Raw genomic sequence first — 234,886 nt, forward strand, 5'->3', positions numbered from 1 at the left:
GGATAGTGTAACCTATACACTCAGGCCCACCACGATCCTACACCAGGATAGGGTTTATCAGGTATCTGTGGCTTTGGTACCTGGTGCCCCGTATGACCTGATTCTAGGTCAGGATTGGGCAGGATTGAAGGAGTGTCTGAGTACGAGACAGGGGTTTGTCAATACTCGGTCCCAGGGTTTACCCACAGGAAGCACGGAAGCAGAACTGGGGAAGGTGTTCCCTTTTCAAGAGGGAGTAGTGGAGCGGCCCTCTCAAAAACAGGCAAGGGCCTCAAGGGCGCAGAATAAAAGACAGAGGCAGCAACGTACTCAGGCCTTGCAAAAGGTGGGGCAGACGCAGGAGTTCCCAGGGCTGCCGCAAGAAATAGTGGATACCTTTCCCACATTTCTCAGGGAACAACGCGCTGACCCATCGTTACAAGATCTATGGCATATGGCTACCGAGTCACCCGCGGGGAAAACTGGGTTTAGAATGAAAAGGGGCCTTCTGTATAAGATTGAATCTTGCCCAGGACGGTTAGGGGAGAGGAATGAGCAATTGGTGGTACCAAAGGGGTTCAGAAAGATCGTATTGCAGCTGGCCCACGATTCTCCCTTAGCGGGCCACAAGGGAGTGCTTGCAACACAGGCCCAAATCTTGGGCCGGTTCTTCTGGCCGGGATTAAGACAGGAGGTTGAAACCTTTTGTAAGTCTTGCCCGGTTTGTCAACAATTAACAATGGATAAGCCTCCTCGGGCGCCCTTAATTCCAATTCCGGTGGTGGATGAACCCCTCAAAAGATTAGCCATGGACATTGTAGGCCCTTTAGAAAGAACGGTAAGGGGGTATAACTTCATTTTTGTGGTCATGGACGTGGCCACAAGATTTCCCTGGGCTTTTCCTCTACGGAAAGCAACCTCAAAAGCTCTGATGAAGGAGTTAATGGGTTTATTTTGTAGCGTGGGTTTCCCTAGGGAGGTACTGTCGGATCGGGGGAGCAACTTCCTGTCTAGGGAAATGGAAGGATTTTGGAGGGAGCTCGGGATAAGGCATATTAAAACCTCGGCTTATCACCCACAAGCCAATGGCCTAGTAGAGCGTTTTAACCAAACTCTCAAACATATGTTGAAGAGGGGGCTAAAAGGGAATATGAGGGACTGGGACTTGTTTATCCCCTATGTCTTATTCGCTGCTAAGGAAAGAGTCCAGGATTCTTTAGGGGTCAGTCCCTACGAAATGTTGTATGGACGCGCTCCCAGAGGGCTTCTGGACATAGTAAAGGAGGGCTGGGACCCCCCGAATGAGGCTGAACTGGATGTGTTATCCCATTTGACTCAACTTAAACAGAGGTTAGCTCAAGTTGCTGGACTGGGGCGGGAAAATTTAGAGTTTGCGCAAAAGAAACAAAAGACATATTATGATAGGAACACTAAAGATCGCCAGTTGGAGGTCGGTGATCGGGTACTGATCCTGGTACCATCCGACCCCCATAAGTTTCTGGCTCAATGGAAAGGACCCGCCACTGTAGTAGAGAAGACAGGTCCAGTGAGTTATAGGGTCAAAGACGGGAAAAATCACATCCAGTCTTATCACATTAACTTGCTCAAGCCCTGGAAGGATAGGGAAACCTTGGCCTTAGTCGCACAAAGGTGCCAGGAGGATGATCTGGGCCCTCAGGTAGCAGACTTGGGACAAACTGAAAAAGTAAATATAGGGGAAGAACTATCAGAGTCACAAGTTCAACAAGTACAGGCTCTTATTAAAAGATTCACGGACGTATTTTCATCCGTCCCAGGCCGTACCAGAGGGGTGACCCATGACATTGTTACAGCTCCTGGCAAGGTGGTCAGGGTGCGGCCCTATCGTCTCTCAGAAGAGAAGAAAAAGTTAGTTAATACGCTAGTGCAAGAAATGTTGTCTCTGGGGGTCATCGAACCCTCGCAAAGTCCCTGGTGCAGCCCCATAGTTATAGTTCCGAAGGCTGATGGCTCTCCTCGGTTCTGCATTGACTTCCGTCAAGTTAATGAAGTATCGCAATTTGATGCCTTTCCTATGCCCCGGGTGGACGAGCTGCTAGACCGTTTAGGTCAGGCCCAATACCTCACGACCATTGACCTTACTAAGGGTTATTGGCAAATCCCTTTGACCACCAGTGCTAAACCTAAAACGGCCTTTAGTACTCCCTATGGGTTGTACCAGTTTACCCGCATGCCATTCGGCTTACATGGGGCAGCTGCTACTTGCCAGAGGGCAGTAAACGAGGTTTTGAGGGGACATCACACCTACGCAGAGGCCTACCTGGATGACATCGTCATCTATTCCTCCTCATGGCAACAACATCTCGAACATGTTACTGCCGTATTGCAGGCCTTAAGGAGCGCCGGGTTTACTGTAAACCCCAAAAAGTGTTTTCTGGGGCAGAGGGAGGTCAAGTACTTAGGGTACACGGTGGGTAGAGGACAGGTCAAACCTTTGGTGGACAAGGTCCAGTGCATCCAAAATTATCCGCAGCCTATCACAAAAAAACATATGCGAGGGTTTTTAGGCTTGCTAGGATATTATAGAAGATTTATACCGAACTTTGCCACTAGAGCCAACTCGCTCACAAACATGCTAAAGAAGGATGTCCCAGATTCCTTACAATGGGGGCCCGAGGGGTTAAAAGCTTTTCAGGACCTGAAGGATAGTTTGTGTAAGCAGCCGGTTCTTACCGCCATGGATTACAACAAACCTTTGATCCTTCAGACGGATGCGTCTAGTTGTGGATTAGGGGCCATCCTTAGCCAGGAAAGCCACGGCATAGAACATCCTGTCTTGTATTTGAGTAGGAAACTCCATCCCAATGAAAGAAATTATGCAGTGGTTGAATTGGAGTGTTTGGCCGCGAAATGGGCCATGCAAACACTCGACCATTACTTAGGGGAACGTCCTTTCACGTTAGTCACTGACCACGCTGCCCTTAAGTGGTTAGGTACTATGCGTAATAACAATGCCCGCCTTACTAGATGGTACCTAGCCCTCCAAACTTTTAGATTTACTGTAGTTCACCGCCCGGGACGGCTGAACACTAATGTGGACATACTTTCCCGTATCCCGGAGAAGGCTACTCCTACTGATACTTCTGGGGATAGCGGCCATTTAAGGGTGGGGGTATGTGACCAGCCGGGCCTTCTGCCAGTACAGGTCCCAGTCAGAACAGAAAGCAACAAGGTGAAACAGAAAACCCGGGGAGGAGTTGGGAAGGAACAGGTTGGGTCTGAGCTGAATAACCTTATTGACCACCGGGGGAGCTCAAGAGGCCCTTGGAACACTGCCAGGGCTGACACAGCAGGGCGGGGTCCCAAGGGATATAAACCTGTCCCAGACAGCAGGAAAGGAAGCCAACTAGGGAGGAAGTTAAAGCCTTGCCTTCCTAGAAACCCTGATGAGCTGAACAGGGACAACAGACCTCAGGCCATGGAAGTAGAGGATTTTGAGCAGTCAAGAGAATGGGCTCAATTGGAAGAACCCATGGATTGTCAAGATGCCTGTGTTACTGGAGAGGATAGCTTCCCTGAGCCCATGCAGGTTAATTGGACTTTGAGACACAATCAGTGAGTGGTTTTTTTTCTCTTTTTTGCTGTTTTTGGAAGCTGTGTTTTACTTTGAATGCTGATTGTGTTTGTATGAAAGCTGAGAGAGAGATAGAGGGAGAGGTTTTGCATTCAACTGGGTGGGAATGTGAAAGCCTGATTTGAAGGCTAGCAATTTTTGGCAAAACCTAATTCTCTCTCTCCTTTTACCTGGCAGTCCTAATTAAGGTCTGTCAGAGGCTTTCTTTATTTTGCCAAGGACTAACAAAATTGAATGAACTCAAATAGTGAACTGTACTCTTATGGACTGATTGCAGTAACTGCTTATCTGCAGTTAGCTTAAGCTCTGTTTTGAAGCTAAGGTCTCCAAGAGGAGGTGAGACTGAAGAATCAGTAAAGCACAAAGTGTAAAGTTAATTGTATCCACTGCAGTTGACTTGGTTTTTTTGGGAAGTTTTCCTTTTTGTATTATGTTTTCTTTTGAATGCTGAATAAGGAATATGAACTGATATTCGTGGACTGTTTAAGGCATTACTTACCTGCTATGGAAACAGTGAGTAAACTGAACCATTTATATTAACTGATTGAGTGCTGTGACTTTTTTGGTGTTTTTTTTTTTGATTTTGAATCCAGTCCTGCAGGGTGACTCCAGGCCGGGTCACACGCAAGCTTATGTTTTGGTGTAGTCATCAGGATTTCTATGAACCCCTATCCAGGGTTGTACTGATGGCCACAATATGCACGAGATACTTGCATAAAATGGAGGTAGAGCACGCAAAACTCTCTCATGCATGTTCGTTCTGGAATCGCATTGTGGCTGGGTGTGTCCCGAGGGCTGGCTTAAGAATCCTGCTCTACAGTGATGAACCAACTATTAAATACCCAATCAAGTACCTCTCATAACAATCCACTATCTTCATTCCTGAAGAAGGTTGGAGCAAATAGGAGATATATAAAAAGCAATATATAACAATAAAATATGTAGCTGTATAAACTACAATCGACTCCGCTTAAGTGTAAGGCCTCGGGACTGGATCGCCATGTGCCATTTTTTAGTCAGGCGGTTGTTTAGCCAGTATCAGCAGCTACCTGGGGTGATGGCAACAGCAAGCAGTGCTGAGAGGAAGGTGCTGGTGAGTGCATGGCGCTAGTGTAGGTCTCCCGTCTAGGACGTCTCGCGATGCTTGACATTCCGGGGAGGGGGGTGAGGGATAGTAAATGCGGTGCAATAAATATAGAGAACCCGTGATTGCATTTAACCGGAGTGAATGTAATGTGAAAGAATAGAGGTGGGACCTATGACATCAGTGCACATAAGCAGATTGTGAAGGGGAAGGGAGATCGAGTCATCCCCCTTCACTGCACCGGAGGGCAGATCATGTTCGGCGGTTAGCCCCGCCCCCAGCAGCCGTTTCTTCACCTGGCCTCCCTTCCAGCCCTCTTAAGGACTCAGCAGACCAAGCCATCTCCAGCCGCAGCACAGTGAAGGGGAAGGAAGATCGAGTCATCCCCCTTCACTGCACCAGAGGGCAGATCGTATTAGGTGGTTAGCCCCACCCCCAGCAGCCGTTTCTTCACCTGACCTGCCTTCCAGCCCTCTTAAGGGCTCAGCAGACCAAGCCATCTCCAGCCGCAGCACAGTGAAGGCGAAGGGAGCTTGAGTCGTTCCCCTTCACTGCATATCACACATCACTACTACACATAACCTTCAACATAGCCTTCAACATTCCAGGCTGCCCCCTCCCCTTCCCACTACATCCCCAACCCTCCTCACAACACTATACTTCACCATCCCCATCATCACAGGCCAAGGCAAACATGGTGACCTAGCCTCTCAATACAAAAACAACTATACCAGAAACCCTGCCAACCTCATCCCCATCCTACCCTCCCCACCAGCCCCCACCAGCAATACACTCAAATTTGCACTCATCAATGCAAGATCAGTTAACAACAAGACCTTCCTCCTCCATGACCTCATCTGTGACAACACGTGGGATGCCCTCATGGTCATCGAAACCTGGCTCCAAGACAACGATGGGATAGCACTAGGCGAATTGTATCCTCCAGGCTACCAGGCCCTAAGCCTGCTCATGCATCAATGGGAAAGGAGGTGGAGTGGCCATCATCGTCAAAACCTCCACCACACCAAGCTCTATGAACGTTCCCACTCTAGAGGCCTTAGCCTTCACTATGGGCCACAAACACAAAATCACCCTCATCCTACTCTACAGAGCCCCCCACTCCACAGCAGAAGCCCTAGAGTTCCTCCTCGAATTCATCACCGAGCTATCCATCTCCCACAAACATGTGACTATCCTAGGAGACTTCAACTTCCCAGATTACCCCAATACCTCAGGAATGAGTGACAGCTTCCTCTCCTCCCTCACCGATCTGGGATTTCACCAAGCTATAACTACCCCCACACACTCAGCAGGCAACACCTTAGACTTAATCTTCACCAATAGGGACCTGACTGTAGAGCCCCAACAAACAACCTGCACCACTACATCTGTTCCATGGTCAGACCATCACCTCACTGAGTTCCAACTCCTGCTCGAAACTACCCCAGCCCCCTAAAAGGCCCTATCCCACCCATCCACCATCGAATCCCTAACTCAGTCAACCCTATAGTCATGACCGTAGGCATTCGCAATCTAAACAAAACCTACACCCAACATCCCCACTCCATCAACCTAGCAGCCTCCACCCGGCACTCCAACATCCAGTCCCTCTATAACAGCCTCGCTCAGACGAAAACAACACGAATAACCACCAACAAAACATCTGCTCCCTGGTACACCATCGACCTCCGATCCATAAAAAGATCACTGAGGAAAGCAGAAAGAAACTGGATCAAACACCCAAATTCAGAATCCAAACCTCACTGGGAAAAAACATCTACCACCTACAAAGTCGCCATCCTAGAAGCAAAGAAAGCCTACTGCTCTCACTTCCTACAGAAAGTCCCAGCCAGATCCAAACAACTGTTTGCCCTTACTAACCAACTCTTCACAAACGCCCAAAGAAAAAACCCCACAACAACCCAACTGAACTTGATAGTGAGACTCTCTCGGACTTCTTCCAGTCCAAGGTACAAACCATCTGCAATAAACTTGACACCGCCACCAGCACCAAACCCCCCCCCCCCAACCCAACCCCAATATTCCATCCTCTGCCACTCTATCCCAACTTCACATGGCCACCCATGCTGAGGTTTTCGAAACCCTGAAAAAACTCAAGCCCTCCGGCACCATCCTCAACCCCTGCCCATCCAGTCTACTACTATCCACAGAAGACACCATGGTGGAATCTATCTTCCTCATCATAAATTCCTCCCTCTCCATGGGGACAGTACCACTCAGCTGGAAGTCGGCTATTATCAAACCCACACTCAAAAATCCCACCCTCGACCCCAATGAAACCAGCAACTAACGGCGAGTCTCCAACCTCACATTTGTCTCCAAAATTCTAGAACGAATAGTGCTTTGCTGATTACATCCCTTCATAGAAGAATAAGCTGCCTTGTTCCCCGCACAATCTGGCTTGCGAACAGGCCACAGTACAAAGTCAGTACTCATGGATATCATAGATGACAGCTGGTCGATACTCGACAAAGGCAATAATGCCTTACTGGTCCTATTTGACCTCAGCGCTGCCTTTGATATTGTCGACCACCATCTCCTCTTATCCAGACTCTGTGACCTTGGAATCAAGGACTCTGCCCTCCAATGATTCACTTCCTTCCTTCACCAAAGAACCAAAACAGTCCTACTAGGGCTACACAAATCTGACCCCAAACCTATCAAATACGGTGTTCCCCAAGGCGCCCTTCTAACCCCCCTCCTATTTAACCTCTACATCAGACCTGTTATCGATATAGCCCAGAAATACAACATTAAAATCCACTCCTATGCCGATGATATCCAGCTACTCCTTCCACTAGACGAAAACCGATCATCTCAAATCACCAACCTCCAAATCTGCCTTTCCGACATGAAAACCATGTCCTCCCCTGAAGGCCTACACCCCACCCCTGAAGGCTAGCCCATCCCCCCTGAAGGCCTGCACCCCCCCCTGAAGGCCTGCATGTCCCCCCCAGAAGGCCTGTACCCCCCCCCCCCCGGAAGACTGCACTACCTCCGAAGGCATGTACCACCCCCCCCCCTCCGGAAGGACTGTACCACCCCGGAAGGCATGTACCACCCCACCCCACCCCCGGAAGTTCAATTTACCTAAATTCAGCACCCTGACGTCAAATAAGGGGCGGGACAGCGGCAGAGAGAAGACAACTCGGATGACGTAAGGCAGCTTGCAAAGATCGCTAGAGCCAGCGATCTTATGCAGGTTGCTGAATTTAGGTAAATTGATGCGGGGAAGCCACTTCCCGACTGACCCTCCCCACTTGCCCTCTAAAGCAGGAGCGGCAGGCCAGCAAGAGGCAGCACTGCCGCTCCTGCTTTAGGGGCGAGGGTCAGTCAATGAATCAGGAGGCCGATTTTTTGGCGTGGTAAATCGATTCGAATTGATTCACCCGAAGTGAATCGGTGAATCGATTCAAATCGTGAATCGGGCAGCACTACTGCACAGGGCTGAAGTCTAGGCTTGAATCAGGCTATATTCCAAGCCACGCCCACACCATCATAGGTATATAGTGATGAACAGCACGCACAGAGTTGCTGCTGTGCTTTATGCTTGTCCCCCCCCCTCCCCTCAACTTTTCACCAAAGGAACAGAAGAAAGAACTATAACAGCACAGCTCCTCCCCTCTTTGTTCCTGAAACTTGGGACTCCATGATGTCTACAAGCAATGAGGAGAAGAAGAAAGAGGAGGGAGTCACAAGACAAGCTGTGTATGATTTTCAGGCAGTAAAGGGGTGAACTTTGTAGTGAGGCAAAGAGCAGTTGAGAGCTGATAAACATAGTGACCAGGAAAAAATAAATGCATACAGGATGAGCACAAAGGATCTCTAATTAGAAAATCAATCATAGTCAAGCCTGCAAGGACTACCAGATGTCTTTCAGCAGCTCTCCTCCCTCCCTCCCTCTCCCTTACCTTTGTGGCCAAGTCAAAATGATCAACCAACAATAAAATTTTAAAAAACACAAAGCACACTGTACGTAGAGAAAATGTTAATTATCATTTATATTCCGCGGGTTTTCAAAGAGGTCGGCAGATGATTTTATGCAATTTCACCTCAGTAACAACTATACAAAAATAAACAAATATACCCCCTCCCTTTTTACTAAACTGCGATAACGTTTTTTAGCGCAAGGAGCTACGATGAATGCCCTGCGCTGCTCGTGATGCTCATAGGCTCCCTGCGCTAAAAACTGCTATTGCGGTTTAGTAAAAGGGGGCTATAGTGCAAAATATAGACAGCAAATATAAATTCTCAAAACGGACACATTTTGATCACTAAATGGAAATAAAATCATTTTTCCTACCTTTGTTGTCTGGTGATTTCATGAGTCTCTGGTTGCACTTCTTCTGACTGTGCATCCAATATTTCTTCCCTTCTTTCAGCCTCCTGTATGCTTCCTCTCCTCCAGACCTCATTCCCTCTCCCAACTTTTTCTTTCTTTCACCCTGCCCCCTTCCTTCTTTCTTTCTCCGTGCCCCCTTTCTTTCTTTGTCTGTCTTTCTCTCTCCATGCCTCCTCTTTCTGTCTCCCTGCCCCCCCTTTCTTTCTTTCTCCCTGCCCTCCCCAAGCCACTGCCATTGGGGACAGGCCGCCACCGGGGAACAGGCTGCCACTGCCGCAGCCATCGGGGAACAGGTCGCCACTGAATTCTGAGCTCTCCCTGCTTCCCTTCCCTATAAAGGGGACGCTGAAGCGCTGGGCCGATCAACTTTCCCCACCCGACGTCAATTCTAACGTTGGAGAGGAAGTTCCGGGCCAGCCAGGCAGTGATTGGCTGGCCCAGAATTGACGTCGAGTGGCGAAGGTTGGTCGGCCCAGCGCTTCAGCGTCCTCTTTACGGGGAAGGGAAGCAGGTTGGGCACCCCTGCTCTAGCTAGCTGAGCCACAAGCCACACTCAAGTGGCTAAAGAGCCACATGCGGCTTGCGAGCTGCAGTTTGCCGACCGCAGACCTAAAGGCAGTATCAGGCAGACTTCTATGGTCTATTGCCCGGAAATATTAAAGAAAAGGCAATTTAATCATGAATGTATAATGAGTGTGACTATTGGGCAGACTGGATGGACCGTTCAGGTCTTTATCTGCTGTCATTTACTATGTTACTATGGAGGCAATAACAAGAATGTTGAAGAAGGTGAAAAAGAGAACCAGTTTAAACATGGAGAAGGCATGAATTGGGTTGAATATTGGAGAACAAGGGGCTGAATGCTGAGAGGGGAAAGAAGAGGAAGTTAGAGATTTGCATGGGTGGTAGGGAGTGGATGAATGATGGGGGAGGAAGAATAATGCACAAAGGAGTGAAAGCTGGGGGGGAATTAGAGGCCAAATGGTAACGAGGAATGAATGAATGAATGCTGGGGGAGGTGGAATCTGGAGAAGTGACAAGGAGGAGGCACATGCTGGAAGGTACAAAGTGAGAATGGCTAGAACACTACGTGGAAAAGGGCAAAAATTTTGCGGCATCCACCTCCCTAAGTTGATAACCCTAATATAGAACATAAAGTTGGTGAAGAACCTCACAAGCTAAGACTCTGAAGTCCCAGAGTATTTTCATTTCTCTTTACGACTATCTGTTTTAAAAACCACCCCCCCATCAAATGTCTAAAGCAGCAGACATATACGATAACTGTGATTAAATACAGCAGGTATGCTTACCAGTCAAATCTGAAAATGCTTCTCTTTTGCTGGTACAATGAACGTTCTAGGTCCACCCTGCTCTGCACTTCAGCATTAAACTTTGTACAAAGCTGAAATGATGTAAAAGAAAAAGAAAAAAAAAAAAGTCAACATAAATTGTGTGCCTCGGTTTTTGGGCAATTGTTTCCATCCAAAAGTATCCCAAGAAACTGAAGTGTCTCCAAGTCTTAAAAAAAAAAAAAAAAAAAAGCTTGTGTCAGATTTTGTGCAAAGTATCTATGTAACATGCAGCATCCTTACCACTAATTTATCAAAACAGAAAGGACTGTGAAATGCACTGTGACAAAGATGGTCTAACTCAGTTTCAGGTGCCTGCAAAACGATGTGACCAGCTGTAAAAAGAAAAAAAAATTTATTTGAAATGTTCTCCCACTAGTTTTTGAATATTGCCAGTTCTCGTATCAAATGTGTGTCCATCTCTTCTTTTTCTTAGGAACTGACCTACTTGTCCTCTGTAGACAGCCGAGGGATACTGCTGGCAAATGAAGACAGATTACATTGGAGGAAGATCACAAAAATGAGCCTTCTGCATTACAGCTGATGTTGGGTCCTGTGATAGTGTTATCCGGGTGAATATGGGGATAGAGTTGGCATCTGTGTTTTGGCAGGGTCTTATAGTCCCTGAGTGGGCGCCACTATTGAACAGTTTGCAGCTTCTTGGTATCTGTTTGTGGCTAAGGGGCTGTTGGTATGCCAAGATAAGGTATGCCATCCAAGGTTTGTGAGAAAGTGGCAATGTTCAGAATGGGTTGCAGATCTCTGAAAATACATTTTAGTGATTTCAGCTGATAGTTGTAGGTGACAACCAGAGATATTCTATTTTCCTTTTTTGGGATGGTCTTGTAGGTCTGCTTTTGCACTTCAGCGAGTGGGTAGTGTAATCTTAAAAATGTCTGTCGTTTCTTCAGATAGAAGTCTTGGAGGGGTCAGAACAATTTCAATTGTACCCAGTTATGTAAGTAAGAGTAGGTGCTCCCCGGCCCCCATTCCACACTTGCACTCTCCCTCCCTTCCTGTACCTCTTAATCTTCCCCAGCACGAGTGGCTTCTGCAGAATGCTCCTTGCGCCAGAATTGGATTTCCCTCCAATGTCACTTCCTGGCCCCGTGACCCGGAAGTGATTCCGAGGGGAACCAGGCTAGCATGAGCAACAGGCAGAAGTTGCTCACGCTAGCAAAGATAATACAGAAGTATGGGTTGGGGGGGAGGGATGGCACAAAAATGGCAAGGCAGGGTGGAGAGGTTCCAGAGCCCCCCAACGACTTGACACCCAGGGCTGTTTGCACCCCCCTTACTACGCCACTGGTTGTACCACAAACCCTTCAGCCATTACGGAACTGGCACTAAGTACGCTCCTTTGCGGCACAGAAAAATTGGCGTTTTAGTCTTAGGAAATCTTATAACATAATAGGTCCTCCGATCCTTTATCCATTCCCTTCTATTTAACAATGCAGTTTGTGTCTATAGATTGCGGCTTCATCACGCTATAAGAAAGATAAACAGGAAACAGATTCTAATGATCTTTGATTTACAAGATTTTCAATTGTCCATATATATATATATATATATATATATATATATATATACAGTATATATATATATATATTTGAAACACATTTCAGATTAAAACCAACTTTTCTTAACATCTGGCATAATGCAAGAGTTCCTGATAGCATATTCTGCTTTTAACACGTCGGATATTGGCTTTTATTAACTGACAGACTTGATGTCAGGAAAAGATTACTCAGAAAAGCCAAAATGAATAAATTTTGGCTGGATGGTTATAAAAACGAATACTGAACAAAAAGGATGACAGACATGAGCCCTGCGATACCTCACAATTTACAGCTCTTAATGATGACAGCCTATTTCCACTTCACTCAAAAGGATGTTCCCGAGAAAAAAGAAATAATGAAGTTGCACCTCTAACCCCTCATACCCAGTTGAACTCAACTTAATAATAGCTCATGAGCCACTATGTCAAATGCTCAAGTTTAAATCAAGCATTATCATCAACAATACTTATCCTATCTGTCCCAATAACACTATACAGTATTCAAAACTAACACATACACTTAATATACACCAAAAAAATGTGTTTTTAAGGAACTATTCGTAGGCTGTGCAGCCTTGCAAAAGGGGCAGCCGAGGGGGAACAAGATAGATGTTTACAAAAAAATGAGTGGAGTATAACAGGTACTGTATATACTTGAATATAAACCAAGATTTTGGTCCCCCCAAAAACAGGGGTATTTGGGTCAGCGCCCACCTGGACCTGTTGTAGGCCTCCACTGAGCCTGCCATAAGATCTGGTGGTCCAGCAGTGGACCGGGACAGGAGGGATCTCTCCTGTCTCAGCTGACTCTAAGAACTCTCACCTCCTTCCCGCCTCCCCAATTAGTAAAAATTGTGCCTTTAAAATTCCTGGTGGTCCAGCGGTAAACCAGGGCAGAGGCATATGAAGATCGCTCCTGCCCTGGTTCACTGATGGACCACCAGGGATTTTAAAGGTATTTTTTTTTTAAATTAATTGGGGAGGCAGTTGTTAGAGTCTTCTGGGACCGAAGGCAGGAGGGATCTCTCCTGTCCCAGCCCACTGCTGAACCATTAGAGCTTATGGCAGGCCTGTAAGGCATCAAGAGAGGGGGAAGGACAGGGTGCAGAGCATGGAAGGGCACTTCAATATAAAGCCCCCCTCCCCCCTTCAGTTTATATTCGTCAATCTTTTTCCTTCCTTCTTTTTTTGGGGGGGAAGGTTACCTCGGTTTGAGCATACACAGTAATTGCAAATTGATTGGTTTACTCTTTTAAAGTATACAAAAACTAGGGGGCACTCCATGAAGTTGCCCAGTAATAATTTTAACACTAATAGAATAGGTATAGACCAGTGGTCTCAAACTCGCAGCCTGGGGGCCACATGTGGTCCACCAGGTACTATTTTGAGGCCCTCGGTATGTTTATCATAAACACAAAAGTAAAATAAAACAGTTTCTTGATCATGTGTCTCTTTAGCTATAAATTGCAATATTATTATTAAGATTTAGCCAAAAGGAAATAGCATGAAGTTGAATTTGGAGGGTAAGATGTTAGTCTCTCATGTTAAGATTAGGGCAACAATGCTGTCTGTAGCAGGTACCAAGTTTTGGAATCCGCTGCCTAGTATTCTGCGATTTTGTGATAGGAGATTGAACTTTAAGAAAATGTTAAAAACACAATTATTTGTTAATGCCTTCATGTGCTAATGCTATTTGCTGCTGAAGCCTTACTGTCCAGTTTTTATGGGATTTGTATTTCTATTTTGTTGGATGAATTTGAAAAAAAGGTTTTAATAATGCGACTGTTAATGTTTTAGTGTTTGTTCTGTCGAAACGTGTTTTAGCATTTTTAATATGTATGTGTGTAATTTTGTAAACTGCATAGTCTTTATGCGGTATATAAATTTTTTAATAAATAAATAAGAGTTTTACCTCATGCAAAGTTGTCATTTCTTTAATAAGACATTTTTCTGAGGCCCTCCAAGTACCTACAAATCCAAAATGTGGCCTGCAAATGTTTGAGTTTGAGACCACTGGTATAGAGTTACCTGTCTGCAGCTTTCTTCCTTTTTAACAGGTGGGCCATAGGGAAAGATACCACTGCACATGCTCAGATACCCCATACTGCTACTTGAGAGAGGTTGGACAAACAGAAGGGGTAGAGCAGACAGGAAAGAGGTGTGGGGGGGGCGGGGAGGGGAAGGACAAGACGGGAGAAATGAAATAGTAAAAATAGAAAATGAATGGAAACCAAGGAAAAGGATGAAAGAATCAGAAGAAAAGTGAGGGAAAGAGATGAGAAATGAAGAACGGGTTAACAGTATATGAGTAAAGGGCAGAATGTATGTATGTGTCAGAGCTAGAAGGCGAGTTGTGTGGGGAAAAAGAATATATGCAAAAGAACGGAAGAATGTGTTAAATACTGACAGGAAGTTGCAACAAATGCAGAGCATGACTTTTAGAAGGTTTTTTGAGTTTAGCTTTTGTCATCGTATTTCTCATGCATACTAATTTATTCTGTATGTGTTGAGGGTCTTATCGTGTGTGGGTGGGTTATTCAAGGTGTAGTTTCTCGATAACGATCTATAGCAGTCTGACCTGATCTACTTTACAAACAGAAGAGGAATTGGCATATCGTCTCCAATATTGCCTTTTCATTGGCTTGCAGAAGGTTCCAAGAGATGGACCTCTGGGCAACCACTTCCAAGGATGGCCTTCTACCTGCATGTGTGTTTGCATGCCATGACTGTTTTTCTTGCAGAAGAGCACTAGTGATATAACTACTGGACTAGTCAAAAAATGCATTAAGTTAGCCTTCATAGTTTATTAAAATTTGATAAAACACTTAACATAACATTTCAAAGCGTTGTACAATAAAAATCAAAAATCAAATAAACAAAAAACTGTACAAAAACAGACTTACTTGGAGAGGAAGGTAAGGCAAAAAGGATAGAGGGGGAAAAATTACAGTTCTTAAAAAAAATAAAAACAGAGGAAAGAAATGAAAGGAAAGGATTGGGAGATAATTAAAATTTGTAAAAGGTAAGAATAGATTAAAAATGCATGAGATACATCAATCGTATGTATGCTTCCTAAAAAAGAAAGCATTTTAAGCTACTCTTAAATTTATCTAGACTTAGTTCTGCCCTTAAATATAAAGTGAGTTCCAGATAGAAGGTGCCGTTACCGAAAAAATGTATTCCACAGCGAGTGCCAATTATTTTTAATGAAAGAACATTAAGAGTGTATTGAAATGAGGACCTTAAAGATCTGGGCGGGGGATCATATGGAATAAGAATTCTGTCTATAAATCCTGGAGCATTGGTCTGTCGGGTCTTAAAAGTAAGAAGGGCGATTTTATAAGTGATCCGATGATGAATGAGCAACCAGTGAGCATGCTTCATCAAAGGAGTGACAGTTCAACGGGTAAAACCAAAATATGAGAAGATAAATACAGGCAGTCCCCGGGTTAAGAACGAGTTACATTTTTAAAGCTGTTCTTCAGTCGGATTTGTATGTAACTCAGAACTTGTAGATTATAAGATTCGTGCTGATTACCTCCGCTCCCAGTTGACAAAAGGGCCAACTGTCCCTACCAAAGTTCTCTCTAAGGTACAGCAAGCAGAACCACACATTCTTCTTAATGTGGCCATGCATCATTCCTAAATCTGCTGCAGGAGAAGTGTAGGGTCTAGGTTAGAGAATGACACGGTGGCGGTTTACCCGCGGCCACCGCATTTTAGCCGCGGGTCACCCGCCGAAAACGGGGAAGAAAACTAGCAGTCGCTGCGGCGACGGGGACAAGGCCATTCACCGCCCGCGGGGCGGTGAATGGTCTTGTCCCCGCAGTGAGGCATGAAGGATCGCGTGGTCCCCGCAGCTCACACCCGCCTGCCCAATCGATTCTAGTGTTTAGCCAGCTCTCTCCCTTCTCCTCACCTTAGTTTGTAGATTTTCTTTTTCGGCGACCCGCACGCTATCAGAGAGCCGCGCACCCGCTGCTGCTCAGTTTCAATCTTCTGCTCTGACGCAACCGGAAACAGGAAGTTGCAGCAGAGCAGAAGATTGAACACTGAGCAGCCGCGCGTGCGCGGCTCTTTGGGAAAGCGTGCAGGTCGCCGAAAAAGAAAACCTATAAACTAAGGTGAGGAGAAGGGAGAGAGCTGGCTAAACACTAGGATCGATTGGGCAGGCAGGTAGTGGCTGCGGGGACCGTGCGATCGCTAGTGTTCCCGGCTCAAATTGGAAGGAGGGAGTGAAAGGGAAAAGGATTCTGGGCCAAGGGGATGAAGTCGGAAAGAAAAAACCCACAGCAGGAAAGAAAGGGAAGGACTGGCAGGTGAGCCAGATGCTAGAAGCAGGGGGGGGGGGGAAGAAAGAGGGAAAAAAGCTAGATGGGGTTGAAAAGAAGAGACATACTGGTATGGAAGAGGAAGATAGGGGAAATCTGGACACAGGAAGGTAACAGAAAGAGGGGAAATTATGTGCATGGGGCATAGGGACAGAGACATAAAGGGGACATGCCATGGGGATGGTATATGGACACAGGGGGGGCAATGACAGATACATAGGGGAGATATTAGAAATGGAGAAAATAGGAGCACAGAAGTGAGATGGTTTGTGGGGATGGGACAGGGACCGAGCTTGCAGGCTCCAGTGGCTTGCACAAATTACATTGTAACGTGCCATGAAAATAAGAGGAAGGAAGGTAGATAGGCCACGCAAGAGGAGCTGAAGGGTAGTAGAAAGGAACAGATGGTAAAGGAGGGAGGGAAGGGTGGTGGTGGAAAGGAATAGAACAGACATTGAAGGAGGGTGGAGAGGAACAGACCCCCAAGGGAAATGTGGAAGACAGAGTGGGAAGAAGACAGATGCCAGACTATGCGGGAGCGGAGGGAAGAAGATGGGTGCAAGACCAAGTGGGGGGGGGGGGGTTAAGGGAGAGGCACAGTAACAGCAAATGGAAGACGCAGAGAGAAGACACACAGTGGATGGAAGGAATTCAATGAGAAGATGTGGAAAGCAGAAACCAGACAACAAAGGTAGAAAAAAAAAATTATATTTATTTATTTATTTTTTGCTTTAGGATAAAATAGTATATTAGTTGTGTTGATAAAAATTTATAAACAAAGCCCTGCCAGCTGAACATCTCTTTCTCTAGTTCAGCAGCAGGAACTTTGATTTATAAGAAAGGAATAAGCTAAATATTACAGTACTAAGGCTTATATGGATGCAGCGGTGAATGGGATGGCAGTGGTGGTGACGGGGCGGTGAAAGGGGTGACGGTGACGGGGCGGTGAAGGGAACAGCGGTGACGGGGCGGTGCAGAGGATGGTGGGGCGGTGACGGGGACAGATTTTTTCCCCGTGTCATTCTCTAGTCTAGGTCACTGGAAATACTGCTCAGTGAAATCAAATGAAGCCTCAACTACGTTCTTAAGTATAACTTGTACTTAAATCGGGTGTCTGTACATTGAAATAAGGCTTCTGCCATCAAAAATATGCTTAGACTTACATATTTCTATCAAACATTATGGTTGTACCATCAAAAATCTTTTTAAAAAGCATATTAAAAAAACAAATTTAAGAGAAAAGTGAGAAATTGAGAGCCACAGGCTGGGAGAGACCTAAACTAGTTTAAGTTTTATGATAATCATTTGCATAGACTGCCCATTTGATCTGGTGACTGAAAACCATTATATCATCCCCTAGGATCCAGGTAATGGAAACCAAGGCCTGCAACACACATGGTTTGGAAGAAAGTAAGATATGACGTCCACTTGGCTTAACCTTTTGGTGGTGATTCAGAGGAAGTGTAACTTTTTTTTTTTTTTTAGAATCACTGAAGAGACAGTTAACATTTCACTATTAAAATCTTTTCCAATTTTAAAAAGGCAATGCTACATGAAAGACCATAATTGGGACCAGCACTCATCATTTAGAAAGTCATATGTTTTCTAGATTTTCATTTGCCGAACTGGCAAAGATTTTCAGTAGCATACCTCCCTCTAGAGGACAGAGGAACCATTTGCCATCATTCCACAAATGGTCACACAAAATGTTAACTTAAGAGAAATCACATAACGGCAGAAAGAAACTATTTTATTTGTAGATGCTCAATGCTGATTCCACAAAAACGTGAAACAAGAGTGAGAAGTAGGCTGGCACGCAAGACCAGAACAACAGAATAGTTTGGACACATCTACTGCCTCCAAACTATCGGATTTTATGTAGCAGACTTTGCTGCATAACTGTTCATCTTGATCAGTTTACTCCAGGGAGACTGTATATAAATGGGTTAGGAATGCCAGGGCATTTCAGTGAAACTAGTAGAAGAGACCATCACAAAAATGCCAAAATGAAAAACCACAGTGAAACGGAAAGCAGTGAAAACAGAGGTTTATTTGGATGCAGGTGAAATTACATGGTGCTGGTGGTTGGTGAAGCTGGGCGGTGATAACTTTAAGGTAAAGAGGTGAGCGGTTTGCCAAAGGGACTCTTCTAACAGTCTGGTTGTAAGATGTAGGCTATGAAAGCCAGTGTCCTTGTGGCCCAATCTCTGTAAGTCAGAACACTTGCACATTGATGACAGGAGGGAAGGGAATAAAGAATGACACGGGGACAAATTTTTTCTACGTACCCAAGGTAACTCATTTTCTCGTCCCATCCCGGATGCCCTGCACAATGTGCTCCCCAACCACAGAGACTGGCATCAGTAATCAGAATCACTCAGGAGGAAATGTGTAGAGGAACTCCTCGAGCCAGTGACTGAGGCTCCAACCACCAGTCCAAACTATGTCTTGACTCTGCTGTCCAGGGTACATGCATCAGTAGCGCATCCCTTGGCGGTCACCAGCGGGATAGGAGCACATCCTGGAGCTACCAAACCTATAGTCGCTACCACCGACCCCAGTATGTGCACATAATGCCAAGCTGTGGGAGACGGCTTGTTCTGATCTGTTGTGAGTTTTGTTCCGCGGGCTTCATACAGAAACATTTTTGTTCTCCTTTGTATTGAACGGAATCCCTGTATTGAACGGAATCCCCAGAAATTCCATGAACTATGTTGGCTACAGGTGGCCCTTCTGAAAGTTGACCACCCAGCCCAGGTTTTGCAAAAGCCGAACTATACAGTGGATCTGGATGGAGCACTTATCAGCCAATTGTCCAGAAATGAACGCACCTGAATCACTGACTTGTGGAGGTATGCTGCTGCTACCAACATCACCTTGGTAAAGGTGCATGCCACCGTGGCCAACCCAAATGGCAGGGATGAGAACTGGAAGTGCTGCTCCAGAACATTGAACTGTAAGAACTTCCTGTGATCCAGAAAAATGGAAATATCCAGATAGGCCTCTGTCAAATCCAGAGAGGCGAGAAACTTCCCCTAGCGCCACTGAAGAAATGACCAAACACACCGTCTCCATTCAGAAACAGGGTATCTTGAGGGTCACATGGACCAAATTGAGATCCAGAAATGGCCTCCACTCTTCCGAGTCTCTTTTGGGTACTATGAAGTATATGGAGTACACTTCTCCCCCCCCCCCCCCCAAATCTGCAGGTTTCGAACTTGTGACTTGGTTATTTGCGAGTTTCTAAACTCTGACCCATCCCTGCCTCCCAGACCTCTCCACACTGTACCTGGTGGCCTAGCGGTGAAGCGGGGCAGGAGCGACCTTCCTATGCTCCTGTCCCGGGCAGAGTCGTTAACAAAAATGGCTGCTGCAACTTCCCACTGTGGCCTCGTGAGACCACGGAAACTCATGTGACATGCTTGCACTGGGAGTTGCCTAGACTGAAACTGCAGCCAGAGAAATGGAAGAGCTACTGCTTCAAACAAGCCTGCAAACTGGACAACTTGATTCTACCAACCGCCTCTCCGACCCACCAACCATCCAGAGTCCTCAACCCTCATCAGAAGTAGTGTGCGTAGATGAGAGGAAGCGCAGTCAGCTCCGATCCTGGAAGAAACCGCCACAGAGCCACTCAGCCGGCGCTCAAGCTCAACTGTGGAGAGAACCAGGGGTGAGCCTTGCTCCTAAGGGAACAGTTCGTGAGCTACCGAACTGTTAGAGCAGGCTGGCAAGCGGGTGCACTACAAAAAGGCCTGCCCCCCTTGGCTACAGAGTCTGTACAGGCCACAAAGGATCACAAGACTCCAGGGTAAAGCTTTTTCCTACCTTAGCCCATCTTCTGATACCTTACACACAGGCTGTGAAAGTGTATGCTGGAGGGCTGCTCCTGTCTTCCCTTGTCTCTGCTCTGCAGATTTATCTAACCTGACTGAACCATGCTCTTCCTGCTGAGCCCTTTACTTAAAGTGACATTGTGAGGGAATGAGCTTTAGGAGAATCTGTAGTGTTCTATAACTCCATCACAGGGTACTTACCTGTAAATTAGGGGTGATCTGGGACCAGTGACCCTGACTTCAGTGCAGGGAAAAATAGTTGAAACAATTATAGAAAAGTAACATAACAGAACACATAGACAAACATGGTATGATGGGACGGAGTCAGCATGGGTTCAGCTGGGGAGGGTCTTGCCTCGTTAATTTGCTATATTTCTTTGAAGGTGTGAATAAACATGCGGATAAAGGAGAGCTGGTTGACGTAAGCAGGAGCAGACACAGTTTGCTGGAGTCTATGGGGCTTGGCTTTGGGAGATCTTCCATGACCAGCCTGCTCTCCTGACTTCAGAGATTAGATGATTGTCGCTCTACATCAGCGGTCTCAAACTCAAACCCTTTGAAGGGCCACATTTTGGATTTGTAGGTACTTGGAGAGCCTCAGAAAAAATAGTTAATGTCTTATTAAAGAAATGATAATTTTGCATGAGGGTAAAACTCTTTATAGTTTATAAATCTTTCCTTTTGGCTAAGAGACATATGATCAAGAAACTGTTTTATTTCACTTTTGTGATTATGATAAACATACTAAGGGCCTCAAAATAGTACCTGGCCGCAAGTTTGAGACCACTGCTCTACATGGACCTAACTAAGTTTTTATTTTTTCTCATTGACTGGAATTATATTTTATTTTGAGCTTATTATATTTTGTTAATTTATGTTGAATCTTTGCATTATTCTTGCATTAGGAACTGTAAGAACTTCCTGTGATCCAGAAAAATGGAAATATCCAGATAGGCCTCTGTCAAATCCAGAGAGGCGAGAAACTTCCCCTAGCGCCACTGAAGAAATGACCAAACACACCGTCTCCATTCAGAAACAGGATATCTTGAGGGTCACATGGACCAAATTGAGATCCAGAAATGGCCTCCACTCTTCCGAGTCTCTTTTGGGTTCTATGAAGTATATGGAGTACACTTCTCCCCCCCCCCCCCAAATCTGCAGGTTTCGAACTTGTGTGTTAATCTATTATACCTTTTCCCTCTCAGATATTTCACTTTTCAACCTGTTTGGTGTTTTAGTTATCTTTCATTCAATATATAGTTTATACCATTACTTCTTAGGCACTTTAGCTATATTGTAATCGCAATTTGGGGACAGATAGGGAAATTCTATGTGCCTTATTACTTCATACAAATGTTTTTATTTATTACTATTGTTAAAATGTTTTTGTTTTATTTAGATTTTTGTAACCACATCAAACCAAAAGGCATTTTGTGGTATAAAAATAAAGTCAGTTTTTTAAAAAAATATCTTTTATTTATAATTTTTCAACAACATTTACAAAATCATAAACTTCTTGTGAAAGAAATACAGCAGAAATAAAGTTAAATATAAAATTATTGAAAATGAGAAGTAGAATAATTGTATATCCTTCTTTAGACCACGATAATGATAAGGGGGGTTAAGGCTAGAGAGCTGCACGGGAACGGGGATGACGGGAATCCCGCGGGACCCGCAGGGATACCGCGGGTTCCCCCTTTGGGTCACGGGGATCCCGTGGGGACGCCCCCTAGGGTCGCGGGGATCCCATGGGGACGCCCCCTAGGGTCGCGGGGATCCCGTGGGGACGCCTCCGAGGGTCGCGGGGTTCCTGCGGGGTTGGATCGCAGTACACTGCATTTGAGCCGCGAGGGTAGTCTCCTCCTCCTTACCTGCACTGTCGCAGCACACAGTCGAACGGAAGTCTTCCCGATGTCAGCGCTGACGTTGGAGGGAGGGCTTAAGCAAAGCCCTCCCTTCCTCCGACGTCAGCGCTGACATCGGGAAGACTTCCGGTCGGCTGTGAGCGGCAGGGCAGGTAGGAAGAAGGCAATGGCGAACGAAAGAGGGGGGGAGGGGGCGGTCCGCCCCGAAGAATGTGCACAGCCGGTCAGGTCCCCCGATCGACCGACAACAGGCCCGGCCGACAAACCTCCCTGCCCTGTAGCCGCGAATCTAAATTACCTCTTACAGCAGCTTCAATACTCCAGCTGCTGTAAGAAGGTAATTTAGATTCGCGGCTACAAGACAGGGAGATTTGTCCGACCGGGCCTGTTCTGTTGTCGGTCGGGTGCGGAAACGCCACAAAGGTAAGGGGCAGGGAGGGAGGAAAGGTGGAGTGGAGAAGAAAAGACGCTTAAGGGGGGAGAAGGCCGCTGAAAGCTCTGGGGAAGACAAAGGAGTGGAGAAGGACGCTGAAAGGACATGGGGTAAACGGGAGGAGGGGGGGAAGGATGCTGAAAGCACATGTTGAAGGCAGAGGGGGGTGAAGGACCCTGAAAGCACTGGGGAAGACAAAGGGGTGGAGAATGCCACTGAAAGGACATGGGGAAAACAGGGGTGGAGAAGGCCACTGAAAGGAAATGGGGAAAACAGGGGGGGAGAAGGCCGATGAAAGGATATGGGGAAGACAGAGGGGGGAGAAGGCTGCTGAAAGGACATGGGGAAGACAGAGGGGGGGAGAAGGACGCTGAAAGGACATGGGGAAGGCAGAGGGGGGAGAAGGATGCTGCCTGACAGAACATGGGGAAGATGGTGGGGGAGAAGGACACTGGAAGGAAATGGGGAAGAGGGAATGGGGAGAAGACCCTGGCAGGGAAGAAGACAGAGGTGCCAGACTATGGGGGGAGTGGAAGGAAAAAGATGGGTGCCAGACCAATTTGGGAGGGGGGAGAAAGGGAGAGGCACAGTAACAGAGCAAATGGAAGACACAGAGAGAAGAGAGGCAGTGGATGGAAGGAATTCAATGAGAATATGAAGAAAGCAGAAACCAGGCAACAAAGGTAGGAAAAAAATTCTTTTTTTTTTTTTTTTGCTTAAGGATAAAGTAGCATATTAGTTGTGTTAATAAAAATTTATAAACATTAGAGGCTCTGGTAGAAACCCGTTTACAAAGTATGTATTCTTCCCAATTAATATTTCCAAATTAATAAAGTCTTTTTGCTTATTTTTAAATGGGTTTCTACCAGAGCCTTTAATTCAGTAGCATAATTAAATGAAATAACTATTTCTGTAGTTTATAGGGACGTAGGGGATTCCTCGCGGGGACGTAGGGGATTCCTCGCGGGGACGGGCGGGGATGGAGGGATTCCTCGAGGGGACGGGTGGGGACGGAGGGATTCCTCGCGGGGACGGGTGGGGACGGGTGGGAGTCCTCACGGGGACGGGTGGGGACGGGTGGGACTTTGGCGGGGACGGGTGGGGACGGGTGGGATTTCTGTCCCCGCGCAACTCTCTAGTTAAGGCCAGAATATAGAAGAAGTACATTTTTTTGATCAGAAAGGAAAATTATTAAAGGTAAGGCTATAACTCAAGTTTGCTATCTTTATTTCACTATGTCTACTTGAAGCTATCTTTTTCAGCTCCAGAAAGGATTTTAACTGGGCTGGAAGAAAAAATACATATTTAGTTTGTGCAGACTTCACAATACACTTACAAGGGTAAGCTAATAGGAAAGATGCTCCCAAATATATTACTTCCTGTCTCAAAGACAGGAACTGTTTCCTGGATGATCTTAGTTACATCTAAGTATGCCCATATTCTCTTGCCATTAAATAAATTTTTTGAAAACTTAAAGTATAGCTTCATAAATGAGTCCAAATCCTGCTGAAAGACAAAATATATCAATAATGTTGTTCTCACTGTTGACTCATAGATAGATTCCTCAAGGATAGCAGATATATTTTTCAGGTCAATCTGTGAAAATTGTATATTTTCCCCTTCCATAATCTACTGGGATCTTTTTGCTCAAGGTGGGAGATAATAAATTTTATTTAGTTGAGGTATAAATTCTGAGGAATAACTCAAAACTTCCACCACATATTTTTTTGAAGATATCATAAGAAGAAACCCCAGGGGACTTAGGAAAGTTTAAGATTCTCAAATTCAACCGACGGTTCAAATTTTCTATATTTTCTTTCTTCCAGTGCAATAGCGCACTATCCTTTATCCACCCGCTTCTAAAGGAGTTACATTGGCTTCCGATTGAGAGCAGGGTGAAATTCAAAATTCTATTGCTGACGCACACAGCTGTTCACCTCTCAGCACCGCAATACCTAGCGGCCAGACTAAATAACCATACGCCTCCGCGTGCTCTGCGCTCGAGCCAAGAGTCCTTACTACAAATACCTTCCTTCAAAGACATCAAATACAAAAGCACCAGGGCAAGAATGTTCTCAGAAATGGCACCAACATGGTGGAATGCCCTACCGAAGGAATAGCAATGTTACTTACCGTAACAGTTGTTATCCAGGGACAGCAGGCAGCTATTCTCACTAGTGGGTGATGTCATCCGACAGAGCCCCGATACGGACATCTTGAAAGCATGTCTTGCTTGAAGAAACTTAGAAGTTTCGAGATGCCCGCACCGCGCATGCGCCAGTGCCTTCCCGCCCGATGTACCGGGCGTGTCTCCTCAGTTCAGGTAGCTAGCCTGAGAAGCCAACCCAGGGGAGGTGGGTGGGACGTGAGAATAGCTGCCTGCTGTCCCTGGATAACAACTGTTATGGTAAGTAACATTGCTTTATCCCAGGACAAGCAGGCAGGTATTCTCACTAGTGGGTGACCTCCAAGCTAACCCCAATGGGATGGTGGGAGAGTTGGCAATTTTAAGAGAACAAATTTTGTAACACTGTTTGGCCAAACTGTCCATCCCGTCTGGAAAAAGTATCCAGACAATAATGAGAGGTGAATGTATGAACCGAGGACCAAGTGGCAGCCTTACAAATCTCCTCAATCGGTGTCGATCTGAGGAAGGCTACAGAGGCTGCCATTGCTCTGACCTTATGGGCTGTCGAGACCACCTTTTTCCCCCAAAAAGGAGGAAAAATGGGTGACTCGAATATGTTGGGCAGCTTAATATTCAAATGTCTTGCCCCGACAGGCTCTGCATCCAGCCCCCTTCCTTCCTCCCCTCTCCTGTTAGGCTCTACGACAAAACACCCTTCCATCCTCCCATCCCCTGTCAGGCTCTGCGCCCAAAACCCTTCCATCGTCCCCTCCCCTGTCAGGCTCTGCACCCAGTATCCTTCCATCCTCCCCTCCCCTGTCAGGCTCTGCACCCTCCCTCCCAGGCTATGCCCCCACCTCCTTCCCTGACCTAGCCTCATACGGTACCTCATCTTGGAAATCCACGGTGGATGTGCAGCGGGCAGGAACGAACTTTCTAAGTTCCTGCCCTGCTGTTAACCAGCTGCCGCGAGTTCCTTTGGCCACTGAGCGACACGAGCAGGAGCGCGATTTGGCGCTGCTGCTCAGTACTAAGGCATCCTTACTGGCTCCCACGAATTCTCGTGTCGCTCGTGTCATTCAGTGGCCAAAAGAACTCGCAGCAGCCGGTTAGCAGCAGGGCAGGAACTTGGAAAGTTTGCTCCTGCCTGCTACACCTTCACCGCGGATTGCCAAGATGAGATGCCATATGAGGTTAGAGCAGGGAGGGATGCGGGGGCAGAGCCTGGCGGTGGTGGCCTTAAAAAAAATTCTGGGAGGGGGCATTGATCCGAATATAAAAATCTGAGGTCCATGCCTCTTGTAGTTAGTTTCTGGCTCTGACAGACCTCGGTGATAATTTAGTGCTGACGGATCCTCCTAATACTTTTCCCTCCCTATGCTGAGACGGATCCATCAGCACTAAATTGTCACTGTGGTCTGTCAGAGCTAGAAACTAACTACAAGAGGCATGGACCTCAGATTTTTAAGGACCTGCAGGTTTAGATGCGCAAGGTCCGTCAGGTCCGCGTTTTACCCCTTCCCTCTGGCCAACTCATCCATCCATCCATTCACTTTTGGTCATTAAGGGGGAAATTCTATAAGAGGCACCACTGGCTTCAATTATGAACTTTAACAAGCTCAAAATTGAAAAAAAATATAACAATTAATTGGGTAATAGGCACCTATTTTCTTAGGTGTAGGTCTACAAAAGACAGGCACCTATCACATGATGCCTAATGATGTCTAACTCCAAAGTAGGTATGTTTAGATGGTGGAGAAGGACAGGTGCTGCTAGGTGCAATTCTCTAATGGACTTAAGGGCCTATAATGTAGGTGTTTTAAACCCTAACCTACATTACAGGTGCCTAAGTTAGGCACGAATCTGTAATAAGCACCCAAGTGTGATTGACAAGAGACAGGCACATATGTTTTTAGATGTCATTACATAATATCCCTCTAAATGTCTATCTGCTCTTAGCCAGGGGGTGGGCAATGGAAAACTACCTGCTATTAGTCTAAAATGTGGTACCCCCATAAGTTGTTTGTGACTTGGTACTTGCATACAGGGGAGTTGACAACCTTTACATGGGTCTTATGCCAACTCCAAATATTACATTTCAGGCCTAATACCAACACCTCTACTATCGTTTGAAGTTTCCAGCATGAATTTATGGTCCTGGAGATGTATTGGAGGAGGTGGGGACAGAGTGTTGACAACTGCATTCTATAATAATACGCATTTATATTCCACACTATCCCAGTTGAGTTCAATGTGGTTACAGATAAAGAAGCTAGAACAGTCTTCTAGGCCAGTGGTCGGCAAACTGTGGCTCGCGAGCCGCATGCAGCTCTTTAGCCACTTGACTGCAGCTCATGCCCAACCTGCTTTCCTTCCTCTTTGCCCTCCCACAAGCTGCTATTGCCGCCGAGTTCTCCCTGCTTCCTCTCTGAAGCGCAGGGCCGAAAAACTCTCGCCACCCAACATCAATTCTGACGTCAGAGAGGAGGTTCTGGGCCAGCCAATCGTTGCCTGGCTGGCCCAGAACTTCCTCTCCGATGTTAGAATTGACGTCAGGTGGCGAGAGTTGGTCGGCCCTGCACTTCAGCGGGGAAGCAGGGAGAGCTCAGTCACAACTCGGCGGCGTCCTGTTCTTCGATGGCAGCAGTGGCAGCCTACAGGCACTTGTTCAGGAAACAAACAAAATCAAGGAATGCACATTTCCCAGTCATATTGAGGGTAACTTTTATAAAGAGGAGCTTTATTTTAAGTCAACTTTATATAAAGACAAATAGTTGCCTATGTGTGTTTATACTAGTGCAGGGAGGGAGGGAGGGAGAAAGAAAGGGGGCATGGAGAAAGAAAGAAATGGAGCACAGAGAGAAAGATAGACATAAAGAAATAAAGAGGGCATGGCGAAAGAAAGAAAGAAAAAAAGGGGGCATGGAGAGAGAAAGAAAGAAGGGGGCAGGGTGAAAGAAAAAAAAAGTTGGGGGAAGGAATGAGGTCTAGAGGAGAGGACGCATACAGGAGGCTGAAAGAAGGGAAGAAATATTGGAAGCACAGTCAGAAGAAGTGCAACCAGAGACTCATGAAATTACCAGACAACAAAAGTAGGAGAAATGATTTTATTTTCAATTTAGTGATCAAAATATGTTCATTTTGAGAATTTATATCTGCTGCCTATATTTTGCACTATGGCCCCATTTTACTAAACCGCATTATCAGTTTTTAGCGCAGGAAGCCTATGACCATCAAGAGCAACACAGGGCATTCATCGTAGCTCCCTGCGCTAAAAACCTTTAAGAACATAAGCCGTACCTCTGCTGGGTCAGACTGAGGTCCATCATGCCCAGCAGTCCGCTCACGTGGCGGCCCATCAGGTCCAGGACCTGTATACTAACCCTCTATCTATACCCTTCTATCCCCTTTTCCTTCAGAAAATTGTCCAATCCCTTCTTGAACTCCAATACCATCCGCTCACGCGGCGGCCCAACAGGTCCAGGCCCTGTGTAGTAATCCTCTATCTATACCCTTCTATCCCATTTTCCAGCAGGAAATTGTCCAATCATTTCTTGAACCCCAGTACCGTACTCTGCCCTATTAGGTCCTCTGGAAGCGCATTCCAGGTGTCCACCACACTTTGGGTAAAGAAGAACTTCCTAGCATTCGTTTTGAATCTGTCCCCTTTCAACTTTTCTGAATGCCCTCTTGTTATTTTATTATTCGAAAGTTTGAAGAATCTGTCCCTCTCCACTCTCTCTATGCCCTTCATGATCTTATAAGTCTCTATCATATCCCCTCTAAGTCTCCTCTTCTCCAGCGTAAAAAGCCCTAGTTTCTCTAATCTTTCAGCGTATGAAAGGTTTTCCATACCTTTTATCAAACGCGTCGCTCTCTTCTGAACCCTCTCAAGTATCGCCATATCCTTCTTTAGGTATGGCGACCAATATTGGACGCAGTACTCCAGATGTGGGCGCACCATTGCCTGATACAATGGCAGGATAACTTCTTTCGTTCTGCTTGTAATACCCTTCTTGATTATTCCTAGCATTCTATTTGCTTTCTTAGCAGCCGCTGTGCATTGTGCCAATGGCTTCATTGTCATGTCGACTATTACCCCCAAGTCCCTTTCTTGGGAACTCTCACTCAATAACAGCCCTCCCATTGTGTAGCTGTACCTCGGGTTTCTGTTTCCTACGTGTAAGACTTTGCATTTCTCTACATTGAACTTCATCTGCCATCTCGCTGCCGTAGGTCACTTTGTAAATCTTCGCAGTCCTCTTTAGTCCTAGCCCCATTGAATAGCTTGGTGTCATCTGCAAATTTTATTACTTCGCTCTTCGTCCCCGTTTCTAGATCATTTATAAATACATTGAATAGCAGCGGTCCAAGCACCGACCCCTGCAGAACACCACTCGTGACCTTCCTCCAGTCTGAGTAGTGGCCCTTCTCTCCTACCCTCTGCTTTCTGCCCGCCAACCAATTCCTGATCCATCTGTGTACGTCTCTTTCCACCCCATGGTTCTTTATCGCGGTTTAGTAAAAAGGGAGGGGGTATATTTGTCTATTTTTGTATAGTTGTTACTGAGGTGACATTGCATAAAGTCATCTGCCTTGACCTCTTTGAAAACCCGCGGAATAAAAATGATAATTAACATTTTCTCTGCGTACAGTGTGCTTTGTGGTTTTTAAAAATTTTATTGTTGGTAGATCATTTTGACTTGGCCACGAAGGTAAGGGGGAGGGGAGCTGCTTAAAGACATCTAGTAATCCTTGCAGGCTTGACTGTGCAGGGAATTATTTTTGTAAAATCATGTTTTGTTATGTGACTGGCATTATTTAGACTTTAATTTCTATGAATGAATAGAATGGAAATGGTATAAAATTGCTTGCTTGTTTTTATGTGCGTGTGCTGAAGGGAAGTGGAGAGAGAGTGGGCTGAGGACATTGAGATGAAATGGGGAAGATAGAGTGGGGAGAAGACGCTGATTTATAAATTGACAATTGTACAGAATATTGTTACTTTTTATACTTTAATATAATAAGTCCAGTATAAAACTATTCGAGGCTTGTGTGGATGGGATCAGATGGTTTACGGGGACGGGGACCGAGCTCACGGGAACGGAGACAAATTTTTTCCCTGTGTCATTCTCTAGGCTCTGCCATGAATCAATTTCGACTACATGCGGGTGATTGGGGTCTCAGTCGTGTTGACGTAGCCGTCTTTATGCAAGCAGGCGCGGGGTATGGCTCTCAAAAAAAGTCTTAATCGTTGTACTGCTGATTTGGCTCTTTTGACTAATTAGTTTGCCTACCACTGTTCTAGGCATTACAACACAATAACTACAGTATATTTAACAAAAGGTTTTAAATAGTGTATCGTCATTGTTTTCCTCAAAGCCCTAAAGCTGTATACCTTCCAGATGTTTAATGCGAGATCATTCCACCATTTAGTTGACTGATAAGTGACTAAGCCATTGAACACAGTTTTATACTTTAGGTTTTTCTTAGACTAAGATATTGTAGAAGCAGCGGAAGTCGGCCTAGAGGTATAGTATACCATTTCTATGAGTAAGACGCACCAGATTGGATATACTGTACATTCTGACAATAATCCACACAAGAATAGATAAATCATCGTACATAATTTAAAAATAATCTGAGATCTCACTGAAAGCGAGTGCATGTTTTTCAGCAGTGGGGCTAGCTGGTTCATAATGTGATTGTCCCCAAAAATCAAATGGCTCGAGATGTTCTGTAACGTTCACTTTGAAGACCGGGGACTGGCGCTTTTATGCCGGCCTATACAGAAAAAAAAAAAAATCTAAACCCTTGTTGCAAATTTCATTTGCAGGTTCTCTACGCAATAGCCCACTTGCAAAAGGCTCAAAAATCCTGAAATGTCTTACGAAGCGCTAGCGAATGGATTCACAGCCTGGATCAACGTGCGTCTCTTTGAGATAGACCGCCAGTTCAGTGACATATTCGTGGAGCTATTTCTGGACACTAATTTGAAGCTTCTGCTTGAAAGTAAGTGAACAGCTGGAGCGGAGGGACTGACTATGATTCTTGTGGTCTCATTAGAAAAACAAGACATTGTTGTTTCTTCCCCCTAAAGATCAAGTGTGGAAGAAATTTAAGGGGTCTCTTTACTTTAGAGCGTTAAACCTGTAATGTGCGGTTAGAGACTGATTCTATAAATGGTGCCTAAATCGGCTGGTGCCAGTCACGCTTGGGTGCTGTTTACAGAATCATGGGTAGCGGCGCCTGTGTAAAAACGTAGCAGCCTGAAATGTAGGCCAGGGTTTGAAAGGCCGACATTTCAAGTGTTTGGAGAGTTATGCTTAGAGGCACCTAACTCACGCTCTGCCATAGAAACGCTCACTTAGAATCAGATAGATGCCTATCGCTCAATTAAATTTTTTTAACCAATTATTGAGGCTATTAAGGGTAGGTTTACCAGACATCTGGATATACCCGGATATGCCTTCTTTTTAGAGGATATGTATGGGCATCTGGACAGCTTTTCAAATCCCAGCACTTTGGGTTTAGGGCATCTGCGCATGCGTGGATGCAGCCCGGTGATGTCAAGCACATGCATGTGAAATCATCGTGTCACACCTGTGCATGTTAAGCTTCGGTATCCACAGTTCTGGAAGCAGCACGTCCGTGATTGGCACGCAGCAGGTTTTCAAACAGTCCGATTGTCAAATCACGACGCTCACAATTGTATAATCGCATAGATATCGAGACAATCTCGATGAGTCATATAGTCCTTGTATCCCATAATAACTCACCAACTTATCTGAAAGGACAGGGTGCTCTTCTTTTCTCTCAAGCCAACGGTTCAAAAGAGCTCTGCTTCGGAGGCAATGATGATGTTGACTGGAGGTCTGGGATACTTAGCACTAAACCAGTGGTCTCAAACTCGCTGCCCGGGGGCCACATGCAGCCTACCAAGCAGGGCCGCCATCAGAAATTTCTGGGCCCCTTACTGAGCAATCCTATTGGGCCCCCCACGCACCCCTTTCCCCCCCATCTTCTTCCATGGTGCCGCACTCTTTGACCAAAAGATTTGTAAGCCTGCAACCACGTCAAGTTAGACTCTTTCAGCAGGGCCCTAACCTAACCTAAACTAATCTATACCTATCTATTCTAAACTAACATATGTCTAATACTGAACTAATAACAAACTAACAAACATCTGCATAATAAATAACTAATAAATAATAGTGCTAGTAGCTATAATTCACTTTTGAATGTAAAATCTCAGTTAAGGATTTATTTTGACCTTTGTAGGCCAGAAGTAGATCACAATTGCACAATATTTTTTGTAACAAGTATTAAATGTGTTTTTATAAATACTGTAAGCTTAATAAATATATCAGAAAAAACTACACATCTGAACACATATCTAAACATACACATCTGAGAGCATATCTGAACATACACATCTGACTGTATATGTGAGCGCATATCTAAACATACACATCTGAGCGCATATCTGAACATACACATCTGTATGATCCCATCCTCCTCAGCTTGCCTATAGCTGCATCATGCATGTTAAAAATGTACGATATGTTGATATGTGCACCTTCCTTCCTTCCCATCCATCCTCCTCAGCCTGTCCTTACACATTGTCACAAACCCTCCGCAGCGTAGGGCTGTCGTGTGACAAACACCGGGATTCTGGCGTGTCCCCTCTAACCAGGGGTACCTTCAGGACTTTTCAGGTAGCACTAGGCAACTGCCTTGGCTGGGGAGAAACAAGGCAAGTAAAGGGTTTCCAAAATATCACCAGTCAAACCAAGTTTTTAAGAAAACATAGGATGTTTATTCTGAACCAGAGGTCAAAAAGATGCAGCATAAAACAAAAATCACTTTTGCATTTCATTCAAAAATAAAGTCAATTGTAAAATAAAGATATCACAAAACAGCAATCTCCTGTAGTTGGTTATTCCTGAGATCATGGGCTCTGACTCAGGATTGCTTTACCCTGGTGTTCACTCATAATTCAAACTTTCTCTCAGTATTAATATCAGAGGCATGTAACAGCAGATTTCAGCAGCCAAATAAAGTTTGAAATAAACCTTTGCTGTAAATCCAAATTAAACCAAACTCTTTAGGCAATATAACTACAGCACACTCTTGCAACAGTTCAGCTTTTCCCTCAGCTCCCTCATGCAGGCAAAACACACAGCTGAGAGAGATAAGCTAATTAGCTCCTCAGGAACGGGAGCCACGGCAGGATTTTCCAAAGTTCAAATCACCAACTTAAAGGTTCTATCTTGAGCTTCTTGTTCCCAAACTTGACTCTAAACCAATCCAATAGTTTAGGATTCAGGTAAGTATTATTCTTAAACTAAAAAAAATACTCATAAAGCCCAAACCTCTCTCACATTCTTCAGGCTTGGTTTGCACAGCAGAAAAAACATAGGCAAAAGGGAAAAAAAAACCACAAACCACTAATGGTTTCCCAGTTACTCACATTCTTCATTCAGTTTCCATACATTCTGTCTGGCTCTCTAACATAGGGCCAGCTACTTGTACCTCCATGCTTTCCACATGATCTGGAATCTGGAAGTTTGAAGTGGGAAGGATTTCTTCCAAATCCTGCATGGGCCAATCTGGCACGGTTGTCTCTCCTGCTCTGCTCCACAGCTCCTCACCTGCCTTAGGCTGTGGGAGTGACTCACCCTGGTCACTCGCTCCTCCTCCTGCTGCTTGTCTCAGCCTGCTTTTAAACAGCTCAGAGCCAATCCCCTTCAGCCTGTAGCGGGGGATGGGCTTTGGCTCTAAAGCAGCTTTTCTCTGCCTGGGTTTATCTAATGCAGCTATATTCCTTGTGGCTTCTCTAACTGCCCTAAAGCCCGGAGGCTGCTGTTGCCAGTCTGCCTGCCTCTGCTCCAGATCACTACTGCTCTGATCATAGGGGCAAGGGAGGTCAGCCTCAAGTTGAGCGCCAGAATCAATCTGATCAGCTCTTCTGCACCCGATCCTATTAGGGACCGAACTAGTACTGGTGCTGGGTTTGTCACAACATCCACAGCTGCATGTTAATGATGATGTATATGTTATGATGATAAATAATTGCATATGAGCACATCATTAACATGCAGCTATGGATGAATATATAATGATGTTATGAGTGTGCACCTCTTCCTTCCCATCCTCCTCAGCATGTCACATACAGCATGTTACATTACACAGACTTTGTGTAATGTAACATGCTGGTTTCTGCTTTCCTCATGTTCTCATTTAATTCCTTCCATCCACTGTATCTCTTCTTTCTGCGTCTTCCATTTGCTCTGTTACTGTGTCTCTCCCTTTCTCCCCCCTCCCAAATTGGTCTGGCATCCATCTTCTTCCCTCCGCTCCCCCCATAGTCTGGCATCTCTGTCTTCTTCCCTGCCAGTGTCTTCTCCCCACTCTCTCTTCCCCATTTCCTTTCAGTGTCCTTCTCCCCCCCCATCTTCCCCATGTCCTGTCAGCATCCTTCTCCCCCCTCTGTCTTCCACATTTGCTTTCAGTGTCCTTCTCCCCCCTGTCTTCCCCATGTCCTTTCAGCGTCCTTCTCCCCCCCTCTGTCTTCCCCATGTGCTTTCAGCGTCCTTCTCCACCCCTTTGTCTTCCCCATGTCCTTTCAGGGTCCTTCCCCCCCCCCCTCTGTCTTCCCCATGTGCTTTCAGCGTCCTTCTCCATCCCTTTGTCTTCCCCAGTGCTTTCAGCGGCCTTCTCCCCCCTCAGTTTTACCCATTTCCCTTAAGCGTCTTTTCTTCTCCACTCCACCTTTCCTCCCTTTCTCCCTCCCTGCCCCTTACCTTTGTGGCGCTTCCCCACCCAACCGACAACAGAACAGGCCTGGTTGGACAAACCTCCCTGCCCTGTAGCCGCGAACCTAAATTACCTTCTTACAGCAGCTGCTGTAAGAAGGTAATTTAGATTCGCTGCTACAGGACAGGGAGGTTTGTCGGCCGGGCCTGTTGTCGGTCGGTCGGGGTAAGCGCCACAAGGCTAAGGGGACCTGACCGGCTGTGCACACCCCCCCATGGCTGCACCGGGGCGGACCGCCCCCCCCCCTTGTTACACGACTGCCTTTTGCCTACCTCCCCTGCCGCAAGCAGCCGACCGGAAGTCTTCCCGATGTCAGCGCTGACATCGGAGGAAGGGAGGGCTTTGCTTAAGCCCTCCCTCTGACGTCAGCGCTGACATCGGGAAGACTTCCGTTCGGCTGTGTGCTGCAGCAGGGCAGGTAAGGAGAAGGAGAGGAGACTATGCTTGCGACCCTGGGGGAGCCCGGGCCCCCTGTCAGCTCCGGGCCCCTGAATGCAGGACTGGTAGTACTGCCCTGATGGCGGCCCTGCTGCCAGGTACTATTTTGAGGCCCTCGATATGTTTATCATAATCACAAAAGTAAAATAAAACAGTTTCTTGATCACCTGTCTCTTTAGGTATAAATGACAATATTATTATTAAGATGTAGCCAAAAGGAAAGATTTATAAACTATAAAGAGTTTTACCTCATGCAAAATTGTAATTTCTTTAATAAGACATTAACTATTTTTTTCTGAGGCCCTCCAAGTACCTACAGATCCAAAATGTGACCCTGCAAAGGGTTTGAGTGTGCGACCACTGGCTTAACTGTACCCATGACATCCTGTTTGTCTTTGGGAAGCAGAGCTGAGATTGTGATGTCATAATGCCTCATTCCACCAATAAGAGCCAACATCATCAGTGATGTCACAATGGCTTGATTGCCCTGTTCTCCCCTCTGCCCTCCAACCCATCCAGCAGATTAACCGTTCCCCTTAACTCAGTGGTCTCAAACTCGTGGCCAGGTACTATTTTGAGGCCCTCGGTATGTTTATCATAATCACAAAAGTAAAATAAAACAGTTTCTTCATCATATGTCTCTTTAGCTATAAGTGACAATATTATTAAGATTTATAAACTATAAACAGTTTTACCTCCTGCAAAACTGTCAATTCTTTAATAAGACATTAACTATTTTTTTCCTGAGGCTCTCCAAGTACCTACAAATCCAAAATGTGGCCCTGCAAAGGGTTTGAGCCCCACCCACTTTAGTAAAAGAGCCCCTTAAACTTCTGTTAAAATAGAATCCACATTCCTCTTGTGTGCCAATACTTCAAAGTAAACTGAAAATAAATTCTGTCAGAATCATGCCATGGGCTGAATCAATAAACCAATTGCACAGGCAGCCGTAACCTGAAAAAATAGAATGGTCAAAATTTATCTGCCCTCCTTTGTTTTCTCTGCACCAATCCCACAAATATGTAATTGTAATGGCAACTCAGATAACTAACAGTTTCGCTTTATGGTTTTTCTTTCTTTATTTCAAAGTTCCACTTCTCTTTTGACCCGACCTTTGTGTCGATGCCCCACAGTACTTGAGTAATCACTCTTTAAGAGCATACGTACAAAACTGCAATGCTTATGCACTAAAGCCTGATGGGCACCGCCAGAAAACAAAGCAAGAATAAAACTGGGCTGCTTCTTTGTGGGACAAAAAAACTCACCCCCTTCTTTACAAAGCCACGCTAGCGTTTTTAGCGCTGGTCGAGGTGATAACAGCTCGGACGCTCATTGGAATTGTGTGAACGTCGGAATGGGCTAGGGTTGCCAGATTTCCTCTTAAAAAAAAAAAAATCAGAGGACATCTGGCCTCACCCAATTCTGCCCCAGCCCAGCCTCATTCTACCTCCATCTCCACCCCCCCCAGGCCCGCCCCCAGCTGAACCTCCTGTCTCCTTCCCCAAGTCTGGAGGGCCTCTGGGCATGTATGGATGTCGACGTGATGATGTCACACACATGCATGCGTGCATATGATGTCATCATGTCAACGACTGTACATGTGCAGAGGGCCTCCAGACGTGGCTCCGAGCATGAGGATTTCCAAAACCTGGAAAACCTCCTGGGCTCCCAGACAATCCTCTATAAAGAGGACATGTCCGGGTTTTCCAGGATGTCTGGTAACCCTAGAATGGATAGGAGTAACTAGGAATTGCACCTGCTCTAACTATACCTCTAGACCAGGGATCTCAAAGTCCCTCCTTGAGGGCCAGAATCCAGTCGGGTTTTCAGGATTTCCCCAATGAATATGCATTGAAGGCAGTGCATGCACATAGATCTCATGCATATTCTTTGGGGAAATCCTGAAAACCCGACTGGAATATGACCCTCAAGGAGGGATTTTGAGACCCCTGCTCTAGACCAACAGGGATTGTAAGATAGACCCGGAGGGAGGGTGGTTTACTGATGGGCGTAAGGCACTCAGAGGAGGGGGGTTTTGAGAGGATAAGCAACTCCTATTTGGAGGGGAGGGAAGAAGCGAGACAAATGGAACAAAGCACACATTTTCAGTTTCCATCAAAAGCACATGGTTATTTTCAGCCGAAACCGAAAACCAGGCAGAAAAAGGATTTTGCGACCAAGAGATATTCAAAATCCGATTCATTCTTTGTCATCTAGACCAGTAGTTCCCAACCCTGTCCTGGAAGACCATCAGCCCAATCGGGTTTTGAGGCTAGCCTTAATGAATATGCATGAGAGAGATTTGAATATAATGGAAGTGGCAGGCATGCAAATCTGCTCCATGCATATTCATTAGGGCTATCCTGAAAACCCGATTGGCCTGGTGGTCCTCCAGGACAGGGTTGGGAACCACTGATCTAGACTAATAACATTTTCAATTTTGTTCTCGAGAATAAAATGCTACCTGTCTTTTCAAGGTGAAAGAATAAACTGCCTTAATAAGGAGATGCTGGATTTATAATATTGCTTTATGTTTTGTCATGGTAATTAAAGGTTACAAAGAAAAAAAAAAAGAGCACTGGAAAGGGAATTATCTTTCCTTATTTATTTCTTATTCATTTTTGAAGTTGTTTTAGAAACTCTCTTGTAGGCAAAAAATTAACCCTCCCCCCCTTACAAAACTATAGTGAGGTTTTTAGCGCCAGCTGCTGCAGTAACAGCTCCGATGCTCATAGAATTCATATGAGCATCAGAGCTTTTACCGCCATCAGCGGCGCTAAAAAACACGCTTTTGCAAAAGGGGGAGGGAGGCGTAATTTTATTTATGACATCATTCAGGGACCCTTTTCGAAAGCTGCACTAAAAATTGTTATCCCCAGCGAGGGTCTTTCCCGTGCTTTGAAGTCACTTTTAACAAGGCAGTAAAATGATCCCATTTTTCATATCTACTATAAGTGGTCATACATTAATTTCAAATATCCACCAAAAAAGCACTCAAACTGTCTAATCAATTGAAGGATGCAATGAGGGAAAAAAAACCCTCAGCAACTCCTCAAAAATTGAACCTCCCAACATATTCTAATGGCTTAACAGAGGGAGAGTAACATCAAAGGTCAAAAAAGACTCACTCCATGCAATCTACTCAAAACAAACAAAAAAACAAAGATTTTTTTAATTATTATTTAACTTTTCCCTATGAAATGAAATTCAAGGGAACAAAGAGCACCACAGTCCCCCAATGTCTCCAAAAGAAGCGGCAGAAATCAGCCAGACTGCGCTCAGTGTTTTCCAAGCGCAATATCCAGGTGCGCTCAAATAACTTTATTCCCTGTTAGCATATGGCCATTAGCACATGAGCACTTAGGCCTGGATTCTAAAAGCGGGCCCGTAATTGGCAGGTGCCAGAAAAAAAACGGCACCGGTCACCTGCCACTCAGATTGTGGTGATGTTTTCAGAATCACAGCCTGCGTTTAAGGTAGGTGCCGGAAACATAGGCCAGGGTTCTAAAGGCCTACATTTTCCGCACCTGCCTTCGATGTAGAATCACGCTTAGCAGTGCCATATGTCGACCCTGCCCTAAACCACGCCTCTTATGACATTCAGTACCACTAGGTGTCTGCGTAGATGCGATTCTGATTTTTTCTTTAAATTTGTTTTTGTTTTTCAACAGTGTGGTCAATTACCATTGCCAATTAAAACAATTAACTTGATAACAGTGATCATAACATGATCAGATTTGATATAATCCCTGGAATAAGTTCACACAGGGAATGTGTGGTGCAGTGGTTAAAGGTACAGTCTCAGCACCCTGGGGTTGTGGGTTCAAACCCACGCTACTCCTTGTGACCCTGGACAAGTCACTTAATCCCCACCATTGTCCCCGTTCATTAGATAGATTGTGAGTCCACCAGGACAGATTGGGAAAAATGCTTGAGTACCTGAATAAAATTCATGTAAAACTATTCTGAACTCCCTTGGGAGAACGGTATAGAAAATTTAATAAGTGCAATACCACAGCATTTAACTTTTAAAAAGGAGACTATGATAACATGAGAAGAATGGTAAAAATTAAACTTAGAGGAGCAGCTTCAAAGGTCAAAAATTTATGCCAGAAAGGTTTGGATAATTTCCTTAAAAAGAAGTCCATAGGCCATTATTGAGATGGCTTGGAGAAATCCATTGCTTATTCCTAGGATAAGCAGCATAAAATCTGTTTTAGTACTTTGGATCTAGCTAGGTATTTGGGACCTGGGTTGGCCACTGTTGGAAAAAGCATACTGGGATAAATGGACCATTGGTCTGACCCAGTATGGCTATTCTTATGTTCTCATGTAAGTCAAATATAAGACAATCAAACCATTTTGACATTACTAATGAGTTTGGCTCTTAGGCACTGGTGGACTGAGGCATTATGACATCATAATCTGAGTTCTGGAATGTTGCTACTCTGAGTTTCTGCCTGGTACTTGGGACCTGGGTAGGCCACTGCTGGAAACAGGATAATGAGCTTGATGGACCTTCGATCTATCCCAGTATGGCAATTCTTATGTTCTTAACCTAGGCGCCGGTAGAGTGCCTATCAGCACCTTCTTAATGGCACTGTTTTTAGAATCCCTAGATTCTATTTTATAGGCAGTAAGGACTCACATGCTGATTGGTTAGCATGCAGTGATGTAGCTGCATTTCTAGTGCAGAGCCCTCCAATTTTCTGCCCAGATATGCCCCAGTGCTAAAAAATGAATTCAATTTTTTAGTGCAAGGATAGGGTACGTTGATCCCAAAACTACCATGGGATGCCTGAGTGCAACCTGAGGTAATGCTTTTTTATCTATTTTATGGAGTTCCTTAATTTGTTTGTTTTATATAATGTACATCATCTAGAAATACATTTGTAGTACAGACCGTATAAAAAGTCCTGATAAACAATAAGCAATATACATACATTAGTGCATTTAGCAGCACAGTGAAAGGACTCCTCAGTTTTCTTATGCAGGAAATTGGATTAGTTTAGTTAACCATATGTTTAAAAATTGATATACTAGAGGCTGTTTAAAAGTTCTCAGTCCAAGCAGCAAAGCTGGGGCAGGCTCCATCAAGGGCTATTCACTTAGTCCAGCGATTTTCCACTTTTTTCCAGTCCATATTTTTCCAACAGAACGAAAAAGAAAATGGAAAATCGCTGGACTAAGGCCTGGATTTGCTAAATACAGTAGTGCTACTTTTTTAGGTGCCGCTCCTAAAATCAGAATACATGCTTCCAGTGTCATATTGTATCCCCTTTAAATACGAGGGTCATTTCATAAATAATGCACACTATTTTTTTTCCCATGTACATGTTGTTGTTTTTTTTTAAGTATTTCTTTACAGTCCTTCAATAGAGTCTCCCTGCTTTGCAATGACCGAGTCCCAACATCCGGGAAGCTTCATTATTCCATCCAAGACACTTGTTCACTTGCTGAATGGCTTGGGTACTGGCGGAAGAAAGCTCTTCCAGAGATGCAAAATGATGTCCACGCATAGGTTGTTTCAACTTTGGAAAAAGATCGAAGTCTAGTGGACTCATGTCTGGACTGTAGGGAGCATGAGGTAACACCTCCCAGCTGTGTTTGCGTAGTTTTTCAATGATGAGTGGAGAGCTCCATCTTCTCCATGACCAAAAAAATTTTTACGAGTTCAATCAAAAGTCAAACACATGATGATTTTTTCTTATGATCAGGAAGGCATCATCTCAGACAAAGTTCCATGTGAAAGAAGTGTCACAGCAATGTATTATGATTTTTTTTGCAAAAAATGCACTAAACCTGACCTCAGTTGCTCTTGGCTGGGCCACTCATTCTTCACGATAACGCTCGCCTGCACATAGAGAATGTCATCATTGATAAACTACGCGAATATGTCTGGGAGGTGTTACCTCATGCTCCCTACAGTCCGTCCAGTTTCATAGTCATACGCGTGCGAGACAAACGCGCGCCAACATTTCAGAGCGGACAACTGACCCCCCCCCCCCCCCCCAGTTTACTTAATAGTGTTGGTACTGCCGTTGGGGGTGGTTTTGGGAGGTTGTAATCCACCCCCCCTGTTATACAGAAAACTTAACTTTTCCAAAAAAATAGGTAAAAAGTTAAGTTTTCTGTATAATGTGGGGTGGGGTGTTACACCCCCACACCCCCCCAACACGGCAGTGCGAACACTAATAAGTAAACTGGGGGCGGGTTCCCCCACACTCCCTGTCAGAACCCTTTAAAAGAAGCTTTTAGAACGGCACGCTCACGTCTTGCACTCACTTGTCCGCTCTGAAATGTCGGTGCGCGTTTGTCTCGCGCGCTTTTGTCCCATCAACGTCCAGCCATGAGTCCACCAGACTTCGACCTTTTTCCAAAGTTGAAACAACCTATACGTGGACATCGTTTTGCATCTCTGGAAGAGCTTTCTTCCACCATTAGCCGAGCTCTTCAGCAACTGAACAAAAACGGTATCTTGGATGAAATAATGTAGCTTCCCGGATATTGGGACTCGGTCATTGCAAAGCAGGGAGACTATATTGAAGGACTCTAAAGAAATACTTGAATTAAAAAAAAAAACATGTAAATTAAAAAAAAAAAATAGTGTGCATTATTTATGAAATGACCCTCATATAATATCCTTTCTCACCAGATTCTATCGAGTGGTCTTCCCTCATTATAATGCAGTTTTCTGGTCCCATACTTACCTCAAACAACCCTACGCTCGTCACAACAGCAGTTATTAGTCATTAGACAACTTTTCCTGGATTTCCATAGGAATTCTTCATTCTGTGTTATGACTCCTACTCTCTGGAATTCTTTGCCTTTGTTCAGAGAAATCATTTGTCACCTTCAAGGTACGATTAAAGGCATACGACTTCTCTTTGGCCTTTAGCTCGTAACTTGCTTCCTCCTGATGGCTACTTTTTTGTGTGTGGGGAGAATTAAATACTTTGTTCATCCCTTTCCCCAACCTTTTCATTTTTGTTGTAATCCCTGATTCCCTCTTTTCCCATGTTCTCAATTGTTTTTCTTTACATTTTATCTTCTTTTTGTTCTTACCTTATTTAATTTGGATTTTTATTTTAACTTTTTATTGTAAACCGCTCAGATTTGCCTTCTGGTTTTATATTTGTGGTGTATTAAATAAATTGAATGTGAACTTGCCCAACCTCAGTATAAATGCCATTGAAATGAGGTTTTTAACTGAGTTTTAAGGTACCTACCGGTGCCAGAACCATGTCTCTGTAGGCGCGTTAGGCCGTCTAACACCACTGTGGGCGTGGCTAACACCAGAAGTGGTATTAGGTGGCCTATAGTACCTATGGAGGCACGATTCACAAGGTAGGTAGGCTCCCAAAATGCAGGCCAGGAAAACTCTGGCCCACATTTCCAGTGCCTACCTTTGCCCGAGGCGTGATTTTGTACCTGACACTGTCACCTGACTGACAATGCAATTGGCGGCTACTTTTAAAGCAGCCACCGGCAGCAGTGCCGGTTGCAAAATCCGGGTCTAAGGCCCTCTCTTACTAAGGTGCGCTAACCGATTAGCATGCGCTAATCAATTTAGTACGCACGAAAAACATTCTTGTTCCAGGACGCCTTTGGATAACAACTGTCCTTTTAAGGACAAAATTAAAGTAAACTGTTACTTTTTACCCTAACCTATTGTACTTTCCTTTTATGTTGCACTTTTCTATAATGATTGTATTTCTTCCCCACTTTCCTATTTTTGAAGTAGGTCCAAACGTTTTATCTGTGCTTTATTATGACACATGGATTTTATCCAGTATCCCTTGTTTTTATGTTTTTACATTTTAATATGTTTTTATGTAATTTTATATTGTACACCGCTTAGAAACCTGATTAAGCGGTTTCAAAAACCTTTTAATAAACTTGAAACTTGAAACTTGAATGCGTGCATGTTAGTCTATGGACATGTTAGCGTTTAGCGTGCATTGGAAGCTTCGGTCCATCAGAGCTTACTTCGATATCTCATCATTTCGAATTCTGGTACAATCCCTTATACTGAGTCAACTCGGTTATTGTAACGTCGCCTACTTGGCAATCCCCCAGAAGAATATGCGGCGATTGCAACTGGTACAAAATGCAGCGGTTAGGCTACTTTGTGGTTTGAAGAAGTTTGATCACGTAACACCTTCCTATCAACTTCCTACACTGGCTGCCGATGGAGACACGTGTGAAATTCAAGTTTGGTTGTTTTTGCTTCAAGGTACTTTATGGCTTAGCCCCTAAATATATAACAGACCTTTTCTCTTTCTCAACCAACAGACATAGGTGAAGCTCACACCCAAACTTTGTTTCTCCACCGGTCAGAGGTTGTAAATTTAAAAGTCATCACCAACATCTTTTCTCACATCAAGCAGCTCTGTGGGGTAAAGACCTAGAACAATTACCGTATTTTCTCGCATATAACGCGCGCGTTATACGTGGTTTTTACGTACCGCGCACACCCTTGCGCGCTATACGCGTGAGTGCGTTGTACAAAAATTTTTTTACATAGTTCCCCCCACGTCTGATTCACACCCCCCCCTGCAGGACCGCTCGCACCCCCACCCCGAAGGACCGCTCGCACGCACCCGCACCCCCACCCCGAAGGACCGCTCGCACGCACTCCCACCCGCACCCACACCCCCACCCTGAAGGACCGCTCGCACCCCCACAGCCTCCCGACCCCCCCCCATCATGTAGAAGCTCCTACCGGTGTCCTGCTGCTTCCTCTTGGCAGTCCCGACACGATCCCAGCCAACCGCGGGACCCCCGACACGATCGGGGCAAGAGGGAGCTCAAGCCCTCTTGCCCCCCTGACTCCCCGACACGATCGGGGCAAAAGGGAGCCCAAGCCCTCTTTCCCCGCCAACTCCCCAACTCCCCGACAATATCGGGCCAGGAGGGAGCCCAAGTCCTCCTGGCCCTGGTGACCCCCCCCCCCCCCGCTAGTTGTTCGGGCCAGGAGGGAGCCCAAACCCTCCTGGCCACGGTGACCCCCCTACCCCCACCCCGCACTACATTACGGGCAGGAGGGATCCCAGGCCCTCCTGCCCTCGACGCAAATCCCCCTCCCCCCAACGACCGCCCCCCCCAAGAACCTCCGACCGCCCCCCCAGCTGACATGCGACCCCCCTGGCCGACCCCCATGACCCCCCCACCCCCCTTCCCCGTACCTTTGTATAGTTGGCCGGACAGACGCGAGCCAAACCCGCCTGTCCGGCAGGCAGCCAACGACGGAATGAGGGCGGATTGGCCCATCCATCCCAAAGCTCCACCTACTGGTGGGGCCTAAGGTGCCTGGGCCAATCAGAATAGGCCCGGGAGCCTTAGGTCCCACCTGGGGGCGGGGCCTGAGGCACATGGGCTCAACCCGACCATGTGCCTGGGGGGGGTGAATCGGACGTCAGGGGGGGCATCAGGCTTTCAGGGTGGGGACAGGACTTCAAGGGGGAGAGGAGAGTCGGGCTGGCGAAAGGAGAGTCGGGGTGGCCAGAGGAGAGTCGGGGCGGGCGATAGGAGAGTCAGGCGGTGACGGGAGAGTTGGGCAGCATGCGCGGTATACGGGTGTGCGCGGTATATAAAAATTTCTGTACATAAATTTGTGTTTTTTGCGCGCTATTCCCGTGTGCGCGTTTTACACGGGTGCGCGTTATCTATGTGAAAATATGGTACTCGTGCCTACTACCTATAGGGAATTCATGAAACGTCTAAAAACACATCTGTTCCTGAAATACTTAGGAAACCAACCTATACAATCCTAGCCCTCAACAAATGATCTCTAGAACTGTCAATCACCAAGTCTATACTTTGTTGATTCCACTCTATCTGTAACATCTTTAATCATTGTAAACCGCATAGAACTTCAAGGTCCTGCGGTATATAAAAAATTGTTGTTATTATTATTATTAATTCGATTAGCGCGCTCTAATTAGTCAGCACACTTTAGTATAAGAGGGGATAAGTGTATAGCCCTCAATGGAGACTGCCTACCCCAACTTGGCGAAGGAGCAGAAATGGAGCTGGACATTATCCAGCCAATGCTGACATTCAGTCCTGGAGCCTGGATAACCATCTGGACCAGGTGGGGCTGCACATATAGCAGTCCTAATTTGCCCGAACAATAAGAGCCAGCCTCATCAGTGATGTCACAATGGCTTGATTGTCCTGTACTCCCCTCTGCCCTCCAACCCAGCCAGCAGATTGACCGTTCTCCTTAACTGTATCCACGGCATCCTGTTTGTCTGTCTTGATCGTTTAGATGGTAAGCTCACATGAGCAGGGACTGTCTCCTTTATGACTCTGTACAGAGCTGCGTGCATCTGGTAGCGCTATAGAAATAATTAATAGTAGTAGTAGTAAACTCATAGCATATGAAGCAATAAATCTTATTGGGCAAACTGGAAGGCCCATTCCGGTCTTTATCTGCCATCATCTACTATGTTACTATGTAGAATAGAGGTCTGAATGTTGCTGCTACTCGAATAAGAAGTGCTGGCTAGCCAAGAGTTGGGTATTCAATGCTGGTACTACACTGAATATCCCAGTATCAAAAGCCTGCGTCATTGCTATGTCTGAATATCGGGGGATAATGAAACGCTTGTTTTCTAAAGCTTTATTATTACAAGAACACAGTGAAAATCATTTATGATACTTGCAGGGGATGTTAACATCAGAAAAAAATGATGCTTATTTCTGAAACTCAAAGGGTCCGGCTGAGAAAACGCTGAGTTTGCCGATTCAAAGGAAGTGAACCCATGTTGCAGGAGACAAGCATGAGGGAAGAGCGAGCACAGAGCTGAATAAATGTTTTTCTGGCTTCCAATCATGAGATCCAGTGTGCTGTCTCCTTCCAGTAATTACTCTCCACCTATCTGACAATATTTCATTGTCTGGCAGCTTCTGCTTTAAAATCTCAAGGACTGCCACTTGATCCTTGAAAAAATAATGCAAAAATAAATACTTTAAACTTGCCGAGGAGGTATGTGTTTGTGGTAGTCTTGTCAGCTTCATGTAAGCTTGCAATATGAATTGTTGGGGTTTTTGGTTTGGTTTTTTTGGTCCTTGTATCTAGAGATGTGTGGTATGAAAACAGTGAAACATGTCTTTTCAGAGTGTACAAACAAGCAGAGCAGTGAGGCACATATTTTAAAAAAAATTGGAAATCAAACAGGCTTATACTGTTAAAACATTTTTTAATAGCTCCAACAAAATAAGGGCCCCTTTTATTAAACTGCATGGGCTTCGGTGCATTTGCCCCATTCCTGTAAGCTCTGTCTTAACCGCACAAGTCTCGAACTCTTATGATTTTAAAGTGTTTGAGGTTTGCGCAGATGAGAACAGAGCTTAGGCATTGGTGGAGTGAGGCATTATGACATCACAATCTGAGCTCTAGAATGTTGCTACTTAGGATTTTAAAGTGTTTGAGGTTTGTGTAGATGAGGACAGAGCTTGCAGGATTGGGGCTGGGATGGGAAAATGAGTTCCCACGGGGATGGGGAAAAATTTGTCCCCATGTCATTCTCTACTTGGGAGAACAGTATAGAAAATTGAGTAAATAAATAGTGTGAAGAATTTCAGCCTCTGATATCCAGAGCTGGTATTGTGACAGCATAATGCCTTATTCCACCAATAAGAGCCAACCTCATCAGTGATGTCACAATAGCTTGATTGTCTTTTACTTGGCTCACTTTTACTACATTTTGATTTCTAGAATGGTGCAATGTAGAAAATGACACAGAAACAAAATTTTCCCTGTCTTGTCCCCGTGAGTTTTGTCACTGTCCCTGTCCCTTTCCTGCAAGCTCTGCCTTAATAGTACAAGCCTCGGACACTTATGATTTTAAAGTGTTTGAGGCTTGTGCAGATGAGGACAGAGCTTGTAGGAGCTGGGCAGGGACAGGAAAAGAACTTATGGGGATGGGACAGAAAAATGAGTTCCCACATGGACGGGGAAAAAATTTTTCCCTGTGTCATTCTCTAATGCCTATGTCAGGACAGGAGTCTCATAAGGCTGTTTGATTCCCGTTTTTCTTTTTCTTTTTTTTTTTGTATATGTTCCTCACTACTCTGACTTTCTGGAGATTTCATGAGGATCCTAATTTTCTTCTTGGGCCTTTTTACTGAAAGTACAAAACATTTGTGGGTCCTTTCACTAAGTTGGAGTAGAAAGTGGACTCAGTGTGCCCTTTTGAGGATTTTTCCTGGGTGCCAAGGTCGTTGTTACTTCAGCCAAAAAACAATCAATTTTCCTTATTAATGTTCTTAAAAAAAATTACCACAGGAGCACTTACCAACATGCATTTTGTAGACATAAGACCATAAGAGTTATACTGGGACAGACTGAAGGTTCATTAAGCCCAGTATCCTGTTTCCAACAGTGGCCAACCCAGATCCCAAGTACCTAGCTAGATCCCAAGTAGTACAACAGATTTTATGCTACTTATCCTAGGAATAAGCAATGGATTTCCACAAGCCATCTCAATAATGGCCTATGGACTTCTCCTTTAGGAAATTAGCCGAACCTTTTATTTTTTAAACCCTGCTAAGCTAAATGCTTTCACTGGCATCAAATTCCAGAGTTTAATTACACAATGAGTGGAGAAATATTTTCTCTTGTTTGTTTTAAATCTATTAATTAGTGATTTTATTGCATGCCCACTAGTCCTAGTATTTTTGGAAAGAGTAAACAAATGATTCAAATCTGTCCTTTCCACTCCATTCATTATTTTATGGACCTCTATCACATCACCCCTGAGCCGTCTCTTCTTCAATTTGAAGAACCTTAGCTGCTTTAGCCTTTCCCATCATTTTTGTTGCCCTTCTCTGTACCTTTTCTAATTCCACTATATCTTTTTGAGATATGGTAACCAGAACTGCACACAGTATTTGAGATGTGGCCATACCATAGAGCAGTGGTCTCAAACTTGCGGCCCGGGGGGGGCCACAAGCGGCCCACCAGGTACTATTTTGCGGCCCGCGGTCTGTACTAGTGCTGCCCGCTCTTTGCAGTGTCCTCTGGTTCCCCCCCTGGCCTCCAGCTCTTACCTTCAGATAATTACTGCAGCATGCAGAGAAGATTGCCAGTGCTGTAGCGATCCTTGCAGGCTGCCGTCATCCTCAGCATCACGTTCCCTCTGCCGCGATCCTGCCCCTGATGTCAGAGGAGGGGCGGGACCGCGGCAGAGGGAATGTGCTGCGGAGGCCGATGGCAGCCTGCAAGGAATGTTACAGCACCGGCGATCCTCTCTGCAGGCATGTTAATTAGCTGAAACTAAGACCGGGAGGCCAGGGGAGAAGCTGGAGGATGCTGCAAAGAAGGGGGGAACATGCAAGCCTTTGGTGGGGGGGGGGGGGGAAGATTTATAAACTATAAAGAGATTTACCTCATGCAAAATTGTCATTTCTATAATAAGACATTAACTTTTTTTTCTGCGGCCCTCCATGTACCTACAAATCCAACTGTGGCCCTGCAAAGGGTTTGAGTTTGAGACCACTGCCATAGAGTTATACAAAGACATTATAACATTTTAATCTTTGTTTGCCATTCCTTTCCTGAATTCTTAATATTCTAATGCTTTTTTAGCTATTGCCACACATTGAGCTGAGGGTTTCAATGTATCCTCAATGATGACATTTACATCTTTTTCCTGGGCAGTGACTCCTAATAATAATAATAACAGTTTATATACCGCAGGACCGTGAAGTTCTATGCGGTTTTCAATGATTAGAAATGTTACAGATTAAGTGAATAAACAAAGTTATGGAACCCTGCATCATGCAGCTATAGTTCAGGTTCCTCCTTCCCATATGCATCACTTTGCACTTGCTCACATTAAATGCCATCTGCCATTTTGATGCCCAGTCTCCCAGTCTCACAAAGTCCTCTTGCAATTTTTCACAATCCTTTTGAGATTTAACAACTTTGTGTCATCAACAAACTTAATTATCTCACTAGTTATTCCCACTTCTAGATCATTGATAAATATGTTAAAAAGCAGTTGTCCTAGCACAGACCCCCTCCTGGGAAACCCCAATATTTACTCTTTTTCATTGAGAATATTGACCATTTAACCTTATCTCTGTTTTCTAAATTTTAACCCAGCGTCTCTCAAACTTTCTTGAGACAGCACACTAAAGGTAGTGGCCACAGCTCGAAGCACCCGGAAGTGTGCAGATGTCATTGTGATGACATCACATGCATGTGTGACATCATCACATCGATGTCTGCACATGCGCAGAAGCCATCCAGACGGGCCTTGAGGGGACCAGTAAGGGGGGGGGGGGCGAGTAGGGAAGAGGGCCGGAGAGAAGGAGAGGCACCGGCTGATTGCCTACAACAGCATTTCTCAACTACTTCAAGCTAAGCACCCCCTAAGTCTAACAAATATCAACTAAGTACCCCAACCACAGACCTCCCAAGCTCTGCCCTAGGCCCACCCAAGCTCTGCCCCAGATCCCACCCCCTTTACTAATTGAAATGCAATTTTTTCCATTCATTTTTCATGTACACACAATATACACAGCAGATATAAATTCTCAGAATTGACACATTTCAATCACTATATTGAAAATAAAATCATTTCCCCTACCTTTGTTGTCTGGTGACTTAATTTTTCTGTGCTTTTAACTATGTTTCCAGTGCCTTCTTATCCATTTACTGTTTTTCTCTCCTTCTTCACTTTCTGCCTTCCATCCATCTTTGGCGTTAACTTAACATTCAGTTTTTCCATTTTTCTGCTTTCTTCTCAAAATCTACTTTTCCATGTTTTACCTTCCCTTCCTCTCTCTCCCCATTTCCATGGTCTGACATCTCTCTCCTTCACTTCTCCCCTCCCGCCCCCCCCCCCCCCCATTAGACCAAATTCTCTCTCCTTTTCTCCCAGTGGTTCAACATCTCTCTCCTTCCTTTCCCCTTTTTCAGATTTTTAAAATATCCACAATGAATTGTCATTTACATAAATATACTTGCCATGCTTGGTCTAAGAAGAAAAAAAAAATTTGGCTGAAATCTCAAGTATCTAATATTGGAATCACTGCTTCGTACATGGTTGTCAATGGATAAAACAGACATCCCTTTTGTTGGTTGGCAATTCCTTATCAAGTCAATATCTACATTACAATTAAAAAAAATACATGATTCAATCAAATACTATTTTAGCCATCAAGTTCTTGATTTTGTGAAAGATTTCTGCATTTACATTCTCTTGGTTAGGCTTAACGGGAGAAACGCTACAGAAAATGAAGAGCCTTGATGAACTGACTGAAATGCAAATCTACCATCAAGTGAAATGGTTTGTGGAAGAAGTCAAAAAACATGAGATCATTGCCAAATTTACCAAAATCGACTACTGGAGCGTTGCTCAGAGAAGATTGGACAAAGTATGTATATACCAATTGTACGGATTTGTAGTTAGAGTTCCAGCTGTTTCTGTATTGATGAATCGAATGATCATCTTATGACTTGTGATTCAGTGTCTGATGCATCCCTAGGTACTTAACTTGCTGTGGAATTTGATTGTTCACGATATCTGCTTCACTTGGGAGCGATACGTCCAGTTGCTTCATGCCGAGAACAAAGTGGTCTGCTCTGTCCCTTTGAAGGTACGTGTCTGGTTTCTGCTGCTGTCATATAGGAGAATGGATAAAATCTTCAGGAGGGGGGTGGGGGGGGGAAGGGCTGCCCCAAACGCTGTCTTGGTGGGTTCACCAGCATCTCTCCTCCTTTCCACCCCCCTCCCCCATCCTTCCCCACTGTGCCCATAATTCTTTACCGGCGCAAGCAGCAACTACAACCTAGTGCTCACATCGGCTTCGGTGCACCCTCTGAAATCACTTCCTGGTCGTGGGACCAGGAAGTGACGTCAGAGGGAGAGCCAAGGCCTGCACGGGCAGCAGGTTGAAGATGATGCTCACACTGGCAAAGCTAAAGAGGTATGGGCGGAGAAGAGGGTGGGGGCGCTATCGTCCTGAGTGCCTCTCACCACTGCCTTCATGCACCCTGGCCAACAGTACCCCCCTCTCAGACAAGCATCAGGCCAATTTCAGTAGCAGTCTAAAGGGATTATATATGTCTCCCTCACATCCTCCCTCCTCCTTGCAAATTTCCAGCTGACCTCCTACCCCTCTACTAATATCTCCTTAATGACTCTGTCAATTAACCTACCCCAAACTGCATCTTCCCTATCTCAATTCTCCTCCCTTCCTTCTATCTCTCACCAATGCCTCTACTATGTAACCGACCCTAAATTGTAACTTCCTGGAAATGTCCAGCTATCTTCTACTGTAATCTGCTTAGAACTGCAAGGTACAGGCGGAATAGAAGTCACTAATGTAATTTATCACAATCCTGATAACTAACCTTCCTATGTGGTTTATGAAATTATATCCTTAAAACATACGTAAACATAATCTCCCTGATATTCAGCTTTATTTAATTGGCTAGGAATGGCTCCTGATTGGTGAAATAACGGTTGACAGATAGCCGATTATCTCTGCCGAATATTCACAATTAGCAGCTAGCTAGTGTCAACATTTAACTTGCCGGAGTTGGCATTTGTTTGGAGTAGTGGCCGCTGTGGGTTCTTTAGACCTGGATATTCAATGCTGGCTTTTGAACGGCAGCCGGTGCCGAATATTCGAGCGTAACACAGGTGTCGTTACCTTTCCAGGAAGTGATCACACTCTGGCCTAGGGTTACCCGACGTCTGGATTTCCCCGGACATGTCTGCCTTTTGAGGCACTTTGGGTTTTGAAAAGCTTTCCTTCGTGTGGGAGGGCATCTGCACATGCATGACAGAGTGGAACCGTGGCACGAGGAGGGAGATGGGTGGGACAGGGCAGGCCTGGGGGGGTCAGAATTTTCCAGATGGGAAATCTGGTATCCCTATTTTGACCAGCACTTGGCTAGGTAACCATTTAAAATTAGGATAGCGTATTTTTGTCTTTTTAACTTTATTGAGGCAGTAACCTGGCTAGCGATCTAATATCATCATTTACGGGTATCTCCCATCTCCATCCAGATTCCATTCCCAGCTCTAGATAGTACCCAGGTGGTCTGGCCAGATTTTCAGTGTTGCTGTCCGAATAAACACTGATGAAAATCTGTATATGACCTAGTGAATGGAACTTATCCAGGTTTAGTGCATAAATGGGACCACGTAAAAAATCTGTCCTATTTTAATGCCACTTAAGTGGCCACTTAAGTGCTGAATGTTGACTTGTAGGACCTTCACCTCCCTGGACATGTCTTGCTAAATATTGACCTGAATGTTTTTGCCTGTAATATGTTGAGAAATAAAAGTATACCCGACACACAGGGGATGCTTAATAGTGAAACGTATCACCAATGACAATGTGATGCAATGTAACAAGCAATAATACTCCTCAATAGTTACCAACTTAAATACAATGTAGCATGTTTATAAGTGCTCAGAAAAAAAGGTTTTTGAGAGACCAGACTTAGGGCAAAGCTCCAGCAGCAGAAAATCTCTTCTTTTTTCATTCACAGCACATAACACGGCTTCTCATTCGATAAATTTTTAGTGGCTTGCTATTTGGATCAGGCATAAGTGATTTTAAAGGGAAAAAAAAAAAAAACCCTTATCTGCGCTGGAGCAAGGCAAAACTTTAGTGGGTCTTGACGCGTTTCACATCCTGCTGCTTCAGAAAACCTGAGCGGATTGAGGGAGCTGGAGGATGCGCACAGTGGAGTCCCGGGTCATGGAAGAGGCAAATGAAATCCCTCCCCGTAAACAACTAGGGCCACGAACTCTGAACTGCTAGTTCGTGGGGGAGTACGGTACAGGCAAAAACATTCAGGCCAATATTTAACAAGACATATCAAGGGAGGTGAAGGTCCTACAAGTCAACATTCAGCACTTAAGTGGCCACTTAAGTGGCATTAAAATAGGACAGGTTTTTTATGTGGTCCCATTTATGCACTAAACCTGGCTTAAGGGCTGAACGTCAGCGCTTAAGCAGCCAGGTGCTGACACTACCCCAAACATAGCTGGCTTTGAGGTAGGCACTAACCTAAATCCAGGTGCCCTCCAATGCCTAACGACGTCTACCTGAAAAGTAGGCCTGCTTAGGAGCAGAGAATAGGCGTGGTTGACTTAGGCGCTGCTAGGCATTGGTAAATTAGGCAAGGTAAAACTTGGCCTAATATATCGGTGTCTACCTCTAGGATGCCTAGCGATGCCGCTAGGCGTGATTCCATAAGTGGTGTTTAATGGCTGATTGGCAATCGCACAGAGTGGCTCCATGCCGTTTATAGAATCTGCTCCCGCCTTTTCTTGATTTTGACTGGTATAGGGGTTCAAATGATCACATCTAATTGGAAATACCATGATAGGATTAATTTCAGTTTTTGGTGGGCAACTGTATGTTCAACATATAAATATGAAAAGATTATGGCAGAATGTTTAGGTATTAGTAAGTTTTTTTAATGGGGTATGGGGTCCATTAACTAATTTTATTATGTTATAATTAAATTATGATTCTCTTTTGTTTTTGTTAGATTCCTATACACATCCAGGGAGGCTTGGAGGGTGGGGGGGGGGGGGGTTGAATATTTATTGGAAGAGTATAATTATATAGATAGTATAATACGGTATATAATATCATACTATTGTTTATAACAAGGATAAGAAGGGGCGGAAATTGTTTAAGGTAATAATTGTGATGATAATAATGTATTTTCATATGGTTTTTCTGATTCTTTCAATTGTATACATTGTGAAAGTTTGAATTGTCAATAAAGATTTACAAAAAAAAAAATAGAATCTGGCCCCCTGTATTCAGTGGAGTTTTTTTTTTTTTTTTTTTTTTATATTTAAAAAAAACAAACAAACTGCAAATATGTGAATTAATACGTTGCCTAGATTCAAAGCACCTAGTAACTTATTGAAAAATCTGGGACACAGGCAGTTTGAGGGGAGAGAGAGAGAGAGAGAGAGAATGAAGGAAGCAAAGGGAGAGGACATGAAATCCCCGCAAATCACTCATGCCTAAAACTGAGACAGAGCAGCTGAATAATATTATTCTTCCATTCGTACAATGCGTATATTTGTAATAGAACTGTACGAAGGGATTTTAAAATGCTGGTTATTCATGCTAATACACTGTCACAGCCACCTGCCTCCTCTGCAGTCTGCACATTGGTACAATCCAGTAGCCCTCATTGCAGGATAGAATGGAAGAAAACAGAAAATTCCCTCTCATTTAGCATCAAGGAAAAATGTTTCTCATTTTTATATCTGCTACACCAGCCCGATATGTCTCTGTTTTTTAACCATTAAACAGTAATGCATAAAGAAAAAAAAAAAAAAGAACAAAGACTTTTAACCAGGTAACTGAATCTCACTGTTTAATTATCTGAGCAAGAAATGTGGAACAAATCTGCTGATTTGTACTTAAGCAAGAAAAACCACTTGAAGGAGAGGCTTATGTGGTCCCTTGAGCTACAATAATAAGCAACATAATTATATTGGTTCAATAGATTTTATCCCACAAGGAAATAAACATGTATTAGTTCACTATGGAGAACTATACGTAGATGGCATATTACTACAGTATAAACACCACACATCTGGATCTCCTTTTGAGGAGATGTCCGGGGGTCCGCACGGCTTTTCAAAACCCGGGGCAGAGCTGGGGGGCTAGGGTGGGACTGGGTCCTAACAGGGCGGGGATGGGTAGAACTGGGTGGGCCTGCTGGCGGATTTAAGGGGTCCGGATTTTCCAAATGGAAAATCTGGTAATATACCCAAAAGCAAATTTAAACAATACGGTGAACAAGATCTGAACATTCATTGGCTAGGTAGAACGGTGAAGTCTCTGGGGAGATGCATCCATTAATATGCTCTAAATTGATTTAACTCACATTAATCAATGCTATGCCGATTAATTGCATAACAAAATTCCATTAAAATGGAGGCATGAACTGAACAGAGGAAAAAAAAACCCCCTATCGGATTAAACCAAATGAAAAAAAGAAAACAAACAAATTAATGAGTTTTGGCTCTTGTACATCATTCATTCTAATCTCTAATCAGAAATGTTGTATGCATTCTTCCAAGGCCAGCTCAGAACATTATGGCATCCCAGTCCCACTTCTGTTTTGATGTCGCCATACCCCACCCCTCCAAATTAGCTCCTCCCTCCCTCCTCTGATACTACTGTCCTAGGGTTACCAGAGGTCCTGGAAAACCTGGACATGTCCCCTTTTTAGGACGGGCTTTCCAAAACCCATAACTTGTCCAGGTTTTGGAAAGTCCCGAGCTCTGGGTGCGTCTGGAGGGTCTTCAGCAAGCGTGCGCGGATGACTTTACACACATCTGCGCATGCTGGAGGTCCTCCAGACATGGCCTGGAGGCCAGGAAAAAAAAAGAGACAAGGCTTTTGGGGGGTGGGGCTGGAAGCGGAATGGGGCAGGGCTGGGGGGCAGAATGGGACGGGACCATGCATCTGGATTTGTTCATCATTAAATATGGTAACCCTTTACTGTCCAGTCCAACAGGATGTGATTTCATAAGCCAACTGCCGCGAGGAGGGAAGACCAGCGTCAGTATCAAGCAGCAGTATCAGGAGGGAGGAGGGAAGTGCTGCACTTACCTCCTCCCTCCTTTGACACAGACATAGAAACATGATAATAATAATAATAATAATAATAACAACTTTATTCTTTTATACCACCATACCCAGAAGTTCTAGGCGGTTTACACTAAGAAGAGCTGGACATTCAGCAAAATAGAATCATACAGTAAAAATGCAATTACAAACAATTAGAACTCTAATTAAGTAATAAATTTGTCGAACAAAGTGGTCTTAATTAACTTCTGAAAAGGACAATAAGACATAGCTTGGTAAATACATTTACCTAACCAAGATTGCAGTTTGCCTGCTTGAAATGCTAAAGTCCTATCTAAGAAGGTCTTATATCTTCTACACCCATTAATTTTTGGATAGGCAAATAGGTGAGAACTTCTCGTTTCCCTTGATGGTCTATACAACACAAAGTGAGGAAGAAGATAAGCTGGAGACAATCCCGATATCAGCTTAAAGCAGATGCAAGAAAATCTGAATAATACTCTTGCCTCCAACAGCAGCCAATGCAGTAAACGATAGTATGGACTAATGTGGTCATTCTTTTTTAAACCAAAAATCAATCGGACAGCCGTTTTTTGAATTATCAATTTCCTTAAAAATTTGTGGGGAGCTCCAAAGTAAATGATGTTACAGTAATCCAAAATTGATAAAATTAGTGCCTGCACCAATAATCTAAACAGCCCATCTAGTCTTCCCATCCACAGTAACCATTATCTCTTTCTCTCTCAGAGATCCCACGTGTCTATCCCAGGCCCTCTTGAATTCAGACACAGTCTCTGTTTCCACCCCTCTTCTGGGAGACTGTTCCACCCTTTCCGTAAAAAAGTATTTCCTTAGATTACTCTTGATCCTATCACCTCTTAACTTCATTCTATGCCCTCTCATTCCAGAGTTTCCTATTAAATGAAAGAGACTCAACTCATGCGTATTTACATTACGTAGGTATTTAAACTTCTCTATCATATCTTCTCTCTCCTGCCTTTCCTCCAAAATATATAGATTGAGATCTTTAAGTAGGTCCCCATACGCCTCATGACGAAGACCACACACCATTTTAGTAGCCTTCTTCTGGACAGACTACATCCTGTTTATCTTTTTCAAGGTGCGGCCTCCAGAATTGTATACAATATTCTAAATGAGTCTTATACAGGGGCATCAATACCTCCTTTTTCCTACTGGCCATACCTCTCCCTATGTAACCTAGCATCCTTCTAGCTTTCGCCATTGTCCTACCACCTTTATAGCGACTGACCTATGAATCCACATCCTGTCAGGACTGAGAAGTAGTGTTGAAGGAGGGAGGATGAGGAGAGTGCTCAAGCCGCATCTCGTAGCTTACCTTATGGGCTGGTGATGTCGCTGCCTTGGATGTATGATGACCTTTAGCGCTGGCATCCTGGGACAAACTGAAGGTTCATCAAGCCCAGTATCCTGTTTCCAACAGTGGCCAACCCAGGCCTCAGTACTTGGCAGAAACCCAAAGAGCAGCAATATTCCAGAGCTGTGATGTCATAATACCTCATTCCACCAATACCTAAGAGCCAACCTCATCAGTGATGTCACAATGGCTTGATTGTCCTATACTTAAGAACATAAGAATTGCCATCAAGACCAGTATCCTGTTTCTAACAGTGGTCAACCCAGGTCCAACAGGTTTCCTGAGGGGAGTGCAGGGGAAGAGAAGTAGCCTTAGCTAAGTGTTTCTCTGAGGTGGGTAACTCGAAGCAGTCAAGTCAGCCTCCACGAATTAATAATATGTGGACAGAAGACTACCAAGTTTGAAGAGAACCTTACAATGTATTCCTTTTTTTTTTTTTTTTAACTTTATTTAGTTTTTAATGCCAACAAAAAGTGCAATACAATTTATATACAAATAATAATAATCAACCAAGAACTTATAATCAATCAGTATCTATACAAAAGATAAAAATTCCCTCCCCCATCCATCATTACCATCAGGAATAATACCAAAACAAAAGATATACCCCCCTCCCACTTCCACCCCTCCCCCCGGATGTGTTGGTAAAAAATGCATTCCTAAAATATTTGAACTTGGTGTGTATCCAGAAGGGACTTCAGACGGCATTAGTTGCCATAGTGTTTGGGGCTGGCTAGGAGCCAGCCCTATGAAGAATATTAATTGGGACCTATAATGCATGACAGAAAGAGAGAGCGAGAGAGGGAGAGAGATTCTATTTAAAAGGACTAAGCCTGTGAAGTAACAGCTGACTACAGCCTTTTTGAATACATAAATAAAGTACTTCTGACTTTTACCTGCAACCTGTATGTGTGTGTGTGAACATAAGAACATAAGAATTGCCATACTGGGACAGACCAAAGGTCCATCAAGCCCAGTGTCCTGTTTCCAACAGTAGCCAACCCAGGTCCCCAGCGCCAAGCTAGATCCCAAGTAGCAAAACAGAGTTTATGCTTCTCTTAGGCTTCCGCGGCTGGCATTGTGATTGTAGCAGGTTTTTGGGTCTTGCCGCATCTCTGTCGGACTAAGCGGTGGATTTCCCCAAGCCATCCCAATAATGACCTTTGGGCTTCTCTTGTAGAAAATTATCCTAACCTTTTTTAAGATCCCGCTAGGATAACTGATTTCACCACAGATTCACAGGAAATTCTCACTTGCAAAACTGGGTCATATTTATGTAGCTGGTCCCTTAGAGCAGTGTTTTTCAACCTTTTTTTGGGCAAAGGCACACTTGTTTCATGAAAAAAATCACGAGGCACACCACCATTAGAAAATGTTAAAAAATTTAACTCTGTGCCTATATTGACTATATATAAAGTAATTCTCTTGAATAGGAATCAAATAAACACAAAGAAAGTATTTTATAATGCTGCCACCGCCAACAACACCGTTGGTGGCGGTGGCACTCAAGTGGCTAAAGAGCCGCAGTTTTCCGGCCTAGGGACAACACTGGAGGGTGGCCAGCTGTGCACCCCCTTGGGACGTAAACCCGGGGTGGGGCAGACCGCCCCCCCCCCACCCTGGTATGCCACTATCTGTACCTCACTCCCTCCCTATGACCAAAAATTCTCCTTTCTTCTATTCCCCGTGTACACAACCATCTCTTTCCCTCCCTTCCTCTCTCCAAAGTCCACGCCTTCTGTGTCCAAACACTCATTCCCTCCCCCACCTCAGCATCTCTTTCCCTCCCTTCCTCTCTCCCAAGTCCATTTATTCTGTGTCCAAAAACGCATTCCCTCCCCCACCTCAGCATCTCTTTCCCTCCCTTCCTCTGTCCCAAGTCCATTTCTTGTGTCCAAAAACGCATTCCCTCCCCCACCTCAGCATCTCTTTCCCTCCCTTCCTCTCTCCCAAGTCCATGCCTTCTGTGTCCAAAAACCCATTCCCTCCCCCACCTCAGCATCTCTTTCCCTCCCTTCCTCTCTCCCAAGTTCATGCCTTGTGTCCAAAACGCACTCCCTCCCCCCTTTTGTGTTCCGTGTTTGCCTCCCAGCCCATCTTTGCAACTTTCTCAGCAAAACGAAGCTCAAGCCGCGAGGCTTGTCTTCTGCTTCCTGTCTGCCCTGCCGCACACAAATAGCCGAACGGAAGTATTCTCCGACGTCAGCACTGACGTCGGAGGGCAGGCTTTGCTTAAGCCCTCCCTCCGACGTCAGCGCTGACATCGGGGAACGCTTGCGATCGGCTATATGTTAGCTGCAGGGCAGGCAGGAACAGAAGACGAGCCTCGCGGCTCGAGATGTATTGAACTCCGCGGGTCCCCCGTCCAGCTCTCTCCTGTCCACGTGGGGCGGACCGCCCCTCTCCCTAGACTGGTGGTACTGCCCTGATGGCGGCCCTGACCGTACGGCACACCAGGCAACATCTCGCGGCACACTAGTGTGCCGCGGAACAGCGGTTGAAAAACACTGCCTTAGAGAATTCGATGAGCTCTGAAGAGGACGGAGGAAGAGCGCTCTTCTCACATCCTGCTGTAGGTCTTGAGGAGTAGGCGGAAGAAACTTTTTTCAAGGTCCTGGTTCATGGAGGATGACTCAGTGCCTCACTGCTCTTCAGCTTCTGCTTTGAGGCACTTAGTCACTCCAAGGTGAGGTTACTTTCTATTCCAGATAACTATGGTTAAAAATGCAAATTACTGGGTCAATCAGTGGATGGAGCAGTTCGTCTGTTATTTTCACAGAAAAAATGAAAAACAATAAAATGATATATTCTCTTCCTCTGCTTTTGAGATGCTTGAGACATTTGTCTTCCTCTCTTATTTCTATAATAGGACGTCTCACGGTAGCTCTCCATGGCTTGGTATGCTTCTCTGTCCCTGGAATGATGCTACGAGGGGGCGCTGAAAAGTTCTCAGCCCAACCAACCAAATTCCTAAATTCTGTGCATTATTTTGCCATTGCAGCTGAAAAAGTGTTCTCTTATTTCATTAAGTGCCAATTTGCAGAAACAAAATTCTCTGTTTTGACATTGTTTCAGATCATTGATTGAACCATACCCACGTCATTCTCTTCTTGGTTGGGCTGAGAACTTTCAGCACCCCCTTGTAATGTGAAGACTTTCAGTCTCTGGTAACCAAAGCTGAGATTGTGATGTCATAATGCCTCATTCCACCAATAGGAGCCAGCCTCTTCAGTGATGTCACAATGACTTGATTGTCCTATATTTGGCTCACTTTTATGACATACAAGGGGGTGCTGAAAAGTTCTCAGTCCAACCCACCAGCTTCCTATATTCTGAGCGGTATTTTGCCACTGTAGCTGAAAAGAGTGCAATCTTATTTCGTTAAATGCCAGTTTGCAGAAACAAAATTCTATGTTTTTGACGTCGTTTCAGATCATTGAGTAAACCATACCCACGTCATTCTCTTCTTGGTTGGGCCGAGAACTTTTCAGCAGCCCCTCGTAAGTATCTATTGACAACGGTGGTGTTTCTGAACTCAAGGGGACTCCTTTTTAGAAATCTGTTCAACAGGCTTTCTAGCAAGCATGCCAAGACTCCTGTCCCCACACATTTCAACTGATCCTAGGCCTCATCAGCTGGAACGCTTTTGGCTATGAATCTCTTCCCTAGCTGCTCACAGGCCTCCAGCTCTAATCCCCCTCAACTTGTATCATATGAAAGAAAGAAAGTGACGCACAGAACTTCTCTCAGTTTGGAAAGTCACTCATTTTAGTTTTAGCTCAAGATCAGTTTGATACTTTAGGGTAGTGATTCCCAACCCTGTTCTGGAGGACCCCCAGGCCAGTCAGGTTTTCAGGATACATACATAGTAACATAGTAGATGACAGCAGATAAAGACCCTTCAGTCTGCCCAATCTGATTCAATTTAAATTTTTAAATTTTTTTCTTAGCTATTTCTGGTCAAGAATCCAAAGCTCTACCCGGTACTGTGCTTGGGTTCCAACTGCCAAAATCTTCGTTAAAACCTACTCCAGCCCATCTACACCCTCCAAGCCACTGTAGCCCTCCCTAGCCCATCCCCCATACACAAGTGCAAGTCTGCCAAGTAATATTATTTTCTGATTCTAGATCCTCTGTGTTCATCCCACGCTTCTTTGAACTCAGTCACCATTTTCCTCTCCACCACCTTTCTCGGGAGCGCATTCCAGGCATCCACCACCCTCTCTGTAAAGTAGAATTTCTTAACATTGCTCTTGAATCTACCACACCTCAACCTCAAATTATGTCCTCTGGTTTTACCATTTTCCTTTCTCTGGAAAAGATTTTGTTCTACGTTAATACCCTTCAAGTATTTGAATGTCTGAATCATATCTCCCCTGTCCCTCCTTTCCTCTAGGGTATACATATTCAGGGTTTCCAGTCTCTCCTCATACGTCTTCTGGCGCAAGCATCCTATCATTTTCGTCGCCCTCCTCTGGACTGCTTCAAGTCTTCTTATGTCCTTCGCCAGATACGGTCTCCAAAACTGACCACAATACTCCAAGTGGTCCAATACTCCAATACTTGTCAACTCACCAATGACCTGTACAGGGGCATCAACACCTTCTTCCTTCTACTGGCTACGCCTCTCTTTATACAGCCCAGCATCCTTCTGGCAGCAGCCACTGCCTTGTCACACTGTTTTTGCGGCTTTAGATCTTCGGACAGTATCACCCCAAGGTCCCTCTCCCCGTCCGTGCATATCAGCTTCTCACCTCCCAGCATATAGGGTTCCTTCTGATTATTAATCCCCAAATGCATTAGCCCTAATGAATAGGCATGAGAGAGATCTGCATATAATGGAGGTGCCAGGCATGCGAATCTGCTCCAGGCATATTCATTAGGGCTGTCCTGAAAACCCGACTGGCCTGGGAACCACTGCTTTAGGGTCAAAATATTCCCCAATGCCTGAAAATCCTGGCTACTGAGCTCTTGACCTACTTGGAGGCATAAAAGAGGTGGAAGACCACTTTCCTTCCAAAACTCTCCTATTTGTTAACTCCACAACCTTCTCAACTCTACCCTTGTCAACTCCAGGGAACCTAAGTGTGGGCTCTTTTGTGATTGAGTTTGACATCCCTGCTTTAAGGGCAATTCCATAACAAGACTTCTTAAAGTTTGCTTTATTGAATTCCTTTGGCATTCTTAGAGATCGAAGATCCTTTTTGCTTTCTTAGTTGATATGTGTGTTGTATACGTACTGCACCATCACTGATAGTCAGGATAAGCATCATTTGAATGTCAGCGATGGAGACCTTTCATGATTAATCATATCATGATTTGTGTGTTTTGACAGTGGACTCCCAAAGTTCCACCTGCAGATAAGAAGCAGCCAATGCCAGAATCAACTTTAAACCTCATAGCCATTTTGGAAGACTTGTCCAGAAAATCAAAGTCATCCATCATAAACATGGAGGCTCCAGCGGAAGTGGATTTTGAGCCGTATCCAGGTGCAGTATCTCTCATGACTTTCCCTCTACAAATATCACAAAATAAGAACAACAAAAAAGCCAGAGAAATGATAGGTTTAGTGCTTTAGAACTATAGAGAATATTTTACCATGATACCTTATTGTCACTTGAAGAGAGAGAATTTTTATTATGATTCTCAACTTCATAAATACTAGTTCTGAAATGCACTCGTACATTGAATTTCATATTTTTATATTCCTCCTTCTCCTTTTAATTTTAGTTTATTGGAAACCAGATTTGGGATTCTCCAGAAGACAACAGGGGAAAATGCAGTCATAAAAGATTAGCATAAGAACATATGAATAGCCTTACTGGGTCAAACCAATGGTCCATCAATTCTCATGGTGGCCAATCCAGGTCCCTAGTACCTGGCCAAAACCCAAGAGTAGCAACAATCCACGTTACCGATCCAAAACAAGCAGTGGTTTTCCCCATGTCTTTCTCAATAACAGACTATGGACTTTTCCTCCAGGAACTTGTCCAAACCTTTCTTAAAACCAGCTATGCTATTCACTCTTACCACAACCTCTGGCAAAACATTCCAGAGCTTAACTATTCTCTGAGTGAAAAAATATTTCTTCCTAGTGGTTTTAAAAGTATTTCCCTGTAACTTTATCGAGTGTCCCCTAATCTTTGTAATTTTTGAGTGAAAAATCGATCCACTTGTACCCATTCTACTCCACTCAGGATTTTGTAGACATCAATCATATCTCCCCTCAGCCTTCTCTTTTCCAAGCTGAAGAGCCCTAACCATTTTAGTCTTTCCTCATACGAGAGGAGCTCCATCCTCTTATCATCTTGGTAGCTCTTCTTTGAAACTTTTCTAGTGCCGCTATATCTTTCTTGAGATAAAGAGACCAGAATTGAACGTAATACTCCTGGTGAGGTTGCACCATGGAACTATACAGGGGCATTATAACATTCTTAGTCTTGTTAACCATCCCTTTTTTAATAATTCCTAGCATCTCCAAAGATGGTACTTCACACAAACCCTACCACAGTCTTTTTCTTGTACAAATTCTTCCCCTCACTCACCCACTCTTCTACAATGGTGATAGCAATCCAGCACTAGAGCAGTCTATATTATAGACATATTGGTCAATATTTTTGTTTTAAACACTGACCGTTGTGGGCAAAATTAGACTCTGACTGAAAATTAAGGGCTCCTTTTACTAAGCTTTGATAGCATTTTTAGCGCGCGCTAAACCTGCTACACAGCTAGAACTAATGCCAGCTCAATGCTGGCGTTAGCGTCTAGCATGCGGCAATTTTGTGTGTGCTAAAACCGCTATCGCAGCTTAGTAAAAGGAGCCCTAATATGTGATATTACCTCACTTTTTTTATGCTGATTCCAGAACCGGTCTTAGTTTTCTTCTATTGCGTACAGGTTTTTTCCCCACAATTATACTTCAAAGATTTATTGTTGTGCCAGTAGGTAATGCGTATTGTAAGAGGGAAATTTCTCAATACAGACCTGAAGAATACACGGCGACTACAATTAGTGCAAAATACAGCGATCAGACTGATCCTCGGGTTGAAGAAGTTCGACCATGTTACACCTTCCTACCGACTTCTGCATTGGCTGCCGATGGAGGCACGTGTGAAGTTCAAGTTTGGTTGTCTCTATTTCAAGGTACTATTCGGTTTAGGTCCTAAGACCTTTTCTCTTTCTCAGCCAACAGACATAAGAGAAGTTCACACTCAAATTTTGTCTCCCCTCCGGCTAGAGGATGTAAATTCAAAAGACATCATCAACATCTCTCTCACACTAGGAGGCATTATGGGGTAAAGATCTAGAACAATTGCTTACGTCTACTACTTATGGGGAATTTAGGAAACGCCTAAAACATATCTGTTCCTAAAGTACTTAGGCAACTAGCCTCATCCCACAATAACTGATCCCTAGAGCTGTTAACCTAGTTTCTAACTTTGTTAAATCCACTCAATTTGTAGCATCTTTCAATCAATGTTAACTGGCAGAACATTGTTAAATGTTTTCAATCTGTAACATCTTCTAATTATTGTAAACCGCATAGAACTTCACGGTCCTGCGGTATATAAACTGTTATATTATTATTATTATTATTAAGCGTTTAGGCTGGCACAACTGTTGTGCTAGTCGTTATTGTGTGACCTTGGAAGTGTTTATCTCAGACGCTTGCATTACCAGTGCTGTTCTCGTTTTATTTCTCTGTTGTGATTGCAGGTCCTACGATGTCTACACCAGGGGTGTCAAAGTCCCTCCTCGAGGGCTGCAATCCAGTCGGGTTTTCAGGATTTCCTCAATGAATATGCATGAGATCTATCAGCATACAATGGAAGCAGTGCATGCAAATAGATCTCATGCATATTCATTGGGGAAATCCTGAAAACCCGACTGGATTGCGGCCCTTGAGGAGGGACTTTGACACCCCTGGTCAACATGCAAGTGTGTGAACAATCCAAATGTTTTCTGTTACATTTGTGGAAATTATACAGTGCTTAAGCAAAGAACGGATATAACAGACTTTGTGAAAAAGCTTACTATGCTTATTTTAAGGTGAAACTTGGTGACCAGGATAAGGCATGGGCGCCAAAGAAAGTTTACCGCTATTGTGTTGAGAGGTTAAGATTGTGGACAAAAGGAAAGAAAACGTGCATGCCATTTGCAATCCCTATGGTGTGGAGGGAGCCTATAGCACACCTTAATGACTGTTACTTCTGTTTAGTTAATGTTCAGGGGTGCAATTCAAAAAATAACCAAATTGTGTATCCAAGCATTCCTTCAGCCATTAGGCCAGTTCCACATGGAGAAGACCTGCATGCTCCTCTTCCTCCAGCTGTTTTAGAGAACCTGGCAGAACATGATGGTATAAGTCAGGGCTGCCCAAGTCCATTCCTCGAGATCTACTGGCAGGCCAGGTTTTCAGGATATCCACAATGAACAAGCATGAGAGAGATTTGCCTGCACTGCCTTCATGGTATGCAAATCTCTCTCATGAATATTCATTGTGGATATCCTGAAAACCTGGCCTGCCAGTAGATCTCGAGGACCGGACTTGGGCAGCCCTGTTGTAAGTGAACTTGATGCAATCACCAAAGATGATACTGATGATGTCTACTAGCCTGAATACGATTTTACTCCACAACGGTTCTCTCAGAGTGAAAATGATCTAGTACGTGATTTGAATTTGTCTACGGAATCTGCAGAACTACTTGGTTCTCGGCTTAAAAGTAAGAATCTTCTGGAACCAGGAACACATTACTCATGGTACAGACACAGAGAAAAAAAACAACTAGTTCCTTTATTCTCACAGAACGATTCCTTGGTTTACTGCAATAACATAAACAAGTTAATGCACTTCTATGGCACTAAACATGATCCTACTCAGTAGAGACTTTTTATAGACTCATCAAAGAGGAGCCTCAAAGGCGTGTTACTGCATAATGGGAATGTGTATGGGTCCATTCCTGTGGCCCATTCAGTTCAAATGAAAGAGACATTCGAGAACATGAAGCTACTTTTAACAAGTATCCAGAATGAGGAACACAAATGGCTTATTTGCGGTGACTTCAAAGCTATAAGAATACTATTAGGACAAGCTGGGTTCACAAAAATGCCTTGTTTTCTATGTGAATTGGACAGTCGGGCAAAGCAAAGACATTGGAGTGTGAGAGTGTGGCCAGAGCGGCAAACTTTTGTGCCTGGAACTAAAAACATCTTGCATGAACCGCTTGTAGACCCCCCAAAAGTCCTGCTTCTACTACTATGCATCAAATTGGGCTTGATGAAGCAGTATTGTAAGGGCTCTACCACAGGATGGGACCTGCTTAAAGTACCTTTCTAAGAAATTACATTTCATCACACAAGAAAAATTGAAAGCTGGAATTTTTGTTGGTCCTCAAATAAAGAAACTGATGAAAGATGAAGATTTTGATAAAACAATGAATGAGAGAGGAAAAGACGCATGGACCGCCTTCTGATCTGTTACTGAAAACTTTCTAGGGAATAACGAAGATCCTAATTACTGGGCCATTGTTGAAACAATGTTGGAAAATTTCAAGAAGTTGTTTTGTAACATGAGTATAAAAGTTCACTTTCTACATTCCCATATCGACTACTTTCTGGAAAATCTGAGACATTATAGTGAAGAGCAAGGTGAACGTTTTCACCAAGATATTGAGGAGGTACCAGGGGAGATGGAATGAAACTACGATGGCCAACTACTGTTGGATGTTGAAGAGGGACAGTCAAGACCTGCAAGGAAGTCAAAGAGGAGAAAGTTTGAAAATTAATGGAACACTGTTGGCTTTTTGTTTTGATATAGGGTAGTCAAGAAATAAATTAGGGCAGTTCTTTACAGTATTTTTCAAATGCATTTGTAATAAAAATTGACCTTGTGTGAAATGGTGCTTGAATACATTTGTGCTTACAGTAGTTAAAATCGTGAAAACATAACTTATTTTGGGTAAAAACCTGACGTGATAGGCAAAAATGGAAGTCATTTCTAGAATCAGCATAAAAAATTGATCCAAGAACAACTACGTTTAAGAAATCTGTTTAAGAAAGTTTTAAAATGCAGACTAGTGTATTCAATGCCAGGTCTGATCTGGGCACCCGCATTGAATATCCAGGGTCAGGATGGCATGTGCTGGTTGCCAGATCTTATGCAGGTCCCAGCCAGTGTTCGGCAGGGACCCAGATATTTATGTGAGTCCCAGCTGATTCAGCCAAGACCTGCAAAAGGAGAAGCAGGTGTCCTCAGCCCTTCTGAGCCCCTCCTCCCGTCTGATCTTCATCCTCCCTCCTTCCCCCACCCAAGACAAAAAGAGCACCCGTTAAACCCCCCCAACCCCCTGTGTCTACTCTTGATTGCCTTTGTGATCTAGTGGGTCCTACGGGCAAGAGCAATGCTCACTCGCCTCTGTCCTTCATGGCTCTGGCTTCAAAATGGCTGCCACAACCTCTAGCCGCAGCATCGCACTACTAGCAAGTACCACAAGACTTCTGCTGGAAGTTGTGGTGGCCATTTTGAGGTCAAAGCACCTCTTACTCTTGCTATGCCACTGAGTTTGTGAATCTATTATATACTACCTGGATATCTGGTCAGAGATGTCTTCGGGCTCATTTCTGAAATGCCAGATAATACAATGTATTGGAATCTTGTGAGAAGGAAATGAACTAAAAAAATCCATAGTTATAACTATTAGTATTATTGTTTCACTGGTCATTAGGCAAGGCATAATCATTTCATCTATCATGAACTGCAGAAAGGAATATGCACAGTATTATATATATATATATATGACATGCACAATTTCCAGGATATGCCATGTGTCTATCCAGCTGGGTTTGCAAGCGGTTAGGAGAAGATGCAAGAAGGAATTCAGGAATTAATTATAGGGAGCAGCGGGGGCTATGATGTTCTCAGTATAAATCTTGAAGATAAGCGTCTTAAGAAATACACGTTACACCACTTGCAGGATTAATGGCGTACTCCTATAAACTGATGTGGTAAATGTTTCAGATCAAAAATTAAACATCATGAATCGATACGGAGCACTACGTATTGCCTGTAAAGAGATCTCATTAATCTCTAATTGTTACTGTTTATTTTAATGATAGTTTGAAGGGAAAGCACGAGGTCAACCGGGGTCTCTGGCAACGCGCCAGGAATGAAACCGGGCTGATCTGAAAGTCCTTATTTACCAACATGCTTAATTAATCTATGAAGAAATGCTCGCTGCTTGCCACAGACTTGCACAGCAGAACTCTCTAAAGGAAAATTCTCTAAAATGTAGTTTTCGGACCCTGCTGTTCCAATGTCATTATCAAAACTGTTGTCTGTATGCACGCAAGAAGTGCAATACTGGCTTTGACCAATATCCTGTTTCCATAAGAAGCCAATCCAGATAACAAATACAGTGAAACATGCCCCAAAGTAGAAATATTTCATGCGTCTTACCTCCAGGGAAAAGAGGTGGCTTTCCCTAGGCCCACCTTAATAATAGTTTGTGGATTTAACCTCCAAGAACGTGTCCAAACCTTTCTTAAACATAGCTACATTCAGGGGACCAAATTCATGAAAAGGCGCTAAGAGCATTAGGGAGCACAATCAGTTAGTGAACGCAATCACGTTAACGTGTTAAACACTAAAGATGCCCATTATATACCTATGGGTGTCTTTAGTGGTTAGCCCGCGCTAATGCATGATAAATTCTCCCCTAACTGTTTTTACCAGTTTATTTGGTTCAGTATAACTATATGTTCAAATACCATATGTTCAAATACTTGAAGGGTATTAACGTAGAACAAAATCTTTTCCAGAGAAAGAAAAATGGTAAAACCAAAGGACATAATTTGAGGTTGAGGGGTGGTAGATTCAGGGGCAATGTTAGGAAATTCTACTTTACAGAGAGGATGGTGGATGCCTGGAATGTGCTCCTGAGAGAGGTGGTGGAGAGGAAAACGGTGACTGAGTTCAAAGAAACGTGGGATGAACGCAGAGGATCTAGAATCAGAAAATAATATTAAAAATTGAACTAAGGCCAGTACTGGGCAGACTTGCACGGTTTGTATATGGCCTTTGGGGAGGGATGGGCTGGAGAGGGCTTCAATGGCTGGGAGGGTTTAGATGGGCTGGAGTTGGTTATGACAGAGATTTCAGCAGTTGGAACCCAAGCACAGTACCGGGTAGAGCTTTGGATTCTTGCCCAGAAATAGCTAAGAAGAAAAAAATAAAAAAAATTTAAATTGAATCAGGTTGGGCAGACTGGATGGACCATTCGGGTCTTTATCTGCCGTCATCTACTATGTTACTATGTTATGTTGCTATGTTGAGTGAAAAAAAATATATACAAGGGAGTGCTGAAAAGTTCTCAGCCCAACCAAGAAGAGAATGATGTGACAGAGTTGAAAAATAAAACAAACAAACCCCCCCCCCCCCCAGCATGGGATGAATACAGAGGATCTCTAATTAGAAAATAATGGTATATATTGAAAAGCTAAGGCCAGTACTGGGCAGTCTTGCATGGTCTGTGTCCCGTAAATGGCCATTCGGTTGAGGATGGGCTAGGGAGGGTTTGACGGTTGGGATGGTTTAGATGGGCTGGAGTGCGCTTTGACAGAGACTCCAGTAGAAAGAACCTAAGCATAGCACAAAGCTTTAGGTTTCTGGCCCAGAAATATCTAAGAAAAAGGACAATTTAAATTAAATCACTAATATATAGAGAATTTACAGTTGCGCAGACTGGACGGACCATTTAGGTCTTTATCTGCTATCATTTGCTATGCACTATATGGTTCAGTAATCTGAAATAATGTCAAAAACAGAGAATTTTGTTTCTGAAAATTGGCACTTAATGAAATAAGATCACACTCTTTTCAGCTACAGTTGGTTGGTTGGGCTGAGAACTTTTCAGCACCCCCTCGTATGTAATAATAATAATTTTAATAATAATAATAATGTTATTTTTTGTATACCGCTATACCAAAAAAGGTTAAAAGCGGTTCACAGCAAGATAAAAATACAATCAATAAAATTGAAATGACATAAACTAAACTAAACTAAACCTTAGGTTTGTATACCGCATCATCTCAACATTCGCAGAGCTCAACACGGTTAACAAGAATTAGGGTGGAAAGGAACTCCAGTGGAGGGAAAGAAGAAGAAGAAATTTAGAGGACTAGAGTAAACAGAGAGGGAGGAAGAGTTACATTTTTGAGAATAACCAGGTTTTCAGATCTTTACGGAAGAGTTGGAGGGAGCTCAGATTCCTAAGAGGGGAGGTAAGGTTGTTCCAGAGCTCAGTGATTCTAAAAGGGAGGGAGGAACTTAGTTTTCCTAAAAGGGAAACACCTTTTAGAGAGGGAAAGGAAAATTTCAGTTTTTGGGTGGATCTGGTGGAATTGGGGTGAGAGGAGTTCCAAAAAAGAGGAATAAAGGGGAGTAGGATGCCGTGTGGGATCTTGAAAGTAAGGCAGGCACATTTGAAGTGGACTCTGGAGATTATCGGAAGCCAGTGGAGCTTGGACAAAAGCGGTGAGACGTGGTCGAATTTGCTTTTTGCGAAGATAAGCTTAGCAGCGGCATTCTGAATCCGCTGGAGTCTTTGAAGGTTTTTCTTTGTTAGGTTTAGGTAGATAGAGTTGCAATAGTCCAGTCTGGAAAGGATGGTGGATTGGACAAGGACGGCAAAGTGTTTTTGATGGAAACAGGTTCTCACTTTCCTCAGCATGTGAAGGCTGAAGAAACATTTTTTTATTAGGGAGTTGAGGTGATCATTGAAGGAAAGTGTAGAGTCAATGATGACTCCCAGAATTTTACTTGAGTATTCAAGATGCAGAGTGGGGCCAGAGGATAGAGGGATGGAGGTGGGCAGTTGGTCCAATTTTGGGTCGAGCCAGAGAAGTTTTGTTTTGGATTCGTTCAGTTTCATCTGCACAGTGTGGGCCCAGTATTGAAGGTTCAATATACATGAGGATATGTTCGCAGAGAGATTGGTGAGGTTCCGGTCGGTCTCAAGAAGGACAAAGATGTCATCAGCTTAAGTGTAAAGAGTTTCAAGGGGGGAGAGATGGAGGAGTTTGAGGGAGGACATATAAATGTCCTCCCTCATATAAATTCTTCATAGTCTCGCCACACGCACAGAACACGACAATATCATTACACATTAACAATCTAAAGTACCCCATTCAACCAACGATGAAGATTCTAGGAGTAATACTAGACCAAGGACTAACCATGAAGGACCACATAAACTCCTTAATCAAAAGAGGGTTTTTCACTCTCTGGAAACTTAAGTCCATTAAGGCGTACTTCCACACTTCAGCTTTTAGAATTCTAGTACAATCCCTAATACTAAATCACTTGGACTACTGCAACATCACTCATCTGACAATCCCCCAGAAGCAAATGCAAAGACTACAACTGATACAAAATGCAGCAGTCAGGATGATCTTCGGGCTGAAGAAGTCCGATCACATAACCCCTTCCTACCGACTCCTACACTGGCTACCGATGGAGGCGCGCACGAAGTTCAAGCTAGGATGTCTCTGCTTCAAGGTACTAAATGGTCTAGCCCCAAAATACATAACAGATCTCTTCTCATTCCCAACCAACAGACATGAAAGAAAAACACACATGAAATTTGTCTCCCCACCGGCTGGAGGGTGCAAATATAAGAGACACCATCAACAACTGCTATCATATCAAGCTGCCATATGGGGTAAAGACCTAGAAAAACTAATTGCGCACACAAACAACTATGAAGAATTCAGAAAACACCTAAAAACTTACCTATTCTTGAAATACCTAGGTAACGAACCGGAACATCAACCCCCCTCATAACATCACCACACACCTGAACTTGCAACTGTTAACCCCAAACCCCCTAATCACTAAACATGAACACTATACAAACTTACAGAATATTTCTACTTCTGTCTAAACAACTTGGCGCTTCCTGGCCTTGCAACACACAAACTGACGTTAACATTACTAACATCAGATGTACAATGCTATACTCTTTAAGTAGTTGTACGAGAGATACACTGCTATACTCTCTAATTCGCTGTATGAAAAACTTCTCTTGATTGTATTTACAGTTTCTTTATTGTAAACCGCTATACTCTCTAATTCGCTGTATGTAAAACTTCTCTTGATTGTATTTACAGTTTAGTTTATTGTAAACCGCCTAGAAGTCGCAAGATTACAGGCGGGATATAAGAATAAAGTTATTATTATTATTATTATTATTAAATGTTGAAAAGGATAGGAGATAGAGGTGAGCCTTGTGGGACTCCACAGATCGGTTACAGGGAGGAAGAAATGCCCTTCATGTTGACTGTGTAGGAGCGAGAGTGTAAGAACTTCGAGAACCAGTCAAGAACTATGGAGTTAATGCCTATCTCGGTGAGTTGGTAAAGTAGGATATCATGATGGACGACATCAAAAGCTGCAGAGAGGTCGAATTGAAGAAGGATGGCGAACTTGTTGCGAGAATGGAGATGTTGAACTTTTGAGATTAAGGAGGTCAGAAGGGATTCGGTGCTGAAGTTGGGACGGAAGCCGTATTGGTAGGGTAGCAGAATGGTGAATTTTTCAAGGTAGGAAGATAGTTGAGTGGATAAGATGGATTCTAGCATCTTGGTAAGGAGAGGAATGTAGCTGGATGGTGTAGAAGGGTGTAGATCAGGTTTTTTCAGTAGTGGGGTGAAGAAGATATGGCCCATTTCTGGGGAGAATAGGCCCGAATGGAGGGCGGAGTTTATGAGAATGGTAAGAGATGAGATGGCCTGAGGGGGAGTGTTCTCATAAAGGTAGGCAGGGAATGGATCTAAGGTACAATTGCAGGATTTCAGTTTGAGGCAGAGATTATGGACCAGGGATTCAGAGACAAGTTCAAAGGAAGACCAGGATCTGTCAGCTGGGATAGGGTAGGAGTCTGTAAGGATAGGGTTGGGGTCGATTGGAATCAGAGATTTGTAGGAGATTGCAGGAGGGAAGGAGCGCCTCAAGGTTGAGACCTTATCGCTGAAAAATTTTGCCAGAAACTTGGCTGAGGGGGAGGAGGGGAGGATGGAGGCATTTTTGGAGGTTAAGGAACACCAGATGTTAAATAATGTTCTACTCTGGTTGTTGGATTTGGAGATTATGTCACCATAGAAGTTTTTCCTTGCTTTTTTTAGAACAGTATTGTAGAATTTAATATTGACCCTCCAGCAGTGTCTGTCTATAGGGGATTTAGATTTTTTCCATTTTTGTTCCAGAGCTCGGCATTTCTGTTTCAGTTCTCTGTGGTATGGGAGGTACCAAGGGGATTGAGGTCGTAGGGAGAAGTTTTGATCACCCCATCTTAGAAAACCTATGGCAAAATGATAAAGGAGATGAAATGGCTTCCTGATAAAGACTTAATTGATTAGAGCTCTTCTGCTTAGAGAAGAGATGATTGAGACAAGATATAATAACAGTTTATAAAATCATGAGTGGGTGGAATGAGTATTATAGAATGGTGCTCAAATGTAGTACTAAGATGAAAGGACAATTCTTAAAGCAACTGGTAATAGATTAGTATATTTAAGCACGGAATCTTTTTGCCGTAGAATGTAATCAAAGATAATAATTTTCAATTGGGATGTGTGATATCTAAGAAGATCACTTAACATAGTAACATAGTAGATGACGGCAGAAAAAGACCCGAATGGTCCATCCAGTCTGCCCAACCTGATTCAATTTAAATTTTTTTCTTCTTAGCTATTTCTGGGCAAGAATCCAAAGCTCTACCCAGTACTGTGCTTGGGTTCCAACTGCCGAAAACTCCATCAAAACCTATTCCAGCCCATCTATACCCTCCCAGCCATTGAAGCCCTCTCCAGCCCATCCTCCCCCAAACTGTCATATACAGACCATGCAAGTTTGCCCAGTACTGGCCTTAGTTCAATATTTAATATTATTTTCTGATTCTAGATCCTCCGTGTTCATCCCACGCTTCTTTGAACTCAGTCACTTGAGTTCATTGTAATAATTTTCAATTGGGACTAACAAGGATAATAAGAACATAAGAATAGCCATACTGGTCCATCTAGCCCAGTAGCCTGTCTTCATAGTGGCCAATCCAGGTCACAAGTACCTGGCAGAAACCCACATAGTAGCAATATTCCAGAACTCCAAAATTCCATGCATAATCTCAAAGAGTAACAAGGTTCCGGAATCTCAAATAGTAAGAACATTCCATGCTACCGATCCAGGGCAAGCAGTGGCTTCCCCCCATGTTTGTGTCAAAAGCAGACTATGGCTTTTTCCTCCAGGAACTTGTCTAAACCTTTTTAAATAAAAAATAAAAAAAAACAGGTACGCTAATCGTACTTACCACATCTTCTGGCAATGTGTTCCAGAGCTTAGCTATTCTCTGAGTGACAAAATATTTCCTTCTATTGGTATTAAAAGTATCTCCCTGTAACTTCATTGTGCATCCCCTAGTTCATATGAAAAAACAATTTTGGACAAGCTTTCGGAGGATGAGTCTATTAACAGTTATTAGCCAAGTAAACTTGCTTCTGGGAGTGAGCAACTTGGAAATGATCTGCGAGCCAGTTCCAAGAGATCCATATTGACAGCTGTCAGATACAGGATGCTTGGCTTGATCCACCATGGGTTTTGAACCAGCGTGAGACTTCACATGCTCTCATTGACCAGAAACAGACTCCAAAGAGTTCCAAAATATTTAGCTGATAATAATAACAGAATTTATTGAGTCTTATACTCTCAACTATACATTTCACCAAGCACTTTTCATCAGCTCCGTGATGTGGTATCAATTACTTAAAAGGATATTTCCAGCTCTTCTGCCCCTGATTAGGCACTTTCAGAAGCTCTTATTCCCAGGAAGCTCCTTCAGTATCTCACTGTATCTCTCTTTCACAGGCTGCTGCGGTGAAAGCTCCTACGCTCATAGAATTCCTACGAGCATCGGAGCTTTTATCTCAGTGACTTGAAATAAAAAGCCCTAACACAGCTTGATAAAAGGGGGCCTGTATGATTTATACAAAGTACCATCTATTAAAAGGCCTGACTATGCCTTTTGGGGAAATTTCAGGAGACCAGAGACTGGGGAAAATGTTCCAAAGCCTGTCTGCAGACAATGCCTTCTTAGGTTGAGACAGACTTTGGGAGGGGGGGGCCCTCTATAGCATTGGGGCCTAGAAAAATCACCTTATTTGGCACTCCCTAATCAAATGCCAGCCCTGTTTCTAAGCACACACTCTTTTGTAGAAATGGTGGTAGTGGGGGGGAGGTTAGTTATTCAGCCGGTCACATAAACACGATCGAGAAATGGGCAAATGAGGTTTAATGTGGATAACTGTAAGGTGATGCATGTCGGTAACAAAAATCTTATACAGTACATGAATACAGGATGTCCGGTGTGGTACTTGGAGAGATCCCCAGGAAAGAGACTTGGGAGTACTGGTCGACAAGTCAATGAAGCTGTCCGCACAATGTGCGGCGGCTGCGAAAAGAGTGAACAGAATGCTAGGAATGATTAAGAAGGGGATCACGAACAGATCGGAGAAGGTTATCATGGTACACCATCACCTGGAATACTGCGTCCAACACTGGTCACCGTACATGAAGGACACAGTACTTCTCGAAAGGGTCCAGAGAAGAGCGACTAAAATGGTTAAAGGGCTGGAGGAGTTGCCGTACAGCGAGAGATTAGAGAAACTGGGCCTCTTCTCCCTTGAAAAGAGGAGACTGAGAGGGGACATGATCGAAACATTCAAGATAATGAAGGAAATAGACTTAGTAGATAAAGACAGGTTGTTCACCTCTCCAAGGTAGGGAGAACGAGAGGACACTCTCTAAAGTTGAAAGGGGATAGATTCCGTACAAATGTAAGGAAGTTCTTCTTCACCCAGAGACAGGTGGAAAACTGGAACGCTCTTCTGGAGTCTGTCATAGGGGAAAACACCCTCCAGGGATTCAAGACAAAGTTAGACAAGTTCCTGCTGAACCAGAACATACGCAGGTAAGGTAGTCTCAGTTAGGGCACTGGTCTTTGACCTAAGGGCCGCCGCGTGAGTGGACTGCTGGGCACGATGGACCACTGGTCTGACCCAACAGCTGCAATTCTTATGTTCTTATGGTGGTAGCGAGTGTTTTTTTAAACCACTGCTAGCATTATTCCCAGATGTTCAATGACAGGTCATGTCTGGACACCGGCTTTGAATATCTGGGTTTATTATGAGGCCATCTATCTCTTTTGTGGTGAAGTACAATATTCAGAACTGAAGGCCCAGATTCTCAAAACGTCACCCATTAGCTAGGTGACGGTAGGCGCCCTGCCACTACCTAACTTAGGGCTCTTTTTACAAAGCCGCTTTAGTGGCTGCTGCTGCGGTAATCACTACAATGCCCATAGGGATTTAATAGGTGCCAGAGCGCTCGCTGCATGGCAGCTGCTACTGCAGACTTGAAGGTGGCTTAATTGGTTTAATCGGCGCAGTAATTGACTGCGCCGATTAAAAACCAATTAAAAAGCTGTTAAAAAATGAAGGTGCCTAACAATGCCTCCAAAAGCAGAGCCATCGACATGTGTACGGAGGTGTCTTTCAGTGCTTAAGGCCACTGTAGGTGTGGTTAATGCCGGAAATGGCCTTAGGCGCCATTAGGCGCCTGCTTAGATGTGACTCATGGGAAGTTAGGCGCCAGAAATGTAAGCCTTTAAAACCCTGGCCTACATTTCCAGCGTCTACCTTTCACATAGCCGCAATTTTCAAAATGGTGCCGTCGCGTGATGCGACATGCGACCAGTGCTTTTGAAGGTGGGCTGCCGATAATGGTGCTGTTTACAGAACCTGGCCCTAAGTGACAAAGTGTAAAGTTAGGACTGAGTTTTATGTGCTCCGATTTGGCAACTTAACTTAGGCCCTCTTTTAGTAAGCTGCTGTATGTTTTCCATAGCATTATCCTTTGTTAACCGCATTGAACTCATGGCTATGAGGTTTAGAAGGTTCATAGACAAAATCGCGCGAGACAATGGCGCGCAGACAACTGAGCGCAAGGTTGATGGCGCGCCGAAGAAAAGCACTATTTTAAAGGGTTCCGATGGAGGGTGTTGGGGGGGAACCCCCCTATTTTACTTAACAGACATCGCACTGGCGTTGTGGGGGGTTGTAACCCCCCTCATTATACTTGAAACCAAACTTTTTGCCTGTTTTTTAGGGAAAAAGTTCAGTTTTAAGTATAATGTGGGGGGTTACAACCCCCCAAACCCCCCACAACGCCAGCGCAATGTCTGTTAAGTAAAGTGGGGGGGTTCCTCCCCCACCCCCCATCAGAGCCCTTTAAAATAGTGCTTTTCTTCGGCGCGCCGTCAACCTTGCGCTCAGTTGTCTGCGCTCAGTTGTCGGCGCACCGTTGTCTCGCGCGATTTAGTCCCGTCACCGGTCTAGAAATCTGCTATTATGTTATGTTATGTTTCTACCATGGCCAGGGGTGCGAAATGCTTCGACGCTCATAGCAATTCTACGAGCGTCAGGACAGTGTCGTAGAATTTATTTAAAAATGCATTACAACCGTCCAACAACTCTGAGTGGGTCACAGTCCTACATCCATAATTAAAACAATGTCACGAACGATGTGTTCGATTTCAAAAATGAATAAAGAATTATTAAAAAAAAAAAAAACAACAAACTTACAAAAAGACATAAAAGCAAATCATTACATAAACTATAACAAACAATACTATTCTTCATCAAACATACACAAAAGAAGAAAAAAGATTCACCTAAAATAATCCCTACCCAATCATTTCCCAAAACATTTCTGTAAAAGCAAAGTTATAACCAATTTCCTGAACTGAAGTAAACTGGTAATGCTCTGGGCCGCAGTAGAAACGTCTACCGCGGCTTAGTAAAATAGGGGGGTGGTTTAGACCAGTGGTTCCCAACCCTGTCCTGGAGGACCACCAGGCCAATCGGGTTTTCAAGCTAGCCCTAATAAATATGGATGAGAGAGATTTGCATATGATGGAAGTGACAGGCATGCAAATCTGCTCCATGAATATTCATTAGGGCTATCCTGAAAACCCGATTGGCTTGGTGGTCCTCCAGGACAGGGTTGCGAACCACTGGTTTAGACAGTTAAGGTGGGGAAGCTAAAAAGGTGCTAAGTGCAATTGTGTGCACTAACATAGTATGTGTTAACCTGCTTAACACCCTTTGTTGAATCTTTCCTAAGTACTGAATATCGGCACTTAACAACACAAGTGCTGACTCTGTCCGCGGACCATCCACAAAATAACCAGCTTTCCCTTTAGCAATCTGTGGTAACGGTTCCATGGCATTAACTGTTTAAGTGCCCCTGAATATCAGCAGAGGGATCTGCGCTAGCGATTTAACAAGCAAACAGCTGTTTCTGGCTGGTTAAATCATTTTAAATATCGACTCTGGGAAGTATAAAGGAAGTGTTGAGACAGACATGGGATGGCAGCATGGACTGCTGCTACTCTTTGGGTTTTTGCCAGGTACTTGTGACTTGGATTGGCCTCCGCGAAGACGGGATACTGAGCTAGATGGACCATTAGTCTGACGCAGTATGGCTATTCTTATGTTCTTATGTGAGCCAAGTATAGGACAGTCAAGCCATTATTACATCACTACTGAGGTTGGCTCTTAGGCATTGGTGGAATGAGGCATTATGACATCACAATCTCTGCTCTGAGATGCTGCTACTATTTGGATTTTTGCTGTGACTTGGATTGGCCTCCGCGAAGACGGGATACTGGGCTAAATGGACCATCAGTCTGACCCAGTAAGGCTATTATGTTCTTATTCCAGAAGAACTATTTTTCCTATTTCATAGAAATGACATGGGGGGGGGGGGGGAGGAGGGAAATTCATCAACAGGCACTAAGCAATTTAGTGCATGCGCACCACGTTAGTGCGTGCTAATGATCAGCGGGCACTCAATGCTAAGACTTCCATTATGGCCCCCTTTTACAAAGGCAATTATTGCGGCAGGACAGAGTAATCGCTCCGATGTCTATTGGGACTGAATGGGCGTCGGATCATTTGCTGTGCGGCAGCCACTACCATGCCTTTGTAAAAGGGGTGATATATTCCTTAGCAACCGCTGAAGAATTCCTCCCTAGGACGAACTATTCCCACTAATTTCCAACATGTCTGTTGATCTTTTTGTATCACAGAACACTGAAAATTTACTTCTTGCCATCTGAAAACTTTTATGCAGAAAAGTCTTCTGGATTTTGTGTTCTGGCAAATTAAGAGATACTAGTGGAATAAATTATATATGCTTTTAGTCTAATACATGAATGTCCAGGATTTTTTTTTACAATTTTTTTTTTTTAAAGGAAAAAGGGTTTAAGAAAACCACAGATGCACTCGCTAATGCTGGCTAATGGAATTACCCCTTTCATTCCAAAACATTTCTCCAGCTCCCAAATTTGATTGTCTCATAATTAATTAATTGTGCAGCTACTGTAGTCCATTAAGGGAGGTTATAGTTGTCTGAACGAGTAAGACCTTGACCTTCGTTTGACTCCTAAAATTTTATGATCAATCACAAAGGAATTCCCAGGTAATTGATAGAGGAAGAATGGAAGGAAGAGATGAAAAAGAGGATACATTCATGAGGTCAGTGGCAGAGAAATATTAAAGAATTTCTATACAACGGATGTGCACAGGGAAAACTTTTTCAGCTTTTTTGCCATTTTCAGATTGTTTTACCCTTTGGGGTATTCTATAAATTGGTGCCTTAATCTAGGTCAGTGTTTCCCCAACTCTGTCCTGGAGTACCCCCTTGCCAATCAGGCTTTCAGGATTATCGACAATGAATATGCATGGAAAAGATTTGCATACAATGGAGCCAATGTATGCAGAGACCAATCTCATGCCTATCCATTGTGGATATCTTGAAAACCTGACTGGTAAAGGGGTACTCCAGGACCGACTAGAGCAAGGGTAGGCAATTCCGGTCCTCGAGAGCCAGAGCCAGGTCAGGTTTTCAGGATATCCATAATAAACATGCATGAGATAGATTTGCATCTCAAAGAGGCAGTGCATACAAATCCATCTCATACCTATTCATGGTGGAGATCCTGAAAACCCAACCTGGCTCCAGCTCTCGAGGACCGGAATTGCCTACCCCTGGACTAGAGAAACACTGATCTGAGTGATCTAGTGCCTAACTCGAAAAACACAATTCTATAAAAAGTAGGTGCCTGGTCCAAAGTGCTTACCTAAAAGTAGGCGTGGTTAGGGGTGGAATCACGGGAGTATTTTCTAGTTAGGCGCCTCTTTGTGAATTAAGCCCCGGTATTTAGGTGAAGAAAATCCTGGCATAAATTGGGAGTGCCTAAAGTTAGGATGCCTAGTGATGCCTAAGCCCACCTAGGTGGCCCACCTAGGTGCGTGATTCTATACAGTGCACTTAACTTTAATAGAGTCATGTTTAGTGCTGTACTAGTCGGTGCTAATTTTATAGGAATGTAATTTTATATGAAATGGGCTCTTACAGCCTAATTCTATGAGGTGCTAAAATTTGTCCACAGAAATTTAGACTGAGGAACTTTGGTGGAACAAATAATCATATAAGAATTTATTATTTATTATTTAAGAATTAACTAAGGAGGTGTAATTAAAGAACCAGCAAGTGGAAATATTTATTTAACTGGTGCCACTATTTGTTTTGGAGATAAATATGACACAGTGAGTTGATGCATTAGGAGCCAATAAAACCTTTGTTGCGAAAAACTTCCATGTTTTCATAGGTCATGAGAAGGCAAAAGAATATAACACGAAGATCCCGAAGCAAGGCCGGCTTTTCTACCCTCCCCCCAAAAAATGCATACTTGACCAGATCAATGAATTATTACAGGTAAAGTGGGAGTTTTTATGCTTATCATTAAAAATAGAGGGTTTGATACTAATATGATTTTAACCAGGCTCAGTTAAATCATACTAGCTGGCCATAGAACAGATATTCAGAGGCAATTAACCAGATCCTACCACAGAAAATCTGCTTTGACTGCTATGTGGTACTATCTTGGTGCCTTTTACTGAATTCTGCCCACTGTAGGGCTCATTGTCAAAACAGAAGGCTGTTAACTCCTATTAGAGCAGGGGTAGGGAACTCCAGTCCTCGAGAGCCATATTCCAGTCGGGTTTTCAGGATTTCCCCAATGAATATGCATGAGATCTATGTGCATGCACTGCTTTCAATGCATATTCATTGGGGAAATCCTGAAAACCAGACTGTTTAAGAGTGGGCACTCCAGAGCTGACAAGAGAAACAATACTCTACAGCAGTGGTTCTCAACCCTGTCCTGGAGGAACACCAGGCCAATTGGGTTTTCAGGCTAGCCCTAATGAATATGCATGAAGCAAATTTGCATGCCTATCACTTCCATCATATGCAAATCTCTCTCATGCATATTCATTAGGGCTAGCCTGAAAACCCGATTGGCCTGGTGTTCCTCCAGGACAGGGTTGGGAATCACTGCTCTACAGCAGGGGTAGGGAACTCCGGTCCTCGAGAGCCGCATTCCAGTTGGGTTTTCAGGATTTCCCCAATGAATATGCATGAGATCTATGTGCATGCACTGCTTTCAATGCATATTCATTGGGGAAATCCTGCAAACCCGACTGGAATACGGCTCTCGAGGACCGGAGTTCTCTACCCCTGTATTAGAGAATAGCACAGGGACAAATTTTTCCCTGTTCCCGCGCTGCCTAACTTACCCCCTCTTTTACTAGGGCACGCTAGCCGAATCAGCGTGTGCTAAATATTAGCATGCACTAAACGCTAACGCGTCCATAGAATATAATGGACGCATTAGCATTTAGCGTGCGCTAAAACGGTCACCGCACCTTAGTAAAAGGACCCCTTAAATTGAAAATGCCATTAAAAAAAGAGCATTTTACAATGAAAAATGTAGATACTTAATGGGCCTTAAAAAAATGGAACCTGCATCGCACCTATGGAGGCACTTTACGATGCCTAACTCCACTGTACGCATGGCTAACGCTGGGAACGGTGTTAGGCGTCGTAAGTTTATTATTAGTTTAAGTTTATTAGGATTTTATATACCGCCTATCAAGGTTTTCTAAGCGGTTTTACAATCAGGTACTCAAGCATTTTCGTAAAGCACCTCCATAGGCACGATTCCCATAAAAGGTAAGCCTACATTTCCGGTGCCTACCTTTTACGAAGCCGTGATTCTATACACGGCACCGTCGCGTGATTGACAAGCGATCGGCGGCCATTTTGTAGGTGGCTGCTGACAACGGCACCATTTATAGAATCTGGGCCTCTGTGCTTAGCGTGTAACTCAAACAATGCTCTATGTGCCAACATCAAAATCTTGAATTTGATTCTAAATTCCATTGATAACCAATGGAATTTCAAACATAAAGGAGTCACATGATTCTAGATATGGACACGGCCTAACAACCGAATTGCAGCATTTTGTACTGTTTGAAAGTGTTTCAATTGCCCTGCTGCATATACCAAATTGCCATAATCCAATTTAGATAAAACAAAAGCATGAATTAGAGTATGTAACGATTTCTTATCCAAAATATCTCGAATATCTCTAGTGGTCTTAATGCCCCAAATCCTTTCGCAACTACAGATGAGACCTGCTCTTCAAAATTCAAATGACAATCAATTATAATTCTCAAATACTTAAAACTATCTACCATCTTTGTATGATAGTGATCTATTGAAAAATCTAATTGTACCTCTTCAAATGTTTACTGGCAGAAAGCATCATCTCCCATCTGCCGCTTACACCAGCCTCAGCTCTCCTAATATCACTTCCTGGTCCCGCGACTAGGAAGCGCCATTGGAAGGAAAGCAGCAGGAAGGAGGTGCTGATGGCTGCTGGTAAAAATTTGAAGAGGTGGGTGGCTGGAAAGGAGAAGTGTTGGCGCCCCCGCCAAGATGGCGCCCAGCACGGTTCAGTCCCAACCACCCCCCTTGCTATGTCACTCTCTGCATCCAAATTTGGGTGACCTATACAGGCTCCGGGGGATACTGCTACTGAACATAATTTAAATGTAGAGCAGGGGTGTCAAAGTCCCTCCTCGAGGGCCGCAATCCAGTTGAGTTTTCAGGATTTCCCCAATGAATATGCATGAGATCTATTAGCATACAATGAAACCAGTGCGTGCAAATAGATCTCATGCATATTCATTGGGGAAATCCTGAAAACCCAACTGGATTGCGGCCCTCGAGAAGGGACTTTGACACCCCTGATGTTGAGGTAAAAAAAAGATGCTGACCCAGGGTGTAAATACTGACCTGTTTATTTTCTCATGCATTTGGTGATCTTTAATCAGTGTGGCAAAAAATGTTGATTCCTGATATGAAGCAAAATGCATCAAGAAAATATTTACCACAAGCCGATGCAAGATTGAAAAAAAATAAAAATAAAAATCTCAGTTTTAATTACAAACAAACTCATTAAAAAAGCTGTCTTATCCTAAATAAACTCTTCAGGAAAGATTTAGCAAAAGAGCCATTAAAGCATAATTAGAAGCCAACCCTAATTTTTCTTCCCTTGTTTAGTTATTCTTGCATTGATGTCTTCACAGCAGACTGGATGCGTCACATGCATCGAAGGAAGGCATGCATTCTGCCTAATTGTATGCAGGCCACTTAAACAGACTGATCTATGCTGCAGTTACAAACTGTATTTAAGCCTAAAGCAGTTTTTGCAAATCTTTCATCCAAAGCCAGTATTGAGGGCAAAATGTATAGGAACCAGATAATGTGAACCACTTGGTATTTAACCTCAGTGGTCAGTGTTAATGCAATACGCCTGCCACTGGGTTTAAAATGGAACCAGATATTGGAACCTGAATATCAGTTTCAGCACTTTCTTTGAAGTTCTTTCTGGTTAGCAGTCATATTCAGACCATTAATCTGATAACCATAAGAGCATAAGAATAGCCTTACTGGGTCAGACCAATGGTCCATCAAGTCCAGTAGCCCGTTCTCACGGTGGCCAATCCAGGTCACTAGTACCTGGCCAAAACCCAAGGAGTAGCAACATTCCATTCAGAATCCTAAAGAATAGCAAGATTCTAGAACCCTAAAGAGTAACAAAAGATTCCGGAACCCCAAAGAGTAGCAACATTCCATTCAGAATTCTAATGATTCTAGAATCCCAAAGAGTAACAAAGGTTCCAGAGCCTCAAAGAGTAGCAACATTCCATGATACCGATCCAGGGCAAGCAGTGGCTTCCCCCATGTCTCAATAATGGACTATGGACTTTTCCTCCAGGAATTTGTCCAAACCTTTCTTTAAACCAGCTATGCTATCCGCTCTAACCACAACCTCTGGCAACGCGTTCCAGAGCTTAACTATTCTCTGAGTAAACAATGTGACAAACCTAGCTCTCCTACTAGCTTCATCACAGGATTGACTAGGAAGAACAGTAAACCCCTATGCAGGAGAGCTGGCCAGGTTGGCTCTGCTGAGTATAGTAGCGCTGACCTCCCTTGCACCAGTAATGATGAGCTAGACAGAGACTGTCAGGGAGAGCTCTAACCAGCTATAGTTCACTCTACCAAGCCTGCTTCTAGTTCACCTAAAACCTCAGGAGCAAGGAGACTACATTTCCCAGAAAGGCAGAGAACCAGCAGGAAGCTGACACATGAGCAGTCACAACTGCAATTTGGAGCTTTCTTCCTTCCCCCCTCTTCAGAGCAGGGAGGGGTGGCTTGGTGCCAGTTAAAATGAGGCAGCTCAGAACCAGAGAGGAGGAGGAGCAAAGAGGCTGGGAACAAGAGCTTCAGACTCAGAGGCAGCAGGGCTTGTCTCCCCATCTGAATGCTGACAAGCTGGGAAAAGATTGAGAAATGGTGGACATTTCAGAGGTGCCTGATCCCACAATTGAGAGGCAGCTGGGAACCCATGGACATTGGTGTGCCAATTATTCCTGATGGGAGATTGGAAGCAATGGACACAAGCTAAAAAATGTTGGAAATGTTTTGCTATATTTGATTCTTACCTGTTTCCTGAAAGTTTTGGGACTAAGTTTGTTTTTGTGTTCAGAATTGTTCAAGCTTCCCAGAGCTAGGCTTTGAAGAAGCCATGCACATAATATGGTGCTTGGACTGCCTAACATTTGCAAACTACACAGCAGTTTAGTTTTTCTCCTCTCTACACAGCTGGAAGCTAATTAGCTGTAGATAAGCTACTACAGGGAACGTCAGCCACAGAGGAGCTCCGTTTATATAAATTCCCTAGCTGCAGGCAAGTCTGTGTAAGAGCTTTAAGTTTAGCCATTTCCTTTTTTGGTTTTTGAAAAGTTTTATTTTTCATGCGGCAAGTATCTTGTGTGCTTCTCTCTCCTGCTCCTTCACAGGAAGAGAGCATTGCTAAAATTATCTTAACCATTTAAGGCTGGTGAAGAGGACTGAGTTAGAAACATTAAAGTCCAGCCACAATTCTGGTATGTGGTTTTTTTTCTGTTTTGAAATAAGAATCAGGCTATTGTTTGTGAAGCCAGTGTAGCCAGGTTGGCCCAATGTTTTATGTTTTGGTTCCTGAACAAATGTATTGAAAAGTACTGCATCTTGCTGTTAACACCAGAGCAGCCTGACCAAGGGTCAGGAATAAAAGTACATCTTTTATTTTGGACATTTCTGGCTGTGTGTGGTGTTCCTTGCCTAGTTCACTGTGGTCATTTATCTGACGTTTTCCACCCTAGGCCGGTGCCTAGGGAGCCTGAAGGATTCCTTAGTTGGAAGGAACATGCTGGGAGCAGTATAAGTTGCTGTGACCCAGGCTCGCTGTGTTTATCAGGAGCCTGGGTTGCGACAACAAATATTTCCTCCTATTGGTTTTAAAAGTATTTCCCTGTAACTTCGAGTGTCCCCTGGTCTTTGTAATTTTTGACGGAGTGAAAAATTGATCCACTTGTACCCGTTCAACTTCTGCAAGTTACAGAGAATATTTTTATCTTATAAACGGGTTCTTGCAGATGCTCATGTAAGCATCTAAACCAATTGTGCCATGCGCGAGGATCAAATGCAATCAAGTTAATTAATGACGAACTCGGAAGTGGTTATTTTATAGATGAGGAAACTTTGCAGCGATTGCATGCTTTTTATCAAACACAATGAAAATTATGAAACACAGCCGTCATCTGTGCCGTTAATATTGTTCTTTTGTGTCACTTTGTGAAGGAAAATTCTGTCTCTTAACTGAATTGTCTTTTCTTGCATCCAACAAGGATTGTCAGCCACCTGATGGAGTTCATAGCTTCAGTCAAATGTGATTTACAGAGGGTTGATGAAGCTCCCAGTGGAAACATTTGGTTATACAAGATGACAAATGCCATGTCTTCATTTTCCACACATCCTTCCCTGTATCTATGACCCTTAGCCCTGCCTCCAGACTGCCTAGTTCAGCCCATCCCCGCCCTAATCCTGCCCCAAAGCCCACCCTCACTGCCTCCTCTTGTCGGGCAGGAAGTCCGTGCATGCATGGCCGTCATACGATGATGGTCATTGCATGAAGGCCGCGCATGTGTGCCCGACACAGCTTTTCAAAACCCGGAGAAAGTGCTGGGTTTTGAAAAGCCATCCGGACCCCTGGTAACCCTATGTGCACTGTTGTGTCTACATGTGTTTTATCCTGAATTTTGGACAACACCAAGATCAAAAAAATATGACCACGTTACACCACTTTTACAGGCTGCACATTGGCTACCAATTACACATAGAATAACTTTGAAAATCATATTGCTTACCTTTAAAATTCAACAATCATACGCGCCGATATTTTTGGATCGACTTTTGATACTGTACTCTCCATTTAGGGCTCTCAGATCAATACAACAAAATTTACTAACTATTCCTTCTCTAAAAATAATAGGGACCAGGAGATCTACCATTTTCTCAGTCATAGCTCCTCAGCTGTGCAACAACTTACCACTGTACCTACGTAATGAACCATCCTTAGAAAAATTCAAGCGCTCCTTTAAAAGCTTTCTGTATAAGGATGTCTATGTATACATAGACAGCTTAACCTCCCAAATATAAAATCTTCAGATTCTAATGGATTTTATGTGATCCCATCCTATATGTTCCTCCCCAAATATTTCTTTTTATTTTTTTTTAATTAAAGACTGTAGTCCATCCTATTTACCCTTTTTGTATTAGTTTGTATCAGTTTGTATTAGAACTTATATGATTTGTATGTAATGTCATATTTTGTCCACCCTTTTTTTAATTTTTTATGCATTGAAAAATTGTTATACGCATTGAAATATATGATACTGCGTAGATAACAAATCTTATTAAACTTGAAACTCATATCTTGCTTAACTGTACATAGAACTTGCCTCGAGTTTAGTTACCCATCTGCTTATCCTAGGGGTTACTAGATGTCTGGTAAAACCAGGACATGTCCTCTTTTTAGAGGACTGTCTAGGTGCCCAGATGGCCTTTCCAAAACCCGGCAGTTTGTCCGGGTTTTGGAAAGCCCCGACGAACTCCGGCCACATATGGAGTTCAAAGAAGCGTAGGAGTTCAAAGAAGCGTGGGATGAACACAGAGGATTTAGAATCAGAAAATAATATTAAATATTGAACTAAGGCCAGTACTGGGCAGATTTGCACGGTCTGTGTCTGTATATGGCCGTTTGGTGGAGGATGGGCTGGGGAGGGCTTCAGTGGCTGGGAGGGTGTAGATGGGCTGGAGTAAGTCTTAACAGAGATTTCGGCAGTTGGAACCCAAGCACAGTACATGGTAAAGCTTTGGATTCTTGCCCAGAAATAGTTAAGAAGAAAAAATTTAAAAATTTAAATTGAATCAGGTTGGGCAGACTGGATGGACCATTCGGGTCTTTATCTGCCATCATCTACTATGTTACTATGTTACTATGCCTCTGAGCTTGCACGGAAGATGTCGCACACATCGGCGTGTGCTCCAGGAGCTCGTCGCAGAAGAGAGGAAGCTTGCTGGGGGATGGGCTTGGAGCAGAACTGGGCGAGGCCAGAGGCGGAACAGGGCGGGGCTGAAGGCAGAATGAGGTGGGGCTACGTGTCAGGGGTTTTCCTTTCTAAAATATGGTAACCCTAGACAAAGTACAACATACAGTAGAAATGTCTGTGATTTTGGTTCTACTCTTATTTTCATATGCTTAAAAATGAATATTTGAAAAGAGTATGCAGAAAGGCAAATGAAATAAAAAATTTTAAAAAAGTCGATGGAAGGATAAACGCCAGCATCGCGATCTTTTTTTAAAGATGAACACTCCCCTAATTTGCATGAGGCTTCTGTGTAGAAAGTTTTTCTGCAGAAAATAGCTGAATTTTTTTTGTTTGTTGATTAATTCTTTATTGATTTTCAAATTTTGAGAGCGCAATACAACTATATTAAACATGAGCATTATACATAACGCACTTAAAATACACAAAATTAATCCATTACCAATCCTTTTCTCCCTCCCTTCCTCACATAACTATTACACTGCATATGCATATATTATTGCAATATTATATATAAATACCTTTAGCAATCCCAAATACCTTCCCCTCCCCTCACCCCCCCCCCCACCCCGGATGTGTAAGGAATCTATAAAAAGGGAGATACCTGACATTCATTGCAATTCAACATATGCAGTCAATAGGCTCCACACCTTATTGAATGTCATACTAGACCCCAAACACTCCACATTTATTCTCTCATATTTATACGTGGAACAAATATTTGCCCACCAAAATGTGTAATTCAATCTGTAGTAACTCTTCCAGTTACGTGTAATCATCTGGATGGTTATTCCGGTCATAATCAAGAAAAGCCGGCTTTTATATCTATCTAAAGAAGGCTTAATATGCAATATTGTACCACAAATTATGGCTTCGTAGGTTAACGAGATTGATGACTCAAGAATAATATTTATTTGTCCCCAAATTGACTTCTAGAAATTAAGTATCAATGGACAATAGCTGAATATTTAATCTAGGCGCATCTTATTTCCTCCCGTGACTTAACCACTCCCCTGGGAGCATCTCTTCTATACATGGCTAACAAGGTACATCTTTATAACCACATTGAGAAAGGGTAAAATTTGTGATGGTTTTATGCATTTGAAAATTGTCCTTCCTATGAGTTTCATTCCAGAGAATGCACCAAAGCCCATAGGAATTGAATGGGCTTCAGTGCATGTGCTGTGGTAGACTCACTCCCCCCTCTTTGTAAATGGAACCCTAAATGAGCACATGTTTGTTCTAGAAAAAAAATAAAATAAAACGTGTCAACGCTGTTTTCCTGTGTTCCTGTTACAGATGACCTCCGCAGGTCAGAAACATCTTGTCAAACGTTTGGAGGATCTTTGGAATAGCCATGTGATGTGCAATCTGCTCAATGCTTTCCTCCCTGGTTGTTTCACTACAGAAATCATTTTAAATGATAGGTAGTATACATTTTGTATCGATTTAATATGTAGGGCCGTTCTAATACAGTACGATCTTGATGATCTGATCTTTGCCAAACCTACCGTCTGGCCTATTCGACAACCAGTGGCATAGTAAGGGTGAGCAGCGTCCATGGTCCCAAAGGTGATGTCAGAGAGAGCGCCGATGCCGACACGGGCAGCAACCTTATGCCGGAAAAGTAAAAAAAGGTACGGGGAAGGCAAGGGGCTTGTGCACGTGGCAAGGAGAGGAGCGGGGGGATTGCGCCTGTCAGAGAGGAGGAGGGGTATCGCACCCTTAGGAAGACTGCCCCGAAACCCCTTACTATGCCACTGTTGACAACCCTCCCCCCTCCCCAGGACAACATCCCGTTGTCATTAAGAAGTGCACAAGTTCTCTTCCTGGTTTTTTGCTTCACATGCTGCAAGGAAGCCATGTTTTTGAGTGGAAACCATTTTTTCCCCCATTATGCGGAGCAATTTTGGGATGCCTGTTCTGTATAAGGTATGTTTTCCATGCATTTTTAAAGGGGTAACTATTGTTTTCTGTATTATCCAACTTTCCACTTATCTGACAATGGGTTGGCCTCATTCACATCAGCTAATCGAGACTGTACTGTGGTTTAATGGTTGTGTAATATTTATCATAATGATTCATAAATGTTTTTGTGTAGGTGGGCTACAAGTTTAGCTATTAAGACCCTTGACAATCTCCTGCACATATCTTCATCTTTCTCCGTTGATGATCTTCATGAGGTAGGTACTAGATACCTTAGAAGGATGAAAAGTGTATTTGTAATTTTTAAAAAAATGTACATAAAAAGCATATTAAATTAGTCCAATAAAACAGGTATCGTCTTATTTTCATTTTCACATTTAGTTTTATTTCTACATCTACTAATGAACCCTCCCCCCTTTTATAAAACTGCGCAAGTGGTTTTTAGCACTGGCCAGCACGCTGAATGCTCTGTGCTGCTCCGACGCTCATAGGAACTCTACGAGCGTCAGAGCAGTGCAGAGTATTCAGTTCGCTGGTCAGCACTAAAAACCTCTTCCACGTTTATGTAAAAAGGGTGTGTGGGTGTGTAAATGAAACATGATGGCAGATAAAGGCCAAATGGCCCATCCGCAGCATCCACTATCTCCTCCTCTCCCTATTGGCTAAGGCTCTTAACATTTGCATCTCCTCTTCCTATAGGCTAAGGCTCTTTACACCTGCATTGTGATGTCATAGAACTTTATGGTTATAGAAACATAGTAACATGATGGCAGATAAAGGCCAAATGGCCCTCCGCAGCATCCACTATCTCCTTCTCTCCCTTTTGGCTAAGGCTCTTTACACCTGCATTGTGATGTCATAGAGCTTTATGCTCTTAAAGCCACCCATCTTGTACATACTATTAGTGCAGTAACCAGTTAGTATGCTGTACTGTAGCTGTTCTAACTGGTTGGCTCAGGATTGCCCACTCTCCACACTCTCGCACACCTCTCAAAGATTTTTTTTTTTTTCATGCGCAGTAAGCGCTCACATATGGCAGTTACCACAGGATGCCTGAGCATATCCCGTGGTACATCTAATGAGGCTTAGTAAAAGGGCCCCTATGTTACTTTAGCTACAGATTTCCAAAGAAATTGGCAGATTTTAACATGGCTGTTTCTGTCTGTTGTATATTTGGTAGGCTAATCTTCAAGCAGTTTGTGCTTATATGTGTTCCATATGCATGGCCGGCTATAAGTACAGGCAGAGCAAAGCAGTTGTTAATTCTGTGGTGAGTATTATTGGAATCTAATCTAATCTAATCTTCATTTTATATACTGAATCTACTCCCTAAGGAGCTCGACTCGGTTTGCAGTTCGTTAAAAAATGAAACATAACAAGTAAAAACTGTGGGATAAAAACAGAAATTGGTTAGATTAGATGGATGGAAAAAGTTAGAAAAAAGTATATTGAATTGCTTAAAATTACTATTCGACAGCTAAAATCAAATTGACTATTGTGAAAACAACCAGGTTTTTAAAACATTTTTGAAATTGAAATAATTGATCTACCAGTCTTAGAGATGTCCCAAATAAGGAATAAAGGTCGTTAAATAAAAATGTCAACATTCAGATATACAGAGAACATATAATTACTCAGATGATCTCAAGACATGTTTTCGATAGAGCGTCTAAGTCTGAGTTTGGATGTCTTGGGAAAGATGTCCAGAAATCCATTAGAGAAAATGTTCATTCTCAAAACAACAAGATGTCAATCTTTTTTTTTTAATGACCTATCTAGATGTTTTGGCCCTTAATATGTCTATCTTTCTTGGCCATTCTCTAATATAAAGACATCCACATGAAAAACGCACAAAAGCCAGTTTTTCAGATGTGTTAGCAGCCGGCATTCTTAGCAAACTGTTTACAAAGAACTGAATACATCAAAGGGGCACTCTAGGGGGTACTGCAGTGAATGTCACATTTCAAAGTCACTATAACCTGCTTATATTGTATGGTGAGCCCTCCAAAACTCACCTAAAACTTACCGTATCCACCTGTACACCACAATAGTCCTTATGCCTGCAGGTGTCATCTTTATGTAGGTACAGCAGGTTTTGTGTGGGTTATAGTGACATGTGTACCTGGGACTTTTAAATGTGAAATATACTGTAGTATCCCCCTATGAGTACGCTGCTGCTCTTCTCTGCTGGGCTCAGTTGTCTCGGTCTGAAGCTGTAAGAGAGGGTGCTGAAAAGTTCTCTCAGCCCAGCTAAAAAGAGAATGAGGTGGATATGGTTCAGTCAATGATCTGAAACAATGTCAAAACATTGCTTCTGCAAATTGGCCTTTAATGAAATAACACTCTTTTCAGCTACAGTGGCAAAATAACACTCAGAATTTAGGAAATTGGTTGGTCGGGCTGAGAAATTTTCAGCACCCCCCTCATATGTATTAAAAGAGAGCAAAGTATAGGACAATCAACCCATTGTGACATCACTGATAAGGTTGGCTCTTATTGGTGGAATGAGGCATTATGACATCGCAGTTTCGGCTCTGGTTACCAGAGACTGAAAGTCTTCACACTTTGAAGGGGGGGGGTGCTGAAAAGTTCTCAGCCCAACCAAGAAGAGAATGATGTGGATGTGGTTCAATCAATGATCTGAAACAATATCAAAACATAGAATTTTGTTTCTGCAAATTGGCACTTAAGAAAATACGAGAAAGCTCTTTTCAGCTACAGTGGCAAAATAATGCTCAGAACTTTTCAGCATCCCCTCTTAATACAGGCTATAATGAACTGGGAGTTTTTTCACATCTTTGAATGATGGGAGGGGGGTCAGTGACCATTGGGGGAGTAAGGAGGGGTCATACCCTCCAGTGGTCTTGTTCGTCAACATTTTGGAAACTAATTATTCTACTTTTTCCAAATTATATTTCTTTGGTTCTGTCCTTTTGTATTACTCTATTCATAATGTTAACAGAGTTGAGCTCCAAATTGGTTAATGACCTGGTCTATAAAACTAAGTTTTAGTTTAGTTTGGGCACCTTTTCAACATTTAGATGCTTTTAAAACATGTCTAGCTCCAAACGTCTAAAAAAAAGTCCTGGATGTTTTGTTAAAGATTTGATTATGCCTGCAGAATGTCTAAGATCTAAGCCCATCCAAAACATGCCTCTAACATGCCCCCTTAAGATTTAGACGCACTGGAGACAAAATGACCAGGAAGACGTCTAGAAAGTCTGTTTTGAGAATGCCCACATGGAAGCTTTGACTAGTAAGAAGCCAAGGGCATCTATCTTTAAGAAACAGGGCCCTATAGGCGCATATGTGTCTTTATATAATTGCTGAAATCGGGGCTATAAATAATCTTGTGTATATTTATATCTGCTCAGGAGCAGGTGGCAATGCACATATGAAAAATATGCACAAACTCATTTATTTCATAAAGGCTGTGCCTCTGATTCTATAAAAGACATATGAAATTAGGTTCCTAGATCGGCGAGCTTAGCGGATCTAGGCGCCTAACTTCATTTTTTCAATGGGTTTAATTGGTGCCGTTAATTGAAAGCACCATTAAAAAAAAAATTAAAAATCCATTAAAAATATTAGGGGTCCTTTTACTAAGGTGTGCTAGCCGATTTAGTACGCTCTAAATGCTAATGCGTCCATAGAATATAATGGACGCATTAGCATTTAGTGAGCGCTAAATTGGCTAGCACACCTTAGTAGAAGAGGGGCTTGATTAACCAGTAGGCGCCTACCACTTTCAGGTAGACGTATTCTCCAAGGCTCTTACCAGCAAGCAGGCAGGGTTAGGATCAGATTCAGGGTGAAATTGGGGTGGATTTTGAGTATGGTTTGTCTTAGGTGCCCTCATTTAGACCAAGAAAACCCTGGCTAGATGAGAGTGCACCTAAGGTTTCAGTAAGACTGCTTAGGCTTCACCAGGCGTGATTCTAGAAATGGTGTCTAGCGGATCTAATCTAATACACAGTTTATTACCATATTTCCCCATATATAGGCCGCGGCCTATACATGGGTTTTACAAACCCGTGTATGGGGCGCAGCCTAGTTATATGGGGCGGCCTATATAAAACTTTTAAATCATCCCCCTACCCCTGGTACCTTTTTAGGAAGTCTCTTCGCTGGCGCGTGGCTTGGATCTCCAACAGTGCAGGGCAGCCATGATCTCTTCGCTTGCTGAGTGGCTGAGATCAGTTCTCGCGAGTCCTGCGAGAGCTGATGTCGGCCATTCAGTGGGCGGTGCGGGGGCAGGCCAGATGCTGAAGAGATCAGGGCTGCCCTGCACCGCTGGAGACCCGAGCAGCGCGCCAGCGAGGTGGCTTCCTAAAAAGGTACCGGGGTAGGGGGGATGAATGTAAAAGACAAGAGAGGTACCGGAAGATAAGCCGCGGCTAAAACCATGGGGCGGCTTATCTTCCAGTTTTTAAACATAGGCCGCCCTTTTCCGCGGCCTATCCATAGGTGTGGCCTATATGCGGGGAAATACGGTAATCACACCATATGCAAAAGATTCAAGGTGATTTATATTCAAAGAGGCTGTAAAATCTACGGGAGAATACAAAAGCAATCAATAATTAAAGCAATCAATAAGTTTGAGTAGTTTTAAGAAAATGTTGAAGAGACATCTCTTCTGTAAGATGAAATATGGGTCCTGATTTATAGTTTTTGGACGCGAAGCACTGGAAGCTTCTCTGTAATTTTAGGAGGCTTTCCATTATCACTATTACGTTTTATTGATGTTCGATCTGTTGTACTATATGTGATTCTGTTTGTGTATGTACTCTATTGTAAATAAAATACAAATAATTAAAATATCATCATACCATGAATATTACAACAAATCATATAAAAAAGTTTTCAGATTTTTACAAAACCTTAAGTAACTGATATCGGTCGGTCCTAATATGAACAGGTAGATTATTCCATATTGTAATGGCAGCGTAAACCAAAGAGGAGTTGAGCTGTCGTTTGTACCGCACTCCTCTAATCTGTGGAAAATGTAGTAAGAAAGTACCCCATAATCTGGTGAAAGAATAATGCAAATGGGAAAAAAGCAAAATCAGATGATCTGAAACGTCAGTCTGTAATACACGAAGAACTTTGCAAGCTGATTTAAACTTAATTCGCCTCTCGACCGATAGCCAATGAAGATTTGTATACGCTAATCCAACACTTTCATATCTTTTTAGACCAAAAATTAATCTAACTGCAGTATTCTGGAGCAACTTCAAGTTTTTGATCAGTTTTGATAAGTTCAAATATAAAGAATGTGACTCTGCAGTGCTGTGTGTGTCTGGTAGCGCTAGAGAAATAATAATAGTAAAAAAAAAAAGTAACACTAAGGGGTCCTTTTTATTAAGGCATGCTAACCGATTTAGCATGCATTAAATGCTAAGGTGTCCATAGAATATAATGGACCCCTAACATCTGAACCAGCAGGTAAGGCTAGTCTCAGTTAGGGCACTAGCCTTTGACCTAAGGGATCACCGCAGGAGCGGACTGCTGGGCACGATGGACCACTGGTTTGACCCAGCAGCGGCAATTCTTATGTTCTTAAAAGGATGTTCAAAAACGCACCACTTCACAAGCCTAAGTTTCCTCATAATATATAAAATCTTCTTCCATAAATTAGAAATTCGATTTTCAAATGTAAGAGAAGAGTCTAAGGGATCCTTTTATCAAGGCGTGGTAGGGGGGTTTAACGCGCGGAATACCGCGCGTTAAACGGCCTGCCGCACTAGTCGCTAACGCCTCCATTGACGAGACATTGGTTTTTTGGCTTGCCGCGGGGGTTAGCGCGTGATGAAATGTCCGATGCGCTAACCCACGTAGCGCGCCTTGATAAAAGGAGCCCTAAAAGAATATCCAAAACTTTAGACATTTTATCGACTCGCATAGAAACAAGACGGCAGATAAAGGCCAAATGGCCCATCTAGTCTGCCCATCCGCAGTAACCATTATCTCTTTCTCTCTCTGAGAGATCCCACGTGTCTATCCCAGGCCCTCTTGAATTCAGACACAGTCTCCTTCTCCACCACCTCTTCTGGGAGACTGTTCCACGCATCTACCACCCTTTCTGTAAAAAAGTATTTCCTTAGATTACTCCAGAGCTTATCACCTCTTAACTTCATCCTATGCCCTCTCATTGCAGAGCTTCCTTTCAAATGAAAGAGACTCAAATGAAAGTATGACCCCCCCCCCATCCCGCTGGGCTCCATTACCAACTGCTTGAACTGTTCTCCTTGTAGAGAATCCAGAATCTCCCTACTTCTAGGGATACTCCAATTAACATCCGGCATGTTAAAATCACCTATTAGCAAGACTTCCCTTTTCTTACATATTTTCTAAATGTCTACTATTAAATCTCTATCTACTTCTTCCATCTGTGAAGGAGGTCTGTATATCCCACAATGTAAATATATTCACTATTCCCTCTTTCCAAATTGATCGACAGTGCCTCTTCCTTGCCCTGAAGATCCAGCAATTGTGTGGCTTTAATATGATCTTTAACATATAATGCTACTCCCTCTCCCTTTCTTCCTACCCTGTCTTTCCTGAACAGATTATAGCCCGGTATAACTACATCCCAGTCATGGTTCTCTGTGAACTACATCTCAGTGATCGCCACTATATCCAACTCCTCTTCTTCCATCACAGCTTCTAGATCCAGAATCTTGTTTACCATACTTCGAGCATTAGTATATACTGCTTTCCAGACATTTTCCCTTTTCACATCCCACGGTAGTACCTTAAGGTAGCTTAAGAAATGAAGGAACAGGAGATAGCGAATTATGAAACCAAAGAACCATCGGATGATTGACAATTGCACTCAATGGCACCTAGAAAATTAGGTGCCATTTATAGAATCTGGCCCTGTGTACAAATCACAACTGCTTACACCTGTGGCATAATCAAGGGTGGGGCTCAGGTCCTCCAGGCTCAGCCCCCCCTCTTTAATGTGGTAGCCATTACATGGCTGCTAGGGGTGCTCAAGCCCTGCCAACCAAAGACTTTCCTTGCCGGAGCCCAGTCTGTGATGTCTGAGCAGCAGGAAGTCAGCAAGGTGCTATGGAGGCTGATGCAGCATTCCACGCAAGCTTAGTTCACATATGTGAAACGAGTGTGCACGGAAGTGCTGGCATCAGAGGTCAGAGCAGCTTGTCGACTTCTGCTGTTCAGGAAGAATAGGTTGGACTCCTGCCGTGAAACTGTTCAACTGGAGCGGCTTAAGCATCCCCGCCAGTAAAGCTATGATTTCTTTTGGGGGGTGGGAAGGGGATGGTGATAGCAGCAACAATGAGGGAGGGGGCAGAGGGCTATGGAGGAGATGCTTGGTACCTCCAGTCCATCCCCCAGGTCAACTTCTGGCTATGCCCCTGGCCTACACTATACCCCAAATCCACCCCAAGCCCTCCTACAGTGGAGCCACTTAAGCACAAAACAAAAATCAGAAAATAAGGTGATACTTTTTTTAGTGAACTAACACCACAATATCTGACTAGTTCTCAGAGGTCAAAACATTTTTTCTTAGGTCAGGACACTTTGAGCAAAAGATGACAAAATACCAGAAAATATAATTGTAATGTTGAAATTTGGCAAGATCATGGAACAGGAAGATATTTTTCTTTTAACATGTCAGTGGGCCTATATAAATACAGGGGAGACATAAGAAATATTCTGCTGTCATTTGCTGTCATTTTTCATAGAAAAAGCTGAATCTAGAGATTCAGTTGACAACATATCATCTTGAAGAATTTTCAGCTGAAAAATTAGGCCTACAAGAATTTGTGGAACAAATGAATTTGAAGGCGAAGAGACAAGAACTGGAAAATGGTAAGAATGCTAAATTCAATAGGGGCTTTGGAAAAATTAAAGATCAGCTCTTGCTCTGCAAGAGTGTCCTTTAGTTTGGCAGATTTTTGGAGACTGTCACCTAGAAACATGATGGCAGATAAAGGCCAAATGGCCCATCTAGTCTGCCCATCCACAGTAACCATGATCTCTTTCTCTGAGAGATCCCATATGCCTATCCCAGGCCCTTTTGAATTCAGACACAGTCTCTGTCTCCACCACCTCTTCCAGGAGACTATTCCACGTATCTACCACCCTTTCCGTAAAAGAGTATTTCCTCAGATTACTCTGGAGCCCATCACCTCTTAATTTCATCCTATGCCCTCTCATTGCAGAGTTTCCTTTCAAATGAAAGAGACTCAACTCATGCTCATTTATATTACGTAGGTATTTACACGTCTCTATCATATCTCCCCTTTCCTGCCTTTCCTCCAAACTATACAGATTGAGATCTTTAAATCTGTCAGAGCATTTACATGAAACAGATGCAGGTATATATCCCTGAAGGTTTAGCATTCATATCACATCATCCCTCAAACTCTGTGCAGATCACCGAAAGTTAGGCACACAATTTTGGGCATGGATCATAGATAAGTCCAGCTTTGGATGTTTCCCGCATGGCATCTAAAGTAGGGGATGGAGAAACGTCCATTTTTAGAACCGCTGAACATCCACATTTTTTCAAAAATCGCCTGCTTAGACATCTTTAGGAAATCCAACCTTAGAAAACCTAACAGTTTTAGCCATCTTCGACCACTGAAAACATCCAAATCCAGACCATTTGGATGTGGGAGGGGCCAGCATTGTAATGGACTGGCCACCATAGTCATGTCAACAGAGCAGTGGGGCACCTTGGAGGGCACAGCTGTGAACTTCACATAAAGGGTGCCAAAGGTAAATCTCATCATAACCCTCTTATAATTTATGGTGAGACCTCCAAAACTCCTCCCAAACTTACTATACCCACTTGTCTACCACCCCAATAGTCTTTATGGCAGCAAGTGTCACCTATATGGCAGTATAGTAAGGTTTTGGTGGGTTCACACTTTCTACCATAAATGTAGTGGTTAGAATGGCTTATGTGCCTGGGTCCTCCTCTCTACAGCTCACTAGCACCCACTAGACTACTTAAGACACTTGTGTGCTGCTCTACTAGGCTTTCCCATACCAGGTGCTACTGTTCTAGAGACAGGTATGCACTGTTTCTTTCAGATTTTGGGGGGATGGGAGGGGGGTCTGTGACCATTGGGGGAGTGTGGGAGTGGTCATCTGGTCAGTTCGGGTACCTTTTGGCAGTTAGACACTTTGAAAACAGGTCTAGCTCAGAACATCTAAGTTCCGTCCAGGACATCTTGGGAAACATTTGATTATTGCCTCAAGATGTCTAAATCTAAGTCTAAGATGTCTGAATCTATTCAAAGCCCACCCAGAACACCCCTCCATCCATTTTAGTTCCAGATGCACAAATCTCACAAGATGTCCAGAAAACTGGTTTCAAAAATTGACACTCGGACGTCCCAGATATCTACGTGACGATTTATGCCGCTTTTTGGACATCTTTATTTTTTGAAAATGAACCCAGCTCCAAAGAGGGCATGGCCAAATGAGGAGTATGGGTGGGTCATGGGCATTCCTAGGATTTAGGCATGGAATTATAGAAAACTTCCATTTCTGTGCAGATATTTATACCAGCCTTTGGCAGGTGTAAATGCTCAAAGGGGGAATTTCTATAAATGGCGCCTAGGCTAGGTGCCTAGTAAAGCCTACATGAAATCCGTGTGCAACCTAATTGCTTTAATTAGCTTAACTGGTGTAATAATTGATCACACCATTAAAAAAACAATTTAATAATAATAAAAAAAAAGATGAAGGTTGCATGCGTAATTCTGCGTGACATCTGGCAATTCTTAAGTCGAGGCACCTACTGGTATCTTAACACCTACCTAAAAAGTAGGCATGGTTAGGGATGGAGAATAGGCATGGTTGACTTAGACATTGCTAGATGTCTGTTTTAGGTGTCAGTATATTAGGCCAGGAAAACCCTGGCCTAATATACCGGCACCTACCACTTGGAAGCCTAGCGATGCCTAAACCCGCCTGGGCACCACTAGGCATGATTCCATAAATGGTGCCTACTGGTTGATTGACAACCACGCTGACTGGTGTCTACAAGTTAGACGCTGTTAAGCACCATTTATAGACCTAAGCTAATATTCTAGAAAGACAATTTCTCACTGAACTGCCTTTATAGAATTCATACTTAGCCTAAATGGGCTCCATTTACTCAATCTACCCCCATTCGTTTAACATCTTTTTTTTTTTTTTTTTTAATTCTTTATTTATTAATTGTTATGAACAAATAACAAATACAGGAAAAAATAAACAAGTACAGGAATTTAAAAATAAAAATAGATAATAAATTTTAAGTCCACATTATTAGGGCTGGCTGTTCCTGATTCATCCTTTAAACAAGCAATAATTAAACATAATCAGTATAATCAACTTAAATACACTCTAGAGTCAAGCAAAATAATAATTCCATTTATCATTCCATCTCAACCTCTATATTAGTAACAGGTAAAATGTCCAACTTAGGTTTATCTATAAGAAAATTTTCTAAATGAGTTGGATCTAAAAAAATATATTTGGTATCTTTATATACCACCAAACATTTACAGGGAAATTTAAGAAAAAATGAAGCACCTACACTCAAGGTTTTATCCTTAAGTTGTAGGAATTGCTTCCTCCTGTATTGGGTCTGCTTAGAGACATCTGGAAAAACATTTATCTGTTGACCACAGAACATTGCAGTTTTATTCAGGAAATACAATTTAAGAATTTCTTGTTTTTCCACCTCAGTTTTAAATGTGACTAATAATGTTGCTCTTTTGGCTATATAGTCTTTAGATGACTCCAAAAATTGGGAAATATTCAAACTGTCAGGAGACACTAATTGATCTTTCCCCCCTTCTTCTGAAACCTTTATTATGCTACTGGATAAATAGTAAAGATTATCTGGACAAAACTTTTCTAAACCAGTATAGGATAGTACATCTTTTAAATACATTTTAAGTAATTCTAAGGGAGAAAGAAAATGAGATAAAGGAAAATTCAAGAATCTGAGGTTCCTAGATCTCAAAGCATTCTCCATTTTCTCCAACTGTAAATGTAATAAAGTATTATCTTTTACTTGAGATATCATACAAGATTGCAATACAGGCACAGTTGATTCAATTTTTTCTAATTTTTTTCCCATATTTACCAATTGAGTATCATGTTCAGCCACTTTATGTGTTATTTCTGAAGAAAATTTACATAATTGCACTACTGTGCTCTGTAGTGAACTTTCAATTCTATTAACAACCGTCCAGACATCTTGCAAAGTAATTGGTTTATTGCCCACCTCAGGCCTTTGAATAGGACCGGTAGGCATTGAAACAGGAGAAATCATAAAAGACTGTTCCCCTAAAGAATCATTTTTAGAGTCCAACTCTAAAGGTAATGAGGAGGCTAAGTCCAGTCCAGACTGGGAAATGGAGTCAGCCTTCTCCGATAATGCAATTAAAGGTTGAGGCGTGGGTTCGCCAGATGAGATAGAGGCATATTGGCAAGAAACATCAGTCTTACCTTCAGATATCGCTTGTAAAGCTAAAAGATGACGATCCATAGGTCCGTAGATATTAGAAGGTGATGAAGAAATAATCTTGGCTTTTCGTTTCCCCATTGTTCTTGCCAATTACTCCTTGCTCCTCCTGGCTACGAAGGGGCTCCAAAGGGGCGTGTCCGGCCCCTTTGACCACGCCCCTTCAGCCATGCGACCGTGGGCACGCGGCCATGGGCCGCATTCCGCGGCTCACCCGGTCTTTATCCCGAGGAGAGAGGACCTCTCCTCGATCGGCAGCTGTCTGTGGTGGGCTGCAGGGGTGCCTGACTGGAGAGTGGAATCTCCAGCAGGAGTCAGTCAGCCCTCTAGATCCACGGCTCATCTGGTCTTTATCCCGAGGAGAGAGGACCTCTCCTCGATCGGCAGCTGTCTGTGGTGGGCTGCAGGGGTGCCTGACTGGAGAGTGGAATCTCCAGCAGGAGTCAGTCAGCCCTCTAGATCCGCGGCTCACCCGGTCTTTATCCCGAGGAGAGAGGACCTCTCCTTGATCGGCAGCTGTCTGTGGTGGGCTGCAGGGGTGCCTGACTGGAGAGTGGAATCTCCAGCAGGAGTCAGTCAGCCCTCTAACATCTTATATCAAAAGGTATTTGGAAGTAACCCTATGCAATGATGGTGTTAAAATATTTGTTAATTTTAAAGCATTTGCTCCATTTTCTTTGTAAAGTCTGCGTCATTGATATAGGACACCACAGATGGTAGGGTGGCCGCAAAAAGGTGAACGTGAAACAGTAGAAATCTGCTTTATAGGTGAGGGTCTGTTGTAGAGAAAATGTGGAAACACTGTTCTCTATGCCCTCAATCGACCGCTTCACTCGCAAGAAGAAAAGCGATTAGGCACGCCCTCAGAACGCCACCGTGAGAACACCCCAAAAAAAGATCTTACTCGCACTACCTAATGTGCCTCTGTAATAAGCTACCTGCCCACATAAGATTATTAGAAGGTCTACTGAACTTCAGGAAGGCAATAAAAACTCACCTCGTTCCCTGACCCTCTATGAGAGTTTGACAATCATATTCCCCCGAACCTTCTGACAAAGTGCCCTGGCCCTCCACTGTCTTGAGCCTCAATCGCTCAGCTGATGGCAAGGGATCCCTCAGCAAAGATAGGTGACGGAGCTGCCTTTCTTTGCCATCAGGCTAAGGCACCACTCTCTAACCAGCGCCAGTGACATGGGCGCCAGTTCGGGAACCGGGGTGGGGGTGTTAGATGTCTGTTTGTTAGGACAGACACGATTCTGCATAGGATGCCAGTACCCGATTCCCAGCCACTTCTTAGGTGGCCGCCGAGACCGACATCCTATAGAGAATCAGGCCCTCTATGTCTAACACAGGTCCAATTTATTTTATCCTGCCTACAACTAAGTGGTTTACAATGTTCAAAAGCATATGTTCCTCTTTTATAATCATTGTTTTTCCTTCTAGAGCTATCGTGGTTGAAAAGTAACTATGACCTGGAATTCTGTGAAAGATGGGTCATGCATGCGTACATGGTTCGAGAGAACTTAACGAGAATCATATTAAAGAAAAAAAGAGATCGCTTTGAAATTGTTAGAGTTCCAAGGTAGAGTGACTCTTCTTGTTGTCTTCCTCTTCCACCTTCCCCAGCTAGTGCAACATTAGATTCTACAGACCCAGAACTACAAGAGATCTTCAATAAGTTTCCACACTTTTATTTATTAAACATTGAAATGAAAATACGTCTCAAAACCCACCTAAATTGGCACTTGGATGACCTAAAAGACAGATCGTCCAAGTGCCGATAATCGAAACAGGCTTTAGACGTATCTAGAGGCATCGTGGGCCTTTTGACTGCTGCTGTGTGCCCAGAGCAAAAAGGGCATTTTTCAAGGAGTGGTTAGGGCGGGAGGTGGGCTGGATGTGGGCCGAACAATCTTAATCGTCCTGCAGCGATAATCGAAAGTTTGACGAGACTGCCTAGACAGAACTTATGTTGTGATATAGGCAATCTAAAAATAGGTATCAGTGCCCAGAAAGTATCCAAAGTGACCAGATAATCACTACAGGGACAAAGTACAGACCCCACACACTCCCCAAGCAATCACTGACCCCCCCCCCACATACACACACACAGTGCCATAAAAATCGGAATAAAAACGTACATACCTGCCTTCAACACCTGGCATAGGAAAATTCCAAACTCAACTTTCCTGAATGGTGGAATCATTTGAGTATAATTAGAAAATACGAGGAAATAATAGCCATCTATATAATAAAACCGTAGGCGGCGCATGCGCAGTCTTATCGGCGTGCTTCCATGATCCGTATGTCCGTGGCCGCCAAGACTGCAGCATGCCCCGCGCTTACTACGGCCCCACGCGCAGCTCAGTTCGGCACGGCGGTTTCCCCAGATAGGGAACTCAATCCCGCCTCATGGTCCTGCCGCCGCTCACGAATTCCCCCCCCCCAATCCTCCTGCAACAGCCGCTACCGCTCCTGTTCAAAGCGGCCTGCTGAGGTTCGCGGCCGCTGTAACGAACCTCGCAGGCCGCTCTCCACATGGTAGCACGTTCCCTCTGACGCAATCGCGTCAGAGGGAACATGCTACCGAGTTGGAGAGCGGCCTGCGAGGTTCGTTACAGCGGCCGCGAACCTCAGCAGGCCGCTTTGAACAGGAGCGGTTGTGGGAGGGGGGGGAGTTTTAACAGGAGGAGTCGCCGAAAAAAAACCTTCAGCCGCAGCAGGCCAGCACACGGGAAGGGAAGGGGGAGGGGCCGAACGGAGCAGGGCAGCTCAAGGTAAGAAGGGAATGGGGGGTGGGGGAAAATGTTTCTACTACTCAGCAGGGACCTGGAGGGGAAGGGAAAACCGCTGCTGCTTCTGCAAAGGAAAGTGGTGGTAGGGGAGAGAAGGGAATGGGGGGTGGGTGGGGGAAAATGCTGCTACTACTTCTCAGAGATCTGGAGGGGAAGGGAAATATCACAGCTGCTTCTGCAAAATAAAGTGGGGGGGGGAGAGAAGGGAATGGGGGGTGGGGGAAAATGCTGCTACTGCTTCAGCAAGGACCTGGAGGGAAAGAGAAATACCGCTGCTGCTTCTGCAAAGGAAAGTGGGGGGGGGGGAGAGAAGGGAATGGGGGGTGGGGGGGGGGAAATGCTGCTACTACTTCACAGGGATCTGGAGGGGAAGGGAAATAGCACTGCTGCTTCTGCAAAGGAAAGTGGGGGGGGGGGGGGGGAGACACAGAAAGAAATACAGACAGACAAAGGAGGCTAGGGAGAGAGACAGACAGAAATAAAGACAGACAGGGGACCAGAGAGACACAGAAATAAAGACAGACAGGCAAAGGGTGCCAGGGAGAGAGAGAAAAAAATTGCAGGAGGGAGAAAGACAGAAAGAAAGGAAGAAAGAAACAGGAGCAGGGAGAGAGACATAAAGAAAGAAAGACAGACAGCCATATATTCTAGCACCCGTTAAGAAAGCCTAGTACAGCTGCACCGTGTTGGCTTAAGTAGTCTGGTGGGTGGGCTAGTGAACCATAGAGAGAAGGACCCAGGCCCATAAACCACTCTAACCACTGCATTTATGGTGGAACATGTGTACCCCCTAAACCCTATTGTACTGCCATATGGGTGCCACCTGAAGCCATAAGGGCTATTGGGATTGTAGACAGGTAGGTATAGTAGGTTTTGGGGGTCTCACCATGACCTGCAAGGGAGTTGTAGTGAGATAATTATGTAGCACCATTTTTTTGTGAAGTTCACAGCAGTGCCCTGTAAGGTGCCTCACTACTCTGTTGCCATGTCGGAGTGGCCAGTCCATCACTTTGCAAGTGCCTACTTGGCCTATTGGTTAATCCTGCCCTGTTTGTGATACATTTCTCCCAGCGTCCTACTAACTTCTTAATGCCATCAGCAAAGAATGTTTTTGGTTGAGCCTGTCGAAATATGAAAGTGCGGAAACTTTTTTAAAAAATCTTTATTAAATTTTCAAACTACAATTATGCATGCAAATAACAAACATTATTCATTTTAAAGACTTTGGGCCTGATATTTAGCTGGTGGCAATTAGCGCTTTGTTGACTGCCGCCGGTGTTAAACCTGGAGATTCATGGCCGGGCCTTGTCCAGAAACCGTCATTGAATTTTGGGTCTCCAGAGCCAGCTAAAGCATAGCTACTTAAGAATGACATTCAGTACATAACCGGCTGTGGGTTACTGCATAAAAGATAGGACTGGCTTTTATGCAATCCTATTTATGTGTTTACCCCGACTGGTTAAGTGCTGAATATCACACTTAAGCAGGAATGCCCTCAAATAGCTGGTTTTCAGTTCAGTGACGCTATGAGGGGGTGCTGAAAAATTCTCAGCCCAGCCAAGAAGAGAATGACGTGGATAGGGTTCAATCAATGATCTGGCACTTAACAAAATAAAATAACACTCTTTTCAGCTACAGTGGCAAAATAATGCTCAGAATTTAGGAAGTTGGTTGATGAGCCAAGTATAGGACAATCAAGCCATTGTGACATCACTGATGAGGTTGCCTCTTATTGGTGGAATGAGGCATTATGACATCACAGTCTCAGCTCTGGTTACCAGACACTGAAACTCTTCACACTACAAGGGGATGTTGAAAGTTCTCAGCCCAACCAAGAAGAGAATGACGTGGATAGGGTTCAATCAATGATCTGGCACTTAACAAAATAAGATAACACTCTTTTCAGCTAAAGTGGCAAAATAATGCTCAGAATTTAGAAGTTGGTTGGATGGGCTGAGAACTTTTCAGCACCCCCTTGTAAATTTAAAGTGTCATATTTTGCCCAATAAATGAAAATTGATCAGATATTGAATGCTATTCTTATTTTCCTTTTTTAAAATTTCTCATACAGAAGCATGGCTCTTCGTGATTTCTGCTTATCCATGGGAATCAACCTGCTTCTTACGAAAGGAAATGGATTTTACCAAACAAATATCAAGGAGTCCTTATTGCATACTCGAAAAATAGTCCTTCTAAAGAAAGAGACAGGGGAATTCTTTGATGACTTTTCAGGCGTGCCGTCTAATGGTATAGTGCTTTTTAATTTTTAACATAATTGAATTCTTATATACCACAAATACCACTGGAGAGTGGATCGCTGCCATGAATCACACGTGCTATAACATTAATTAAAATAAAATTAATAAACAATCATGCAACATCAATTGGCCAAAATATACTTCTGAAACAAAAAGGTATTTTAAACTCTTCTAAATAAGCGATAACTTATAATAATAATAACTATTTGTATACCGCAATACCACAAGCAGTTCAGAGCGGTTTACAGAGGAAGAGACTGTACATATACAGCAATGTTACAGAAAATATTGTCAAGTACATTGGTAACAAACTTCGATTACATTAGTAAGCCGAGAGAGGATAGGTATATCCGGAAATATGTCAGAGATATAGCTGGTAATTCAGTGATATAACAAGGTGGGATGGAGTCAGAAAAATTTATCAAAGAGATAGGTTTTAATTGATTAGACCAAGGGCTCCTTTTACGAAGCCGTATATTACTATGAAGATTGAAACGCTAGTGGATAATTACATTACAATATAGGGAAATGTTTATGTTAATCATGTCCCTATATTTTAATATAGGGACATAGTAATATTTTTATGAGGGTAACTCCAAAATATCTTACCGAAGATGTAGTATTTATACTATCTCCGTTATTTTCTTCATTTTTAATAATTATCACCCAGATCCTCAGCGATACCATCTTAGACTCAAATAACTCTCACTGTCAAAGGATTCATGCGTCGACTCGTCATTGGAGCTATACTTTTCATGTTTACTTTATGTTAACGTATTATGTACTTAAAGAGTACTTAAAGAGTCTTTCTCAGGGACAGACTCGCAAGTACACAAGAGGGAAAGGGGTAGAATTGCAAAAAAATTTTGAAAAGTAAACACAAACCGGTTAAAGTCAAGGAATTATGATGAATCAAATGCGTCTTTGAAGAGGAAACATTTTTTAAAGCCATTTTTCTGGGTGCCGTTTACAATATCCAGTCGCTAGTGGCTTTAGGATAAGGAAAGGAGAAATTTGACCCCCTGCGTATGAAATATGTTTTAGCTATAGGAGTAAGTTCATCCAGAGAATACTTATAAAGTGGAGCAATGAATGTCACGTTGAATTTTGAAAGGAGCACAAAAAGGCTTCAACAAAATTCTTGCCTCCACTGCCAGTCAGTGGAGGTGGTTAGAAAATAGAGTTATCCTATCATATCGTGGCAGAGAAAAAAAAAAAATCAAACGTATTGCTGTATTTGGGGCAGTTTATAGTTTCCTCATTATGGGCCTTTTGACAAAGCCGTGGTATTGATTCTCCCATGGTAAATGCACCGAAACCCACAGGAATTGAATGAGCTTTGGTGCATTTGCCGAGGGAGAATCACTAGCTGCCACGGCTTTGTGAAGGCGCCTTAAAAGACCGAGGCAGCCCAATAAAATTAAATTACAGTAATCTATCTGAGATTAAAATAGAGCTTGCACCAATAGGTCTCCCTGAAAAGTTTTTGAATTCATCTTAATTTTCTCATCGGAAAAAGAAAGATTTCTCTATTAATGCATGAAGTTTTGGTTCTAGCGATAATGAATGATCCAAAATCACACCTAAGATCTTAATCAATTTTTTGCTTGTGCAATGGGCAAACGGAGATGACGAAATGCCATTGCTATGTATTAATACGAGGGCGAATCAAAAACTAAAGGCAATTGTTAAATTACACGATAACCAGAACAGAGCTAGTGAAACGCAACATATGTACTTGAGCATTGCCTGTTGAATAGGTTGACCGCACACAGTGCAGTGCTTAGACTTTAATTGCATGGCAGTCGTGAGGTCAGAAACACAGACATTCTATTGCAAGATTGCACCATCGAAGAATAGCATGCAGTAGTGCGCTTTCTGTGGGCAGAAGGAGTGAAGCTTGTGGATATTCACTATTTGATATTGACTCAGTATGGGCATAGCACCATAAATCAATGAAAGTTTTATGAGAGGATAAAAAGGTTTAAAGCGGGAAGAACGGGTCTAACCGACAAAGGTCGTTCTCGTCACCCATAAACATTGGGCACACAAGAGTACATTGACAGGGTGGACGCCTTGATTAGAGAAGACCGACGGATAACAGTGTCCCAGTTGGTTGCAAATTTGGATATCGGCTATGGATCTGCATTTGCCATAATGCACGATGGCTTGGGATACAGGAAAGTCTGCGCACGATGGGTTCCCAAACAGCTGGCCGATCTGCACAAGCAACAGCGTGTGGAGGTTGCGACCCAGTTCCTGAGATGCTGTGAAGAGGATCCGAGTATTCTGGAGAGAATTTTCACTAACATAGTAGATGACGGCAGGTAAAGAGCCGAATGGTCCATCCAGTCTGCCCAACCTGATTCAATTAAAATTTTTAAATTTTTTCTGGGCAATAATCCAAAGCTCTACCTGGTACTGTGCTTGGGTTCCAACTGCCAAAATCTCCGTCAAAACCTACTCCTGCCCATCTACACCCTCCCAGCCATTGAAGCCATTGGCGACGAGACGTGGGTAGATCACTGCAATATAGAGAGCAAGGCAAACCATGATGAGGTAAAGGAAGTGGTGCTCACCTGGCTTCGGGTACAGCCAAAAAACTTCTTCTCTGCAGGAATGTAGAAACTAGTTGAGTGAGACGACAAATGCGTCGTCTTGCATGGGGACCATGTGGAAAAGTGAGAGGTTCAGTTGCTCACAGTGTGGCGCAGTGGTTAAAGCTATAGCCTCAGCAACCTGAGGTTGTGGGTTCAAACCCACGCTGCTCCTTGTGACCCTGGGCAAGTCACTTAATCCCCCCATTGCCCCAGGTATATTAGATAGATTGTGAGCCCACCGGGACAGGCAGGGAAAAATGCTTAAGTACCTGAATAAATTCATGTAAACCGTATTTTGCCTTTACTTTTTGATTTACCCTCGAATTCTCCAGATACTGTCCTACCTGTCTTTAGGCTCTAGAGACAAACTATGACCCTTTTCCGCCTTCCAGTCTTCCTAGAAAAATATGCCCTTTCGCTTTGTCAGAACATTCATTTTTGTATACATATAATAAAGGTGACCTTTAGACGGTTATATTTGAAACTGTTTCTCCTGGAAGCTAGCTTATGTATAGCTCCACTGTGGGTTTCAGGCTTGGACTGTACCTAGCAGAGATATGACAGATGACGAAGAAATACATGCAGAGCCTTTAGGAGCTCTTTCAAAATTGTTTTTCTAAAAAATCAGTCTTGTTAAACTGCTGGTTGTTGGATTTTTTTTATCCTTAATGCTGTAAATTTTACTGGTATAACTTAAAATTAATCAATTTTGCTTCCCTAACCAGCTGCTTAATTGAAAGCTCAAAATAAGCAAAGTATTTAGCCTTGAGCAATAATAAATCCTTGTGAATAGCTACTACGTCTTAGCATTTCTATAGCACTGCCAGACATACGCACCGCTGTACGTTAAACGTGTAAGAGATAATCCCTGCTTGACAGAGTTTTTTCAATCTAATTAAAAACAAGGAATTTCTCACAGAGGGAGACACGGCACTTTACAAGTTAGTGAGAGTTGGCAGTTGAAAGCAGCCTCGAAAAAGTGAGCTTGTGGCCTAGATTTGAATGCCGCCAAAGACGGAGCTTGACGTACTGACTCAGGATCTGTTCCAGGCACACGGTGCAGCAAAGGAGAAGGGATGGAGTCTGGAGTGGGCCATAGAGGAGAAGGGTACAGATAAGAGAGACTTACCCAATGAACGGAGTTCCCGGGGAGGAGTATAAGGAGAGATACTGAGGAGCTGCAGAATGAAACACGGTTGTAAGTCAATAAGAGGAGTTTGTACTGTTGGCAGAAATGGATAAGAATATAAGAATTGCCATACTGGGAGAGACCGAAGATCCATCAAACCCAGTATCCTGTTTCCAACAGTGGCCAACCCAGGTCCCAAGCACCTAGCTAGATCCCAAGTAGTAAAACAGATTTAATGATTCTTATCCTAGGAATAAGCAGTGGATTTCCCCAAACCATCCCAATAATGGCCTATGGACAGAGCAGGATTAATTCGTTGAGGGCCCCTAGGCACACAAGTACACTGGGCCCCCTGCCCCGCCCCACCCCACCATGCGCCCAGGTGGAAACAGGAAGCTGCGTCAGAGGGAAACTTTGGGCAAGCAGCACCGCTTGCACAATTACAGTTCCCGTTGCCTTTCTTACCCACGTTGCTTGCTTGTCTTACTTTCCGTTGATGGGGGGAGGGCGTTGCCGATCGGGGGGGGGGGGGGGCACGTTGCCGATCAATGCTGGAGGGGCCCGTCACCGTTTAGAAAAACCAATGTTGATGTCCTCCTTCATCGGGCCCCCCTGACCATTTTGGGCTCTAGGCACGTGCTTACTTGGCCTATTGGTTAATCCTGCCCTGCCTATGGACTTCTCTTTTAGGAAATTATCCAAAACCTTTTTTAAACCCTGCTAAGCTAACTGATTTCACCACATTCTCAGGCAACAAATTCCAGAGTTTAATTACACACTGTGCGAAGAAATATTTTCTCCTGGCTTGTTTTAAATCTACTACTTAGTAGCTTCATCGCATGTCCCCTAGTCCTAGTATTTTTGGAAAAAATGAAAAAGCGATTCGCATCTACCCTTTCCACTCAGTATTTTATAGACCTCTATCATATCACCCCTGAGCCGTCTTTTCTCCAAGCTGAAGAGCCCTAGCCACTTTAGCTTTTCCTCATAAGAAAGTCGTCCCATCCATTTTATGATTTTTGTCACCCTTCTCTGTACCTTTTCTAATTCCGCTATATCTTTTTTGAGATACTGTAACCAGAATTGCACATAGCATTCAAGGTATGGTCGTACCATATAGCGATACAAGGGCATTATAACATCTTTGTTTTCTATTCCTTTCCTGATAATTCTTAACATTCTATTTGCTTTCTTAGCTGCCGCCACACAATGAGCTGAGGGTTTCAACTTGTCCTTAACAATGACACCTAGATCCTTTTCCTGGGCAGTGACTTCTAACACAGAACCCAGGATCACATAGCTATAGTTCGGGTTCCTGTTACCCACATGCATCACTTTGCACTTGCTCACATTAAACGTCATCTGCCATTTTGATGCCCAGTCTCACAAGATCATCTTGTGATTTTAACAACTTTGTGTCATCAGCAGATTTAATTATCTCATTAACTATTCCCATCTCTAGATCATTGATAAATATATTAAAAAGCAGCAGTCCCAGCACAGACTCCTGGGGACCCCCACTATTGAGAATATTGACCATTTAAACCCACTCTCTTTTTTCTGTCTTTCAACCAGTTCTTAATCCATAATAGGACATTACCTCCTATCCCATGACTTGCTAATTTCCTCAGAAGTCTTTCATGAGGTACTTTTTCAAATGCCTTTTGAAAATCCAAATGCAGTACTCCCCACCATATGAATTTTGAAAACCCACAAATGCAGTTTTTCACCTGTCAAAAGGCAGGAAAGGGCAGCTGGAGCGCTGGCGGGGGCAGAAAATCACTTGCGGTCTGCTCCGACCGCCTCTTCCTGTTACTAAAGTAAGGCTACACCAATCAGGAGCTACTTTGACATGCAGATCCTGATTGGTGTAGCCAGATTTTAGTACAGGCTTGACGTGGTCATATTTCTTGGCATTATGGATAAGTTTAACAGCTGTATTTTGAATAATTTGAAGTCTTCTATTTTCCTTTTGTGAGTTATTAAGTAAGAGAGAATTACAATAATCCATTTTAGCTATAACCAGGGAATGAATTAATATGTTGATGGATTTAGGCTCGAGAAATTTAGAAATTGATCGTATCAAGCGTAATTTCCTTAAATAAATCCATGTTAGGGCCAGATTCTATAAATGGCGCTTAATTTGATGGCATCACTCCACATGGTTAGGATTACCAGAATTTCCTTTGGGAAAATCCGGACCGATGGCCACCCAGTTCCACCTCTGTCCTGCCTCCCAGTCCCGCCCCCAGACGGCATCCGCGCAATGATGTCACGTCACTGTGTTGCGTCCGCGCATGCGCGGATGCCCCTTCCCGATGCAATTATGTCAGGAAGCTTTTCAAAACCCTAGACTTCAGCAGCCAACTGTGGCAGGGGAATTCCCCCCTCCCCCATCAGCTGAGCAGCAGGTATTCCCCAAAGCTGCAATACTGTAATCGGCACCAGGTCAGATTGCCTGCCAATCATTCAAGGGTGCCGGTAACAGAATCGTGGCTTTGGGGAGTCCCTGCTTCTCAGCTGATGGGGGGCGGGAGAAGGGAATACCCTTGCCACGATCGGCTGAGCGGCCACAGAAGGGAATCCCTAAACCTCACCGCAAGCTGGCTGGCAGGAAAGATGCCCAATCCCTCCTGCTAGCACCCCCGAAACACCCCAACCCCCGAACCCACCCCCTGGACCCCACCTCTGTACCTTATTCTGGTAGGCTGGCTGAAGGGATGCTCACTCCTTCTGGCTGGCAGGCCCACCTCTTTTGAATGGTGGGCCTTCTCCTTCCCGGTGCATCTTGGTATGCACTGGGGAGGGGCCTAAGGCACTGATTGGCCCAGGCACCTAAGGTCCCTCCCATTGGAGGGACTGTAGGCACCTGGGCCAACTGGAGTCTTAGACCTCCTTCCCAGTGCATGCTGAGATGCACTGGGAGTGGCCTAAGACTCTGATTGGCCAGATCCCTAAGGCCAGTCCCATGTAACCAGTGCCCTAGAATGATTGACAGGCAATACGACTTGGGCGCCTGTTACAGAATCGCGGCATTGGGGAGTCCCTGCCACTCAGCTGAAGGGGGAAGGGGGGAATTCTCCTGCCGTGATTGGCTGCAAAGATAAGCAGCTGAAAATAGGTCAATCGCCTATCTTGACTGAATAGGTGCGATTCTCTAATCAGAACTTTCAAATGATTAACAGGCGATCAGCGGCCACTTTTAAGGCGGCCACCGGTTACAGAATCTGGCCCTCAGTGCTCTTGGGGCTATTTTTTTCCCTAAAATTTCTGGATACTAATATTAATTATATAAGGGTATTTCCAGGTCAGTTGGAAGGACTGTTACTAGATAGGAAAAAGAAATGAGGTTATCCTAGTTAGGGTTTAGATTAGATAGCGTAATATATAACCAGGCTATGTATGTCTTGGGTCTTGATTTCTTGGTTTATTATATTAGTTTAATGTCTCATTTTTCTTTCTTGATGTGGACTAGATTGTTTACTTTGAGAAGTGCTTGATGTACTTTTTCATTTAAAAAAAGAAGAGATTTAGGGCCTGTTTTACAAAACTGCGCAGTAACGGCCCTGAAGCCCATAGAGATTTAAAGGGCTTCGGGGCTGTTGCAGTGCGGCTTTGTAAAACAGGCTGTTAGTATATGTTTCTTCATCTGATCAATGTTGTTTGCATAAGGCTTGCTTAATTGCTTGGCATTTTATCCACATTAGTATGCCAACATGCATGCATCTATCTGACATCCCCAAACTGGTTTGAGAAGGCCAAAAATCAACGTTGCTTATCGTTTCGCTTTCTCTTCATTTATTTATTTATTTATTTTTAAACTAGCGGTGAGGAACCTCTTGAATCTTCCAACAAGCGAGTCAATTGAAGTGGACTCGAATGTCCGTGTGGGCTTCCAGGTACCTTCTGGGATTAACTGAATATTTTAAAGAATGGTAAACATATAGGCCCAGATTCTCTAAATGCAGCTGTTGTTGGCGGCCGCTGATTGCATGGCAATCATGTGACAGCGCCATGTAGAGAAGGGTTTTCAAGGCCTACATTTCTGGCGCCTACCTTTGAAGTGAATCACACTTTTGGAGTTACCTACCAGTGCCTAATGCTACTTCCAGCATTAGCCATGCTTACAGTAGTGTCAGGCACCAGGGGGCACCTCTGGAGGCGCGATTCCGCTGCTGGTAGGCACCTTGAAACTTTTATAAAGTACCATTTTAAACATTGGGACCAGTAGGACACCTACCGGCGCCTATGTTAAGGTGCCGTTTATATAGAGTTACCAGATTTTATGATTATAAAATCCGGACCCATAGGCCCACCTCAGGCCCGCCCCCATTCCACCCAGCCCCGCCCCATTCTGGCCGAGTCACGCCCTATTCTGCCCCAGCCTCACCCATCAGCCCCGCCCCTTCAATCTGTTCTCGTGCTCGGAGCCGCATCGGGAAGGCATCGGCGCACGCGCAGGTATGACACGATGATGCCCCACGCGTCCACCCATGCCCGTGACATCGCCGTGTTATATCCACCCATGCGCAGAGGCCCTCCCGACGCAGTCCCAAGGCGGAAGCATTTTAAAACCCAGACAAAGTGCCGGGTTTTAAAAAACTGTCCGGACACCTGGACGTGTCCTCTAAAAAGAGGACATGTCCGCGTAAATCCGGACCTCTGGTAACCCTATGTTCAAAGAATATGGGCCATATTGTTGTCTTTCTAGTCTCTAAATTGGCGTTTTGTTTTCTAGCTGTTTTTTGAAACCAAGTCAAAGAACAAGGTTCTGAAGGCAAATTCTCTGTAAGTATTTGAATAATTGATTGATCTGTTGTCCTTCAAACATCACATTCAGGCTCATTTTCAAAAATGATAGATGTCCAAAAGACAGCATAAGCCAGCACATGGAGCTTTTACTAGTCAAAACGTCCAAGTGGGCATTCTCAAAACAGACTTTCTAGACATCTTTCTAATCTAATCTAATTAAATCTTTGGTTTGTATACCGGGTCATCTCCCACTGGAGCTCGACTCGGTTTACATATAATTAAGACTAGAGTACATGGAGAAAGAATCAAGAGTAACAATCTTACTTTTCGAGGACATATCAGTGCTACGGTTAAAAACTGTTTTACAGATTAAGAATGATCCGTTCACTTGCTCCCCTTCTTGATTCATTTTCTCTTAATACACTGATCCACTCATTAGTTATCTCAAAATTGGATTATTGTAATTCATTATTAAAAGGGGTTTACCAAAAGGATATAAGGCGTCTTCAACTCGTGCAAAATACTGCAATAAAGATAATCTCAGGTTCCAAAAAATTTGATCACGTCACACCCTTACTTCAAAGTGCTCATTGGTTGCCAATTTCATATAGGATTACTTTCAAAATAGCTCTTTTAGTTTTCAAGACATTAAAATCCAATACTCCTGCTTTCATAGATAGGCTCTTGATCCCATACAGTTCATCTAGAACTCTCAGATCATCTTCACAATGTACTTTAAATGTCCCCTCTCTTAAAATTATAGGAACCCGCCGTGCTTCAATTTTCTCCGTTACGGCACCAATGTTATGGAATTCTCTTCCATTATACTTAAGATTAGAACAGGATTTAAAAATATTTAAAAAGAATCTTAAATGTCTTCTTTTTAAAGAAGCTTTTAACTGACAGATTACAATTTCTCATTTTTCCAGATTTCCTTTCGGTTTCTCATTTTTTCCCTTATCTCCCCATTGTGTTTTCCTTTTATGTAATCTTTAAATAAATATTGTATTTCCTCCCCACCTTCCTATTGTTATCAGCTGTCTTCTTGTCCAAATTTGTTTCCCAGTATGTTTATATGAATAGTAATTGTATAAGTAAGTCTACTCTATTTTATTTATGTAAAACGCTTTGAAATTTTAAAAGCGTTTAATCAAACAATATAATAAACTTGAAACTTGAAACTTGGAAGGAGAATTATAGTATTATCATTTCGTTGAGACTGCGATTAAATCATCTAAGGATTGCGAGAACAACAAAGTTTTCAGGATCTTGTGAAATAGTTACCGATGGCCTATAATCCTGATGGAGTCAGGGAGTTTATTCCAGATCTCTACCAACTTGAAAACAAAAGATTGACTGAGCTTCCCAGTAGATTTAATTCCCTTAAAAGAAGGTTGTTTTGGCTCCAGGGTGTCTAAATCATAAGGGGGCATTTTAGAGGTGTGTTTAGGGCAAGCTCAGGGCGGGCTTAGGACTTTGACGCTCCTCGGGCTTAATCAACCTTTAACAAAAGGTTCTGGGTTGTTTTAGATGTTTGGAGCTAGACCTGTTTTAATAGCATCTAAATGCTAAAAAGGTGCCCAAACTGATCAGATGACCACTGGAGAAATTAAAGTATGACCCCTCTTACTCCTCCAGTGGTCACCAACCTCCTCCCACCACCCAAAGATGTTAAAAAAGAAAAATCCAGTACATTTTAGCATGTATTATGAGGGAGTGCTGAAACGTTCTCAGCCCAAGCAGCTTCAGATGTTAACAGAGACATTTGAGCCCAGCGAGCAGAGGTTACTGGAGTGAATTTCACATTAAAAGTTCTAAATACAGATGTCCATTGAACTTGCTTCTATTGGTAAGCTGTCCAAAACCTACTGTACCTACATTAAGATGACACCTACAGATATAAGGGCTATTGTGTACAGGTGGGTACAGAGTTTTGGGTGGGTTTGGGAGGATTCACCATACGTTAGAACAGGGGTAGGGAACTCGGTCCTCGAGAGCCGTATTCCAGTCGGGTTTTCAGGATTTCCCCAATGAATATGCATGAGATCTATTTGCATGCACTGCTTTCAATGCATATTCATTGGGGAAATCCTGAAAACCCGACTGGAATACGGCTGTCGAGGACCGGAGTTCCCTACCCCTGCGTTAGAAGCAAGTTAAAGTGACATCTGTCCCTGGGACTTTTAATATGACATTCTCTGCAGTAATCCTTCTACTGTGCTGAGGAATGCTCAGCTGTCTGTGAACAGTTTGCTAAGAATGCTAGCTGCTTGAATGTCCGAAAAGCTGGCTTTTGTGTGTTTTTCATGTGGATGTCTTTATATTTGAGAATGGCCAAAAAAGATAGACGTACTAAGGACCAAATCGTCTAAATAGGTCATTCCAAAAAACAACAAAAAAAAAATAGATGTTTTACTATTTTGAGAACGGACATTTTCTCTACTGGATTTCTGGACGTCTTTCCCAAAAAGTCCAAACTCAGACTTAGATGTCCTATCAAAAATGCCCCTCTTTTTCTCTGTAGAACATTTTGAAGATTTAGATTTAGAGATGCTAAGTAGTTAGCAACCATTGTGCTAACTGGGTGGGAAATACGAGGGTGGTTTGAAAAGTCTGGTACAAAACCCAAGATAAACAAAGTAGTCTCCATTGAGGGCTATACACTTGGGCCCCAATGCTCTAAAATCGTCATTAAAATCCCTTGGTTTGCTGTAGTGCCTGCAAATTTAACGATTCCAAAATGAGTGACACACAATTGGTGGCCGCTTTTTAGGAGGATGCCGATATCGGTACCCCGTAGAGAATCCGGGCCTTACTGGCTGCAAAATGGGCGACGGTAAGTGCTCATGCAATATATTTTTTAATGGCCACATGCTAATAGCAACATTAGCACATGATCATTAATAAAAAAAACAACCAACCAACCAACTGAGAATCAGCCATTTTACAGTAGCGGTTAAAACCCTCACAAGGGCTTGCTAAGTCCACGTTTTGTTGCAGCTTATCAAAAGGACCCCCTTGATTCGGTAATTGTATATTCTATAAAAACAAAAGACCAGTACATCAAGAAGGGAGCTTCTTTGTAAAATTATCCCCAGTGGTGTAGCGAGGATGAATGGCCCCCCTCCCCCGCCCTCTTCTCCACCCCCCTGCACCTTCCCAACCCTCCCCCCGCCACATGCCCCCCTTTCCTTCCCCTGTGGCTTAATTTTCCAGGCGCGAGTAACATGACAAACTTGCTGCCCGCGTTGTGTTGGCTATCCCGCTGACGTCACTTCCTGGGCACGGAGGGAGGTGACACCGACACAGGCAGCAAGTTCGTCATCCTGCTCGCACAGGGAAAGCAGTACGAGGGAAGGGGTAGGGGTCAGGAAGGAGCGAGTTGGGGTGGAGGGCAGGCGCCGGAGCCCCTACCAAGACCACAACCAGTGAGGACCGCCCCCCTCACACATTGTGCCACTGATTATCCCCCCAATTCTGATAACATTTGAACAGCAGCAACATGTGGTAAATGTTAAGCAATTGGACCATTTGTAAGCATTCATGCACTGGGGATTTCTGTGATTTTGTCTGCATGTTGAGTTTTTTTCTTCGGAGCGTTACTAGGTTTCCATGGAAATATCAAGTGATCCTTAACAGCGAAAGAGCGTGTGCAAGCCATCTAAATATGCCATAAGATCTGAAAGTACTCTTTCTTTTGCAGCTTTCTGTACCAAGTCTTTCCAGGAACTAATGCCCCCTGGCACGAGCAGCTGCTCAGAGCCGTGAAAGTGCGTGATCATCCTGCAGTCAAGAATTTGCTCTTTTTCTTTATGGACGCCTTCCCCGAAGCCATTAACTTCAGGGAACCTTCTTCAGGCAACACAGCACTGCACTACGCTTGCCAGATTGGGTGCTCGGTAAGTCTTTTTAGTTTGCACCAGGGAAGAGAATTATCCCAAATTGCAACGAATGCATGCTTGGCCAGGCATACCAGATGTCTAGATTTCCTTGGCCATGTCCTTCTTTTGAGGACATGTCCGGGGGTCCGGACGGCTTTTCAAAAGCCGGCACTTTGTCAAGCTTCTCGTCAAAATCGCGTCGGAATGGGGCATCTGCGTATGCACGGACGCTGTCTGGGGCGGGGTTGCGAGGGTTGCAGAATGGGGCGTGACGCAGGCAGAATGGCGCGGAACTGGGCAAGCCTGGGGGTGTGGCCATAGGTCCATATTTTCCTTTGGAAAAATCTAGTAACTCTGTGCTTGGCTTCACTGCTTACACATCTTTCATCCTGTAGAGAAATATAGATTGGATGATGTTGCCTTAATCAAAGAGCCCTCCTCTCATTTTGTACCCCCAAGAAACTGGGCCAGTCTTCATTTTCAAGAACAGGAACTGGGCTGTTAAGAGGGAGCAATTAGAGCCAGATTATATAAACGGTATCCTAATTGCAGACGTTTAGCTATGTCTCACTTAAATCCATGCTCAGGTATTTTTTTTTTTAAATTGATTAAACAGCGTGGTAATTGACCACACCATTATAAACTGATTTAAAAATAATAATGTAATTGATAATTGAACTGATTTATTTATTCAGTTTTCTACACCGTTCTGATTTACATGAATTTATTCATGTACCCAAACATTTTTCCCTGTCTATCCCAGTGGGCTCACAATCATTCTAACGTATCTGGGGCAATGGGGGGATTAAGTGACTTGCCCAGGGTCACAAAGAGCAGCATGGGTTTGAACCCACAACCTCAGGGTGCTGAGGCTGTAGCTTTAACCACTGCGCCACTCTAGAAATCAAAATGTAGTAAAAGTGAGCCAAGTATGGAACATTCAAGCCATTGTGACATCACTGATGAGGTTGGCTCTTATTGGTGGAATGAGGCATTATGATGTCACAATACCAGCTCTGCTTATCAGAGGCTGAAACTTTTCACACTATTTATTTAGTCAATTTTCTACTCTGTTGTGGTCTCCCAGGGAGACTCTAAATGGTTTATATGGATTTATTCAGGTACTCAAGCATTTTCCCTGTCTGTCATGGTAGGCTCACAATCTATCTAATGAAGCTGGGGCAATGGGGGGATTAAGTGACTTGCCCAGAGCAGCGTGGGTTTGAACCCACAACCTCAGGGTGTTGAGGCTGTAGCTTTAACCACTGAGCCACATGGATATCCCCATGATGCCTAGCGACACTTAAATCAAGGCGCTGTCTGACATTTAACTATTCCTACCAGCACCTACCTCAACGACTCTTTGTAATGTCTAAGTTTGCCACGCAGACCAGTGCCTTCAAGTTAGGCACAGTTAGGCACCATGTATAGAGATATACTCCCTTTTTACTAAGCATGCGGTAGAGGTTTCTATCCCAGCCTGGAGCTCATAGGAGCGTTGGAGCATTTAGCACACTGGGCTGTTGGTAGAAATCTCTACCGTGGCTTAGTTAGCGCGGGCCATAGTTTTGTGAGATCGAAGCGCCTGTTGAACTTGCAGCAAATACATGTGCATTTGTTGGCATCCTTCTACGCAGTTTACGAAAAGCTCCACATTGTGTGGAGCCTTTAGTAAAACACTTGGGGGAAGTGTGAATGCCGCGTCGAAAATAGGGCTTTATATTCGGTACAAGTTTTGTACCACGGCCGTTTCAGTTTAGTTGATTTGATATAGTGCAAATATTAATAGAAAATAGTTACAACTAAGGACTCCTTTTACGAAGGTGCGCTAGCGTTTTTAGTGCATGCGCTGGATTAGCGCTTGCGCTAGCCGAAAAACTACCGCCTGCTCAAGAGGAGGCGGCAGCAGCTAGCGCGCGCTATTCCACGCGTTAAGGCCCTAACGCGCCTTCGTAAAAGGAGCCCTAAGTGGTCTAGAATATAAAAAGCAAAGGGGATAATTTCTAAAAACATAAATAAAAAAAAGACCAAAAACGGACAGACACAAATGGGAAAAGGGAGGTAGGGAAAAATTTACAATAGGGCTCCAGAAAAAGGAGGATGAATCGAGACATCCGGGTTTTACTTCTACTGAAAGCAATGGAAGCAAAACCCGGATGCCTCGATCCGTCCTCCTTTTTCTGGAGCCATATGGCAACCCTATTACAGGTATAAAGGGAAGGAAAACAACAAAAGGTAGAAGGAAAAAGTGAAAACTGTTCCGGATTAAGCAAAAATGAAATTCTGAAGATGTAGACTCGAAAGCCATTGTAAAATAATAGGCCTTTTAATTGTGACTTGACATTTTGGAATGGTGTTTCAACCCTTAAATATAGGGGGGGAGAATTCCACAAGATAGGAACCATTACCGAAAAACCAAGAATCTCTGTTAACATCCAAAAATAGTTGTCTAAAAGAAGGAACAGCCAATAGGCTTTGCTGAGAAGAACAAAGATTCCTTTGAGGAAAATAAGGAACCAAGTGACTAGCCAAAAAAGAAGAAAGACCCAAAGACTGAATTTGAAAAGAAAGTATGGTGCGTTTAGAAGGAATTTTATAAGCAATAGAAAGTACATGTTCGGACCTGAGCAACGGAATAATATGGTCAAACTTAGAATGATGATAGAATAAATGAAGTGCAGAATTTTGCACAAGCTGAAGTCGACAAAGCTGATATTAAGGAAGACCAATTAAGGCCAATGAGTTACAATAATCAATAATCGAGCTTTGAAAAAAAAAAACCCCCACCAGAGAGTGGAAAAGCAGTGGAAACCTGTAATACAACACCCCACGAGTCTCTGTGATGCAGACTACAGAGTGAAAAGGACTGCAGGGCTAACATCATGTCACTTTTGCTTACTAGGAAACGGTAGAGCTCTTGTTGGAGAATGGAGCCTTGGTAAACACAAAGAACAAATGTGGCCACACACCATTCTTTTTGGCTGTTCAGAGTTATCATCGAAATATTTGCAAGGTAGGTCCTGCACGCTTCATGACTGAGAGGTGCTATTTCGACTTGTATAGCAGTGATTCTGTGATAGTGAAGGAGGAGAAAGACGGACCAAATTCTATACATGGCGCTCAGAGTTAGGCATTGTTTGTAGAATAGCCCTTAGGCCCAGATTCTATAAACAGTTCCTGAAGTTAGGCATCTAGGCCCGGATTCTCGAACCGGTGACGATATCGGTGGCCACCTTAAAAGCGCCTGCCGATTGTGTATCGGTCATGCATTGGCGCCGGTTTTGGAATCGTGCCGACGTGAAAGATAGACGCCTGAAATGTAGGCCAGGGTTTTCCAGGCCTACATTTCTGGTGCCTGTCTTTGCATGAATTATGCTTACCTAGGCACTTTAGGCCGCCTAACGCTACTTCCAGCATTGGTCACGCCTACTTAGGCATTTAGCAGCCTAAAATGCCTACGCGGGCGCGATTCTGGTGCCAATGTTCTAGGGCCGGTATGCACCTCAAATCTCAGTTAAAAATGCTGTTTGGGCAGCATTTTTACCGGTGCGTAGAAATTTGGAGCCGGTTCAAGAATCTGGGCCCTACATTGTTGCACCTAGCTGATCTAGGTGCCTAACTTACTGCCTCTTTTACAAAGCCGTGTGGCGATGGCCCTGGAGCCCTTTGAATCTCTATGGGTTTCGGGGCCATTAGCGCAGCACAGCCGCTAGCGTGGCTTTGTAAAAGAGGCCGTTAGTCAGCACTGATAATTGAAAAGCGCCATTAAAAACAATTAAAAGACATAATCAGACGGTAGGCACCCAACTCAGTAGGCATCTACTTTGAGGTAGGCGTCTACTCTGAGGTGCCTTCCAGAAAGTAGGTGTGGTTAGGGGTGGATTTTGGGAGTGGTTTGACTTAGGTGCCGATGTGCGCCTAATATAAGCACACTTATTTAGACCAAGAAAACCCTGGCGTAAATGGGAGTGCACCTAAGGTTTCAATGCCTACTGGCACCAAGGCCACTACTATAATCGACAGTGGATGATTGGCAGGCGCCATTTGTAGAATCAGTACATTAATGCCAGAATCCACGCCTACCTTTATATACGAGCATTTATAGCAACAAAACCCTGGTTTAAATCCTGGAACCTATATTAGGCGTGAATCCCCTGCATTCTGTAATATGCATAAAATTTTTGCACGGATCAGGAGAAATGCATGCCCCTGCGCTGGTTTCTGCTTCCGGTTAGTGTCAAGTTTCGGTTTCCAGAGCTTTTCAGTTTTCAGAACTTTGGATAAAGGATTTTCTACCTGTATTAGGTTTGTCCAATTACCCTTTTGGTTGGTATATACAGAAGGGTGCTATATCGAATCCAAGAAATAAATTGAACAACAAGAAAAACAAAATCAATTTAGGTTTGGAAACAGTAAACTAGATATAGTTTGCTTTTCTTAAATAAAGCCTCCAATTTTCAGATATTCCTCACCGAGAAAACACGAGAAGGCCGTTCCTTCCACTCAACACTACGTACTCCTACCATATCTTCAAATACTCGAGTCCAATGAGCACCTGTTTCCCCATATTTTACTTTGATGGTTTTATTGCCCAACCGGAAACTGGTTCATTGATTCTGACACATTTCTTTATGCTTCTATTTACCAGCTTCTAATTGAATGGGGATGTGACTTGCATGATAAAGATAACAGAAACCAGACAGCCATGGATGTCATCCGTAATGAAGAAATGAAGAACTTTATTATAGGTGGGCTTTGGCAGCACTAATATTGTTGATTAGCGTAACTGGTCATGCAATACACTAATTATAGAGCTTGCTGATAAAGCAATTGCAGCAAGACGTCGTAGGGGAAAAGTGTTTGATTCAGTAATGACAATTGTATTTAAGTTGCTTTGGTCATCATTAGATTGTGTCTGAAGTTTATGGTGTGGTCGTTTTTATGGGCTCTGGACTGGGTTGCCCGTCTTATCTAGCAACACTATAGGGATGCTTTTGAAGATTAACCTTTTCCTATTGTGTGTCCTGGATAATGGGACATTCCAAAAAATGTTGTTGCTATCGTATGTCCCATGACATGGGACATATAGTACACCTTCTACCTATCATTTGTCCCATCTATTGGGACATTGTGTTTACAATAGCCGTAAATGATAACGGTGAATAATACAAAACTTTGCTAAAATAATTACGATTGGAACCAGCGTAACGTAAAATTTATTACGATAGGAAAAGGTTAAACCACTATGCCAGTTCTTCAACTTTTCTTTAATATACAGGATGCATCATTTATATATTTAACCCTCCCAATTGTATTTCCCTTATTTATTTATTTTTTTTCCATTTATTGTAGTTCTACCCTTATTCCTTATGTGGCAGGTTAATCTGTGATAGTATCAAATTATAAATAAACCTGAAACTAGATATGAGCTGGAGAGGAAATTGTACTTTGTGGATCAGATTGGTCTGGTTATACTAACACCCTCTGAGGTAACTTTGTAAGAACATAAGAACAGCCTTACTGGGTCAGACCAATGGTCCATTTACCCACAGTAGCCTGGTCAATAACCCAAATAGTAGCAACATTTCAGAGCTGTGATGTCATAATGCCTCATTCCACCAATGTCTAAGAGCTATCATCATCGGTGATGTCACAATAGCTTGACTGTCCTACACTTAAGAACATAAGAGTAGCCATACTGGTTCAGACCAATGGTCCAGCAAGCCGAAATAGCCCGTCCTCATGGTGGCCAATCCAGGTCACTAGTACCTGGCATTCCATGCTACCAATCCAGGAAATTGTCCAAAGCTTTCTTAAAACCAGCTACATTAACCTCTCTTGCCACATCCTCTGGCAACATGTTCCAGAGCTTAACTATTCTTTGAGTGAAAAAATATTTCCTTCTGTTGGTTTTAAAAATATTTCCCTGGTGTAATCTCATCTGGAGTATTGCGTTCAATTCTGGTCTCCATATCTCGAGAAAGATATAGTGGCACTAGAAAAGGTTCAAAGAAGAGTGACCAAGATGATAAAGGGGATGGAACTTCTCTCGTATGAGGAAAGACTAAAATGGTTAGGGCTCTTCAGCTTGGAAAAGAGAAGGCTGAGGGGAGATATGATTGAAGTCTACAAAATCCTGAGTGGAGTAGAATGGGTACATGTGGATCAATTTTCCACTCCGTTAAAAATTACAAAGACTAGGGGACACTTGATGAAGTTACAGGGAAATACTTTTAAAACCAATAGGAGGAAATTTTTTTCACTCAGAGAATAGTTAAGCTCTGGAACGCGTTGCCAGAGGTTGTGGTAAGAGCGGATAGCATAGCTGGTTTTCAGAAAGGTTTGTACAAGTTCCTGGAGGAAAAGTCCATAGTCTATTATTGAGAAAGACATGGGGGAAGCCACTGCTTGCCCTGGATCTGTAGCATGGAATGTTGCAACTTCTTGGGTTTTGGCCTGGTACTAGTGGCCTGGATTGGCCACCGTGAGAACGGGCTACTGGGCTTGATGGACCATTGGTCTGACCCAGTAAGGCTATTCTTATGTTCTTATATCCAACTCTCCAATCACTCCCCTGACAATGGCTACCTACTCCCATCCCAACAAAAGCATTGGCTGTTTGGGATAGGGGGGCTCTGATGCCTACTGTGGGGATTGGTGGAGGAAATCATGGACAGGGGAACGATTGGAGAGTTAAATACATGTTATCTACAGTGGGAGCAGTGATTTAAAAGGACTATGTGTGGGGGGGGGGAGGGGGGTAATATGCACCATTTCCCCCCTGCGTGTAGCTTTCAGTGGTCATGGAGAGGCATGCACAAGCAGACTAGTATCTGATTTATAATTTTTGTAATCAGAACCCCTAACTGAGGAATTGTATTACTATGATGAGATTAGAAATTTTTTTAAAAAGCTGCGTATTAAACCTTTCTAAATATTTCTATTTCTGTTTGTTTGTTTTTTGTAAACTCAGGTCACTCTTCATTTTGTTCAAGTATGGTCAAATCGGTTCTGGAAGGCAAAATGGAAAAGGTGCAAATGGTGGTAGAGAGGCATAAACAAGGAAACAAACTACTGCAAAGTCTCCAGAGCAGGTATGACGTAGGTTCTTTTTTTTGGGGGGGGAATAATTTTTATTAGCGAGTGCAACACAGAGTGTACAGAAATCCAACAGTACAAGGACACATAGGGATACACTTTCAAGACATTGAGAGTTAAGAGACATATGAGAACCTACAAACATCAGAATAGCCTTACTGGTTCAGACCAATGGTCCATCAAGCACAGTAGCCCGTTCTCACGGTGACCAATCTAGGTCACTAGTACTTGGCCAAAACCCAAAGAGTAGCAATATTCCGGAATCCCAAAGAGTGACAAAAGATTCTAGAACCCCAGAGTATCAAGATTCCAGGCAGAATCTCAAAGAATAGCAAGATTTTGGAACCCCAAAGAATAGCAACATTCCATGCTACCGCTCCAGGGCAAGCGGTGGCTTTCCCCATGTCTTTTTTAATAACAGACTATGAACTTTTCCTCCAGGAATTTGTCCAAACCTTTCTTAATAAGAACATTATGTTAGAATAAATAACCCCTTCCTGAACACAGGAGGCCTGGGTGAGCCTAGGCCTATCCAATTTGAGTTCAGGCCCATATAGCAGTTGTGCACCCTTGTTAGGGCCAACATTGGGGAGAAGGGGAAACTGAGTCCCACAGCTATGGGATGCCCCAGTGGACTGGCATCTCCCACCCTCTCCCAGTCTACCCAGTCTTTCTTCATGGAGCACTGTTAGTGATTCACATATGCTGCCTGTGGCTGACCTGGAAACCTTCCCTCTGCTGTGTCCTGTCCCCTTACACAGCATCCTACTTCTGCCTGGGTGGAATTTGGCAGAGGGAAGACTTTGGGGTCAGCCTCAGGAAGTGTATGTGAATCACTGCCACTGCTGTGACTCCTATGAAGACAGACATCTGTTGGAGTGGGCTGGGGGTAGGGGGTGAGGGCAGGGGAGGGTAGAGAAAGAGAAATGCTGGAAGTAATTGATGGAAGGATAGTAATGCTTGATCCAGGGACGAAGTAGAGAAAGAGAGAGATGGTGGACAATGGGAGGGAGGGAGGGAAGGAAAAGAGAGACATGTAGTACCCAGAATACAAGAGGGGAAAAAGAGAGGGATAGTGAACAATGGGAAAGGAAAGGAAGAAAGAGAGGGACAAGTTAGATGTGGGTGGAGGAGAGAAAGATGCTATACAAGAAAGGAGGGGAAAAGAGAGAGAGAGATGTTGGACCCAGGGGCAGAAAGGAGTGAGGGAGAGATGGCAATAGAAGGAAGGGAAGAGAAATGGAGAGATGCTGGAGGGAAGCAGAAAAGAGAGAGAGAGATGCTGAAATGTGTGGGGGGGGGGGGTGAGGGAAGGAGAGATGCTGTATCTTGGGGAGTAAGGGCAGGGGGAAGATAGAAGGGGCAGGAAGATCTGGGGGAGGGGGGTAGAGTGGAAGGAACAGGAGGAGGGGAGAGGGAGGGACCAGATGCTGATCTATGAAGTTGGAGGAAGGGAGACATTGGGAATGGTGGAACCATGTTGGAGAGGCAAAAGAGGATATGGCAAGGAGATGAGTGAGAGGAAGACAGTGTATACAGAGTGTAGAAATGTGTCAATGGGGAGTAGAAAAAAGGAAAGGAATAAGATAATGGAAAAAGAGTGAGATAGGATATGGGAGAGGAAAGGTTGAAAGAAGGAGATGGAGAATTGGAAGATGAGAAAGAGGGTGAACTATGGACAGAGAAGCAGAAAAGAAAAAAGGAAAGAAAGAGCTAAAAAGGAAATATACCATATACAGTATACTCAAATGTAAACTGAGATTTTGGGGCCCAAAAATCGGCCCAAAATGGGGGTCTTGGTTTATATTCGGGCCAAGCCCCCCCCCCCCCCCCGACTTGTTGCAGGCCTCCTCCAGGCTTTACACACTGCCTTCCCCCCTCTCTGCCCTGCCCATTGTATGTCCTTTCTGCCGCATACCTGGAATCCCTGGTGGTCCAGAGGCATAGCTGGCAAGAGCAATCTTTCTGCGCTCCTGCCCTGCTGCTAAAACGGTCACTGCAGCGAGTTCTGGCTTCAGCTGTGCCAAGCAGGAGCATGCTTTGGCGCTGAAAGGCTTCCTGAATGGCTGCGGTGAGTCCTGCGAGAATTCATGGGAGCCATTCAGGTAGCCAGTGGCGTACCTAGCATATGTGACACCCGGGGCCCATCATTTTTTGACCCCCCCCCCCATCTATATGAAAAATATGATTTTTAGTAACAATCTACATATCGCACAACAAGAGTGTACCTAGGAAAAGGCAGCATCTTAAACACTGCAGTGAGCACTAGAACACCAATACATACATTGTAAAACTAAACAAACCAGATCCTGCACAGTCAATTGATCCAGTACAGTCGATGCTATCAGAAAGCCATGTCCCTTTCATACACACAGACAGATACACCTTTGCCCAATATGGAATAATCACAAACTAAAAATAGAAATATGTAGACAAAAGTTAAACTGAACTGCCAAGAAACCAGACTCTGCATACAATGCAACACCACAATACCACAAAAACAGTAATACATGTCCTCTAATATTGTGCAAAATATAAAGACAGTAGATGTAAATTTGAAAAACTGATACATAACAATCACCACTTTACAAATTAACAAATAAAAATAAAACAAATAATGAGAAATATGAAAATACCATTTTATTGGACTAATCCCCGTAAACTCGGTCCTCATCTCCACAAACCACCTGATTCCATCCACACAAGCCTTGAATTGTTTTATATTGAACTTATTATATTAAAGTATAAAAAGAAATAATATTCTGTACAATTGTCAATTTATAAATCAGCGTCTTCTCCCCACTCTCTCTTCCCCATTTCCCTTCAGCATCCTCAGCCCACTCTCTCTCCACTTTCCTTCAGCGCACGCACATAAAAACAAGCAAGTAATTTTATATCATTTTCATTCTATTCATTCATAGAAATTAAAGTCTAAACAATGCCAGTCACATAACAAAACATGATTTTACAAAAATAATTCCCTGCACAGTCAAGCCTGAAAGGATTACTAGATGTCTTTAAGCAGCTCCCCTCCCTCACCTATGTGGCCAAGTCAAAATGATCTACCAACAATAAAATTTTAAAAACACAAAGCACATTGTACGCAGAGAAAATGTTAATTATCATTTATATTCCGCGGGTTTTCAAAGAGGTCAAGGCAGATGACTTTATGCAATGTCACCTCAGTAACAACTATACAAAAATAGACAAATATACCCCCTCCCTTTTTATTAAACTGTGATAGCGTTTTTTAGCGCAGGGAGCTGCGCTGAATGCCCCACGCTGCTCTCGACGCTCCCTGCGCTAAAAACTGCTATTGCAGTTTAGTAAAAGGGGCCCATAGTGCAAAATATAGACAGCATATATAAATTCTCAAAACGGACACATTTTGATCACTAAATTGAAAATAAAATCATTTTCCTACCTTTGTTTGGTAATTTCATCAGTCTCTGGTTGCACTTTATTCTTCTGACTGTGCATCCAATATTTCTTCCCTTCTTTCAGCCTCCTGTATGCTTCCTCTCCTCCAGACTTCATTCCTTCCCCCAACTTTTTCTTTGTTTCATCCTGCCCCCTTCTTTCTTTCTCTCTCCATGCCCCCTTTCTTTCTCTATGTCTGTCTTTCTCTCTCTTTCCCCATGCCCCATTTTTTTCTTTCTTTCACCCTGCCCCCTTTCTTTCTTTCTGGATCCCTGTCCCCCTCCTTGCTTTCTTTCTGGCTCCCTGGCTCCCCCCCTTTCTTTCTTTCTCCCTTCCCTCCCCATGCCACCGCCGCTACCACCACCATGCTGCCACCACCACCGGGGAAAGGCTGCCACTGACCATCGGAAACAGGCCGACGCCAAATTCGCCCTCCTTCTTTTCCCGCGGGCCGACCAACTCTGGCTGCCCGACGTCAATTCTAACATCGGAGAGGACGTTCTGGGCCAGCCAGGCAGCGATTGGCTGGCCCAGAACGTCCTCTCCGACGTCAGAATTGACGTCGGATGGCTAGAGTTGCTCAGCTCGGGGAAGAAAAGCAGCAGGGAGGGAGAATTCGGCGCCGGCTTCTTTCTGATGACAGCAATGGCAGCCTTTCCCTGGCGGCAGCCTATTCCCTGGTAAGTGGCCAGCTGAACACCCCCTCGAGCCTTGCACCTGGGGCGGACCGCCCCCCCCCCCCTGGTACGCCACTGCAGGTAGCTGCTCGGTGCTGCATAGCAGTTCCACAGCGTGCTCCTGCTTGGTACAGCTGAAGTCAGAATTTGCGGCAGCGACTGGTTTAGCACCAGGGCAGGAGATTAGGAGTGTGGAAAGCTCGCTTCTGCCCGATACACCTCTGGACCACCAGGGATTCCAGGTACATGACAGACAGGAGGTACAATGGACAAGGCAGGGAGGGGGGGGGCAGGGTGCAGAGCCTGGAAGGGAGAGGGATAGGGTGGAGAGCCTGGCAGGGCAGGGAGGGAAGGGGGCTGTATGCAGTGTCTGTCAGGGAGGGGGTGGGTGCAGAGCCTGACATGAGAGGGAGGAAAGGAGGCTGGGTGCAGATCCTGGCAGGGCAGAGTACTTGAATATTAAGCCGTCCGACTTATATTCAACCATTTTTCCTCCTTTTGGGGGGGGAAAATGGGGGGTCTTGACTTATATTCGGATCGACTTATATCTGAGTATATACAGTAAGTCAGAGACAGGTCTAGTGAGGGAATAGAACAAGATAGGAGGGAGTAGAAAAGACAAAGGAGCAGTAGACACTAGAAGGAGAATTAGCAGAAGACAGATAGGAAAGCAGAAAAGAGAAACTGGGTTCACCATGATGAAAAAAATAAAATGTCCAGATAAGAAAGATAGAAAAAAAGTATATATATTTTGAATTTATAACTGGAATAATTTAGCTTTGGAAAATATGCATGGCAGATGTCTTAATATTGTGTTCAGTACAAGAGGAAATAGGTTTCTATTTTAATTTCTCCAGTGTTGGCGTACATGCTAAATTTAACTTTTTGAGGTCTCCAGTTCCATTTTTCTCTGTATATTTTAATTTCTAATTTGTGATTCCTTGTTCCGTAGTTGGTGAGCATCTGTCAGTGTGTGGTAGTGATGGCAGGTGGGGGGGGGAGGGGGATGAGGGGCAGGAGGATCAAAGAAGGGGTGCAAACCATCGTGCATGTGTGAACAGTACAAGTACACACATTCTCAGAAAAGAGTTTGCACGCTTTGCAAAAAGTGCTTAGTCTTTGTGAAAAGTGTGCGCTCTTTCTCAAGAAGTGCACGCGATGACATTGCTTTTGTAACCAAACGAAGGGGTCCTTTTACTAAGGCGCACTAACCAGTTTAGCGTGCACTAAAGATTAGCGTGTGTTAAATGCTAACATGCCCAGTATATTCTATGGACGTGTTAGCATTTAGCGCGCTAAATTGATTAGCGCATGCTAAATCGGTTAGCACGTGCTAAATTGGCTAGCTTGCCTTAGTAAAAGAAGGAGAAATGCCTGAAACTCCCCCCTCCCCCCCACACCACAAACATTCCTGTAAACGACATGGAAAATGACACCACATGAGAATTTTTAGGCCTCTAGTAATTCTGCTCCTGCTCTCCCCACGGTCTGCTACGCGCTGTCCAGCTCGTGTTGCTGAACATTATTGGATGGTCCTGGCCAGTTCCACAACACCTGCTATCTAGACAGATTGCCTTTCATATCTACCATCGTGTTTTCTGGTTTTTTTCTTAGTCCTTAAAAGACTTAGAAACATAGAGTATAACGGCAGAAAAGGGCCATGGGCCCAACACGTCTGCCCACTCAAAAGAACCCTCCCCTTAAAAGAACACTCCCCCTAAGCAATTCCCCGAAGTGAATCCACATGTTTATCCCATCGTTTCTTGGAAGTCGAGCATGTTGCTGGCCTCAACTACCTGACGTGGAAGGCCATTCCAACAATCGACCACCCTTTTGGTGAAGAAGTACTTCCTGATGTCACCATGAAATCTCCCACCCTTGAGTTTGAGCGGATGCCCTCTTGTTGCCATGGGACCCGTAAGAAAAAGGATATCTTCCACCACCTCGATACGGCCTGTAAGATATTTGAACGTCTCTCTATCATGGCTCCTCTCTCTCTGCGTTCTTCGAGAGAATATAGCTGCAGTCTGCTTAGACGCTCTTCACATGGGAGATCCTTGAATCCTGAGACCACCTGGTTTTTACATAGCTGAAGCAGAGGTTTCTATCACAGGCTGGCGAGGTATATGCTCTGACATTCATAGAATTCCTATGAGCGTCGGAGCATTTACCTCACCAGCCTGCAGTAGACACCTCTACTGAAGCTATGCAAAATGAGCCCTTAAACAGCCAATGAAAGGAGCAAAATTATTTCCTTGATACCTTTGTTCCATTGCATTTCAAAATGAACCGAAATGAAAGAGCCTCTTTTTGAATGGCTTTTTGATTTTGTTTTGAAATGAATTGCCTACCCCTCTAGCAAAGGGATGGAATGCCTTGGGATGTAATACTGCAGACCTTGTAGCCCCTCAGAGGTGCGTTTTGCATTATGTTGTCTAGGTTACATGTAACTGGGAACGCTTCTGAAATAATACAGCAAAATGCCGAATTGGTATCATTTTCAATGGTGCCTTACATTTAAATAATTTTTTTCTCAAGGTATGTATGGATACGGTCCAAGAAATTGTAACTCAGGTTTGCATGCATAAAATGGTAATTCATGAATTTTCCTAGGGGAGGGCATGATTTAGATGCTCATAAACGCAGTTTGCCATAATGATAATCTTGAAAACGAGGGGAGGGTAGAAATGAATGACAAAGTGCCTGATTCTAGCGATCATGTCGTCTGCAACCTTCCCCCTCCCCCATCCCCCATAGAAACATAGAAAATGGTGGCAGAAAAGGGCTATAGCTCACCAAGTCTGCCCATTCCGCCTCCCTGAATTCACTCCCTTAAAGATCCCACTGAGCATCCCATTTTCTCTTAAAATCCGTCACGCTGCTGGCCTCAATCACCTGCAGTGGGAGTCTGTTCCAATGATCCACCACTCTTTCGGTGAAGAAGTACTTTCTGGAGTCTCCATGAAACTTCCCTCGCCTGATTTTCAGCAGATGCCCTCTGGTGGTCGAGGGTCCCATGAGACAGAAGATATTATCTTCCGACTCGATGCGACCCGTGATGTACTTAAACGTTTCAATCATGTCTCCCCTCTCTCTTCGTTCCTCAAGTGAGTACAGCCGCAACCTTTTTTAGTCTTTCTTCATACGTGAGATCCTTGAGCCCCAAGACCATCCTGGTGGCCATTTGCTGAACCGACTCGATCCTCAGCATGTCCTTATGATAGTGTGGTCTCCAGAATTGAACACAGTACTCCAAGTGAGGCCTCACCATGGATCTGTATAACGGCATAATGACTTCAGGTCTCCTGCTGACAAAACTTCTACGGATACAACCCATCATTTGTCTTGCCCTGGAGGAAGCCTTCTCCACTTGATTGGCAGCCTTCATGTCCTCACTAATGATCACCCCTAGATCACGTTCTGCCATGGTCCTAACCAAGGTCTCAACTTTTAGTGCATAAGTTCTGCGCGGGTTTCTCTTACCTAGATGCATTACCTTGCATTTTTTAGCATTGAAGCCTAGCTGCCAAGTCGTTGACCATCACCTGTGATCAGGGCCGCCAACAGGGCAGTACTACCAGTCCTGCATTCAGGGGCCCGGAGGTGACAGGGGGCCCGGGCTCCCCCAGGGTCCTAGGCAGTGTTCCCTCTAAGGCAGCGGTCTCAAACACGCGGCCCGCGTGTGGCTCTCCAGGTTTTATTTGTGGCCCGCGGTCTGGAGGCATCATTCTCTTCCTTTTGGAGCAGCAGCTGGCTCGTTCGTTCAAAGCTGCGGGTTGGTGGCTCCTTGCGCTATCCACTCCTGCATCGAAAGCCTCTCTGATGTCACACCATCAGAGAGGCTTCAGACGCAGGTGCGGATCTCGCAAGGAGCCGCCACCCGCGGCTTTGAACGAATGAACCGGCCAGACACGCTGCTGCTCCAGTGGTGTACCAAGGGGGGGGGGGGGGAGGGCAGTCAACTGTTATCCCTAGAGTGCGGCTCGCAGCTCGTCTAGAGCAGTGGTGCCCAACCTGCTTCCCTTCCCTTCTCACTGCTGCCATCTGGGATCAGGCCGGCACCATGTTCTTTGATCTCCCTGCGGGGCCGACCAACTCTCGCGGCCCGACGTCAATTCTGACGTCGAGAGGACGTTCTGGCTAGCCAATCACTGCCTGGCTGCCCGGAACGTCCTTTCTGACGTTAAAATTGACGTCGGGCGGCGAGAGTTGATCGGCCCAGTGCAGAAGAGAAGCAGGGAGATTTCGGCCTGTTCCCGATTGCAGCAGCGGCAGCAGCCTATTCCGCGGCGGTGGTGGCATGGGGGAGGCAGGAAGGAAGAAAGAAAGAAGGTGTGTGGGGGGGGGACAGGGAGCCAGAAAAAAAAAGCAAAAAATGGGGCACGGAGGAAGGAAGGAAGAAAGAAGGGGGGGGGGGACAGGGAACCAGAAACAAAGCAAAAAAATGGGGCACAGAATCAGAGAAAGACAGACATAGAGAAAGAAAGAAAAAGTTGGGGGAGGGAATGAGGTCTGGAGGAGAGGAAGCATACAGGAGGCTGAAAGAAGGGAAGAAGTATTGGATGCACAGTCAGAAGAATAAAGTGCAACCAGATGAAATTACCAAACAAAGGTAGGAAAATGATTTTATTTTCAATTTAGTGATCAAAATGTGTCTGAATTTATATATGCTGTCTATATTTTGCACTATGGCCCCCTTTTACTAAATTGCAATAGTGTTTTTTAGTGCAGGGAGCCTATGAGCGTCGAGAGCAGCGCTGGGCATTTAGCGCAGTTCCCTGCGCTAAAATCTGCTATTGTGGTTTAATAAAAAGGATGGGGGGGGGTATATTTGTCTATTTTTGTATGGTTGTTACTGAGGTGACAATGCATAGAGTCATCTGCTTTGACCTCTTTGAAAAAACCCAGAATAGGAATGATAATTAACATTTTCTCAGCGTATAGTGTGCTTTGTGTTTTTTTATTTTATTTTTGGTAGATCATTTTGACTTGGTCATTTTAAAGTAGCTCGCAAGCCCAAAAAGTTTGGGCATCTCTGAGCTAGAGCGTTGAAACTGTGTATTTCTATTTTATCTCCCCTTTTACAAAACTGTGGAGCGTTTTTTAGCGCCAGCCGTGGTGGTAGCAGTTCTGATGCTCAGAATTCTATGGGCGTCAGGGCTGTTACCACCACGGCTAAAATCCACACTACAGTTTTGTAAAAGGGGGAGGGGTTCGTTTGTGATGACATATTCCATACTAGGCAAAGGTGTTTTCTGTGTTCTTTGTGTTTGAAAGACATGGTTTTCTGTTAGGACTGACGATGTAGGATTGATCTGTGCTGGTCTGGCTTGTTTAGTTTTACAATGGGTGTATTGATGTACTGCTCACTGCAATATGTAAGATGCTGCCTTTTCCTAGGTACTCATGTGTGACGTGTGGTTTGTTACTAAAAATCATGTTTTTCTTACAGATGGGGGGGGGGGGGTGCCAAAAAATGATGGGCCCCGGGTGTTACATATGCTAGGTACGCCACTGTATGTAAAGATACCAGAAAGCTGGCGTAGCAAAAACTTTAAGTAAATTGTTATTCTTCTAAGTTTTGAGTATTTAACCCTCCCACAATCTTACGGGCACTCGTTTCAAGTTTCAAGTTTATTGAGATTTTGATTTAAACGCAATATCAAATATTTTCAATGCGTATAAGAAAAATAAATTTGGGGAAATAAATAAAACCATTTGAACAATAAACATACAAACATATCCATAGATGATTAAAAATACATAAGTAGTACAAGGATAAACTACATTTGTTTAAAAATGCGTCCTCCGTGCCTGCTCATAAATTTGTGGAGTATGTAACTTGTCGCTCATGCATATTTTTTTTTGCACACACCTCATCAATCCTTAGAGGAAACATTGGTCCTAGGCCACCATAGCACAAATTCCTGTATTATGCTTCTGCTGTGCACAACAATAAACACTGCTGTCATACTTTTTTTTGTCCCCTGCCGATTTCCTGATAGCACCCCCCCCGGACAAAAGGGGGGAAGGGGTGCGTGGGTGGGGGGGGGGTGGCCCAATAGGATTGCTCAGTAAGGGGCCCAGAAATTTCTGATGGCGGCCCTGCCTGTGATTGTCAGAAATCTTATTACTACTCCCCCATTGACAAAACCGTGATAGCGGTTTATAACGCAGGCTGGCATGCTGAATGCTCTGTGCTGCTCCCGACGCTCAGAGTTCCTGTGAGCATCAGGGGCAGCAGAGACCCTTCAACGCACCAGCCTGAGCTAAAAAATGCTATCACGGTTTTGTAAAAGGGGGGAGGGGTAACAGTATGATGCAATGATTTCCCTTCTACTGAAAACTCCCCCCGCCCCCCAGATTGGAGAGAGGGTTTGCAATCAAACTTTAAGGCAATTTTCCTTACAAATCGCAGATGGTAAGAAAGCATGAAAAACCATTTTGCAAATTGTGAATACTGTACACTTCTCCCTCTGTATTCATGGTGATTAGGGGATGAACACACACGTGAATATGGAAAACCTATGAATAACTTTGTGTCTCTAATGTACTTCTCTCCACACGCAGGAAATGGCGGCTACCAAAAAAAAAAGTTGCATGAGACGTAACGCCCCCTTTGTTCCTCCCTTTGGATCTATTCTCTCACTTTACCCAAGGATCTATTCTCTCACCTTTACTTTTCAATATTTTTCTTGCACCACTAATGACCTTATGCCAATCTGTAGGCTTTCATGTTTTTGCCTATGCTGATGATATACAGCTACTGCATCCTTTAAATAATAACAATTCAATTGAAATCTCAGAGATCAATGAAAAACTTGATCAAATTTATCATTGGCTGGATTCAAACAGATTGGCACTTAACGTCAAAAAAACTAATGTCATGCTTTTTCCGTAGAAGGATAGTTTCCCTCTTGTTACTCCTATTTCTATTCAAAATGTCCCCCTGCAATCAATTAAAAATACTAAAATATTAGGGGTAATTTTTGACAACAAACTTAATTTTCACGATCATATCAGTAACATCATGAAAACTACCTTTTACAGGTTACGTAAAATTCGATCTATTTTTAAATTTCTATGTCCCAAATCACTAAACATCCTGATTCACTCTTTGGTGATGTCTAAAATTGACTATTGCAACTCTCTTTTTAAAGGAATTGCATTACATGAAATAAAACGTCTTCAAATAATACAAAATGCTTCAATTAAATTAATAACTAAATCTAGAAAGTTTGATCATGTAACACCTCTTCTTAAAAACGCTCACTGGCTTCCAGTTATTCATAGAATAACGTATAAACTATGTATAATTACTTTCAAAACCCTCTATAATATGACCCCTGCTTTTTTATTTAAGTTATTAATTCCATATTCTACTAGGAGAATATTAAGATCCAACGAACAAAACTTATTGTCTATTCCTTCGTTGAAAATTATAAACACTAGACGACAATTTATTTTTTCTTGTACTGCTCCGCAAACTTGGAATGCCCTCCCAATTTTTTTAAGGGATGAGAAGGACTTTGGAAAATTTAAAAGTAACTTAAAAACATTTCTTTTTAAGGATGCCTTTACAAACTAATTTTATTATCCTATTACTCTACTTTTTTATTATATTTCTTAATTTGTTACCCTTTTGTATTTTCCCTTAATGTCTTTTCTTTACTTTTATGAATTGTATTTCCTCCCTCCTTAACTAATGTTAAGAATATGTTAAATTGAGTGTAAGTTTGTCCTTTTAAGTATTTTATGTATTGTATTGTCTCCCAAAAAATGTAAATTTTAATATGTACATCGCTTAGAAGTCTGATTAAGCAATTAATCAAGAAACCTAATAAACTTGAAACTTTGTTGTCACTGGCTAATAGAAAATGTAATGCTAAGGCTTTTCTCCTATGGCTTTCACCCCACCTCGCCCTTTTTTCGATTGAGTCATGGCTGCCAATTGGCCTTCCTTCCTGCTTTGCACATGGCTCCTCTAAGTTGAGTCGCCTAGCAACTCGGTGTAATGTTGAGTTTTCTGTTCTCTTCCCTCCCCCCCTGCAGAGACTACAGGAAATATGGTGCTTAAACTTCTTAACTGGACTTTGTCTAGAGTCAAGGTTTTGGTGGCGGAGGGCTGAGATGTTTCTAGATACTGTATTTTTTTTTCTTTTTCTTTATGTGACGATGTGGATTCAAAGACGTCTCTCTTGCAGTTCTCTGATGAATGGGAAATGGGAGCTGCTACTTTGAAAGCGCCAAAATTTTTATCGGATGGCGTAATTTGGGGGGAGGAGCCAGCATGCCAAAAATCACAAATAATCAAAATCGTGATTGTTGAAACCGCGAATATGGAGGGAGAAGTGTAATATATTAAGCAGTGCTTTTCGATAGTGGAATATCTAATTCATTTTCCCAATGCCGGAACACACCAAAAAATAATAGCTTTATTTATATCCTGTCATACCTTTCAGTTCAAGACGGTTTACAACAAGAGAGGCTACAAAGTTACATCATGAGCATGAAGTAGGAGGAAACAAACAGGCGTATAACGTAATTATATATTATAGGAGGAAGGAGCATTCAAGTTCAAGGAGGGGGAGTTTAGATTTTCTATCAAGTCTGGATGTCTGACCATTCTCCCGCTATTGAGAATTTCTCAACCGCACAGAGTTTTGGCAAGAGTCCCTTTTAGCCTCTGATCCCCTGAGGGAAACAATTTTGTCGAAACACGGACCGTGTTGGGTCCATAGTCCCCAATGGTTTGGATCCTAGATATATCTTTTCGTGGATTCTTGATCATCTTCTCCACAGTGTCTTTGGTTGACCATTCCAACCTCAAACATTATAGTAACTGCATCATTGACTGTCACTTGAAAACATATTTATATTTTCTGTATGAAAGTAGTTCGCTATCCTGTTTTTAGTGGCATTCTTTTTAAAAAAAAATTGATGTATTTTATTGTATAGCGCCTTGAATTGTGCTGCAACTAAGCGGTATATCAAGTTTAATAAACGATATTTAAAGTCTGAAAGTCTCCATTCTTGGACCGGGTCTCTTAGTGGTTCTGCCAAAATGATTTGGATTGGCCAGAATTCACTTCATGTATATGGATATGATAAAGACAACCCCATTTCCAGTTGGGCTGGGGGAGGTGATATGGTTAGGTTGGGGGGGGATCAGCGACCCTACCTTCGCAGTTATTATAGGAGGGTGGGGGGATGTCTGGTAGGAGGGACTGGGCCTCCCTCCTTCCGGGCGATGTGTCAGCAGGGTGATGACAGGAGGAATTGGGTACTCCTCCTGCCGTGGACATTCAGGGAGGGGGGGCGCTGGCTTCAGGGGTCCCGGCAGGAGGAACTGGACATCCTTCCTATCGGTAGTCTTCATGTGGTGTGGGGGGGGGGTCGCAAATGTGGCTGCTAAACTGATCGTGGCAGGGAGATCCCTTGCCGCCATCAGTTCAGCAGCAACACGATTCTCTAACTGGCACCTGCCATATGGGCACCAGTTAGAGTGGTGGTTTAGCAGCTTAGGGCGAGCCTGGATAGGGCACCCATGTGCAATTCTCAAAAGCCGCTTAGCCGGCTTCTAAGAACGGGCACCCTATACTGAATCCGGGCCTAATATTCAATGCGAGATGGCAGCTGAATATTAGTGGTTAGCAGCTAATAGACAACCATCAATGTCGCGAAATTCAGACAGCTGGTTGGCTAAGTCAAGTGGCCAAATGGGCCTCTTAAATAGCTGGTCTATCTTTGGCCATTGTAAACGTAGGCAGCCAGCGTTGCATATCGATGCGGCCAAAAATAAACCAGATATTCAATGTTGGTCACTGGAAATGTTTGAGGTTCGTGCATATGAGGACGGGGCTTAGGCACTGGTGGAATGAGGCATTATGACATCACAATCTGAGCGCTGGAATGTTGCTACTTAGGATTTTGAAGTGTTTGAGGCTTGTGCAGATGAGGACGGAGCGTAGGCATTGGTGGAATGAGGCATTATGACATCACAATCTGAGCGCTGGAATGTTGCTACTTAGGATTTTGAAGTGTTTGAGCCTTGTGCAGATGAGGACAGAGCTTGCAGGAACGGGGCAGGGACAGGAAAAGAACTCGCCGGGACGAGATGGGAAAATGAGTTCCCGCAGGGACGGGGAAAAATTTGTCCCCATGTCATTCTTTAATGTTTATCATTGTCACAGTGGCATGCATATCTGTAAAACGCTGCAAATCACACATTTTTACTGCAGTAAATTACAGCGCAGCGTGTCCTTTCTGAAAAATGCAGCATGTATTGTCTGTGCGCACATGACATTCCACCACCGTGGCTATTGGTCAGAACTGCAGACAGACTTTTAGATCAATTCTTGCTTTAAAGTGAGAAATCAATTGCCAGAACAATTCATAGATTCGGATCAGTTCAGTTCCTCGGGCATCCTGCGTTGTTGCCGGTTTTGGAAAATGGCCGTTTCTCTGCCTCCAACTTTGGACGTCCTGCGGGGAAACGTCCAATGCCGCACTTCAGACGTCCTATCAAAAATGTCCCTCTGCGTCTTTTTAATCTGCCTTCATTTTTCGGTGTTTCTTGGGTAACGGTCAGGCAGGGCTAAGCAGATCATGAAGCAATGCTCTGTTGAAAGAATGTGAGAAATTCAGAGCATCAATAAAGAGGCACCCATTCACACTGAGTGCTTTTCTATTTTTATCTTGCATTTATTGACTTCTTTCTGTCTATGTTAGTGTCACATTTTCACAGATAAATATTAGTCTTACAGGCAGGGTTTTGGCTCAGAATCACAATTTTGTGGCCCATCTCTACTTGTAATGTTGCCTCAAGGTAGGAGAGGTCTAATATGGATAGTAAGTACGATGGAATAATTCCTTTATTGACGGAAATTATATTTGTGTCTCCTGTGGGTTAAGACTGCCAGACAAAGGCAAGTGCAATCTAAGATCAATTTATACAGGAAGGGGGTTGGAATTCTCTGCGATGCCAGATTCACTACAGTTATTTCTGGGCTCTGATTAACGTTAATCCCAACCTTCTAGTTTGCACATTTTGCAAACTATCTTGTGTGACATTATGGTAACGGAAATCTCTTGCAACAAAAAAAATTGTATTGCTGATTGGTAAATACATAGTCATAAGAACCAGAGGTCCATCATGCCTAGCAGTCTGCTCACACGGCGGCCCACCTTAGTGTTTCCTTTATTCAAGCCAGAGCTTCCCAAACCTGCCCTAGAAATCCAGAGTTTCCACCCTACTCCATGTCGGGCTAATCCAGCCTTGGATTTACACTGTTGCATGCATGGACGTGTAATTTTCATTCTCTTGGGAAACTGCAAGCGGTGCTCATCCCAAAGCTTCCTTCTGATGCCCAGGCGGAAACAGGAAGCTGCGTCAGAGGGGAAGCTGTGGGCTGAGCACAATTAGAACTACAAGTTCCTGCATGCAATGGGGTAAAGTCTGCCCTAGCTTAACCTTTTCCTTTTGACATGAAGTCAGGTGGCAACCCTACAGTAACCCAATAGCCAGTCAAGTTTTCCAGGTATCCACAATTGATATGCACAAGATATATTTGCTTATAGTGAGGCTCTAGTCCAGTGGTTCTCAACCCTGTCCTGGAGGTCCACCAGGCCAGTCGGGTTTTCAGGTTAGCCCTAATGAATGCATGAGAGAGATTTGCATATAATGGAGGTGCCAGGCATGCAAATGTGCTCCATGCATATTCGTTAGGGCTATCCTGAAAACCCGACTGGCCTTGTAGACCTCCAGGACAGGGTTGGGAACCACTGCTCTAATCTATGCAATATTCTTGTCCATCTAAATTAGGGATAACCTAAAATCCTGACTGGCTGTGTAGGGTCATTAGGACAGGATGGAGAAACTCTGCTTACGTTTTTCTCTCTCTGTAATAGTAAACTGCTTCACAAGTGCTGGCTTGCTTTTTTTCATGGTAGTATTTTCCAATTGACTGGCATTTCCACTAAGAGGATAAGTCAGACCTTGCGGATAGACTTACTACTTTCCAGTTCTGCATGTTTGCTGTAGAGCTGTAAAGCTTTATATTCATAGAATGCACTTGGTTTTCTGGAATCCGTCCTGTGTGATTATTACAGAGAGATCAGACTGCATCGCTCCGCTTTGAAGGGTGTCAAATTCTCTAATGACAACATGGCAGGTTTCTATTATCTTCAGTGTTTTCCATCTGATTCGACATTGTACTCGTGGTAGCAGGGATGTGATGCTGAAACAGCATTTCACAGTCTGTGATTCTAAATCCACGGTCATGCTTTTAATATTTTAGCAATAATGTACAAGACAAACCAGAAATAGATGGGGAAAGCAAAGCAACATACGCACAAATCACAGTTCTAGCATTCACAACGATTTAAGAAGAGATAAATATTAGTCAGATGAGCTAGAAATAGGATATGGCAAGAGCGGAGAGCGTAGCTGGTTTTAAGAAAGGTTTGGACAAGTTCCTGGAGGAAAAGTCCATAGTCTATTATTGAGAAAGACAGGGTGGAAGCCACTGCTTGCCCTGGATCGGTAGCAAGGAATGTTGCTATTCCTTGGGTTTTGGCCATGTACTAGGGACCTGGATTGGCCACCGTAGAGAACGGGCTACTGGGCTTGATGGACCATTGGTCTGACCCAATAAGGCTATTCTTATGTTCTTATGACTTCTCATTCATAATAAGCCTTTTTTGCCACATAAGAAGAAGTAACTCTTGGTATCCGTTCACTCAAAAACCTATCAGCCCTTCCCCCCTCTTTTATGAAGCCACATTATGCTTTTTTATCACCTGCTGCGGTGGGTGGAAAAAGCTCCGTTGTTCATAGGAATTCCATGAGCATCGGAGCTACTACTGCCATGTCCGGCGATTAAAAAAACCTAACGCGACTTCATAAAAAGGGAGGGGGGAAGTATATTAACCGTAATGTATAAATCCATATACAGTGGTATCTCGGAATCCGAATGCCCCAGAACTCAAACAACTTGGAATCCAAACTTTTTTTAAAAATTAGGGTTTGCCCCGGAATCTGAACGCTGCTTTGGAATCCAAACGTACGGGGACCGCAGGCGTTGCTCAGCCCACAGCTTCCCCTCTGACGCAGCTTCCTGTTTCCGCCTGGGCGGTTCGCATCAGAAGGAAGCTTTGGGCTGAGCACCGCTTTCAGTTGCCGTTGCCGATCTTGCTGCCTATGCCAGCGGGGAGCTGATCTTGCTGTCTCTGCCAGGAGGGCCTCGATCTTACCGTCTATGCCGGTGGGGGCTCAGTCTTGCTGTCATTAATGCCACAGCGCATTGTTCCTGCACAGCCCCTTGAAAATCTGAGTTTGTGGGACCAAGGAATGGATTAATCCAGTTTCTATTATTTTCAATGAGAAAAATTGCCTCGGAACGCGAATGTTTTGGAACTCGAGCGGGGTTCTGGAACGGATTAAGTTCGGATTCCAAGGTACCACTGTAATTTTCATTCATTTCATTTACAAAATGCTGCTTTGCAACCCTACTGATTAGATGCATAACCAAAATTTGATTTTATGTCGATTGATTTAAAAAAAAAATAAATTAAATTACGATTTAACATTATGCAATATAAGAATCTACATTGAATCTCGAAGAACATCCTATTTCCCATTTTTATATGCAAACATACGCTGCCAGTGGTGTAGTAAGAGGTGGGATGCAGGGGGTGGAGGGTGGCAGACCACCCCGGGTGCCATGTTGGTGGGGGTGCCGGCACCCCTCTTCCTCTCCGTCTACACCTCTTCGCACTCCTTCCCTTGCCACATGCGCACCCCCTACCCCCACACCTGCAGTTGTTCACCACCATGAGCAACAACTTTAACGTGTTCATCGCGACCATGTCACATATCCCGCTAACGTCGCTTCTGGGTGTCGCGCGAAGAAAGTGGACTCGGTGGAGAAGATTTTTATAAAAATGAATATTGAAAGGAAGAAAGAATTATAATAAATATTTTTAAAAAATTAGAATAAAAAAGGAAGGGGGAGGTTTTTCAGGATTCATGAATGAAACGTGGAACCTTGTCAGACTTGACCGAGGTTTATTCCCTGCCACCAAGCAGATTTCTGAGATCCTTTTCCTCCCCTTTTTTACACCTTATGCTTTGAACAGTGAGACCTTTTTGTTATTTTGGAGTTGTTCCAGTGGGTCACACTTACCATCTTTATTGTGTATATTAGTGTGTTACTTTTTTTTTTTTTTTAAATATACTTTATTAACAGTGGCAGAATACAAACAACCATGTCGGCTAGGCAAAAAACACAAGAGCATGTACAACAAGGTATACAAGAACAGATAATGGATCCAGAACAGGCAATAAAGAGATAGTACTCGTGCCAGGCCACTACCAAAAGGTATAAGAAAGGCCCGTACCAGTTATCGAAGCATTCCCCACCTTTTTCATTGTCTCCCATAAGCCCAAACTGCGATTGTGTTACTATTAAGGCATCCCTCCCCCTTAATCCCCTCCTACACCCCAAAGATGTGACGGTGACAGTACATACCAGCCTCAGTGACCGCTTCGGATATTATGGCCATTCCTACGAGGGGATGCTGAAAAGTTCTCAGCCCAACTGAACAAATATATAAAGATATCAATTAAATACATAACTAAAGCACTTTAAAATCACTTATTCAGTTCAAATACGTGAGCCGATGAGGAAGCCCAGTGGCAAAGAAACTCTATAAACTGTTCATTTAGAGTGCCGCTTCCGATGGCTCTAGCAATGTGTGAGTTACAATGATGGATAAACAATTGAGACGACTGAGAAAAGAATTCTGCTATTTCCTATATTAACACACATGAGTATGATTGTTTGGATCTGTAATTTTTGGGTTGAGTTAGACCTAGCATCTCCAGCAGTGACCTGAGTATTGCACTGCCATACGAACCACAGCACATGTTGCTCTCGGCGATTCAGGACGACCTACGCATTCCGACAGTGAAACGGCTGCGGCTAGCCGTGTCTAGAGCTAGCATGTTTTCGTATGTGGGTTCTCGGGAGTGGAATAAGCTCTCTGGATATTTACGACAGCAAACATGTTTGAGTAGTTTTAAGAAAAGGTTGACGAAATGCCTCTTTTGTAAGATGAAATACGGGATTTGATTTATAAGGTTGTTTTTTTTTTAAATGCGAGGCGTCATAATTTTAGGAGGCTTTGCATTATCACTTATGTTTTATTCATGTTAGATTTGATGTATTATATGTGATTCTGTTAAATAAATACCAGCACAATTGATAATGTTCATGTTAATTGTTCTGCACTACAAAGAATAATACTAGAAAGACCATTTCCGACTATATTATTTCACTTTAATTTGTGGTCAACTGTAATAGAATTAAAAAAAATAAATAAATCTGAGTTTACCATTCTTTGCTATGCTTGATAGGGATGGATGGCTTTGCAAAGTACAGTAGGAGTTTGCTTTCAAAACATTATTTTTTTTTCTATCCTGAACCCACGGGGAAAACTCCTTGCTGAGCCAGACTTTTTCCAATGATCTAAGACGGTCACAAATTATTAAAGATGCATATGTTACCACGTTCCCCGTAGCCAGGCAGTATATATCAGCTTCAGATACAAGTTCTGCTATCATGATAGCATTGCCATAGCAACAGCCTTGCCCCCGGTGAGAGATGCAGACTCGGATGCCACAGAGCGTGCTCTTGAATAACGATCCGTTTCTTTCGAGCGGGCATTCTCCAGGGTAGTTTTGGCTTCCGTTCAGAGCTCTGTCCGCTCTTTGAAGGGACTCCTTGCCGCACTCTTCTTGACCGTTTCGGGAAGGGTTTTCTCCTGCTTTTTGTCCAGAACTTAAGATTATAAAATGGCCAAGCGGCTAGGGATCAATTTATGTCATCCGGAGCCATTGTCCGCTCTCACGATACAGCTCTATCATCTTCATTCTACTAATCCCCCTTTTCACTTAACTCTGTGGCAGATCATATTTGATTTAGTTTTGGCTACGAGTTGCCAGAGGTCTTGCAAGGCTTATATTAAGAGCTGTACTCTTTTCTTACTTAATTTTAAAAAGTGAAGAAATAACAATATAGCGGCCTATATTCAAAGGGGTTCAACCAGGCAGGAAAGGCCTCTGCCTGGATAAACCCCACTGAGCTGGCTGGCTGCCAGTATTTAGCAGCTTTTAACCAGGTAATACCATGAATACCTCGCTAACCAGTACACCGTCAATAGTGTGCAGGTCATTGGTGCGCTGACAATTCCGTTCCGTCAAATGCACGCACTGGCAAGTGCGTGCATGAAGGGAGGGGAATTATCAATGGTGGTGGGTTTGCGGCAAAGAGCGTGTCGGTATAGCCCCCCAACGAGAGCACGAGTGTGTGTGTTCCCCCTACACCCCCCCCCCTCAGGGTGCAAACGGGAAGGGTGAAATGCTTGTGTGTGAGTTGTAAGTTTAGTGTGGGGGGGGTGTGGGGGGTTCCCACCCACACCACCCCTCAGAGCGCAAACAGAAAGGAATAGGGCGGCGTGCATTTGTCCTGCGTGCAAATGTTGGGGCAGAATTGTCAGCGTGCCAATGCCATAGAAATATGATAATAATAATAAAATTTATTTTTTCTATACCGCGGTTTACAGTGAAGAGAGCTGGACAATCAGCGAATTACAGAATACAAATAGCGAAGATGTCACTGAATAGTCAGCGAATTACAGGATACATGGCAGATAAAGGCCAAATCGCCCATCTAGCCTGTCCTACGCGTATTTGACGGGTCACCAGCCATTCCCTAATCAGGGCTGGAGTTTGGGAAGAGCCACGAGTTAACTCATTAGCAGAAAAATTTTAGTCTACTTACCACCTAGGTATGTGGATGAGGTGAGGCCTCGACAGTGGCGTGATGAGGGAGGTTGATGCTGGGGTGGTGGCACCCTACATTGCTGCACTGTGCACTCCCTCTTTCCTGCCGCTTTGGTGCCCCCCACCCCCTTATACCTCATTAAATGTTCGCCAGCAGCACCTTCCACCTGCTGCTCGCGCTCCTTTCTGACGCCACGTCCTGGTCGCGCAACCAGGAAGTGATGTCAGAAGGCAGCCGAGGCTGGCGCGAGCGGCAAATAGAAGATGCTGTTCCCGTTGGTGAATATTTAAAGAGGTACACAGGGATGGAGAGGAGGAGAGGCGCCAGCGTTGTCGCCCCCTGCAAAGACAGCTACCAGGGCGGTCTGACCCCCCCCCCCCACCTTACTTAGGGTTACCAGATGTCTGGATTTCCCCGGACATGTCCTCATTTTGAGAACATGTCTGGGGGTCCGGATGGCTTCTCAAAACCCAGCACTTTGTCCGGATTTTGAAAAGTCTCCTCAAATTGCGTCGGGCAGGGAGGAAGTCTGAATGGAAAATCTGGCAACCCTACCCTTACTACCCCGCTGGGTCTCAACTTTTCACTTTCCATTTTGGTAAACAAACATAACCTGCTTCTGCTTTCAAAATCACACACTCAATTTACACATCAAATCAGGACAATTTCATCCTCTCCTCCCTTACCCCCAAGCTTCATTTCTGGTCCATGCTACACAAAGGGGTTCTTTTACTAAGCTGTTTCCTTGAAAATAGAACCTACCCCTGAAAATAAGTCTTGGTCGCCGGCAGCGGCAGCGCTACCCCCGCGACCCTTCTATCTCTCCCACCCAGGGTCAGGAGGGAGAAGGGGGTGTGCGGCAGGGGGGGATGGGAGGGATTAAAAAATGCTCCACGGGGGGATGGGAGCAAGGGAGTGATATAAACTTTAAGGTTTTTGCTGCACAAGGGGAGGGAGGGATATAGGCTGCAAGGGTTCTGCTGCACATGGGGAAGGGGGGAGGGATAGAAAGCTACTGCACAAGGGGATGGGTGAGAGGGGGAGGAAAGATGCTGCACATGTGGGGGAGAGAAAGGAAATAGGAAGAATTGGGGTGGAGGAGAGGAAGGGAGAGGTAATCCTTGTACATGAAAAAAAAGAAGACCTCCTCGAAAATAAGACCTAGTGCCTTTTTTGGGGCCCAAAATTAATATAAGACATTGTCTTATTTTTGGGGAAACATGGTATATGCTAAAGTGTGCTTGCCGTAACAAGAAAGGGTTTACCGCAGGGTGCACTCAGGCATCCTGCGTCAATTTTATTGCATTACTTGGGGGGTGGGTTTGGGGTGGATGGTGGACATGTTCTGTGCTAATAAGAACATAAGAACATAAGAACATAAGAACTGCCTTCTCCGGATCAGACCTTCGGTCCATCAAGTCCGGCGATCCGCACACGCGGAGGCCCTGCCAGGTGTACACCTGGCGTAATTTATATTCCACCATATCCTTATATGCCTCTCTTAAGGAGATATGCATCTAGTTTGCTCTTGAAGCCTAGGACGGTAGATTCCGCAATAATCTCCTCTGGGAGAGCATTCCAGGTGTCAACCACTCTCTGAGTGAAGCAGAACTTCCTGACATTAGTCCTGAACCTGTCCCCCCTTAGCTTCATTACATGTCCTCTAGTCCGTGTCAAATTGGACAATGTAAATAATCTTCTCTGCTCTATTTTGTCGATTCCTTTCAGTATTTTGAAGGTCTCGATCATATCCCCACGCAGTCTCCTTTTCTCAAGGGAGAACAATCCTAGTGTTATAAGTCTGTCCTCGTATTCCAGTTTCTCCATACCCTTCACCAGTTTTGTTGCTCGTCTCTGCACCCTCTCCAGCAGTTTTATATCCTTCTTTAGGTAGGGAGACCAATGTTGGACGCAGTATTCCAAGTGTGGTCTGACCATTGCCCTATAAAGCGGCATTATAACTTTCTCCGATCTACTCGAGATTCCTTTCTTTATCATGCCCAACATTCTATTTGCCTTCTTTGCCGCTGCCGCGCATTGTGCCGACGGCTTCAGGGTTCTGTCTATCAGCACACCCAGGTCCTTTTCTTGTTCACTCTTCCCCAGAGTTGCACCTGACATTGTATACTCGTATTCCTTATTTTTATTGCCTAAATGCATTACCTTGCATTTCTCCACATTGAATTTCATCTGCCATTTCTCCGCCCATGTTTCTAACTGACACAAGTCGCTCTGGAGTTTCTCTCTATCATCCTGCGATCTGATTGCCCGGCATAGTTTTGTATCGTCTGCAAACTTGATGATCTCACTGGATGTTCCTTCCTCTAGGTCATTGATATAAATATTAAAAAGGATCGGCCCAAGTACCGAGCCCTGGGGCACACCACTAGTCACTTTCTCCCAGTCGGAGAACTTCCCATTTATGCCCACTCTCTGCTTTCGGTTTTCCAGCCATTTGCCTATCCATCTTTGTATATCCCCCTCTATGCCATGGCTATGTAGTTTCCTGAGAAGTCTTTCGTGTGGAACTTTGTCAAACGCTTTCTGGAAGTCCAAATATATTATGTCCACCGGCTTCCCACTATCGATTTGCTCGTTCACGGTCTCAAAAAATTGGAGTAAATTAGTCAAACATGATTTCCCTTTCCTGAATCCATGTTGACTGGGTTTCATTAAGTCATATGCGTCCATTGACACATGCTAACCAATTAGCGTGTACTTGGCGTGCAAGTTCTTACCGTTTATGTAATGCACATATAGTGAGTCAGTAAAAAATGTTATTCTACCTTTATCCACTGTGTTAATGGGGCACTGTTTTGAATATTGGTCAATGCCCCTTTACCTTCCGAATGACAGTATATACCCAGATACTCAGATATGTTCTGCTACTGAATATTCGGGGTTATTTCAGCTCGTGGCTGTGAGTAGCTTTCAAGCCGTTTGCTGCCAAGGGATGAATATCAGGTTCATAGTCTTTTTCACTAGCTTTGAAGTGGGTTGTTTGCTGGACTCGCCACTAAGGATCAGCCTGCCAAATAAAGGCAGATATTTGATACATACAGATATAGATATTTGATATATATGCTTCTCAAGGGTGACATTCAAATAGAACATAAGAACATAAGAATTGTCATACTGGGACAGACTGAAGGTCCATTAGGCCTAGTATCCTGTTTCCAATAGTAGCCAACCCAGGTTCCTAGTACCTGGCAAAAACACAAAGCGTAGCATCATTCCCGAGCTTAGATTGTGATGTCATAATGCCTTATTCCACCAATGCCTAAGATCCAACCTCATCAGTGATGTCACAATGGCTTTGATTGTCCTTTACTTAAGAACATAAGAGCAGCCATACTGGGACAGACTGAAGGCCCATCAAGCCTAGTATCCTGTTTTCAACAGTGGCCAACCCAGGTCCCAAGTACCTAGCTAGATCCCAAGTAGCAAAACAAATTATATGCAACTTATCCTCCTCTCCCTACATTTCCTTCGAAATCCTTGAACGCCTTCTGGAACACTATGTGGCTTGTTCTGTGACTGTAAGTGAAGAAAAGATAAATGAATCAAATAAATGCATATTTTAGAGGCATAACATCCATTACTTGGTGTCTAAGTAAAATATTTAAAATTATTGAATATAAATGGGGCATAACGTTTACAAAAAGGAATCTCCCTGTGCATGAAAAATTGGAAGTATAAATGTCACCTTTTTCCCAGTAGCTGTGTTTCTTTTATAATGCTCCAATTAAATCATTTTATGGCTGTGTTAAATGATAGGTGACAAGCTTAAAATGCAGTTGATGCAGTTCTTTGCATTGGTAAAACAAGGAATTATGGGTCTATGATGTAGCTAATGAAGACTTCCTTTGACACACCAGGGGATGCTAGCTTTGCTTTGTTTGAAATAGGATAAATGTGCTTTAAGAGCTGCAACATACTGTATTTTTTTCTTATGACTGTATTATTTCCATAGTAACTGAGCAGGTGATGGCAAAAGCATCTCAGTTGGTCCATCTGGACTTCCTAGTTGACTTTCTCTCTCTGGTTCTCTACTACTGGATGAGTATATAAATTCCCATTTAATACATGTAAAAATAAGAATAGATCACTAAAACATAGGGGTACTTTTACTAAGGCGTGCTAATTGATTTAGCGCGTGCTAAATGCTAATGCATTCATAGAATCTGGAATACCATACAATCTATCACCAACTGCTCAGAAGAGATTTCTATGGACATTATAATCCTTCGATTACAACACCCCTGTTTCGCGCAATCAAATTGTCCTCCTAAACTCATTGATACCATGTTTGTGACTGCTCTCATGCATATTCTGAAAAATTGGAAATCATCTTCGTTATTAGATTATACTTTTTGGTGGAACTCTCTATGTATGTACCACAGATTTGAATCATATGCATATGAAAAAAAAATTTCACTCCGTAAATCCATGAATTGGAAAAACAAAAAATCACCCTGGTCATTTTTAGATTTATATGTACATTCTACTATGTAGACACTCCTGTCTTCTCTTCTCCTCTTTAAAATTTTTTTTTTTTTTTTTCTTTCTCTTCTTTTTCCTCTCTCTTTCAATTTTTACTTTGTCCTATTTCACTTTCTATTGTCATACATCACCACAAACAAATCCAATACTCTGAGCTTTTCTTAATAATATGGGCCTTTATAAATAACTATATATTAATGCAAAATGTTATACTACTTTTATGTATTTGAATTGCTCCTTGTATTTTTTAAAATACTGAATAAAAATTTATTGAACTAAAGAGTTACTAAATACCGTTAATTGTATGGTAATGCTACAACATTTGCAGGACCCACATTTGTAGTGTCCTGTAATTCCAACTGATTTTTGCGTCCGTGGTAGACATGACGGACTCAAAATTTCCTTGAGATTACAATCTCTACTGTACGCTGTTCTTAAAGGCTTGTCCTGGAAAGTTGGATGTGTTTGAACAATCTTCCAGGTTTTTTTGTACAATCTTGTTCAGAACTGGGCTGGCATTTGAGTATTTCATAACAAAAGTTTGAATACTGTTGTCTAATCTGTCTTGAACTTCATCTGAATCTGCTAATAAATTGTCTCTATGATTGTAAAAAAAAAAAAAAAAAAAGCATATGCTAAATTGGCTAGCACGCCTTAGTAAAAGAGGGGGGATAGTAAATCCCCAAATCGAATTTAGCTATTTCATATATAAATAGATAGAAACATGATGGCCGATAAAGGCCAAATGGCCCGTGCAGTCTGCCCGTCTGCAGCACCCACTATCTCCTCCTCTCCCTAAGAGATCCCACGTGCCTATCCCACGCTTTCTTGAATTCAGACACAGTCTTTGTCTCGACCACCTATACCGGGAGATTATTCAACGCATCTAGCACCCTTTCTGTAGAAAAGTATTTCCTTAGATTATGCCTGAGCCTATCACCTCTTAACTTCATCCTATGCCCTCTCACTCTGGATTTTCCACTTAGGTATTTAAACATCTCTAACATATCTCTCCCCCCCTCCCCTCTTTATACCTAATGTTGTAGACCACCAACCATTTTCGTAACTTTCCTCTAGACCAGTGTTCTTCAACCTTTTTACACCCGTGGACCGGCAGAAAAAAATAATTATTTTGTGGACCGGCAAACTACGAGGACTAAAATTTAAAAACCCCGTTTCCGCCCCATCTCCACGAGTCGGTCCCCACAAATAATCTGATCCCATCCACACAAGCCTCAGTTATGATTTTATATTGAATGTATTTTATTAAAGTATAAAAAGAAACAATATTCTGTACAATTGTCATTTTATAAATACAAATAATTCAGAGCAGGATCAACAAAACCCCTGTCTCCCCTCCCCTTCACATATATCCCCTCTACTATCAAGAAAACTGAACAAGCCAAATTATTACAGAATGCTACACAGAAATATCATGCTAACAGAATACTGCAGTCACACATGACAGGAATAGTTTTAGGGGAGTGCAACTAGGGCAACTGCCCCCTGGTCAGAGAGCGCCCTAAGCCAGCTGGAAGCTAAAGAAGCACTGCCTGGGTTTTGCAGTCCCCAGTTATGTCTAACACCAGCTCTAGCAGGATATATATTTCAAATCTGATATATTCTAATCACAAAATAGAAATAAAATTATTTTTTTCTACCTTTTGTCGCCTCTGGTTTCTGCTTTCAATCTTCTTTTCACTCTCTTCCTTCCAGTGTCTGCCCTCTCTGTCTCTTCAATCCAGCATCTGCCCCTTCCATCCACTGTCTGTCCTCTCCCCCTTCCATATGGTATCTGTCTTCTTTCTATGCCCCTCTCCCCTTTCCATCCAGCTTGTGCCCCCTCTCTCCTTTTTACATGATTCATTCCAGATTCACTGCTCTCTTCATTTTTATCTCTCCTACACCAGATCTATCATCGTTGTCCCTCTGATTATTTTTCTGCTGACCCCTTCCTATCATCAATCTCTCTACTTTCTCATGCCTGTGTCTCCCCTTCCCCTCCTCTAATCTCTCTGCCAGCTGTTTCCTTCCTTTTTTCATTCTCCCTTCCCTCCTCCTCCTGTCCAGCAGTAATTCTCTTCCCTCCCCTGCCAGCAGCATCTCTCCTTCTCCCTCTCCAGTAGCAGCTGTCCCTTTTTTTCCTTGCCCAGCAGCTTCCCATATTCCTTTCCCTCCTCCCCTCCCAGAAGCATCTCTTCTTCTCCCTCTCGAGTAGCAGCTGTCCCTTTTTTCCTTGCCCAGCAGCTTCCCAGATTCATTTCCCTCCTCCCCTCCCAGCAGCATCTCTCCTTATCCCTCTCCAGTAGCAGCTGTCCCTTTTTTTCCCTGCCCAGCAGCTTCCCAGATTCATTTCCCTCCTCACCTCCCAGCAGCATTTCTCCTTCTCCCTCTCCAGTAGCAGCTGTCCCTTTTTTCCTTGCCCAGCAGCTTCCCAGATTCCTTTCCCTCCTCCCCTCCCAGAAGCATCTCTCCTTCTCCCTCTCCAGTAGCAGCTGTCCCTTTTTTTCCCTTGCCCAGCAGCTTCCCAGATTCATTTCCCTTCTCTCCTCCTAGCAGCATCTCTCCTTCTCCCTCTCCAGTAGCAGCTGTCCATTTTTTTCCTTGCCCAGCAGCTTCCCAGATTCATTTCCCTTCTCTCCTCCCAGCAGCATCTCTCCTTCTCCCTCTCCAGTAGCAGCTGTCCCTTTTTTCCTTGCCCAGCAGCTTCCCAGATTCATTTCCCTTCTCTCCTCCCAGCAGCATCTCTCCTTCTCCCTCTCCAGTAGCAGCTGTCCCTTTTTTTCCCTTGCCCAGCAGCTTCCCAGATTCATTTCCCTCCTCCCTCCCTGCAGCATCTCTCCTTCTCCCTCTCCAGTAGCAGCTTTCCCTTTTTCCCCTGCCCAGCAGCTTGCCAGACTCTGATAGTGTTTTTCTCCCTCCCAGCAGCTCTTCTTATTTCCCAGCGCAGGGATTCACGAAGGCAGCCGCGGGACCTTTGTTGGGTCGCGCCGCCTCTGAGGAAAGAGGAAGTTGCATCATCAGAGGCAGCCGCGACTCAGCAAAAGCCCCGAGGCTGCCTTCTTGAATCGCTGCGCTGGGAAGTAAAGGAGAGCTGCAGAGAGGGGAGAAAGCCACTGTCGGAGGCTCCCCAAGATCTCTCCAGCCCAGCGCACGTTTCAGATGTTGATCTTGCCGGCCCTGCGAGGACCGGCAGGAAGTTGAAGTGAATCAATCTTGCCGGCCCTGTGCGGACCGGCAAAAATTTCCTGCGGACCGACACCGGTCCGCGGACCGGCGGTTGAAGAACTGTGCTCTAGACCAGGGGTGCCCAAAAGGTTGATTGTGTTCGACCAGTAGATCGCGAAGACAACGCAAGTCGATCGTGGAGTCCATCCCGGGTTCCATGATAGACTCACATTGCCTTTGCGTTCTACCGGGCCGATCAGCCTTCCTCTCCCTGACGTCAATTCTGACATCGGAGAGGAAGTTCCGGACCACCCAATCGCTGCCTGGCTGACCCAGAACTTCCTCTCCGACGACCGAATTAAGAGGAATGCTGGTCGGCCCAATGCTTCTGCTCAGGAAGCAGGGAGAGCTTGGGGCGGCGATGCCATGGGTGCCAGTTCCCCGATGGCAGCAGCAGTGGCTTTGGGAGAGGCAGGGAGACAGAAAGAAGGGGGGCAGGGAGACAGAAAGAAGGGGGGCCGGTAGACAGAAAGAAAGAAGGGAAACAGAAAGAAAGGGGAACAGGGAGACAAAGAAAGAAAGGGGGGGCAGGGAGAAAGAAAAGGAAGGGGGCAGGGAGAGAGGAAGAAAAAGTTGGGGGAGGGAATGAGGTCTAGAGGAGAGGAAGCATACAGGAGGTTGAAAGAAGGGAAGAAATATTGGATGCATAGTCAGAAGAAGAAAGTGCAGACTAATGAAATCACCAGACAACAATGGTAGGAAAAATGATTTTATTTTCAATTTAGTGATCAAAATGTGTCCGTTTTGAGAATTTATTTCTGCTGTCTATATTTTGCACTATGGCTCCCTTTTACTAAACCACAATAGCGGTTTTTAGCGCAGGGAGCCTATGAGCATCGAGAGCAGCGCGGGGCATTCAGCGCAGCTCCCTGCGCTAAAAACTGCTATTGCAGTTTAGAAAAAAGAGAAGGGGTACATTTGTCTATTTTTGTATAGTTGTTAATGAGGTGACATTGCATAGAGTCATCTGCCTTGATCTCTTTGAAAAAACCCCGGAATATAAATGATAATTAACATTTTCTCTGTGTACAGTGTGCTTTATGTTTTTTAAAAATTTTATTGGTGGTAGATCATTTTGACTTGGTCATTTTAAAAGTAGCTTGCAAGCCCAAAAAGTGTGGACACCCCTGCTCTAGACTAACTCCATCCTGTTTATATCTTTTTGAAGGTATTATCTCCAGAATTGTACACAATATTCATCAGTCTTACATAGGGGCATCAATACCTCTTTGTTCTTACTGTCTATACCTCTCCCAATGCACCCTAGCATCTTTCTAGCTTTAACCATAACTTTTATAGATATATAGATATTAAAAAAAATAAGATTGGCCAGTGTGACTTTTTTTTTTTTCAATATTACAGTCAAACCTTGGTTTGCGAGTAATGCGGTTTGCGAATATTTTGAAGACGAGCAAAACATTCTCGCAAATCGTGACTCGCAAACCGAGCGTTGACTTGATTTGCGAGTCCCCCCAAGAACCGGCATCGATTCCCCCCCACTAGCGAACGCCCCCCCTCCCTCCGCGTAAATCGGCACCCCCCTCCCGAACGGAAACCTTACCCCATCTAGCACCGGCACGCAGCCCACAGGACGTGCCGGTGAACGAAGATCCTTCCTGTTGCCTGGGCCTTGAGCATTGGAGAGAGCGAGAGCCAGAAGGCCTTGAGCATGCGCAGATGCTCAAGGCCTAGGCAACAGGAAGGATCTTCGTTCACTGGCACCGGCACATCCTGGGGCTGCGTGGTGGTGCCAGATGGGGTAAGGCTTCTGTTCGAGATGGCGGGGGATGCTGGTTCAAGGGGAGGGGGGTGCAGCGCCACTGGCCTTAGGGGGTGGGGGTGGGTGGGAACGAATCAAGCAAGTTTCCCTTACTTCCTATGGGGAAACTCACTTTGATATATGAGTAATTTCTTCTGGAATGAATTATGCTCGTAAACCAAGGTTCCACTGTATTTGTAAAGAAAAAAAAAAGTTATTTATTTCACACTAATTTTTCCTTTGTTGCACAAAGTTGTCACTAAGGGCTGGATTCAATTTTGCTGAAATATACTGTAGGTGCTGGGAGAAATCAGGGTTTAGTGCAGAGCTCTCTTCATAGAGTAGCATGTAGCAGGGATCACGTGATCAACTTTGAGGATGAGGACTTTTGCTAGCTGAAATCTGGTGTCAATCCAGGTGGACCCAGATCCCTAACATTCTATAACACTGCATGCGTCTTTGCCCCTCCCATGGCCACATCCCTTTCGATTTGGACGCTGTTGCTCCCAAGTTGATAGATTAGCATATAGCCAAATACATATGCGACGCTTAATTGGTTCCCAGTAATCAGTGGTGTAGCGAGGGAAGCTGGGGCCTGGGGCGGTGGTATCCAGCATCGTCGTGCTGAGTGCCTCCCCCACCCCCTGCTCTTCCCCACTGCTTGGGTGCCCCACCCCCAACTCTTTCTTGTCACTTGATTGCCCCCGTGCCCCCGTGTCCCTCTTGAAATGTTCGCCGGCACGAGCAGCCTGTTCTACCTGCTGCTCATGCTGGTGTCGGCTCCCTTCTGACATCACACCCTGGTCCCGTAATCAGGAAGTGATGTCGTAAGGGATCCAACGCCAGCTCGAGCTGGTGAACATTTAAAGAGGTATGTAGGGGGGAAGGGGGCAGAGGAGAGGCTCTTGTGTAGATGCCCCTTGTGAAGAAGGCGCCCAGGGCAGTCCGGTTCCCTGCCCCCCCTTTACTGTGTCACTGTCAATAATAACTATAATTGATTGTTAGTGTCCAATTATGTTAATTGGCTTGTTAATCAATTAGGCTGTGCGTGCATCTCTGGATCGCACCTAAATATGGGTGCAGATATTTGGCGTCCTTTGTAGAATCTGGGGTCCAATTAGTGAACACTACCAAGTGGTCTTTAATCTGTGGCCCAGAAAGATCAATGATATATTTTTCATGAGAATAACTAATGGGCAGACCAGATGGACGGTTCAATGAATATACAGGAGATCTATTTATAGACAATGGAGACAGTGCATGCAAATAGATCTCCTGCATATTCATTGGGGAAATCCTGACAACCGACTGAGTGGTGGTCCTTGAGGACCGAGATTGCCCACGCCTGTTCTAGAGATAATCTACTACAGTGTTTTTCAACCTTTTTACACCTATGGACCGGCAGAAATAAAAAAATTATTCTGTGGACCGGCAGTTGAAGAACACGGGGCTAAGTCTTGGGCCAGACCTCGCCCATCTCTACCCAATCTCCACCCCAGACCCCTCCCCCATAATAGTACTAATTGCACCTTGCACGTCCCGTGCCTCATCTGGAAGCCTTCCCTCTGACGTTGCAATGTCAGAGAGAAGGCTTCCGGTTCAGGCGCAGGATGCCCGTAGGAGCCACTGCCCGTGGCTTTGTGCAGTGAATCAGTTAGGAAGAGGGAGCTGGCTCGAAGATAATGTCGCATCGATCGCACTGTGAACCGGTGGTTGAAGAACACTGTTTTGGGCCTGATGCGCGTGCTGGCCCTGTGGACCAGCAGGAAATTTCTGTGGACTGGCACCAGTCCATGGACCGGTGGTTAAAGAACACTGATCTACTATGTCGCCTTCTATTTTCATTAGCTCTTCAGACCTAAGAGGAAATTCTTCTGTCCCTTTTTCTCCCTTATTCAAGAGGTTATAACCTGAGATTGCATCCCTTTCCGAATGTCTATTATATTAAGACTCGGGTCATAGGAGCCATATTCAAATTTATCTCTGCCACGGCAGCTCCCCTGATGTGTGATTTTGTTGACAGCACTTTGAACTGGGGCTGCGTTTTGATTAAAATTTTAATCGCAATAATGGTGTGATTAAGGAGATGTTTATTTATTTTCCCACTGCAGCTCTTTGTGACTCTGGGCAAGTCATTTAGCCCAACGCTCTATTGCCGGAAGGAACTGAAGTCGCAAGGAACTGAAGATAGATTTGTTTTGAATACACTGTTTTAAGGCAACGTAGGATGTTTGGCATTTAAACAGTTGCCTGTATTAAATAAACTTGAGTTTATCTCTGGTTGATGTATACTGTACATCTTTTTCTCTGTTGTGGGGAACCCCCACCTCCCCCTCCTCCCCCCCACACACCTTTACTTGCACGATTAACCATGCGCTAAATCGAGATTACAAATTTTAATTGAAATACACAGCCTGAAAAAATTGAAGAAAAGTAATGAAAAGATAAGAAACAGAAAATGCAAATTGAAAAATAAGAAATTAAAGAATCTAAAACAGCATGCAGAAGAGCTCGAAATGCCTCACAGTTTTGACAGCCTACTTCAGGAAAGCAAGCCTGCTTTGAACATATGCTGTACGAGGGGGGTGCTGAAAGTTCTCAGCCCAAGCAGCCAACTTCCTGAATGCCGAGCATTATTTCGCCATGGTAGCTGAAAAGAGTGTTATCTTATTTCATTAAGTGCCAATTTGCAGAGACAAAATTCTCTGTTTTGACGTTGTTTCGGATCATTGATTGAACCATATCCACATCGTTCTCTTCCTGGCTGGGCTGAGAACTTTTCAGCACCCCCTGGCAGTGTGAAGAGTTTCAGTCTCTGGTAACCAGAGCTGAGACTGATGTCAAAATGCCTCATTCCACCAATAAGAGCCAACCTCATCAGTGATGCCACAATGGCTTCATTGTTCTATACTTTGCTCTCTTTTATTACATATGAGGGGGGAAAGTTCTCAGCCCAAGTAACCAGCTTCCTATATTCTGAGCGTTATTTTGCTCACTGTAGCTGAAAAGAGTGTTGTCTTATTTCCATAAGGGCCAATTTGCAGAGACAAAATTTTCTGTTTTGACATTGTTTCGGATCATCGATCGAACCATATCCACCTCATTCTCTTCCTGGCTGGGCTGAGAACTTTTCAGCAGCCCCCGGTAGTGTGAAGAGTTTCAGTCTCTGGTAACCAGAGCTGAAACTGTGATGTCATAATGCCTCATTCTACCAATAAGAGCCAATCTCATCAGTGATGTCACAATGGCTTGATTGTCCTATACTTGGATCACTTTTATTACATATGAAGGGGTGCTGAAAAGTTCTCAGCTCAACCAAACAACTCCCTAAATTCTGAGCGTTATTTTGCGTCTTTAGCTGAAAAGAGTATTTCGTTAAGTGCCAATTTGCAGAATCGAAATTCTATGTTTTGACATAGTTTCAGATCATTGATTGAACCATATCTACTACTACTATTTATCACTTCTATAGCGCTGAAAGGTTAGCGCAGTGCTGTACATTTTGACATTTAATAGACTGTCCCTGCTCCGAAGAGCTTACAATCTAACTCGGACAGACATATCCACATCATTGTCTTCTGGACTGGGCTGATAACTTTTCAGCACCCCCTTGTACCTTGTATGTATATGTGGTTTTCTGTTTTTATGATTTACTGATTTATGTGAAGCATCTTATCGTCTGGTCAGTTTGTATGTTTGTATTACAATTTTTATGCTTTGCTTAATGTAGCTAGTTACTTATTTTATTGATGTATTTACAAAGGCCTGGATTCCGTAACTGGCGCCATGGTCATCACCGCCTTATAAGCGGCCACCAATCGCATGTGATGGCGCTGGGTACAGAACTGCGTCTCTGGCAAAGGTAGATGCCAGAAATGTAGGCCAGGGCTCGTTGCCTACCTTTGATGTGAATCGTGCCTGTGGAGGTGATTTAGGCTGCCTAATGCCACTTCCGGCACTGGTCATGCCGCCAGTGGCGTTCAATGGCCTTAAGCGCCTCTGTAGGTGTGATGCTGGCACCAATATTTTAGGTGCCAGTAGGCACCTTAACACTCGGGTTAAAAATGTCATTTGAACAATGTTTTTAACTGAGTACCTACCAGTTCTTAAAAAATCAGTGCAGATTCGAGAATACGGCCCAAAATGTTTTATTGTAAGACTGTAGTATCTGCTTTTGATGGTGTATATTATACTGTATATCTTTACAATATTGCTTCTCTCTATTTTGTGCTGGACTTTGAACCGTTGAGAAACTGAATTATTCAAGAAGCAAAATGCGGGACAAATGAAGGAAAAAGCTGTTTATATATTGCCCCACTTACTGATGGCAAAAGAAGAGATGTTTTTCTTTTTATACTTTAGATGTATCGATGGGAGCACTTTGCTGCATGTCGCTGCTTACTTTGGAGAAAGGGATCTTATCAAGGTAAGCCATCATTATTGAAAAACTGTCATCATGTTCCACTCATCGAAGGGAAGTAGTAACGTTCTCCAGGGACCCCAGATCGGGAGTGGGCAACCTCGGTTCTCAAGGGGCGCAACCCAGTCAGGTTTTCAAGTTTCCAAGTTTATTATTTCTTTGATATAATGTCCATCAAAATTTATCTAGACGGTTTACAGCCAATAAAAATATTTAAAAGCAAATGTTAAAATAGAAAAAAATTCCACCACAGTGAATAGAAACATAGAAAGTGACGGCAGATAAGGGCTAAGGCCCATTAAGTCTGCCCACACCAATGACCCTCCCCTACCTCCCTTTGCGAAGAGATCCCACCTTTCGATCCCATTTAGCTTTAAAATCAGGCACACTGCTGGCCTCAATCACCTGCATCGGAAGACCATTCCATCGATCCACCACCCTCTCGGTGAAGAAGTATTTCCTGGTGTCGCCATACAATGTCCCTCCCCTGATTTTCCATGGATGCCCTCGTGTTGACGTGGGTTCCTTGAAGAAGAAGATATCCTCCCCCACCTCGATACAGCGCGTGAGGTACTTGAATGTCTCGATCATGTCCCCCCTCTCCCTGCGTTCCTCTAGGGAGTAGAGCTGCAATTTATTCAGCCGTTCCTCATACGGGAGATCCCTGAGCCCCGTGACCATCCGTGTTGCCATTCGCTGGACCGATTCAAGTCTCAGCACATCTTTGCGGTAATGTGGTCTCCAGAATTGTACACAGTATTCCAGATGGGGTCTCACCATGGACCTATATAATGGCATTATGACTTCGGGCTTACGGCTAACGAAACTCCTTCGTATGCAACCCATGATTTGTCTGGCTTTAGATGAAGCTTTCTCCACCTGAGTTGCAGTCTTCATGTCCTCACTGATGATTACCCCTAAGTCTCGTTCCGCTACAGTTCTCTCTAGGATCTCACCATTAAGAGTGTAAGTCTTACATGGATTTTTGTTGCCAAGGTGCATGACCTTGCATTTTTTGGCATTGAAGTTTAGTTGCCAGGTCCTGGACCAATTCTCCAATAGGAGGAGGTCGTGTGCCATACTATTGGTCTTGGATTTGTTGTCAGGTCCTGTTGTGTTCTTGTCCACTATATTGCATAATTTTGCATCATCGGCGAATAACGTTAATTTACCCTGAAGCCCCTCAGCCAAGTCCCTTATGAAGATGTTGAACAAGATTGGGCCCAAGACCAAGCCCTGCGGCACTCCACTTATCACCTCTGTCGTTTCGGAGGGGGAGCCATTCACCACCACCCTTTGAAGTCTACCCCCCAGCCAGTCCCCCACCCATGTAGTCAAGGTATCTCCCAAACCTATAGAGCTCATCTTGCTCAATAATCTGCGGTGTGGTACGCTATCGAATGCTTTGCTGAAATCTAAGTACACGACGTCCAGGGACTCCCCAATATCCAGCTTCCTCGTCACCCAGTCAAAGAAGCTGATCAGGTTGGATTGACAGGACCTCCCCTTTGTAAACCCATTTTGACGGGGATCTCGCAGATTCCCCTCGTTAAGGACCGTATCCAATTGGTGCTTGATTATGCATGAGATCTATTTGCATACAATAAAGGCAGTGCATGCAAATAGATCTCATGCATATTCATTGGGGGAATCCTTAAAACCCAACAGGGTTGTGGCCTTTGAAGACCAAAGTTGCCACCACTACTCTAGATGGAGCAAAAATATTTTTCAGAGACAGGGCAGAGAAGAAGCCAGTAGAGTGGAAGTCGCACAGTACTAAAGGACTCTTGAGTAGGATTACAAGATGTCCGGGAAAACCGAGACGTGTCCTCCTTTTAGAGAACTCCCTGATAGACTTTCCAAAACCCGGCATTTGTCCGGGTTTTGGAAATCCCCGACGAGCTCCTGCGGCATCTGGAGGGCTTTTGAGCGTGCACAGATGATGTCGCATACATCCGCACATGCTCCAGGCCCTCCAGACACGGCTTAAGCTTGTCCGAAAGAAAAGAGGAGACTCTGTGGGGCAGGGCTGGAGGCGGAACTGGGCAGGGTCATGTGTACAGGGTTTCCCTGAGAAAAATATGGTAATCCTTTCTTGGGTGGTGACCCGAGGCTATTCTTATGTTCTTATCTTCTTAAATCAAGTTAAAATTGTTGTGCCTTAAGATATAATATCACTAGTGTTTTAGCCCGTTACATTTGTTACAGTAACGGGTGCTAGAATAGACTCACCTATACCCTGACCCCACCCATGGCCCTCCATCTGGCCTCCTGGACCCCCATTACTTACCTGAGGCAGCAGCAGCGGTCCTGACGTACCAACCTCTCCTCCCTCAGTGCCCCAAAGCAGCAGTGGTCCTACCATTTCCATCTCTCCCTTTCCCCCTTTCACACCCTCTCTGATCCTGTTGCACCCCTTTTGCCATCTTTCCCTTTCCTGTCCCCTCCGTCCTTCCCCAAGGCCATCTCTCTCTCTCCTGCTCCCGCTTACAGACAGGCAGCCTTGAATGTTTGCAGGGTCTGCTGGAGTATATTAGGGGGGGGATAGATTCAGTCTGCAGACTTTCTTTTGCAACCCCATCTCTATCCCCTTCCTGAGTGGGTGTGACTTTGTTGGAGTTTTGATTATAGTATGCTGCTTGCCCTAGGGTAGAGAGTCCCATGGTTACAGTTGAGCATGAGCTCTCTGCTCCAATGAGCTTTGACAGGCTCAAACACTGCTCTATTTGTAAGTGCAAGGGACTTGGAACAGCGGGGAATTGTACAATTTGTGTAGGCCGCGGAGGCTCTAATATGTCCGATTCCGCAGCAGAGGAAGGAGGCTCAGATCTTGCTATAATGGCGGCGGCCCTGGTTCTTTTGTGAAGTTTATTTTTTAAGTTCAAAGCCACAGTGGCGGCTTCTCTCTCGATCCCCGCCTGCATCGGAAGCCTTCTCCAACGCAGGTGCGGCTCGAGAGAGGAGTCACCACCATTGCAGAAATGAACTGTATGAAAATGAGAAACATAAATCATTCCCTTGGGGACATATATGCAAAAATCACATTGCAAGGTTTTCCTTCTGTGATTAAAACTTTACAGCAACCAAAAGAAATCTCCTGTTCGCCAAATTTAAACTATTTTTGCCTAGAGCAAAAAATGTTTACCCAGCACGTCGTTTTATTTACGTTTTAGTTCTGCGTCGCAGGGGAGGACTCTTTAGTTCCAGCAAACAGCGCACTGGCGCCTACTGTTGACGAAATCCAGGTCCCTGTAATGGCGTAGGAAGGCTGCCGCAGCCTCCCTCCCGATCTGCGCTGTAGCTTTTCTGATTGGGAAGAGCTCTTCTTTGCCGGCTCCGGCACGAAGGTGAGTCGCGAATGTGGGGCCATTACTGCAGCGGCGCGAAGTGGAGAGCAGGGAGGCTGTGATGACGTAGTACACGAGCATGGGCACTCTTGCCGGCACAGCTGACAGATCAGGGATCAGGGAACACGCGGCGAGAGTGCGCATGCGCGTGGAGCGTTTTATTATTATAGATAGGCGTCGTTGAATAAAAATGGATACATTGGGTCATGCTTTTTGGTTATGTCCCAAAATTCAGAAATTTTGGAATGCTGTTTGTGTTTTTCTTGGATCAATTATTTCTAGAATTGTGGTTCCTTCCCCCCAGATGGTATTATTTCTTCAATGGGACAGGATTTTTAAGAAAGGGGTTAGGGAATTATTTCGTAAATCCTTTCTTATAGGTCAAAAATGTATTTTACAATATTGGTTGGAAGAAAGTCCATCCTCATTTTGGCATTGGAGGGCAGCATTTCATGCTCTTATGATTATGGAAGCTAGGGCGACCTTCCCATCTTATAAAAAACAGAGTAAATTTTGGATGATCTGGGAACCTTATATACAGCAATTATCAGCCAGAGCACGCAGTTTTGTAGTGAATTCATTACATTTGTTATCATAAAGTGAAGCATTATTTATTAGTAATATTTGGAAATGGGATGGGTGGAGGGGGGTAGGGGGGATGGGAAGGGCGGAGGGTGTGTGGGAGGTACTTTATCGTGTCTATATTGTGGTGATGATTGATTGGTTTTTTTAAATTTATAAATCTACAATGTATTAATTGAGTTGAGATGATATTTGTAAGATTTTTGTTATGTATATTTTATTTTTAAAACTCAATAAAAATTATTGAACATTCAAAAAATGTTTTAAATTTAGTCAGTGAGGTTTCATGACAAAAGTATGATGGGAGGAGCTGTTACTGAAAGAATGGTTTTTCGCATGATGTCGTGCATTATATACTTCGGAGAGGGAATGATTAACAGATTTTGTTGACTGGAGCGGAGTGTCCTCGTTGGGATGTACAGGGTGATTAGTCGCTCTATGAATCCAGGAGAATTATTTTGCGTAACTTTAAATGTAAGCAGTACGATTTTGAATGTCACTCTGTGCTTAATTGGAAGCCTTGTATAATAAAGGCGTGACGTGGTCATATTTTCGTGCCTTGAAAATCAGTTTGACTACAGCATTTTATAAACTCTGTAGTCTTCGTAATTCCTTTTCAGCTATTCGCTGATACAGAGCATTAAGCACATCTCTATAAGACACATGTACAGAATCACAGACAGTGAAGAGAAAGGGATCCCAAATTACGGTTACCATATGGCTCCAGAAAAAGGAGGACGGATTGAGACATCTGGGTTTTATTTACATTGCTTCAGAAAGACACAGGGGAAGCTACTGCTTGCCTTGGATCGATAGCATGGAATGTTGCTACTCTTTGGGGTTCCGGAATCTTTTGTTACTCTTTGGGATTCTGGAACCTTGCTATTCTTTAGGATTCTGAATGGAATGTTGCTACACTTTGGGGTTCCGGAATCTTTTATTTCTCTTTGGAATTCCGAAACCTTGTTTTTCTTTAGGATTCTGAATGGAATGTTGCTACTCTTTGGGGTTCCGGAATCTTTTGTTACTCTCTGGGATTCCGGAACCTTGCTATTCTTTAGGATTCTGAATGGAATTTTGCTACTCCTTGAGTTTTGGCCAGGTACTAGTGACTTGGATTGGCCACCATGAGAACGGGCTACTGGGCTTGATGGACTATTGGTCTGACCCAGTAAGGCTATTCTTATGTTCTTATGTCTCAATCCGTTCTCCTTTTTCTGGAGCCATATGGTAACCCTATCCCAAATCATTATTTACATTCTGGTCCTCTCCCCCTCCCCTAAATCTCTTAACAAGATCTGGCATATCAACATTTTCCCAAACAGGAACGCAACACTTCAATGGGAACACTGAGGCCAGGATTTTCAAAAACCCACGTTAAAAAGCAACGGTCTGCTAACGCACCCGTTTTGAAATCCAAATCTAAAAACCAGAGATATTCTTTAAAAAAATCGCACATGCAAATAAGATCAGTGGACAGCAGCGAAAATTTCTTACATGGGCATATGCACAGAAAAACGCCATTACTGAAAAAACCCCTCACTCTCCCCTGCTGCACTATTGGATGAATGGAAGGGAGAGGTGGAAAGAAGTAATGTCGACTTTTATCAATTGTGCATAAAAAATGCTATAATTGAGGTAAATCTTGTAATTTGTTTTAAATATAAAATTTAATCAAGGCCCACAGCCAGAAACACACAAGAGAAGGGTATCAAACATGTGCTCAAGAAGAAACATTGGCTTTTAACAAGCGCACATGAAGCATGCCTGTCTCTCCCCAAAACTCAAAAGAAGCGTGATTTTACTACCCTCCACTAAAAATATATAGATAGGCATTAGGCAGCCTAAATCACCTCCACAGGCACGATTCACATCAAAGGTAGGCAACGAGCCCTGGCCTACATTTCTGGCACAGTCAAAACACACGTGCTGGCACTGTAACGCCACCCCTGGACCGGTCGCTGCTTTTTGTCGCCAAAAGCCGATGCCGCTCTTCGAAAATGACTCGGGGATTTTTAAGAATCCACCGGAGGGCTCATTTCAACGTTAAAGAGCCCATTTGCATGCCTTCGTCGGAGGCTGCTAGAAACCTCGCTACAGACAGAGATAATCCGTTTTGATAATCCACCGCTAAAATGCGTGCAGGCTAAACCACCGGAAGACAGTTTAGCAACGGGGTTAAAGTTTTGAGAATCTTGCCCTGAGTTTTGTTGACTTGCATTAGTTTTCAAAGATATAACAGCATCATCAGTGTTCCCATGGCAACAATGACATATTGATCAAGTAATTAAATCCAAAAGATTATGCAGGGGTCACTACTGCAGAATTGAAGAGACTGATATTATTAGAAGGAGGACAAACGGTCAGCGTTTCATTTATAGTATTACAATATTCACTCTGAAAGAGACCAAAGGAAGTGTCAGTCATGAAATAGAAAAGAAAAAACTTGGGGTCACCTTAGTTTTCCTTTTTGGTGGGCGAGCTTATGTTTAACTTATAAATATGAGAAAATGAATGCTGACATGCTGGGGCATAAGATATTCAAATTAGTTTGGGGTCCATTGACATCTTTTGCAGATTTGCTATAGTTGTCCTTTAACTTTATCTATATTTTCTGTTGTTTTTAACACACACATCCGGGGTGGGGGGGGGGAGCGGGAGGGGGTATATGTTTTGTTTTGGTATTATTCTTGATGGTAACGATGGATGGGGAGGGAATTTTTATCTTTTGTATAGATACTGATTGATTATAGATGCTTGGTTGATTATCATTATTTGTATATAAATTGTATTGCACTTTTTGTTGGCATTAAAAACTAAATAAAGTTTTTAAAAAAACGCAATATCAAAAAGAAAGAGAATAAAATGGGAGTACTTCTAAGATCAGAAAATGCGGAAAAAGATATGCTTAGCCATACAATCAAGCCAAAGACACCAAAGGTTAGAAACTCTTCTCGCTCTTTAAAAGAGTATTGATAACATCACTGTAAACTTTCCTAGGAGCTAATTCGAAATCTTTCAGCTGGACGAGCCTCTCGGATTCTATTGGTTGATTTGATTTTATCTGCTGTATAATTAATTCTCTTGAAAGCAGGGTGTATCCACCGCCACTGAAGGTTTTGCATTAGACTAGAAAGATTCTCTGTGTTAAAACCTGAAGAATGTCTTTTGAGAGCAGATTGCTATAATTTTCCATGAAGACAATTCACCAGAAAACCTTTTCTCATCTTCCTTTCGCACCCAATGAGCAGCTGAAGCACTGCTAGCATTACAGGACACATACCCTGGCTTAGGAATGCGCAAAACTAAACCCATTTGGAGAAATCGCCCGCGACACAAACGTCCCTGGTTTACCAACCAGAAATCTAGCAACCTTATTCTTACTCTGCTGCACTGACCACCTATAAAGGTATCGTTAATAAATAAGAAAAGCCCATGAAAGGCTCCAGTACAATTTACAGTAGGCTTTTATGTGTTGGGAATCTGTCCAGAATTCAGCTTCATGACTCATATTCCAGAAGAGCCACTTTACTCACGTTATTCCTCTCCTAAAGTCACTTCATTGGCTTCAAGTTTCAAGTTTATTTAAATTTGATAAATCGCTTATTACATACTAAGCGAGTAACAGTAAAATATAGGATAGATCTAGAGTTCATTATACAGCTTTAAAAGGGGTTAAAAACAAACTGACAGAACAGACAGACTCGGATACATAAGGGAAAGGGAAAGGAAAAGGAAGGGAAGACAGTTACAATATTAATATTTTTCATAATTGGGAAGAAAAGAAAAACCAAATAAGGGAAGAACATATGGAATGGGATTAAGATTGTTAAAAATGAATTATTTAAACATTAAATGCGTCTCTAAAGAGAAAAGTTTTTAAATTATTTTTGAATCTGCTGAGATCTTTAACTTCTCTTATATATAAAGGCAAGGCGTTCCAGGTTAGGGGGGCCATTACTGAATATATATCGTGACGTCTGGTTCCAATAATTTTCAAAGAAGGAACCATTAGCAATCCCTGAGTTGTAGATCGGAGTGAACGTGTCGCTTCCCATCCGTTTCCAAAATACAATTCAAACTCTTCTTACTGACCTACCAATGTGCTCACTCAGCTGTCCCTCATTATCTCTCTTCACTTATTTCTCCCTATGATCCTCCCTGCTCGGTGGTAAGTCCCTCCTATCTGTGCCCTTCTCTTCAACTGTCAACTCCAGACTCCGCCCCCTCTGCCTTGCTGCACCGTATGCTTGGAACAAGCTGCTCGAATCCGCCTATGGCAGTGTTCAAGGCCTATAAAAAGCCCACCTCTTAGAGTGCTTTCGACCTAACTCAGCAAGCATTGATAGCTATTGCATGACTTTTTGAATTAACTTTAAGTTTTATCTTACCTGTTTTTATGGTTTTAAATTTTGGTTCTATTTTAACTGTGTTAAGGCTTTTACTTTGCTTTTATTTTCTTCAGTTATTTTCTCTGTGATCTCTCTGCCGCCGCAGAGCGGCGGCGCGTTCCTGAATCCACCCCTCAACTTCCGGTACATGACATTTAAAATCTGTCACTTTGCGGCGCACGCTAAAGGAGCGCGCTTAAGGAGCAGGTTATGCCACTGTCTGTACTCACTGTTTCTAGTAAACTGAATTTTTCCTTCCAGGGGTTGAAACACGACTCTCTAATTTGGAGATTATGCCATAAAAAGCTTCCTGTTCCTTTAAGATACATATTTTACATGGGACACATGCTTATACACTTCCCCCTCTGAATTCACGGTTTTGTTAAGCGCGATTTCGCTTATTTGCGGTTTTTCATCCCCTGGCTCTGCTCCCCAAATTTACGCCACAGGAAATCGCTGCTCCCGGCGTTGGACGGAGCAAATCGCTACACTTGCAGGGCAGGTTATTCGCGGTTTTTTAAAATCTTTTAAAGTTGGTTTTTTTTTAAACAAGAAAAACCGCAAATAACATACAAAAAGTTATTTGTGGTTTTTTCAGTATTCGCTGCCATGCTGTTCCCCTATCACCGTGAATGCGGAGGGAGAAATGTACCTTGAAATTTGAGAAACTATGAGTAATGCTGTTCCCAATTTTATATTATGTATTTGTAGGAGCTGTTGGACTTGAAAGTGAATGTAAACGTGTTAGACTACAAAGGAGCCACTGCTCTCCATCGTTGTCGAGATAAGAAAACTGTGCAGGTAATGGAGTTATTTGGGCGCATGTTTCTAGGGGGGGGGAGGAAGATGCCTGATTTTTGTCACGGTTCTACTGTGGGTTTCAGGATTTTTTTTTTTTTTTTAAACTTCTGCCTCGAGAACTGAACATTTATGTCCCTTTTCCATTTAATGTATCATTAAATAAGACGACTACCCCCTTCATGTTTTTCATAGTGTTTTGCCAGCATAAATCAGTGTCGTGCTACCAATTGTTTGTCAAGAGGTTCTTCCCAACTCCTTTGCTCTCATTCATTCTTCAGTTTACTCCTGCCCAAGCCACGGCACTCCTGCACTTAAACCTTAAGGAATAAACCCTAACGTCACTCTAACCTAACAGCACACTACCAGTAAGATGGTGCTGATTGCTGCGAATGCTTTCTACCCTCCTCACGTCAATAGTCCAATTACGGACACTCCCTCTATAACCGTTGACCTAAACTGCCCCCAGCCAAGACTGTGTGCTCATTCCAACCCTCCCCCCCACACATTTGATGTATACACCCGATGTTTTATCCTATATTGTAAATGTTGTCTGTCCTCTCCCCTCCCAGCAGTATACTGTATGTGCATGATTATTCATGTACCTCAAGAAAGTTATCATTGTACGAGTCTTTAAGCCCGTTACATTAATGGGTGCTAGAATAGATGTTGTGTCTGTCTGTCTGTGTTTCTTTATCTTTCTCTCCTTGGCCGCTGTCTGTATCCTTCTGTCTCCCCCCCCCCACCCCGAGCAAAGCTGTCTGCCCCAGCACACACCTCCCCCCCAAATCAGCCCCCTTTCCCTCTCCCTAACTGTCTCTCCATGGCCCTCTTCTGTCTTCCCCCCAGAGCAAAGCTGTCTGTCCCCAGCACACCTCCCCCCCAAAGCAGCCCCCTTTCCCTCTCCCTATCTCTCGATGGCCACTTCTGTCTCCCCCCAGCACACCCCTACCCCCAAAGCAGCCCCCTTTCCCTCTCCCTGTCTCTCCAGGGCCCCTTCTGTCTTCTCCCCAGAGCAAAGCTGTCTGTCCCCAGCACACCTCCTCTCCAAAGCAGCCCCCTTTCCCTGTCCCTATCCATGACCCCTTCTGTCTCCCCCCAAAGCAGCCCCCTTTCCCTTTCCCTCTCCCCCTGGCTCCCGGTATTGATCCCCTTCTTACCCTCCCTCCATCCCACACTGACTGGCCCATGCTGCTCCCGATGTTCATAGGAACTCAATGAGCATTGGGAGCAGCGCAGGTCATTCAGCGTGGCTCTCTGTGCTAAAAACCGCTAGCGCAGTTTCATAGAAGAGGGGGCAAGTGTTTTTGAAAAAAGATAGAATGTACCCCAAACACTGTGAATGTTTCCAGATTTCTAAGCAGTTTTACAATAAAATTTCTAAAATTAAAAAAGGGGGAAAACAAACATTTGTCATTATTGTCACACCTGCCCAGCTCCTGTTCACGGCAGCGAGCTGGAACACTGTGACTGTTCCTGTCCATACGTGTACCCTTTAACCAGGGTACCCTTCAGGCCTTCTTAGGCGTCTGCCTAAGGTATAATATCAGATTCCCTGACATTACCAAAAGAAAAAACAGGCAAGGGAAAAGAAACTCACACACCTCAAAATCCCGTATAGTAGAATAATCAAACAAAGGTTTTATTATGTTCACTGGTTGCATTGAACAAAAGGAAAAATGCTTCAGCTTAGCAGACCTCACAACAAGCACTCAAAACTATGAGGCAAAACACAAGCTGTTCAAACAGAGCAAAACTGTCAAAGAAATCCAGTGTCCAGGTTTTTGGGTGTGTCTCATCTTAACCTATCAGTTCCACAGCCTCTGGACTTTGTTAGCATATCTATAAACAGTCCTGTTCACCAGAGTAGTTTGGATTTAGTAACTTTCACTAAGCTGCTTCAGCTCCAGCAGCTGGGTCATTTCACAGGCATGAAAAAATTCAGAACAGAAACACACTTTAAACCACAACTGGGCAACAAGAAACCTGGCCAGCATGTCACCTGGTTTTCACAGCCTAACGTGGCTTATCACATACTGTAGCTCTGTAAACCGTATTCTCTTCTTTAGCACAGAATTCACAAGGTCCATGCAGGCTCTCAGCACAGCTCCCTGCTGTGCCTTTCAAGTAATTAATTATGCACAGCTGTGAGGAAGAAGCTCTCGGCTCAGCTTGGCTGCTAGCAGAGAGAACAAAAAAATGCCAAAACATTTGCTAGCTTTACCACTAAAGCTTTCAAGCAGCAATTAACAGTTCATTATCAGCAGGGAGAGAACTACAACTCCCCTTTAAACTATCACTGGCATAACTGGTAGCTACAGTGTGGACACAGGCAATACACATCCCCTTACTGCTTATCAATGTCCATGGACACCTCCTCCGGTCCTACCAGACTTTCCTGGATTTCCATGGGTTCCCCTGGAGTTCCTTCCTCACTCCCTGGGTCAGCAGTAAGCTCTTCTGTGTCCACCATTTGCCAGTCTTGGTTCAGCTACTCAGCATTCCGTTGAGGAGGAGAGGGTTCTTCACCGAGCACACCCTGAAGCCTCCTCGACTCCTCCTCCTCCTCCTGAAGCCTCCTAGCTGCTCTGTTTTAACCCCCTCTAATTCGCCCCTCCCTGCTCTGAATGAGAAGGGAGAGAAAACTCTCTGCAGCTGTGCCTGTCTCAGTCACAGCTTTCTGTGCTGAGACTGGCCTTCTGGGAGCTGTAGTTTCTTAGCTCCTGGGATAGTCCAAGTGAAGTCAGCTTTTCATATTCTGCAGGGCCAACCTGACCAGCTCTCCTGCCTCGGGGACTACCTACCTTCTTCACCACTGTATCAAAGCTAGGGATAGCACTAGATTTGTCACATTATACAAAACAATGTATGTATTTAGATGGACACTACGGACTGACAATAATTACAGGAGGTAGGAGGGAAGACATACACTTATCCCTCCATATTCACAGGGGATGCGGGCAGACCATGGCCGTGAATATGAAAAAACCGCGAATAACTTTTTATATGCTATTCGCTGTTTTTTGTAGCAGCCGGCATTTTTGCAACCAAAACCATGAATAACTAGAGTTGAAAGTACCTGGAAGTGTGCCGGATACCAAGTATTTGAGCAGCTCTCTCTCTCTCGATCTTGCTGGCTGGGCTTCGTGCAGGCTCTGCTTCCGCTCCATGTTGCAATGAGAGGGGGCGGGGCGGGGGCCTGCATGAAGGACGCGTCCATTTTCAAAGCGCTTGGCACTTGCGTTTCCTGCGCTGTCTTCTTCAGTTCTGTGCTGTGAGAGGCAAGAGCCGCTGGCGGAGGAGATGATGCGCTGTTTCTGGGTAGGAACTTTAATCATGATGTAATTTGGGGGGGCAGAGTCAGCAGCCAAAAAATCCCGAATAAGCGAATCCGCAGATACGGAAACCGCGGATACAGAGGGAGAAGTGTACAATTTTGAATAGGATAGGAAGACGTAAAAGGATAATACAAATAGGAGGGGGCATTAACGTCTGTGGTGGAGGATGGAAATAGATTGTCAGATGTTATAGATCAAATGCATCGTTGAATAGAAAAGACTTTAGATTTGATTGAAATTGTTCGAAGTTGGATTCTTCCTGAAGGTGACCCGCTCTGAGCTCCTGGGTAGGACGGGATATAAAACCGAAATAAATAAATAAATAAAAGAAATATCTTTGGACTCCTGGGAGATCCCTTTACGACGCCATTGATTTAAATTAAAATACTTTGCACTTCTGGTGAATCTGTTGCTCTTCCTCTCCCACCTTTTTCATCCACTGGTTTCCTTCTACTCATTTAAACGTCTTCCAGCTTGATTGGAAGTGGGTTGGATAAATTTCCATGAACTGTCGCCTTTTTTTTTTTTCTTTTTAAAGTCTTCATTTATTTAATAACCATATTTCGTTAAGCAGTATGAGTGATGGAACGATTGACCTTCCAGACAAATAGGAGGTAGGGTGGAGGTTTGGGTTAGGGAGAGTGGGATGGGTAGATAATGCTATGTTTCTGTTAAGAATGTTCTTGTGTATGTTTACATATCTTTATAATGTATTTGTGCGTTGCATTTCTCTGTAGAATGTAAAAATTTAATAAAGATTGAACAACATCTTAGTATCAAAAGAGAAAAATACCAATATGGAAGTGCAATACAACACACTGCTCATTTTTGTACATTCTTATAAAACAATAAAACTTATTGAACTTAAAATAAAGATTGAACAAAAAACCAAGAACAACATATTTCACAGTACAATACAAAATCAAACAGCACAAGGGAAATGTCCAACATTAAAGAAAGTTAAATTTAAGAGTTCATATTAAGAATGAGAAGAAAATTAATCCTTAAGAGTGGGTCAAGTTTTGTTGAAGGAAGCAACAGTATTTTTTTTAGCAAGGTAACATAAGAACATAAGAACATAAGAAGTTGCCTCCGCTGAGGCAGACCATAGGTCCATCCTGCTCAGCGGTCCGCACCCGCGGCGGCCCATCAGGCCCATTGCCTGAGCAATGGTCTATACCTATCTATACCCCCCAATCCCTTTTTCTTCTAGGAATCTATCCAAACCTTCTTTGAAACCATTTAATGTTTTCTTGTCTACAACAGCCTCTGGAAGCTGGAAGTAAGACAGGTTAAATCCCACCATTTATTATAACAAACTTGAGAAAGATTTTTCCATGAAGTACAAATAATTTTCAATGGAAGGACTAGCAATACATCCATCAAAGAACATTGATATATTGAGAGAGAAGCCTTAAAGTATGTACCATAAGAAATGCCCTCACCGGATCAGACCCTAGGTCCATCCAGTCCGGTGACCCGCACATGCGGAGGCCAATCCAGGTGTTCCCTGCTGAAGACCCAGTTTACCCATATCCCTCAATGTGTTTTGCAAGAAGGTGTGCATCCAACTTGCCCTTGAATCCTGAAGGGAACATCTATGCGGAAAATATTACTTATAGTAGACCAAACGTCTACCTGGTAAGTCTGAACGTGTGAACATTCAATCAGAAGATGTTTAAAATTACCATCGTCTATTCACCCCATTGAAATATACCATACTCGGTCAAGCCACAGTGCCGATAGAAACACTGTTCCGGCTTAAGTCCATCAAGCTCACCATCTTGTCACCAACATCATAGAATGGTTAAGTCTCCCAGAGGAGAGATACGTTCCTTCTTTCTCACTCGCAGAAGTATGAGGTGGAGATAGCTACATCTACTTGGTTAATAAATACTGAAAGATCTGTCCTCCAGTAACTCGTCCAAACCTTTTTCGAAATCCAGCTATATTATTAACCCTGACCATTTGCTGTAACAATAAATGCCAGTGCACTGAGGTTTGGCGATTTTCAGACAGGCAATTTCTGTGCATAAATCACTAATCATCTCATAAATGACTTTGTTAGTCTTCTCTGTGATCAATAAAAATGATGCTTTAAAACTCGAGCTTCAAAGATCTCACAGGCCTCTTGTTCAAATGAAATATGAATGCACATATGGATATTAGCCACCGCAGGGCTCCTTTTACTAAGCTGCGTTAGGGCTTTAATGCGCAGAATAGCGCACGCTACAATGCCATGCACGTTAGACGCTAACACCAGCATTGAGCTGGCGTTAGTTCTAGCTGCGTAGCACAGGGTTTTCGCGCGCTAATCTGCTGCGTGCGCTAAAAACACTAGTGCACCTTAATTAAAGGAGCCCTTAATGATCTATTTATTATTGATGAATTGGGATTTATTAACCATCTTTACGAAGAAATTCGTCCAAGGTGGTGTACAGCAGATTTGGAGGGTTTTTTAAAAATATGACGTCTAAATCTGCGTTTAGACATTTTTCAGAAGACGCACAAAAATCCAGTACCAAACATGCCCATTTTCAAAACTGCAAAACATCTGTCTTGTTTTTTCGAAAATGGATGTGTTTGTGCTCTGTGCATCTATCTTTTTGATCAATTTTTGGAAAAATAAGAAATAAAAAAAATCCAAAATCCAAATGAAAAACACAAAGAACAAGTCATTGGGATGTAGGAGGGGCCAGCATTTGTACTAGACTGACCACACAGACATAGTAACATAGTAAATGACGGCAGATAAAGACCTGAATGATTCATTAGTTATTCTCATTAAAAATACATGATTAAATTAACTTGTCTCTTCTTTGATATTTCTGGGCCGTAGATTGTAAAGTCTGGTATTGTCCTAGGGTCCAGCTGCTGAAGTTGCCATCTAAGCTCACTCCAGCCTATCCAACCATCCCGTTGTTTGCAGGCTATCTTCTGTCCAGTCTGTCCAGTAACGTTCTCATGTTCCAAGTTAGTGGAGTTACCGTTGGTGCCCTCCCCCAGCCCATCCTACACCGAATCACCATATTGACTGCTGCATTTCAAAGTTTCAGGAGAGGGGGGCCTAATGGCCTGAAAATTTAATTGCTAGGGAGCACAAGGGTAAAGATTTGCCTATGGACTTTATTTCTGCACCAGCCCTGTTGCTTGGTCAGCCTAAGAAGCCGAGGTCTGGTTCAGGAATTAGATTAAACATTAAACTAGAGTATATATGATTATCAGTTTTTGTTGCTTATTTTAGTAAAATATTAACAATTTGGAAAATGGTATTAAAAACGCTGCAGCCTTAAAAAGTATGCAAGAGAGAGCTTCTGAATGCAATGTTGAGTTGTCAAAAGATCATGCAGATTTCCACATTCATTGTTGATGCCTTTACAAGGCAGACCTTTTCTGCAAATCCTGCAGCTGTTTGCCTCCTGGAGAAGTATATAGATTCAGGAGAATGATTCCCTTACACCAGGGGTAACCTGTGGCCCGTCATTGAATTTTATGTGGCCCATGTGACCATGGGAAGTATGCATAGAAAGATCATTATACACATAGAGAGAAATTCTATAAGAGATGCCAAAGTTGGCTTCAATTATGAGCTTTAATAAACTCGTAATTGAAAAACAATAAAAATTAATGGGGAAATAGGCGCTTATTTTCTTAGGCGTGATTCTATCAGCCTATCAGCGCCTAATACCAAAGTAGGCGTGTTTAGGGGTGGAGAAATACTTAGGCACCACTTGGCATGATTCTCTAAAGGACTTAGGCACCTATAAACCCTGGCCTAAATTACAGGCGCCTAAGTTTTAAGTTAGGCGCCGCTAAGCGCGATTCTGTAATGGACGCCTAAGTGTGATTGACATGCAATGGCCACCTAAATGTAGGCGCCTCTCTTTTTTAGGCTTACAGAATCTGGCCTATATAAAGGCTGTCATTTATTTTAACATGGAAATTGTGAATAAGTCTTCTAAATTAACCTCGGAATAGACTTGACCAAAGCCACAAGGAATGTCATCAGCTGAATACTGACTTATGGAATTAGCATCCCCCAAAAGCTTACATATACAATGACAGAGTGGATGGAAAGCCAAAGGAAGACCAAGTAGGAAACATATAACATACATTTAACATCGAGAAAATAGTAAGCGAGCATCAAATAGGCTTAGTGAAAAAACACGTGGATCATATAACCTTGCACTTGACCTCAATAACGAATGAGTCCGAGTGGATGGAAGAAGTAGTTGCTATCATAAAAATTAACAATCAGGGCAAATTCAAACTCTTATTTTAAGGCTTTTAAAAAAAGATAAGCAAACACAAAGACGAAAAGAAAGAGGACCTGTGTTCCACGATACCGACGGTGAGTCCAAAACAACAACAGTGGAACAGTCATCGCTGGATATCACAGGATTTATAAAATCCAAACGTGTATTAAGGATAAAATGTCCAAATATAAAATTAAGAAATAAATATGCCAAGATAATTTCACAATAAACCAATTGCACAACACACCAATTGCTCCCTTGAAAGTTGACTTAAGCCGGATCCTACACGGGCCGTGTTTCGATGACACTTAGGGCTCCTTGTACAAAAGTGCGCTAGGGCCTTAATGCGCGGAATAGCGCACGCTAAATTTCCACGTGCGCTAGCCGCTACTGCTTCCTTTTAAGCAGGCGGTAGTTTATTGGCTAGCATGCGCTGTAGCATGCGCTAATCCGTTGCGTGCGCTAAAACCGCTAGCGCACCTTAGTAAAAGGAGCCCTTAGCCTGGGTCAGCGGTCCTGCTAGATGGTACAAAACCAGAAGTGAGCAATTAGGTTTCGATATGAATTTCACTGCTTATGAAAACCTAATTGTTTGCTTCTGTTTTCAAAAAGGATAAGCATCAACTGTGTTCTATTTCTATCTTTCTAATGGATTAATTGTTCATGGATTTATTTTTTTTTTAATTTTTATGGTTAGTAAATGTTCCTAGCTCTAATAACATTTCCTTCTCATGCAAACATCCCCCTCTGCAGATGTGTTTCTCCCCACCGGAGGACATGCAGATTTTATTCTCTTCTCCTACTGTGGGTGAAAGACCTGGTTTCATAGCGGTGCTTTCCGGTGCTTGTTTGGTTTGCATAATGTGTAATTTCTGTTTACTTGGGCTATAAAGGAGGTCACGGGGAATTTCTCAGTCCCTTTTCTTGTGCTCCCAGCATCCCGTTAAATTGCACATAATTCCAATTATTATAAAGACCATTGAAGCTTTCCCTTTCATTTTTAAGTGGTTCGGCAGTAAAGTATAACCTAATTTGCCTTTTTACTATCACAGTAAAAATGAGAATGAGTAGTTATTGGTTCTGAAATTGTTGCTAATTAAAATATTTACATAATTATATCTGTAGATCATCTGGAGATTTAACAATCAGCAATTTTCTTTCGCTTCGCAGTACACCTGACCTCATTTCCTATTAAGGCATTGCTATTTAGGGTAATTACCAAAAGAGGACTTTGAACAATTCAAGGATGATAAAAAGCTACAGACCGACTGACTCCCAAGGTTCAAAACTTAACTATGTGTACTCGGACTCCAAAATGATATTCAGGGCAATTTTATAACTTGGCACCAAGATAGAGGTGCATGAGAACTGTGAGGTGCAATAACAATTCCTCTGGCAGCCTATGCTTTTTATTAATGGAGCATGATAGGCTGTGGCTGAGTACTTCACTAATATTAGAAAATAATGTATGGAAAGTATGCAATATTGAAGTAATAAATAAGGGACCTGTGATAAGGGAGAAGTGTTTTTAAATTGCACAGGTCAATCTAGTGTTTGAACTTCCTATAATTAAGAAGAACCAAGATAGAGGTGCCACAATGGGGCATGCTTAGCCATCTCTTATAATAAAACGCTAAGCGTGCATGCGCACTTGCACTGCCGTGATGCCTGATCTGTAGTTCCGTGGCCGGCAGAGTGTGCATGCGCGTTTACCACGCACGGCCAGACAAAGTTCAGATGCGCTCCAGGTCGGCGAGTCGAGTGTCTAGGATCCATTCCTGGTAGCGGGGGGTCGGCGCCGGGGACAGGGGGGGATGCAGCGGTGGCGGGCCCGCCATGTCGATGATGATGAGGAGACGCGGGGTGCGAGTGCGGCCGAAGGGAGTCATTGGGGCTTGCGCACGCCGACCTCTGGGCACGCGGGCGGGAGTCGTCGACGCCGAGGTATATATATATATATATCTACTAGCACCCGTTAATGTAACGGGCTAAAACACTAGTAATTCTATAAATACTTTAGGTCAAGACTAAGGGCTCCTTTTACAAAGCCACGTTAGCAGCTTTATCGCCTGTGACTTTTTTTTATCATGCGCTAACCCCCGCACTAGCCGCTCAAGAGGAGGCGGTAGCGGCTAGCGTGGCCGGCGCAGCGCGAGCTATTACGAGCGTTAAACCGCTAACGCGGCTTCATAAAAGGAGCCCTAAAAATATTATGATGCCTCTTTATCACTCCATGGTGCAATCTCACCTGGAATATTGTGTTCAATTCTGGTCGCCTTATCTCAAAAAAGATATAGTGGAACTAGAAAAGGTTCAAAGAAGAGTGACCAAGATGATAAAGGGGATGGACCTCCTCTCGTATGAGGAAAGATTAAAGAGGTTGGGGCTCTTTAAGTTGGAAAAGAGACGTCTGATGGGAGATATGATTGAAGACTACTAAATCCTGAGTGGTGTAAGATGGATACAAGTTGATTAACATTTTATTCCGTGAAAAATGACAAAGACTAGGGGACACTCGATGAAGATACAGGAAATACTTTTAAAACCAATAGGAGGAAATATTTTTTCACTCAGAGACTAGTTAAGCTCTGGAACAAATTGGCAGAGGATGTGGTAACATCGGTTAGTATAGCTGGGTTTTTTAAAAAAAAGGTTTTGACAAGTTCCTGGAGGAAAAGTCCATAGTATGGCATTGAGACAGACATGGGGGGAAACCACTGCTTGCCCTGGGATCGGTAGTATGGAATGTTGCTACTATTTGGGTTTTTGCCAGGTACTTGTGAACTGAATTGGCAACCGTGAAGACGGGCTACTGGGCTAGATGAACCATTGGTTTAGCCCAGTAGAGCTATTTTATGTTCTTTATAGAATACTCAATTGATGAATCAATCATTTATTGATCTCATTCACTAATTTTCCAGTCAATTCAATGATCCTCAGAAACACCACCACCACCTGAGGATCGTTGAGTTGACTGGAAAATTAGCGAATGAGAGTCACTGGTGGATCAATAAATGATTGCTTTATCAATTAAGTTATTCGATTAAGGCTCCCATATAAGTTGAATCATTGAAGAAAAGTGCTATAATCAAATTTATTACGTTATAGAATACTTGCACAAAATACCAAAATTTAGGCGTAACTACCTACGAAAGGTTGATGGGTGACATAAATTGGCATGCCCAATTGCACACCTAACCATGGTGGTGCATGCATCATGTGGTGATAGAAACACAGAAACATAGAAAAAAGCAGCAGAAAAGGGCTATAGCCCACCAAATCTGCCCATTCCAAGTATCCCCTCCCCTGAATTTACTCCCTTAAAGATCCCACGTGAGTATCCCATTTTCTCTTAAAATCCGTCACGCTGCTGGCCTTTTTCACCTGGAGTGGGAGTCTGTTCCAATGATCCACTACTCTTTCGGTGAAGAAGTACTTCCTGGAGTCGCCATGAAACTTCCCTCCCCTGATTTTCAGCGGATGCCCTCTGGTGGTCAAGGGTCCCATGAGCCAGAAGATATCATCTTCTGACTCGATGTGTCCCGTGATGTACTTATATGTTTCAATCATATCTCCCCTTTCTCTTCTTTCCTCAAGTGAGTACAGCCGCAATTTTTTAAATCTTTCTTCATACGTGAGATCCTTGAGCCCCAAGACCATCCTGGTGGCCGTTCGCTGAACCGACTCGATCCTCAGCACGTCCTTTCGGTAGTGTGGTCTCCAAAACTGAACACAGTACTCCAAGTGAGGCCTCACCATGGCTCTGTACAACGGCATCATAACTTCAGGTCTCCTGCTGACGAAACCTCTGCGGATACACCCCATCATTTGTCTTGCCCTGGAGGAAGCCTTCTCCACTTGATTGGCAACCTTCATGTCCTCACTAATGATCACCCCTAGGTCGCGTTCCGCCGTGGTCCTAACCAAGGTCTCACCATTTAGTACATAAGTTCTACGCGGGTTTCTCTTACCCAGATGCATTATCTTGCATTTTTTAGCATTGAAGCCTAGCTGCCAAGTAGTTGACCATTGTTCCAGCAACAGTAGGTCGTGTGTCATATTATCAGGTAATAAGCTTTTGCCTACTATGTTGCAAAGTTTGGCGTCGTCAGCAAACAATGATACCCTTCCTCTAAGTCCTTGCGTCATATCTCTTATGAATAAGTTAAATAGAATCGGGCCCAGGACCGAGCCCTGCGGCACTCCACTGATCACGTCCGATGCTTCGGATGGGGTACCGTTCACCACCACCTTCTGAAGTCTACCGCTCAGCCAATCCCCAACCCATGTAATTAGAGTGTCTCCTAATCCTATCGATTTCAGCTTGTTCAGTAATCTTCGATGAGGGACGCTATCAAATGCTTTACTGAAGTCCAAATATACCACGTCCAGTGACTCTCCGGCGTCCAGTTGTCTAGTAACCCAGTCAAAAAAGCTAATCAGATTAGATTGGCAGGATCTGCCCTGGGTGAACCCGTGTTGGTGTGGATCACGCAGTTTTTCTTCGTCTAGGATTGTGTCAAGATTCTGTTTGATCAGTGTTTCCATGAGTTTACACACTATAGACGTGAGACTCACTGGTCTGTAGTTTGCTGTCTCTGTCCTGCAGCCCTTTTTGTGGAGTGGGATTACGTTGGCGGTTTTCCAGTCCAAGGGGACCCTTCCTGTGCTTAGGGAAAGATTGAAAAGAACAGATAATGGTTCTGCCAGGACTTCCCTTAACTCCCTGAGCATTCTGGGGTGTAGGTTATCCGGTCCCATGGCTTTGTTTACCTTGAGTCTTGATAGTTCGTCATAGACGCTACTGGGCGTAAATTCAAAATCTTGAAACGGGTCTTTCTGGTTATCTCCCGTCTGCAGCTGTGGACCAGCTCCCGGCGCTTCGCGGGTGAACACTGAACAGAAGTATTTGTTTAGTAGTTCTGCCTTCTCAGAATCTGATTCCGCAAAGTTACCGTCCGATTGCTTCAGGCGTACTATCCCATCTTTGTTTCTTTTCCTGTCACTAATATAGCTGAAGAAAGATTTATCCCCTTTCTTAATTTTCCGTGCTAGCTCTTCCTCCATTCGGAGTTTGGCTTCTCTGACTGCTGTTTTGACAGCTTTAGATCTGTCTAGATAGTCCTCTTTCACCCCATCTCTGCCTAAATGTTTGTAGGTGATAAATGCGTCTTTTTTCTGTTTAACTAGGTCTGAAATTTCTTTACTGAACCATTGGGGTCTTTTGTTTCTCCTGCGTTTACTTACTGTCTTTATGTATCGGTCTGTTGCTTCGTGTAGGATGGACTTCAGAGACGACCACATATCCTCCACATTGTCAGATATTGCTTGTTTATGTAGCTCCTGATGGACAAAATCTCCCATGCGGTTGAAGTCTGTGCCTCTAAAGTTGAGAACCCTTGTTGCTGTGTTTGTCTTAGGGAAACCTTTCTTGAGGTTGAGCCATACCATATTATGGTCGCTGGAGGCCAGTGTGTCTCCTACTGAGACTTCCGTGACGCTATCTCCGTTGGTGAGAACTAGGTCTAGTAACGCCTGGTCCCTGGTGGGCTCCAATACCAATTGCTTGAGACGTGCACCCTTTATGGAGGTTAATATACTTTTGCTGCTACCCGTAGTCGCGGAGAGTGTGTTCCAATCTGCATCTGGCATGTTGAAGTCTCCTAGCATTACTGTGTCCCCGCGCAGTGTGATGTTCTCTATGTCCTCGATTAATTCCATGTCTTTGTCCTCCTGTTGCCTGGGAGGTCTATATATCACCCCAAGGTATAGGCATTTTTCATTCCCTTTGGCCAGGTTCACCCAGAGGGATTCCCCGGTGTATCTAACATCTGTGATTCTGGTGGTTTTGATGCTTTCCTTAGTGTATAGCGCTACTCCTTCTCCCAATTTACCCTCTCGGTCGTCCTTAGCTCATCCATACGCTGTCTATATGTAGAGCCCCCTTCATAGTTATGATTAGATAAATGGTGTCATTCAAAATTAAGCGCCATTTGTAGAATCATGCCTAGGGGCGTCTAAATCGTCAGATGCCAGTAGGTGTCATTAACATAGATGCCGGTATATTGGGCCAGGGTTTTCGTGGCCAATCATTTGCATGCAAATGATAGCGCATCGATTTGCTGCTGGAGAATCGGCCAGAGATTCAGCCAACGGCGATCGAGTCGGTATCTTTAGTGTATCTAGCCCTTATAGAACAGCGATAAAGGCCAATTGTGCATGTAACTGCTAATTGATGCCAAATTTATTGGCTATAATTGGCCTTAATTGGTACCAATTAGGTATGAAATAGTACCAATAAAGTGTCAATTAGAGCCCATGACCCTCCCATGCTCCTTCACCTTCCACTATTTATCATTTCTATAACGCTGAAAGGTGTATGCAGCGCAGTACATTTAAGAAGTAATAGCGGTCCCTGCTCAGAAGAGCTTACAATCTAACCTGCAGAGACAGGACATATAGGGCTTAGGAAGTTTCTTGCAGAGAGAATGATAAGATGGACATAGATATCTTATGGTGAGTGGGCGTTAGGAGCTGAAAGCAGCATTAAAAAGTGGACTTTTAGCTCGGATTTGAATACTGCTATTGATAGAATCTGACATAATGATTCAGGCAGCCTGTTCCAGGCATACAGTGCATCACGATAGAAGGGACAGAGTCTGGAGTTGGCAGTGGAGGAGAAGGATATGGGTAGGAGGGACTTACTAGATGAAATGAGCTCATGGGGGGGGGTGCTTAGGGGGAGATAAGTGAGGAGAGAGATTGAGAGGCTGCAGAGTGAATGCACTCGTAGGTCAGTAGGAGGAGTTTGAACTGTATTCGGAAATGGATGGGGAGCCAATGAAGTGACTTGAGGAGAGGGGTAATGTGAGTAGGGTGGTTTTTGCGGAATATGAGTCGTGCAGCAGAATTTTGAATGGATTGAAGGGGAGAGAGACGGTTGAATGGAAGACCTGAGAGAAGCACGTTGCAGTAGTCTAAGCGAGGCATGATGAAAGTGCGGTTAAGGTAGTGTGCTTAAAAAGGAGAGGTCGAATTTTGGCAATATCATAGAGGAAGAAACAACAGGCTTTAGCAATTGTTGGACCTGAATGGAGAAGGAGAGAGGAGTCAAAGATGACCCCGAGTTTGCAAGCCGACAAGATAGGGTTGTCCACAGAGATAAAGCATGGCCCATGCACCTTTACAGATTCACACCCTAGAACTGGCATGCAGACTTTATAGAATACACCTACTGAGTTGTGTATGTAATTTTTAATTAGCATCAAATACAAGGTCTTAATTGCCAATTATTGACACTGATTAGGCTTGTTAATTAAGTTGTGTGTGCAAATCGACCGTATGCGTCGATTTGAGAGCACAATATAAGGTGCCATATGCAAAATTTGTGGGTATGTGAAAAGTTGGATGCCCAACTTTATAGAATGTGGGGAATTACAGTCTGTGTGCATTTCTCAGAGATAACGCACCTCAATCTCCACTATGGAGGATTTGGCGAGATATAAGATCACATATAACATATCGAAAATTAGGAAACAAATAACTGAATTAACCTCCAAGCAAAGTGAATTTCTGCACATTAGAAAATGCATTAGCATGAAAGAATGAAATGAACTGAAAAGAATATAGTGAAAATTGTGGGAAGCAGCCCTAAATAAATAATAATAATAACTTTATTTTTATATATTGCCATACCACAAAGATTTAGCTGCGCATATCCCTAATGAGAAGTGTTCCACTTGGCTTGGCCACCCGCAAACCTAATTCAAAAGATTTTCACTTCTCATTTTCATGTCTCCTATTTCGACCCAATCATCAACGAAAGAAAATTAGTCCAGAACTTTTCTGGTCTCAAGTTCTAACCACTCTCCCTCGCTCTCCTAGGGAAGATTCTATTGATGTAATCTGGTCTAAATGGAATTCCCTTACAGAATCCACTTATCATTCTTTAGCTCCAGTTACCACTAAATTGATCACTGAAACTCAGAATACACCATGGTTTGTACCTTCTCATAGAATTTTGAAACAAAACTGCAGAAAGCTAGAAAAGAGATGGAAAAGATCTCGCTCTGATTCGGATAAGTCAGTTTGGCGATGTGCACTCAGATCTTACAATCTTGAACTTAGGAAAGCAAGAAAATCTTATTACGGTTCTAAAACAGTTAAGTCTTCTAATCAAAGTAGCACACTTTTTAAGCTTTGACGCTCTTTCACTAATACTGTATCTAAAAATGTATCATCCTTCTTCTCCCTCTGCGGAAACTCTAGCCTGTTTCTTTCAAGACAAAATTTCCCTTATCAGACAATCTTTTCCTACAACCGAAATCGAATATTCTTTTATTCATTCCAAAAATTCTATAGATGAAATTCCAACTGATCGTTTTTGGCATTCATTCTCCTCAGTTTCTGAATCCCAAGTCCTTAGCTTATGTAAAAGGATGAGTAAATAGATATTTACTGGATCCTTTCCCATCTTACCTATTTACTAATACCTTCCGAAGCATTACTTAATTTTTCTCTGGAAACAGGTTATTTTTCACATTCTATGGGACAAATAACACTTTAACCGTGGTGAGCTTCAACACTCTAACACAGTGTTTTTCAACCTTTTTACACCTATGGACCGGCATCGGTCCGTGGACCGGCGGTTGAGGAACACTGTGCTAAGTCGTGGGCCAGATCCCGCCCATCTCTAACCAATCTCCACCCCAGACCCCGCCCCCATAATAGTACTAATTGCACCTTGCACGTCCCGTTTCTCATTTGGAAGCCTTCCCTCTGACGTTGCAACGTCAGAGAGAAGGCTTCCGATTCAGGCGTAGGATGCCCGTAGGAGCCACTGCCTGTGGCTTTGTGCACTGAATTAGTTAGGAAGAGGGAGCTGGCTCTAAGATAACACCGCATCGATCGCACCGTGGACCAGCAGTTGAAGAAACACTGTGTTGGGCCTGATGCACGTGCTGGCCCTGTGGACCGGCAGGAAATTTCTGTGGACCGGCACTAGTCCATGGACCGATGATTGAAGAACACTGCTCTAACACTTTAACACTCTCTGCCGTGGTGAGCTTGTGAATCATAGAGCCGCACCCTGACACAGCCTGAGGGCGAAACGGACAGCTAGCTTAACGTTGGCGAAGGGACTAGCAGAGACAGCAGGAAAGATTGAGTAACAACGACTTTCACTGCCTATTTTCAACAAACCCTGCCCGGGATCTAAAAATTAAGTCCCTGTTTTAAGAACTATAAGTATTTTTGATTAACAACAGGGCAGGAGGGGAGCATGAGCCAGTGAGGTTAATTCCCTTTCTAGTGTGATTGTAAAACACATACAACACACGGGGATCTGAAGCTCAGCCCCTTTGATAGTAACTAAAAAGGATTTAAGTTCAGGAGCTATTCATAGTGGATTTACACCTCTGGATAACTTGGACTAAGAAAATTGAAATGACATTTGAGAAGGGTATTTTTTGAAATGAAACAAATAACACTTTCCCCTCTTTTAAAAAAAGATGATCTATTCTAGACCCTTCTGCTTCTTCTCATTATCGACCAATTGCTAACATACCCCTACTGCCAAAAATGTTAGAGTTAATTGTAGCTAGCCAACTTACTGATTACTTGGAAAAATTCTCTCTACTCCAGCCATTTCAACACGGATTCCGTTCTAACTTTAGTAATGTAATGTAATGTAATGTAATTTATTTCTTATATACCGCTACATCCATTAGGTTCTAAGCGGTTTACAAAAAATATACATTAAGATTAGAAATAAGAAAGGTACTTGAAAAATTCCCTTACTGTCCCGAAGGCTCACAATCTAACTAAAGTACCTGGAGGGTAATAGAGAAGTGAAAAGTAGAGTTAGAGGAAAAATAAAAATAAAATAAACATTTTAACAAGACAGCATTGATCTAAATACTTTGGAAGGTAGAAGAGAGGAGAGAAAGGAATAGAAGCAGAAGGGGGAGCCGTTGAACAGTAGAATTCTGGAGAAATTTAAATGATAGAAATAGAACAAAACAAAGACAAAAGGCAAAACAATAGATAAGATTAAAGATAAATCATAAGCTGGAAAGAAAAATAAAATAAAACCTTGTCTTCAATCCACGGTTTCAGCGTCAGTGATGAAGTGGAGCAAGTAAGTTTAGGAGGAGCGATTGACGTTTCCAGAAAGGGCTTCTTCAGGGAAGAGACTTGGCAGACAGTCCCAGGATGCCTATGTCTCCTCCCCTGCGATGTTCTCCCATCCATGCATTCCCTCCCAGACACACTGCCCGTGCCCCAGCCGCTCCAAGGAGGCTGCCCCAGATGAGGCCCACGGTGAATGCAGGATTCTCTCCTCTGCGGGAAAGCCGCCCGGAGTCGACAGTCGATCATCATGACGTGGTTCATCATGACATTCTCCTTCAGCTGCTTTCAGACATAGGTCTCCACCAAACAGTCTTGGATTGGTTCTCCAAATTCCTTCTGTATCGCTCTTATTCACTGAATTTTGAAGGTAATACATCCATTTCCTGGCAGCCCCCTTGTGGAGTCCCTCAGGGATCTCCACTTTCTCCAATATTATTTAATCTTTACATGACTACCCTTAATATTTTTAAGTTGTCTACCTGCAAAACCTTACTCACTTATGCAGACGATATTTTTATACTGATAGAGATAGATCCGGATACCATCGATTTAGTATCTAAAGTTAATCTCTGTACCTCCAAACTCCTAATGTGGGCCCAGGCTGTTCGGATGAAACTGAATGCGTCTAAGATGAAATTATTATGGCTGGGCCCAAAATTGGATTATCTCCCTAGTTCTGTAACACTGGCTTCTGGATCCTCCTTACAAATCGAGTTTTCTGGCAAGATCCTAGGAGTCCTTCTTGAATCCTCACTCTCTTTCAAGGATCAAATTAACTCTGTGATTAAGAAATGCTTTTTCAATTTGCGTATGTTGAGGAAGGTTAGATATCTTTTTCATCAACACCATTTTTCCATTCTAGTTCAGTCAATCATTTTATCTCATCGTGATTATTGCAATGTCATTTATCTTAGTATTACAGAAACCTGGCTTTCCAGACTACAATTGGTCCAGAATACTGCTGCTAGATTGATTTTGGGAAGCATAAGTTCGACCATGTGACACCATTGCTTCATAGTCTTCATTGGCTCGCTGTGTATTTCAGAGTCTAGTTCAAATGTGCCTGTGTCATCTTTAAAATTATTTATGGTATTTTCACTCCCCTAGTTCCTTTATCTTGGAATCTTTATAGATTCTTTTTTGCAAGGGGTGACCAACAATTCAAACTATCCTGTCCTTCTAGCAAGGTATCAAAGGAGTCAAGATCTTTGGTCAATCTTTGACCTTCAAGTTCCCTCAACTTTGGAACAATCTTCCACTCTTTCTAAGAAGCTCTGTCTCCCTTTCCTTTTTTCCTAAGTCTTTGAAAACTATCCTGTTCTTATGCATTTTGGTAACTAATTCTCTTTGATATCTCCTTCTCTATAGTTCTTATTGCCTAAATTAACTATTGTAAACCGAGACGAGCTTTCCTCGATTGAAGTCTCGGTATACAAAGCCAAGCATTAGATAAGATTAGATTAGATTTCCACGTAGGCCCTGATACCTTGCTTCTCTATAGTAAACCTGGGCCCGAGGAGAGGGGGTGCAGCCGGGACATCGCTCAAGGGGGCCAAACGAAGCCCAGGAAATATCACGGAAACCAAAATATCTCGTTGTCTCGAGAAGGAGACGTCCTTACAAAGTCAGACAAAGAGCGGCGCGAGAACTTTCGCGCACAAGATCGTGAAGCGTTGAGCGAGCGCAAAGCTGTAAAAGGCCATGGCAATGATAAAATACCACTTTTGAGTGACATATTGAGTCTGATCTAGCACAACAGATTAATTTTGATGATGAGTTTCGCTAAGAAAAAGGCCAGGGAAGCACCTTTGTTTGGCAGACAATAAATGCTATCATACACGTCTTTTACTATTATAAATATATTATTTTATTATTACATTTATACCTATATGTACTTATCTAAATGTTTCATAAGAACATAAGGAGTGCCTCTGCTGGGTCAGACTGGAGATCCATCTTGCCCAGCAGTCCGCTCGTGCAGCAGCCCGACAGGTCCAGGACCTGTGTAGTAATCATACCCTTCTATCCTCTTTTCCTTCAGAAAATTATCCAATCCCTCCTTGAACCCTAATACCATACTCTGTCCTATCATGCCCTCTGGAAGTGCATTCCAGGTGCCCACCACCCATTGGGTGAAGAAAAACTTCCTAGCATTGGTTTTGAATCTGTCCCCTTTCAACTTTTCGGAATGCCCTCTCGTTTTTGTAGTTTTCAAAAGTTTGAAGAATCTGTCCCTCTCCACTTTCTCTATGCCCTTCATGATCTTATAGGTCTCAATCATGTCCCCCCCCTAAGTCTTCTCTTCTCCAGGAAAAAGAGCCCCAGTTTCTCCAGTCTCTCAGTGTATGAAAGGTTTTCCATTCCTTTTATCAAACGTGTCGCTCTCCTCTGAACCCTCTCGAGTATCGCCATTTCCTTTTTAAGGTACGGTGACCAATATTGGGCGCAGTACTCCAGATGCGGACGCACCATCGCCCGATACAACGGCAGGATAACTTCTTTCGTTCTGGTTGTAATAACCTTCTTGATTATACCTAGCATTCTATTCGCTCTCTTGGCGGCAGCTGCGCACTGTGCCAACGGCTTCATTGTCTTGTCCATTGTCTACGATTGTTAGAAATAAATAATAATATACACACATACATATGTGCAGAATTTTGTATAAGGTCCCACACACCATCTTTGTACCGGGGCCCGGATTTTCTCTCGGCGGCCCTGATTCCACCTAATGAGCTCTTGAAAGAGTCTTTCTTTAGCAAAGTGGAAGCGCTGAGGTGAGCATTAGCAGTAAATCAGAGCTGGAGATCGTCTGCAGCACAATTTAGCCTAGGGTTGAAGAGAGGACGGTAGACAGCAAAAGAACATTAAGGAAAAAAAAACAAAACCCAGCCTATGTTGTGGGGGACAGTCGGAACACAGACATTTGTGATGAGTAATTTCATTCAGAACTTTCATAAATAATTCAGTGGCTTTTTCTGTCCGCACATTTGAATTTAGCCTCTCAAGCAGGATTAATGGCTTTCATACCACAACTGCTTGACTGGTAAGTACCAGCGCAGTGCTTAAAGGGCTGTACGAGGGGGGTGCTGGAAAGTTCTCAGCCCAACCAACCAGCTTCCTATATTTTTAGCGTTATTTTGCCCACCTTAGCTGAAAAGAGTGTTGTCTTATTTCCATAAGGGCCAATTTGCAGAGACAAAATTTTCTGTTTTGGCATTGTTTCGGATCATCGATCGAACCATATCCACCTCATTCTCTTCCTGGCTGGGCTGAGAACTTTTCAGCAGCCCCTGGTAGTGTGAAGAGTTTCAGAGCTTAGTAACCAGAGCTGAGACTGTGATGTCATAATGCCTCATTCCACCAATAAGAGCCAACCTCATCAGTGATGCCACAATGGCTTCATTGTTCTATACTTTGCTCTCTTTTATCACATATGAGAGGGAAAAGTTCTCAGCCCAACCAACCAACTTCCTATATTCTGAGCATTATTTTTCCACTGTAGCTGAAAACAGTGTTATTTTATTTCATTAAGTGCCTATTTGCAGAAATGAAATCCTCTCTTTTGACACTGTTTCAGATCATTGATTGAACCATATCCATGTCATTCTCTTCTTGGTTGGCCTAGGAACATTTCAGCATCTCCTCATAGTCAGCTAGTTTTCTTTAGACAAAAATATCTTGGTTATCGGACCTAGAGAACTTAGCTTTCTGAAAGTCTGTTTAATCATTTTAAAATGGTATTGGAATATCTATTAAAAAAAGAATATGTAGATTCGTAATACATATCTCTAAAGTTTTTGCTACAAAACTATATCTGGTTTATCCCCAAGCTACATCACCCCTCACTTCACCCTTAACCACAACTACAAGAACTCCCGTAAAATTCAACTCTTCGCCTTCCCCTCCCTAAAACTATGCCACTCAAAAAAATTCCTAGACAAAACCTACGCCTTCCAAGCCGCCAAACTAAACCCTTGGCTAGCCCAAATGGTCCTCAAGGCCCACAACTACCTCGACTTCAGAAAATTACTCAAAACTCACCTATTCCGAGACCAAGACCCTTAATGCCCCTTCCAATCCTCTTCCCCCCCCCCTTCTGATCCTCGCCCCCCCCTGTTCTCCCTCCTCTTCCCACTACTTCTCTCCTTGCTGTTCGCAACTCTATGATCAATTCGATATGTAATCACTTGTAAATACTCTCTCCTTGCTGTCTGCTACTCTATGATCAATTTGATATGTAACCACTTGTAATCTCTGTTTAAGTAATGTGAACCGCCTAGAACTCTTCGGGGTATGGCGGTATACAAAAATAAAGTTATTATTATTATTATTATTATTAAAGGAGTGGCAGGGATAGTAGATGGCATAGTTGGGCAGACGGATAGGCCATATGGTCTTCATATGCTTTCATTTTGATGTGTTTCTATGTTCTTTTTTTTAATGGTTATGGGGTAAGTTATTAAGATAGGCTACTTCTGAGATTTGTTATTTGACCATTAACTCATGCATTTTTTTTTTAGTACAGGTTCATTTTATGCAAATAGACCTAGCTACTAATAACTGGGATTAACAGTAAATAACCTGTAGCCCATTTTGATAATTCCCCCCCTTAATTAAAGGAAAAAGAAATGTCTCTAGAAATCAAAATCACTGCCACATGTAATAAAAGTGAGCCAAGTATAGGACAGTCGGCCATTGTGACATCACTGATGAGGTTGGTTCTTATTGGTGGAATGAGGCTTTATGACATCACAATCTCAGCTCTGGTTACCAGAGACTAAAACTCTTCACGCTAAGGGAGTGAAGTTATCAATATGAGCTTTCATTAAGGCAGATTATTTTACTATTAACCTGATTTATAATATAATAATAATAATTTTATTTCTTATATACCGCTGTACCGTGAGGTTCTAAGCGGTTTACAGTATAAACAGAAGAAATGCAATAAGTAAGATTAATTAAGATGAAGAGAAAGTACTTAGAATTCCCTGACTGTCCCAAAGGCTCACATTCTTGCTAAAGTACTTGAGAAAAATAAATTAGTTAGGTTATAAACATAGAGTAGAAGAAGGTAGGAAAACAGTTCATAGGAAAATTAATTTCGAATACATTATACATTATATATTGTTCAAGGCGGAATACAAATTATAGGAATTACCAAAAGAATTGCGTAATATAGATTATCTAGATAAATTACATAACAGTGATTCGTGTACATTACATGTTGTGGTAGAGGATTCAATTTTGAGAATTACATATCAAGGGAATCAAGTGATAACAGAATATAGTGGAGATTATCAGTATATACGGTTTACAGATTGGAAGTTACCTAATAATGAAGTAATAAATTTATTGGATAGTGTGGAAAATGTTTATATAGGAATCAGAGTATGTATGATAGGAAAGGTTCTAAGAATTTAATTAATGTGTTATTCTATTGAGGGAGAGCTTGTGCATAAAGGGAGGATATTAGTTGGTAATGACGTGTTTTCTGAATAGAAATGTTTTGATTTCTTTTCGAAACACTTTGATGTCTGTTGTATTGATCATTAGTTTGGTGATTGTGGGGTCAATTTTTGCTGCCTGTGTCGCTAGAAGGCTGTCGTATAGTTTCTTAAGACGGGTTCCATTATTAGGTGGGAAGGTGAATAGGTTTTGAGTTTTTCTTGATCTGGATGAGCGGTAATGGTTTAGGCGGTTGTTTAGGTAACAGGGGGCAATTCCATGGGTTATCTTAAACAGTAGACAATAGAACTTGAATTGAGTTCTTGCTTTTATCGGAAGCCAGTGAGAGTCTATATAGGCGGGAGTGATGTGGTCAAATTTGCTGAGACAGTAGATGAGTCTGATGGCAGTGTTCTGAACTGTCTGTAGTTGTTTTATCATATTGTTAGGACATGTTAGGTAGAGGCTGTTGCAGTAATCCAAGCTACTGAGTGTGAGGGATTGTACAATGATCTTGTAGTGTTCTTTGGTAAAGAAATTTCTTATTTTTCTTAGGTTTCGCATGGTGAAGAATGCCTTCTGTATGACTTTGTGTATCTGTGTCTGCATAGTGCAGCGTCTATCTAGTTGTATTCCTAGAATTTTTAGAGTGCTCTGTATGGGATATTTGATTGTATTTACTTCCAGTTCTGTTATAGATTGCTTTTGTTCCTTCTCTAGTAGTAGGAATTTGGTTTTCTCTGCATTCAGTTTCAATTTATGGTTCTTCATCATTTATTAGTAACTAAGTCTCCTAGCATGTAAGTGGTAGCCCCCATTGATAACTGTACCCCTAAATCTAGTTCTAATCTACACATTGTTGTTCTTAGGACTATTTTTACTATTATGGAATGATAAATGATGTTTGACCTTGTTTCCTTTTATGGAGAAAGAAAGGTACAGTATATATAAATATAAATATCCTTCTTGGGGATTTGGAAAATAATTCCAATTATAAATGTATGGCATTTGTTTAATTCTTCCTCCTAGCTGTTGCTGAGCTATGGTGCTGATATAAACTGGATTGACTTCGATGGTAATAGTGCTCTGCACAAACTTAGCTACGAGGCGACGGGAGAGAAAGATCAATTGGATTGCTTGCAGTTTCTGGTAAGAAGCCATTGCATTTTCTTCAGATTGTAAGAATAGCCATTGACACAATGATTTTCACACTCTAGGTCATAACACCAGATGAGTGTTACAGAATTCACATCTGGGGTCATAACACATCTGCATAGGGTTACCAGATGTCTGGGTTTCCCCGGACATGCCCTCCTTTTCGAGGATATGTCCGGGGGTCTGGCTGACTTCTCAAAACCAGGCAAGCTTCCTCGAAATTGCGTTGGGCAGGAGCGCGGATGCCCTCCTGCCCAACGACAGCAGGCAGCAGGAGGGAGGGTGGAGGATGGGAAGGACTGGGGCGGGGCTAGGCAGAATTGGGGGCAGGACTGGGGCGTAATGGGGTGGAGATGGAAGGAACTGGGCAGGCCCAGAGGCTGGTCTAGGGGTCCAAATTTTACTAAAGTAAAATCTGGTAACCCTACATCTGCACCAAGACATAATGGTCCCATGCAGGGCCACAGAACGTTGTAACTCAGCCTACAGCTCTAGAATACCAAGGGGGGGATGGTAGGCAGTGGGGGAGGGTTGGGACTGGCAGAGCTGACGGCACATAGAGACTGTGGCACTGCGACTGCTCCACATACTCCCCCCCTTACTGCCTGGAGCAGGGGTGTGCAATCTCGGTCCTCAAGGGCGGCAATCCAGTTGACTTTTCAGGATTTCACCAATGGAAATGCATGAGATCTATTTACGTGCACTGTTTCTATTGTATGCACATAGATCTCATGCATATTCATTGGGGAAATCCTGAAAACTCAACTGGATTGTCACCCTTGTTGCCTACTCCTGGCCCTGAGGATGGGGTGCTCCGCCCTGAGTGGCTGTCGATCCAGGTACACATGGCTCAGAGAGGGTAGAGAGTAGAGACTGACCCGGAACACAGGAAGAGATGGAAGGAAGCCTGGTGCAGGCTGGGATTGCTTGAATGTTGAGATTGCACTGAAGAAAAGTTTGAGAAGCCCTCCACTAGCTGTTTTTGCATCTTGGCAATAAAAGTTTAAGGTTCAACTTACCTTCTTTCAGTAACACGTGAATATGGGATATTCAGAAAATTGTATTTTCTGTAAGCATCAAACCTTTGACTATGCTTAAATCAATGCAGAAGTGCACGTTCAGAACTGCTTGTTAAGGTAAAAGAAGTTAAATACACTTTGTCAATAAACCCAAAATTAGCACATTGATTTGAGCTTTATTGACCATTAAAATGAATGTGCACTTGTCAACCACAGCCATGAAGAGAAGCTCAACTCATTTTCAGATGTTTATAGGGGTGAAATCAAGACTTGGGAACATGATTTATGAAACCTTTTTTTTCCATTGACAAAATAAAATGGAATAAAAAAGGCTTAAAAACCAGACCTTGGTCTTGCTGAATTAGTTTTGTATTTTTCCTTTCTGCTTTGGTGGTTTTGACATTTTCAGAACTTTCTTCAATTCCTGGAGAGGCATAATCAAAAGATACGTCTAAATCCGATTCGGATATATGGCACTAGACGCCCAAAGTCAACAGTGGGAAAATGTCCATTCTCGAGAAATAAGTCTAAAATATATATATATTTTTTTTTTTTTTTTTTGGGGGGGGAGAATTGTCTATATGGACGCCCAGGTTATTTATTGTTTGTCCAGACCGTGTCTATCTTTATACCCCATTCTTTTCCAAAAAATCGTCCCAAGTCTCAAATGCCCAGAACAACACCTTTTGGACGTGGGAGGGGCCAGCACTGTGATGGACTGGCCACCCAGCCATGGCAACAGAGCAGTGGGGTACCTTAAAGGGCACTGCTGTGAACTTCTCAAAAAGGGTGCCACATACAGTAAACATCTCACCAGAACTCCCTAATAGGTTATGGTGAGTTCCCCAAACCCCACCTGTCTACAACCCCAGTAGCCCTTATAGCTGCAGGTGCTTCCTCTCCAAGGTAGGGAGAACGAGAGGACACTCTCTAAAGTTGAAAGGGGATAGATTCCGTACAAACGTAAGGAAGTTCTTCTTCACCCAGAGAGTGGTGGAAAACTGGAACGCTCTTCCGGAATCTGTTATAGGGGCAAACACCCTCCAGGGTTTCAAGACAAAGTTGGACAAGTTCCTGCTCAACTGGAACGTACGCAGGTGAGGCTGGACTTATTTAGAGTACCGGTCTTTGACTTGAGGGCCACCGCGTGAGCGGACTGCTGGGCACGATGGACCACTGGTCTGACCCAGCAGCGGCATTTTTTATGTTCTTATGTTCTACATGGCAGTAGGGTGCACATGTTCCACCCACATGTAGTGGTTAGAGTGGCTTATGGGCCTGGGTCCTCCTTTCTATGGTTCACTAGCCCACCCCCAGGCTATTTAAGAGAGCTCTACTAGACTTTCCTATATTAGATGCTGATGTTCTGGAGACTGGTATGTACATTTTTATTCTTATATTTTAGGGGTATGAGGGGGGGTCAGTGAACACTGGTGGAGTGTTTGTGGGTCTTTACTTTGTCTCTGCAGTAGTTATATCTGGTCACTTTGAAAACCTTTTTGGCACTTATACCTGTTTTTACATCATCTAACTCACAACGTATAAGTTCTGTTCAGGAAGTCTAGGTCAGCCCACATCCTGCCCACATCCCACCCCAACCACTCCTCCAAATACACCCCTTTCAGCTCTGGATATACAGCGGCATTCAGAGGCCCCATAAGTCCCTGGGCATGTCCAAAATATAGGTCGTCCAAGTGCCGACTTGGGCTGGGTTTTAGATGTGTTTAAGTTTTGATTATAAGCCCCATAAAGTTTTAACTTTTATTTAATCATTATTCTCTAGTGAATATTTGGATTGTTTTCTGACAGCCATGCCTTTCTTTAACATAAAGCTGTATGATAAACATGGTGGCCAGTTTATGATATTATGAATGGCTTTTTAGAAAAGACGTCCAATTCGGAATATGAATGTCCAAGTCAGAACATCACAAGTGAACATGTATTCTAGAACAGGATACACTCTCACATTCACACACTCCGAAAATCATGTAGACACAAAAAGTTTGTGATTCACCGTGATTGTATCTGATGTTGATCGTACCTTGCTCCTAGGCTGTTTGTGTTTGTACCCTCACCGGTTTTTAGTTGATTCTTGTTAACCACATCGAACTTTCACGGTGTATCATGCTATACAAATAAAATTTTATGTTATATTATGTTATGTTTCAGGTTAACCTCCATAGTGGACTTACTTCATATCCAAAAGAAAACAAAGACTTAAGTATGAGCGTAGATCATTTTTGTTTAAGTTTCAAGTTTCATAAAAATTTGATTGATCGTCTATCTTAATTCTAGGCGATATACAATAATATTTTCTTAAAACGGGGCATTACAAGTTTAAAATACTCAACATAAAACTAAATTACGAAGACAAAAACAGACAAACGAGAGACAAAAGGGAGAAGGGTGAGCTACAATATTTATGACCTCCAAAATCCTGAGAATCTGCAAATTTAAACACATGTGGGGTTTTTTTTCTTACTTCCAAAATTTAAAATCTAATCTCTATTATCTAATTCTACATAAAGGATGAATTGAGATAAATCTGATTTCCCAATCCATCATCTTTTTTGTGGTTTGGTCTATGCTAGACACTGATCTTTGGAAAGCATCTTTCCAAGATCATCTTTATGCGACTGATTTTTTTTTTTTTTTTTTTTTAATTCTTTTGCAGTTGTCTTTCAAGTCTTCAGAAATATGGAACAAGAAGGGATTGCTGCCAATTCAATGTGCTGCAATGCAAGGCAGGACCGAAGTCATTCAGCTGATGCTAGAGGGCAATGAAAACGTTAGAAAGGACACGGAAGAAATCCTCCTCAAAAGTCAGACCCTCAGCCCCCTCTATTTGGCAGTTGCAAATGGACACTTGGAATGTGCCAAATGGTCAAGATATTTTCTTCTATATTCTGTTGTATATTGATATGTTTTGGAAACTACGGAATCCTTCTGCTAAAGTTTATTAAGTATGTTACACGTGGTTAGATGCCGTTAGGTGCCATTTATAGAATCTGCCCCTTACGTATAATTTCTTCCCAACGTCTGTTGGGTTGTAAAGAAGAAGAAGGCACATTGGGGCTGATTCTACTAATGGGCGTCCCGATTGTAGATGGCGGTAGGCGTCCTACTGCTGTCTGGCAGTCAATCGGGATGCACGTTTTTAGAAAAAAAAAAAACTCCTTGAGGCAGGACGCCTATACTGTAGACATTTGTTGCGGGTCTGGGGAGATGCATAGGGACACCTAAGTTCGCCCAAGGCTAGGCGTGATTTTGCCTGGAAGTGGCCTTGGGTGAGTTTAAGTGGCCCTAGGCGTCTCCCTGGAGCTGCAACAGACGCCTGAAATGTAGGTCTGCAAAATGCTGGCCTATATTTCACCTCTTAAAAGTAGACGCGGCTGGCTGAGCCAATTGCGGCCCTGGAATCCCCGATCAGCTGAATCAGAAGGACTCCCTGAAGCCACGGCTTCAGAGTCCTGCCAGCTCAGCTGATCGGGAGGGAAAATACCCCCGCCGTGATCAGTTGAACTGGCTGCAGCAGAGGCCCCCTTCACACCCACCCCCAAAACTGGCATGAAGGATTCCCATTCCCTCCTGCCTCTGGTCCCTTGAACCCCTCCAATCGGTGATTGGCAGGAAGAATGCCCACTCCCTCCTGCCACTGGTCCCCTCCAAACCCTCGACACCCCTACCATAGGGTCTTAGGCAGGAGGGAGTGGGCATCTTTCCTGCCAAACACTGATGAGGGGGTGTTGGACAGTGTTAGGCAACAGGGAGTGGGCATTCCTCATGCCGATTTCAGGGGTGGGTGTGGGGGGTCCTCTGCCGTAGGCGGCTCAGCTGATCGGGAGGGAAAATACCCCCGCCGTGATCAGTTGAACTGGCTGCAGCAGAGGCCCCCTTCATACCCACCCCCAAAACTGGCATGAAGGATTCCCATTCCCTCCTGCCTCTGGTCCCTTGAACCCCTCCAATCGGTGATTGGCAGGAAGAATGCCCACTCCCTCCTGCCACTGGTCCCCTCCAAACCCTCGACACCCCTACCATAGGGTCTTAGACAGGAGGGAGTGGGCATCTTTCCTGCCAAACACTGATGAGGGGGTGTTGGACAGTGTTAGGCAACAGGGAGTGGGCATTCCTCATGCCGATTTCAGGGGTGGGTGTGGGGGGTCCTCTGCCGTAGCCGGCTCAGCTGATCATGGCAGGGGTATTTTCCTCCTGATAAGCTGTGCCGCCAGGACTCTCCGAAGCCGTGGCTTCAGAGAGTCCTATCGGCTCAGCTGATCGGGGATTCCCGTGCCGTGATCAGTTCAGCCGGCCATGTCTACTTTTACAATGGAAAGGGCTCTAATCAGTGCTGAGCACCAATTAGAGAATGGGGGGGGGGAGGGGAGGAGGGGGGGTGTTAGGCATTTCTTTGTTAGGGCTGACACAATTCTGCATAGAATGCTGAATGTGATTCTCAGCCATTTCTTAGGCGGCCACTAAGACCGGCATCCTATACAGGATCAGGCCCATTGTCTTAAAGTGGTAAACTAGGTTGTATCTTTAGCAGAGCAGACCAGTAAAAGTATACTGAATGGGCCAATATATCTTTATCTGCTGTCAACTACACATATTTATGAGATTTATTTTTGATTATAACTATTCATTAATTGGACTGGAATAATAAAAAAAGCATCTAGTTTGAAAAACAATTGTATGAAAAATGTTTAATACCCACTAATTAAATGTATGCACAGTATTTTTATTTTTAATTTTCTCTTTCCTTGTAGGCTGGCTTCAAAATCATTTACTTTGAATCCTGGTGAAGGCGTAGACTTGATGTTTTCCATTCTTTTCGAAGACGTCAACGTGTACGTCGATTCATTCACTGTTGATGATTCGTGACTATCCTATATTATTTGAGCTCTTATGCCAGTGTCTATAGAACTTAACATCTCTGTTAGCTGCCTAGAAAGATCTAGGCCATCACCTTTGAGCACCACAAATGTCCCAGGAACTTCCTGCTTTAATTATGTTTTCAAACCATCTGTATGCCTTTTATTGATGGTCTAAGGTTCATAGATCTAGTTCAAGGATGCAGTAGATCCCCATGCCATGATATTGATGAAATACAAGGGCCCACCTCACATATTACGAGAGGTGACGAACTGAGCCCTTCATCTTTGCTATGGAGAATGACTGACATGTTGTTGAACTGAGGTGACATGTTTCAATACATAGTTCTACATTTTATAATAATGATGTAGCATACATCTGCAGACCACAGGAAATCAATTTTCTTCTTGCATATTATTTTCAGTTACCAATTTTTGTGGTTTTTTTTTTTTTTTTAAATTGGAACTGCTAACCCACATTTCTAGCAATTGTTTTTCTAGAACATTCAGTGTTAGAGAGTTCGGCTGAGCCATGACCTTTCACAGCTGTTATGACTCAGCAGATATCACAATTTATCAGACACTGGTATTCCTTGATTAACATTCTCCTTGGAAAAATTACTGATGACGAATGTGCTTTTTCTGTAACAGGAAGGACAATATCCAGACTCTGGATTTCCTCGCTAAGAGTGGCGTGAAGCTGGACACTCTGAGCAAAAATGGCAACAGGTAAGATATTTTCAAATACCGATAGCAAGGTGCATCTTTTTCTGCTGTGATTCTAATAGGGATATGCACAGAGCCGGTGCAAAGGAAAAATAGGAGTTGGAGTTTATCAGTACAGAAAATAATTAATCCCATGATCCAGCTTGAAAAAATAGAATTCTATGGAAAAATCTTTTGTGTATGCAACCTTTTGCAGTAGGAAATATAAATAACTTATAATGCCGAGAAAAATGTTTTCTGTCAGTAAATTCAAAGTGATCAGAAATATAATCAGGTATAAGGCCAACAGGTACAGCCTAACTTGTAACAGGTACAGCCTAACTTGAATAATATTCTAGCCAATGTAGTTAGTTCCGATAGAATTTAGTTACGTGACCAAATTTTTTCATGTTGAAAATCAACCGAACAGCCATGTTGTAAATGATCTGCAACCTTTTCATATTCTTTTTACTGGAGGTTAGATAAATGATATTACAATAATCCAGGGACTTCAAAATCAATGATTGTACCAGTAGTCTAAATGAGGAAGGATCACTAAGGGCTGGATTATTCAAAAAGTTGCCGAAAGATAGGCATTGGCGTGCCCAACTCAAGTGTTTAAATTTGTTTTAAGTGGTGCGATAATTGATGCTGCCATTAAAAACCAATTAAAAACTCATTGAAAAATGAAGCATTACTAGGTACCCTCCGGGACTGGCATCTGGGTCCATAGTGCCTAGTGGTGCCGAAGCCCATACATGGGGAGGCGCCACTAGCTGCAATTCTGCAAGGACCCTAGGCGCCAGAAACATAGGCTTGTAAAGCACTGGCCTACATTTCTGATGCCTAGGGCCATTACTAGCCACAATTCTGTAAGCGATACTTGTCCATGATTGATACATGGCAGGTGCCACTTACAGAATCAGCCCCTAACTGTCCTGTTTGAAAGAGTATTTGGGATATACGGTAGTACCAAATATTGTGAAAACATTGCATGGATTTACTTGAAAAAAGTGAAGTTATTAAGAAGTTGGACTTTAAAGTACAGAATGATTTTGTATGTGTCTGTATTAGAAACATAGAAACATGGTGACAGATAAAGCCCAAAGAGACCATCCATTCTGCCCATTTTCAACATCAACTATCTCTTCCTCTCCCTATTGGCTAAAGTTCTTAACATTTGCATTTCCTCTTCCTATAGGCTAAGGCTATTTACATTTGTATTGTGAGGTCATAGAGCTTTTTGGTTATAGAAACATAGAAATACGATGGCAGATAAAGGCCAATGGCCCATCCAGTCTGTCCATCCATAGTAGTCATTATCTTTTCCTCTTTCTAAGAGATCCCACGGATTCTTGAATTCAGACAGTCTCTGTCTCCACCACCTCTACCGGGAGACTGTTCCACGCATCTACCACCCTTTCTGTAAAATAGTATTTCCTTAGATTACTCCTGAGCCTCTTAACTTCATCCTATACCCTCTCATTCCAGAGCTTCCTTTCAAATGAAAGAGACTCGACTTGTGCACATTTACATCACGTAGGTATTTAAACGTCTCTCAAAAATAATAAATAGTAACAAAGTAGATTTCAAAAATATATTTAGAAATGTTACCAGCCAGCGGTGGAATCACCAGGGAGTGACACATTAATTAAAATAGTGTGGAGAAAAAGCCTCAAATATAACAATTTGGCAACAATCAATTATGATTTTAAGCTGCACTCGTCATTGGCATAAAAAAACTCCACAAAGCCTTTAATGATACTCTCTCACCGGGCATAAACCCGCCACTGTGCACAGGGTATTGAGAAAGAAAAACTTCCACTTCGCTGAAAAACATGGAGACCGTCATCATCCCAAACACATGACCCCCACCCCTCAAAGCCCACCTGGACCCTCTCTGTACCTGTATAGGGTCAGCCAGAGGGATGCCTACTTTCTCCAGTTAGCAGGTCCACCTCTTGAGAATAGTGGACCTTGCCCTTCCTGGTGCATCCATAGTAGGGACTTTAGGCACCTAGGGCCAACCAGAGTGTTAGACCTCCTTCCCAGTGCATTCTGGGATGCATTGGGAGTGGCCTAAGACTCCGATTGGCCAGATCTCTAAGGCTACTCTCATGGGAGTGGCTTTAGGTAACAAGGGCTTACTGCAATTTATTAAAAGGACTCCTAAGAAAGTCCTCAATGTTTTGCCTTCTTGAAATATAACTTGGTATAGAAATTAAAGCTTGGGGACAAGTGTGTCTGAAAAGGCCAGAAAAAACTCTAGAGTGAAGCCATCATTACCTGGGTCCTTACCCTTAAGGAGGGACCTCGTGGCTTCTTTAATCGCTTCCTCTGATATATCTTGTTCAAAATGTCTGTTTTACTCTTGGGATATTATATAATTGACCATATTAATCCTGAAAATGGCCAACTGTAGCAGAATCCTCTGTAATTATTTGCCTTGTGCATCTACAATGTAGGAATTCTTCATTCTATTTTGCTTGGACTTTAAATACTGTGTCAGTATATATCCTGAGTGATTATTTTCTGCATAATAAAATGATTTTTTCCCCACTAAAGTAGAAGCTAAGGCTTCCTGATTCAAGATTATTGTAATTGTACTTCAAGACTTGTAATGTGTGACAGTTACTAGGCAAATTATCAAGTAAGTAGTTCCCTTCCAGATTCTTGATTTCACACTCCATTGCTACTAATTTCTATTTACGTTCTTTAGCTTTCCCTGCCATATAATTAATAATAGCACTTCTTAAGGTTGTTTTATAAGCATCCACCAAATGTGAGTAGGATAGTCTTGTATAGAATTATATTGAAAATATCCTGCCAAAGTCTGTTTGAGTTGAAAGAAGGTCGAATCCTGAAATAAAGGGGATGAGATTTGTATACTGCTTTTTCTGCATGGTTATAATCAACGTAGTTTACCTATTTTTTTAGGCAGGTACTGATTTTGAACCTGGTGCAATGAAGTGTTAAGTCACTTGCCCAGAGTCACAAGGAGCTGCAGTGGGAATTGAACTCACAACCTCAGGTAGCTGCTCTAACCACTCGGCCACTCCTAGTGACCTATGTTGCTAACTTCCCCCTCTAATGTGAAGTTTGTCTCTGGTAACCAGAGCTGAGATTGTGATGTCATAATGCATCATTCCACCAATAAGAGTCAACCTCATTAATGATGTCACAATAGTTTGATTGTAAAGGGTAAAGGACTGCTTTTACTGTGTGGTTACAATCAAAGTGGTTTACTTATTTCAGACAGGTACTTATTTTGTGCCTGGGCAATGAAGTGTTAAGTGACCTTCCCAGAGTCACAAGGAGCTGCAGTGGGAGGTGAACTCACAACCTCAGGGTGCTGAGGCAGCTGCTCAAACCACTAAGCCACTCCCCCACTAAAGATGCATTAAAGCTCCAAGATGAAGAAAGGGACTAAATTCAGCATATGGCATCCAAACTTGGGTGCCAAAAACATGCACAGTAGACACTGTTCTATAAATAGTGGCTGACTTTTAGACATGAGAGCTTACCCCAACCAGTGGTGTAGTAAGGGGGATCAGACTGCCCCGGGCGCCATCTTGGTGGGGGCACCTCTCTGTCCCTCTTCCACACCACGCTAGCGTACTCTCTTCCCTGCCCCTCCGTACCTCTTTAAGATCTTCACCAGCACAAGCAACTCCTCTAGCCTTCTGCTCATGCCAGCCTGGCTCCCTCTGAAATCACTTCCGGGTTGTGGGTCTAGGAAGTGACATCAGAGGGAAAGCCAATGTGAGCAGCAGGCCGGAAGAGCTGCTCACGCTGGTGAAGATTTAAAGAGGTAAGAGAATGGGAAGGGAGGTTGTTGGGGCATGGAAAGAGTGGGGATGGGGGGGTGAAGAGGAGGGCATGGGGAATGCCACTGTCCCGGGTGCCTCCTACCCTTGCTACGCCACTGACTCCAACAGAACCTGGGTGTAAATCATGGTGTGTAAGTTAGCCATGGATCTCCCAAATTCTCGTATCTTTATTGAATGCCTCTCGCCCACTCATACCCCTCCCATGGCTAAACCCCCTTTCAGTTGCCCACTGAAAAATGCCATCGCGTATCTTTATGGAATGGCGTCTTGCAAGATGTGCGTGCAAATCCAAAGAGTTGCCAATTATTGCCAGTAATTGATTGTTACTGTTTTTGTATTGGCGTTAATAGGCTCGTTACTCAATTGCGTTCAAATTTGCATGTAAGTTTTAAGCACCATTTATTAGGGTAGCTAGAGTTCCTCTTCAAAAAAAGAGGACCCCTGGCCCTGCCCCATTCCACTCCAGTCCCTCCCAGGCCCACCCCATACTGCTCCCCAGCACCCACCACGCCCGAGTTCAGGGCCGTGTCTGGAGGGCGTCTGTGCATACACGGACGTCGATGTGATGATGTCACATTTCATGCGCATGTGCATGTGGCATCATCGTGTTGACAGCCACACGTGTGCAGAAGCCCTCCAGATGCGGCCAGAGCTCGTCAGGACTTTCCAAAACGCAGACAAACTGCTGGGTTTTGGAAAGCCCATCCAGGCATCTGGACAGTCCTCCGAAAAGAGGACATGTCCGGGTTTTCCCTGAACGTCTGGAACTAGAGAATGACACGGTGACAAAATCCATCACCATTCCCATCCCCGCGGATAACTGCGGGAAACCATGTTCATGTCATTCTTTAAGGAGAGAGGGAAGAATCAGAGTTTAATTGGGCACAACCACTGACCCGCAAGCTTTTCTTTGAAGAATGCTGGTGTAGAAGGACTGAGGTTGAAACAGACACTACAGAATGACAGTCTCTGGTATCCAGAGCAGATATTGTGATGTCATAATGCCTCATTTCACCAGTGCCTAAGAGCCAATCACATCAGTGATGTCACAATGGCTTCATTATCCTTGGCTCACATAAGAATCAGAGTATGAATGGCCACAACCACTGACCCGCAAGCTTTACTTTGAAGAATGCTGGTGTAGAAGGATTGAAGTTGAGATAGACACTACAGAATGGCATGAGATTATTTCCCGCGGTTATCCGCGGGGACGGGGAAGGTGATGAATTTTGTCACCGTGTCATTCTCTATCTGGAACCCTACACCAGTCTCCAAGCATCTTGCAACCCTAATGACGACTTTATAATGTTTCTATGAGGGTGACTGGAATGCTTCTCTCTAATCAGGTCTTGCACTTGATTAAAGTCTCCACCTAAAATTATGGAAATGGAACTCGCCCCTGACGGCTTTTTTTAGCAATTTCATAAAAAGATTCTGGGGAGTCCAGACTGAAAACATAGATATTTCATATAAGCAATGTCTCGGTATACATTTGTGTCTCTAAATTAACCCACCTACCTTCCCATTCTGATGCCTGGCCTATGATTTCTCCTTGTAGGGACCTACAGGTTAGAAAGGCAACACCACTGCATTTGTGAATAGCTGGGGAATAAGCTACCACTTCATAATCCTTATTACGCAGATGCTTCATGCCTGTCTGAGAAAGTTGCGTCTCCTATATCTTAGCAATATCTACCCCTAATTGTTTCTAATAAATTAGCAATGTTCTTCTTTCTATAGGGCTACTCAGCCCTCTAACATTAAGCTTACCCAGTAATATATAATTAAAACAATGAGAAGGAAAAAAATATTCAAGGATAAGCCACACAACAAACACCTTATCATCTCAAAGTAAGCAGTAAGGATTGTAGGAGATGGGCTGGAGATGGGGCCTTAGGGTTTACCTTAAAGCTAAACCAGTGTCTCACAAACCTTTTCAAGTCCCGGCACACTAAACTCGGGGCTGCGTCTGCAGGGCCTCCGGGTATGCACAGACGTTGACGTGATGACATTGCATGCATGTGTAACACCATCGTGCTGGCATTTGCGAATGCGTAGGACCTCCGACAGAGCCTTGAGTTCGCTAACTTTGAAATTACTATGCCGGTAGGGGTGTGTGGAGAGGGGGGTGAGGCGGCGGCAAGGAGGAGAGGCGCTGGCGCTGGCTGACGGCCTACAGGATGAGCCTCTCGCTGCACATTGGCACCAGCTAAGCTGTGGATGGCCTATATCAATACAGTAAACCCCCGTGAATTTGCAGTTCGCAAATCGCAGACTCAGTAATTCGCGGAATTTTCCGACCACCTCTTCCTGGTACTAAAGTCATGGTTACACCAATCAGGAGCTGCTTTGACACGCTATCTGGCGTATCAAAGCAGCTCCTGATTGGTGTAAGCATGATTTTAGTACCAGGAAGAGGCAGTCGGAAAATGTGCCCGGCTTTGTAAGTACAACTTAAGCACCCGCCGGTGTCCCAGCTGCCCTCACCTGCCTTCGATCAGCTGAAAACCCGTATTCATGGTTTTTCAAAATTCCGTTTCAGGGGAGAACTGTACACTTTCAGAGCTTTGCACACAACTTTACAGAAGAGTGGCGAAAAGATTTCAGCTGAGGTGCCAGGACTTTAATATGCAAGAAATCAGGCTTTTTTTTTTTTTTTCCATTTAATCCCAGAGTAATTCATTGAGCTCTACATAAATCATCAGGAAGAGATAGGGAAAGGAAGTACTGAACAGAAAAATCCATAGTGTTATATGAGCTTTGGTGAAATTAGATATATTTTTTCTTGTTATTCTAATGGATTGCGGTTGAGATTCTGACTTGCAGGCACAGAAAAGTTGCTCGATGAGGTGACGCATTTTATCAAGTTTCAAATTTATTAAAATTTGTTTTATATAAAATTCTAAGCGAAGTACAATTAAAATGGGGGGAAAAACAGGTAATTGTATAAAATATAAAAGGGACAAAGACTAAGGGCTCCTTTTTACTAAGGTGCGCTAGTGTTTTTAGCGCACGCTGAAGATTAGCACATGTAAACCCTGCGCTAAACAAAAAATACTAACGCAAGCTCTATGGAGGCGTTAGCGTCTAACGCGCGCGCCGTTGTAGCATGCGCTAAAACCACTAGCGCACCTTAGTAAAAGGAGCCCTATAAGGTACAAACTGGTACATTAGGGAAAAAGGGTGAGCTGCAATTTGTATAGGAAAGAGACAAAAAAGAAAAAGAGGGTAGAACGAGAGGGCAGGGAAAAGAACCTTGAGAGAGAAAAAAAAGAAAGAGTTTAATGTGCTTTGTTAAAGATAAAGCGATACTAAAAGATCAGAGAGGAGTCGAATTTAAAACTCAAACGCATCTTTTTCTCCTGTTCCTGATCAACTGAAATGTCCTTTTGCCATCTAACAAGAGAGAAGGTCGATGTGCCCTCGGCTTAGTGGCACAGGAAGAGGAGGTGGTCGTCCCAGGCGCCGTCTTGCTCAGAACACTGGCACCCTCCCCCTCCCCCTGTGCGCATCCGTTCCCCAAACCTTTTTAACTTCGGTGCGAACAGCCACCAGCTGGCCGCCCGCGGCAGCTTCAGCGCTCTCTCCGACGCCTAGGAAGGGACGTCATAGAGAGCGCCGAAGTGGATATGGGCTGCAAGTTGGTGGCTGCTCGCGCCGAAGTTAAAAAGGGGTACGGGGAAGGGATGCGTGCATGCGGCAGGGGGGAGCGGGCGGAGAGGGGCACCACCGGCCCGGGCGCCGCTCACCTTCGTTATGCCACTGTCTCTGCCATCTTGATCGGAGAGGAGAGCACTATGCCTTCACCCCGTTATTACTCCACTGCATAAGGGCCATTTTGGTTTTTATTGTGAGAACCAGTGCTTTGGTAATAAGTAGGATGTAAAATACCTTGGTATTGATAAATGATATTTAATCAATTACCCCTGAATTCTACATCCTGTAGGACATCCAGATATGGGTGCCCAAATTTGAGCTTGGATCCCAAATCTGCAGGCAACCTAATTTATTCAATTTTCTATACCGTTCTCCAAGGAGAGCTCAGAATGGTTTACATGAACATAAGAACAAAAGCAATGCCTCCGCTGGGTCAGACCTGAGGTTCATCGTGCCCAGCAGTCCGCTCATGCGGCGGCACAACAGGTCCAGGACCTGTGCAGAAATCCTCTATCCCCTTTTCTAGCAGGAAATTGTCCAATCCTTTCTTAAACCCCAGTACCGTACTCTGCCCTATTACGTCCTCTGGAAGCGCATTCCAGGTGTCCACCACACATTGGGTAAAGAAGAACTTGTAACATTCATTTTGAATCTGTCCCCTTTCAACTTTTCCTAATGCCCTCTTGTTCTTTTATTATTCGAAAGTTTGAAGAATCTGTCCCTCTCCACTCTCTCTATGCCCTTCATGATCTTGTAAGTCTCTATCATATCCCCTCTGAGTCTCCTTTTCTCCAGGGAAAAGAGACCCAGTTTCTCCAATCTCTCAGTGTATGAAAGGTTTTCCATCCCTTTTATCCTCTGAACCCTCTCGAGTATCGCCACATCCTTCTTAAGGTATGGCGACCAATATTGGACGCTGTACTCCAGATGCGGACGCACCATAGCCCGATACAACGGCAGGATAACTTCTTTCGTTCTGGTTGTAATACCCTTCTTGATTATACCTAGCATTCTATTCGCTCTCTTAGCGACCGCTGCGCACTGTGCCGTAGGCTTCATTGTCGTGTCCACCATTACCCCCAAGTCCCTTTCTTGGGTACTCTCATTCAATAACATCCAGGTACTCAAGCATTTTTCCCTGTCTGTCCCAGTGGGCTCACAATCTATCTAATGTACCCGGAGCAATGGGGGGGGGGATTAAGTGACTTGCCCAGGGTTACAAGGAGCAGCATGGGTTTGAACTCACAACCTCCGGGTGCTGCACCACTCTAGAAACCAAAATGTATTAGAAGTGAACCAAGTAAAGGACAATCAAGCCATTGTGACATCACTGATGAGGTTGGCTCTTATTGGTGGAACGAGGCATTGTGACATCACAGTATCAGCTCTGGTTACCATAATCTTTTCAGACTATCTATTCAATTTCTATACTGTTCTCCCAGGGGAGCTCAGAATTTATTGCAGTACTCAAGCATTTTTCCCTGTCTGTCCTGGTGAACTCACAATCTATCTAATGTACCTACGGCAATGGGGGGATTAAGTGGCTTGCCCAGGGTCACAAGGAGCAGCGTGGGTTTGAACCCACAACCTTAGGGTGCTGAGGCTGTAGCTTTAACTACTGCGCCCCGGTAATTGCAGTCAATTGGCATTGATTTGGAGCTATACATGGATGTGCCCTGCGACCTGTTTTATAACATGCACACCTAAACTTTATGGCATGAATGCAACTCAAAAGGGGGTGTGGCCATGGGCGGGTCAGGGGCACAAAGTTCTAGAATAGTGTCATTTATCACCAAGCTGCTATTGGTTGCATGCCAGCATTTATATCAGGTTCCAGCAGGCATAAGTGCTCACACCCACAGTAGGTGCAAGATTCGTGGTAAGCTAATATTCTGCAAAGCGCACTGGCATAGTAAGGGGGAGTGGATCACCCCAGGTGGCACCTTGGTGGGAGCACCTTTCCTCCTCCCCATATCTCTTGAAATCTTCGCCAGCTGCGAGCAGCATCCCTTACCTGCTACTTGTGCCGGCCTCATCCCTTCCTCTGGCATCACTTCCTGTTCACGGGGGTCAGGAAGTGATGGCAGAGGGAAGGATGAAGCTGGTACGAGCAGCAAGCAAGAGGTGCTTTTGCGGCCTGTGAGGATTTCAAGAGGTACAAGGGGAGGTCCACAGATAAAGGTGTTTGGGGAGGGGTGGCTATGGGGAAATATGCATGGGCGGGGGAGGGGAGTGCAGGGGCAGGCACATTGGGTGGGCACCTGGCACAGTGATACTAGGGGAGGGAGTATGGGGACGGATGGTGCAGTGATTCTGGGCATCTCTGCCCCGGGCATAAATTTCCTCACTACACCACAGGCAAAGAGCGACCTTTGCAGAATACTAATTTAGCACAGGGTCTAACTTTGGGCATCATTTATTAATTCCATCTTAATGGCCACATGACATTATCGCCTATGTTCAAGATGAAGGCTAGAAAGCTGTTGGAATGTGAAATTCCTCCTACTTTGCTGCTTCTTGCAGAACTGGAGCTGTTCTACTTGCCTTCTGTGCACGTTCCTCATTCCTCATCTACCACAGGGATCCATGTCTCCAAGCACAGCCTGCAAAACAAACTGGCGATAAAGAAAACCAAGCTGCATTCTTAGTCCCCACCAATAAATCATCTACTTCTTGCAGTCCAACACCGCTAAAATATCACATTGGTGGACCTACGTACTTCTAAAGAGACCAGAGTCCTGGAAAGAGAGGGCACCTAAGCCTTGACACAAGATCAAAGCACATGTCACATTCATGGATCAATCACTTACAAATCAGCAGGGGTTTGGGGAACATGATCTAGGTTTACAAACTTCCATCCTATAAACCTTTCAAGAATGTTAACAAAATCCTCAATATTGGGACGGGAGGGTTAGGTTTTCTCAATTTCCACACTGAATATGCATGACAGAAATTTGCATGCAGTGGAAGCAGTGCATGCAAACCATCTCATGAATCTTCTTGGCAGATATCCTGAAAACCTGACTGGCTGGGGTGGCATATACAGCTATTATTACATGGGGCAATTTTGAGTGATTACATGAAATACGCTTGCCAAAACTCTCAAAAAACCTTCAAAGCACAAGGATTAGCTGCCTAATTACAAAATATAGTGGAGAAAAAGCCCTCACCAACCTCTCTAATCGATAGAAAATCCAAACTGAGGAAGTTCATTTCATCATCAACCATACAAAACTCAATACTATATGAGTTTGTTTATGTCCAATGTGCAATTTTTAATCTTTTTCTAATGTTTTGTAAGGTGTGGTGTCGTGTCTTGCACACCTTTTGGCCGGCGGCACACTAAACCCAGTGCCCTGGCCGGAAGGCACCCAGAAGTGTGCGGATGTTAATGAATGCGTGACATCATCATATCGACATCTGCGCATGCGTGGAGGCCCATCTGGCTGCGACCCTATACCCGTCACTTTGATGGGGGATCCTGGAGGAGGGGAGGTGCGGGCAGAGGAGGAGAGACGCTGGCGAGAAGGAGAGTCATTGGCGCTAGCTGACTGCCTACAGGACGTGCCTCTCGCCACGAGAGCTACATCCTATAAGCAGTCAGCCGGCATTGGCGCCTCTCCTCCTTCCTGGCGTCTCATCAGGGCACACCCAGTGTGCCAGAGCACACAGTTTGCGATACACTGTTTTAGGGTTTATTCAGTTTGATATTTGTATACAGTGCTCCCCCAGTCATTCGCAGTTGGCGATTCGCTGTCCCAGTCATTCGCGGTATTTTCTGACCGCGAATGACTGGGCAGGAGAGGGCAGCCGGAGAGCTGGCGAGTGAAGGAAATCACTCGCGGTATACTCTCTTCCTGCACTAAAGTCAGGCCTCACCAATCAGGAGCTGCGTGTTCTTATGTACGGAAGATTTGAAAAGAACCTAGTTCTCTAAGCTATAAAGGGATATTATTCCATAATTCAGTTGGTTTGAAAGAGAAAGACTTCTAGTAGAAGCAATGGGGCTCATAATCGAAACGGAAATACGTCTAAAAACTGGCCTAAATCAGCACTTAGACGATCATTGAGACTAGTCGTCCAAGTGCTGATAATCAAACTGGGTTTTAGACGTATCTAAAAACGACTTAGACCTTCACAATGCTGCAGTACACCCAGAGCTAAAAGGGGCATTTTAGGAGGAGTGGTGAGGGTGGGATTTGGGCGGGACATGGGCCGTCCAAGACTTAGTCGTACTGCAAGTATAACCGAAAGTTTAACAACACTGCCTAGACGGAACTTGGACGTTGTGACTTAGGCCATCTAAAACCAGGTCTAAGTCACAAGAAGGTATCCCAAGTGACTAGATAACCACTGCAGGGACAAAGTACAAACCTCTACACACTCCCCCAGTGATCACTGACCATGCCCACTGCCATAAAATTCGTAATTAAAACGTCAACATATCTGCCTCCAGAACATTAGCACCTGGCAGCCTGGCATAGGAAAGCCTAGTAGAGCTGCACAAAGATGGCGTAAGTGGTCTGGGGATGGGCTAGTGAACCATGGAGAGGCGGACCCAGGCCCATAAGCAACTCTAACCACTGCATGCATGGTGGAACATGTGCACCCCCCAAAACCGTTATGCACTACCATATAAGTGGCACCTGCAGCCATAAGGGCTATTGGGGTGGTAGACAGGTGGGTCTAGTAGGTTCTGGGGGGTGTTTTGGGGGGACTCACCATGACCTATAAGGTTGTTGTGGTGAGATGTTTATGTGGCACCCTTTTTGTGAAGTTCACAGCAGTGCTCAGTAAGGTACCTCACTACTCTGGTGCAGTGTTTGGGTGTCTAGTCCATCATTTTGGTGACCCCGCCCATGTCCAAAAGTTCTTTTTCTAGGCATTTTTGACTTGGATGAATTTTTAGATGAAAATGGGGTATAACTATAGACGACTTAGCGGTCTGGACGATCAGACGGCTGGAGGTACAGTTAGACGATTTTTGGAAAAAAAATAAAAAAATTTTTAAATGTATTTTGCGAAAATAGACTTTTTCCATGTCCGACTTTGGGCGACTAGCGAATTAGGCCCAAAACGGACTTATATGTATCTTTTGCTTATGCCCCTCCACACCTTTCAGAGAGGGAAAAAATAGTTTAACTTTTGCATACTTCTGACCAGTCCATATTTTTTTGGAATTCCAAGACAAAAGAATTAGTAGAGGACAAATACCAAATAATATCTTGGATGTTAGACAAGCATATTTGAATTGTATTCTGGGGAATATTGGGAGCCAGTGTAGCTTCACAAGAACCGGCGATACATGCTCAAATTTGCCTTTACCAAAGATCAGCCTATCTTCATACAACGGATATACTGGGCATGCAAATCTTTCTCATGCATATTCATTAGGGGGTACACACTCTATCAAGGTAATGGAAAAAGTCCTCAAATTACAGAATGAAAGCCAACTAGGACTTATAGTGTTGTCTTCAAAAATAATTAACTCTTGAGCTCTCAGACGCCTGCGTTAGCTACAACAAATTGTTAAAGCTAACTTATGCAGGGAAACGGGCCCCGTTTCACCCTGTTAGGGGCTTCATCAGGGGTAAATGCTCCACTGGTAGAACACTGCACTGAGAAGAAACATAGGTTTTCAGATTTAAGATTCTTTTGTATTGACAAAGAATGTGCGCATCCTAGAGGAGGAGACAGAAAAAGAAAATTACTACAAAGAGAGTCCCGTTGGATTTTTTGTCTGGGAACTCTTAAACCCAAGGGACTCAATACCACAGTAGAGTGGTGTTCTTTCTTTTGACATTTCATTTTTCAACTTTCACAGTAATTCCACATATGTATTGAGTTAGATTTGTGACATCAGACATGCGCAATTAGCATTTTCAACAGCTGTAGATAAGCTTTAAAGCGCATGCGTGGCGTTCGGTGTTTGCCAGCGCCATTTTTCAACTTGAGTACCTGATTGTAAAACCGCTTAGATAACCTTGATAGGCGGTATATAAAAACCTAATAAACTTAAACTTTAAAGATTGAGCTTTAGCAGCGCAGTAAGTACCCGTCAATAGTATGAGTTTGTCTAAAAGAATAGTTATATATGACTTATGAAGTTTTATCTTTATCTTTTTAGATATTTACCCCTGATGAAGCCCCTAACAGGGTGAAACGGGGCCCGTTTCCCTGCATAAGTTAGCTTTAACAATTTGTTGTGGTTAACGCAGGCGTCTGAGAGCTCAAGAGTTAATTATTTTTGAAGACAACACTATAAGTCCTAGTTGGCTTTTATTCATTAGGGGTATCCTGAAAATCTGGCCTGTCTGCAGCCCTTGAGGACTAAATTTGGAGAAGTCCGACTTTGAGATTTTGGACTACAACACATATCTAAATGCTTTAAAGAAATCTGGTGGAATTATGGCTGCAAATCGATAAGGAGCCCGTCTAGTTGCATGGCCTGATACTATCCATATACCTTTGGAAATTCTATAGACAAGTCAAGAAATTCATAACTGATTTTAAATATTGGCCAAGATAATGATAATACAGAGAAGTACATGGGCTTGTCTTCTTTGTTTACAGTGTCTTGCACTTAGCTGCTCTCCGAAATGAAACATACGAAATTTTGACCAAGTTGCTGAGCAGTGGCGCATATGTAGAGGTAACAGACATAGAGCAACGGACGCCTCTGTTCTATTCCATCTTTGCAATCAACTTACATGGTGCGAGCCTTCTAATTGACTACGGTACTGTATCTGCAACAAGTCTTCTTCCTTCCAATCGAGAAGGCCATTTACTAATGGCTAGCGCATGCTGATTCTAATGCCATGCATGTTCAGGGCAGTTCCATAAGCTAGCGCCAAGAGCATCGTGCCACTTATGCATGTCAATGGCAACTTTAGTTGCATTTTTACGCATAAGTGAACTAGCTGCCATGCATGGCGTGCAACTCCAAGGGGGGTGCAAACATGGGAGGAGCATGATGGCTTAAGAGCATGGCTCCAGGTAATAACGTAACTTCTATAATACTAGCAATTACACATGTTGCTTGGCGTCCTTAAGCACGACCATTTACGCTTTCTTTCTATCTAGTTATTTGGTTTTATTTCCCATCCTCCCAGGGGAGCTTAGAATGGGTTACAAGTTTACATCCATATTAAAGTGTTTTTATAGAAGGTGTTGGTAAACATGACATGGGAGGACATTGTCCGACAAGGATGGCACAACACAACATACGTTGAAACCCTCAGCACAATGTGCGGCAGCTACTAAGAATGCAAATAAGGGGCCCTTGGATTAAGGTGCACTAACCCATTTAGCGCGCTCTAAAGATTAGTGCACACTAAATACTAAGATGCCCATAGGAGTATAATGGATGTCTTAGCATTTAGTGCAGCTAATCTTCAGTGCGTGCTAAATCGGTTAGGACCCCAGAATGTTAGGAATGATCAGGAAAGTAATGGAAAACAAAGATGAAAATGTGATAATGCCCTAGGGTACGGCCACACCTCGAATACTATGTGCAGTTCTGGATATGCGCCTAGCTCAAAGCACTTACCAGAAAGTGGGCGTGGTTAAAGGCAGATCATGGGCGGACCTTGGGCGTGCTCCTTGTGTAAGCACCTAAAATGGGCTTAGGCGCTGGTAGGCGTCTTAAGTTAGGCACCGATATTAAGGCCAAGAAACCCCTGGCATAATTAGGGGGTGCCTAAGATTTTGACGCCTAACGGCATTCCTTGGTGCCTATTTTTTTTAGGCGTCATTTATAGAATCAGGGCCCAAGGCTCTGCCTTTTATAAGGGCAAACAAACTAGTCCTTCGAATTGACAAATTATGTGCTTAATTTGTTTCCCCACCGGTTAAAGGATGTATATTTAAAAAAACACCATCAACATCTTCTCTCACATCAAGCGGCATTATGGGGCAAAGATCTGGAACAATTGCTCACGCCTACTACTTATGGGGAATTTAGGAAACACCTAAAAACATACTTGTTCTTGAAGTATTTAGGAAACTGACCTGTACAATCCTACTCCACTATAACTGATCTCTAGCACTGTTAATAACTAGCTTCTAACCTTGTTAATTCTAATTAATTTGTAACATCTTTTAACCATTGTAAACCGCATAGAACTTCACGGTCCTGCGGTATATAAGCTGTTATTATTATTATTATTATTTCTTTTTTCCACATGCACAGTTCTCTCAATTACCCGAGTACTTATTTTCTTCATTTAAAAAAAAATCTAGTTTAAACAGTATTGATAAATAATGTTTAACTTGCAAAAATGGTGTCATATTTTTTGTTAGCTTGCATCTGTGCAGTGGCATACCTAGCATATGTGACACCTGGGGCTCATAGTTTTTTGACCCCCCCTCCCCCCCATCTGTATGAAAAACATGATTTTTAGAAATGCAGTTGCAAACTTCCAGTCCTTGAACTGGAAATGACAAACCATAAACAGGAAGAAAAGGTTAGATTAAAAAAACAGGCTTATAATATTTAAATATATCATGGCACGCTACCTAGCCTAATCAGCCTTATACATTCAAAGGGAGATGGATATATGAATTAGAAAACAAGAAACCTAAGGAGGGCCTCCAAGGACACAGAGAAAAAGCTATACAAGCTGAAAACCACTGGCCCGGAAATGTATCCTTTTGTTGTGCTGCCAAGCTGAAGCGCCTACTAACATAACATAACTTTATTCTTCTATACCACCACAATCATACGATTTCTAGGCGGTTTACACTAAAGAGAACTGGACAACCAGCGAATTACAAAAAAAGTACAACACATTTCTCAAGAATAGTCAGAATAGAATTATTAAGTTTAGTATGACTTCTGTTTAGGAAATAAATCTGTCAAATGATGCAGTCTTACTTTCTTTCCGAAATGCGCTATGGAGAAATGAACTGTTTACTTTGTTGAAATTGAATATCTGGATGTTCGGAGGGGCGGTACTGGGTCGTGGAGAATTTGGGCTCCCGTTTGGGAGGGATTGTCCCCTAGAGCTAGAAGTTCTCTTTTGAACTTCTGACACTGGAGTGTGTGTGTGTGTGTGTGTGTGGGGCTTCTGGAGGGGAAGGGGGTTCTGTGTGTGTGTGTGGGGGGGGGGGGGGGGTTCGGTTTCAATGGGTCCTCGTGAAGGAATAACGCGAAGAGCCTGACTGTTCCAGCTATTTTCTCCTGTTTGCTGTCTTTATAACACTAAAAATTTAATAAAAATGATATTTAAAAAAAACCACATTCAAAATCCTCAACACTGTGCAAAAAAGCCCCATAGTCAGAAATAGACCACTTAGACAAATTACTAAAAAAAAAAAAAATCCCCACACAACAATTGAATCCTCCTGAACTGGCCCTTTATTGCGGCACTCACCCCCCTGGAAGGAACATGCTCGAAACTCGCGTGTGCCCTAGGTCCAGAATACACGAAATACACGAATACAGAAGGCAGGAATACACGAAAGAGAAAACATTCGAGTGTGCGCAGTCAGGCTCCCACCGCTGACGAATGCCTTACCATCTCCCTGTTTATCTCGGCAGAGCACTGCATTGCCTCTACCACGTCTTTCTCGCCTGGCCATCGCGAGACCTTCCTGCACCTCAGCGCAGCCGCTGACTGCTCCGGAACAAATACGTCGGCAGGGGTGGACTGGCAACCGCGCTGAGGTGCAGGTCCTGTGGCAGAGTAGGGCAGGAGATTCCAGACCCGACCGGCTGTGCACTCCCCTAGAGCGTGCACCCAGGTCGGTCTGCCCCCCCCCTTCCCCGCCCTTGGTATGCCACTGCATCTGTGTGAGCCTATGATAATTTTCACACATACGCCAACTCACATGATAAGAATGCTGTCTTGTGGATTAAAATGATCTATCTCTTTATAGGATGAGGCAAAAAAAAAAAAAAGTAACTTGATAGAGATTTTGCTGTTTTCGCAACAACCATTTGGAATTTCAACATGAATTCTTACAGCGTTATTTGTTTCTACTGTCCAAATTTCTGTGCCAAATGGAATGAGATTATGTATTTATTAGAATAATTATTATTTGCATCGATCTTGACACTGGCATGTATAGGAAAGGTTCACATTACAACTGTGGCTCTGACCGCTTGACGTACGGAAATACCTTGCTGATGATTGTCCCAGGAATTGAAGGTATACTGAATCAGAGGGCCGCCGCGTGAGCGGACTGCTGAGCGCGATGGACCTTTGGTCTGACCCAGCAGTGGCAATTCTTATGTTCTGATGCTCCTGGAGCTCTCCATCTCAATATCCACCTCTGGGTTTGGATGTAAAGCCCCCCTGCTTCAACCCCAGCAGCAACAACACAACAAAGTTTTCCAAAAGTTTTGCTTCCTTAAAACAAACTGGTGATTTTGATGAAAGAGACTCGACTCGTGCGCATTTAAATACCTACATGATGTAAATGCGCACGAGTCAAAGTCTTTTTCATTTGTCAATAAAAATTTTGAAGGGAATGACGCAAATGACTCTCTAATTTCTTTGAAGGAAAAATGCATACAGCTCTTTGTTCATTTACACAGCGCTGATTGAATAATTAAAACGGTTAATTGTGTTTTCCTATAATCACATTTTGCTCATGGTGATGGATTTTTTGATGGCTAGATTGTATTTTAAGGTGCTGGCCGTTCTCAATCCAGTTCTCCTTGGGACCCCCCAAGCCAGTCAGGTTTTGAGGATAACCACAGTGAATATGCATGAGATAAATTTCCATACACTGCCTCCATTGTATGCAAATCCTTCTTATGCGTCTTCATTGTGGACATCTTGAAAACCTGACTGGCTTGGTGTGTCCCAAGGATTGGACTGAGAACATGGATTACTGTTTCCATAAAACATGTATGCACACACTGTCCCCTTCCCTCTATGAATGACAGTGAGAAATAGGCACAAAATTGGGAGCACAGTTATAGGATGGGGTCATTTATACGCAAAACACAAATGGTGCTTAATTAATGATAACAATGGGCACTAATTAAGTTAGCACCTAACTATTCTAAGCCCCTATTCTATAAATAGAGCGCCTAATTTCAATAACGCACAACTCCAAAGGGGTTGTGGCCAAGGGAAGGGGTGTGGACGGGTCAAGGGCATGCCAAGCATTTAGGTTCCAGTTTATAGAATACTTATACTGTATTTGCACACCTTAATGCCAGTAGTTAAATGCGCCGATATCCGTCTTGACCACGTTTCGCTTCAAGTTTGAAGCGAAACGTGGTCAAGATGGATGTCGGTGAACTAAAGGGGATGAGCCTTGGAAAAGCGGGACGAAAAATGTTTGCTTTCTCCCCGACTTTCAAGACCACAATATAAAGCTAAGTGTTATTTACTTCTAAATTAAATGTTTAAAAGTCACACTGTTGCAAACCTTGAATTACAAAGAGGAGAAAGCTTAGGACAATGAATTAAATAGGAGTCCATCTCTGAGGTTCTTTCTTAAGTCTAAATTAAAAACCTGTGAATCTTGGGATTGCTGTTGATACCTGTATTGTATTGGAAGAGAGCCCTAGTTAAAAGAATTAGTTAAGTGCAAGCATTTAACCGGTCTTTGGCTGCTGTAAATGCTCGCCCCTAAAGTTAGATGCGAAAATGCAGACATGCGGAATTACCATTACAGAATTTTTACTTTGTGCCCTGTATCTCAGGGTCTAACTTTAGGCGCCTTGTGCTAAATCCACTTCCATGCATGTGACACTCGGTATCATTAAGATGAGACACTCAAAATTTTGTCCTTACATGCTGGGGCCCAGTGCAAAAAATTAAGCAGGGAGTCCCCAATTCCTCTCCTCCCTGCCCTCCCCCCCCCAATGCCCTCCCCTCCAGCATCCCTCCCTTCATTTTAAAATCAGCTGCTCCAGGAGACCCCTGTCGGCCTGGATGTCTTTTCCATCTTCTCACATGGTTCCAAAGCCCCTCTCGCCTGTAAAAATGCAAAGAGGTCTAGGGTTTCCAGACATCCGGATTTCCCTGGATGACTTTTCAAAAGCTGGCACTTTGTCCAGGCTTTGAAAAGCTTCTATCAAATTGCTATTGGACAGGAGGGCATCCGCGCATCCGCGGATGCCACACAATGACATCATGCCACATCCGCGGATGCCCTCATGCCTGATGAGAGCAGGCAATGGGGATGGGGCGGGATTGGTGGCTGGACTTGGGTGTGATGGGGTGGAACTGGATGGGCTTGGGGGGGCGAGTCTAGGGGGTCCGGATTTTCCAAATCCTAAGGAGGTTGCCAGCATGGCAATTATGCTCCAGCTCTGACTACAGCCTCCTTAGCCCTGTTCCTCTGCCACAATCTACCCAAGTGGAAACAGGAAGTTGCATCAGAGGGGGGGAGGGGACCACGGCAAATGGAAAGCACCAAGGAGGAAATGGGCACAGCTAGAGTCGCCGTCATGCCGGCAACCTTCTTGCATTTTTACAGGTGAGGGGGCTTCCGAACTGGGTGAGGAGAAGGGAAGGACATTTAGGCTGGCGGGGACTCCCTGGAGCTGAGGGGCTCAGGGCATCTGCTCTATTTGCCCTCCCCTAAAGCCGGCCCTGGCTGCCAGAAAATCCAAGCTGTGTATAATAACAGAACAGAGCAACAGAAAAAAAGTTTCTGTGTCAGGATCCTCATCTTTGTGTTGGTAGACAGAGGTGGCAGAGATACATTTCAATGCTGCAGGCATAGGAGTCAACTTTTCCTAGTGATTGGAGTGCTAAATCCAATGGAAATTGCCCTTTCCCTGGACACATTAAAATAGTTTGCTCAATATCGGGGTGCTCAGGCCCCCATAGAACCCAGAGATCTGGCTCCTAAGACTGCAGGGCTTAAGAAATTAAACACCCTGCTGACATTTTCAAGTGACTTCTTTGTTTTCTGACTTTTAAGGAGCAAATGTCCACCATAAGGATATCAAAGGTCTTACTGCATTTGATTACATTACCGATTATGACGAATGGATTCAGAGTGGATTATTCTCTGATGATATCATGGGTTTATTGGAAGGTGAGGCTCTGGGGCTCATGGTGACCCGTCAAATGCGCGCAGGGTATTGGTTCACCGCCAATTCCGCAGGACAAATATGCGCCGCCCCCAATGTCTTCCCATTTGCGCTCTGGGGGGAGGGGGTTGAGGCAACACTCTCGCGCTTTCGTTGACAGGTGCGTGTGTTTAGATTTCTATCCCGTTCTTCCGAGAGCTCAGGACAGGTTACAATTGACATTCACAGTAAAGTTACAGGAGAATAAAATCATAGGTGCTCTCCTCCCGAAGCCTTCCCGTTTCCACTCTGAGGGGTGGTGGGGGGAAAAGCCCCACCATCACCACTACACTCATGCTCTCCTTCAAGGGGATGTTGACGCGCTCTCAATTTGAAGATTGCCGCAACCCCCCACATACACACTACACTTACAATTGTGCCCCAAAAATCCCACTCCCTCATGCGCACGCTTGTCGGTGCGTGCATTTGACGGAGCGGAATTGTCAGGGCGCAATTGTTCTGCGCGCTATTCACAGTGTACTGGGGCTCATACGTCTAGCACGCTGAACAGCAAAGGGCTGTATACCAGGGTTGCCGCAGTGTCATGCACAGAGGGAAGAGCGAATCTCCACTGGACAGTGCCAAATATCAGCCTTGAGCTGGAACAACTCCCTTGCTTTTGGAAGCCCAAGAAAAAAGGCTGCTGTGATATAGCGGTGACGGGTCAAAAGCGCGCGAGGACAAAGGCGCGCCGACAACCCAGCGCAGACAACTGAGCGCAGGGCTTGATCGCGCCGAAGAAAAACCTTATTTTAAAGGGCTCTGATGGGAGGTGTGGGGGGGAACCCCCCCACTCTATTTAATAGGGATCGCGCTGCCTCACGCTGCCATGTTGGGGGGGGGGTGTGGGTGTAACCCTCCACATTATACTGAAAACTTCACTTTTTCCCTAAAAAACAGGGAAAAAGTTAAGTTTCCAGTATAATGAGGGGGGTTACAGCCCCCCCAAACCCCCCACAACGCCAGCACGATCTCTATTAAGTAAAGTGGGGGGGGGTTCCCCACCAACACCCCCCCGTCGGAGCCCTTTAAAATACAGTTTTTCTTCGGCGCGATCAAGCCCTGCGCTCAGTTGTCTGCTCTGGGTTGTCGGCGCGCCTTTGTCCTCGCGCGCTTTAGACTATGAACCAAAGATGGTTCATGTAGGAAGGCTCCAACAAAGTTTGGGAGCCCATTTACTAAGGTCCAGTAGAATACGGGGCTTAGCGCATTTTAGCGTGGAACTTTCAACCCCTTTCTAACACAGCAGCACGAGAGGTATTTTTCAATTATGTTTTTCCTATTCAGGCTGTTTGTTAATGGTCACATTCATGTGTGTTTCCTGAATAAAGATAAAGTGGGAACACTTATCTCCTCCTATTTTTTTTTTTTTTTTGAGGGGGTCTAGACCAAGGGGAGGGGAAAGGACTTGGATTAGAGGGGGGGGGGGGAGAAGTAGGGGAATTGAGGGATCAAAAGGTAAAGAGCCTTTGAGGGCGGAGGTAGGCTTGAGCTGGGAGGTTGCTCTGTTGGCCTGGGAGCATCGTGCTGCAGCCTTGCGGCCCGACACTTGTGCCCTGCCCCCGATAAAGCTGCTTATTAGGTGGCTTGCAAGTAGCATTATTCTTTTACTATGAAATTCAGCAACCTGCGGGACTAAGATATTGTAAGGTTGCAGAATTCTGTGGTATATCAAGACAAAACAAAACAAAAAAAATTAAAAATGACCCAATGAAAATGATACTTCTCACTTCTCTGGAAAAATCTGCTTTTGAGTCCCAAGTGGAATGTCTGGCAGATTTTTATGGACGTCCACAGAAACATAAGTCAGTCTTAATATTGCTAAAGCACAAATACAACCATTACACTATGTGACACCACAATTCATAACGTGTTGCCTCCCGTGAAAGATAATTAGTAGATTCCATGAGATTTATATGGGAGAGGAAGAACATTCAAATGAGAACCTTTCAGCGTTTCATTTCTCACCTTTTTAATCTGCTCTGCTTTGCAGGCTACGACCTGAAACAGTCCAGCAAACTGGTTAGGTACGTGACAAACAAAATCAAGATGGAAGAAAATCACGAGCAGCCCATCGTGATAAGCCATTCAGAACTTTCTTTATTTGGGTCACCCATCACGCACAAATTGGACCTGTGATAAGTGCATCAAACACCTGGCAAGGCAGCCAAATTGCATTCTTCAGCCGTTTTTCAGATCCAGCATTTATTCATTTGTCGTCATTTGAGATCAGGATTATTTGTATAATAAACATTTCTACATAAGGTTACTCATTTTGGCCCCGATTCTATAACTTACAGTGCCGAACTTGTGTCACTCCACTAGGCGTCCTTTATATGAAGGTCGATTCATAAGCCATGGCAATTATACTTTTTTGCTCAAAAATGCGCCAACACTAGAAATCGAATACAGTAAAACCTTGGATTGCAAGTAACTTGGTGTTAAATTTTAACTTGTTATGCAAGCAGTGTCTTGCAATACAAATACATACAGTAAATACGCGTCACATCATCACAACTGAGCCGATGGCTTTTCTCTCTCCGACGCTGCGGGAGTATAGCGACTGTTCTAAACGAGCAAAGTCTTGCCATATGAGTACATACAGTATACACGCGTCACATCTGAGCCGATGGCTCTTCTCTCTCCGATGCTGCGGGAGTATAGCGACTGTTCTAAACAAGCGAGGTCTTGCAATACAAGTACGTATAGTATTTTATATTAAAGTTTTTCGGTTGTGGAACGAATCGTCTGAGTTTCCATTATTTCCTCTGGGGAAATTCGCTTTGATATACGAGTGCTTTGGATTACAAGCATGCTTCTGGAACGAATTATGCTCTTAAACCAAGGTTTTACTGTATATACATTTGAAAGTGTGTGACATGTACTTCTTAATGTTGTCAACAGACGAGAAATGAGTGCAGGAGTCTCTGGTAGGGGAGAAGCAAAAAACATGACAATTGAAGTCATCATTTTATTACGGTATACATAGTAACATAGTAAATGACAGCAGTTAAAAACCCGAGTGGTCCATCCAGTCTGCCCAACCGTACATACTCCATAAATTAATTTAGTTTAAATGGTTCCTTTTCTTAGATATTTCTGGGCCAGAAACCCAGAGCCTTGCCCTGTAGTGTACTTAGGTTCTATCTAATGGAGTCTCCATCAAAGCTCACCCAAGCCCATCTTAGCCATCGAAACCCTCCCCAGCCCGTCCTCAACCGAATGTCCATATACAGGACACAGGCCGTGCAAGCCTGCCAGTACTGGCCTTAGTTCCTTCAATGTATATGGACACGTTAGTGTTTAGCGCGCGCTAATTCGATTAGTGCACGCTTATTCGATTAGCACACGCTAATCGGTTAGCCCACCTTAGTAAAAGAGGGGGTAAGTCGACCATGTCTATTCTCCACCCCTAACTATGCCTACTTTTCAGGTAGCTGTAATTAGGTGTCAGAGGTTGCCTCGACTTAGGCGTCACTAGGCACAGTAATGTAATGTAATGTAATTTATTTCTTATATACCGCTAATCTGTTAGGTTCTAAGAGGTTTACAGAAAATATACATTAGGGTGCATTAAATTATAAGTAAGATAGGTACTTAAAAATTCCCTTACTGTCCCGAAGGCTTACAATCTAACTAAAGTACCTGGAGAGTAATAAAGAAGTGAAAAATAGATATAGAGGAAAAAATAAGAAAATAAACATTCTAACAAGACTACATTGATCTAAAGGACTTTGGAAGGTTGAAGAGAGGAGAGATAGGAATAGATGCAGAAGGGAGGAACCGTTGAACAATAGAATTCTGGGGAAATTTAAATGATAAAAATAAAACAAAACAAGTGGCATAACAATGAATGAGATTAAAATAATTCATAAACTGGAAAGAAAAATCAAAATAAAATCAAAACATTCCACGCACAACCCAAATTAGCAATTAAAATAATTGTTTGTAATGGGGTTTTTTTTTTTAACGGTGTGGTCAATTAAAAAAATAATCAAATTGTGCACGGATTTAAATTAGGCATCGCTAGGCGTCCTCGATGTAAGAACCCCGCGACGCGTAACTTAGCCACACCCAATAGAATCAGGAAGGTGGTGGAGAGGAAAACCGTGACAGAATTAATAAAAAGGGTGGGACGAACACAGAGGACCTCTGATAAGAATACAAATGGTATAAATTGAAGAACTAAGGCTGGTACTGAGCAGACTTGCAATATTTGTGCCCTGTCTATGGCAATTCAGTTTAGGATGGGCTGGGGAGGGCTTTGACAGGAACCCCAGCAATTTGGAACATGAGGACGGTGCTGGGTCTGAATCCCGCAAACAACGATGTAGTTTGGATAGGATGAAGTGAGCTATGACAGCAACGCCACTAGTTGGAACCTTAAGGACAGTACCTGGATGACTTCTAAAGTCTATGGCCCAGAAATAACAGAAAACAAAAGACGATTTAATTTCATCATGAATTTATAATTCGTGTAAATATAGGGCAGACTGAATGGACTGTTCAGGCCTTTATCTGCTGTCATTTACTATATTACTATGGGGCTCTCTTTCAAAAAAGATAGATATCCAAAAGATGGCATAAACCGGCACCTGGACATCTTACTAATTGAAACGTCCATGTCGGCATTTTCAAAACTTACTTTCTAGACGTCTTTGTGGTTGTTTTGTCTCCAGTACTTCTAAATCTTAAGGTGGCATGTTAGGGGTGTGTTTTGGTTGGGATTAGGGAGCCCAGGAATGAAAATGAAAAAAAAGCCCAACCCAAGTTCCTTCAACCGAAATAGCAGCATTAAAAGTATCTTCTCTTTCGGAAGCACCGATTTTAATAAAATAAATATTCTGCTTGGTTGCATTAACCCTTTAAGAGCATAATAGAATGTTAATAGGGAAAATCATGAACATTGCATAAATAGACTTTTCTTCTATGGTTCATTAGATGCCATTATTATCAAGTGTATTATACAAATTAAAATGAGGCATTTGCAGTGTCTCACACACCATGCAACGTCTCAGAAAAGGAGGATCTATGGGTCTGGTTTGGTGTTTTTCCCCTTCTGGGCCTTCTGGGAATCTTTGTAAAGCACGATACCTTTAATTGAACCGACACAAGAATAATCAAGAAATGATGCAGTGCACGAACTTGCAAGATCACACAAATTCCTTCCTCCTCCAGACATTTGGAAACGAGTCCTGTTTCAGTCGAGGTTTATGACTGACTGATTCATTTCTCTAACTATACCTTTCCTGCCACGGGTTCACCCTGTGCCCACACAAAGTACTTAATCTATCAACAATTTATTCTCATTACTTGTATAAATTCGCTGTAGCTCAGCAGCATGCAAAATAAGTTACATCACCTGTGAAAGCATCTCCGTAGTACATTATTATTATTTTTATGTTGAGTTCTACTCTCAGTGCTTTACCAATAATTTGCAAATGGAACTGTTTTGCATTGCAAATTACATGCAAAGCAAACTAAGGTTTTGACATAGCAGGGGGTGCAAAGATTAAAGGCTGTTCTTAGTCCTGGAAAATGGAGGGAGGATTGAAGATGTATTCCATTAGCAAACAGGAGGGAATTGGTGGAAGACGGCTGCCTAGCTTAGCAGAGGAGTACATGGGCGCTGAGGTGGACAACATGGTGAGGGCCTTGGTTATGCCATTTTCGGGACCTTTGGGAACAACATAAGAATGCACCTAGCGTTGCGACACACAGTCGCAGGAGCACAGCTGCAGGGGCGTGGTCTGAAGGGGCGTGGCCTAAGGGGCACACTCCTCTGGAGCCCCTCCATAGCCCAAAGGAGGCCGGTAGGCTGGAGACTGGAAATCAGCCACAACCGTGAGTAATCTCCTTTTACAATATGGGAAAGAAATGGAAAGTTGTAACTCCTCAGAATTTGGTTGGTCCCATGGACAAACATACAAAAAAAAATCTCTTTTCCAGTAACTCCCGCTGGAGCTTCTTATTTATATCCTGTCCTCTCCCCAAAAGCTCAGAACGGGTTACAATTTTACAGTCAGAATTGCCGCGTAAGAAGTTGAATAAGGATATTGTAATGAGATGGACAGGGCACAAATTCGGGGGGGGGGGGGATGAGTTTGGGATCATGTGGATGGAGTGCGAGGTAGGGGAGGAAGTTTGGTTGATGGTATAGGTGCTGATGGAGATTCTTTGGTTTAGCAAATGATAAACAGTTTCAGGTATCAAGTTCTTTCGTTGTAGACTGTGGAGCAAACTGTTTGAGGTTGGAAGGAGGGGGTTAGGCAAAGATGTGGGTTTTTTGGCTTTCCTGGAAATGTAAGAGACCCTCTAGGGATTTGATAAATGGGGGTAGGTTGTTCCATAGGTTTGGTAGGAAGTGGGATTAGGATCATTTTCGGGCTGTTTGAAGCTGGAGGGCATTTCCTGGTAGAATCTGTAGGCATACTTCACCCTGGGAGTTTCTACTACTCCCCAATCCATGTCTGGTGCTTCTCTAAGTTCTGTGGGGTTCCCTAACCCACTTACCTCCTATGACCTCTTTCATTTTCCCTGAGGATGGGTCTCCCATTATGGTTCCCATTTCTCAGTGAGGGGTTTGAACGGCAAATGAGCAGAATATTTAAGAGCGCTCACTGAACACTATTATTTCCATTCCTGCACCTGTGGCTTGTCCAGATTTTTTGCTGGTCATATCCAACCAAATGTTATCTTAATGGATGTTTGGAAGCTCACCAAGTGGATCAAATTAAAGCTCAAGGGTTTTGTTTCAAAACTATGTGATTTTACAGAACAGACTGCTCAGGGTTTGGACTCTATAGTTATGAAACAGTTGAGATGTGATATATGTCTAAATGATATTGAACCTAAGGTCTTAGTACGTCAGGCAACAAATACTTCGCATATAAAGGACTCCTTAGCATTTTATCACAAGGCCGAACAATTGGTAAATCAATATAGAACTAAGAATTTAAGGATATTGAATTTTCCTGTGACAGTATTGCTTTCTCCTAAGATTCTGTCTCCTGAGGTTTTGTCTTATCAAAGAATCTGATTCTATTATGATTTCAAATATATATTATTTACCACAGAGAAAGATTTCAGTAGAGGCAGGAGGTGAGGGTGTGAATGTTTTAGAAGCCATCTCAGATATTGATTTGACAAAGTTTTTAGAAACCTTCCAAGATGATTTCAAACAATGTGCCACCCTCCTTGTCACATTGATAAGTGAAATTGTTAAAATTAATATTCTCAGAACATAATTTTAAAAAGAAGAATGAAAACTTCTGTGGCCAAAAATAATCTTTTCTGATGGGGCAAAGGCCACTCACTTGAAAAGAAACAATTTTTAGACTTCAAATTTAGAATTCAGGTCTTAGGAGCTTCCTTCTTTCTGAAATTTCTGTGTAAATGCCTAATTATGTATCAGAATGTACAATATGTTTATTTTAGGGCTGTACACTGATTAAAAATTTTAACTGCATGATTAATCATGTTTAAAAAGCACCCCTTGTACAGTACAATATAGAGATAGCAGGTGTAAATTCTCATAATTGACATAGTTCAACTACTAAACTAAAAATAAAATAATTTATCATATCTTTGTTGTCTGGTGATTTTTATCTTTCTAATCCTCTCATTCCCTGACTCGGATGCTGCTTCCCTGTGCTTGCAGCACCCACCCAGCATCTTTCCCTTCTTCCTCCTTCTTCCCTCCCCACCACCCGAGATCCACCATCTCTCCCTTTCTCTTCCTAACTACCCTCCCATCCAGCATCTCTTCCTCCTTCTTCTTCTTCCTCTTCCTCCTTCTTCCCGCCCCACCACCCCCAGTTCCACCATCTCTTCCTTTCTCTCTCCCTCCTTAATGATTTATTTAGTTTTATAGCCCCAGCACCCTGAAGTTTTGGGTTCAAACCCAGGTTGCTCCTTGAGACTCTGAGCAAGACACTTAATCCCCCCATTGTCCTAGGTACGTTAGACAGATTGTGAGCCCACAGGGACAGACAAAGAAAAATGCTTAAGTACCTGAATAAATTAATGTAAACCGTTCTGAGCTCCCCTGGGATAATGGTATAGAAAAATAAATAAATAAGTATAAAATAAATAAAGCAGCAATATTGATATGCTTTGTATCTATTTTCTTATTTGTGTTGCTTTGAAATTCCCATGCAATTCTCTTGATTTGGGTCTTTAAAATGGCTATTTTTGCCCTATTAAGGAACATGTCCAGCATTTCTTTTGCAAGCTGAATATTAAAATGGCCATTAGCATGTGGTACTTTGGTTGTAATTAGTGTGGATGCATTTAGCACTTCCTATTTAGTAAGCACTAAGGGCCAAATTCTCCAAATAGCATTGCAAAGTTAGGTGGTGGTGGTTTGAGCTGGAAGTGGCCTTAGACTTCTATAGGCACCCCTATACGCTTCCGTAGGCATGAGACCGGCACCTTAAATGTAGGCCTTTAAAGTAGAGATCTGTACGGGAACAGGGATTGCGGTAATCCCATGGGTCCTGTGGGGGTCCCGCAGGAATCCCCCCTAACCCATGGGACTCCCACGGGGACCCCCCTCTGGCCCACGGGACTCTCACGGGGACCCCCCTCTAGCCAATGGGACTCCCATGGGGATGGAAGGCTTTGGAAGCAGTGTTTGTCCATATAATATAATGGACACGTCAGCCTTAGTAAAAGAGGGGGTTTATAAGTTAATTACCTGAACAGAAAACAAAAAAAGGGTTCCACCAAAGAGATTCCACGAGGAAACAGCAGCGCAAACACAAAAGAAACTGTGGAATTGATGATCCTGTCAGAAGTAATTGCTACTTTTTATGGGGACGGGCGGGAATGGAGGAAATTCCTTGCGGGGATGGGTGGGGACGGAGAGGATCCTGACGGGGACAGGTGGGGACGGAGAGGATCCTGGCGGGGACAGGCGGTGATGGGTGGGATTTCTGTCCCCGTGCAACTCTCTACTTTAAAGGCTGGCCTACATTTAAGGCGCCTATGTTAAAAAAAAACCCAAAAAACGGCGTGATTCTGGACACCTGCCAGTGATTGACACCCGCCAGTGAATTTCACTTCATGTACTTCTTCTCAGGTGATCTATGCGATCTGGTGCCCTTGTGCTTTAGTTTACGTTGAATTTGAGAATGATAGAACATCGTAGATGCATACAACAACAATATATTAATGCCCACTTAGTGGCCCATTGTTTAGAATCGGGTCACTCGTTTAATGTTTTGCTGCAGTGGAAGGGTGACATTGTCGGCAAGAGGGGGAGATCTGGAAAGATTGATAACAAATAAAGAAAGAAAGTGGATTTTTTTTTGGCTGCGAACAGTGGCGCCTGGTGGGCTGAACCGTGACAGTGATGGGTGGTTATTATTGATATGCCTCACCAACTATCTCGAGGACCATAACTTACTCCATCCCACGCAATCCGGCTTCAGAACTAACTTCAGCACAGAGACACTATTAGGACCCCTTATCGACACAGCAAAACAACACCTCAGCTTTGGAAAAAAAATGCTGCTCATACAGTTGGACCTGACGGCGGCATTTGACTTGGTAGACCATAACATCATACTACAAATCTTGGACTCAATAGGCATCTCAGATAAAGTATACTCATGGTTTGAAGGTTTCTTAAAATCCAGAACATACAAAGTAAAATCATACAAAGAAAAATCCAAACCTTGGTCCAACCCCTGCGGCATTCCACAAGGATCCCCACTGTCCCCTACTCTCTTCAACCTATATACGACCTCTCTCGGCGTTTACCTGAACAAACAAGGCCTAACCTCTTATAGCTATGCTGATGACATCACCATCCTCATTCCTTTTGACCAACCAAAGCTCTTAATGACAGACACACTACACCGAACTCTAGTTACAGTTACGACTTGGATGGACGACCACAAACTGAAACTCAACCCAGACAAAACTAAATTCATCCTCCTAGAAAATAACAAAATCCCAACTATAACCAACTTAGAAATCAGCTCTATCAACTACCCTTTGCAAACCACCCTAAAACTACTAGGTATGACTATTGACAAAGGCTGCACCATGCAACCACAAATAAACAAAACAATACAGAAATCTTTCGCAGTAATGAGAAATCTTAGTCAAGTCCGAAAATTCTTCGAAAAAACACAATTTCAGCTCCTAGTACAATCTCTAATCCTAAGTATCCTAGACTACTGCAACATTCTCTACCTCCCCTGCCCTGCAATAATGATTAAACAATTACAGACAATTCAGAATACAGCTCTGAGTCTCATCTACTCATTGAAAAAACATGACCACATTACTGAGGCATTCATCAACTCACATTGGCTTCTAATCCAGGAAAGAATACAATTTAAATTCTACTGTATACTATTTAAAACTATAAATGGAGACAGCCCAATCTACCTAAACGATCGCCTCATCCAACTACCTCTACCAGGCATAGAAAAACACACACCCCATTCACTTACCCCCCCAATCAAAGAAGTAAAACGGAAAAAACTATACGACAGCCTACTAGCCACTCAAGCAGCAAAAATAGATAACCAAATCTCCAACCTATTGATAACAACTCCAGACTACAAGATGTTCAGAAAGGAAATAAGAAATCCCTTAGTAAAGCTTAATACCATGAATACCCCTTCTTGCCATCCCCTCCTCAACCCCTGATCCTTCTTATCCCTCTCTTGGAAACGTAGCGTTCTGTCTTGGCTCTGTGATTTCAACTTCCGTTGGATAGAGATGTGAAGTTTGAGGAAGAGACTCTGGTGGAGTTTTGGATTGGGACATAAATAAAGTAAGGGTACTAACCAGTAGAAGTGGAGAGTACAGGGCCTGTTGAACAAGTGTTGGTATAGCAGGGAAGGAGGTGGGTGCAGGTTTGAGTATTGGACAATCATGATACTCTTTGCAGGTTGATGATTTGTAGCAGAGAGCAGTGGGTGTTGTAAAAAGTGATTGTTACATTTTGGCGAGCAGGTATCCATGATTAGGTGCTTGGCTTATTTTTATTTTCATTATTATTATTATTATTTTTTGTTTGTTTAATAGGAGGTCTGTGCGGTGCTCGGGTTTTTATTGGGAGCTGAGTTAGATAGGAGGGATGAGCGTGCATATGACATAATCTGGATAAAGGAAGGTGTTTTGGATATGACGTGGCTGTTCCAAGCGCGGGGTTTGTTTATGTTTCATGTTTTATGGGGAGATTTTTTGTAGTCTGAGGACTGTAGAGATTGTTTTTGACTATTTGGGGGGAATGGTCTTTTCCGATGTTTTGAAGCGGATTTGCATAAGGGATTTTTTTTGATGATTTTGAATTTGATGGGTTGAATGGAGTTTAATGGGAGGGGTATAGATGACGTTATGTATGTGGGTGTTGATGTGGGTTTGGCTGGGGTTGGAGTAGTATGAAGTGGATTGGATATTTGAAGATGGGGTGTGGTTGATTTGGATTGATGTTAGAATAGGTTGAGTATTTAAGAGTGTGTGTGTGTATGAATTGAGACATCAGGCCCGCAGCAGTGCGTGTTGAAAGTCACAAGTTGAATTCCCTTTGAGCGTCTTGCCTTCTGATGAGTGAGTACGTGGGCGTGGGGTGCGGTAGGGTTTCTTGAATTGGGGATTTTTGTAAGTGGTTTCATTGCACGTTTGGAGCATGTCTTGAGAGGTTTTTTTGTTTTATTTTTTGATGTTATAGACGTGTATGTTGGTAAATCCCCCGATGCAAGTCCACGGACCAAAACGCTGAAAGGGACAGTAGAGTAGCTGTACCCTAGCGTTGGGAGTGCAATTTGAACAGCCCTGGAGTCCTAATGGACAGTTAAGTGACGTCTCACACGTTATGCCTATCAATAATTGTCCTTGCAGTTCAAAGTTATTGTATAATATCCTTGATTTTGATTTATTTGTGATTGATTGTGAGTGATATCTTTAACTGTAAAATATCCTTGATTTATACTTTTATTGTGTTAAAATCCAATAAAAATATTTTAAAAATGAAATGAAACTAAAGTAGTTTTGCTGCATGGATGTGAATTTATAACTAACTTTAAAATTCATTGTGTTTGTTAAAAAAAAATACCTTAGGTGTCCTTTTATCAAGCTGCGGTAGGGGTTTAACGCGCGTAATACCGCATGTTAAATCGCCTGCCGCGCTAGCCACTAACGTCTGCATTGAGCATGCGTTAGTTTTTTTAGCCGGCTGCGGGAGTTAGCGCGTGATGAAATGTCTGACGCCCTAATCCCGCTAGCGCGGCTTGATAAAAGGACCCCTTAGACGTTTAGAAAGGTTGGGGGGGGGGAGAAACAAATGATTAAAGAAGATTAGGATTGGTGAAGTGGGTACTGAAATAGCTGTGTGCTATAGGAGGTCCCATGATCCCTTTCCAATTGGATTTCTGATGTTTCTCTCTCTTTTAATTTTAATTCTCATTGTATGAACTTCTGTCACAAATTCTCTTGCTGTGTGGGATGATTTTCATGTAAAGATGAATAATGTATTATAATTAGAGTGGATCAGATGTCCGATTGTATAAAATATAGTGTTTGATACTACCCTGTTTTCTTTGATGGTGATTGTCATGCGGCAGGTGCCTCTTCTAGAATCAGGCCCTAAGAGTCCAATTCTATAAATGGGGTTCAGAAAAACATGGGTGCTAAGCTAAATTCTATAAAGAGCACGCATTTCCCTCCAAATTCTGCATATGGCGCCATAAGTTGCACACGCAAATTGGTGCGCACAGCCAATTTGCGTGTGCAGCTTGTTTAACAAGCCATTCGGTGCCTATAATTGGCACTTATTAGATTTAATTAGACATTTTGAGGTTCATAATTGAAACAGAAATACGTCTATAAAGAGTAGCAACATTCCAAAATCCCCAAAAGAGTAACAAGATTCTGGAATCTCAAAGAGTAGCAAGATTTGGAATGCCAAAGAGTTGCAAAGTTCCGGAACTCCAAATAGTAGCAACATTCTATGCTCCAGATCCCAGGGCAAGCAGTGGCTTCTGCCATATCTGTCACAATACCAGACTATGGACTTTTCCTCCAGGAACTTATCCAGACTTTTTTTTTTTTTTTTTAAATCCAGCTATGCTAACCACATTCTCTGGCAATGAGTTCCAGAGCTTAACTATTCTTTGAGTGAAAAGAAATTTTTCTCCTATTTGTTTTAAAAGTTTTTCCATGTAAAAGTAAACATTCCCCCAAAAAAGAGAGTGAACATCTCAAGTGCTGCTTTTTCCCTTGCTCCCAAAAGCACCTAAAAGCTCTTGGCTGAGCGATACACAATGGTGATGGCTGCAATACAGAAAAGTACTAAGACTGTTTTTACCAACAATTTGTTCTTCATTTAAAAACATGTAAACCTTTTCCAAATTGTATGATGAACTGTCTTCATCCACCATGGAGTCCAGTCACAACAAATTAGTGTTTGGTTTCAACTGCAGTGTAGAGTCACTTAAAAGACAGCAATTCCTCTGACCATGGACTGGTTTAATAACAATCCAGAATATAGGACCATGCCTTGGATTATTTATAACCAACTGGCAGACAAAGCTCTTCAAAGGTTTCTTTCAGGAGCTATAACAATGATTTTCTTGAATAGGGTGCAAATTGTTCAGGACATTTTCGATTACTGCAGTTCATCACTTTGGACAAATTGTAGTCAGGGTCACCCCCTCCCCCTTCCTTGCACAAGATACAAAAATTTAGAAG

General features: G+C 43.5%; 1 protein-coding gene across 8 annotated transcripts; it reads left to right on the forward strand.

The window, feature by feature from the left end:
• The first annotated feature begins 30,391 nt into the window (after positions 1-30,391).
• Positions 30,392-233,285, forward strand: LOC117364282. 8 transcript variants are annotated; one of them, XM_033953318.1, is made up of 26 exons: positions 30,392-30,551; positions 50,023-50,189; positions 50,301-50,411; positions 62,132-62,285; positions 80,577-80,683; positions 89,113-89,240; positions 89,915-89,996; positions 90,920-91,009; positions 97,452-97,578; positions 102,683-102,821; positions 106,106-106,281; positions 113,847-113,920; positions 114,760-114,809; positions 118,477-118,672; positions 121,557-121,667; positions 123,303-123,402; positions 125,628-125,748; positions 160,549-160,612; positions 169,638-169,727; positions 193,924-194,043; positions 197,743-197,951; positions 199,838-199,918; positions 200,594-200,671; positions 214,708-214,871; positions 221,026-221,142; positions 223,170-223,695. In XM_033953318.1, the coding sequence occupies exons 1-26, from the start codon at positions 30,422-30,424 to the stop codon at positions 223,313-223,315; spliced, it is 3,132 nt and encodes a 1,043-aa protein (XP_033809209.1). In that variant the 5' UTR covers positions 30,392-30,421; the 3' UTR covers positions 223,316-223,695. The 8 variants fall into 8 exon arrangements, 7 of the variants coding, with proteins under 7 accessions (XP_033809209.1, XP_033809213.1, XP_033809212.1 ...); XR_004540203.1 differs by lacking the exons at positions 221,026-221,142; positions 223,170-223,695 and adding an exon at positions 203,585-203,678 and having other exon boundaries at positions 214,708-214,801; XM_033953322.1 differs by lacking the exons at positions 221,026-221,142; positions 223,170-223,695 and adding an exon at positions 232,869-233,285 and having other exon boundaries at positions 214,708-214,847.
• Positions 233,286-234,886: the final 1,601 nt, after the last annotated feature.

The sequence above is a fragment of the Geotrypetes seraphini genome, chromosome 7 (assembly GCF_902459505.1).
Source record: "Geotrypetes seraphini chromosome 7, aGeoSer1.1, whole genome shotgun sequence".
In the NCBI taxonomy this organism is placed as follows: domain Eukaryota; kingdom Metazoa; phylum Chordata; class Amphibia; order Gymnophiona; family Dermophiidae; genus Geotrypetes; species Geotrypetes seraphini.

Bases quoted from the DNA above. Each gene is read 5' to 3' on its own strand.
- LOC117364282 (XM_033953318.1), top strand. From the start codon at position 30,422: ATGTCTTACGAAGCGCTAGCGAATGGATTCACAGCCTGGATCAACGTG. The intron at 89,241-89,914 runs GTAGTATACATT...GTTTTTGTGTAG, and splicing joins GAAATCATTTTAAATGATAG to GTGGGCTACAAGTTTAGCTA. The intron at 91,010-97,451 runs GTGAGTATTATT...CATTTTTCATAG, and splicing joins AAGCAGTTGTTAATTCTGTG to AAAAAGCTGAATCTAGAGAT.